This window comes from Lissotriton helveticus, chromosome 2_1, assembly GCF_964261635.1.
Source record: "Lissotriton helveticus chromosome 2_1, aLisHel1.1, whole genome shotgun sequence".
Taxonomy (NCBI): Eukaryota; Metazoa; Chordata; class Amphibia; order Caudata; family Salamandridae; genus Lissotriton; species Lissotriton helveticus.
Genome location: NC_136059.1, coordinates 162,833,529 through 163,121,886, shown reverse-complemented (window position 1 = coordinate 163,121,886; position 288,358 = coordinate 162,833,529). Strand labels below are relative to the sequence as shown.

At 46.4% G+C, this 288,358-nt stretch overlaps 1 protein-coding gene across 5 annotated transcripts; it reads right to left on the bottom strand.

Annotated features, from left to right (window-relative positions):
* Positions 1-156,181: 156,181 nt before the first annotated feature.
* On the bottom strand, positions 156,182-287,644 carry PIGO (phosphatidylinositol glycan anchor biosynthesis class O). Of its 5 annotated transcripts, none has more exons than XM_078674671.1 (12): positions 287,523-287,644; positions 266,355-266,432; positions 264,075-264,568; positions 256,929-257,072; positions 219,422-219,545; positions 214,791-214,950; positions 212,344-212,523; positions 202,979-204,581; positions 202,189-202,392; positions 192,259-192,467; positions 188,707-188,777; positions 156,182-159,322 (listed from the first exon to the last, which is right to left on the bottom strand). In XM_078674671.1, the coding sequence occupies exons 3-12, from the start codon at positions 264,565-264,567 to the stop codon at positions 159,193-159,195; spliced, it is 3,318 nt and encodes a 1,105-aa protein (XP_078530797.1). In that variant the 5' UTR covers position 264,568; positions 266,355-266,432; positions 287,523-287,644; the 3' UTR covers positions 156,182-159,192. The 5 variants fall into 5 exon arrangements, with proteins under 5 accessions (XP_078530797.1, XP_078530800.1, XP_078530798.1 ...); XM_078674674.1 differs by lacking the exon at positions 287,523-287,644 and adding an exon at positions 287,278-287,387; XM_078674672.1 differs by lacking the exon at positions 287,523-287,644 and adding an exon at positions 287,205-287,258.
* Between the last annotated feature and the right edge of the window lie 714 nt (positions 287,645-288,358).

The following is a 288,358-nucleotide window of genomic DNA, read 5'->3' as shown; positions in this document are numbered from 1 at the left end:
GACACAGGTGGGCATGAGCCAGACTGCAGTGGAATCTGCACAAGTCTGCAGCAGCCACAGGGTGCAGGTAAGGCCCTAGGGCCCTGGTGCTTTCTGTAAAGGTTGGAAGCCTCCAGCGTTAGGCCAGCACAGCGTGCTCCTACGCTGGCCAGCACACCACACATCTCGCCACGCTCCATCACAAGGGCAAACATTTGACATCTTTTGGAGTTGCCTGGAAGTTCTGGGAGCTGGACAAGCTCGGTTAGCTCAATCAGCCCATTCAGCTGCTCATGCTTGGCCCTCCTGCTCAGCCATCCTGCTCACTATCCTACCAGCCTAGGCTGGCCAGACCGCTATTCACCCCTACTCCCCCTGCTACCTTCCCTTCCACCCAGTGACGCATTAGTGTCGTCCTTTGCAACTTTTTGCTGTTTGCTGTCTGTAACTCCTGGCTTGGGGTGTGCATAGTGCACTCCCTTAGAGTTGAGACAGCAGTGAGTGGAAACGGCCCGGCTAGATCCTTGGCACAGCTTGCTCTACATTGTGCACTTCCCTGCCCTCTATCAGCCTTGGGAATCGTAAACAGGCCCACTTGATCACGGTTACTGGCAACACCTCACAACTGGAAATTTGTACCTGACTCAGGCAGCAAGAAGAGACCATGCGCTCAGGCAAGACTAGGGTAGTGCCGGCAAACACAAGGAGCAAGCAGAGGCACACCAATGCCCCACCCCCCCAAAAAAACACTAGAGCTCTCCCCACTTACGTCAAGTCATATACAACCGGATGTGGGGCTCCATCTTTTATCTCTAGTGCTGGCTGCCCAGTCCCAAGATCCATGGGCTAGTCCCTGGAAGAAATGTAACTTTTAAAAGATCCAATGGATGCACTGTTCTCTCATAACAAAGACGTACAAGGTCTACGAGCTCCCATTCAGCCACAATCACCCATCACATTTGACTCACTGCCGGTAGATATCCACGACTATTCTGGGTTGCAGAATCCAGCAGAGCCAAAGAGAAAGGCACCTCTACATTGGGACGAAAGGGCAAAAAAATTGTCTGGAAGCAATAAGAAGGGCCAATCCTAGCAACAGGCAATTCCAAAGTGGACAGCAGTACAACCGTAGGGGAAAATTCGAGTTTCGACCCTTCGCAGTCTACTACGCCAAATGTTATGGGGGTGTCCACCCAAGGCAGTTCTAATGCAAAGCCTTCCAACTGCACACAGGATATAGATGAGCACCTGGAGAAGCGTGGCTCAGTGGTTAGAGGCGGCAGACCCGGAAGCTGAGATCAGCCGTGGACCAGGGTTCAATTCCCCGCCTCGGCGGGTCTCGGGCTCAAAAATTCCACGGACTCAACAATTCTCGCTCCGGTGCCTACTCGACTCACGGGGTCACACTCTGCGACTCTGGGCAATAGCTTGCTTAATCTCCACTATGGCCCCTCGCGGCGGGATGCCTGGCTTTCACCTTGTGAATACCCTGCCGGGGTATCTCACAGGGGAATACCAGGACGGGTTCCCTAAGCAAGCGCCTTGAGACCCCTGGGTGATTAGTGCGCTATATAAATCGAAACACATTTACATTTACACATTTACATTTACACCTCAACAAAAGGATGAACTCCCAGGTGTGGTACTGAAAATGTTGGGCCTATGTTATAAACATCGTCATATCATGACGACTTTGATATCAGCAGACCGAAAATGGCCAGTATACTATGTACAAGCATTTTCGTCATATTCGAGTAACGATTTCACACTGAAATCGTCATTTTCGTCCTGAACCCTTGGGTTCCATTTTGTGTACGGCATCCATTTTGTGAGTTGCCCTCACATAGGCTTATGATTAAAGCCAAACATGATTCCAAAGGACACGTCCACCTTGGTTGACTTCTCTGCGACCTGGGCAAGCAGGAACCATCGCCCCAGGCCGAACCTGCCCGGCCAGTTCCTTTCCCAGTGGCCGAGCGAGATGCCATCAAGGCACAGCCTACCATAAAACCTTTTCATCGCACACACACCCTGCCTAATCTTGCTCACACCCGTCCCTCTTTCTTTCTCTACGACTTGCTTTACGAGGAGGAGGTGCCCGTTTTTATTGGGGGTCCACCGATATCTGATGAAAATGCTGGGCCTTGCCGGGTAATTTGTTGTGGGCTGGACGAACTGAAATGTGGGCTTGTCATCATGACTCTGCTTTTTCTTTGTAGTGAAAATATGTGAATGGTCAACTATATACCTAAGAATGTTTGCCTGAAGCATAATATTTTGTATAAAAAGAGAAGACTGGCTTTGTAACTTTGAGCAGTCTCCTGAGAATATACACCGTGTTGTACTTCTAGGATACCTGTTACTTGGTTGCAGCCAATAAACTCGATCTTTGACTTCACCTAGAAGACTCTGAGTTTCTGTGTCTGAATCAGGAAAGTACCCGAGGTCTTAGGGTGTACCCTGACACCGCTGGGTTACCGGTTCGGTACCGGTTCTGAAAAACCCAGTACCTCACAGGTTGATGCTGAGGTATACCATCCTCCAACCTATGACCCATTGATCTTCCCTCAGACAACCAAGGAAACAATGGGTTCCTCTCAGGAAAATCACCCTGATTCTCGGGCCAATCAGCGTTGGAAACTACAGCCTACAACCAGCCAAGTAGTCGATCTCTCTCACTTAAACTGCCAAATGAGGATTTTTCTCTCTCTCAGGCTAAGAGTCTGGCAGCTTTGGACTTAAAAGGCTCTCAGTAGGCTCACATTTCTCATCTAGTCCTGACATTGACTGTCACAGCTGTCATTTAGACGATCTCTGAAGTCCAACAACACAGCAGGAAGATGGGCCAAGCGACACCTGGGGGCCCTGCTCTGCTCATTCCAAAACGTTTTCAATGCTCTAACATACCAGTCGAGCAAGTTAGATCTGCAGGTGGACCTTCTCAATACTATAGCTGTCTACAGCACGGCTATTGATTCCAAAATCGGTGCATTAAATTCACTGATAAGATGCGCACCCCAATTAGCTCCAACCTGCTCTTGCGGCCTGGTCCTCGACAAGCTGGTAAGCCTACCCGACATCTTAGCCTCTATTTTAACAGAAATAAAGCTTCAGCTGCAAAGCACTTCACAGATACAAGGTCTGTCAACTGCCCCCACAACAGGTTGCAATTAACAAGGCCTCCAATAAACATTGGAAAACAGAGTAACACCAACTAACAACCCTAGCAACCTGTCAGTCAATAACTGAAAGTCGCAATGTTAGGCCACTACTACTGGGGGACTCAATAAATGACATCCAACAGAGCAGTACAACATCTCAGCCCTCCAATGGCGTAACGAACCTTGAGGGGGGGCCCCCTGCAGGGTACGTGAAGGTGCCCCCTCTGGACTCAATCTAGAGCTCCCCAGCAGAAGTGCGGTGCTGACGGGGCCCCCAGGAGGGTGAGGGCCCCCCCGCACTGCGGGCGCTGCAGGGGCCTGTGTTACGCCCCTGCAGCCCTCCACCAGTCCGTCTGACCTTAGCTCTGGGTGTGAATAAAATGTCGTCCACCAGATCAGCACAATTACTCAGCCCTTGACCAACATGCCGGCTCCTAGCTCTAGTCTAGTAATGGCCCCTTCTGTAGGAACTACTCTACCTATGAAAAGTCAGTGCAAAAGGCTCAGAAAGACCCTTAACAAAAAAATGCCAAAGGAGTCCCACCCATGAAGCTCGAGCAACTCTACTCCATCTTCAGGCCAGCCTCTAGCACTCTAGGCTCAACCAACGATCTGAGAGTGGAAGAGGAGTTTAACAAACACCACTAAGGAAGTAAAGGATAACTTAGAGACCTTCAAAACCTCTATTTCAATTCAAGCAAGATTGTCAGCCATACACAATAACCAACTGCCTAAGCAGGCTCTCCAAAACAACTTTGCTCAAGAACTGAACACAGGTAAGGGATCCTGTCTGGCAACAACTGAAGCTTATTTAGCAGACGCTCGGCATGTTTAATCAGAGCAACAATCACTCTCTGTGGTGGTAACTGGGACCAGCTCTAGCCCCCACATAACTGAAAGAGAAGGCCAGGCTTGTACCAGCCAGTATCGCCCCCTGCCTCTTCCTAACTAGTTGTTTCGTTACTGGTTGTTCTATTAATCTGTCCTTGTAATAAGTTAGGGCATGTAAAAAGTTGACTTCACTGCTCTTCGTACTACATCATATTGGATTTGTTCTGCCACCACCTGTGGGCCTTGCAAATAAGTGAAAAAACTGAACAGCCTCACAGGCGCCAGTGGGAGATGCTGCTTTGCTTCAAGAATCTTTCAAGATCTAGCGTGTTGCCTGTGAATGTTCACATTAGGAATCTACCGCAAGTGCATGTTTTTGAGGTAGGTCCATAATAAATGCAAGTAATGTGTGTGTTTAATTTTTTTACTGTGTTCTTTAATCTATTGTTCTTATTTTTCACAAAGTATCCACCGGCTTATTATAACTGGGCTTGCTGAATTTAAATGTCCCTCCTGTTTTTCTCAAAAGAACCTGGTATCCCCAGTGCTGTCTGCCTTACAAATGACATCCTTCCTGCCACCTCCCTATCGCAATCTCCTCATCTTTTTTGCCTTAGCTTCCTTCTAACTCAAATTCCTTGTGCCTTCCTGAATGCCTCTTTCTTGCTTGAATCATCCTAGGGCCCCATTTAGAGTTTTGCAGAAAGGATACCCCTTCCCAGCAGGAACGGAGTACCATTTCGGATACATTCTTGATCCGCCCACCCAAGTTTGGCTCCGATGCGCAGCCAGGTTTATTCTGACAGACTAAAATGTACCTCTTCTGTTTAAACCTTCGCCGAACAGCCCGACTTAGTGGGGGCAATGGGAAGAAGCACAGAACGCCATCTGCCATATTTAGGGTGGACAGTGTTATGGTTTTTAGGTCGAGCCTGGCCAGCGCATGCATTGATCTGCGTCATGCTGTATTGGAGTATGGAATAAAAGCTCTGCCCACTCTCCGCCCATAATTGTCACTGCCCTTCGTAAATGCTGGCTTCTGATTAGTTAATAGGCTTGTTAGTCCCTCCTTTGTACCGCCTTATCTTCATTTGTAACCTCCCATGAGGACTGGCCCTTTTACTTCTGTTATTACATGTTATGTCTTTTTTAGTCTGTAAGCAATATTTTCTTTAAGGAGTTCCTCCTTCTGCAGGCACAACAAGCTTTCCTGCAACATTCAGCGCGCTGTGCGCGCTTTCACTTTCTAAGCAGCCCAGGACAATTGCAGCCAATAAACTCGATCTTTGACTTCACCTAGAAGACTCTGAGTTTCTGTGTCTGAATCAGGAAAGTACCCGAGGTCTTAGGGTGTACCCTGACACCGCTGGGTTACCGGTTCGGTACCGGTTCTGAAAAACCCAGTACCTCACAGGTTGATGCTGAGGTATACCATCCTCCAACCTATGACCCATTGATCTTCCCTCAGACAACCAAGGAAACAATGGGTTCCTCTCAGGAAAATCACCCTGATTCTCGGGCCAATCAGCGTTGGAAACTACAGCCTACAACCAGCCAAGTAGTCGATCTCTCTCACTTAAACTGCCAAATGAGGATTTTTCTCTCTCTCAGGCTAAGAGTCTGGCAGCTTTGGACTTAAAAGGCTCTCAGTAGGCTCCCATTTCTCATCTAGTCCTGACATTGACTGTCACAGCTGTCATTTAGACGATCTCTGAAGTCCAACAACACAGCAGGAAGATGGGCCAAGCGACACCTGGGGCGCCCTGCTCTGCTCATTCCAAAACGTTTTCAATGCTCTAACATACCAGTCGAGCAAGTTAGATCTGCAGGTGGACCTTCTCAATACTATAGCTGTCTACAGCACGGCTATTGATTCCAAAATCGGTGCATTAAATTCACTGATAAGATGCGCACCCCAATTAGCTCCAACCTGCTCTTGCGGCCTGGTCCTCGACAAGCTGGTAAGCCTACCCGACATCTTAGCCTCTATTTTAACAGAAATAAAGCTTCAGCTGCAAAGCACTTCACAGATACAAGGTCTGTCAACTGCCCCCACAACAGGTTGCAATTAACAAGGCCTCCAATAAACATTGGAAAACAGAGTAACACCAACTAACAACCCTAGCAACCTGTCAGTCAATAACTGAAAGTCGCAATGTTAGGCCACTACTACTGGGGGACTCAATAAATGACATCCAACAGAGCAGTACAACATCTCAGCCCTCCAATGGCGTAACGAACCTTGAGGGGGGGCCCCCTGCAGGGTACGTGAAGGTGCCCCCTCTGGACTCAATCTAGAGCTCCCCAGCAGAAGTGCGGTGCTGACGGGGCCCCCAGGAGGGTGAGGGCCCCCCCGCACTGCGGGCGCTGCAGGGGCCTGTGTTACGCCCCTGCAGCCCTCCACCAGTCCGTCTGACCTTAGCTCTGGGTGTGAATAAAATGTCGTCCACCAGATCAGCACAATTACTCAGCCCTTGACCAACATGCCGGCTCCTAGCTCTAGTCTAGTAATGGCCCCTTCTGTAGGAACTACTCTACATATGAAAAGTCAGTGCAAAAGGCTCAAAAAGACCCTTAACAAAAAAATGCCAAAGGAGTCCCACCCATGAAGCTCGAGCAACTCTACTCCATCTTCAGGCCAGCCTCTAGCACTCTAGGCTCAACCAACGATCTGAGAGTGGAAGAGGAGTTTAACAAACACCACTAAGGAAGTAAAGGATAACTTAGAGACCTTCAAAACCTCTATTTCAATTCAAGCAAGATTGTCAGCCATACACAATAACCAACTGCCTAAGCAGGCTCTCCAAAACAACTTTGCTCAAGAACTGAACACAGGTAAGGGATCCTGTCTGGCAACAACTGAAGCTTATTTAGCAGACGCTCGGCATGTTTAATCAGAGCAACAATCACTCTCTGTGGTGGTAACTGGGACCAGCTCTAGCCCCCACATAACTGAAAGAGAAGGCCAGGCTTGTACCAGCCAGTATCGCCCCCTGCCTCTTCCTAACTAGTTGTTTCGTTACTGGTTGTTCTATTAATCTGTCCTTGTAATAAGTTAGGGCATGTAAAAAGTTGACTTCACTGCTCTTCGTACTACATCATATTGGATTTGTTCTGCCACCACCTGTGGGCCTTGCAAATAAGTGAAAAAACTGAACAGCCTCACAGGCGCCAGTGGGAGATGCTGCTTTGCTTCAAGAATCTTTCAAGATCTAGCGTGTTGCCTGTGAATGTTCACATTAGGAATCTACCGCAAGTGCATGTTTTTGAGGTAGGTCCATAATAAATGCAAGTAATGTGTGTGTTTAATTTTTTTACTGTGTTCTTTAATCTATTGTTCTTATTTTTCACAAAGTATCCACCGGCTTATTATAACTGGGCTTGCTGAATTTAAATGTCCCTCCTGTTTTTCTCAAAAGAACCTGGTATCCCCAGTGCTGTCTGCCTTACAAATGACATCCTTCCTGCCACCTCCCTATCGCAATCTCCTCATCTTTTTTGCCTTAGCTTCCTTCTAACTCAAATTCCTTGTGCCTTCCTGAATGCCTCTTTCTTGCTTGAATCATCCTAGGGCCCCATTTAGAGTTTTGCAGAAAGGATACCCCTTCCCAGCAGGAACGGAGTACCATTTCGGATACATTCTTGATCCGCCCACCCAAGTTTGGCTCCGATGCGCAGCCAGGTTTATTCTGACAGACTAAAATGTACCTCTTCTGTTTAAACCTTCGCCGAACAGCCCGACTTAGTGGGGGCAATGGGAAGAAGCACAGAACGCCATCTGCCATATTTAGGGTGGACAGTGTTATGGTTTTTAGGTCGAGCCTGGCCAGCGCATGCATTGATCTGCGTCATGCTGTATTGGAGTATGGAATAAAAGCTCTGCCCACTCTCCGCCCATAATTGTCACTGCCCTTCGTAAATGCTGGCTTCTGATTAGTTAATAGGCTTGTTAGTCCCTCCTTTGTACCGCCTTATCTTCATTTGTAACCTCCCATGAGGACTGGCCCTTTTACTTCTGTTATTACATGTTATGTCTTTTTTAGTCTGTAAGCAATATTTTCTTTAAGGAGTTCCTCCTTCTGCAGGCACAACAAGCTTTCCTGCAACATTCAGCGCGCTGTGCGCGCTTTCACTTTCTAAGCAGCCCAGGACAATTGCGGCCGCTTCTTTGAATAGGTCTTGCAATTTACAAGTTTGAGCTATTGGCATTGTTAATGACAATGCCTTTTATTTACGTGTTAAATAGCAAAACACATACATTTAAAGGCATTGTCATTTACAATGCCAATAGCTTAAACTCCCACAATTGTGAGACCTATTGCATTGCAAATGCTTGTTACTTTTAGATTCACTGAAGAGACTGCAATTAGATGACAACTGAGATAACCAATTTTCCCTGCCCTCTTGGCCGGGACGGAAGTATAACCGGTCCTAAGGTAGGAATTGTACTGATAGAGCCCTTATCAGCACATTGTTGATAGTCTTAATTTTGACCATCTACACATCTGTTTATTTATTCATAGGTTGACCGCTCACCTTCAATGTCAGTTAGATATGCTTCGTCCATTCGTTTCACATTCTCTAAAATTAAGAACACAGACACAACATAAGTTACGCTATGAGCACCTGCACTTGGTCTTATAGTGGATCACCTCAAGCACTGGCACCAATAAGGATATTAGTTATGTGCAGTAATGTCAGATACAGATATAGTATCCTGACCTTTAAATGTCCTCACTCTTCAACAGCTATGAATGGTCTGGACACAATCCAGTGATTTTCTACGATTTTGACCTATTGGTCCAACATATGGGTGACTATTTATAAACTTCTACAATGTGGGTTCCACTATGTCAATTATGTAACAGAAGTTATACTTTGAAGCATTACATTACGATTTGGTTTTGTAACTTGTTTTCCAGCCGTGAGGAAGTCGTGGGTTACTCCCTGGCAACGAAACACGCGTTGGCTGGACCAACAGTAGAAAGAAAATTAAAAGACAAACAATTGTATACTGTTGTTGTGCATTGTATTACTTTGCCTAAACTTTGAATGATATTGTGTGTGTGCTCTGGCCTGTAGAAATAGTTGTGTGATCCCGTTGGGTCGCTAATGTTGAGGGGTGGATGACTCCTCTTCCCTTGAGCACCAACAGATAGATATACCAAATATAAATACCGGAATTAGTGAGCGCCACAACCACACGGGGGCAATTTATCCTATATAGTTATTAACACATCCTTAGCACGGTCTTAGCAATTATCCATGCTCGGTCCACAGCCTTCTTTGGGTCTTTTCCAAACTTAGTAAAGAAAAGCATCGTATTTGCATCAATAGAGGAAGTCATTTTAATGCTATTTTGCAAAGATGGATGAGAACACTCTGAACAAATCTATAACAGGAAATTACATCAAGGAGTTGTCATAATATAGTAGAAATTATCTGTTGGGGCCCATGCTGTAGAATTACTGTGCAATATTCAGGAAGGCTCAAACATAGGTTCATCAATTAAGTCTAAAACGGCCATATTCTTTTTTTGTGATGACTCAACACATTAATTACGAGATGGAGAAGTTATCCACCTCTTCTCTCAATGGCCCACACCATGTGGGAGGGTGAGGTTCTGAAAATCTGGATTCGTATAATAGTTCTGGACTCGAGAAATAAAACTTCGTCGAATATGACGAATTTGGTATCAAAAGACCGAGAATGACGAGTACATCATGTACATGAATTTTCGGTGTGTTCGAGTGACGATTTCACCTCGAAATCGTCATTTACCTTCTGAACCCTTGGCTCCCATTTATATGTTGCCCTCTACATAGGCCTTAATCCAGTTGAATTTGATTCCACAAGGACACATACTCCTTAATCGACTTCTTCTTGACCTCAGTACAAGTTAGAACCATTGCCCCAGGTCGAACTCGTTAGGTCAGTTCCCTCCCAGTGGCCGAGCAAGATAGCATCTAGGCTCAACCAGCCATAAAACCATTTCAGCGCGCACACCTGCCATATCTCGCTCACATCTTTTCTCCACTCCTTTGCTTCACTTACTTTATGATGGGGAGGTGACCGTTTTTATTGGGGGTCCAGCGATATCTGATGAAATGTTGGGCCTTGCCGGATGATTTGTTATGGGCAGCACGACGTGAAATATGTACATGTCATCATGACTCTGCTTTTCTTTTGTAACCAGTAACTATAAATGACATACCACGAATTCGAAGAATGTTTGCCCAAGGCCGAATATTATGTATAAAGAGAGAAGCCTGACTTTGTGAAAGTGTGCAGTCTCCTGAGAATATACCCGTATTGTACTTCTAGGACCCTGTTACCTTGGTTGCAGCCAATAAACTAATCTTTGACTTCACCTAGAAGACTCTGAGTTTCTGTAGGTCTGAATCAGGAAGAACCCGAGGTCTCTGGGTGTTGATCCCCTGACACCGCTGGGTTACCGGTTCTGTGCCGGTTCTTAAAAACCCAGTACCTCAGTTGGCGCCCAGCGTTTGGGGCGATTCCAGTGGTACCAGTCAGCCTGAAGATCGTGAGGAGCTTCGTGTGGAAATTCCGGAGGAGGGCCCAACCACCTCATCGACCCCTGCATGTCGACGTGGTCCGAAGGTCTTTGCTGCGAGGTTCCCCGCTTCCCGACGGCTACAAGGACTGCTGCCCTGGCTGTCGCCCTGATGTTGGACCCTTGAAGTTTTTGGTAGAGCGAAACACTGAGACGAGTCTTCTGGTGACGCCATCGATATTTTCAGTTAAGTATAAGTGGAGCGTCTCCCAGTCCTTAGTTGGACTTACTTTGTGGTATCTTTGGGATACAAAAGGTTTTGTATTGGTACTTGCAAGCACCATAACCGAAGGACTCGTGTATTCACGAGAAATATCGTAATCGATAATCCTTTGAAGTTTTGGAACTAGACTAGAGAGCCAGGATGCCTAGTCTTAGACTTGGGAATTTGTTTTGTCTTGGTAATAATAGGGACTCCCGATTGGAGGACTCATGTCCGGTTCCTCCAGTTGTAACTCCGACTTACGAGCTATATGTAAAGCATGGGGTAGGCCCCATCACTTACAACGAAGTATGGATTAAATACACTAGAAAAGATGGTGTTCTAAAATGGCCCCAATATGGTAGCTTTGATTCTGAAATCTTAGACAACCTTGAAGTAAAACTCTTTAAAAAGAAAGCCCGGCCGGCGATGTTTGACTCTTTCCGCTTATGGCGTAAAGAAGCCAAACAAAAAGAAATTAAATTAGCTAAGAAAAATAAGAGAGAAGGGGGACTTTCGGTAATGCAAGCTGCTGTGCAGTTTAAAGATAATGAGGAAGAGCAGATAAATGAGCAGTTGCACAGGCAACGTAAAATGGCGATAGATAAGTGTTATCCAGTTTTGCCGTCTCTTCAGCAAGAGGCAGCAAAAGAGCGTGAAAAAGACCCATTAATGTCGCAATTATTAACTTCACCACCCCCCTATGCGCAGAATGCCACAGCACCCCCGCAACCTTTAGTTGCGCAAACTACGCCTCCTGTTCCTCAACAGCACTCACCAGCTGCTCTTCAGCTGGCTCCTACTTCTTCGGTGCAGCCTCCTCCAGGCCCACCGACCACTTCTGTTTCACCTGTGTTTTCTCCTACTATACTTTTTACGTCTCCTAATGCTCCATCTACAATTTTGCCTAGTGCCCCCTCTATTTCCCCTGATACCTCTTCTGCTATCTCTACCCCTACCTTATCACACCCCGTTCTTCCACCTATTTTTCCTTCAGTTTCACCTTCTATTCGGCAGAAAATGGCCAGCACTGTTACTAACTTTCTTTTACCACTTTTCGGGTCGCCTACTACGACCCCTAACATAGGAAGAAGACAGTTGCGAAGTCAACTGCCTGATTATCAAGAGAGAGATTCACTGAATAGTTTAGCTCGGAAATGGATCATGGACACTGCAAGATATGATTTACAGTCTGTTATAGAAGTCTTCCATCAATGGGAAGCAGCAACCCAGAGATACGTTTTCGAACAGATGTGTGTTTTCCTTTGCGAGGATTTAGAAGACAATGATCAGGAATGCATCCCACAAGAGATGTGTCGTGTACGGTTTAAGTTTGGAGAGGGTATGATTGTAGGTCCCGATGTGGAAAAAGCAGTTGAAATGTTGTTATCATATCGAAGTAAGGGAAACAGTTCTGGGTCACCATCGGAATCTAGTGCATCTAGTAGGAAAAAGGCACGCCAATACCCTATGAGAGAAGTTCCCCCACAATGGAGAGAGGGTGACACAACCGCTAACCCACCTATTCTGCCACATTTCCAACGTTTATGGGTACATGTCCCATGGAAGCGAGCTGAAGTTTTAGCACTCAAACAAACATTACCAGATCCACGTAAAAATCCTGCAGGGTACTATAAAGAATTGTCACAAACTGCTGGGTCATGTATAATGAATTTAGCCGATATCGATATGCTATTTGGGAAAGTTGTTCCACAGCCTTTATGGGGTAAAATTCGTCATGTAGATCATGACCAGGAATTAGGTGACACGTGGGCTAATATTACTGCTGCAGATGCCCGCCAAGTTGGTGGTGCCAAACCTGAACCTTTGATAGCAGAACTACCTGGTAGAATAGTAGATTACATGAAAACGATAATGCCTGCAATACGCGTAAATTGGGATAAGTTGTCTGCATGCAAGCAAAAGAAAGAAGAAACTGTTTCAGATTTCTTCACCAGATTTGAAGAAACATTCATTGACCACAGCGGTCAAGATATGACCACAGAAGGTGGTCAGAGATTGTTTGTCGATAAATTTGTGCACAATCTGCTTCCAGAATTGTGTAGAAAATTAAAAGATTCAGAAAGTTCGTGGGCAGTCTCATCTTCAGCCCAGATATTAGCTACTGCACAGTACTATGAGAATAGAGACAAAGATGAGAAAGATAAAGTAGAAAAGAAAACTAGAGAACTCAAAACGAAGGTTTTGCTACAGCAAGCATATCCGCCACGTGGTGGTGGTAATCAATATAATAATGGCCAGAATCACTACCAGAATACTTTTCAGCAGCCTCAACAGTATCAGAGAAACTTGCAAAGATTCGATTACACTCAACCCCGTGCAGGTCCTAACCAGTGTTTATATTGCAAACAAGAGGGTCATTACAAGTATAATTGTCCTGCCCTATCACAACGTGCAAATGGAGTTTCTGGTGTAAGAGGTTGTGGCAGTCAGCAAGCGCCTAGAGGTAGAGGGCGTGGAAACGCCCTACAGGACACACGTCCCCTTCCACCACAAAACTCTATGAACAGGTTTGATCAGCAAAATAACGTATCTGACAGGACAACTCAATACTACGTTGATGAGTATTACACAGAAAATGAGCAGTGGGAGAATGATGATTGCTAGGACAGCCATAGACAAAGAGAGGGAGTTGTTTCAGTTCCAGTAGATCAGAGTGGACCTTACGTTGAGGTGATTACATCAGGTGTGTCAGAACCTTTTCTGTTGGATACTGGTGCTACAAAGAGTTCTGTTATGCACTCCAAACTCCCTGGCGCACCTTTGTCTGGCGAAATGAACGTTTCTGTAGGTTTTTCTGGCGCCCCAGTTAGAAATCCGATTTCTGACCCTTTATCTCTTTCTGTTGGTCCTTGTGAATTTGAAGCACCCCTTATTCTGACAACAGGTTGTGGTGAAAATTTGCTAGGATTAGATTTGCTAAAAAGATTATATGCGACTCTGTACTGTTCTCCTTCAGGAGTACAACTTACTTTAGGTAAGAAAGTGGTTTCTCCCATTTATTTGTCGAGAGATGCACTTCCAGCAGAATTGTCGATTCTCCCAGATATTCTTTGGGCTACTGGTCCGAATGATGTAGGTCTTTTAGAAATTCCACCATATGTTGTAACATTGAAGTCAAATGTCAAAATGCCACGAATTCCCCAATACAGAATATCTAATGAGGGCGAAAAAGCTTTGCTAGAAATTGTTTACGAATTGATTGAAAAGGATGTGATTGAAGAAACACGAGGCAATGTTTGCAATAGTCCTGTTCTGCCTGTTTTAAAACGAACTGACCCTTCTAAGCCACCTGTGTACAGATTCGTGATTGACCTTAGAGAGGTGAATAAAATAGTTGTACCACAATTCCCAGTTGTCCCCGACATCACCACATTATTGACTATGATTCCAGCCTCTGCCTCCTGGTTTTCGGTGATTGACCTGAAGAATGCTTTCTTCAGTATCCCGATTGCTGAGGAAAGCAGGGATATTTTTTCCTTCAGTTTAGGAGGTCGCAGTTTCCGCTTTAAACGTGCTCCTCAGGGCTACTGCGAAAGTCCATCAATATACAGTCAAGCGCTAAAAACACAGCTTGATACGATTGTTTTGCCTAAAGGTGCTACTCTTGTGCAGTATGTGGACGATTTACTCATTGCTGCGGATACTGAGAAAATTTGTAAAACGGCCACGTTGTCATTATTGCGTCATCTATGTGATCTGCACCACAAGGTGTCACTTTCCAAGCTTCAATATTGCCGACAAGAAGTGACCTACTTAGGTCATCTCTTATCGAAGGAGGGAAGGAAACTGACCCCAGAAAGAATTCAGGCAATAGCGAAATTGAGTGTGCCAAGAACACAGAAAGAAGTACGTGCTTTCTTGGGCATTACATCGTACTGTAGACAGTGGATTCCAAATTTTTCGTTATTGGCCAAACCCTTGGTGGCATTAACGCCCAATCCCATTCCTTGGACTGAAGAGTGTCAGAAAAGTTTTCTCGAATTACGCACAGCATTATGTTCGGCCCCTGTGTTAGGTACCCCCAACTACAGTAAGCCTTTCACATTGTACGTCCACGAGAAGGAGGGCTGTGCATTGTCTGTGCTGACTCAGTTATTCGGAGATAGACAGCGGCCATGTGCCTATTTTTCGTCAACTTTGGATCCGGTAGCACGAGCATTGCCAAGTTGTTTAAGGGCCACAGCAGCAGCAGCTGTTTCTATTCGACAGTCTGCTGGTCTAGTAATGAATAACACACTAATCGTGATGGTCCCGCATGCAGTGGACACATTGTTAAATAGGACCAAGACACAGCACTTAACTAGTGCTCGACTGTCCAGCTATGAATTGACGCTGCTAGCGAGCCATGTGCATATGAAAAGGTGTAGTACCTTGAACCTAGCCACGTTGTTACCAATTGCAGAAGAATCAGATGCTTCAGAACAGCACGACTGTTTCCTTAGAACAGAGGAAGAGACGAAAGGAAGAGTTGATTTATTTGACACTCCTCTTGCTGAATGTGAGGGCACATTATGGGTAGATGGTTCATGCTTTAAGCTCCCAAATGGGAACGTGACTACAGCATATGCTGTCACAACTTTGCACACAGTCATTGAAACTGCGCGAATACCACATGGTTCAGCTCAAGCCGTAGAACTCGTCGCACTTACGAGAGCATGTGTATTGTCTAGAGGAATGAGAGTGACTGTCTACACTGACAGTCAGTATGCGTTTGGAGTGGCTCACAGTTTTGGACGATTGTGGAGAGAACGTGGGTTCCTGACTTCGCATGGAACTAAGATTCAGCATGGTCAGTTGGTGAATGAGCTTCTTGAATCACTGACCTTGCCCCTGCAAACAGCGATTGTGAAATGTAGTGCTCACAAGAAGGTGACTGATGATGTTGGTCGTGGAAATGCCTTTGCTTATGAAACCACTAAGGAAACTGCAACGAATGTGATGAGCCGAATGTATGTTGCAAGCCCTGGAAAATGGACTGGTGAGGTTGGAATATGTGAGGACACGATAGAAAGTGTGAAGTCCATCCAAACTGAGGCCACAGAGAAAGAGTTAAGCACGTGGAGAGAAAGTACAGGGAGAATGGATGCAAATGGTTGTTGGATTGAATTGACAGAGCATCAGAGATGGTTGTTACCCGATGCATATGTGCCTGCAGTGGTTACAATGGCCCATGGAATGGCTCATATCAGCGCGAAAGGGATTTGCGAGTTGTTGGCCCCAGTGTGGAAGAATTCAGGGATTCCCAAGTGTGCAGAGAACGTTGTCAAGAATTGCATGGTATGTCTGAAACACAATCCTGATAGGGGAACCCCAACTCCAGCTGGTCATTTTGCACCTCCTACGTATCCGTTCGAGGTTTTGCAGCTAGATTTCATACATATGGAGAGGTGCAACAACTTGAAATACGTGCTCGTGGTTGTTTGTGCCTTCTCAAGATGGGTAGAAGCCTATCCCCTAAAAGACAATACTGCCTTGTCCACAGCGAAAGCCCTTGTAAAAGAGTACTTCCCCAGGTTCGGAATGCCGAGAATGGTCTGGTCTGACAACGGAAGTGAATTTGTGGGTCGTGTGATGAAAAGAGTGTGTGAAGGGCTAGGCATTAGACAAAAGTTCCACGCTGCAAATCACCCCCAATCAGCTGGATTAGTGGAATGTTACAATGGCACGCTTAAACTTAAATTGGCCAAAATCCAAGAGAGCACAGGTCTTAAATGGCCTGACGCTCTACCCTTAGCACTCCTATCCACCAGAATCACTGTGCATTCGCGAGTGAAACTCAGCCCCTACGAAATCATCTTTGGTCGGCCAGCCAACATATGGGGAGTGCCTAGGCCCACGAAGTTTAGCGAGCTGCAACACCCTATTTTGCTTGATTACTTGTATGAATTGACGGCTAAATTGCGTGTTTTATATCAACAGGTCCACAACACCTTGCCTCCGGTCTCTGAGACTCCGGGTCACTCCATTGACCCCGGTTCATGGGTTCTCGTCCGCAACTTTCAAAGAACAAGAAACGACCAGCCCAGATGGACCGGGCCTCACCTCGTCCTTCTGTCTACGAGGTCAGCTGTTAAGGTGGAGGGGAAGGCCAACTGGATCCACAGGATCCATTGTAAAAAAATACCCTTCCCTCTGCCACATGACCAATGGGTCCAGAAAGGTGGCACTGACTCAGATCGCACAACTGATGAACGTATGAAAGAAGCTAACCCTGACTGCGAAAGTGAGAACATTTTTCAAGAAACTGTGCCACCACCAGAACAATTGAACTCTGTGGAGCCTGAACTACTGTTTCTGGACCAGACAGTACCCGGAAAAAGACGCTACAATTTGCGACCAAGAAAAACAGACTAATTAAAAGTGGTTACTTTTTATGATCCGAGAGAAAAACCTATGGACTAATAAATGTGTCTTTTCCCCAAATCCTATTTTTGAAAGTGCAGATCTCCCATCTAGGTAACTTGCTTATTTTTGTTTTTTCGAACCGCCATCCGGGTTCCGCTGCTAGGGCCGCGGTTGATTAAAGACTTTTGGGTGCAGCTGACGACGTTAGGTCGGTAGTTCTGGTTGGTCCAAGGGAGTTGCCCTAGACTGACGGAAGCATCCTTTAGCAGAGGCAACCTACCACCGCGGGCAGCACCTTAGAGAGGATGGAGTTTCCTGATGTGGAGAGGCCTGCCAAACAAATGAACTTTAAGCAGAGACTTTTTAACACGATGACGAAGAAAAGTTTTATAATAGTGTGTATTTTTATGCTATCCAGCGTAATGGTCTTTTTGATAAGCTATGTTTTATTCTCTTTTCATGTGACATTTGCGCCCACTACATCACCCATACCTCCTCCTACTGTTTCCTCCCATTCTTTCCACCCTCTGCCTGACCACGAATCAAATAGGAGATTAGAGTTCATTAATAACTCCTTCGTTCAGTTATTACACCAACACCAACTTGTAATGAACACAACTAACTGTTGGGTGTGTGGTCTCATGCCTCACACCACGGATAAAGGTATCCCCTATTTGGTCCTGCCATTTAGTCACAATGGTTCAGTATGGGCATATAGGACAATGTTCATATATGCACGAGAAATCCAACCCCTACGTTCTGTAAAAGACAACCTCAAGACTAGCGCCCTAGTCAAAGGTATAGTTGACATGATCAAGGAAGTAACTTCTTACGAAGATACCCCGGATGATGAGATACTTGCATATGTAGGTTGGAACGTGACCGGATATGGCACTACATTAAGTGAAAAACAGCAAGCCAAAAGATCATCCCCTATCTGGATCGTACCCCATCAAGGTCACCTATGTCTGCAAGGTATTGGCAAGAATCCCAGAGCTCAGCTAGGGAAGAGTATCTGTACAGAAACGTATGTTTTTGGATCTCAGACTTCCCCTGCGTTTTTAGCCGCAAAGGGTACTTATTTCATCTGCCATGATAGAGCCTATACATGGTTGCCCCCTGACTTCTCGGGCTCATGTTTTGTTTCATTCCTGTTACCTCCCACCTACACAGCAGCGGCGGATTACCATCGGACAAGGGTAGTTAGAGGTGTTTTGAGTAAAGAAGACACTGCAGGTCAAGAATTTGGTGACTTTGCAATGGGTTTTCTGCCGTTCTGGGGAGCCATGGCTAACAGCAGGAACATAAGGCAATTGACAAGGGTAGTTGAATCCACCGTGACTGAAACTGCTGGTGCCCTTAGTAACCTGACTGCTGAGCTCCAGTCGGATCGACTTATGACCCTTCAGAACCGGGTCGCTTTGGATGTAATACTTGCGGACCGAGGTGGAGTATGCAAATTGATCCAGTCTAGTTGTTGCATTTTCATCCCAGATAATGCTCCAACCGTGTACAGGGCCATCTTCAAATTACATAAGATTTCTGAATCTATCCATGTGGATAAAGGAGATTGGTCATTAATGGGATGGTTCTGGGAACTGATATCTGCCTGGGGATGGAAAATTCTGATGGTCATTGTGATGGTCTTAGCCATTCTTTTCCTGTTCTGTCTATGCATACAGTGTGCTCCTGCAATATGTGGCCTCTGTGTTACATCATGTGTAAGGAAGCCTGTGTCGAGAGATGAACTAAGTACTAGAATGATGTTACAGCAACATCTCAATGACTTTAGGAATATAGATCTGGACTTAGACTAACAAGAGGATAGATTAATTGCCTATGTAAGGGCAAAAGGAGGGTTTGAGGTTCTGAAAATCTGGATTCGTATAATAGTTCTGGACTCGAGAAATAAAAGTTCGTTGAATATGACGAATTTGGTATCAAAAGACCGAGAATGACGAGTACATCATGTACATGAATTTTCGGTGTGTTCGAGTGACGATTTCACCTCGAAATCGTCATTTACCTTCTGAACTCTTGGCTCCCATTTATATGTTGCCCTCTACATAGGCCTTAATCCAGTTGAATTTGATTCCACAAGGACACATACTTCTTAATCGACTTCTTCCTGACCTCAGTACAAGTTAGAACCATTGCCCCAGGCCGAACTCGTTAGGTCAGTTCCCTCCCAGTGGCCGAGCAAGATAGCATCTAGGCTCAACCAGCCATAAAACCATTTCAGCGCGCACACCTGCCATATCTCGCTCACATCTTTTCTCCACTCCTTTGCTTCACTTACTTTATGATGGGGAGGTGACCGTTTTTATTGGGGGTCCAGCGATATCTGATGAAATGTTGGGCCTTGCCGGATGATTTGTTATGGGCAGCACGACGTGAAATATGTACATGTCATCATGACTCTGCTTTTCTTTTGTAACCAGTAACTATAAATGACATACCACGAATTCGAAGAATGTTTGCCCAAGGCCGAATATTATGTATAAAGAGAGAAGCCTGACTTCGTGAAAGTGTGCAGTCTCCTGAGAATATACCCGTATTGTACTTCTAGGACCCTGTTACCTTGGTTGCAGCCAATAAACTAATCTTTGACTTCACCTAGAAGACTCTGAGTTTCTGTAGGTCTGAATCAGGAAGAACCCGAGGTCTCTGGGTGTTGATCCCCTGACACCGCTGGGTTACCGGTTCTGTGCCGGTTCTTAAAAACCCAGTACCTCAAGGGATATGTGGCATAACATCCAGAGCTGTCGACTTTGGAAATGGAGAACCAAGTTTGTGTCCCGGCATTGGCTGAACATCATGTGATTCTGGTCATTCTGATTCTGGAAATCATTGTGTGTGTTGTGCTCTTGAGGCGGAAGCCGGGAGCGAGCCATATTTTAAAACTTATTGTCACCATTATCTGTGTTTTTAACTCACTTACCCCCACTGGTAGCAAGTCGTCCGAGGCAGCGGAATCAGCGCTGACGCGGCACTCTACCCCAACACTCCTTGGCGCCATCACGCCAAGCCCGGAGGCCACGCCCCTTTAGGAGGCCACGCCCCCCGCCGACCTTACTTATAGACGCCGATTGTGGGCGCCTGGAAATCATTGTGTGTGTTGTGCTCTTGAGGCGGAAGCCGGGAGCGAGCCATATTTTAAAACTTATTGTCACCATTATCTGTGTTTTAACTCACTTACCCCCACTGGTAGCAAGTCGTCCGAGGCAGCGGAATCAGCGCTGACGCGGCACTCTACCCCCAACACTCCTTGGCGCCATCACGCCAAGCCCGGAGGCCACGCCCCTTTAGGAGGCCACGCCCCCCGCCGACCTTACTTATAGACGCCGATTGTGGGCGCCTGGAAATCATTGTGTGTGTTGTGCTCTTGAGGCGGAAGCCGGGAGCGAGCCATATTTTAAAACTTATTGTCACCATTATCTGTGTTTTTAACTCACTTACCCCCACTGGTAGCAAGTCGTCCGAGGCAGCGGAATCAGCGCTGACGCGGCACTCTACCCCAACACTCCTTGGCGCCATCACGCCAAGCCCGGAGGCCATGCCCCTTTAGGAGGCCACGCCCCCCACCGACCTTACTTATAGACGCAGATTGTGGGCGCCTGGAAATCATTGTGTGTGTTGTGCTCTTGAGGCGGAAGCCGGGAGCGAGCCATATTTTAAAACTTATTGTCACCATTATCTGTGTTTTTAACTCGCTTACCCCCACTGGTAGCAAGTCGTCCGAGGCAGCGGAATCAGCGCTGGCGCGGCACTCTACCCCAACACTCCTTGGCGCCATCACGCCAAGCCCGGAGGCCACGCCCCTTTAGGAGGCCACGCCCCCCCGCCGACCTTACTTATAGACGCCGATTGTGGGCGCCTGGAAATCATTGTGTGTGTTGTGCTCTTGAGGCGGAAGCCGGGAGCGAGCCATATTTTAATACTTATTGTCACCATTATCTTTGTTTTTAACTCACTTACCCCCACTGGTAGCAAGTCGTCCGAGGCAGCGGAATCAGCGCTGACGCGGCACTCTACCCCAACACTCCTTGGCGCCATCACGCCAAGCCCGGAGGCCACGCCCCTTTAGGAGGCCACGCCCCCCGCCAACCTTACTTATAGACGCCGATTGTGGGCGCCTGGAAATCATTGTGTGTGTTGTGCTCTTGAGGCGGAAGCCGGGAGCGAGCCATATTTTAAAACGTATTGTCACCATTATCTGTGTTTTTAACTCACTTACCCCCACTGGTAGCAAGTCGTCCGAGGCAGCGGAATCAGCGCTGACGCGGCACTCTACCCCAACACTCCTGGCGCCATCACGCCAATCCCGGAGGCCACGCCCCTTCAGGAGGCCACGCCCCCCGCCGACCTTACTTATAGACGCCGATTGTGGGCACCTGGAAATCATTGTGTGTGTTGTGCTCTTGAGGCGGAAGCCGGGAGCGAGCCATATTTTAAAACTTATTGTCACCATTATCTGTGTTTTTAACTTACTTACCCCCACTGGTAGCAAGTCGTCCGAGGCAGCGGAATCAGCGCTGACGCGGCACTCTACCCCAACACTCCTTGGCGCCATCACGCCAAGCCCGGAGGCCACGCCCCTTTAGGAGGCCACGCCCCCCGCCGACCTTACTTATAGACGCCGATTGTGGGTGCCTGGAAATCATTGTGTGTGTTGTGCTCTTGAGGCAGAAGCCGGGAGCGAGCCATATTTTAAAACTTATTGTCACCATTATATGTGTTTTTAACTCACTTACCCCCACTGGTAGCAAGTCGTCCGAGGCAGCGGAATCAGCGCTGACGCGGCACTCTACCCCACCACTCCTTGGCGCCATCACGCCAAGCCCGGAGGCCATGCCCCTTTAGGAGGCCACGCCCCCCGCCGACCTTACTTATAGACGCCGATTGTGGGCGCCTGGAAATCATTGTGTGTGTTGTGCTCTTGAGGCGGAAGCCGGGAGCGAGCCATATTTTAAAACTTATTGTCACCATTATCTGTGTTTTTAACTCCCTTACCCCCACTGGTAGCAAGTCGTCCGAGGCAGCGGAATCAGCGCTGACGCGGCACTCTACCCCAACACTCCTTGGCGCCATCACGCCAAGCCCGGAGGCCACGCCCCTTTAGGAGGCCACGCCCCCCGCCGACCTTACTTATAGACGCCGATTGTGGGCACCTGGAAATCATTGTGTGTGTTGTGCTCTTGAGGCGGAAGCCGGGAGCGAGCCATATTTTAAAACTTATTGTCACCATTATCTGTGTTTTTAACTCACTTAGCCCCACTGGTAGCAAGTCGTCCGAGGCAGCGGAATCAGCGCTGACGCGGCACTCTACCCCAACACTCCTTGGCGCCATCACGCCAAGCCCGGAGGCCACGCCCCCGCCGACCTTACTTATAGACGCCGATTGTGGGCGCCTGGAAATCATTGTGTGTGTTGTGCTCTTGAGGCGGAAGCCGGGAGCGAGCCATATTTTAAAACTTATTGTCACCATTATCTGTGTTTTTAACTCACTTACCCCCACTGGTAGCAAGTCGTCCGAGGCAGCGGAATCAGCGCTGACGTGGCACTCTACCCCAACATTCCTTGGCGCCATCACGCCAAACCCGGAGGCCACGCCCCTTTAGGAGGCCATGCCCCCCGCCGACCTTACTTATAGACGCCGATTGTGGGCGCCTGGAAATCATTGTGTGTGTTGTGCTCTTGAGGCGGAAGCCGGGAGCGAGCCATATTTTAAACTTATTGTCACCATTATCTGTGTTTTTAACTCACTTACCCCCACTGGTAGCAAGTCGTCCGAGGCAGCGGAATCAGCGCTGACGCGGCACTCTACCCCAACACTCCTTGGCGCCATCACGCCAAGCCCGGAGGCCACGCCCCTTTAGGAGGCCACGCCCCTGCCGACCTTACTTATAGACGCCGATTGTGGGCACCTGGAAATCATTGTGTGTGTTGTGCTTTTGAGGCGGAAGCCGGGAGCGAGCCATATTTTAAAACTTATTGTCACCATTATCTGTGTTTTTAACTCCCTTACCCCCACTGGTAGCAAGTCGTCCGAGGCAGCGGAATCAGCTCTGACGCGGCACTCTACCCCAACACTCCTTGGCGCCATCACGCCAAGCCCGGAGGCCACGCCCCCGCCGACCTTACTTATAGACGCCGATTTTGGGCGCCTGGAAATCATTGTGTGTGTTGTGCTCTTGAGGCGGAAGCCAGGAGCGAGCCATATTTTAAAACTTATTGTCACCATTATCTGTGTTTTTAACTCACTTACCCCCACTGGTAGCAAGTCATCTGAGGCAGCGGAATCAGCGCTGACGCGGCACTCTACCCCAACACTCCTTGGCGCCATCACGCCAAGCCCGGAGGCCACGCCCCTTTAGGAGGCCACGCCCCCGCCGACCTTACTTATAGACGCCGATTGTGGGCGCCTGGAAATCATTGTGTGTGTTGTGCTCTTGAGGCGGAAGCCGGGAGCGAGCCATATTTTAAAACTTATTGTCACCATTATCTGTGTTTTTAACTCACTTACCCCCACTGGTAGCAAGTCGTCCGAGGCAGCGGAATCAGCGCTGACGCGGCACTCTACCCCAACACTCCTTGGCGCCATCACGCCAATCCCGGAGGCCACGCCCCTTTAGGAGGCCACGCCCCCCGCCGACCTTACTTATAGACGCCGATTGTGGGCGCCTGGAAATCATTGTGTGTGTTGTGCTCTTGAGGCGGAAGCCGGGAGCGAGCCATATTTTAAAACTTATTGTCACCATTATCTGTGTTTTTAACTCACTTACCCCCACTGGTAGCAAGTCGTCCGAGGCAGCGGAATCAGCGCTGATGCGGCACTCTACCCCAACACTCCTTGGCGCCATCACGCCAAGCCTGGAGGCCACCCCCCTTTAGGAGGCCACGCCCCCCACCGACCTTACTTATAGACGCAGATTGTGGGCGCCTGGAAATCATTGTGTGTGTTGTGCTCTTGAGGCGGAAGCCGGGAGCGAGCCATATTTTAAAACATATTGTCACCATTATCTGTGTTTTTAACTCACTTACCCCCACTGGTAGCAAGTCGTCCGAGGCAGCGGAATCAGCGCTGATGCGGCACTCTACCCCAACACTCCTTGGCGCCATCACGCCAAGCCCGGAGGCCACGCCCCTTTAGGAGGCCACGCCCCCCGCCGACCTTACTTATAGACGCCGATTGCGGGCGCCTGGAAATCATTGTGTGTGTTGTGCTCTTGAGGCGGAAGCCGGGAGCGAGCCATATTTTAAAACTTATTGTCACCATTATCTGTGTTTTTAACTCACTTACCCCCACTAGTAGCAAGTCGTCCGAGGCAGCGGAATCAGCGCTGACGCGGCACTCTACCCCAACACTCCTTGGCGCCATCACGCCAAGCCCGGAGGCCACGCCCCTTTAGGAGGCAACGCCCCCGCCGACCTTACTTATAGACGCCGATTGTGGGCGCCTGGAAATCATTGTCTGTGTTGTGCTCTTGAGGCGGAAGCAGGGAGCGAGCCATATTTTAAAACTTATTGTCACCATTATCTGTGTTTGTAACTCACTTACCCCCACTGGTAGCAAGTCGTCCGAGGCAGCGGAATCAGCGCTGACGCGGCACTCTACCCCAACACTCCTTGGCGCCATCACGTCAAGCCCGGAGGCCACGCCCCTTTAGGAGGCTACGCCCCCCCCGCTCCATCCTACACTAGTATAAACCGTGTGTATATTCTGGAAGCGCAGCGGACGAGCGCAGCGGGCGTGACGTTTGCGCGCCAAAGGTAAGCCCGTCTGCGCTCGTCCGCGACCGACCGAGGCCAGGGGCCACCCCCCCTGCACAGCCAGCAGTCCATACCATTACCTATAAATCTCAATCCCTGCGTCAACTTAACCAGGCAGCTGAGTTACCCTGCCTACACGCATGGGACCCAGCTATAAAATATTCCGCCTGTAAACAGTGTGGCTTTCATCTTCTACCCCATGCCACAATGAAGCCCCCAACATTCTCTATGCTTCTGCTTAATTGCCGCTCGCTTCCCAAACACGCCATGGAAATCTCCCTTATGTTAGAGGAAATAAGCCCAGACATCTTTTTTGTGACAGAGACGTGGTTACAGGAACACTCAGAACCTGGTCTGGTACAAGCACTTCCATCTGGATACCAAATACTCCGCCTTGACCGTAAAAAAGGAATTGGCGGTGGCCTAGCTGTAATCTATAAAGCAGAATACGAAGTCACCAGCACCCCCTTACATCTCCCAGACAGTGAATGTCTTCCTTTCTTTATAAAACTTAGTCCCTCTCATACCTTTTCTGGTATGCTCATATACCGCCCGCCAGGGTCACAAGGCCAGTTCCTCTCCAATCTCGCTTCAATAGCTGCCAATCTTGCACTTCGCTCTGCCAATTTCACAATCCTGGGTGACCTCAACATCCATCTGGATGACCCGAGCGACCCCATCGCCAGAGAACTATCCTCCAACCTAAATGCTCTTGAACTACACCCTTCTCGAAATTTGGAACTCTTCCCTACGCTCAGGTACGGTCCCTTCCGCCTGGAAACACGCCATGCTTATACCAATTTAAAAAAAAGCTGGCATTGACCCTGCCTGCCTTAGCAACTACAGGCCAATTTCACTCCTACCCAATCCCGCTAAGGTTCTTGAAAAGGTAGTCCAAGAGCAACTATCCCATTACCTCGAATCCAACCTCCTGTTTCATGATAGTCAATCGGGATTCAGACCTGGCTTTAGTACAGAGTCAGCTCTTCTTGAGGCCTCGGAATCAATTTGAGAATGCACGGACAGGGGAGAGGAGGCCATGCTGGTTCTCCTCGACCTATCCGCTGCATTCGACACCATCTCCCACGACACTCTTCTATCCCGCTTACAAGAGGTCGGAATAAGCGGAATTCCCCTCACCTGGATTAAATCCTTCCTCACCAACAGATTCCAACAGGTGATGCTGGGCTCCTTCCTCTCCGCCAAGAAACCTCTGATCTGGGGCGTGCCGCAGGGTTCTGCTCTCAGCCCACTCTTATTCAACGTCTATTTAAAACCCCTGGCCAAAGTAATTGAACTTTGGGGCGTCAAAGCAACCTTCTACGCCGACGACACCCAATTGGTGTTCTCCTTCAAAGACCACTCCAAAAAATCTTTCCACAAATTTCGCCAATGCATGATGAACATTGCCTCCTGGATGTCAGCTAACAACTTAAAACTGAACACGGACAAGACCGAGGTCCTATTCTTTAATCAAAAATCACCTATCCCCTCCACCCTTTGGTGGCCAACTGAATTGGACCCGTAAGCTTGGCGTCCAATTCGACACTGCCCTCTCCAGTAAGACGCAAATTAATAAAGTTACTTCAGCGTGCTTTGGCAAACTACGCATGATAAAAAAAATTATTCCCTACCTTCCATCCGACTCCCGAAAAACAGTTGTCCACTCTCTCATCACAGCTCACTTGGATTACGCAAATAGTCTATACGCAGGTGCCCCGGCTTATCTCATTAACCAACTTCAGAGAGTACAGAACGCAGCGGCCAGGTTGATTTGCAACATCCCATTTCGCCACTCTATCACCCCACATCTGATCAAGCTTCACTGGCTCCCAGTAAGACGCCGCATCCAATTCAAAGCCCTTATCCTGGCCTTCAGAGCGATGAATGATCGAGGTCCTCTTTACCTGCGCCATAGAATCAAACACTCACAAGCCTCCCGGAACCTCAGATCCAACCACCTCTGCCTTATGACCTGCCCCCGCTTTCGCCTGGCCCATACGGGTGGAAGAGGCTTTGCAGTGACCACCTCCAAACTATGGAATCAACTGCCCATTGAATTAAGATTCTTGACATCGGAACCTCTCTTCTGAAAAAAACTCAAGACCTGGCTCTTCTCCCCTATCTAAAAAAAATTCCAATCGCAGCATTCTCCCTCTACCCCTTGTAGAGGGTACATCTTCAGCGCCGGGACAACTCCGTTGGAGGTAGCTGTGCGCTCTACAAACTACTAAATAAATAAATAAATCAACATGTCCCTGGGCCTACTCATCTAAAAGGCCATCTCCAAGACCCCATCTTCAGTAACTGCCCGACCTTCACGTGGAAAATCCTTCTCCCCTTCCCTGGTCCGATCACTTTCTTATTCCATTCACTTGGACCCTTCCCCACCATCCCCTTCCTAAAGCCCCTACTATCCAGCTATCACGTAACTGGTCAAAAATCCCCCTACCTGAGTGGCAGGATTTTTTACAAAACTCCAAACCCCCTAATACTTCTAACCCCATTCAGGGCAATGAGAACTACAATAGATGGATCACCAGCTCTGTAGATCTTGTACTCCCACTAAAAAGTATCCTTCCCAAACGGGGCAACCCAACAGCCCCATGGTATTCGACCAATCTACGGGAGGCCAAACGTGCCTGCAAACGAATCGAGAGGAAATGGCGCCTCGATTACCTCCCAGCAGACAAAGCTATAGAGCAGCCATTAAAAATTACAAAGCAGACATCCAACTAGCGCAGGCCAAATACTACGAACAGCAGATAGATAAGGCAGCATCTAAACCCAGGGAGATATATCGGATAGCTAAATCGCTTCTGCAACTCCCCGAGACCTCAAAAGGCCATAACAATACCCAGACCCACTGTGAGGAAATAGCGGAGTTCTTTCACCATAAAATAGAAGTCATTAACTCATTCTTCCCTCACTCCGCCACCTCGTCTATAGACTCTACTAACACAGGTCCCACGACAGTCCCACCTAATGTTCTCAATAGCCTGCCGCCACTAGACCTAACTAACCTAGAAAAAATCATGGGACAGGTCAAATCTGGATCACCCACTGATCCAGCTCCCCCCAGGGTCCTTACCCCGATATCCAGTCAGATCTCCCCTACCATTCAAGACCTGCTCAACTCTTCTCTCAACACTGGCATCGTCCCGCCCCTATGGAAAAGAGCAAGGGTCAAGGCTCTACTAAAAAAGCCTAGCCTTGACCAATCCAACCCTTCTAATTACTGACCTATCTCCCTCCTACCCTGGCTCAGTAAACTTCTTGAGAAACATGTTAATTCTGTTCTCACTGACTTCCTGGAATCCAATAACATACTGGACCCTTCCCAGACGGCCTTTAGGCCCTGTCATGGAACGGAGACCGCTCTGATTGCAGTGACGGAGGAGGCAAGAAGGATCCTGGACGGTGGCGGGTCTACGGCCATCGTCTACTTGATCTAAGTGCCGCCTTCGACACTGTAAATCATAACATTCTACTCCACCGCCTTGGTATGATAGGAATGTCAGGAACAGCACTTACCTGGATAAGATCCTTTCTCACAGATAGATCCTTCCAAGTATTCGAGAGGGATTTCACCTCCTCCAGTAAACCTCTTAATTGCGGAGTGCCTCAGGGCTCTTCTCTGAGTCCCACCCTTTTTAATGTTTACCTTAGCCCCCTAGCTGATGTCGTCCGCCCCTTCGGGGTGAAAATCGTCACCTGTGCGGACGACACACAGCTAGTGGTAGCACTGGATCCTCCCCTTAACTCTCACCATAGTTTACACAAATGCTTGGAAGCCGTTGCTGCCTGGATGTCAGGCTCCTGTTTAAAACTTAACGGGGACAAAACAGAGGTAATGCTCCTTGGAAATAACATCATGCATTCCATCGACTCCATCTGGCCCCCATGTTTAGGCAGCCCCCCGCAACCCAAAAAACAAATCAAGAGTCTTGGTGTCTGGCTTGACCAAACTCTTACCTTCAACCACCAAGCAACCAAGCTTGCCGCCACCTGCTTCGGGTTGATGAGACTACTTCGAAAGATTCTTCCTCTTCTCCTGGTCCACTCGAGACGGATTATGGTCCAGGGACTAATTCTTTCCCGTCTCGACTGCGGTAACGCCCTATACCCTGGGGCTCCGCAGTCCACACTCAACAAACTTCAAATTATTCAGAACTGTGCGGCAAAAATCCTTCTGGACATTCCTCGTCGAACCTCAGTTAAAGCCAGATTGAAGGACCTCCACTGGCTCCCTGTAAGAGCCAGAATCGAATTCAAGAGCATGTGCATTGCACATCGCTCTTACTGGGGAACAGGCCCCTCCATCAATCGCCTCTCGGTGAAAGCCTATCATCCCTCTCGCTCCCTCAGATCCGCAACCTCCCACCTCACCTCCGTACCTCGCATCAGAAGAGCTAGATGCGGAGGCCGCTCGCTTTCCTACAATCTAGCCAAGACCTGGAACTCTCTTCCCCTATCAATCAGATCAGAATCCAATCTACTCATTTTCCGAAAGCTTCTTAAAACATGGCTTTTCAACAAAACCTTGATCTAAATCTTCTGTCAGCTCCACAGAATCTAGCCTCTCTTGTTCAACCCACACTCCTGTGCAGCGCTGGGATGCCCTCGGGTAGCCATCGCGCTATATAAATCCTCTTTCCATTCCATTCCATTCCATTCCATTCCAAATCACTTAGGTCCTGATTACGACTTTGGCGATGTTGGACTAACACTTACATTTCCCTTTCAGTCTACGAAAGAGGAAAGTTGAGCACCACTTCGAGAAGTTGTGGGCAATGGGGAGGTGGCAGGTACAATTCACGCAGAGCTCGAGAAATTAGTGGCTGGAATCGGTCTAGAAAAAACACTGGGGCTCAGGGTGACGCTCACCGAGTAGCGGTGATTTGAGAGGGGGATTGGGAATCAGTTTCATCTGCGATCTGTGTTGCTCCTACAGAGGAACACACAGGTTAATGTATAAAATCAGCATAGAAGTGTACTTTGTAAGTGCTACATAACTATTGCTCCTTTCTAGGTCAGTGAGATGTGGTGTTATCTATTGTGTATTCAGAATGGTCGTGTTTTGAGTGCTGCACCATGATGTGGTAAACATTGGTATCTTAGGATGTTAGGTGCAGACAATGACATGGTTAACCTTTCAGCTCTATCTTAACATTGTCCTGTCAATGTGATGCAACATCAAGCTTTACAGCTCAGGTGAAGTGTGATGCCACCAGTTGGTCTTGTACACACAGACCCTCGCCTTTTGGCACTGTCCCACCTGGGACCCTGGTTGGAGCCATAGTACAGAGTGTGGGTCTACGTGTAAGTCCATTGCAATGATATTTTACAAACACAACAGGCTAGGATTATCTTGTATAATGCTTCGTCTGAGCACTACAACAGTATCTCCACCTGACCGGTCAAGTCAACTGAGGTGCAATTTCAGGATGTCAAATATGCATTCTATGATGCCTCCGGTCCACGTGACTGCGTAGTTATACCACTGTTCAAAGACAGTAACTGGACATTAGAACTAGGCAACAAGATGATTAAAGCAGCCATATGCAGCATCACCTGTAATACAGATATGAAATTGCGTTATGGTTGTTACCCACTCAATAATTGAGTCATTGCATTCAGGCATGCGGTTAGAGTTTCCATCAGTGGGTCTATTGTGAAAGGGGTTGTCATGAGTGATAGTCACCAGGATGTCATGTCAAAGATGCACATGCAGTGCCAGTGTGACTTACCTTTTCCCGACTAGCATGTCAAAGTAATCTCCAACTATCAAATGATGTGGGATCTTAAACTGGTGGAAGTTATCATGTCTTAAACCATGGAATGCAGTGTGGATCTGAGTGAAGCAGACTGCACGTTGATGGACTGCCAGTGATGGTCGCTGTGCCACATATGTGCACTCCATAACTTTTAGGACCCGTGGGGAAATTGGCAGCAGTATAGAAATGATGCGCCACTTGTTGCCTGCCTTGCAGGGACTTCTGGCATGGTGATGTACTGCTGTGCTCATCTAGTGTCCAGTGCAATCACCAAGAGAGGCTGACTTGTAATATGGCACCTGGTCTCATTGGCAAGAAGCGGAGGGCAGACAGTACTTTACCCTGGGCAGTGATGGCTGGTCAGCGTGCGGCTAGTGAGGTAAGGCCTAGCTTCAATTCTACAACCATGTCGAATAACATAAGAAGTGGTATGTTGCTAACACCTCCTCTTTTTACATACCAAATCGATCCCCTGCCAGTATATTCTCTTTCACTTACTGAAGTAGTTGTTCCTTAAGATGAGGCCAGTGTCACAACAGAAAATGGTAGTGTACGCATGTAGATGCTAATACATCCCCAGGTGAGGCACTCCGTGGGTGATCATCGAATGATTACAAAAGTTGTTGTTCAAATATTATTTATTGTTCAGTAGTTTTCATAGTAATTTTTTCAATGATATTAACAGCATATCAATCCAGCGTATTTTATGGTCCCTTTAGGGTAGAAAATAAATGCGAACTCCTCCTATGCATTTCGGGCTGGGGGCCCTTTGTCACGGAGTGCTGAAAGGAAGACAGGTCGGGGTCAGAATGAGGGTTGCGAGCAACGCGGAAAAATACTCATTTAAGTGCCGATCAATGGAGGCGTGTGCTATCTGTGTACTTAATGATAATGAACGGGAACTGGGCCGTGAAGTGAACTAGGGAGCTGGTGGGGGATGCGGGAGTCCCGGGGAACGAATGGGACGTGTGTGGGGTTTAAATCGCGTGAGGGAAAAACAAAACTAAACCCAGGCGGTTTAAATGCTTACGCGTGTGCGGCGCAAAAGGCTGGCCATTGCTAGATAGAGACTTACTTCATGTCAGACGTAGCGGGGTCCGCTACTCAAAAGGTGCTGGGAAAATCCTCTACGCTGCGGAGATGCTGGCGCGGGTGGGGGAGTGAGTAAAGAAAGGTAGCAATAAAAATGAAGAGCGGACTAGTGTGCTGTGGCTAAAAAACTAAAAAGGGACTGGAAAGGGACTGAGGGGCCATGTTGGAATGGTAAATGAAAAAAGTAAACAGAGGACAGCAGGAGCTGGGAAAAGGTAAAAGGAAACGGGGTGAACATGGGTATATAAGATGCAAGATGAAAAATAAAAGGCAAAAAATGGGCAATAAAGAGCAAAGCAGGACCTTACTAAGGCAACTATTTACAAATAACAACTGTATTCAGTCCGATCATTAAGACCATGTGGTTTAAGAGTCTGTAAGCGATACATCCATTCAAGTTCTCTTTTGAGAAGTAACTTGCGGTTGTCAGTTCCTTCAGTTTTGGTGATGGTTTCCAAGACTATGAATTGAAGTTGTGCGATGGTGTGGCGAGATTCCAAGAAGTGCATGGCAATATTAGATTTCTCATATTTCAGACGTATGTTAGATTTGTGTTCGTTCATGCGTGTCTTTATTTTGCGCTCCGTCTTACCTACATATAGTTTGCCGCAGGGGCATTTCAAAGCATAGATCAGGTTCATGGAGTCACACGTGGCGTCTACTTGGAGCTTAATAGCATTGTGTGAGAAGTTGGCCTGATATATGATGTTTCCAATTCTGGAACCACCTTGTATCAGTCCAAACAACCCTTATGGTGTCTGGTTGTAAGTCAACCTTATTAGACAAGCTATCCTAGGGGTAGCATGGACTAAGCAGCCTTAAAGGCTTAACTTAAGAGGCCGTGTTAAGCGAGCTGTTTTACCACATACAATCCTGTAATATCAAATGAAAGGACACCACACAAGTATATATTATAAAAATATATGTATTTATTACTAAAAAACAATCCCCAGTATTCTTTATGAATAAAGGGGCACAAGCGTTAAATCAAAAGCACAGTATAACATACAAAGTTGCACAATTTTGGATAAGGCCAAGGGGCCACTCAAACCATATACTAAAAAAATGGTATAAGAGAGACCATTCGATCAGTGGTTAGGCCTAGGGCCTAGGGAATCGCTGTGAGCAGTCGGGACAAGCAATGCTGAAGTCGGGAAAAGCCCGCGGGATTCGGGTGCAGTGCTGAAAGCACAAGCATGCATCAATGTTAAGTCAATGGTGCGTAAAAGTTACACAAATAGAGTTTAAGGACACTTCCGCTGAACCTAGAGGAACAAAACTTAAGACACAGACCCTAGAGGTGTGTACCAGTGTGGGAACACCGGCATTGCAATGTTACCTCACCCACAGGAAGTGGGTACACAGGGTCGAAGTTGAGTCGGGTTTCGTCACGCAGGTTCTTGGTGCTTGAAGCTGAAAGGGCTGCAGGCGAGGTGAAGGAGAAGTGTCCGGTGGAGTCCAAGGGTGGACTCAAGTCGAAAAGTACCTGAAAGCAGAGGGGACAGAGTCTGGGTCACTCAGCAGTGACCGGGGGGAACCAGGATGGAACCAGGCAATGTCAGGCGCAATCAGGTGGTTGTCTTGTAGCTTCTCTCCGCTGTCACGTGGACTCTGGGGCATCTACGACGTCCAGGAGCGGGTCACGATCTGTCCCACACAGGCTCTCGCCGTCGGCGCTGTCGGCTTCAAGATTGGAGCAAACAACACTTGGCAAAAGCAATCCACGCGGAACTGGAAGATTGCTTCTCACTCGGGCCAGGAAGGTCAGAGTGGGGGCTCCTTTTCAGGGGAGCTGGTGCAAATCTGGAGCAACCAGAATCACAAGTCGAATTTCAAGTTTCGTCGGCACAGGGCCCACAAGCCAGCTGGCAAGTGACCGGACCAACGCGTTGAGCCAAAAGAAGCAGAAGGGCCCCACGCAGCACTCGTCGAGTGTGGAGGGCTGAACTTCGGTGCAAGAGTGGCTCAGGGTTGGGGCTTCTCAAACCCCGTTGTACAGCTTCGAGGGTCACTCGTGGGCTGCACGGTCAGCGTCTCGTGGTCTTTCCAAGATGGCGTGCCCCACGCTTCCGGTCGCCTCCACGGGTCTCAGCTCTGCAGGGACTGTGGATCGGGCTGTTAGAAGGCAGGCAAGCTTGATCTCTGTCGCTCTAGTTCCGGCGGGAACTGCAACAAAGCAGACGTCGAGGGCTGGATGGTGCCTGTTTGCACAGGGTGGTCACTCCTTGACCACAAGGGGGATTCTTCAGTCTTCTACGTTGAGTAGGATGTCGAAGGGTCCAGAGTTTCGTTTCTTATGTTTCATCAGTATAATCTGAAGTGCTTTGGCACTGCTCCCATTCTTATACCAATCTAGGGGGCTGGATTACCTTCTAGGTCCCCTCCTATGGGTGGGACCCAGGAAGTGGGTGGATACACCCCCTTCCTTTGATCCAGGCCGCGCTGGCACGAGGGCTGGAGTGCCCCAGAACCGGTTTGGCCGGATTATGCAAGGGGCAGCCTTGTGCTCCCCATGCAGTGTCTGGTTTCTTTCAAACCTCCCTGCTACAATCCACTATCTCCTGTCTGGGGGGGTGTGACACCTCCCTGCGACAGGAAACCCTTTGTCCAGGCCCCTTTGGCTGAGTTTCGGTCAGCTTCAGGGGGTCAGACTTGTGTCTGTGGCAGAAGCATCCATTTTGTGGATCTGAGGCCCTTTTAGAAATGAACCGCATTTAAGTAAAGTAACATGTCTTACCCCTCTAGAGGGGTGGAATGCTATCCCCGTCGCCAGAACTGGCGAGGGGATAGTATTCCAAATCGTATGACACCTTACACGACATGTTTTGATAAAGCCAAACCAGAGTTGCTATATAACCGCGAGGATTATAATGCACTTAATCGTATATGGTATGGCATTATCCTGAAACAGCTTAGGGATTTGTTCCCGACGGCTGCAGACAGGCTCAGCTCATGCTAGAGCTCCATCTCACATTAAACCACGCACTCTGCCTCCAGGATTGATAAGGCCTTCCATAGGAGTGGCTCACAGGTTTATATGTGTCCAGATATAGGTTTAGATATAGGTATACTATATCTAAGCAAGGGGTGATTACACCACCTTGCCCCAGCTGAGTGATCAGCCAGTTGTGTCAATTTAAGAACCAGCCAGGGGTGGCAAAAGATATGCTGCAGCCCCTGGTAGGCCTTGGTGGCACCTATGCTCTGAGCACCTATAGTGCATGGTACAGGGGCTGACAAGGAGTCCATTTCCAATTGTGGTATGTACCTATAGCACATGTATTAATAATTTAGAGAGAGAACCGCAGGCTGGGGGTCTGATTAGCAGGCCCACAGCCTCAGTAGTCTAAAACCAGTGAAGCAAAAAGCAAAAATTTGGGGTGACCATAGGATAGCAGACCCTACTCTCCTACACAACCCCCCCCCCCCCCCAACGCAGGGACATTAAACTAACCTTGACCAGATAAGTCTTCATGTTCTAAGTGGAAGTACCTGGAGAGACCATCTGCATTACCATGGTCAGTCCCTGGGCGGTGCTCCACTGTAAAGTCCATCCCCTGTTAGGAAATGGACCACCTGAGCAGTTTGGGATTTTCACCCTTCATCTGATTGAGCCACAAGAGGGGCTTATGGTCTGTCTGAACTAGGAAGTGAGTTCCAAACAAGTAGGACCTCAACTTCTTCAGGGCCCAAACCACAGCAAAGGCCTCCCTCTCAATGGCTGACCAACGTTTCTCCCTGGGGGTCAGCCTTCTGCTAATAAAAGCAATGGGCTGGTCTTGACCATCTTGATTAAGTTGTGAAAGCACAGCTCCCACCCCCAACTCAGAAGCATCTGTCTGTACAATGAACTGTTTGGAGTAGTCAGGACTCTTCAGGATAGGTGCAGAGCACATGGCTTTCTTCAGGTCATCAAATGCCTTCTGACAGCTAACTGTCCACTGAACCTTTTTTGGCATCTTCTTGGATGTCAAGTCATTTAATGGTGACACAATGGACCCATAGTTTTTCACAAACTTTCTGTAATACCCAGTCAGGCCCAAGAAGGCTCTGACTTGTGTCTGGGTAACTGGAGGAGCCCAGTCCTGTATGGTCTGGATTTTGCTCTCCAGTGGTTGAACCTGACCTCCACCTACTAGGTGGCCCAGGTACACAACCTTACTCTGCCCTATCTGGCCCTTGGTAGCCTTGATAGTCAGGCCTGCCTTTTGCAGGGCCTCCAGAACCTTCTTCAGGTGGATCAGGTGATCCTCCCAGGTGGAGCTAAAAACAGCAATATCATCTAGATATGCTGCACAAAAGTCATCCAACCCAGCAAGGACTTGATTCACCAACCTTTGGAAGGTGGCAGGTGCATTCTTCAAACCAAAGGGCATCACCACAAACTGATAATGTCCACTGGGGGTAGAGAATGCTGTCTTGGCTTGTGACTCCTCAGCTAGTCTGATTTGCCAGTAGCCAGCTGTCAAATCAAATGTGCTCAGAAACTTGGCAGAAGCCAATCTGTCAATGAGCTCATCTGCTATTGGAATGGGATGTGCATCTGTCCTAGTGACAGCATTGAGACCTCTGTAGTCCACACAAAACCTCATTTCTCTCTTTCCATCTTGGGTGTGAGGTTTTGGCACAAGGACTACTGGGCTGGCCCATGGGCTCTCTGATGGCTCAATCACTCCAAGCTCCAACATCTTTTGCACCTCAGCCTTGATACAATCCCTGACATGGTCAGGTTGCCTGTAGATCTTATTCTTGACAGGCAGACTGTCACCAGTGTCCACCTCATGGGTGCACCAGTTAGTCTGGCTGGGTGTGAGTGAAAACAAGTGTCTGTGGGCTTGCAAAACCTGTCTGCAGTCCATCTGTTGCTGGTCACTGAGGCTGCCTGCCAAGGCTACTCCATCAACTGAACCATCATCAGGGTTCTGAGAAAGCAGGTCTGGGAGAGGGTCACTCTCTTCCCCCTGTTCCCCATCTGTGGCCATGAGCAAGCTCATGTCCTCCCTGTCCACAAATGCTTTCAAACGATTCACATGGAGCACCCTGTGGGGGCTCCTAGGGGTTCCAAAGTCAACCAGGTAGGTGACTTCTCCCTTTTTCTCAATGATAGGGTAGGGTCCAGTCCATTTGTCCTGGAGTGCTGCTGGGGCCACTGGCTCCAACACCCACACCTTCTGCCCTGCCTGGAACTCAACCAGAACAGCCTTTTGGTCATGCCAAGCTTTCTGTAATTCTTGACTGGCCTCCAGGTTTTTGGATGCTCTCTCCATATACTCAGCCATCCTGGAGCGGAGACCAAGTACATAGTCCACCACATCTAGCTTAGGCTTTTTGAGAGGTAACTCCCATCCTTCCTTCACCAAACATAGTGGACCCCTCACAGGGTGGCCAAACAAAAGTTCAAAAGGGCTGTAGCCAACCCCCTTCTGTGGGACCTCTCTGTAAGCAAAGAGCAAGCAGGGTAAAAGAATGTCCCATTTCCGCCTGAGCTTCTCTGGTAATCCTTTTATCATTCCCTTGAGGGTCTTGTTGAATCTCTCCACAAGCCCATTGCACTGTGGGTGATAGGGTGTGGTAAACTTGTAGTTTACTCCACATTCCTTCCACGTTGCTTTTAAATAGCTAGACATGAAGTTAGTACCTCTGTCTGATAACACCTCCTTTGGGAAGCCCACTCTTGAGAAAACTGCAATTAGGGCTTTTGCCACCACAGGTGCTGTGGTGGTCCTCAGGGGAATAGCTTCTGGATACCTGGTGGCATGATCCACTACCACCAGTATAAATCTGTTCCCAGATGCTGTTTGAGGATCCATGGGACCCACAATATCTATTCCAACTCTTTCAAAGGGTACCCCCACCACAGGTAGTGGTATGAGGGGGGCCTTTGTTGTGCCACCTGACTTACCACTGGCTTGGCAAGTGACACAGGAGCGACAAAACTCCTTGACATTTTCTGACATATGAGGCCAGTGAAAGTGTGAAACAAGCCTGTCCCACGTTTTGTTCTGGCCTAAGTGTCCTGCAAGGGGAATATCATGGGCCAAGGTAAGAAGGAAACGCCTAAACTTCAGAGGTATGACCAACCTCCTGGTTGTACCAGGCTTGGGGTCTGTGGTATATAAATAAATAATACCGGATCTATTTTTGAATGAATGAATGAATAACAGATAGCTCAATAAAATAAGAGTCAAGATTCGAGGTAGTAGGAGTTTCTGCAGGTTTATTACAGCATAAGGACAGGATCAGGACAACCTGCATAGGATGACCCAGCAGCTGCTGGGGCCGGGTCTGGGATGAGCGCGCTAACTTTTAATAACAATACATTGACTTATATACATAGCGCAAACACATAGCATTACATTGCAGTAGGCGTAGCAGTGGGTGGAGCAGAAGGCGTGACGCGTAGCAGTCGCGAGAGATAACAGTAAAAAGAGGTGTAACTGGGAGTATACTTAGACATGTGGTGCAAACGTAACAGAATATGTCATGAATGGGCGGAAACATAGGAGGGGGCTACCTAAGGAGCCGGGACCTCTAACCTAATGGTGCGCGAAAACTGGCAATGACGTGTTACTAGGAGAAGCTGGGGGCTACGAACTCTGTGCTAGGAGCAGAGACTAGAGTCTGGAGGGTCGGAGCGACATGTACCTAAACCCTATCTGGTATCTGATGTTTAGGGAACATGTTGATATAAACTAGAAGTCATGAGGGGAAAAGCTAACTTGACTCTAAGACTGGACCATGCATTATTCTACATGTAGTGCGTGATGAAGAATATTAAATGACCATTAAATACAGTATTTCTCTAACATGGAGACGAGAAGGCTAGACAATGACGGAAACTATTGATGCAGTTCAGTAGCTTAGGAATGCAGAAGAGGAGGACTGAACTGATAACTGGAACTATAACATACTTTTGGCAGACTCAGAGGCAGAGCCAAGCTGCACCGGGCACTGCGAGGCAGGAAGTAAGTGAAGGGTCGAGGATACAGGTGGGGGCTGTATCGCTCCTCAGCGAGGCCTTCAGGAGACAGGAGCTGAATCTGTGGTCCAGGCCCTGTTGAGGCCTGGAAACGGGGACTTTACAATGGAATAACGTGCACACTGAGAAACGTGGCAACATAACTTTACCTAGGCCTAATATTCGTAGTATTCACGAGGACTGGAAACTAGCATACTAGAGGTGGACACAACTGTAATTGCGTCTTTAATCAGACATGGGGAATAACATATGCATATTAGTCATGCACACATAACATATGATGGATGAGGCGTAGGGACACAGAACATGGCAAAATTTACTTTTCCACATTCCCTCCTTGTCACTACGTTTCCATCAGGAAACATCAATTTTCATGATACCATCTATCATTTCATACAGTATCATTTGCTCGTCTCGAATTGTCTTGGAACGGGATTTAGAACGGGGCTTGGGACTAGGAATACAAGAGGTAGCACACATGCTGCAAATCGCAGGGCCACATTGTATACAGAGGCAGCAGCTAAATATGATCGCTACTGCAATACCTAGAAAGGACAGGACTTTCCATCCCCATGCGGAAATTATATTCCAGAACCAACCGGACCATGTCCAGGTGCCTGGGTCTTGGTGTAACAGATGGGCAATTTTATGGAGTCTGGTTATAGCTGAATAAACAGACGGCGCGTTATTTGGAATGAAAATGCAGCAACTAGATCCGATGACTCTACAGGCCCCGCCCCTATCGGCCAGTATGACGTCAAGGACGAGACGATTTTGCAAAACGACAAATCTCATAGCAGATTGTTCTTCGGTTAGGTTACCCAGAGCAGAGGCAGTCTCATTTACTACAGCTTCAAGGGTTCTTGTTAACCTACGGATTAGTTTACTATTCTGGACAGGTCCTACAAAGAAAAAGAAACCTTTATTGAAATCTGTATATTGTTCTAGAGTAGTTTCAGTATAATCGACAATTGGGGACTCCCTTCTATGTCTAATGTGTACTAGATGTGTGTTTCTGTGATAATCAGATGGGGCTAGGAAAACAGGTGGCAGTAGGAAGGCAATGTAACAGGTTCCCTCCCAATCGAGGGGCAGACGAACATATGCGGTTTGACCACAAATAAAATAGGAATGACGTGAAGCTTTGAAAACAGATTTCCTACTGTCACTATACTGGATAACAGTAGTACATTCACTATGACCTACATGTATGGAACCATAACTACGGACACATAATTCGCCTTTGACAGGTAGTACTGAAATAGCAGGTAAGTCTGGAGTAGTATCAGACTGAACATTCAGGACCATAAAATTCGACGAATAATTACCTAAATTATATACTTCATTTTCTAGATCTAAACCTGTTCTGTGGGGGAAACCTTGCTTGTCTGGAAAACATGTACTGTTAAGAAAAGACATATCTGTTGAGGATGATGTTAACGTGGACCATGCTCCACACGAACCATTATGTGAGAATGGATAAGGAAAGAGTGGCAGAACTCCCTTCGGTGTCTGGAAAGGGGGGAGTCGACCACACACCCAACAATTAGTGGCATTGCTGGTCTGGTGTGAATAATGTAACATACGGATAAATGTGTTGTTACGCATAGCGAGACGGTAAGAATATTCGTGAGGAGGCAGATCACTAAACGTGTGCTCTACTGTAGCATTAGCAGACATATTTACATGAGGAACTGGAAAATACAGATAGAACGCATAGCTGGTGCAGGAAATCAAGATGCTGATGAATAATATGAAACTCAGAAAAACAATACATCGGTTTGCGTTTAAACTGACTCTCTCACTATGGGGGTCTATTTTATACATGTCAGAAACAGTCTAACCGTTTCACCTAGGGGAGGACTTATACAATCAAACTGACTGACTTATTTTACTAGACCTGAGCTTTAACTTATACTCCTGCTGCGGAGTTTTCTCTAACAAGGGAGGGGTTGTAATAATGTCTTGTGCGGGACAGTCCTTAAGAGCAATATTCTGGCAGTCCTTCAAATCCTGGGAAATGTTTTTAGAAACGGATTTCAGTCCTTTAAAAAGTTTAACATGAGACAGGTGGATCCATCCTTTTCTGCCTTCCAACTTCACGGCTGTACGGGTGGTGAGGAGGACCTGACGTGGCTCCTTCCAACGTGGTTCCAGCGGACTTGATCTGTCGAAATTCCGGACCATCACTAGGGAGCCTGGAACGATTTCATGTGGTGCCACCTCGGTATTGTCTGGAAAGGCGGCAGCAACCTGTGAACGACATGAGTTGAGGGCAGACATCAAGGAAGCTAGGTAATCTGTCAGCATATTACATGAAACATCGGTAATACTTCGGGGTCTAGGAGTACCCCACATATTAGGGGGGCGGCCGAATACGACCTCATACGGGGACAGACCTGATCTGGAATGTGCGACCATGCGCATATAAAACAAAGCGACTGGCAGAGCTACTAGCCAGTCCACACCTTTTTCTTTACAGACTTTTGCAATTCGGATTTTCAGAGTCTGATTATGTCTCTCTACGAGACCGGCTGCTTCAGGATGGCGTACACAATGGAACTTCCACTGGTACCCTAACAAAAGGGAAACGTGCTTCATCAGTTCAGATGAGAATGGCTGGCCGTTATCAGAATATACGACTCTAGGGAGTCCGTATCTAGGGAAAAATTCACGAACCAACTGCTTGGCAGTGGTCGCGGCTGTGTAATCTGGGACTGGATATGCTTCTGTCCATCTGGACAAAGCGCATACAACTACAAGGACATACTTGAAACCTCGACATCGCTCCATCTGAATATAGTCCATCTGGAGGACCTCAAAAGGGTGGTCAGGGGGCTGGAAACCACCTTGTTCCACCGGGACACTTTTACCTGGATTAAACTGACAACATATCATACAGGTACGGACTTTCTGCTTGGCTGCAGCTCGTAAATGCTTGTTGAACCAAATGTTCTGGATACTGTCTAACATAGCTTTTTCTCCTAAATGTGCTGGACTATGTGCGGTATTGATAATGACTTGAACCATAGAATCGGGGAGAAACCATGTGGCTCTACCCTTCGTTAACCATCCTTGATCTGTCTGGACCCCTCCTTGTTCAGACCATTTCTTGATTTCATTGGGGGTAGCATGTAACTGGATATCTATGACATCTTGTGTAGGGTCCTTAACTGTCATGCATGTAATCGGATCTGGAGTATGTGTCTGATTAACTGGAATGTCTGGAGTCTGTGCTGTAAGCTTGGCTGTGCGGTCTGCTAGATCATTACCTTGGGAAATAATGTCAGTAACTTTCGTATGTGCTTTGCATTTCATGATAGCAATGGATGTCGGTAAATGTATGGCATCTAACAGGGCTTGAATAAGGAGACCATGCTGAATCTTGGTTCCATGAGAAGTCATGAAACCTCTCTCCTGCCAGAGCACTCCGAAGTCGTGTACAACTCCGAATGCGTAACGTGAATCTGTGTAAACATTAACATTCAGGTTCTTGGCATGTATACAGGCTTGTGTCAGAGCGACTAGCTCTGCTGCTTGAGCGGACAGGGTATCAATACGGTGTGTCTCAATAACTTCGGTGTCAGTAGTTACTGCATATGCGGCGACTAGTTCTCCTGTACTAGTTCTCATACATGAACCATCCACATAAAGTGTCAGGTCAGGATCTGGTAACGGAATGTCTGTCAGGTCTTGTCTTGGCTTTGTCGTAATATTAACTACTTCCACACAATCATGTGTGTCTGGATTTAAACTAACTGATGGTAACAGTGTAGCAGGATTCAGAACGTTGCAGCGTCTAATTTCTATGTGTGGCTGGAACAGTGTCAATTCATAACCTGTTAAACGTGCAATTGTCAAGTGCTGTGTTTGTGTTCGGTTTAAAAGAACTTCTACGGAGTGTGGAACTTGTACTGTCAGGGAATGCCCTAAAACTATGGAATCACTTTGTCTGATAGCTAGTGCTGTGGCTGCAACTGACTTGAGGCACGCAGGCAACGCCTGGGCGACTGGATCTAATGTGCTCGAAAAAATAAGCACAGGGCTTGGATTGTCCTGCTTGATCTTGTGTGAGAACAGATAATGCTGTACCTTCGCGTTCAGTAACGAAAAGTGTAAAAGGCTTACTGTAGTTCGGTGTAGCTAGAACCGGAGCTTGACATAGGGCTTTCTTTAACTCGTTGAAACTAAGTGTATGGTCAGATGTCCAAGGGAGGACAGTCGGTACGGCTGCCTCCTGTGTCGTTAACTGTATCAGTGGCTTGGCTAGAAATGCATACTGGGGAATCCATTGTCTACAATAAGAAGTAAGGCCGATAAAGGCACGTACCTCCTTCTGGGTTCTGGGCTGGGGAAGACTCGCTATTAACTGGATACGGTCGGGTGTCAACTGCCTACCCCTCTTGGACAGCAAGTGTCCTAAGTATACCACTTGCTGGACACAGAATTGAAGCTTCGAAGGTGACACCTTGTGCCCCATCTCGGCTAGAAAATACAGGACTGTAACGGATGCTCGCTCGCAGTCGCGTTCAGAACGGGCTGTGATCAGTAGATCATCGACATACTGGAGCAGGGCAGTGTCAGTTGGCATGTGAATGTTGTCTAGTTGTCTCTTGAGTGCTTGACTGTAAATACTAGGACTTTCTGTGAAACCTTGAGGAGCGCGTGTGAACATATAGCTCCTTCCATTTAAACAAAATCCGAAAAGAAACTGGCTGTCTGGATGAATTGGAACACTAAAAAATGCATTCTTAAGGTCTATGACAGTGAAAAACATGGCTTCGGAATCAATGGCTGTTAACAGGGAAGAAATGTCTGGGACAACTGGGTACTGAGGAATAATACATTTATTAAGCTCTCGTAAATCAATCACTAATCGATATACTGGGGGTGCATTCGGATCAGTACGTTTCATGACTGGAATGATCGGAGAATTACATACATTGGAGTCAGTTTCTACAACTACTCCTTGAGCCATGAGCTCGTCAATAATTTTGGATAAGGCTGCTACAGCCTCAGGTGGCAATCTGTACTGTCTGATTCGGGGTAACACTACACCTGGTTTGAGAGTCACACGATGGGGTGTGATTTGCATGTAACCTACATCAGTTGGACCTTGCGCCCATAAATGCTGTGGAACATTAGACAATCTTGAATCAAAATCTCGTAATACATAGTGACCCTTAAAGTCACGTAGGAACAGACGTATTCCTTCTGGGGAACAGCAAATAACTGCACCTAATTCTTTCAGTGTCTTAATACCTAATAGGTTTTCTGGACATGACTTAGTAAGTAACAGATCAGTAGTACGGGACAATGGACCTACTTCTAGAGTAACTGGCTTAGATATCTCATTAACTATTGGCTTTCCTGAAAATCCAAGGGAAACATTTCTTGAGCCTGAGAGCGGAGCCCCTGGAACTTCGGCATGACTAATTGTGGTCCTACTTGCCCCTGTATCGATCAAAAACTTTCTGTCTTTCCCTAATACTTGACTGTGAACATAGGGACCTTCTTGATCTACAGGTATCTCGATGAGAGGCAAGCCTACCTCCCTCTCTAGGCTGTTTCATGAATATGACTGGTACTCTGGATACTCAGACTGTGCATACTGGTACATCTGTGATGTAACGTGCTGTGTTGCAGCGATGGGCTGCGGTGCTGTAACTGTCTGTGGTGCATTCTGTGACTGCGGAATCTGTGAAACTTGTTCTTGTCTAGGCGGACGTGGTCTTTCTTTAGTCTTACCAGTAGCTATATTATGTTTCAGAACTGCACACTCGTTTATAAAATGACCTGGCTGTTTACAATAATTGCAGTTCCCTTTAACGGGAGCTGCAGGATGACTGGCTTGATTCGGACCCCTCTTCTGACTGTCTTGAGGAACAGTTTGTGCAACTAGCACTTTCATTTTCGTGTCTTTCATACGTTTTCTCTCGTGTTCTTGCTCTTCTCTGATTCTATTCTGGTGATACTGGAGCATCTGGAGCATCTGGGACGGGGTATTAGCTTGCCAGGTGCTTTCGACTTTCAAAACTCGATTTTTAATTTGTGGACTTGAATTCTCGACTAATTTAGTAACAAAAAGATGAGGGTATGACTCACTACTTGTCTTGAGACCACTGTTAATACTGAAACATTTTTCAAATCTAGAATAAAAATCACTAATATCTTCATCTTGTTTCTGTTTACAGGCTGAGATTGCATCCCAGTCTTCTTTTCTCGTTGTCAATAATCTGGGTAAAACTTGAATCAATAATTCTGGTAATTCTTTACATTTATCTCCAAGACCGGTACCTGGTACTCGTGCCTTGTCTTCAGCTTCTAGAGCTGCCCAATCGATCTTTTTCTCTCCCACCTCCCATTCCTTTTCCTTTAGCTTTTCATACACCCCTGCGGGTAACAGGACCTTTAACATTTTAATGATATCTGGGTAAGTGTATTCTCCCATACGGAGCATGTCTTTTAATTCTCTATGGAACCCTGCTGGATCTTTGTCATGACAGGGAATTAATTTCTTCATTTCAAGAAGTTCCATCTTTGAAATCGGAGTGTATACAAACACTCGTTGCATTACGCCACCCGCCCCTTGGACTGGGTGGACTTCTCGTAACGGATTCTGTCTGTCTATGTAGAATGATTTACTTTCTGGGGGTGAGACATGAACAAAATGCGGGTTCAGAAACGTTCTATATTTGTGGCGCTGTTCTAGAATGACACTAATTAAATCGGTACCTAGACCTCTCCATCTATACTGGAGTAACTCGTTCAGGATATCGTGTAACGGACCTGGATCAGAATGTTGACCCTCATACAGAGTAATGAGGTGCTGGATCATATACATACCCACCAGTCGTTGCTCGGCTGGGGGCAGTTTCAGAAACATTTGTGCCACTATTTCGTCTGGAAAAGTGGTAGAATCAGTAATCCATCGGACTGCTGATCGGGCTAGTTCTTGTTCATGCATGGTACTTAATTCGCTATAACCGATTCGTGATTTCAGAATGTGATCGGTAGCTTGAAATATTTGTTCTAGAGAACCTTGTTCTGGTGCTGGATGATGGAAAATAGACTTGTGTTCTAGACGTAAATGGCGATCCGGAAATCTAGATTTTCCTACATACGCTATTCTGGCGGGATTCTCGTCCTCTTCTTCAGGATCAGAGATACTTTCTTTCTCGCTTACTTGTGCTGCTTTACGCTGGTCGTGTAACCTTATTATTTCTTTACGAATTTTCTTGTACATACTCTCCATGGCACCGACGGTCTTGTGCTTACCCTCGGCTATATTATCACTCCATCTTGTCAGGATTCTCATTTCGGCGGAATCTTTAGACGGGTAATCTTGTTCTCTTATTAGACAATTGATCAGGAACTTTAATATCATGAGCTGGATCTCGGCTTTCCTTTGAGACATAGTCTCGCTAATACTTTCTGGATCATCCCCTGTACGGATGAAACGATATATTCTGTCTAGATCTTCTTTCATATTCGGTAAGGTGACCAGATACTCGGCCACCTTTCTTACGCGGAATGAATATAAAACCATATTATCCTCGCCTGGGACTGGATCATAGCAACATTCGGCAAGGGATTTTCTTATTTCTGCTACAGTCTGATGTCTAGGCGTACGCTGTGATGCTTGTGCATGTAATTCGGCTAACGTTAAACGCTTATGTGGCGGCGGGGTTTGAGGAGGACCTCCTCCTGCGGCCCCTAGACTAGAATCGTCGACTGACATTCTTCGTCCTGGCAGAGTCGGTAATTGTAACGTGGGCTGGACTTGTATGGCGGACTGGACCGGGGGTACCGTTAAGGGCACCCCGGTGTCTGGAGGAGCGGGAAGTGCCTGATTTACAGGGACTGGCGGAGTGCGAACAGGATTTGCATATTCGGGGACTGTGTCGTCCAAATAGGACGAAATAAAAATATCAGCTGCGGTCTGTTTGTGACGTAGCTTGGTCGGAACTAATGGCGGCGGGAAATTACTGGATGCCTCTGGGGTCGCCTTTGGCAAACCTTCGGCAAGGAGAGGATACATACCCTTAATAAGGGCATGCCTCTGTCTGTCTGACTGTTCGGCTTTGACTTGTTCACCTATCTCGATTAATTCTCTTTCTTGGGCTCGTTCCTGGGATTCTCTACTTAACTCCGACTTTCTGACTTCCTTTTCCGTTCTTCTATGAGCTTCCTTGCGCCATAACTCGATGGCATCTTTCTGTGACTGTCTGGCTTTCTTTTTCCATAATGCTTCTTCTACTCGCATGATGCATTCGGCATCCCATGTACCCGATGCGGGCCATCTATACTTTTCTTCTAACTGTTTGGTATACTCTACCCATAAATCTAGATACAATATGGCGCTTATGCCATGTTTCTGATACATAAAGTGACCTGGACTGTCCCTGGGCGGGACAGGAACTGCTTCTTCTAATAAACCCTTTCTAGTTTTTAACTGTCGTAACTTGGAAAAGAGCGGCATTGTAAACTTGAATCGGAACACAATACAATACACAAAGAACAATAACAATTGAGAAAACAATTCAGGCATACCACGACATTGGAATTACATTAAACAATATCATAACATAACAGTTCGAACAGAATATTACCTGAAAATACTGAAAACAGAAACAGAACAGATTTTCTCGAGAACGGAACAGACTAGAGTTACTGGATGCACTGCTGTAACAGTACGGAACATACCGGTCCCATAAAGGGACGCATCAAGACCCGTATCCACCTAGGTGAACACTTCGTTTGTGAGTCTGGGCACCACCAACCCACGGACCAGGAGTCAATTTAGATTGGTCCTGTCTAGATACTACCCCAGCAATGGTACTCACCGGGCAGCACGGAACGGAAGGCCTCGGACGGGACTGGACTGCTACGACGACGAACTTCGGACTTCAGTTACAGGTGGGCCTCCGGATACCTCGGACCTTGGACTCTCGGCTTGGGCTCTGGTCGGGACTCGCCGCGTTCCTCCACCGTCTCGTTCGGATGCTGGACCGCCTCCTCCGTCTCCTCCGTGGGCCTGAGGGATACTTGGAGCAGAAATATCTGCCAGTGCACGGTATGGTTCCGTCACGACTGCAGAGGGTCAGGGGGTCGGCGTGGCTTCACCGACGCGTGGGGAAAGGGCAAGTCCCTATTCGGGCGCCATTATGTGGTATATAAATAAATAATACCGGATCTATTTTTGAATGAATGAATGAATAACAGATAGCTCAATAAAATAAGAGTCAAGATTCGAGGTAGTAGGAGTTTCTGCAGGTTTATTACAGCATAAGGACAGGATCAGGACAACCTGCATAGGATGACCCAGCAGCTGCTGGGGCCGGGTCTGGGATGAGCGCGCTAACTTTTAATAACAATACATTGACTTATATACATAGCGCAAACACATAGCATTACATTGCAGTAGGCGTAGCAGTGGGTGGAGCAGAAGGCGTGACGCGTAGCAGTCGCGAGAGATAACAGTAAAAAGAGGTGTAACTGGGAGTATACTTAGACATGTGGTGCAAACGTAACAGAATATGTCATGAATGGGCGGAAACATAGGAGGGGGCTACCTAAGGAGCCGGGACCTCTAACCTAATGGTGCGCGAAAACTGGCAATGACGTGTTACTAGGAGAAGCTGGGGGCTACGAACTCTGTGCTAGGAGCAGAGACTAGAGTCTGGAGGGTCGGAGCGACATGTACCTAAACCCTATCTGGTATCTGATGTTTAGGGAACATGTTGATATAAACTAGAAGTCATGAGGGGAAAAGCTAACTTGACTCTAAGACTGGACCATGCATTATTCTACATGTAGTGCGTGATGAAGAATATTAAATGACCATTAAATACAGTATTTCTCTAACATGGAGACGAGAAGGCTAGACAATGACGGAAACTATTGATGCAGTTCAGTAGCTTAGGAATGCAGAAGAGGAGGACTGAACTGATAACTGGAACTATAACATACTTTTGGCAGACTCAGAGGCAGAGCCAAGCTGCACCGGGCACTGCGAGGCAGGAAGTAAGTGAAGGGTCGAGGATACAGGTGGGGGCTGTATCGCTCCTCAGCGAGGCCTTCAGGAGACAGGAGCTGAATCTGTGGTCCAGGCCCTGTTGAGGCCTGGAAACGGGGACTTTACAATGGAATAACGTGCACACTGAGAAACGTGGCAACATAACTTTACCTAGGCCTAATATTCGTAGTATTCACGAGGACTGGAAACTAGCATACTAGAGGTGGACACAACTGTAATTGCGTCTTTAATCAGACATGGGGAATAACATATGCATATTAGTCATGCACACATAACATATGATGGATGAGGCGTAGGGACACAGAACATGGCAAAATTTACTTTTCCACAGGTCTCTAGCCTCTGAATAAAGGAGTCCATCATACCAATACACAGTATGGATACCTTGGGCATCCCCTGCAGCCTCAGCAGCAGCCTGCTGTCTGAGGGGTTCAAGTGAAGGGCAATCTAATTGAGCCTGCCTCAGGTCTGCCCTTGAGGGTCCCCCTGTCCCCAGAAACTCAACCTGGTCAGGTTCAAGTTCCTCAGAGACAGTCTCCTCTTGGACTGCAGAATCAGTTTCCTGTGAAACCTGATCCTCAACCTGGGGCAAGGTGGAAGGCTCAGCCTTTCCTCTCTTGCTCCTTCTCTTGGGTTGTGGTTGGTCTATTGTTTCAAGATCCACCACTGGTTCAGGAAGGCACTTCTTAGCCTGAGACCTTGTCACTGCAAGGACATGAGCTGAAATCCCTAGCATTTCTGCATGAGTCCTGTACTCCACTTCTGACCAAACTGAGCTTTCAAGATCATTGCCTAACAGACAGTCTACTGGGAGGTCTGCACTCACAACAACTTTCTTTAGGCCATCTACCCCTCCCCAGGAGAAGTTCACAACTGCCACACTATGGGAAGTAGTGGAGTTGCTTGCATTGGTCACTAGGTAACTTTCACCTAGTACAATCCGTCCAGGGTCCACAAAGTCAGGTGTCACCATTGTGACACTGGCACATGTTTCCCTGTAGGCCTGAGCCAGTTTCTCATTGATTAAAGGCGTCTGCCTATATTTGCCCAGGTTACTGGGACTCACTGTAGTGGACAAAGCTAAGTCCACATCATATAGGAGAACTGCCTGAGTAGGGATTCTGACTAGGCCAGATCCTACTTCAGTACCCAGGGTTAACCCTACTACACCCTTTGGCTGTGTTCTACCACTGCTTACTGAATTAGGGGGTGCAGGTGCTTTAGGAGCTGCAGTGGTGGGGACTGGATTTTTCTTGGTGCATTCACTGCCCCAGTGTGAAACTGATTTGCAAGTATTACACCAAGGTTTCTTTGGGCCATCATTCTTCTTTTTCTTGTTACCATTTTGGGAACCACCCTCCTTATTACTATTTTGGGGGCCTGAAGACTTCTGGTCTTTTTCTTTATCTTTCTGATTCCCACCCTTCTGGTCTGTTTTCTTCTGGTCACCACCTTGGTTCTGGGGTTTCTGCTTAATCCTTGTTCTGACCCATTTGTCTGCCTTCTTTTCCAATTCTTGGGGAGAGGTCAGATCAGAGTCAATAAGGTATTGATGCAACAGCTGGTTTGTACAGTTATTAAGGATCTGTTCTCTCATGATAAGATTGTACAATCCTGTATAGTCTGAAACTTTACTTACCTGCAACCAACCCTCCAGAGCCTTAGTGGCACAATCTACAAAATCAGTCCAGTCTTGAGTCTGTGCTTTTTGGGTGTCTCTGAACAACAACCTGTATTGCTCAGTGGTTAGGCCAAACCCTTCAATAAGAGCACTCTTCAAGACAGAGTAGTTTTTGGCATCCTCAGGTCTAACTGTGAGGAACCTGCTGTACCATGCAGGCTCTCTCAAGAGCAGTCATCCATTTGTGGATGTCATCCCCTTCCTTGTAGGGGGCCACAATTTTTGTCAGGTTTCTATTATCATAGCTCCTGTCTTTTTCTCTAGGAATATTGCTGCCACCAGTGGCATCTAAGCCACACAATTTCTGCTCTCTTGCCAAGGCAAGTCTAGCTTGAGCCAGGGCTACCTCCTCCCTCTCTATTTGGAGTTTGACAGCTCTCATCCTGGCCTTATGCTCTATCTTCTGAGAGGCAGTCATACCTCTCTGAGATTCTCTTGAGGCACTAGAAATATGAGAGTCCCCTGAGGGAGATCTCACTCTTCTGTTGCCTGGGAGAATGATCTGGTGGGATCTGGGGAGGTGATGGCCCTCTCCATTTCCCAGTAGGTTTAAGTTGGCCTGGTTAAGCCTGGCAACTATAACCTGGTTAACCCCCTGATCCTGATCTTCAGGGTCCTCTACCTCTGAGTCCTCCTCCTCTTCTACCTCCTCATCTTCCTCCTCTGGGGTGGTCTCAGTGGCTGGGGGGTTCACTCCATCTCCTGATTCTAAGGGAACTGCATTTGCCTTTTCCAAGTCATCCTGTTCTAGAATGGCTATCAGGGAAGGACTGGTGGGACTTCTGCCCCTTTTTAACCCTCTTGAGATGCACAAGGCAACCAAGTCTTTGTGGGTTAGTTTGTCATAGCTGGAAGTTGCCTGGGTAAGGTCAACTGTCACAGGAACAGACCCTGAGGCTTTTCCTGTGTCAGACATGACTCTAGTGTGGTGTAAGTGATGCACCTACCTACACTAAGTGTTTCCCTACTGTACCTTGCTAGTGAGTTGTAGTCAGGGTGTGCTAATCCCTTTAATCTACAACTACTAAGTTCAGTAGAACTTAAATATGCTAAGCTTTTGATTTATATGTACCTAAAGGTACTTGATGTGATCTTTCAATTTGATAAAAAGATTGCAATGGTAAAACAAACAGCAAGCTCAAATCCGCACCGCTGCCCACCTATGTGAGAAGTTGGCCTGATATATGATGTTTCCAATTCTGGAACCACCTTGTATCAGTCCAAACAACCCTTAGGGTGTCTGGTTGTAAGTCAACCTTATTAGACAAGCTATCCTAGGGGTAGCATGGACTAAGCAGCCTTAAAGGCTTAACTTAAGAGGTCGTGTTAAGCGAGCTGTTTTACCACATACAATCCTGTAATATCAAATGAAAGGACACCACACAAGTATATATTATAAAAATATATGTATTTATTACTAAAAACAATCCCCAGTATTCTTTATGAATAAAGGGGCACAAGCGTTAAATCAAAAGCACAGTATAACATACAAAGTTGCACAATTTTGGATGAGGCCAAGGGGCCACTCAAACCATATACTAAAAAATGGTATAAGAGAGACCATTCGATCAGTGGTTAGGCCTAGGGAATCGCTGGGAGCAGTCGGGACAAGCAATGCTGAAGTCGGGAAAAGCCCGCGGGATTCGGGTGCAGTGCTGAAAGCACAAGCATGCATCAATGTTAAGTCAATGGTGCGTAAAAGTTACACAAATAGAGTTTAAGGACACTTCCGCTGAACCTAGAGGAACAAAACTTAAGACACAGACCCTAGAGGTGTGTACCAGTGTGGGAACACCGGCGTTGCAATGTTACCTCACCCACAGAAAGTGGGTGCACAGGGTCGAAGTTGAGTCGGGTTTCGTCACGCAGGTTCTTGGTGCTTGAAGCTGAAAGGGCTGCAGGCGAGGTGAAGGAGAAGTGTCCGGTGGAGTCCAAGGGTGGACTCAAGTCGAAAAGTACCTGAAAGCAGAGGGGACAGAGTCAGGGTCACTCAGCAGTGACCAGGGGGAACCAGGATGGAACCAGGCAATGTCGGGCGCAATCAGGTGGTTGTCGAGGAGCTTCTCTCCGCTGTCACGTGGACTCTGGGGCATCTACGACGTCCAGGAGCGGGTCACGATCTGTCCCACGCAGGCTCTCGCCGTCGGCGCTGTCGGCTTCAAGATTGGAGCAAACAACACTTGGCAAAAGCAATCCACGCGGAACTGGAAGATTGCTTCTCACTCGGGCCAGGAAGGTCAGAGTGGGGGCTCCTTTTCAGGGGAGCTGGTGCAAATCTGGAGCAACCAGAATCACAAGTCGAATTTCAAGTTTCGTCGGCACAGGGCCCACAAGCCAGCTGGCAAGTGACCGGACCAACGCGTTGAGCCAAAAGAAGCAGAAGGGCCCCACGCAGCACTCGTCAAGTGTGGAGGGCTGAACTTCGGTGCAAGAGTGGCTCAGGGTTGGGGCTTCTCAAACCCCGTTGTACAGCTTCGAGGGTCACTCGTGGGCTGCACGGTCAGCGTCTCGTGGTCTTTCCAAGATGGCGTGCCCCACGCTTCCGGTCACCTCCACGGGTCTCAGCTCTGCAGGGACTGTGGATCGGGCTGTTAGAAGGCAGGCAAGCTTGATCTCGTCGATCTCTGTCGCTCGAGTTCCGGCGGGAACTGCAACAAAGCAGACGTCGAGGGCTGGATGGTGCCTGTTTGCACAGGGTGGTCACTCCTTGATCACAAGGGAGATTCTTCAGTCTTCTACGTTGAGTAGGATGTCGAAGGGTCCAGAGTTTCGTTTCTTATGTTTCATCAGGATAATCTGAAGTGCTTTGGCACTGCTCCCATTCTTATACCAATCTAGGGGGCTGGATTACCTGCTAGGTCCCCTCCTATGGGTGGGACCCAGGAAGGGGGTGGATACACCCCCTTCCTTTGATCCAGGCCGCGCTGGCACGAGGGCTGGAGTGCCCCAGAACCGGTTTGGCCGGTTTATGCAAGGGGCAGCCTTGTGCTCCCCATGCAGTGTCTGGTTTCTTTCAAACCTCCCTGCTACAATCCACTATCTCCTGTCTGGGGGGGTGTGACACCTCCCTGCGACAGGAAACCCTTTGTCCAGGCCCCTTTGGCTGAGTTTCGGTCAGCTTCAGGGGGTCAGACTTGTGTCTGTGGCAGAAGCATCCATTTTGTGGATCTGAGGCCCTTTTAGAAATTAACCGCATTTAAGTAAAGTAACATGTCTTACCCCTCTAGAGGGGTGGAATGCTATCCCCGTCGCCAGAACTGGCGAGGGGATAGTATTCCAAATCGTATGATACCTTACACGACATGTTTTGATAAAGCCAAACCAGAGTTGCTATATAACCGCGAGGATTATAATGCACTTAATAGTATATGGTATGGCATTATCCTGAAACAGCTTAGGGATTTGTTCCCGACGGCTGTAGACAGGCTCAGCTCATGCTAGAGCTCCATCTCACATTAAACCACGCACTCTGCCTCCAGGATTGATAAGGCCTTCCATAGGAGTGGCTCACAGGTTTATATGTGTCCAGATATAGGTTTAGATATAGGTATACTATATCTAAGCAAGGGGTGATTACACCACCTTGCCCCAGCTGAGTGATCAGCCAGTTGTGGCAATTTAAGAACCAGCCAGGGGTGGCAAAAGATATGCTGCAGCCCCTGGTAGGCCTTGGTGGCACCTATGCCCTGAGCACCTATAGTGCATGGTACAGGGGCTGACAAGGAGTCCATTTCCAATTGTGGTATGTACCTATAGCACATGTATTAATAATTTAGAGAGAGAACAGCAGGCTGGGGGTCTTATTAGCAGGCCCACAGCCTCAGTAGTCTAAAACCAGTGAAGCAAAAAGCAAAAAGTTGGGGTGACCATAGGATAGCAGACCCTACTCTCCTACACATTGCCTTTCATGGGATGTCTGATGATATTACCCTTGATGATGCAATTACAATGGTTGCAGTTTAAGCATGGCTGAGTTCCTCTATGATGTTTGGATGTAGGTGTGGGTTTAGAGAGAATTTCTTCAATGTTCTTACTTCTGGTGTAAGCGAATAGGGGGGGACTCTGAAAAATGTCCCGGAAATCGGGTTCCATTTGTAGGATCGGCCAATGTTTAAGTATGATTATTTTGTAGATAGTACTTGCCGATGAAAATTTGGAGACTAGAACCATGCGTTGTTCCACATTTTTGGTAGTTTTAGACAGGCTTTCCTGTCTGGTGATCTTAGCCACTCGAGTTTGAGCCTCCTTGAGAATGTGTTCAGGGTAGCCTCTATCCAGGAAGCGGTCATGCATTTCCTTGATGCGGGTGTCCAAAGTCTGTTCATCTGAAACTATGCGTTTGACACGCAACATTTGGGAGAACGGTAGATGTTTCTTTAGTGAGCCCTGGTGGAAACTAGTGTAGTGTAAGGTGTTATTCCTGTCGGTACTTTTTCTGTGGAGGTCGGTAGTTAGTCCATTCTGGGTGATTTTGATGTTGACGTCTAAGAATGTTATTTCTGTGTCACTTATTTGCCAGGTGAGTTTGATGCGTTCATCCTTGATATTTAATTCATTTAGTGCACGACTGAGAGACTCTTTGGTGTCCATCCAAATTAAAAACAGATCGTCTATGTATCTGACGTACATTTTGATTTTGTCATGGAAGGTAGGGTTCATGTATATGTGGAGATTTTCAAAATTTTCCATGTAGATGTTAGCATATGTGGGAGCAGCGCAGTTTCCCATAGCCATGCCAGATAGCTGGAGGTACCATTTGTTGTCTTGTTGGAAGTAGCTGTGATATAAGGTATAAACCATAAGCTCCATGAGGAAGGATTGCATTTGCACATCAATGTCGCTGTTGAGAAGGGCTTGTTCAATAGCATCGATGCCCCCCTGATGGGGTATCGATGTATATAGGGAGCTGACGTCAGCTGTACATAGTATGAGCGAGTCATTGGCGTTGATTTGAATTTTGGATAGTTTGAGTAAAAAGTCTGTGGTGTCTTTGATGTGACTGGTAGTTTTGATGACCAATGGTTGGAGATATTTGTTGATAAACTTGCCAGTGGGTTCATGTATAGATCCTTTTGTTGAAACAATCGGCCTGAAGGGAGGGTTTTGGAGATTTTTATGTATTTTCGGGCACATGGGGTGTTCTTGTAATAGGTAGTTCTTGGTGCGGTCTTCAATGATGCCAGCTCGGTATGCTGTAGTCACTATGTTTTGCAAGATGTTCTGAAACTCCCTGGTCGGGTTGTTGTCGAGTAGCATATAGACCGTGGTGTCCTGTATATGTTCAAGTAGTCGTTGAGTGTACATGGTAGTGTTAAGAATTACAAGAGCTCCTCCCTTGTCGGCTTTAACACACCTGATTTGTGGATTATTCGCCAGAGATTAGAGAGTATCTCGATCCTTGGTGGTGAGATTTTGGTGTTTCGATGTTCTTTTAAAGTTGATTCTGGACAAGTCATTGCGTACTAAGTTTTCGAATAAATCGATGCACTTATGGCTGCTGGGGGTTTGGTATGTATGTGGAAAAAGGGCGCAAGCAGGTCAGATCGATTACCCCTTTTCAACGTTTGCCCGGCGATAGCCGCCTCTCACCCAACTCAAGGTTACCAAATGAAGAGGCAGGCGCTGGAGACTGGAAGGCGGGAAACAGGAGTTTATTCCGACGGAGCAGAACACGTCAAATCAGACAACAGGGTATCTTCTCGAGGTGCTCTAACCGCATCTCTGAGGCCTGGCCTCTTATACACAAGTTTATGGCTTTATTACATTTATGACATCCGTGGTATTGCTTTGAAGTACGAAAAAGGCATCTTTGGAATCCCCGGTTCAGGCCCGTTCTCACACATATCTACAGTAGGGGTCCCCACCCAAATCTCAGCATGATGGCTATCGCGCAGCTGGACATTCCGCTGGGAACAGGAATGCGGGCGATCGGTCGGATCTAGGGGTGTGAAGGCATTGATTAATCCCCGCTCCTTTGATGTGAGGCGAGGTCCTACTGTAGGGGGCAATAAACTGTATCTGTTGGGCTAGGTGATGGCCTGGGATCAGGCCGGACAATCGGGCAGGGAAGAAGAGGTTATCAAAAAGGGCCTGTTCTATGAATGAGATGAAAGAGTGAGAGGGTTCAGCGCGGGATGTGGCTCGGAGGCAGGGTCGCGTTGGAGGTGCGTTTATGGCCCAGGCAGGAGAGACCGGGGGCTGTCGGGGCGCGGGGGATGCTTGCGAGGCCGGGGGGTGAGGGGGAGAGACGCGCTGGCTATTGGCAGTGGGCAGAGAGACCATGGTTTTCAAAAAGATGGCTGCTGTTGTAAGTGAGTGTGAGTCTGAAAGGGGACAAGATGGCGCCGATAATGTTGACATCGCAAACCAGATTTTAACAGTCCTCCCTTTTCAACATATCTAGCCATTTGGTCTAGTCGATATCGATCTTCATTAAATCCTCAACCTCGACGTCGTACAATGCTCTCATGCGTTCCTTGTCAAAGTCCAGAGTCTTTGGGCAGATACAGTTTGCACATAGTGAGCACAAAGGCGGCAGGCATTGAATTCCTAGGCAGAACCCACATAACACAACAACGGGTATCAGTATAATTGTAAACAACCTCCACCCCCAGTTCTTTACAGTACTCCAGAACCATCCGCCAAGCGAGCATTCTTCTTGTTCTTGGTGGACTTCTGAGGAAAGTCTGTGGAGATGTTCAATGGCTTTGTACACTGAGGGTGAATTGTCCGGTATATAGGTGCAGCAGCTAGACCCTATGATGCGGCATGCCCCTCCACGATCTGCTAGAACCACATCTAGAACAAGGCGGTTCTGAAGGGCCACCAAGCGGACCGCTTGAAGCTCGGCCGTGTTATTTGTGAGGATGCCAGCTGTAATGTTCATGGTTGTTTTAACTGCCTGGGTCAAATGTCGGATGGCACGGCTGTTTGCCATTGGACCCCAGAGTGGAACAAGTCCCTTCATTGCGTCCAGGAACTCTGCTCCGACAGAGTCGGCTTGTTCAATGTCTCTCTCTCGTTTTTGTCGGTGGTGGTTTGCAGATGCCACATAGGTCGGAGGAAGGATGAAGGCAATATAGCAGGTACCTCCCCAGCCTTTTGGGAGCCAGGTGTAGGCTTTCGTACTGCAGACAAAGTACATGTTTGGAGAAGTGACAAAAGAGGGTGGGTCAGTAGTGTCCAAGGTTCTGGTGATGTTGCAGGCACTGTGACCTACAAATTGTGTCCCGAGGCCTTTGATGCATACAAGGCCCGAGATATTGACAACAGATAGGGCCACAGTCAGGGTGGCTGCTGTTCGTTTCCGGAGGTAGGAGAAGGTAGGTCTGGCCGGGTTGTTGAACATCTGCATTTCGACACGCTCTTTGGCTGGGATGTCCAAGTGAACAGAGGTGTTGGTCGTCAGTGGGCAAAAGGGTGCAGTTGTTTTTTTTGTTTCGTTCAGCCAGACCCCTTGATAAAAGTGCGACATGGTTTCGCTGGAGATTGTCTTATCTCTGTAGCTCTCTTGCAGGAGAATCAACCAGGCGAGGCAGGAGCCATGAACAGAGAATGGTGAGGGGATGAAAGGGATGGAATGACCAGTGGCATGCGTAAGCAACCCGCAGATCCAGCAGTTGGTGGCATTGGCGGCAAGGTTGTGCTGGTGCAAAAGTTGTACGAAGGAGTTATTCCAAAACTCCTTACGTCTTTCTCGGAGTTGAGGTGAGAGAGAGATCAGGTGGTGTTCCTTCACGGTGACAGGTAGTACAGTGGCTAGAAGTGTCTCTTGTGCTGGTGAGGTTTCTTCCAAGATCCAGAGGGTGGTCATGAGGATAAGACAGAAGAGAAGGGTAACAAAGAAGGCAATAGTCTTTGAACTGTGCATTTTGTCAGTCTTTGGGTTCCTGTAGTGGGTCTTTGGATATCCGGTCGCTTCCACCATCTTCAAGTCGGGTGCTTCCATCATCTTCGTATCGGGCGCTTCCATCATCTTCAAGGGGGCTCGGTAGTGGGCAGAACCACAAACTTCATTTGGCTTCTCTCCTGGCGACCTTAGTAGCGTTAGGCCACCGCTCTGAGAATATAAACTTAGTCAGTGGTCTATTTAGCCGAAGCTCCCTCCTTTCGTCGCAGGTTGTACCCTTCTCTGGATGGCACAGTGGGGTCGGGATATGTTGCCAGTTCAAGCGCGTCTGTTTCCGGGTAGCAGCTCAGGGATGGTCGATCTTTGTTCAGGAGCTCTTCTTGCGTGGTCACGCCTTCGGTTGTTGTCAGATTCGACGAGACCTTCTTGCAGTGGTGTGCGTGCAGCCAATTGCGCTCGAAGAGCTGTTCGGGTGGTGATCAAAACTTGCCAGGGGCCCGTCCAGCGGGGTTCCAGACTCTTCTCCCGCTGGAAGTTCCGAATTAGGACGAAATCTCCAGGCTGGATGGTATGTCAGGGGCCCCTGGAAGCATCGGGGATGGCCTGCAGCACCTGATGATGAATAACAGACAGCGTTTTAGTTAGGTTATACAGATAGTCAGACATTAGGACGTCCTGGACGTCGTGAATAGATGTCGGTTTGGGTGCAGACCAGATACTCATGGGTCGGCCAAAAACGACCTCGTAAGGGGTCAAGTGGTGTTTGGTGGGGGTGGAACGCATTGACAGCAATGCCAGGGGAAGAGCGTCTGGCCATTTTAGTCCTGTGGTAGCCACTATTTTTTCCAGTTTTAGTTTCAATGTGGCGTTGTGTCGCTCGACCAGTCCAGCTGATTGGGGGTGAAAAACTGCGTGGAATTTCTGTCGTACCCCCAGCCCCTTCAGGATAAGCTGGATAACCTCGGCTACGAAATGGGGGCCATTGTCACTCCATAAAATACGACAAAGGCCGTAGCGAGGGAAGAACTCTTTCAGTAGTACTTTTGCAGTGGCAATGGCAGTGTTGTCACGCGTCGGGTAGGCTTCCACCCATTTGCTAAAAGCGCATACAACAACAAGTACATACTTCAGTCCTTGACATCTCTCTAATTGGATATAGTCCATCTGTAGGACTTCAAATGGATGGTTGGGGACCCCAAACCCTCCCCGGGGTACGACAGTTCCTTTCCCAGGGTTGTGTTGCAGGCAGACTAGACATTGCTGGACTAATCGTTTGGCTGAGTCTGCAATTCTATCGTTATGCCAAACTCGGGAGACAAGTTCGGTCATAGGGGCAGATCCTATGTGTGCAGGGGAATGGGCCATAGTCAGTATGGGGATCAGATACGAGTTGGGTAGCAACCATTTTTTCGTGTCTTTTGTCCGCCAGCAGCCTTCATCGTCTTTTAATCCCACCTGTGCCCATTCAGTCAATTCATGTGGTGAGCTGGCCATTTGGAAGTCCCTAATAGTTTCCCTAGCGTCCGTCCATTTTTCTGCTTGTGACCTAGTCACGTACATGTGAGTCGTCGTCCTATTCTCAGCTGTGGTTCGGGCAGTGATGTCGGCCAGTGCATTTCCCTGTCCAATGATGTCTGTCACCTTTTTGTGTGCTTGGCATTTGATTACGGCAAGTCGTTTGGGGAGGAGAACCGCTTCAGTCAGAGCGGAGACTAGATCTCCGTGCAGGATGGGTGTGCCATGAGATGTCAGAAATCCCCTCTCCTTCCATAATAGCCCAAAATGATGAACCACCCCGAAGGCATACTGGCTGTCCGTGTAAATGTTTGCTGTCGTCCCCTTTTCTAGGATACATGCTCGCGTGAGGGCAATCAGTTCTGCCGCCTGTGCGGATCGTTGCGTGATGCGGGCGGTTTCAACTACAGTTCGGGCTGTGGTAACTGCATAGGCAGCTGAGGTGGTGCCGTCGGGGAGTTTAATGCAAGAGCCGTCTACCCATAGTTCTCCGTCAGGGTTTGGGAAGGCAGTGTCTCGGAGGTCAACTCTACTCCTAGTCTGTTCGTCTGTGAGGGTCACACCGTCATGTATAGGGGGGACATTTGGGTCATTTTCGGGCAGAGGCAACAAGGTGGCTGGGTTCAGCATGGTGCATCTTTTCAGCGTGATGTGGGGTGCAAGCAGAGTCAGTTCGTATCCAGTCAGTCGTGCGCTAGTCAGGTGTTGCGTCTTAGTTTGGTTCAGGAGGGTGTCAACAGCATGGGGCACTAATACTGTGAGGGAATTCGAGAGTACGATCCCCTCACTTTGTCGGATAGAGACAGCAGTGGCAGCTACGGCTCGAAGGCAGGCAGGCAAGGCTCTCGCTACGGGATCAAGAGTGGCAGAGAAATAGGCACATGGTCGTTGCTTGGGGCTGATGGTTTGAGTCAGGACAGACAAAGCGCATCCCTCCCTTTCGTGAGTGTAGAGAGAGAAGGGTTTGGTAAGCGGTACGCTTTCTCATCTCCCTCACCCTGCTTCTTTACAATGGGTAGGATAGGGCTGTTGCAAATATTGCTGACTACTTCCTCTACCACTCCTGCCTCTACCAAGGACTGAATTATCTTTACCAATGCCTTCTCACCTTCGGGCGATATCCGATACTGTGGGAGTTTTGGGAGTATCGCATCTTGGCGAACAGTTATGTGCACAGGGTCAATCATCATGCGTCCTACGTCAGCGTCAGTTTTGGCCCACAGATACAGAGGTAGAGAGTCGAGTAAGGATGAGTCAGCGTCAGAGATGGAGAACATGTGTCGTAAGGGATAAGGTCTGAGCAGAGTCGGGTTATCGTACAGAATGACTCGAACTCCGTCCTGTGAACACCTAATAGTAGCTCGGAAATGCTTCAGTAAGTCAAGTCCCATAATGGCATAGGGGGTGTTGGAGGAAAGCAGAAACGTCGTGTCAGTGGGGTTACTGTCCAAGTCGAAGGAGATCGGCGCGGACAAGGGATTAGTGGAGGGCGTTCCATCAAAACCTATTGATGTTATGTGTGAGCCAGACAAGGGTGCCCTTGGAATCAGTCGTTTAGATAACGCACTATATGTCGCGCCAGTGTCTACCAGAAATGGAGACTTCGTACCTAGGACCTTAGCGGTGACATAAGGACCTTGCTGGTCAACATAGAGCTCGACTGGATCCCTCCCTTGCCCTTGGCAGTCCTATGCGAAGTCGCGGGCATCGTCACAGTCAGCCTGCTGGCATTGGTTCTGTCGGGGGCGGTCAAAAGTGTTCGGTCTGCCTGGTCTGTCATTGCTAGCGTCGTTTGTGTGCCCTCTTCCCTGTCCTCTATTTTTCGGCCCATCCGCTACGTCTTTTGTGTCTCTATTTTTGTACATATCTAACAGGACCGGACACTGGGACTTCCAGTGCCCAAATCCCTTGCAGAACGCACACTGGTTGTCGTCAATGTCTGTCCGTCCAGCATAGGGCGCGGGGGTACGGTCTTTAGGGGGTGGATTTCTAGGGGCAGTCGACTGGTAGTGTCCTTTGTACGGTTCCCTACCTATCGTCGCTCCTTGCAATTGAGCGATCATTACTCGTTCTTTCAAGTCCTTTTTCTTTCTCTCAGTCGCTTTGTCGTTCTCATTCTTTTGTCGTTCGTAGTATTGAGCCATCTGAAGGATAGCCGCGGGTTTGGAGGCAGCCCGACTACTTTCACTAGTCTGCAGTTTCTGCGAGACTTCTGGAGTCAGGCCCTTTACGTAATTCTGGACGAATAAGTGATGTCCGGTTGCAGAGGTCATGTCCTGGCCACTGTAATCGGAGAACACCGTTTCGGACCTGGAAAAGTATTCTGATACGTCTTCCTGGGGTTTCTGGCAGCAGGCCGTTACTATCGACCAGTCCACCTTCTTTTCTGGGACTATGGTTTTGAGTTTTTGTACGATTTTGTCTGGCAGGTCTAGAATTGATTTCAAAGGTTTCTGTCCGGGCTCTCGTTGCTTGTCTATGCCATCGAGTTGTAACCAGGTATGTCCGAACAGCTCAAGTTGGTCGACATTCCGGATTAGCTTCCACACATCAGCTGGTAGACATAGCCCGAAAAACAAGTCGATGTCCGCTAGGGTCATAATCGTCGACCCCAAGGCGGTACCTAATTCTGTGTAGAAGGCAGTGGGGTTCTTTCGTAGATCAGGCAAGGACTTTCGAAAAGTCAGGATGTCTTGCCGATCCCAGGGTTGGTAGACCCAGTTGTACATTACCCTCCCCCTCGCATCTTGGTGGTTAATATCGTCGTGTGTTCCCTGTCCTCGTGAGGGGACCCAATAAGGAGCTGCTTCTCTTATCGGCATCATGGTGTTAGTTCCCTCGGTTTGAGGTACAGTCGCTACAGGGGTCGTGGTGCTAGCTTCTAATCTTTGTTCAGTGAGGTGGCGGGAGACTTCAAGCGTGCGCATGAAGAGGTCCGTCACATCACACTCACCTCCGTCTCCAATGTCGACTTTTCTATACAGAGTCGTTAGGCTTTCAGGACCTTTGGCTTGGTACCGATCTTCATAAGCATTAAGGGTGTGGTAACAGAAACGTGTAACAAAGTGTCGTTTGTGGTTATTGGCATATGAATTGCATATATCTGTTACGTAATCTTCGCTTTCTTTCCGTTCCACTAGCGTCTTTACGATTTTATCAATCCCTGCTCGTTCATTCTTACTCAATCGATTTAATCTAGCGGAGTCTTTCTTCTCAGTGTCGGGGTCATCTACTGTTGCTGCTTGCGCTGCGCTGAGTACAAGGGGCTCGGCCGGTGCGGAGGCCGTGAGGAACGAGGCTCTGGTACCGCTCTCATCTGTGATTGGGGATTGCGTGCGTTGCATTAGGGGTTGGGAAGGGGCGTATGGAGGGGGCATGTAGATGATCGGGGGACCTAGCAGTAGATCATCGTTCGCTCGCTGCTTCGAAGGTAGCTCAGGGTAAAGCGTGGCGGGCGTTCTAACGGGACACTGGCTTGATGTTTCAGATTCTTGTTTTAGTTTAGCTTCCTCTCTTTCTTTTATTTCTTCTTTCAACTTGTTCGCGGCTAAATGAGCTGCTTTTCGTAATTCTTTTTCTAGTCTGACTTCATTTCTTTTCTTTCGCTGTTCTGTTTCTTTGCGCCACATGTCAAAACTATCAAGCATAGTGGGCGTTGTTTTATGGTTACGAAGGGCTGTTTCTAGTACGCTTATTTTAGTATCATCGAAGGATCCTATCAGTGGCCACTGACTTTCCTGATCCTTTTTAGTATATTTATGCCATAACTTACTAAAAGCTACGGCGACTAGTCCATACTTTAAAAACATATCCTTATTAGGGGTGCCTTCCAGAGGAGCCGGATGATCCACCTCTAATAAGCGGTCCGGGCTGAACCAACTACTGAACAATGGGGAGAAGATAGGCATGACGGGTTACAATGGGGACAAAAGTCTGCACTACCTATCCTTCACTACTTTGCGAAGACTAGGCAGAATATTTCTATTCTACAGTATTCGCAAATAGGGAATACCCAAAGAGAGAACTAATTCCAAACAGTCAATGTTCGGACAAACAATCAATCAATCGTATGAGGAAAAATAGGCGCAACGGATTACAACGGGGGCAAAAGCCTGCGCTACCTACCCTTCACTATCTGCAAAGAGAGAGGGAAATTCCTGTTCCTCCCCGTTTGTAGGCAGAGAAGATCCTTTCAAAGAACCAATTTCGAACAGTTAATGCTCGAACAAACAATCAATCAATGGAGAGGGAGGTAGGCGCGACGGGTTACAACGGGGGCAAAAGCCTGCGCTACCTACCCTTCACTATCTGCAAAGGGAGAATACTCCTATCCTTCCCCGTTTGTAGACAGAGAATCTCTCAGAACCAAACAATCAAATGCGTAATACTAGTATTTTCCAAGACAATCAAACAATCAATTCGCAATTCGTCGTGTTACACGACCTTACCCGGACCGCATGGATAGTTTCTCGTCTTCCGCTTCCAGCGCCTGATCGTCCTCTATTCTCCGTAATTGCTGTGGCACTCCTGATGGTTCCCAGTCAGGACCGTAGATCACTCGAGAGAGGTCTGCTCGGAACCGGTGAAGTTCGGATGATCGGCTGCCAGACGAGGGTCTATGGGGCAGGAGCTCTTTCCCGATCGTTGCAGTCGTTCACACTGTCGTTGGGACCTCTCCCACTGGATCCACGTGTCGCTGATGGGCCCCACGTTTGGGACGCCAATTGTGGAAAAAGGGCGCAAGCAGGTCAGATCGATTACCCCTTTTCAACGTTTGCCTGGCGATAGCCGCCTCTCACCCAACTCAAGGTTACCAAATGAAGAGGCAGGCGCTGGAGACTGGAAGGCGGGAAACAGGAGTTTATTCCGACGGAGCAGAACACGTCAAATCGGACAACAGGGTATCTTCTCGAGGTGCTCTAACCGCATCTCTGAGGCCTGGCCTCTTATACACAAGTTTATGGCTTTATTACATTTATGACATCCGTGGTATTGCTTTGAAGTACGAAAAAGGCATCTTTGGAATCCCCGGTTCAGGCCCGTTCTCACACATATCTACAGTAGGGGTCCCCACCCAAATCTCAGCATGATGGCTATCGCGCAGCTGGACATTCCGCTGGGAACAGGAATGCGGGCGATCGGTCGGATCTAGGGGTGTGAAGGCATTGATTAATCCCCGCTCCTTTGATGTGAGGCGAGGTCCTACTGTAGGGGGCAATAAACTGTATCTGTTGGGCTAGGTGATGGCCTGGGATCAGGCCGGACAATCGGGCAGGGAAGAAGAGGTTATCAAAAAGGGCCTGTTCTATGAATGAGATGAAAGAGTGAGAGGGTTCAGCGCGGGATGTGGCTCGGAGGCAGGGTCGCGTTGGAGGTGCGTTTATGGCCCAGGCAGGAGAGACCGGGGGCTGTCGGGGCGCGGGGGATGCTTGCGAGGCCGGGGGGTGAGGGGGAGAGACGCGCTGGCTATTGGCAGTGGGCAGAGAGACCATGGTTTTCAAAAAGATGGCTGCTGTTGTAAGTGAGTGTGAGTCTGAAAGGGGACAAGATGGCGCCGATAATGTTGACATCGCAAACCAGATTTTAACAGTCCTCCCTTTTCAACATATCTAGCCATTTGGTCTAGTCGATATCGATCTTCATTAAATCCTCAACCTCGACGTCGTACAATGCTCTCATGCGTTCCTTGTCAAAGTCCAGAGTCTTTGGGCAGATACAGTTTGCACATAGTGAGCACAAAGGCGGCAGGCATTGAATTCCTAGGCAGAACCCACATAACACAACAACGGGTATCAGTATAATTGTAAACAACCTCCACCCCCAGTTCTTTACAGTACTCCAGAACCATCCGCCAAGCGAGCATTCTTCTTGTTCTTGGTGGACTTCTGAGGAAAGTCTGTGGAGATGTTCAATGGCTTTGTACACTGAGGGTGAATTGTCCGGTATATAGGTGCAGCAGCTAGACCCTATGATGCGGCATGCCCCTCCACGATCTGCTAGAACCACATCTAGAACAAGGCGGTTCTGAAGGGCCACCAAGCGGACCGCTTGAAGCTCGGCCGTGTTTTTTGTGAGGATGCCAGCTGTAATGTTCATGGTTGTTTTAACTGCCTGGGTCAAATGTCGGATGGCACGGCTGTTTGCCATTGGACCCCAGAGTGGAACAAGTCCCTTCATTGCGTCCAGGAACTCTGCTCCGACAGAGTCGGCTTGTTCAATGTCTCTCTCTCGTTTTTGTCGGTGGTGGTTTGCAGATGCCACATAGGTCGGAGGAAGGATGAAGGCAATATAGCAGGTACCTCCCCAGCCTTTTGGGAGCCAGGTGTAGGCTTTCGTACTGCAGACAAAGTACATGTTTGGAGAAGTGACAAAAGAGGGTGGGTCAGTAGTGTCCAAGGTTCTGGTGATGTTGCAGGCACTGTGACCTACAAATTGTGTCCCGAGGCCTTTGATGCATACAAGGCCCGAGATATTGACAACAGATAGGGCCACAGTCAGGGTGGCTGCTGTTCGTTTCCGGAGGTAGGAGAAGGTAGGTCTGGCCGGGTTGTTGAACATCTGCATTTCGACACGCTCTTTGGCTGGGATGTCCAAGTGAACAGAGGTGTTGGTCGTCAGTGGGCAAAAGGGTGCAGTTGTTTTTTTTGTTTCGTTCAGCCAGACCCCTTGATAAAAGTGCGACATGGTTTCGCTGGAGATTGTCTTATCTCTGTAGCTCTCTTGCAGGAGAATCAACCAGGCGAGGCAGGAGCCATGAACAGAGAATGGTGAGGGGATGAAAGGGATGGAATGACCAGTGGCATGCGTAAGCAACCCGCAGATCCAGCAGTTGGTGGCATTGGCGGCAAGGTTGTGCTGGTGCAAAAGTTGTACGAAGGAGTTATTCCAAAACTCCTTACGTCTTTCTCGGAGTTGAGGTGAGAGAGAGATCAGGTGGTGTTCCTTCACGGTGACAGGTAGTACAGTGGCTAGAAGTGTCTCTTGTGCTGGTGAGGTTTCTTCCAAGATCCAGAGGGTGGTCATGAGGATAAGACAGAAGAGAAGGGTAACAAAGAAGGCAATAGTCTTTGAACTGTGCATTTTGTCAGTCTTTGGGTTCCTGTAGTGGGTCTTTGGATATCCGGTCGCTTCCACCATCTTCAAGTCGGGTGCTTCCATCATCTTCGTATCGGGCGCTTCCATCATCTTCAAGGGGGCTCGGTAGTGGGCAGAACCACAAACTTCATTTGGCTTCTCTCCTGGCGACCTTAGTAGCGTTAGGCCACCGCTCTGAGAATATAAACTTAGTCAGTGGTCTATTTAGCCGAAGCTCCCTCCTTTCGTCGCAGGTTGTACCCTTCTCTGGATGGCACAGTGGGGTCGGGATATGTTGCCAGTTCAAGCGCGTCTGTTTCCGGGTAGCAGCTCAGGGATGGTCGATCTTTGTTCAGGAGCTCTTCTTGCGTGGTCACGCCTTCGGTTGTTGTCAGATTCGACGAGACCTTCTTGCAGTGGTGTGCGTGCAGCCAATTGCGCTCGAAGAGCTGTTCGGGTGGTGATCAAAACTTGCCAGGGGCCCGTCCAGCGGGGTTCCAGACTCTTCTCCCGCTGGAAGTTCCGAATTAGGACGAAATCTCCAGGCTGGATGGTATGTCAGGGGCCCCTGGAAGCATCGGGGATGGCCTGCAGCACCTGATGATGAATAACAGACAGCGTTTTAGTTAGGTTATACAGATAGTCAGACATTAGGACGTCCTGGACGTCGTGAATAGATGTCGGTTTGGGTGCAGACCAGATACTCATGGGTCGGCCAAAAACGACCTCGTAAGGGGTCAAGTGGTGTTTGGTGGGGGTGGAACGCATTGACAGCAATGCCAGGGGAAGAGCGTCTGGCCATTTTAGTCCTGTGGTAGCCACTATTTTTTCCAGTTTTAGTTTCAATGTGGCGTTGTGTCGCTCGACCAGTCCAGCTGATTGGGGGTGAAAAACTGCGTGGAATTTCTGTCGTACCCCCAGCCCCTTCAGGATAAGCTGGATAACCTCGGCTACGAAATGGGGGCCATTGTCACTCCATAAAATACGACAAAGGCCGTAGCGAGGGAAGAACTCTTTCAGTAGTACTTTTGCAGTGGCAATGGCAGTGTTGTCACGCGTCGGGTAGGCTTCCACCCATTTGCTAAAAGCGCATACAACAACAAGTACATACTTCAGTCCTTGACATCTCTCTAATTGGATATAGTCCATCTGTAGGACTTCAAATGGATGGTTGGGGACCCCAAACCCTCCCCGGGGTACGACAGTTCCTTTCCCAGGGTTGTGTTGCAGGCAGACTAGACATTGCTGGACTAATCGTTTGGCTGAGTCTGCAATTCTATCGTTATGCCAAACTCGGGAGACAAGTTCGGTCATAGGGGCAGATCCTATGTGTGCAGGGGAATGGGCCATAGTCAGTATGGGGATCAGATACGAGTTGGGTAGCAACCATTTTTTCGTGTCTTTTGTCCGCCAGCAGCCTTCATCGTCTTTTAATCCCACCTGTGCCCATTCAGTCAATTCATGTGGTGAGCTGGCCATTTGGAAGTCCCTAATAGTTTCCCTAGCGTCCGTCCATTTTTCTGCTTGTGACCTAGTCACGTACATGTGAGTCGTCGTCCTATTCTCAGCTGTGGTTCGGGCAGTGATGTCGGCCAGTGCATTTCCCTGTCCAATGATGTCTGTCACCTTTTTGTGTGCTTGGCATTTGATTACGGCAAGTCGTTTGGGGAGGAGAACCGCTTCAGTCAGAGCGGAGACTAGATCTCCGTGCAGGATGGGTGTGCCATGAGATGTCAGAAATCCCCTCTCCTTCCATAATAGCCCAAAATGATGAACCACCCCGAAGGCATACTGGCTGTCCGTGTAAATGTTTGCTGTCGTCCCCTTTTCTAGGATACATGCTCGCGTGAGGGCAATCAGTTCTGCCGCCTGTGCGGATCGTTGCGTGATGCGGGCGGTTTCAACTACAGTTCGGGCTGTGGTAACTGCATAGGCAGCTGAGGTGGTGCCGTCGGGGAGTTTAATGCAAGAGCCGTCTACCCATAGTTCTCCGTCAGGGTTTGGGAAGGCAGTGTCTCGGAGGTCAACTCTACTCCTAGTCTGTTCGTCTGTGAGGGTCACACCGTCATGTATAGGGGGGACATTTGGGTCATTTTCGGGCAGAGGCAACAAGGTGGCTGGGTTCAGCATGGTGCATCTTTTCAGCGTGATGTGGGGTGCAAGCAGAGTCAGTTCGTATCCAGTCAGTCGTGCGCTAGTCAGGTGTTGCGTCTTAGTTTGGTTCAGGAGGGTGTCAACAGCATGGGGCACTAATACTGTGAGGGAATTCGAGAGTACGATCCCCTCACTTTGTCGGATAGAGACAGCAGTGGCAGCTACGGCTCGAAGGCAGGCAGGCAAGGCTCTCGCTACGGGATCAAGAGTGGCAGAGAAATAGGCACATGGTCGTTGCTTGGGGCTGATGGTTTGAGTCAGGACAGACAAAGCGCATCCCTCCCTTTCGTGAGTGTAGAGAGAGAAGGGTTTGGTAAGCGGTACGCTTTCTCATCTCCCTCACCCTGCTTCTTTACAATGGGTAGGATAGGGCTGTTGCAAATATTGCTGACTACTTCCTCTACCACTCCTGCCTCTACCAAGGACTGAATTATCTTTACCAATGCCTTCTCACCTTCGGGCGATATCCGATACTGTGGGAGTTTTGGGAGTATCGCATCTTGGCGAACAGTTATGTGCACAGGGTCAATCATCATGCGTCCTACGTCAGCGTCAGTTTTGGCCCACAGATACAGAGGTAGAGAGTCGAGTAAGGATGAGTCAGCGTCAGAGATGGAGAACATGTGTCGTAAGGGATAAGGTCTGAGCAGAGTCGGGTTATCGTACAGAATGACTCGAACTCCGTCCTGTGAACACCTAATAGTAGCTCGGAAATGCTTCAGTAAGTCAAGTCCCATAATGGCATAGGGGGTGTTGGAGGAAAGCAGAAACGTCGTGTCAGTGGGGTTACTGTCCAAGTCGAAGGAGATCGGCGCGGACAAGGGATTAGTGGAGGGCGTTCCATCAAAACCTATTGATGTTATGTGTGAGCCAGACAAGGGTGCCCTTGGAATCAGTCGTTTAGATAACGCACTATATGTCGCGCCAGTGTCTACCAGAAATGGAGACTTCGTACCTAGGACCTTAGCGGTGACATAAGGACCTTGCTGGTCAACATAGAGCTCGACTGGATCCCTCCCTTGCCCTTGGCAGTCCTATGCGAAGTCGCGGGCATCGTCACAGTCAGCCTGCTGGCATTGGTTCTGTCGGGGGCGGTCAAAAGTGTTCGGTCTGCCTGGTCTGTCATTGCTAGCGTCGTTTGTGTGCCCTCTTCCCTGTCCTCTATTTTTCGGCCCATCCGCTACGTCTTTTGTGTCTCTATTTTTGTACATATCTAACAGGACCGGACACTGGGACTTCCAGTGCCCAAATCCCTTGCAGAACGCACACTGGTTGTCGTCAATGTCTGTCCGTCCAGCATAGGGCGCGGGGGTACGGTCTTTAGGGGGTGGATTTCTAGGGGCAGTCGACTGGTAGTGTCCTTTGTACGGTTCCCTACCTATCGTCGCTCCTTGCAATTGAGCGATCATTACTCGTTCTTTCAAGTCCTTTTTCTTTCTCTCAGTCGCTTTGTCGTTCTCATTCTTTTGTCGTTCGTAGTATTGAGCCATCTGAAGGATAGCCGCGGGTTTGGAGGCAGCCCGACTACTTTCACTAGTCTGCAGTTTCTGCGAGACTTCTGGAGTCAGGCCCTTTACGTAATTCTGGACGAATAAGTGATGTCCGGTTGCAGAGGTCATGTCCTGGCCACTGTAATCGGAGAACACCGTTTCGGACCTGGAAAAGTATTCTGATACGTCTTCCTGGGGTTTCTGGCAGCAGGCCGTTACTATCGACCAGTCCACCTTCTTTTCTGGGACTATGGTTTTGAGTTTTTGTACGATTTTGTCTGGCAGGTCTAGAATTGATTTCAAAGGTTTCTGTCCGGGCTCTCGTTGCTTGTCTATGCCATCGAGTTGTAACCAGGTATGTCCGAACAGCTCAAGTTGGTCGACATTCCGGATTAGCTTCCACACATCAGCTGGTAGACATAGCCCGAAAAACAAGTCGATGTCCGCTAGGGTCATAATCGTCGACCCCAAGGCGGTACCTAATTCTGTGTAGAAGGCAGTGGGGTTCTTTCGTAGATCAGGCAAGGACTTTCGAAAAGTCAGGATGTCTTGCCGATCCCAGGGTTGGTAGACCCAGTTGTACATTACCCTCCCCCTCGCATCTTGGTGGTTAATATCGTCGTGTGTTCCCTGTCCTCGTGAGGGGACCCAATAAGGAGCTGCTTCTCTTATCGGCATCATGGTGTTAGTTCCCTCGGTTTGAGGTACAGTCGCTACAGGGGTCGTGGTGCTAGCTTCTAATCTTTGTTCAGTGAGGTGGCGGGAGACTTCAAGCGTGCGCATGAAGAGGTCCGTCACATCACACTCACCTCCGTCTCCAATGTCGACTTTTCTATACAGAGTCGTTAGGCTTTCAGGACCTTTGGCTTGGTACCGATCTTCATAAGCATTAAGGGTGTGGTAACAGAAACGTGTAACAAAGTGTCGTTTGTGGTTATTGGCATATGAATTGCATATATCTGTTACGTAATCTTCGCTTTCTTTCCGTTCCACTAGCGTCTTTACGATTTTATCAATCCCTGCTCGTTCATTCTTACTCAATCGATTTAATCTAGCGGAGTCTTTCTTCTCAGTGTCGGGGTCATCTACTGTTGCTGCTTGCGCTGCGCTGAGTACAAGGGGCTCGGCCGGTGCGGAGGCCGTGAGGAACGAGGCTCTGGTACCGCTCTCATCTGTGATTGGGGATTGCGTGCGTTGCATTAGGGGTTGGGAAGGGGCGTATGGAGGGGGCATGTAGATGATCGGGGGACCTAGCAGTAGATCATCGTTCGCTCGCTGCTTCGAAGGTAGCTCAGGGTAAAGCGTGGCGGGCGTTCTAACGGGACACTGGCTTGATGTTTCAGATTCTTGTTTTAGTTTAGCTTCCTCTCTTTCTTTTATTTCTTCTTTCAACTTGTTCGCGGCTAAATGAGCTGCTTTTCGTAATTCTTTTTCTAGTCTGACTTCATTTCTTTTCTTTCGCTGTTCTGTTTCTTTGCGCCACATGTCAAAACTATCAAGCATAGTGGGCGTTGTTTTATGGTTACGAAGGGCTGTTTCTAGTACGCTTATTTTAGTATCATCGAAGGATCCTATCAGTGGCCACTGACTTTCCTGATCCTTTTTAGTATATTTATGCCATAACTTACTAAAAGCTACGGCGACTAGTCCATACTTTAAAAACATATCCTTATTAGGGGTGCCTTCCAGAGGAGCCGGATGATCCACCTCTAATAAGCGGTCCGGGCTGAACCAACTACTGAACAATGGGGAGAAGATAGGCATGACGGGTTACAATGGGGACAAAAGTCTGCACTACCTATCCTTCACTACTTTGCGAAGACTAGGCAGAATATTTCTATTCTACAGTATTCGCAAATAGGGAATACCCAAAGAGAGAACTAATTCCAAACAGTCAATGTTCGGACAAACAATCAATCAATCGTATGAGGAAAAATAGGCGCAACGGATTACAACGGGGGCAAAAGCCTGCGCTACCTACCCTTCACTATCTGCAAAGAGAGAGGGAAATTCCTGTTCCTCCCCGTTTGTAGGCAGAGAAGATCCTTTCAAAGAACCAATTTCGAACAGTTAATGCTCGAACAAACAATCAATCAATGGAGAGGGAGGTAGGCGCGACGGGTTACAACGGGGGCAAAAGCCTGCGCTACCTACCCTTCACTATCTGCAAAGGGAGAATACTCCTATCCTTCCCCGTTTGTAGACAGAGAATCTCTCAGAACCAAACAATCAAATGCGTAATACTAGTATTTTCCAAGACAATCAAACAATCAATTCGCAATTCGTCGTGTTACACGACCTTACCCGGACCGCATGGATAGTTTCTCGTCTTCCGCTTCCAGCGCCTGATCGTCCTCTATTCTCCGTAATTGCTGTGGCACTCCTGATGGTTCCCAGTCAGGACCGTAGATCACTCGAGAGAGGTCTGCTCGGAACCGGTGAAGTTCGGATGATCGGCTGCCAGACGAGGGTCTATGGGGCAGGAGCTCTTTCCCGATCGTTGCAGTCGTTCACACTGTCGTTGGGACCTCTCCCACTGGATCCACGTGTCGCTGATGGGCCCCACGTTTGGGACGCCAATTGTGGAAAAAGGGCGCAAGCAGGTCAGATCGATTACCCCTTTTCAACGTTTGCCTGGCGATAGCCGCCTCTCACCCAACTCAAGGTTACCAAATGAAGAGGCAGGCGCTGGAGACTGGAAGGCGGGAAACAGGAGTTTATTCCGACGGAGCAGAACACGTCAAATCGGACAACAGGGTATCTTCTCGAGGTGCTCTAACCGCATCTCTGAGGCCTGGCCTCTTATACACAAGTTTATGGCTTTATTACATTTATGACATCCGTGGTATTGCTTTGAAGTACGAAAAAGGCATCTTTGGAATCCCCGGTTCAGGCCCGTTCTCACACATATCTACAGTAGGGGTCCCCACCCAAATCTCAGCATGATGGCTATCGCGCAGCTGGACATTCCGCTGGGAACAGGAATGCGGGCGATCGGTCGGATCTAGGGGTGTGAAGGCATTGATTAATCCCCGCTCCTTTGATGTGAGGCGAGGTCCTACTGTAGGGGGCAATAAACTGTATCTGTTGGGCTAGGTGATGGCCTGGGATCAGGCCGGACAATCGGGCAGGGAAGAAGAGGTTATCAAAAAGGGCCTGTTCTATTAATGAGATGAAAGAGTGAGAGGGTTCAGCGCGGGATGTGGCTCGGAGGCAGGGTCGCGTTGGAGGTGCGTTTATGGCCCAGGCAGGAGAGACCGGGGGCTGTCGGGGCGCGGGGGATGCTTGCGAGGCCGGGGGGTGAGGGGGAGAGACGCGCTGGCTATTGGCAGTGGGCAGAGAGACCATGGTTTTCAAAAAGATGGCTGCTGTTGTAAGTGAGCGTGAGTCTGAAAGGGGACAAGATGGCGCCGATAATGTTGACATCGCAAACCAGATTTTAACATGTACTAGGAGGTCGTAGGCCTCTAAGTTCATCATCTTTGGCTTTGGTGGTGGGAGGTAAAGTATTGTCGAAACAATGGCGTAATTTAAGTTTCCTGGTAAACTTGAAGGTGCTCACTTCAAGTTCAAGTAAGTTGGTATGCGCCAATGGGATAAATGACGTGCCTTTCTCAAGTAGATCTATTTGATGTGAGGGGATAACGGTGTCAGAAATGTTGATGACTAGGTGTTCTTTTTTGGTTTGGGATCCTTCTTGGAGACTGTACTCCGTGTGTTTGGAAGGCTCTTTTCTTTTTCTTTTGTTCTGGCTACTCCGGAGTCTTCGATGGTTTCTGGGCCTGATTCTAAAAAATGAACCGCAGGTGGTTGTTCCTGTCCGGTGGCGGACGTGCTGGCCTGATCATTGCTTGGTGGGAGTGTAGGAATCGAAGTTTTACGCGGTGGGCGGTATGTAGAATCACTTTCAGATGATGATGTGTCAGTCTGTGTATTAGGAGGTCTGTTGCGGCGTCTTTGGGCATAGACATCAGCCCAAGAATACACTTCATCCAGCTTGTAATCAAGCGTGTCTCTTCGGAATTTTCTTATTTTCCGCTCGTTAATTTCTTTTTGATGTTTGTCAAGAATGGTTTTAAGATCCTCGAGGGTACTCGTGAGGTCCTCGGGTGTCAGCATGTCTTTCAGTTCTTTATCGATTTCTTTAATTTCTTGTTCAAGCTCTTTAAGTATGCCAGCTAGTTCTTCCACGATAAGTAGAATCAAGTCGAGACTACATTTATTCAGTATCCCGTTCCATTTATCATTAAATTATTTAGAATTCTTACACAGGGAGGGTTTCAAGGCTATCCGTAACCCGCGAGGGATTCTGAGTTTTAAGTAATGTGCTCGCGTGGAGCTTCTGATTTATGTGGCGTTTGGAAAGGTAAAGTAGTTGCTTTATGCATTGCTCTTTATTGCGAATAGTAGAGGTGGGGCTAATGTCTTCCTCAATCAGCGAGTAGGTTCGTTGGCGTTCATCTTCATCATAAGCTAAGATATGTGCCCTGGCTTCAGTACTTTTGGTGATTTCTTCAAATTGCATTATGTGGCGTGCTACCCACCCGATGGCGGATATGGGCAATGACTAGAAAAAGAAGTAGATGGTGCACTGCTACAATGTTGTTGGGAAAGGTCATGCCTGTACTTGCTTTCTCATGTGGCCAGGCTGTGTGTCATCGGTAGTTAGTTTCAGGCGCGGCTGGTGAAGAAAGAGTGAGAAAGTGTGTGTGTGGGTCTGTGTTAATTATTTCCTGGTTGCAGTTGTGTGTTTTGTGTCAGTATGTTGTTTATATGTTGAAATTGTTCCAATTGTAGAGACGTATGGTCTGTTGTTCTCAATGTTTTTTCTATTTGTAGTGGTCATGTTATTCTTTGAGGTTATTGATCTGCGTGTGAATCAATTTCAGTTCCTCTGAGTGGCCCGGTGTGCTGCCCCTGCTAGGTTGAGCTGGAGTACACTAGAGCTTGTTTTTATGACAAGGAGACTCATATCATGAAGTCTCTTTTCATACTGTTTATTTTCACAGCCATTTAAAAAACTAAATTTCCCATCATCCTGGTCTTCTAGAAAGGAAATGCCAATGAAAATAGCCATTAAATCCAAAGTATGAGTAGGGCAGCCTCAACGAAAACCACCTCTTTTGTGGAGTCCAAAATCTGTGTGTGATTTGTTTGCTTTCTGAAAGCTGCACTGCCACGCGTGTTGTGGTATTTTTCTCCTTTAGTAAGGAGTTCTGGTCTGCGAGCTTTGTTATATGGTTACATTACATCTTTGTTACTAGCATGGTGGCAGCCCTGTTTTCTGGGTCAACCATTGGGATGTGCAGGAAAGGCAGAGTGATCCTGCAGTCTTTTGTTTGTTTGCTGTTTAAAGCTCTATCATTTCTTGGACTGTGGAGCCATGTGTGGCCTATAGGTTTTTTTAACCTTGACTTGCAACCTGAAGGCTGGGGATTTAAATCTTGACAGTTAGGGTTTTGTGTCAACGTAGGCAACAAATTATTTGCAATATTGGTCCTTAGCCTGAAATGTTACAAGATTTAAATTGTTTACTTAAATAGGGGATTTTAAGTTTTAGATCTTTGTGTCGCTTCCAAAACATATTAAAATTAACTGGATGTTTATATCTCGTGTAATATTTAAATCAATGAAACTGTCCTGATGAGACAAGAGTGTTTCTTGCTCACTTAGTTGAGGTGACTAATATTTAACCCTTTTGTGGGGGGTCAATTCCCCGAAAACTGTTACGATAAATGAGTGACCAAGAGGCTAATGAATCAGAGGAGAGCATGTTTAAAGGGAGCCTCCAAGAGTTCTTTGCTACTTCAGTGTCAAATAAAATTTCTAAAGTGGTGTCTATGGTAAGCCGTTCACGCCAAAATTACAGATTCCCATATGCGACACCTTCTGAAATGCATATCATGATGCAAAATGATCATGACACACACCAGAAGGAATATAATATCTGTCAAGGTAAATATGATACCTGGCAGAGTGAATCTGACTTGAACCAAAACAAATATGAAGCCTGGCAGAGTGAATATACTACTTAGTGATTAATATGAATAACACACACTCTGAATTGAATAACAGATATATTGAAATATATATCAACAATACTTTAATGAATATGGCCCTCACTATAAACAATGTAGCAATCAGTGAAATAAATACAATATGCCTAAAAAAGAATGGGACATTCCTTGAAATGACTGACATATGCCAAGAGGAATATGACATACATTAAAATGAATATGACAAATTGAAATGAATATAAGTTAAAGAAATTAATATATTATATTCTGAAAAGAATATGATGCATATTGAAATTGTAATAGCATACACTGAAATGAAAATAACACATGTTGCAATGAATATAAATTAAGTTGAAATTAATATTACCTACATTGCAATGAATATGAGATATAGAAATGAATAGGAGATGATTTCAAATGAATATGGCTTGTGTTGAAATAAATATAAGCCCCATTGAACTGAATTTGACATGCCTTAAAATGAGTATGAACAAAGCTGAAATGCTCATGATATTTGTCAAAATTAATATGGCATGTATTGAAATTAATATGATGCATATTCAAATGAATATGATATATGTTAAAATGGATAAGTTGCATCTTAAAATGAATATGACAACTGTTGATATGAATATGACATCTATGGAAATAAATATAGCATTGATTGAAAAATATCTAACACATGTTAGAATGAATATGAAATGAGTTGAAATTAATATGAAGTCCTTTGAAATGAATTTGACATGTTTTAAAATGAATACGAGTAACATCAAAATGAACATGACATTTATGAAAATGAATACAACTTGTTTTGAAAGTAATTTGCTATACATTGACATGATTATGATATAAGTTGAAATTGATAGATTCATGTTAAAATTAATATAAGATTTGTTATTTTGAATGAGACATCCATTCTAATGAATATGATATATGCAAAGATGAATACGACATGCATTGAAATGACTATGAGCCCCATTGAAATTGATTCCAAATGGCTTAAAATGGCAGAAAATAAAATTATACAAAGCACTGAGGGTGGAGGGTCCTAGGGGAAGTTTAACGACCACACCTGCTATGACCCCTATCTACATAGTTACACCAACAAAAAATAGCAGAAGGTCAGGGAACTAACTAATTTATGTATCTAGGTGAAGAAAAGGAAAGACTTAATTTGTTCAAAAGCAAAAGTGCAATCTTGCCTCGGGTACTCCTTCAGTATGAAAGAATTCCCATCAGTCATCGATCGAGACCTCCCTTCATCATCTGGGAACCTTCAAGTTCTGAAGGTAAAATTCCCACCTCAGATTGGCAGATGCTATGAACCTAATCTGAAGCGAGTATATCAGTGAAGGATGGTTAAGTATGGGAGTGTGTCTGTAGACAACTGAATAGCAGTGCAAACTAAAGTGAACGTGAATCAGTGACAAGTAACATACATTAAAATTGGGTAGTGACAGGGGAAAAAAAGTTTTATTCTGCACCCCTTCAATCCCAAATCAATAAAAACAGTGCAAATAGTAGTGTAACAAATAACTACTAATGAGTATCTTAGGTCGACATGTTTCTGCAGACAGACGGAGCCAAATGGTCTCCTGCTGCTTCTTCAGGACCATTAATGCAACTGCTATAAAAAGAAAAATATCACCTGAGAGTGTAATATATTTTCTTCCTCTTGACTTTGCGGCAGGAGGGAACAACCCCACCTCACCTGGCTTCAGCTCAGGTACTTGGAGCACCGCTCTGTTCGTCGGTACCCCGGACGTCCCTCTGGGCTGTCTCTCTTTTTAATGAATATGACACCTGTTGAAATGAATATGTCCACATCAAAATGAATAGATGACATTTATTAAAATGAATATGCCATTTTTTTAAATGAATATGAAACAATTTGAGCTAAATGTAGCATGCTTTGAAATTAATAAGCACATGTCGAAATGAACCAAGCCATGTTTAAATGAATATGACCCCTGTTCAAATGAATATGGCTTGCAATGAACTTGTTGATTTGCATTAAAATTAATAATACATATTGAAATGAATATTACATATTCTGAAAGGATATGATAAGGACTACATTGAATTAACTAAAATTAATATAACACACATTTAACAGAAGATAAAACAAGGAACCAGCCTTTACCATGCATCCATTACATACATCCATTTGCAACGCAGTTAAATATTTCTACATTTGTCACACCGTACTTATCACAAATGTAAGTATTTTTGTAAATAACATAATTTGTTTATGTGCACCTCCAGTCCAGGCAACACACACCCCAGCAGCTCAGCTTGCAGCGCCTCACAGCCTCAGCGCCAGAGCCTTCCCGCCTCCTGGGTTTGCGCCGGCAGTCCGCCACTCCTGCACTTTACCCAGCACCACCTGGTACTCTCCTGACTTGTTAGGAGACTCGTGTTTTCGAGTTCCATTTCCATTTAGCTCTTCTTGGTCCTGACTCGTTTTTACTTATTTAGCTGTCTCAGTCATCTCGCTCCTGAAGCAACACTGCACCTGCGAACATCGTGAAGGACAGAGAAACCTATACCAAACACATGTTCCCTGATGAAGGCTAATATTAGCCGAAATGCATTGGACCAATATTAACATGTTTTTGGAGTGATTACCAACTCTGACAAAGAAAGGAATGAAATGAAAAACTACTGAAGGAGGCTTCTGGATCTTTGTGGGACATTGCCATTAGTGACTTTGGCGCTTTCTTACCCTGTTGCTGCGCTGCACGAGTCCTCCCGCCGCCACTTGTGCCATCTTCGCGGCCGCCGAGTGGAGGACTCGGTTTCCCATCGTCCCCTGCGGCGGCGCAGCCCTGAATCGTCATCCCTGCCCTGGAGGCGCTACAAAGGCTGCGAGTCCCCGGTGGAGCGGGTGAGGCTTCTGGAACTTTGTGGGACATTGCCATTAGTGACTTTGGGCGCTTTCTTACCCTGTTGCTGCGCTGCACAAGTCCTCCCGCCGCCGCTTGTGCCATCTTCGCGGCCGCCGAGTGGAGGACTCGGTTTCCCATCGTCCCCTGCGGCGGCGCAGCCCCGAATCGTCATCCCTGCGCCTGGAGGCGCTACAAAGGCTGCGAGTCCCCGGTGGAGCGGGTGAGGCTTCTGGAACTTTGTGGGACATTGCCATTAGTGACTTTGGGCGCTTTCTTACCCTGTTGCTGCTCTGCACGAGTCCTCCCGCCGCCGCTTGTGCCATCTTCGCGGCCGCCGAGTGGATGGCTCGGTTTCCCATCGTCCCCTGCGGCGGCACAGCCCCGAATCGTCATCCCTGCGCCTGGAGGCGCTACAAAGGCTGCGAGTCCCCCGGTGAGCGGGTGAGGCTTCTGGAACTTTGTGGGACATTGCCATTAGTGACTTTGGGCGCTTTCTTACCCTGTTGCTGCGCTGCACGAGTCCTCCCGCCGCCGCTTGTGCCATCTTCGCGGCCGCCGAGTGGAGGACTCGGTTTCCCATCGTCCCCTGCGGCGGCGCAGCCCCGAATCGTCATCCCTGAGCCTGGAGGCGCTACAAAGGCTGCGAGTCCCCGGTGGAGCGGGTGAGGCTTCTGGAACTTTGTGGGACATTGCCATTAGTGACTTTGGGCGCTTTCTTACCCTGTTGCTGCGCTGCACGAGTCCTCCCACCGCCGCTTGTGCCATCTTCGCGGCCACTGAGTGGAGGACTCGGTTTTGCATCGTGCCCTGCGGCAGCGCAGCCCAAAATTGGCATCCCTGCGCCTGGAGGCGCTACAAAGGCTGCGAGTCCCCCACGTCGCGGGACTCGAGCGGGACGCCGGGCTAAGCCCGGGCAAAGGGCGGGCCCTTTGTGGTTCTCAGAGGCATGAGGAGGCTGGGCTGGGGCATCCCCCCTCGGTGGTGCCCCCTGTAACTGCAATTAAGGTGACTTTTGACTTTCCTATTGGTTTTTGGTTTTCCTTTTTGGCGCACGTTTGCATTTTGCATCTGCATAATATCTTTAATTAAGGAGAGTACGGCATATTATATTAGTAGCCGTCCCAAGGTATCATAACATGAATACATCTAAAAATACACCAATGTCGACTAGATCTACCACAAGGAAAAATGCACAAGTTACCACCCCACTCCCAAGTCTCACCGCAATTGACAGAATGCTCCAAAAGACCATAGGTGTTGTGGTCAATGCGATTGAGAGTACTGAGAGGCGCCTTTCCTTACCCCCAAGTATGTGCTTATCTAACCAGTCAACCCATATCAATATGAATGTCAACTCCCCTAATACTACCGCGTACTCACAGGGTTCTATACTCATGCAATCATTTGCAGGTTTTCCTAGCATAGATAGCAATCAAATAATTCCATTAGACCAATCTCTACCACCTGATTTTGATAACAGGGAAAGTAGGTTGTCATTGACCCCCAGCATGCAGATAAAAGTAGAACCCTCCAACCTCATCAACGTGTTGGATGGAGAAGAAGGGAATGATGTTTGTATCCCTAACAAAGTTTGTACATCATCTGATAAAGGGAGCCCCTCAAACGATTGCTGGAGAGAGATAAAGGGCAAACAGGCAAATTGCCTTCTAGAAGAATTATGAGGGCTGCCAGTAAACCCAGGGCAAAATCGAAGGATGTATGGCACAAATTTAGACTCGGGCAGAGGAGAAGCACGAGCCATGCACAAAGGATTATCCATAGGGCACCACAATCTATCACATCAGTAGCCCAAAACCAGACAACAGACACCCAGGGAGACACAGGTCAAGACACCACCAAATTAGCAAACCAGGCATGTGATAACCCCACCTGTGTGAAGACACTCATGGAAAAAATAGAACATCTAATGAGGTCTCTCATGCACCCCATTCATGAAAGGGTAAAAACGATAGGGCAAAAACTGGAGAAATTAGAAGTAGTGCAACAGCAAAATAATGAAATCCTGACAAAATTTATTAAATCCCACAAACCGCAGTCTAACCATAAACTCAATGATAGACACTCGAACTCGCTAAACAATAAAAAATATCCCAGAAGCTGTATCAGCCACATGTAAGCCAGCCAAGCAGGTACAGTCATTGACACCTCCAGATAAAAGTCATAGGGCATCTCATAATAAGCCAGGTGGGAGTAGGGATGTATTGCCCCCTCTTGATGCACAGCCTATGGAAGCAGCAGCGGAAAACGTAAATGGAAAGGACGGGAGTGAGTGGGCGGCAGAGGTTCTGACCAATACTGTTAGCAATAACCAGCCAGAGCAACCTAAAAGACGAAGACCTGCTAATAAGAATGCGCGCATTGATTTGCCCCCTGAATCCCACCCCTTTACCGTGGTCATGACAGGTGTACCAACACTAGGAGAGGGGAAATCGGAAAATCATAGTGAATTAAAAAATAAAGTTAGCCACTGGTTAACCAGATATAGGCCAATTCCCTCATACCTAAACGGCCAAATACTTCACGTTAGAAGGGTAGACTGGGTGGGTCAGAGAAATAAGGTCTTAGAAGGTGACTGCATCATCATAAATTTTAAAGACAGGCGTGTGGTAAACTATATTAGCGGTTGGAGGGAAGGCGACTTAGAAAGCAAGATCCAAACCGTCGAACTTAGTTACTTTTACCCACCAACCCCCATGGCCCAAAGAAATACGTCCCAACACTACACAAAGGGTAGCAGGTCCTACGATCAATGTGATTACCAACATATGACCCATGGTAATCCACATTCAAATTATATCCATGAAAATAGGTACTATGATTACTATAATAATCAATATAGGGTCCCTATTTTCAATCGTTTTAACGCCTTCCACTCTCAGGGCGACATTGAGGGAGTGGATTGACTTTGTGTAAAGACTCCGCTCTCTGTTAGTTACAATCCCCCTGAATTACGAAGTGGGATAGTAAACGGGGATCAGGTGAAGGTAGCTTTGGACCCTTTTACAGCTGCACGGGATATATCAAATTCATTTATAGTTGATGTAGCCAGGGTAACAGATGTGGTCGAACCTTATCCTGGGCAACTAGTGGCAGATAACGATTCCCTGAATTATAGTGGCCCAGATAAAGTTTAATCCGTAACAACCGGTGAACCTACCCAGGTGCCAGAAATCACCCAAAGAGATGTCACTAAATCAAATATAGTTGTAGGGGATAGCTTTGAAGCCAGTCCTGTGGCCCCCACAGATAAAGCCCTAGCTGCACGTGTGATGGCCCCCACTGAACTGATGACCTCCAGATTCAATGTAATCTCTTGGAATATCGCTGGGCTAGCAAGTAAAATTAGTGATCCGATTTGGTTAGCGTTTATAAAAACCTTTGCAGTGATATGTTTTCAAGAGACATGGTTGGTGGGGAATAACTTATTCATAGAAGGGTACAAAAGCTTTTTTGTACCCGCAGAGCCGTCACGTAGCGGTAGAGCCAAAGGGGGATTGGCTGTGTATGTTGATCTAGCACCAACATGCACAGTCAAAAGGTACTCCCTCTCCAATACTGACATTCAAGTGTTGTTGGTCAAGAAAGGGAAAGACTCATTAACCATGATTAACCTTTATAACGCTGTAAATCACAATGGTGAGTGTAGACTCGTGGACTTGGGTAATTTTCTCAGGAATAACCTGGAGTGCCTCCCACACTACATACTCATTGCAGGGGACTTTAATGCACATCCCTGTGGGAATCCAGGGAAAACTGTAACGGGCTCACTGGGTTGCCACAGGCAGAGAAGTTTTCATTTTGATCGCACACGGCGGGGTAACTTGCTGAATGACCTTTCGAATGTATTCAATCTAACTCGGCCATGTCTGTGGTGGCTGATCACACCCTTCATGATGTACCCACTTATAAAGGAAACCAAGGGGGGTCTTACATCGACCATATACTTCTTTCTGGTGACCTTGGTTCTTCTATCCTGGACTTTAAAATCCAGGAGAACCAACATAGTGACCATAATCCAGTCTGGATTCAACTGGGTGGCGGGTTATTTGAACTGCGCAAGAAGAGGTTAGATGGTGGGGTTTTAAAGTGTACTGACGGTAAACGTCGCTTAAAGTGGGCAATGGTAAACTCGAGCCACTTGTACGAATCAATTAATAACACGTGTGGCTCTGAGTTGTCCCTCTGAGTGTCTTTGGCACCTCCACCTCAGGAGATCCTGTCTGCTTTTGACGGTATCGTAACAAAAGTCGGGGCAATGTTAACCGTGCCCTCTACGGGGCGGGCTCGTAGTGGCCCGAAGTGGTTTGACCACTCTTGCTCTAAGGCAAGCCGTGACCTAAAGGCGGCACTAAAGGCCAGGCCCAGAAACCAGGCACGAATCAGGGCATTACGCATTTACTATAATAAGGCCTAGTTAAATGCAAAACAGAAGTGTAGGCCTCTATCTGGAAAAACCTGTTAGAACCCAAAATTCTTGGCAACAGTGCTAAATTCTGGGAAATTATAAATAAACCACTTTTTGAAATAACAGGTAATTCCGCTGTAGGCACTAACATATCAGAAGAAGAGTGGGTTTCTCATTTTAGGTCTATTTTTAATAGTAATTTACCATACGCAGAATTTAAAAATGTTGTTTTAGAAGATAACCCTCTGTGCTTTTCCATTAGCGAGGTTGAAAAGGGAATTAAAGGCTTAACAAGTAATAAAGCTCCAGGGCCCGACGGCTTGCCCCCGGACCTTTTTAAGTCACGTGTATCACTGTGGGCGCCAGTTCTTACCGCCGTGCTTAATGCAGCCGTTGTTTCTGGATGCCCTAGGTCGTGGGGGGTCTCCACGATAGTTCCCGTGTTTAAGAAAGGGGACCGTAATAGTACATCCTGCTACAGACCAATATCTCTAATTGATTCTGTGGTCAAAGTAGCGGGGGGGTGATCTTGAATAGATTAACAACCTGGGCTGAAGAGCATAATATAATCTCCCCGATCCAATACGGCTTTAGGCCAGGTCACTCCACGATCTCACAGTGTCTCAACTTGTATATGGTCCTGGGAAAATACACCGTGGCACGTCAGGGCACAATACACATGGCATTTCTGGACCCCTCATCAGCCTTCGACTGTGTCAATCAGGCTAAGCTTTGGGAGGCCATGGGCCACATGGGCGTGGAGCAAAATCTAGTTTTTTTTTTAAACACATTTTTATTGAGTTTTGGTCAAACATCTTACATCCATGCATCATAACCGGGCCTTCAACACCATAGTCCTTATCAGGATAAAAGCAACAGCTGTCCGCACCGTCTATGCCTCAACATTTATCCCACCCCCCTCCCCCTCTACCCCCACCCCCCCTTGTCTGTGTGCTCCCTACCGCTTCCCCCATAAAGTAGCATAAACCTTTGTGCGGTGGTGCCCTACTCCTTCCAAGACATTCACAGTTGCAGCCATCATCCAGTCGGTGATCCAGAAAAAGTGCAAAATATGACATGGCGCCTCAGCAGGCATTCGCTCCCTGTCAGCAAGAATACGTAAACCCTCCCATGCACCAGGGTGCGCGGACCTAGCTGTCCGCAGCCCCCGTGTGTACCCCCGCAGTCCCCACCCCAGTCTCCAATACCTGGCTCGCCCGCGCATCCATCTCATCACCCCCACCAGCTTCCACCATTGACTGAAGGTCCGCCACCAGCGCGCCCCATGCCCTGGCCGCATCTAGCGCTTTGTCGTTAGAAGTACGTCTGGCTAATTGTAATCTAAGAGTCCCTTCACTATTCGCCCATTGCTGGAAACTCCCCTGCCACCTCATGAAGTTGGGGCCCCCCCTTGGACTTCCAGTGCATTGTGAGCTCTCTTTTGGCCATAATCAACCCCAAATCAAAGAATTTACTAGTAATTTTTGTGGCTGGCGTGTGTGGGAACCAAAGTAAAAGGCAAGCCCCCATATCCATGTCAACTTGACGCCCCGTGATCTCATTCAAGCAGGCCATGACGTCAGTCCAATATGTACCGAGCCCCGCGCAGGACCAAAACATATGGCCAAAGTCAGCTCCCTCCACGTTACAACGAGGGCACACTGAGTGTGCTCCCCCGAAGATCCGTTGAATTTTAACCGGCGTCAAATAAGCCCTGTGTAGCGTGAAATACTGGACCAGCTGAAACCGAACATTGCGCGTGCCTTTCCAGGCCCGGCTCACGAGCTGAGACCAGGTCGCCTCCGGAATCTGCCGGCGGAGGTCTCCCTCCCAGCGCTCCCGCAACCTATCTAGAGGCGGCGGTCCAGCCAATGCCATTCTTCCGTACAGGCAGGTGATAGCCTTGAAAGTGCCAGCGGCCATCGTAATGTATTGGCAGCCCAGTGACGTGGGGGGTTCCGCCAGGCCCAGCTTCCAATGCCTCTGGATTCCGGACACCAAAGCCGCATGCAGTAAAAAGTCACCCCTCGGCAAATCAAAGGTGTCCTGTAATTCGTGGAACGGCAACAGAGTACCATCCCTATACAAGTCCCCTATCATGTGGATCCCACGTTCCTCCCAGGTGGCCAACGCTGACCAATCTCCGCCATGAGGGAGGGCAGTACACATGCCCAGAGGGATCTCCGCGGCATACGGGGTGGAAAATCCCGCTCGTTTCTGGCTACGCAGCCAGCATTGGCGAAGGGTACGCTCCTCAAGAGTGAGCTGGTCCAGCTGAAGCCTCTGTTGGAGCACTATGAAGGACAAAACATGGCGCTGTATAACTCTGCCCTGTGGGCCATCCGGGCCCCTAAACTCCCGCGCCACCGCCTGCGTGAGCCATTGCAGCTGCGCCGCCAGATAGTACCATTCAAAATCCGGTACTGCTAGACCTCCTTCCTCCCGTGATCTGAGTAGGGTGTTCAAAGCCACACGCCTCCTACCAGAGCCCCAGATGAACCCTATCACCATCGAAAGCAGGGTCCTGAAGAAGGAAGTCGGAATCCACACCGGTAGTGTGCGAAAGAAGTATAGCAGTCGCGGGAGGGCCACCATCTTCAACAGCGCTATTCGTCCAGCCACCGACAGGGGGAGGGTACGCCAAAACCCCACACTGCCTCCAATGCCCCTCAGCGCTCTGCCCACATTACCCTCATATAGGAGTGAGTGGGTGTGGTAAATATAGACACCAAGGTACGGTAGGCACTCCGGTTCCCAGCGCAGTCCCTCCAGCTCCGCGGGCTGGGCGCCACGCGGTGTCAATTGGAATAAACAGGTCTTGGACCAGTTAACACGCAGCCCGGACAGTTCACCAAACTCTCGAAGGAGGGCCCGTGCACCTCGCACCGAAGTCTCCGTATCGGCCAGGTAGAAGGTCGTCGGCATGCAGGGAGATAGAATGCGGGGCGCCGCGCAGCAGCACCCCCCCCCAAAATATTGCCCCTGCCGGGCTCGTGCAGCCAGAGGCTTGATCGCCAGTGCGAAGAGAAGCGGGGACAGGGAGCAACCCTGTCGGGTACCTCTTTCCACCGAGCATGCCGCAGATATTCAGCGGCCCGTACGGACCCTGGCAGTAGCAGAGTCATACAGCAGCTGCGTCCAGCGGACGAAATCGTCCCCCAACCCGAACTGACGAAGCACGCAAAACAGATACGACCATTCCACGCTATCGAATGCTTCTTCGATATCCACTGACAGCACGGCCGCGCCCGTGGGACCCTCCCCCTCAACTTCCATGACCCGTATCAGTCGCCTTATGCATGTCGAGGTGTTCCGCGTGGGAATGAATCCCGACTGGTCCGGGTGCACCAAAGTACACATATACACGGACAGCCGCGTGGCCAAGATCCTACTCAGCACCTTATAGTCCACAGTGAGCATCGAGAGAGGACGGTAAGCCATTCGTGCGGTAGGCAGTCCGCCCTTCTTCAGTAAGGGCACTATGATCGCCTCCCTAGCCGACGGCGGCAGCCTGCCCAGCTCCCAGGCCTCGCCGTATACCTGATGTAATTGAGGTGCCAGGAGGTCAATATATGAGGCGTAGAACTCCACCGGCAGACCGTCGCCCCCCGGCGTCTTCTTCCTGGCCATGTGCTGAACCGCTGCTCTAATCTCCCCCAAGGATATAGCAGCGCCCAATGCGTCCCCCTGTTCTGAGTTTAACTGCGGTAACTGCGCCTCAGCCAAGAAGGCATCTAGCTCAGCCGGAGGTACTGCCAGCCTGCTCCGGTAGAGCTCCTCGTAATAAGCCAGAAACTGACCGTTAATTTCTGTCTGCGAGTGAACCAGGTCCCCCGTGGGTGTAGCCAGTGATAACATCGGCGTACCCCTGGTTTGTGGGTTGGCCAGCCATGCTAACAACGTACCCACCCGGTCTCTCTCAGCGTGTGCCCGGACCATGTACTCTCTATAATCAAGGCAGCGAAGCCTCTCAACTTGAGTGGCTACCCGCTCCTGGGCCGCTAGCACTTCCTCCCTACTGCCCCCCTCGACATGGCTAGCCTTCTCCGCCTGCCGTAGTGAGGCCTCCTCCCGCTCTATATCACCTAACAACGTCTGACGCGCCCCCGCTGTGGCCGAGAGGCACACACCACGTAACACCACTTTGAAGGCGTCCCACTCATGCGCCCAGTGGTCGCGGACCCCGCGTTCTCCTGAAAGTAACGCTCTATACCCTCCCGCACCTCCGCGTTAAACACCGGGTCCTCCAGCGCCAGCGGGTTCAGTCTCCATGTGGGAACCAACTGCTGCTGCCTCGACCAGAGGACCGTGAGCAAGCAAGGGTTATGGTCCGAGATAGTCCTCGCAAGGTATTCGCGGGTACGTGTGAGTTCCTGGGCCCCAGGTGTACAAAGCACAGTGTCAAAGCGCACGTGAAGGTCATGGGGTGCAGAGTAAAACGAATAATCCCTGTCAGCGGGGTGATGAGTCCGCCAGGCATCTAAGAGATCCCATTGTTCCTGCCAAGTCTTCCGGGCCCTGGCCGTTCTGCGCACCATCGATTGTGCCAGTGGGGGATGGGAACGATCCAACTCTACGTCTAGCACCGAGTTAAAGTCCCCCCCTATAAATACTGTGCCCACCAACAGAGACGCCAGCCTCCCCGACAATGCCGAGAAGAACGCAGCCTGGTCAGAGTTTGGGACATAAACACTGCAAAGCGTTACATCCCGGCCATCGAGACACCCCAGCACAGCCACAAACCTTCCGTCTGGGTCCACCATTGTCGTCATGGGTTGAAAGGGGACACCTGCGTGCACCCAGATCAGCGCCCCCCTAGCATAAGCGGAGTAGGTGGTGTAGAAGAGTTGCCCCCTCCATCGCCGCTGCAGCGCCTGCCCTTCCGCCTGAGTTAAATGTGTTTCCTGTAAAAAGGCCACCTGGACCCCCCTACGGACCAAATATGCATGCACCTTATAACGCTTCCTCATGGAGTTGAGCCCCTGCACATTCCAGGTAATACATTTCAGTTCGAGTCTAGCCGCCATCAGCAGGCCTATACCGAAACCCGACCCCACACGATCCTAACGGCACACTGACAACCCCTTTTAACTTGTAACAGCCCCAACCAACTCCCAACCCGCCCTCCCCCAGAACAGGCTCCAAACAGTTGTTACCCATCCAAACCCAGCCCCCGTAAACGAGGGAAACTCTGGCAACTACCAGAGACTCACAAGCTATGTGAGGTAGAGGAGGCGACCCCACACCAGCCCGGCCGGACAGCAAGAAACCCACCACTCCGTGATAGGCCGATCCCCCCCATGATAGCCTCCCTCCCCCAGCAGCGCCTCAACCCATTTGAGTCCTCAATTCGCCAGGGCCCACTCACTCCTCAGCAACACCCCTTCAATACAGTAGAAAGCGTTCCACCCAGCGACCCAGGAGGGGGTCCCCCAATGTCCCCCCCAGTGTCAACACCACAGGTCGGGCATGCCCGCTTACTGTACTTCGCCCGGAAACCTGGATATCATTCGTCCATCGGTCCATCAGCCGTCTGGGGGGTAACCTGAGGCAGCTCCCCAGGATCCTTCTCCGAACCCCCATCAGATCCACCAAGGTCCGCCTCGTCCGAGCCCAGCCGAGAGCCCGAATCCACCAGTGGGGCCTCCGTCGCCACTCCAGGAATAGCCGACACTGCTTGCAGGGCAGCCTGCCTCTCCAGCTCCGTCTGCGATGCCGATGGGGACCTCCTGTTCTGCACCCGTTTCCGGTGGCGCCTACTCCTGCGCGGCTTCAACCGCTCCTCCGTCGTCTCTGCCCAATTGCCAGCGCCGTCTTTGCCCGCTCGGTACCGTTCCAGCCATTGCCAAGCGTCATCCGGTGTGTCACAAAATGTCGCCACTCCATCCACCAGCACTTTCAGGCGGGCCGGAAACAGTAAGGAGTACTGTATTCCTTCATCGCGAAGGGCCCTCTTGACTGCCAGAAAGGAGAAGCGGCTACGTTGAACCTCCTGGGAGTAATCAGGGAAGAGAGACACCGATGCGTTGTCCACCCTATACGGGCCAGCCGACCTGGCTTGTCGCAGGATGATGTCCCGGTCCCTGAAATGTAGCAGACGCGCAACCACCGGCCGAGGGGGGCGGCCCGGAGCTGGGGGCCGGGCCGGGACCCTATGAGCCCTCTCCAGCGTGTAGAAGTGCGTCAGGCCCTCAGGGGCCACCACATCCCGCAGCCATTGTTCCAGATAGGAGACCATGTCGCCCCCCTCAATATTTTCCGGCAAACCCACCACTCAAATGTTATTGCGCCTATTGCGCCCTTCTGCATCTTCCGCTCTCCTTTCCAGGTGTTGCACTCTGTGCAGTAAGTCCTCCATCGTGGCATCCGCTGCTTTCCGGGCCGGCTCCAGCGTCTCCAGCACCAGTTCCGCAGACTTGACCCGATCAGCGAGCTTGTCGTGGTCCGCCTTCAGGAGGCCAAGGCCGGTTGACACCTGCGCAATGTCCTGCCGCAGCGCTTCTCTAGTGTCCCCTATGGCCTTAAGGATCTGGTCCATTTGCTGCTGTTGGAGCCCCGCATTCTGGCCGTCCGTCGAGCTCTGTCCCTGCGCCTCCGGTAAATCCTCCGCCTGGTCAGCCTGCGCCGCTCCTGCTCCCTTTCGCGGTTTCCCCATAGCGGAGACCCGGGTCTTGCAGTCGTGCCGTGCACCGAAGCCAACAACGCGGCGCGCTCCGGACTACAGTGGGGACCGTGCTCTCCGCAATCCCGTCCAGTCAGTTCACCAGGACCTCGGTCTGGGGGGACGCCCGCGGAAGAGGGTCTGGGCACCAGCCCACAGTCAGAGTGATGTTGCGGCTTATCGGCACCTGCCACTCCCAGCGAGGGCACCACTCGCCAGCCCCAGCGCCCTCCGACAAGGGGCATGCAGCAGCCGCAGCTCCACGCCGAGTACGGGGAAATCCGGATCTGGGGGGGCGCAGTGCGATCCCAGGCCTCTTACTCCAGGGTGTAGCCAGCCGCGGGAGCAACTTCGTGCCGGCGGGCCAGCCCCGCTATCACGGGATATCCAGATCCTGTCCCAAGTCCATAACCCCGCGGTGCAGGGACCAAGGCTCCACCGCCCGCACCAGTACCGGGCAAGAAATGGCGCACCCCGGTCAAGACCCGCTCAACACTCGGGCGCACCAGCTGCTAGTCCTGCGGCCCGCCGGCGGTGAACCCGGCAGGTCGAACCCCACACACCGCACCAGGCTCCTTTGCGGCTGCCCCCGAACCGGGGTCCGTGTCACAGCATCGGGCCGGACCGTGCCTCCATCAGCACAGCCAGCCGATCGTCCGGTCGTGCCACTCCCCGGTGTCAGCTGCGCCTACCGGATCCACCCCAGGCGTCGTTCCCCTCCGGCACCAGGAGTGATGGTGACGCAGCACAGCTCACCAGACCCCTCCGCACTCGACTATCGGCCACCACCTAGCTGCCCCAGTGCTACGCGGGCATCGGTGCAGGGCGCATGCGTCCACATCCGCCAGAGGACTGTTCGCGGGTCGGCACCAGTCTCCGCTTGACCGCGGCGGGCAGATCTCCAGGCGGACCCCCGCAAATCGAGGCCGGGGATCCAGCAGCTGCCGCAGGCCGCCGGCAAGATGGCCGTTCGCTGCAGGCGGGGCCCCACTTTAGCCTCCGAGGTCCGTGCTCCCGATGCGCTCTCCCCGCACACAACAGCCACCGAGGAGCTCCACAGTCCCCAGGCACCACACAGGGTCGTCGGCGCCGCCGGGAGAGGCTTTGGACAGGATAATCGCCGGGACCGGCCAGGAGCTCGGGGCTCAGGCGTCCATGCTCGGCGGTGTTCAAGCCACGCCCAGAGCAAAATCTAGTTAACTTGCTGGCAGACCTGCACCAGGACACGAGGGCCAATGTACGTTACTCCCAAGAGCTAAAGGTAACAAGGGATTTTGGAGTGCACCGGGGAGTCCGACAGGGCTGTATTTTAGCTCCGTTTCTTTTTAATTTATATATTAATAATTTGGAGGAGAACCTTTTAAATACTGGAGCAGATAAACCCCTATGTTGGGCTCAAAGGACTTCCCGTTTTACTTTATGCGGACGATGCCATTCTGTTGGCAAGGACCGCAAAAGGGCTTCAATCGTTACTTGACTCCTTTTACAGCTTTATGAAATCCCGAGATCTCGCCATTAACAACACAAAATCCTTTGTAATGAACGTAGGGAAGGGCTATAAGAAGACGTTCTCATTTCATGTTAATGGGGAGAAGATCCCTACTACAAAAACCTTCTCATATCTGCGTGTCCTGTTTGACAATCAGCTGAAATGGGCCCCTGCAGTCCAGAGGAGAAGGGGGGAGTTAACTCGGGCTAATGCGGCCATTTTTAGCTTTGCTAGGAAAATGAGCAATCGCCCAATTGCTGCATTGCTAAACATTTACCAGGCAAAGAGTGTGGCGGTTGGCTGTTACGGGAGTGAGCTTTGGGGGCACACGACAACTAATGACCTGGTGGTAGCACAAAATAATTTCCTGAAACAGCTGCTGGGGGTCCCAAGGGGAACGGCCAGTTTTATAGTGCATGAAGAACTAGGCGTCCCCTTCATAAGTGATACTATAGCTCTACGACCTTTAATCTGCTGGTTAAAGTGTTGGCTAAATAAAGACCTGCCACTTAATCACCAACTTCTGAGAGAAGCCCTATCCTGGGACAATATGCACAAAATCCCGTGGCTGAAATACTTGAAAGATTGCTTCTCAGAATTGGGGCGGCCTGAGCTTTTTACAAGACCAGACTCAATCAGCAGATCTGATGTAATATATGTGAGGAAAACCTTTTCCCTTTCTCGGCATCTACATCGAGAGGACGTGGAACTGAACAAAAGTAGTTTCCGGACATATGTTGTAATAAAATCTACACCCAGTATGGAGCCTTATCTGTCTTGGCCAATGTCGGGCTTTGATCGATTTTTGTTAATTAGGTTCCGTCTGGACCTCTTCCATTTACTGCTTGCCGCTCCTAAGGGGAGCCATCGAGGTCAAGTGCTACCGTCCTGCGGCTGCGACAATGTGTCTCCGCAGGACTCGGTGCACTTCCTATTTTTTTGTCCTTATTATGACATACCTCGGAGGCTCTATTTAAAGCCGCTTCTTAAAAAAATGAATTTTGCTCAGGTTAGAACTGCACTTTGTTATTTACAGCTGCTAACCCACGATTGCACTTTATTTGTAACCGGATTTTTAAAACTGGCACTAAAATTTAGAAATAGCATGGAGGGATAAATGTATAAAATTGTTTTTAACATTGTATTGTATATGGTGAACTGTGATTTTTGAATTCTGGAAGTGGTTTTTAGGTCGATTCAATCTTTTTTAAATTTTGCCTATTGAACTGTGCTTTTATGGTTGTTTGTTTGAATAACCGAATAAAGATTTTGAATTTACTGAAGTATTTTTGTAAATAACATCATTTGTTTATGTGCACCTCCAGTCCAGGCAACACACACCCCAGCAGCCCAGCTTGCAGTGCCTCCCAGCCTCAGCGCCAGAGCCTTCCCGCCTCCTGGGTTCGCGCCGGCAGTCCGCCAACTCCTGCACTTTACCCAGCACCACCTGGTACTATCCTGACTTGTTAGGAGACTCGTGTTTTCGAGTTTCATTTCCATTAAGCTCTTCTTGGTCCTGACTCGTTTTTACCTATTTAGCTGACTCAGTCATCTCGCTCCTGACCTGAGGTTTTTGCTTCGCTCCAGGCAGCCTTTCCCACCGCTGCTGCCCCGCGGTCCCTCCCACCGACAGCTTCGCTCCCCCCACCCCACTTAATGGCAGCCGCTGCGGGGAGCTCGTGTAACTCCTAGACCTCCGGTCCAGACATCACACTCCCCAGCAGCTCTGCTTGCAGCACCTCACTGCCTCAGCGCCAGAGCCTTCCCGCCCCCTGGGTTAACGCCGGCAGACCGTCGCCAAGAAATGGAACACCCTCCCACCCAACTGCGCCAGAAAGAGGACCTGCAGATCTTCAGGAGACATCTCAAGACCTGGCTGTTCGAGCAGTAGCTGCACCCCTCCCCCCCCCCCTTCTGCACCTTGAGACCCTCACAGGTGATTAGTGCTCTTTACAAATGATTGATTGATTGATTGCGTGTATAGATAAAGGGAGGTAAGGATGATTCTATGGTTTAGAGGTGGTTAGAGGTAAATGGAGGTAAGAATAATTGTTGATTTTAGGGATGGGTAAAGGTAAACGGAAGTAATGGTGATTTTAGGGTTTAGGAAGGGGGTAGAGGTAAAGGGAGGTAGGGAATAAAAAGGGTTCTCACGTGCAAAAGAAAAACACACATATACATCCATATAGATTGTTTTGCACACATATGTATATATCTTTATCGTTTCAGGATGTGAGTACCGTCTAAATTATGCAAAAGAGAAAGCAGGGAACTCTGGGTAGTTCTCAAGTTTACATGGAGTGCAGCTCCTTTCTTTGGAGTACTCTACATCACCACAAAATCTGCTTACCTCAATTGTCCATTATTCTAGCAAAGTTTTTTAACATAGGATTTCTACAGTTCCCTCCACTCCAAGCTAGAAAGTGACTAAGGGCCTGATTACGAGTTTGGCAGTCTTGGAGCGGGCTGCCATGCCAGCGCCATGCTCCAAGACCGCCAAACCAGTAGTCTGGCCGCCTGCCATATTCCAATTGGAATACAGGTCGGGCAGTCCTACGGGGGCTAGCCGGCCCACGGTGGTGCCTATCAAAGAATCATATGGGAGCCTTAGAAAGGCAGCGCCATGTAACCATCACAGTGCGTTTCAGTACATGCGTGCTGGAACAGGGGGTGTATACAGACAGGGGTGTGAACCATGTGCCCCCCTGCATGCATCCCCTGGACTAGAGGCAACAAATGGGCCCCCTTAGTTTCTTCACCACCACACTTTTCATGGTGGGCTTACTGACATGAAAACTGTAGCGATGAGGAAACTCGTAATTTGCTTACCGGTGCCGCAGCGGTTCTGGTGTCCGGTGTCATTCGGAGTGGTGGTAATGGGTGGGGTGAGAGAGTCTTGGGTATTGAGGCTGTTGAAGCTGTCGTAGATCTCCTTCAGGTTGTTGAAGAGGTCTTGGGGAGGTGGGATGCCTGCTGTCTCTGCTGGGTTTGAGGAATTCTTTGACCATGGCAAAAAGTTCTTTGATGTTGAGTGCATTGGTGTTGATCCTTTCTTTTAGGGACGGTTTTGAAGGCTGGGTGGTCCTCTGGGGTCTTGCTGCTCCTTTATCTCTTCGCAACCCATCTACAGGTGGGTCTGGACTCATGAAGGATGGGAGAGAACCAGCTGGCATTTTTGGAATGTTGCTTGACTGAGTTTTTTTAGAGGGGTGTGTGGGTTTAGTTGGAGAGCCATATGCGGTGGTTGCGTGCTGAGGTATTAGTGTCCATGGATGTTGGAGGTGGGGTTTCGCTGAGGGAGGTGGTGAGCTGTTCTTCTGTGACTTTGCTCCATATTCTGTGAGGGTAGAAATGGGCGCAGTGGTGTTCTGTGGGTTTGGACGCAGCGGTGGTCGGTCCAAAGGAGCTCGGAGGTGTGGCTCAAGGTGATGTTGCTGCTGGCTTCTGTTGTTGAGGGCATGGAGGGTGTTGGTGTCATAGAGGTGGACGGTCCGAGGACCAGGGTCCGTGGAGCTGGGCTTGGCCCAGGTGCCTTCGGCATACAACAGTGCGGCCACGCAGCGGCCACCATTAAGTAACATGAGGGGGAGGGCGAGACAGCTGGAGGTGGGAGAAGCAGGTAAGCGGTGCTGAAGGGGGGTGTGCCCACAGGGGACGAGCCGTGGCAGGGACATAGCGAGGAAAACGCACAAAAGTGACAAGAGGAAAAAGTGGAAAAGCGTAAAAATGCAGAAAGTGAAAGAAACTGACAGAAAAGCAGAAACATGCAGAAAGTGAAAGAAAAGCAGAAAATATGAAAGGAGTAAAAAAGAGATGGTGGCACTCCCAATCAGCGCGTCCCAGCAGCGTGTGTCAGCAGTCACTCACAGGCAGTCTCTGGGTGGATTTTCAGGCCCTGCAGATGGCAGCAAGAGGGGGCCACAACAGCATACCGGGGCCCCAAGATGTTAGCCAGGTCAGGCGTGAATACATTCCAGGGCCGACCACAGGCCCCCTCACAGCAAGACGGATAATGTATCGCCCTTTCTTGATAATATGGTCCTGAATTCGGCAGGGTGCAGCACAGCTGACACATAGCTGCCAATTTTCAGATTGCACAAGTGTGACATTTCCAAGAATTAAGTGTGCTTATGAGGGACATTGTAGTGCCAAATGTGTGACACTTCAAGTGACACTTTCTCACAAGTGAAACTGAGGAATAATGTTCATTTAAAGATATACATATTGGAAATTACCACCTTCCGAGCAGTAGAGGCCTTGTAGAAGCCCTGGAAACTGCTGTAAACTCCTGAAATGGAGGGTCCCTAATTAATTTACATTTCTAAAGTGGTCTTACAATAGTGATTTCTAGAAAGATCCCTGACACCTTGTGATGACTGCTGCCTGATCACTTTTGGGGAGAACTGATCAGACCCCAATTCTGTGGCGTCTATGGTATGCTAGAGAAATCCTTGCAGTGGTTACTGAGAAAGACGTACATCACTCAGGCATTATTAGGTTTAAGGCCCTACCAATATTGCACCAGCCTGTATTTTTAGACCCGTGCAGGTAAAAAACACCTTCCAGAATTAATATTTCTTTTGAAATATAAACCCACAGCTACAGATACATCATTAGTGTTTTTGAGTTGTCTAAAATTGCCATAAATTAGTTTTTAAACTGTAGTGTAGTTCCTATTTTCCCAATAGGCTCTGCGCATTGGAATAGTACCTACAGCAGTAAAGGCCTAGGCCAGACGTTAACTAGGTCTACTACTGTCGATACTAGACTTAATTTTTGGGTTTGCCAGCTAAGCTCAGAGTTCGCTAGAAACTTTCTCGAATGTTCAAGGAAGGATTAACTCCCCTGATTAGACAAGAAGGGATTTAGTTTCTGACAACCATAGAACATGACAACTTTGCTCTCCCCTAATCAAGAGTCAATCTCAAGAGTCGTGTGAGCACAAGGCAATTATTTTACTCAGTCAGTACGTGCATTCTTAGTCTCATCAGAATGTAGAGAAAAGGAAGAGACGGGCGTGTTCAATAAAAAGATGTTATTTATTGATCAGTCTCTTTTCTCGTACAAGAGAAATGGATCGATATTATTGCGATACTTATAGTTAAGTAAAGTGCATACATTAGAAGCAATAGTATAAAATAATACTGTAAAAACATTGATATGGTTTCTGAGCCATATGATGTTTAAAATGATTAAAATATATTTACATACACATATACATTTGACTAAACGTACTCAACTGGTGTTTCTAAATACGCCTACCCCGTGTACCTGACCTAAGTCTAATGCGTGGGCGGGAATAGAAAGTTACAGTTTAAGTTAAGTTTGTTTTTGCCAAGTGAATAACTAAAGAATTCTCTAGGAGGGGTTATTCAGTTCTGTACCTGGAATTTAGGATGAATGAGGAATGGTATCTCTTTCTCTGCTCTCGATATTCCAGGCTGCCTGCGAGGGCTACCCGGAAGCGCCGGTGCTGGGTCTCTCGGCTTGAGATAGCAGCGCGTCTCTCAGCGCGTCAGGAAGGCGGGGCTGCTGCCAGCGGGGTCTGCTTCTGCTCTCGGCTTCGGCAAGTGTGGCTGCTCCGTCTTGTCACCACGCGTGTGTTTTGCATAGGGCAAGATCGGCAATATTTATACCTTAAAGGTGCCGGGATTGACGTAAGGATGGACATAGGTACGTCAATAAAGATGTCATACGACTTGCTCGTTAGCACATTCTTTACTAAAGTTCTCTGTGAAATCAAAACAATGGCCGCACGGATTATCCAGGTTGTCATAGGTTTGATTTGTTATGAGAACGTCGTATGCCTTATCAGGGGCTGGAGGAATATCGCTTGTCTAATTAGATCTCAAGCGTTATGACCTAATCAGATAACACGTTCCTGTGCCGTAGTGTGACTGCGTCAGATAACGGTATCTGCATCATGGGGAATTTCTTGCCTCATGGGCTGACTGTTAGTTAACTAGCTAGGTAGTTTAACCAGAATAGGGTCAGGAATAGGGGGATCGATTCAGAACCTATAGAAATACACGACACCCACTCCACGCTAACTATGGTCATATCTACTAATCTATGCATAGTATAACATAGTACAACATACTATAGAGTATAGTGTATACCTTACCACCCCAAAATACATAAATGCATTTTGAAATTTTCAAATATACTGAAAAATTGCAGTCATATATATCGTATGCACTTAAGCTATGAATCAAATACAAAAGTAAACACGCATTGTTATGCATTATTGTTTGTTGGTATATGAGAAATACACATGAAATGGCTCTTAATATGGCTATACAGAAAAAAAGTCGAAACCATTTCATCACATAAAATATATTGTGAACATACCAGTGGGCAGCTAAAGTCTATATAAAGTCTATAAAGAATCTAAAAAAATAGAAATCTTAGTTCTCTAGGAATAGTTTCTTACTTTAAGCAGAAGATCAGTGTCCCGGGAAAAAATATATAGAAAAATATTTTAGGGGCTTGCTGAAAAAAGTTGCTGTCCGTGAACTGGATTGTAATTGTTCATGTGACTTTATTTTTAAAGTTGAAGGCCGAATTCAGGGAACGCCGCGTGCGAGTTTACTCAAAAGTCTCTATTTCTGTTCCGGAGAGAACATCATATCATTCAGGCTTTCGAAAAAACTGTCAACAGCTTCATGGGAAAGTTCCACTAAGTCGGAAATAGGGGTAACCATGCATTCGTGCGCATGATTGTCTCCATTGACATTCTGATTTGCATTGCTGACAGAAGGTCGTACCTGTTCGATGCTGCTTTCATCTTGAACTTCACTACTCTTCAATCGCAGTGGTGAAGATTCCAGGAATGCCGTCATCAGAATTGGCAGCCTTTGAGGGCAGCACAGTGCGTGAACCTTGGTAGGAACCAACAGTGTATCTGCATCCACTGGCGCATCCGATTGTAGCGTCAGACAGGTGTCTAACACGCATTCTTCTCCGCATAGCAGACACCTTAGTACAGGTAAAACACACCTTTGCCACATTGGTCGAAATGATAGAAACCAAGTCATGTTTAGGTCTCTAAGCCGGGAGAGTCCCAGGATTTTTGATATCCGGTCCCGGTATCCAATGGCTAGGATCGTATCTTCCATTGTCGTGAGATTTTGTTCTGTGACATGGGTTGCCATAACGAAAAATAAGGACCAGGAATAGGATTCCTGCAATTAGTCCTAGGATCAGGGGAAGTCCGCCAAAAATCGAATGGACGAAGTCTGGAAAAATACCCAGTATGGCTTTGAATGGTGTTAATGCCATCGAAAATACTGTCTTAAATACCTTTGAGACCCCTGTGGTATCAGAAATATTTAAGATTTCGCTCAGGATTTCCGCGAAATGTACGGGGGAATTGGTTGATAATATTGTATGTATCTCTGCAGTCGTCCTTGCGACTTGTAGATCATACGTTTCTTTAGATGACGTGAGCCTTGTAGGCGTCTGAAGAAGCACTGTTTTCATTCTGCTTAAAGTGTCTATTCGAATAGAAGTAATTTTCAGACCGGGCCATGCCCTTGCCTCCCTGTCTGGAAAGGAGCTGGGGAACAAAGAACGTCCACAGCACTTGACCTTCGCCGTCGTAGTGACGAGATAAGGAGTCCCGGGCATAAGACTACAGCATCTGCGGTCTACAATAAGAATGTAACTCCCATTATAGAGTCTTTGAAAGAATGGTTCTATTTCAGTTGCAGGTGCGCCTTGCTGGTGACATGAAAGGTTGTATGAATTCCCTTCACAGGCTCCGTGCAAACTAATACCGTTACACAGAAGCGTGCCGCTCAGTGACATAGCACAATTGTTGCCACTAAGAAACACTTTCTGTCCTTTGTTACTGACACATGCATGTGAATAGGGCAGGTTCCAAGTTGTTTTAAGGTACCCTTTTCCCAATTTCTCGTACATGCCAGCCTGTATATATTTTTGGCAGTATTGAAACCTGAAGGTTGAGATTGGAATATTTATGATTCCGTGTATTATCCATTCACTGACAGGTCGTTCTGACATTGTCATTGGTAATCTTTCTAGTTTTTCAATGCTCAAGATTGTATAATCAGCACCCTTCTGCGCCATACCGATTTGTCTATCAGTAAGGTTAAAGATTTGGAATAGTGACGTTGTGTTGATTAAACGCCAAGGCACATAGCCTGAACGCAGATTTTGTAACGTCCAACCAAGCTGTACAATAGAACGCAATTGTGACTGACCATGTTGTAATAATAGTAAGTCTTGCGATAATATATCGATTGCTGAAGACACAATGCTGTCCAATGAAAAAATTCTGGAGGACAGAGTCATTAACCCATTGTCCACTACAGAAAGTGATTTTTCCAAATTAATACGGTCAATTTCCCGTATTCTTTCTGCTGTCTCAATTTGAGTAACCTTCCAGGCCTCATTGTATGCTGCATATACAGAGGCTGCTATGAAACGCTTATGACGCTGTTTGCGTGGTCCCAGTATGAAATCACGCAAGTCAGCACCATCAGTAAGTAAAGTTAGGTGTTGCTTAATTTCAGGCAGTGTGGAATACTGTAGCCATTGGAGGCATAATTTGCCCACACTGTAGGTTGTTATTATCCCTGGGTGATGTCTTTGAGGATATCTAGGGTCTGGCCTGTTCATTTTGAAACCCTGTGTTTTATTCAGGAATCTATCTTGACAGTTATTTGTATCTGTGGGCCAGATCAACCATTGTTTCCAATCAGGATGTGTTCTGTATATGGTTTATGTCTATTTCTTCATCTGTATCAGAGTTATTGCTAAACATTGTTGGCTTTGGAATAGACAGGTTATTTAAATCTTTGATTTTTGCTAGGCCAAGACAGGTGGTTTGTTGGACGGTGTCATTTAAAAATATCATTTGTTCTGGGATCATGCAGGCTCTAAACAAAGCTTCTAAACCCTGTACTTGCCATTCTTTTGTACCCCAAACACTTTTCAAATCAACATGTTTGTCCCAATAATCAAATCCAAAAGTATTCATTTTTTCAAAGAAAGAATCTGAATATATCAATTTTGTGTTGGTTATCATGGTTTTCATCCCTGTCTTGTTTGACAATTTGTAATAAAATGTTTCAGCATTAGTTATGTTAAAACCTGAAAAATATGAATATTTGTCATATACGGTTCTAGAGCTCCCTTTTGGAGGTGTAGCACAATGTTCCCATTGATTATAACTTAAAACATTTCTAGGTTGTGCAGATTTATGCAAGAAATGGTTACCATAGTGGTTATAGCAATACATACTATCATAATTTGTAGAACCCTGCAAATAATCATGTTTTGTAAATTTAGCAGACATTACTAAGTCAGACATCATATTGTTAATACTTTCAAAGTCCCAATCATCAGCAAATGAGTTTGGTTTTGCAAAGTCACTCAAAGAGATCTTGATTTGGTGTGGATATTTCAGGATCTCGACCGGACCATAAATTTCATAGTCAGTGTTGTCCCAGGCTACCCCACCAGGTATTGGAATTGCTGTGAAGTTGGCTGAAGAAAGTTCTGAAGAAAGTTCTCGTTTCTCGACGTGTGAAGATGTGTGTGGTTTGAGGACCAAGTTGATGTTCTGACTTGCTGTGTCCATTTTAGCATATTTTCCCTCAATGAAGCGTCCCAAGGTAAATACCACGATGAGCCAAAGTATGAGGATAAATGCACCAAAACCCACCCAAAATTCAATCCATGGAGAAATCAGATATGTTTCTTTTAGTTGTTTCAAAAGCTCCTTTGCTTTGTCTTTAAAGGATTTTGATGATGGCTGTGTCTTTTGTTCGCTGAAGCCTTCAGAGGAATCATCGAAGTTGATGAAGTAACCGGATGCAGTTCTGTCAATTGTTCCAATTGGTTCAGGATTTTTGTTTCTTGCATTTTCACTTGGTACTTCTGTATAGATTGGTGTGTCTCTACTAAATGTCTTTATTTGGGTTTTCAGAGGTCTAAGTTCTATTGCATTGTTGCATAGTCCTTGTTGTTCTTCTGTAGGCGTTTCGAATGTGATGAGCCTCTTTGTTAGGACCTCTGTACTGGTAGCAAACCTTGGTGTTCTGCTACTTATTGGGAGTCCACTTGGCCTACTGTTTGTTATCGGCCACATGTTGTGGTTTTACCAGGTCGATGGATACAACTCGGTTCTCCTTTTTTCCAGCAAGTGGCGGTAGTACAACTGATCTTGTCCCGTTGACAGACAAGACAGGAACTGCTTTTCTGTAAGAAGGCCCAAATTCCTTCTTTACCGCGATCTTTTCCCTGACTAGATCCCCGACTTTTGGAATCCAGACAGGTCTTGCTGGGACAGGTGGTGAATCTTCAGTGGTTGTTGGCTGTTGTTTCAACTGTATGTTGCTCAGGTCTTTTCTTGTTTTGTTTAAGTCCTGCAAAATAGCCAAACGGTCTTTGACATCAAAGGTTTTTTCTGTTACCACTGAAGTCTGACTATCAAGATCAGAGATCAACATCCTAGTTCCGAATAATAATTCGTACGGACTGAATCCCTTCAGAAAATTTCTTGGCAAGTTATTTAGACTACGTTGGACACTTATTAGATGTTTGACCCACCCAGCTCCCGAACCTAATATCCTTTCTATTATAGATTGCTTTCTGTCTTGGTTTTTTCTTTACACCATCCCATACCCTCAGGAAGGAAGTGAGAAGATTCCCGCTGGGCTGTGCTCATTTGGCCATTCCTTCCCCCCCCAGGCTGGATTGCCTGAGAAAAAGAAAAATTGGTCGAACGTAGCATGCTCTTAGCGTATATGCCATTTAGACTCGCAAATCTTGTATAACAGTCCGGACGTCAGCCGAGTGCTGTGGATCTACATTATAAGTGGAACTAGTCTGTGTATGTTAATCGCAAGCCATTCTTTTTGCTGGTAATATTATCTGCCTTGATACGACGAGGTATTAAACTGCTTCTCTCCCCACTGCGATCTCTGTTACAGTTTGGGCAGTTTTTTACAAACATGGTGTAGTGCAGGCTCATGCCTGGCCACCAGTACCGTGATTGTAATTCTTCCAGAGAATCTTTTAATTTAAGGTGTCTGTGACCCTCGCCCATGTGTGCGTCTGCGATTAACAAGTTTCTCCTGTCCATGTTTGGAATCACTCTATCCCCCACTCCAGGGATTCGAGCAAAAGGGACGGAGTTTGCATCGATTATGTATGTATAATTGAGTGGATAGTTGATCGGTAACGCTGAGCAGTCGCCTTTTGATGACGTTTTCACCGCCAGCAATGTTTCGCCGTCAATGTATTTTAATGTACGCTTTTTTCGATCTACGGGAGCCGATTTAGTGGATGCCGCTGCGGCTGTCTCAGCCAATGAATTCCCCACAACGTGAACGCCATCACGTTGATGACTCAGTGAGTGAGTCACGTGAGTCTTTGGTAGTTCTTTCTTCAAAAGAGCTACTTGTTCCCAGAGAAGTCTCTGCTTTATTGGTGCACCTCTGTCATCTTTGTAACCGTTCTGAATCCATGTCTGCAAATCCTTGTTATATGCTTTGACGCAGAAATATGAATCTGACACTATAAGTGTCGGGAATTCGCGATCCGCATTATCTAGCGCCATTTTCAAAGCTAATATTTCAGTTTGTAGTTCTGAATTAGTTTCTACTGAGTGTGATTTTGTTAATAGAGGTCTTAGTTTACCTCCGTGCCACACTTCTTTTGTAATCTCACATGTGGGATTGTATGCATGTTCTCCCCAAACGGAGGGTTGAGCATGTCCGTCTGTATAGATTACACAGGCGTAATGTCTTAGAGGCAGAATGTCGATTGGCAGAGGATACGTTTTTTCATATTTTAGATTTTTTAATTCTTCTCGTTCTGGATCAAAGAAGTAGTATACTTTGTCCGTTGTGATTGAATTTACCCATTGCAACCAATCTGGATCCAATGTTGTTGTTGGTAAATTACACGGTGTTGTTAATGCCTCGAAGGCTGATTCAGCTGTTCTGACTGTGATATGTCTACCATCAGCTATGTCTTTTTCTCTAGCTATTGCGGTTTGAACTGCTTGAACCATTTTTCCTTTGTTGCTGAATCTCTGTTCAGCTTTTGTGTACAAATGTGATTTGAATGCAATTGGTACCTTTTCTCCCTCATTAGAGGTCAGGTATGTGTATCCGCATTTCCCTGGGATGACTCGGATCACAAGGTTGCGTGTATTATCACGGGTTTCTAATTTTGTTTTAATTAGCATGTCTGTTTGTAAGGATCTCAAAATTTCTGTGTGTGTTTGAGTCCAACTGGATCTTTTAAAGTCTGGTTTAATTAGATCGTAAAGGGGCTTGACCCTTTCTGCGTAATTAGCAATGTAAGTTCTTCCGAAATTTAGGAAGCCTAGAATTGACTGTAGGTTTTTTAGTGTTTTAGGAGCTTGGATTACGGCACATTTCTCTAGGAAATTGTCTGCCAGGCTTTTGCCTTCACTTGATAACTCATATCCTAAGAATAGGACCGTCAGATGGGCAATTCTGGACTTTTTGAAGTTGAATTTGTAACCCTCTGCAGCGAAACCAAGTATTATGGTGTTCACTCTTTTCAAGTGAGTTTCCAAGTCATCATCTGTTAAGTAAATGTCATCGACATAAGATAATGCTTCATCATCATATTGTTGTAGTAATTCTGTTACTCTCGCTGAGAATACCCCCGGGCTATTCTTGTACCCCTGGGCTAACCGACAGAATTGTTTTTGAGTGCCATTTACTGAGAATGCAGTTAAATATCTGCTCTCTGGTGCTATGTTTTGACAAAAGAATCCGTTGGAGATGTCCAAGGTTGTTTTGTATTTTTTGCGCACTATGTTATTCATTAGTGCAGCACTGTGTGAGTTTTGCACTGCAAAAGTTTTGCAACATGTGTTAAGGTGTCGGTAATCCAAAACTAGACGGTACGAATTGTCTGGTTTGGAGACCGGAAACAAAGGATTGTTCATTTGTGAGGTGCAAGTTTCAATCACCCCTTGGTATTCTAGCTGATCTAGTATTTCATTTACTTGTTTTTTAGCTTCTTGCTTAATTGGGTACTGCCTTTGTGCAGTTGGTTGTGATTTTAACTGGACTTTGTGAGGAGGAGAATCCTCATCCCATCCTACATGATTTTTATATAAAGCAGGTGCTAAGGCCACTGCCCACTTTCTAGCAAGTGTGTATTTTTTATGAATCGGTATTTGATTCGAGAAGGCAGGCATAATTACTTCTTCGCCATGAGGGCACTCCCTGACAAACTCCGGTGGCCAGTCTTTTTCAGCTAGAAGGATGTCATAGCCTTTGGATAGGTTATCCCAAAATAGTCCCCTTATTTTCCTAGTCTTATCTCCCTCTATACGTAATGTTATCTCGTATATTTTGTGGGGCTTGCTAACTCTGGTATCTGCAGTTTCCACTTGAAGGTATTCATTCGTGTCCACTGTCTCCAGATGATTCATAAGGACTTTGCGAGCTATGCTCACCTCTGCTGCGCTGTCTAGCATTGTCTGAGCCCACTCTCCGTTTTTCAATTGTGTCCTCAGTATTCTCGGCATTGTTAACTACCTTGATACTGGCTACCTTCTTTTTTGGAAATTGTGATTTCTTTTTCAGTTGAGCAGGTTCCTTGTCTTTGGACTTGGCGTGCTCTTCTGATCGTCCTCTTCTTTCCGATTTCTGCGAGGAATTCTGAAAAGATTGAGAGGGACGTGTATCAATGTCTTGATATCTATCAGGTTTTTTAATATTATCCCTATTTCTAAGGTTATATCTATTCCCAGAGGGTTCACTCTGAGGTGACCTTTGTCTCGGGTTTGGAGATTTCTCTCTTCGCCTAGGAGACCTTCCTCTGGACTGGAATTTCTTTTCTTTTGGATTGGATTGTTTGTTTCCATCCCAGTTCTTTTTTGGTGAATTATTATTATTAAAAAATATTTTTTCTGGACTTGTAGTCAGTTGCGGTTTTACCGGTATTCCACCTAGACTATCTCTGCCTAGTTCTTCATAGGATTTTTCTATGATTCTGGCAATTTCAGCTGGTTGGTCTGCTATATCTGTCTCTTTTAACCTCTGGCGGATCGCCACGTTTGCTGCTTCACCTTTTATGTTGGCTAGTAATATAGCCGAGACCTGCTTGAAGTCTTTCAGTAATTTCATACCAAGAGTTAAAGCAGGTTCTGGACCGTATTCATCTTGAATTTGTTTTAGCACATCTGGTATCACCGAAATGGATGGGACACCGTGCGTTTTTGTGTAGATGGAAGCAAAGACTGTACCCCAAGTGTCACAGTCCTCAATGTGTGGTGCGATTCCCATTGGGAGACATATAGTCAGAATCCTGTGTTTTTCTAGCGGGGTGGTGTCAGGAAACACCGCCTCTATTTGGGTGATTTTCTGTGCCAACCAGAATGGTATCTGTTCCCGTTTAGCTGGAACCTTACCTAGGCAGGATTGGATGTTCTGTGGTGTAATTTTATTTGTGTTCCCCTGGTGAGAGGTCAGCTGTGGTAGTTTAATCGCTGGCTGAATTGTAGAAGTCCGCATTACATACTGAACTAATTGTCTGTGAATTTTTAGTAGTTGTTTTAGCTGTATTAATAGCTCTGGTGCAGGCATCTCGTCGATGTCTGGATGTGGTGTGTATCCGGCTAAGACCGGCCACGTTGCTCCTGGTCTTCCTAAAGGACCGAGCCTTGTAATGTGATTATTATGTTTTAGGGCGCCATCAAATAAGAGCAAATGCTCTTGGAATTTGAGTGGTACTTCCACCTCCTCGAAAGGAGTGTACGTTTCTGGAGGAACCTCTATTTTGTAATAGTGGAAGTACTTTGTTACAGCATTTGCTGCTGGAAAATGTATCCATGTATAGTATACCTCTGTCTGCCGATATTCGTGTGCCTTGATTACGAATATGACTGTGCCACCTCTAGGTGTCAGTCCATTTTCTATAAGTTTTAAGGTTATAGATCTCCTTTTGGCGACCGGAATGAGTATTATATCCGCGTCCGCATCTAGTGCAGCATTATCAGCTGCTGCTATTTCAGCCGCTAATCTAACTGCTTCTCTTTCTCCATCACTGTCTCCCATTTTACAGACAGGATGGTATTATGTTTATTTGCAGATCAGGTTTCTTTATGGAAACAGAGATTAGGTGCACAATATTTTGGAACTGTTTTATCCTTCAACGTTGACTATACCAAGAACCATACATAGGAGTTCCCTCCTGCGAGGTTTTGGAGGATTTATAACCTTTCACCCACTCCAGACGTCTTTGGAGTATTTGGGAAAAGGGGTCTGAGTGAGAAAGCACGACTGAGTTACTCTAAATGTCTTACGTTAGTTTTATCGCCCTTTCCAAACGCGTTGGGCGCCATGTAGTGTAGTTCCTATTTTCCCAATAGGCTCTGCGCATTGGAATAGTACCTACAGCAGTAAAGGCCTAGGCCAGACGTTAACTAGGTCTACTACTGTCGATACTAGACTTAATTTTTGGGTTTGCCAGCTAAGCTCAGAGTTTGCTAGAAACTTTCTCGAATGTTCAAGGAAGGATTAACTCCCCTGATTAGACAAGAAGGGATTTAGTTTCTGACAACCATAGAACATGACAACTTTGCTCTCCCCTAATCAAGAGTCAATCTCAAGAGTCGTGTGAGCACAAGGCAATTATTTTACTCAGTCAGTACGTGCATTCTTAGTCTCATCAGAATGTAGAGAAAAGGAAGAGACGGGCGTGTTCAATAAAAAGATGTTATTTATTGATCAGTCTCTTTTCTCGTACAAGAGAAATGGATCGATATTATTGCGATACTTATAGTTAAGTAAAGTGCATACATTAGAAGCAATAGTATAAAATAATACTGTAAAAACATTGATATGGTTTCTGAGCCATATGATGTTTAAAATGATTAAAATATATTTACATACACATATACATTTGACTAAACGTACTCAACTGGTGTTTCTAAATACGCCTACCCCGTGTACCTGACCTAAGTCTAATGCGTGGGCGGGAATAGAAAGTTACAGTTTAAGTTAAGTTTGTTTTTGCCAAGTGAATAACTAAAGAATTCTCTAGGAGGGGTTATTCAGTTCTGTACCTGGAATTTAGGATGAATGAGGAATGGTATCTCTTTCTCTGCTCTCGATATTCCAGGCTGCCTGCGAGGGCTACCCGGAAGCGCCGGTGCTGGGTCTCTCGGCTTGAGATAGCAGCGCGTCTCTCAGCGCGTCAGGAAGGCGGGGCTGCTGCCAGCGGGGTCTGCTTCTGCTCTCGGCTTCGGCAAGTGTGGCTGCTCCGTCTTGTCACCACGCGTGTGTTTTGCATAGGGCAAGATCGGCAATATTTATACCTTAAAGGTGCCGGGATTGACGTAAGGATGGACATAGGTACGTCAATAAAGATGTCATACGACTTGCTCGTTAGCACATTCTTTACTAAAGTTCTCTGTGAAATCAAAACAATGGCCGCACGGATTATCCAGGTTGTCATAGGTTTGATTTGTTATGAGAACGTCGTATGCCTTATCAGGGGCTGGAGGAATATCGCTTGTCTAATTAGATCTCAAGCGTTATGACCTAATCAGATAACACGTTCCTGTGCCGTAGTGTGACTGCGTCAGATAACGGTATCTGCATCATGGGGAATTTCTTGCCTCATGGGCTGACTGTTAGTTAACTAGCTAGGTAGTTTAACCAGAATAGGGTCAGGAATAGGGGGATCGATTCAGAACCTATAGAAATACACGACAAAACAAGCCACCTCGGCTGAAATATTAGATGTAAAAAAAGAAATAATACAGAATGACTCATTAGAACATTAGATGCTGGTACGCAGCTTTGAGTATAAGGTCACTCAGAACTGGTAGGTCGGGTGCCAGATCCCACGAGCAATGCATCTATAAAACGGTGTGCTTTGTAGAAAACGGATACGTTCCTAAAGGGGTTGGTTACGCTACTAACGTGAGCAATAGATCAGGGAATTTAAGGTCTGTGCTTGGTTGTGCACTTATTTTTATTCTCTGATCGGGTAGTTTTGCAGCATTGCACTGGTTTTGCCACCAAGGTTACTTTTCAATTTAATGTTGAAAAATAAATGTGAATATGTGCCAGTATAATGTAACTGATGCTCATGTAAAGCCCTTGAATACCTTTTGGTTGCGTAAATGCAATTGTAAAAGAAAATTTTTTACCCAGAAAATGTGATTTCTCTGCTCTGGGCTGAGTGCTTCCATGAGTGAGGGCAGGTCTGTGTCTCTAAAATTAAAGAGCTGCGAGGCTCTTACTACAGACACAGCTTGATTACAGTAAAATCTGTAATGCTGTATTTGTGCACTCTCTGTGACCTGACACTGGGCCCTATTCACAGAACTAACTTAAGACAAAATCCTAAACTTACTATCATTTTGGTATTCACAGAAGGCACTTACTCATTTTGGTATTCACAGAAGGCACGTACTCATTTCGGTATTCACAGAAGTTAGCAGTCCTAACTTTAGGACTCCTAAATGCCTTCTGTGAATACCGAAAGTCTTAAAATTAGGATTTTTCTCAATTTAGTAGTAGTAAAGTTAGGACTCCTAACTTTAGGACTCCTAAATGCCTTCTTTGAAATACCGAAAGTCTTAAAATTAGGATTATTCTCAACTTTACTACTACTATACTGAGAAAAATCCTAATTTTAAAACTTTCTGTATTTTTTTATTCTTCTGACTCACTTAAGGGAAAACAGCACACTGTGGCCCGGGCCGGTGCGAGCTGCAGAAGGACAAAGCGAGTGCCATGATTGGTTTTCGGGCGAGCAAATTCAGCCTCCTGCCTCGCACAGCAGCACGCAGGATGTAACAGTCCTTGCCATGTAACCCCTCCTCCCCCACACACTTGACATTGCGGCTTCTGGACAAGGGCTGAATCCGGTCTACATACCGGTTGCCTCCAGTCCTAATTTCTGTCCTTGCTGCTGTGACACAGCGCCGGTGCTGCAGGGCTCAGTAGTCAGGCAGGCTGGTGTTGCAGTTGGACACTGGCAGGCAGTTGATCAGTGCCAGCGCCACTGCCCACCAAAAGCCTCTGCACCTGTTAGCTGAGGCCTACGGCTGGAAGCTTCAGCAAGGGTGGGAGCTCGTGTGTACTGCAAAAGAAGAGAAGGCCTGAATAGAATTATGGGTAGGAGCAACCCCTCCTCTTGCTGAGTTTGCATTGAACTCCGCTGTGATTGGCTGTGAGTGTCATGTGCTTTTCAGTGCATGTTATACACACAATTCACCTTATCCAATTCATTCACACGCTTATCCAGTTCATGCAGTATGCTATGTAACATGATTCGAATCTAATGTCAGTGATGCCCATATTCAGTTCGAGAGGAGTATTATTTGCTTCACTATTATTTATATCAATTTCAAGATTTGTCATATTTAAACCATTCTGTAATGTTAAGTTTAAAAAAATCTTTTTTACATTAGTGTTTGTGTTATGTCAACTCTTTGCAAAACAATTCCCATGCCTGCAGTAAATTACAGCACCATCACACACGAAGCTGTATATAATTTAGTACATTAACAGTTCAGCAGTTTCCCACTTTTACCAGAACATCTTTTTCACACATCAGGATGGCACCTCCAAAGCACAGTGGCATTAATCAAACCTGAAATGTGGCCGAGATGGCACTTTGGGCACTATTACATTTAGAGCTTTTGTCCAGCAATCAGTGTGTGTACACCTTCCCATCATCCCTCCATCATTTTGCATGCTTGGCCACATTTTTAACTGGATTCGATACCATTGATCAACCCTGCCAAGTGCCACGCATCTCTCATTGGAATAACGCATTTTCGTTAATGTCCTTGCATTATCACAATGCTTGAGTTTGTCACGCAAAAGTGCTTGCTACTCCTCGCAGAGCTTGCCCAGCTGATCAGATTAAGCTATGCTTTGAACGTGCTCCAAAGTACCTTCCTTATTACACAAAACAGAGGACCCTAGTAATTTAGGATCAGGTGAATGATAGACACACACTGAATAATATGCGTGTCCTTTGTCCAGCCGGACAGAAATTTATTTATCTAGAATATTTTATAGTCAACATTTATACACAAGTGGGCACATTGTGTCATGTTTGTCTTGAGAGCATAATAGCTAAGCCTCTGCGTGGCGGACGCGGATTGCACGATGAGGACGGGGGTACCGGTTCTGCTCAATTGCAGGATATAACGGTTAATCTCCGTCCAAGCCGGGTGGCGCGTCGGGTAATTGGGGGGTTATTTAAGGATTCAGGAGATCCTAGATTACTGGCATGACAGAAGGTATCTCCGGCGGGCAGAGTCTTGATATGGTCTTGCTCATTGGCAGGACAGTTGGGTTCTGGCGGTGATCGCAACTGTCCTGCCAATGAGCAAGACCATATCAAGACCATATCAAGACTCTGCCCGCCGGAGATACCTTCTGCCATGCCAGTAATCTAGGATCTCCTGAATCCTTAAATAACCCCCCAATTACCCGACGCGCCACCCGGCTTGGACGGAGATTAACCGTTATATCCTGCAATTGAGCAGAACCGGTACCCCCGTCCTCATCGTGCAATCCGCGTCCGCCACGCAGAGGCTTAGCTATTATGCTCTCAAGACAAACATGACACAATGTTTTTTGTCCTGATGATGATGCTTGCATTTCCCTCTGCATCGAAACGTCGTCGACCCAAAAGCACCATATGTTTGTTATAAAAGTCACAAACGTCTTTTACAATGGTTTGCTAATAAGAATCCAAGTCTGTTGAACTGAAATACTAGTGCAGACCGCCTTGTGCGCCCTTACATAATTTATTTTCACTTGTTTTGTCTTGTTTTCTGTGGGTCACAGGATGTGCCCACTTGTGTATAAATGTTGACTATAAAATATTCTAGATAAATAAATTTCTGTCCGGCTGGACAAAGGACACGCATATTATTCAGTGTGTGTCTATCATTCACCTGATCCTAAATTACTAGGGTCCTCTGTTTTGTGTAATAAGTTACTGCCCAAGGACCCTAGTGTTATTCCTTTTGGGTTTTCCCTTGTTGTGTAGAACACCAAAGTACCTTCCAGCAGCACACAGTCCTCTCACTTCCCCTGTTTAAGAGGAGATCAAGGCTGATCTGCACAGACAGTTAGAGTTGATGGGCGGCCCTTATTCTATGTTTCACTGGAGCAACCGGTCCCTCCCCTCTTTGTTACGGCAGGATTCAACATTCTAGCACTCAGCCAATCGCGTGCATTTCTCCCCTAGTTCTAGCAGAAATGTTCTGAGAGACAGGTTCCTACTCTCATTGTGAGAGTGGATGTGACGCAGGACTGGCCACCAGATCGCAAAGAAGTTTTAGGTGAGCCCGCATGGGGACTTGGCGGTCCTGGCAGTTGAATTCTCTCTGTTGCAAGTGGTCAACCGAGCCTGGGCCCCTCTAACTTGCATTATGGACAATTTGGAGTTCACACTGAACGTGTCAGTGCCCTTTCACCACAAATTAAACTGCCTCCTGCTCATGGCCACCTATAATGTTTTGCTTTAATTTCTTCTTACCAGAATGTACTGTTTAAAATGGAACTCTTGGCATTTTGCAACATAAAATGCCTCCATATTAAAGCGCTAAATATCGAGTTCTGAAGGCTCTTGGTTTGCAAGTGGTTAAACGCATTTATGGCCTCATTTCACTTAAAGCTCACTGCACTTGAAGAGCAGGTGCTCCCCAGAAATCACTGTACAACTCTGCAAACAGCCGGGGTCGCTTCACACTTCCAGGAATCCAAGCTTCCCCACCACAGCCATACTTGTATTTCCCTCTCTATGCCATGAATAGGCTGCAGTGAGCTCAAGTTTCTGCTGGCTCTAACTGATCACAGCGCTGTCATAATTTCTATAACTCTGCTGTCCCCATTCCAATCTCTAATCTTTCTTTTGTGTATGATAGTAGTGCTCAGAAGCAGGCACTCTAGGTCATGTGCATTGCCCATGCTGCTCAGTCTTTCCAAAGATGTCCATTGCCACCTCTTTACTTCCTAAATGCCATTCCATTTCTGGTGCTTTGCAGCAACTTTTAGATCTTAGAGTTTCTCGTTGTTCTTGGGCCGGATACGCTGGAGAATAGTGGAATAGTAGAGTTCCTGTTGGTCATTGTAGTATATCATATCATGCAACAAGGTCCTCACAGTAGGTATGCAATTTCTACCACTCACACATGACATACGCCGTTTTGCCAAAAATAGCGTCATCAATGTGAACCATCACACTGTGCATGGCATGCCCTTAGTGTAGCCCCTAGATTTTCTTTATATTGCTGCTCATAGTTCACTCACACTCAGTTGTGTAATCTGCATGGTACACGTTCTTTAATGCAGGCATATTAACCCTCTGTGCTACTTTACAATAAGTAAAAACTGCCACTAGACAAAAAACACTGCACTCCACACCAAAGTCAACGCCAGGTGCGGCTACACCGGTTGCACTGCCCAAAAGACAGTCCTGCTCCTAGCAATGGGGCAGGAAAAGCAATTCCAGAAATGGGGCCAGAGCTAACCTCATAACCATTATATGAGGAAAAAGATCTATGTAAGTAGTGAGGGGTGATACTGAACCCCAACTTCCAGCATTCAAAACAAGTTAACTTATTTCTTGCAGATGATTTAAGGGAGAGTAGACTTATCCTTTGAGAATTTTTTTTTTACTTTTGGGATCAAATTTGCTAACACGCAACAGACCCATATAGGATGTTCGTGAAATATTCCAGTACTTTCATGGTGTACCAGGGAACCTTGGCCTTTCCTAGCAGTTGACCTCAATTTTTTCAAATGTCCTAAGTCAGAATTTACTTCCACTATACCAAGGTCATCATTTTTTCATGGGTGAGCCCTTTATGCCAAGAAGTACATTCAATATGACAGTGCCATAAGATTCATGTAATAGTAACCTCCAAATATTCCCTCCAGTATGGACGGGTCAGCATTTTGCCATGGACACCCCCTATACAAGGAGTACAGGAAATCTTATGACAAGAGTTAGCTCAAATATCAGTTCCAACCTTTTGCTAGGACTCCACATACGCTAAAGATTATGTGCATCATATCAGGGCCTTCAGCCAGGTGAGGAGGTGTGTGTTTGGTGTCCCTGCCGCTGGGTATGACTGGTCTAGCGCCTTTTAGAGTGAGACAGTCCAAGTCCCCTCAGCTAATAAAGGTGTCTTAATAACAGAAGCATGTTGGGGCCTGTCTTAATAATAGAAGCATGTTGGGGGCCTGTATTAATAATAGAAGCATGTTGGGGCCTGTATTAATAATAGAAGCATGTTGGGGCCTGTATTAATAATAGAAGCATGTTGGGGCCTGTATTAATAATAGAAGCATGTTGGGGCTTGTCTTAATAATAGAAGCATGTTGGGGCCTGTATTAATAATAGAAGCATGTTGGGGCTTGTCTTAATAATAGAAGCATGTTGGGGCGTGCAGTATACCATAGGTAACATCTTCCATACATAGTCTATTAGTGTTCTTGTCAATAATGCAAGAACTCACAAACACACATTCTCTAACACACATTCTCTCTCACACATTCTCACTATATCTCTTGTACTCTTTCATGCATGTGTTCTCTGTCCCGCTCAGACATATTGGCACTCACACTTCCATTAGTCAATCTGCTTTAATTGTGTTAGAAAAGCTTGCCCTGCTACTTCTGCTATACCTGCCTTTCCTTTTAGTGAAGCTTAATAAAAACATATTCTCTATACGCTATTCAAAAATATTAATATATTGCCTTGTCAATGTTTGTTACAAGTATGATGTGAGTGAAAATTGCACTTCCTTGAAATAGCTGTACAGGGCTTATCTTTGGTTGCAGATCAAGCAGTTACAGTATTGGGAATGAATTAATCCACGTTCTAACATGTAATATTTCAGCAATCATGGATTTTATCCAGTAACACTTTGCATGTTTGGGTTTTTGAGACCCAACTTGCAATGTAAAAAAAACAACATGTCCCGGAATGAAGCATTGCGGTGAATGGAAAGCCAGGAATGCCTGAAGGTGTAACACGATCCTCAATCCAGTGCCATACCCCAATCCAGTGCCATACCCCAGAGCCTCAGCCATAGGGCTGAGGCTCTGGGGTATAGTGTGAGGATTGTGTGCCATACCCTTGTGCCATCCGACATTATCAGTCCACTCTCCCCTCTTGCACCAGCCCCATTGTTGCAGATGGTATTTAGGAGTTATTAAGTACAACAGGAAGAGCAGGTTTTCTGTAGATACCTTTGGAGAAAAATGTGTATATTCATAAGATTTGTGTAATTTTTATATGTGCAGAGTAAGAGATGTGCTCATGTAAGTGCTGGGTAATGATGAATAGTGTGAGTGAGTTCAGCGTGAGTGGTGCAAGTGAAGGGTGGAAAATGTGCAGATGTGAGTGTTGGGGGAGCAGCATGAATGCAATGTGAGAGGCGGGCCCATGTGAGTGTCAGGTGAGAGGAGTGTGTGCAAAGTCAGAGGAGTGAGTGCAGGGTGGCTGTAGGGGTGATGTTATTCACTTTATTACATAACTTAATATGTATTATATGTTGTAGAATGTATTCCTTCAAATGTATGGAGTCTTCATCTGTTCGGGGTTCGATGGGCTGCTTCAGTTGCTTTTTGGACTCCGGACTGATGAGGCACTCCTTCTGTTGGTGAAGTACTTGGAATATATCTTCTCAAATTTACATTCAAGGTCTCCTGCATTATATGCCTTACATCTTTCTACAGTGGTGCAAATGCAGGGTGAGTGGTGTGCCTGTGTGTAGTGCAGGGTGAGGAGTGAGAGTGAAGGGTGACCTGTGAGAGTGACTGATTGATTGATTGATTGATTGTGGGTTTCTAAAGCGCTAGAATCGACTCCCGAAGGAGTATCTCTGCGCTGTAGACCGCTGGGGAACCCGTCCTGGCTTTCCCTGTGTGATGGTTCCTACTGGGTATCTCCAAGGTGAAACCAGGCATCCCCGGCGTATGTGGGGGGCCGTTGTGGAGATGAGGCAAGCTAATGCCCAGAGTTGCCGAGTGTGATCCCTAGTTAGAGTAGGCACCGAGGCGAGAATTATCGAGTCCGTTGACCCTGGTCCAAGACCCTGCCGCGTCGGGGATTGAACCCTGGTCCCGGGCCGTCCTCTGCTCCCGGGTCTGCCGCCTCTAACCAGTGAGCCACACCACTCCACTAGGGGGAGTGCAGGGTGAGAGGAGTTAGTGAAGAATAGGCGGTGTGTCCCTATAAGTTCCCGCAGACTATTGTGCCATTGTGCAGGCAGGATGAACAGAGTGGCTGTATGAGTGCAGGCTGAAAGGTTTGTCTTTGTGAGTGCATGGTGAGAGGAGGAAGTGCAGGGTGAGTGGTGTGACTCCAGGGTGAGTGCTGTGCTTGTTTGTGTGGTGTGAGTGCAGGGTGATTGCTTAGTCTACGTCACTCGAAACCTCCTCTGGGAGAGGAGACCCATGCAGTGACACAGACAGCCTTTGAGAATTTCATGCGTTTCTGCATAAAAGTGCAGTGATTTGAGGAGTTTGGAAAAGGTAAGGCCTGTTGCAATGCATGATCTTAATGCGTGCCAGATACAGCAATGCATAGTGTATTTCAGCTTGCCATGGTTTTCACCATATCGGGCCACTTGGCCTGTTAACGTGGAAACCAGAAAGATGGAGAGAGTGGAGTACTTGTGCTCCGGAATGTCACAGTCTGATTTTCTTGGGCTAGATACAGGGCTACATCCTGATCACTAAAGTTGAGCATTCTAGAAATATTTGAGCCCCAGGTGAGAGTCTAGGGCCCAGGGACCGGTAAACCTTTTCCAAAGCGAACAATGCAAAAAGTAATTTTTGCATTGAGAAGCCATATTGCCGGTGTTTGCTGTCTCAAGCATACCTATGATTCGCAGATTGTTGCATAATGATCTGGCTCCATGTGCTCACTCTTCACTTTAAAGATATTTAGCACATTACTGATGTTTACAATTTTTTCAGTATAGCCAGCTGTGTTGTCCTCGAGAGCGGGAATTGGGCTCTCAGCTGTAGTAACCCATTTTCATTGGTTGCGGAGATCAGTGGTTAGCTTGTCCACTCTGGAGTAAAGCATTTCAATCTTGTTATCAGTAGAGGTTAGGCTTTACTGGATTTGCCCTAAGTGCGAATTCATGTTATCATTCATTTACACGTTGGCTTCCCGAGAGGATAATGCTTGTACCGATGAGTGAGCTATGTATGTCTTTTTGGCTTTAAAGTGCAATTTAGCTTGCATAGTGTCACCCTTCCCTATCATGTATACAAGGGTGTAGGCAGTTGGGCGGTGCCTGGAGCCCCTCGTTGGACAGTAGGGTTAGGATGTGTAACCATTGGGGGCTGCTGGGGGATCTCAGTTATGAGTAGAGGACGCACGCCCTACAGCAGGGGGCTTCAAACTGGGGGGTGGGCCCACCTAGTGGGGCCTCAAGTGATCCCAGGGGGGTGCCAGGCTATGGCTAAAAGAAACATCGTACTGATAACAGTGCTTTATTTTTAAAATGAGCGGCACCAAGCGGCTCTGTAATGGGCCATCGCTAACCTCTTTTGCTATGTATATCCTAGCTGGAAGAAGGTGTCTAAAAGGAAGCGACTCCAAATACTCTTCAAACCCCCCACCCCTACTTCTAATAGTCACTCTGTGGATACTTGTACGTGTTAGTAAGGCCTGACTGACCAGAACAGTATGTTTGGCAATCATCTATTTGATTGCATTTTTAAAACAGTAACCACATGTAACTGCAGTGTTTAACTATGTTTAGACATATTTAAACATTTCCATTTTACTAAAAGAATTGTGAAAAATTCTGAGGGGGGCAAGCTGATTTCCTTTTGCCACTGGAGAGGGGGAGGGGGCGCAGCATTAAAAAGTTTGAAGACCACTGCCCTACAGTATATATGCCTCAGATCTCAATTTTCTGAACACTGTCCACTCGTCTCTAGATCACCCACACATTGCTAAGGCGAGGGATTGGAGACACGGCAAAATGTTATACAATGAAGGCATTGGGGTCAATGTCCACTTTTGCTCCTGGCACTGGAAATCCAGCGAGCTACCCCTGGTATTAGTCGCAGTAGCGCAGCAGTGTAGCCAATCAATTTGCTGCAGGGTCCCAGGGGCAGGGGGACGGGGGTGTTACATGCCACACAGGAGCCCAATCCAGGCCAAGCATGTGCAGTGGGTGCCAAGCTGTGCTGTCTAGCCCCTGTACATAGCACAGGGGTAGCTCATACTTCAACTGTATGAGCCTCAGTGGAGAGCATCAACAACAGGCCTGGATGAGGACGCCCTGTCCTGACCCAAGACACCCGGGACCTGTGCAAGATCGTGTCACTTGTGGTTGGTACCTTCAAGGGTAGCCTTGCCATCCCAGCATATCTCCAATGCCAGGAAGCTCAAACAGGCCCTTTTCTTACTTCCAGGGCACTCACCGGTCTCCATGGACCCGCTTATATATTCTCCTCAGTGCCTGCTGTCCGGACTGCTGCCCGTAATCACTAAATAGGTGACAAAGTGGGGCCACCAAATTTTCCTTACATGGAATCCTATCCAGAAGCCGGGCTAGTGCAGGCCATACCAAATGATATTGCAGTCGCCGCACCGCTGACACCAGCGCTCCTCATCCAGGTCAGTGTGTCAATTTCGGAGCTTGGCAAGGTCCGCCCCCTTTGACGTAGTTAGGCTGGATGTCTTTTTCTGCATCTCTGACTTGCTATTTCTTACCCTTCAACCTAATGATCTCATTCATCATCTTTTACTCCTCAATTCCCATCTCTCACTCCACAAGCTTCATCTCTTAATCCTTATGTTATGTTAATTGTTTATTTATTCAGCGCACGTACGCCCGTGGGCAATCCTTATGCCTTACTAACCAGTCATTGTTCCTCACTCTTCATCCCTCACTTATCATTGATCACTCCAAATCATGTACTTTTCATCCCTCACTCCTAATGTCCAAACGTATCATCCATTAATTGTTTCCTCATTACACAGCATTCATACCACATGTCATATCCCTCATTTTGCATTTCACATTTCTTATTCCACAGCACCCACTCCTCATTTTTAATTTCTCTCTACTCATCCTTTACTCTTCATTTTACTCCTTATATTTCTTACCTCATTCCTTCTCTCACACTCATCAGTCGTCAGCTCTCGCACCTGATTACTCACCCCTCACTTCTCATCCTTCCCCCTCTTTAATTAGTTACATGGTTAACTCATGTCTTGCCTTAGTTCTTATCCATCAGCCTTCATCCACCATTTCTCCACATCCTTTACTCCTCATGTATCCCCTCACACTCCTTAACACTTGCTAGAGATCTGGGCCGATCTTACCATTTATCCTGCCATGAATCCTTTTAGTTGCCTGAGAGGTAAAGGGAGTTAACATCAATCAAACAATCTAAATTACAGTTTAGGCCATTTGGCCACACAATGACGACCAAGAATCTGTATGTAAGGTTAAGTATGTTTTATTACAAACTAAGGGCCAAATTGATGTATATAAATCTCAAGAACAAGTTGTAAAGATACAAAGTCACCACTGGTAAACCAAAGCATAGAATGAAATTAAGTCTTAATAGCTAAGGCGTACATCAAATTCAGTTGCAGCAATACAAAACATAAGGAATAGAATATGATGATCAGTTTACAGGTGTTGATCTTCCATGCTATCCATGAATAAATCTAAAGTCACCTAAATTAATCCTAAACTAAAATTAAATAAACTGGGAAACCCTGGTTAAACCAGGGAAAGCAGGAAGGTGTCAGCATAGTGGAGACTTCAATAAAAGTTCTCCAAATCAGGACAATGCATAGCATAAAGCTACACAAAGGTAATATGAGCCCAGAGGTCTATAACCCTCAGAGTCCAAAGGGAATTTGAATTTCCCAACCTACAGTGCAAGCCCTAACTAATCCACAGAACATTTGAGAAATCCACATCTTCAACTTCTGTAACTTTCCGCCTTCTAACAGTACGAATTGTCCATTGCTTGATCCTCCCGTCCCACCATTTGAACATCAGGACGACCTTGAGTCTCTCCCAGCTCCTGATACAACATAAATAGGAGACTTACCATAGTTTGTTAGAGCCACATATTCTTGCTAAAAGTTCTCCTCCCAGACCTCACTATCTCTAATACACAGTAGACCTTTCACTAATTATGAGATTATATGAAAGCACCTGCAAAAGAAGATACAATTGCAGCACAAACAAAACTTTCATGTTGAAGGTTAAACACTGAAGACAAAATGCTTAAGGCATTTGAATTAGGCTAACTTAGTAAGACAGTCAATGTGCACTTCGAATGCATAATTATATGTACACATATGATTACAAAATAAATAAAAACATTAATAAATGAATACATAAGTACATAAGAAAAGCAATTTCAGTAAAGCAGTATAACTCAAAATACACAAGTGGAAGTGTGAATGAGAACTAACATTGGTGATACTACAATAAACATTAAAGCACACACATATGTAAATTCATAATTTCTACAGTAAATACAAACCAGCAGTATGTTTGGTGCTTCACTTTACATCAATATGGTTAAGGCACGCAGCAAATACATTGTGTTAATTCATGTAAATATAGCACTTCTGTCACATTTAGGGTGTAGAGCTTAAATTGTGCGTCTCCATACTCCCTCATAAGTCCTTATCCATTACTCATCCTACCTCCCTGACTTCATATTCCTCAGCCCTTCCCTTTTTCTTCACTCCTCATTATTTACTTCTATTCTATCATGCTTAGGGTCCAATTGAAATGTTGACAGAGCGGGAATGGTGGTTCCTGTCAATGAATGAAATGTTCACCGGCCAGTAGACATTTTAAAATTTGGCAGTCGACACTTCTATCCCAGGACGGAGTCATTTACTCCATGCCATGGTGGAGGATGGGCAGAGTGCCTAAATATTAATGAGGCCCTGAAAGCCCTTCTTCTTCTTATGGTTCTCACTTTTTATCCCCACCCCTCCCTCCTCTACACTCACCCCTCATCATCAATCTATAATCCTCCATTCCCAATACATGTCATCTCTCAACTCTCATCCCTTCACATCTTTCCCTCTGCATCACTTCACCTATTGTTTAATGTTTCATGCCACACCCCTCATCCTGCAGTTGTCCCTCCACATCCTTCATCCCTAATTTCATCTCTATATTTCCCACCCTTCAATGATGTCACCACTAATTTGTCACGCTTTATTTCTCACCTCTCCTTAATTTTCTTCCCTCCTCCCCCGCTGAGAAATGAGTGACATGGCCAAATGGTGATAGCTTAAAAAATATACCTCACGGTCTGTTTAAGGACCAAGCCGATTTCTTACATATCATGCCTCGCTTCTCTTTCCTCGTTCTGTAATTTTGCCTCACTCATCTTTCTTTGCTTCGCATACTGTTTTAACCAACCATCATTCCTCGTTATTTTTCATCAGTCCTCAATGCTCAGCCCTGATATCTAACTTTATTTCTTATTTGTTAACTCTCATCCCTCCCTTTTAATTACTCCTTCTTTCACTCTCTCTCCTCAACCCTCACTTCTCATCTTTTATCTCATTCATCACTCGCCTTCTCCTTCTCCCTATACCTGCATCCTCAAGCCTCATCCTTAATCCTCTCTCCTAATTTCTCACTAAGTCACCAACTTCCCTCGCTCTACATCCTTCATTATACACTCTTGAACCTTGATTTCTTACTCTACAGCCCTCATCCATCAATGTTCACTCCTCCTCTCTCCAACAGTGACATGGGAATTGGACAAATTATGTTTTCCCTAAAATGCGCACTACCCTGACCATTTTAGGATATCCTTATCCCTCGCTCCTCATGACACGGATCTCAGTATTTACCCTGTGTTTCTCACTCATCATGCCTCACTGTTCCCTTATTCTTCATCCCTCACTGAAGTCTTGTCAATCAACCTTCCGTCCGCAGCCCTCATACTTTATCTCTCATTCTTTTCTTCTCATTTGTCACTCCTCATCCATTATTCCTCACTCCTCATCCATCAAACGTGTTATACCTAATCCCTCATTGCTCACTCCTCATACCTCAGTCATCACCTCTCACTCTTCAGCCCTCATCCCTTTAACCTTATCTTACATACATCACTCATTACTTCTTAGGCCTCATCTGCCACTCCCATTCCTCATAACCAATCTTTCATGTCACACCTCTAATCCCTCATCCCTTAGTAGTCACTCCTTATTGCTTACACCTCATCCTTCTTCCCTCATGTTCTCTTTATTCTTCCTCATCTCTTGCCCCTAATCACTCATTCTCTCTCTCTTGTGGTTCACCCTTTCTCCTCGCTTTGTGTGATGAGTGAAATTGACTAACAATGACTTCCTAAAATGTACACCACCCTGTCTATTTTAGGATAATGTAATCCCTCATGCCTCTGTTTTTATGCCTCATTCCTTATCACTCACCCCCATTTCCATTTTCCTTTGTCCTCATGGCTCACTGATCACACCTAATTCATCAAACCTCCCTCCTTATCCCTCATTCTCCACTTATCACACCTCAATTCTCATTCTTTCCACATTGCTCTTCAGTCCTTGCATCCTATCCCTTCTCATCTTTCCTTCTTCATACTTCATCGCTCACGCCTCACTCCTTACTTCTCATGCCATGCTCTGTCCCTCACTCTTTACATTTTGCCTTGCTCGGGCCTCAACCCTCGGTCATCATCCCTCACCTCTAGACTCTCATCCCTCACACCTCATTCTTTACCTCTCTGCTTGCCCTACACAACTTCTCTCTTACTCTTTATCCTTCACTCATCACTCATTTCCCATTGTCCCTCAATCACCTTGCACACCAGTCTTAAGCTCTCACTCACCATTTCTCACTCTTTAACTGGCATCCCTTACTCCTCATAGCTGACTCCTCTTCCCTCACCCTTCATCTTTGGTTTTGTGTTTTTCATATTCAGTCTTCATTTCTAACCCTTTACTCCTAATCACTCATCCCTCACTTCCCATCTACCGCTACTCACATCTTGATCCTTATACTTCATGAAGCTCTCCTCATTTCTCACTACTAACTTTTCATGCATACTCTCAGTCCTTATCCCCATCCATCACCACTTCATTTCTGATCTCTGTCTATCATCCCTGATTCATCTTTCACTACTCTTCCCTAAGGTTTCATCCCTGCAAAATGCATATATTTTCTTTGAAGAATTACTAAATGTTGTATTCCTTTTACCAATGTATGGTTGTTAGACATTACAATGCATGCAAATACAAGAAATGCATTTATCTTGCATATAATACAACATGAGTACCTTTATACCACAATGTGTGGCATTACATAATGCACCTCAACCACACACTAGTGTTCCATGTGTATATGTGTGTGTGTGTATATATATGTATAAAGATATAGGTCCTTAATATGAGTTTGGCTGTGCGGGAGTGGGACCGCCCCACTCCACCAAAGCCATGTACGAACCGCCCACCAGATCAGGAGTTTCTCTTGTCTGGCAGGCATTTCTTTGACGTTCCCAGGGTGGCGCTAAAGAAATAGACACCGCAATGGGAACGTCATAGGCAGTACCTGCACGGCATGGACTGCTGTAGTCCATGCCGTGCAAGTACTGGTGTGCATGCACACAGGGGGGCATATGTTGTGCCCTGCTGTGTTTATCCACAAGCCCTTTAGGGCCCTCTTTGATTCCTCACTGCCACACTTTTCATGGTGGTTGCACCGCCATGAAAAGTGTGGCAGTGAGGAAACTGTTAATATGCTTTGCAGGGCCGCAGTGGCCCCATCGAGCATATTGCGGTCTCAAGACAGCACTACACCACCCGGGATATCTGATCCCTGGTGGATGCTTTGTTCCCAGGGCTGCCCGACCGCTCTGGGCGTAATTGGGCAGTTGGAAGACCTCAACAGCCGCGCCCGCACGTCTGGTGGTCCTTGCACTGCAAGACTTGTAATAAAGCCCATAGATATATATGTGTGCGCGCACACACTCATATATGTAAATATATATATATATATATATATATATATATATATATAAAGTTCATTTATATATGTATCCATATCTGTGTGTGTGTGTGTGAGAGAGAAAGACATATACTGAGTGCCCCTTGTGTCTGAACATAGCTATACCTCTCTGGAGAGGTTTAAAAAGAGCGCAACATGTGTCAGGGTTTGCTTTTATTCATTCCAGGTTGGCTTGGATGTTATTTTTCTAATTCAAAGCTGTGATACCAGTGCCTGGAGTGGTAAAATACCTTTGTTATTTAGCTCGGCATGGATGGTACTAGCTAATCCTATGCTTAAAGACTTTGCTGTAAAAATGGCAAAAAAGTGGTTACTTTCTAGCTTGCCGTGGATGGACCTGTGTTGGTGGTGTTGTAGGGTGCTCCATAGAAAGGAGCTGCTCTCCACCTACCCACGGGAACTACCCAGAGTTCCCTGTCATGAGTGAAATTGACTAACAATGACTTCCTAAAATGTACACCACCCTGTCTTTCATCATATATGGAGCACTCTAATCCTGAAACAATAAAGTTATATACATATGTATGTGCACACATACATATATATGCATATATATATATATATATGTGTGTGTGTAACTATTTTTTATTTTTTAATGGGGAACCCTCTTTTTTATTAGTTACCTCCCTTTACCTCTACCTACTTTTAAACTCTAAAATCATCCTTACCTCCCTTTACCTCTAGGCGCACATAAAAAATAATGTTCTTTGTAAAAATACTTACTTGCATGATAGAGTACTGTGTGAGAAAGGAAGAAATACTGACCTTCGTTGTAAATACATGCATGTAATGGATGCCTAGTAAAGGCTGGTTCCTTGTTTTATATTCTGTTAAATGTGTGTTATATTAATTTTAGTGAAGCCATTATAGTCCATATCATATTCTGTCATAATATGTCATATTCATTTCAATATGTAATGTTAATTTTAAAGCAAATTAACATAAGTCCGCGCCTCTCACCTTGGGGTGTTACTTTGTTGCTGCTACTTTGCTGCCACCCTCGTTCTTAGTTGCCTGAGGAGACTGGGACATTTTGCCACATAGCTTCTGTCAGCCACCTCGTTGCTCCCGCGGACCGCTACTGCCGGGGCACTACATCCCCCAGGAGGCAGAGCGGGCTCGCGAGAGGGGCCGTGAGAGTTTGCGCCAGCGGCAGAGCTCAAATAGACACGGGAGCCCCCGTGGCGCGGGACGCGGCTTTCACCTTGGGGTGTTACTTTGTTGCTGCTACTTTGCTGCCACCCTCGTTCTTAGTTGCCTGAGGAGACCGGGACATTTTGCCACACAGCTTCTGTCAGCCACCTCGTTGCTCCCGCAGACCGCTACTGCCGGGGCACTACATCCCCTAGGAGGCAGTGCGGTCTCGCGAGAGGGGCAGCGAGAGTTCGCGCCAGCGGCAGAGCTCAAATACACACGCCAGCCCCCGCGGCGCGGGACGCGCCTCTCACTTTGGGGTGTTACTTTGTTGCTGCTACTTTGCTGCCACCCTCGTTCTTAGTTGCCTTGGTGTCACTACTAGCTGTGTAGCGGATGGAACATCTGAACCACGGGTAATTGACTCTACTGCTGTTTTTGTAACAACCCACAATTGACTCAGGGTCTGTAACCCCATATACTTATTGGATCCGAGAAACAATAGAGTGGGCCAACAGGGGGACCGGGATAGAAAGCTTGTGCCAAGTGTTAATCGCCCTGTAAGATAACATTATATATCTTGACCGTGACCAATTACTTGAACACTCTGCATTAGTACGGTAAGGGTATAGTTTCATCAACTGATTAGAGTATAACTTTTATTTACTGGCCTTTTTGATAAATGGGAAAAAGAAAGCTATACACTACCCCACCGGGTAAGAAAACGTCCATTGTAAAAGAGCAGAGTACGACCCGAATGAAATATTTGACGAGCGCAGTAGGAGCCATAGAGAAACAAATTTCTAACGTAGAGGAAAAACTTAAAGGGTTGACCGCCACTAGTATTAATTAACCTGCTAGAAAGGAGTTTAATGATGTACCTGCCATTTTGACAGCAAATGCATCCCCCCTCGATCATCATAATGGGTGTGTACAGCAGGGTAGCGACGAGATTTCTGTAATTGACCTAGAGGGCTTTGATCTCCCCCCTCATAAAAGAGCTTGTGTGTCCAAGAATCCTCCCCTTACTATCTTAGCACCTCAGATCCATGAAGTTCCAGCAACCCCTAATGTTCTAAAGACTAAAAGTAAATCTCAGACAGGGAAAGAGGCTAAAAAGGTAGCAAGGAATAAAAGAAAAATGTGCCCAAAATCGACGAGCGATGAACGCTTAGGCAAGGGCCAAAACAATATTGATTATGGAAATATTATGAAGTCAATAGTTGATCTCACTACGTTTGTGAAAGGAGCTATAGCTTTGATGGGGAACAGATTGGGACAGATAGAGACCACCCTAACAACTCTCATAGCGCAAGGGAAAGAGGTATATAGCCAACAGGTTGTCCATGGTAGGGCAAGCAACACTCAGCCTGGCCAGTCTAGCAGCCCGCTCAGCGTTAGGCTTCCTGCACCTGCCAGTCAAAACAATAGCGGGCATCGTTCTTCCTTGCCCATGGTAGATGGACCTGGAAAAACGGTTAGCAGAACACTTCCACACCAAGATGACGGCCATATTTTGCCAAACCTGAATCTCCCACCCGCGGCAGCTCCTTACACGTTGGTTTTGGCCAACGTTCCCCTTAGTGGAGGACGGGGTGAGGGAAAATTGGGTAACACTGAGAAACAAAGCTATTCACTTCTTGGGACAGAAAACGGGATTAACACAATATATGTTCCATACATTTAAAATGGTGAGGCGAGTAAGGTGGCTTGGTCCAAGTAATAAGTCTTTTGTTGGGGATTGTATAGTCCTATCATTTGCCTCCCCACCCTTAGTTAAAGAAATTCTGGATCGGGCCGGAGATAACAGAAGGTGGGCGGAGGGTATAAATGTGCTCCTACTTGGTTTTTTCAACCATCCCAAAATGACAAACAAGTTTAATATTCACCCCTCTTGTCACCCTCTTAATAATCCACCTAGGTATAATTTGGAAGTTACAAATAGGTTTGCTCCTCTACACTCGCTAGATGAAGTAGATTGACCTACACTAGCTAGGGTCTCCCGGGAATGTAGCATTCCAACTAGCCACACAGCGCCTCACAATTTAGAAGACCTGGGGCATGAGGGAGAATTCACTTATGAGGCTAGGAATGCTAACGACAATACCTTACAAATCGTTGCTCCCCACTCACTACCTTTTGCGGATGCTAACACGGGAATGGCCAACTCAGAACAGGCACAAAAAGTACTCTTGAACGAACTGCCGCAATTAGGCCCTAGTACATCTGGCAGTGACGGAGGTGGCACCTCAGTTTCCAGAGAAATAAGTGGGGAGGACCTTAGGATGGGGAGTGTGGCTACTCATGGAACCCAAGAGTCGTTTGTAAAGGGACGGGCGAGGGTAACATTTTGGAATATTTCGGGGCTTCGTTCCATGACTAATAACCCAATCTGGGTAGACTTTATTATACATTTTGACATCTTATGCCTGCAGGAGACATGGTCTTTGGAGGAAATTCATCTCGATGGTTTTAAACGTTTCATGTTCCAGCGGGTCACTCAAGCCACAGGAGGCACAAAGGGGGGATCTGTGTGTATGTTACAAACCTATTGGGGGCAGTAGGGATAAAAATGGTGAAATCGTGCAGTTACTACAAAATTATTGCCATCAAAATGTCCTCACTGGTTGAGCTAATAATCATTAACATGTATAACAATTTGGAGAAGGGTCAAGTTTGCGATATGCTATGTGACCTTAATGAGGATCTTAAGAGTATGAGCGATAACTCAGGGAAGGATTCCATCCTCATATGGGGCGGCGATTTTAATCACAACCTCTGCCAACAGTTCTTGAGCGGATGTGGCGATCGTGAGGTTGATGATGATGATCACCAGCCCCACTTTATCCACTCTAATGGGGGTGACAGCTTTAACAAAGTTATGGCTACTCATAACCTTGGTTTCGCTAACATGTTATGCTCACCCACTGTTGATTTTAGTCCCACATTTGTAGGGAGAGGACACAGTACCCTGACTGATTTTATCGTTCTTTCTAACAGCTACGCAACCTGGGTAGCGGATTTCGTCACCCATACGGTTGGGATCAGTGACCATCTCCCGCTTAGTATCAACATCTTATTCCCCCATAAAAAGGCAAGTTCGCTGGTAGAGAGCTTAGCCTGGACTCAAGGTTGCGTATTGGATAGACAAAATGGGTATTCCCTCCGATGGGCTAAGAGCGACCCTGAGGTCACCAATAAGAAAATAATTATGGAGGCTATAACTCCAATTTTAAAGTGTCTGCAGGAAGAGGCATCACACTCCGACATATTGGGTTCCTTTGCTGATATTACAAGGATAATCGGAAAAAAAACTACAGCGCCCCAATAGTGATTTGAAACCCAACAAAAACGGCTGGTTCGACTAACTGTACAAAGGCCCACTCCCAATTAAAAAAGGCCCTACATAATACAAGGAGGGACTCTGAAGAAGTCAGAAGGTGCAGGAAGGAATACAAGCTAGCTAGAAAGAAATGCAAGCGTAAAATCAAAGATCAGGCTTGGACCAATTTATTTGATGCCTCGTTAAAGAGGGACAGCTCACTCTTCTGGGGAGCTGTCAAGGCACTGTTTTTTAGTTCGGGTATGGGGCAAGAATTGAGGTGGCTATATCAGATGATCTATGGATTGACTTCTTCGCAGAAGTTTATAATCCTGGGGAGATAGATAAAATTGCAGATACAGGGATTGTAGCCCAGGAGGGTCCAGAAAAAATTGTTCAAATTAAAATTAACATCAGTAACGAGGAAATACTAGAAGCCATAAAACAAAGTAAGGGAGGTAAAGCGCCGGGCCCTGATCGCACCCCGATCGACTTATTAAAGTACTCAGTCGAACTCTGATCCCCACTATTAACCAGAGTTCTTGAATCAAGTTGCGAGATGGGCTTCATTAAAACCTGGTCCAAATCGGTGATGATCCCTATATTTAAAAAAGGGGACCGGGATAACCCTTCCTGTTATCGTCCAATATCCCTGCTTGATTCCTTTATGAAAGTTACAGGCAGGGTTATTTTGAATCGGCTCCAACAATGGGTGGAAGATACTAACATATTAAGTCCAGTACAATATGGGTTCAGGGAGGGGCGGGGCACTGTAGAGCTGGTGCTAAATTTTTCCATCTTACATGGAAAATATACCCAGGCTAAGGGAGGCAAATTATACGCAGCGTTTGTAGACTTAAGCGCTGCTTTTGACTGCATAATCCACAGTTGTTATGGCAGATTTTATCAGACATGAAGGTGGACGAGGTACTTGTATTATTTTTAAGACAACTCTATGCAGGTGCTACAGCCAAGGTGACATTCGGTTTAAAAGGTGAATGCACCAAGCCTTTTCACGTGAGGAGAGGAGTCAGACAAGGCTGCGTACTTGCCCCTTTTCTTTTTACCTTATATACCAACGATTTGGAAAAAGAATTGGTGGCCAAAGTACGAGACTCACCCCAGGTTAACCATAACCAGATTGTTTCGCTCCTGTACGCCGATGATGCTGTCTTAATGGCGAGAACACAAATTGGCCTTCAGACGGCACTAGACACTTATATACATTTTATGGATATAAGGGGCCTGAAACTTAACGTTAAAAAAGCTTTTGTTATGACCTGTGGGAGAGGCAAGAATAGATCCTGCCCCCTGTTAGCTGGGAAAGAGAAAGTTGCACCCACCAAAACATTCTCCTATTTAGGCATCGTACTAGAAGAATCGGGGTCCTGGGGACCAGCTATTAGAAGCAGGACATTGATGTTTAAAAGAGCAGCGGCAGCACTAATGATATTCGCAAGAAAAATGGGGAAAAGACCACCTGAAATCCTGCTAAAAATCTATCAGGCTAATTGCATAAGCACAGCTATCTATTGAGCAGGCGTTTGGAGAGTCTATGATACCTCATCCATTCAAAAGGTAGAAAATGCTTTTTTAAGATTTATTTTAGCCATTCCTCAAAGTACGTCTGTTTTTAATTGTCATTCTGAACTGGGCATCCGCTATGTCAGCGACTTGATAAGCATGCAACCTTTACTGCTATGGCACAGAGCCTGGACCGCACCTGACCTGGTTTTAAATAGAGACCTAATTAAAGATTCCTGGGGCTTGGATCAGGCCGTTAAGATTCCATGGCTGAGTTACATCCGCAAGTTTACAAATGACTTGGGGAGACCTGAGTTTTATTACAAGCCAGACTCCCTAAACAACATAACGAGGAAAGATTTAAAGTCACTCTGTTGGAACCATCTAGAAACATTAATGCTAGGAGTGGAACTAAATAAAAAAAACGCATTACAACACCAACTTACCCTGGGCTCGGCCTCAATTCAACCTTATTTGGTCAGGTGTCAGGAGGGCTACAATAGGTATATTCTGACAAGATTTAGATTCGACTATTTCTTTCGTTTAACTACATTCCCTAAAGTAAATGATTGGTCCAGAATGCTCTGTAAATGCCCGTGCAATAATCTATCACACCAATCTACTCTGCATGTAATATGTTTTTGTACATTTTATTCAGCAGAAAGGACTAGATGGATAAAACCATTTAAAAAAAAACAAGGTTCATGGCATCAATGTCGCCCGGCTTTATTGTTCCTACAATCTTTAAATGATGCATACTGTGTTGGAATAATGACAGGTTTTTTAAAAAGTATCTTGAGGAAAAGAAAAAGTTTAATTAGTTCTTAAAACTTTTTATGAATTTATTTATTGTTCTTATCTGTAATTTACTGGATTGTTTGATTTAACAAATGAATTGTTGCTTTTATGATTTTATATTTTGTGAAATCGAATAAAGCTTTTCTACTACTACATAAGTCAAATACAAGCCATATTCATTTAAACATGGGTTGTGTTCGATATGTGTTTTATTTATTTTAAAGAATGCCACAAGTATCTCTCATAGTTTCATAGTCATATTAAAAAGTGTCATATTTATTGGAATTAATGTCATATTCATCTTGATATGGACGGTATTAATTTCAACAGGTGTCATATTAATTTCAAAATGGTTCAAATTCACCTTAACATGTCTCATATCCCTTTTAATAAATGTCATATTCATTTCAATGGATGTGATATTCACCTTAACATCTACCATAATAATTTTACCATGGATCATATTAATTTCAACATAGGTCATATTTATTTAAATAGATGCAATATTCACTTTGATGCGTGTCATATTAATTTTAAAGGATACCATATTAATTTTGACAAGTTTCATTTTAATTTCAGCATTGGTCATATTCATTTTCAGGAATGTTGAGTTACTTTCAAAGGAGCTAATATTCATTTCAATGCGTGTCATATTAATCTTAGCATGTGTCATATTCCTTTCAAAGAATGTTTCATTCATATTAAACACATCTTATACTAATTTTAATATAAGTCATATCCAGATCAACAAATATGGAAATCATGTCAATGTGCATCATATTACTTTCAATGCAAACCGTATTAATTTTGATAAATGTCATGTTCATTTTAACATTCCTTATATTTATTTTAAAACATGTTACATTCATTTCATTTGTGGAGAAGTGTGGCTCACTGGTTAGAGGAGGCAGACCTGGAAGCAGAGGTCAGCCCGGGACCAGGGTTCAATTTCCGTCTCGGCGGGGTCTTAAGTCCTAAAATGTCCATGGACTCGACAATTCTCGCTCCGGTGCCTACTCGATTCACGGGTTCACACTCTGCGACTCTGGGCAATAGCTTGCTTAATCTCCACAACGGCCCCTCGCGGCGGGATGCCTGGCTTTCACCTTGCGGATACCCTGCCGGGGTTATCTCACAGGGGAATACCAGGACGGGTTCCCTAAGCAAGCGCTTAGAAACCGCTTGGTGATTTGCGCTATATAAATTCCTGTACATTTACATTTCAATAAAGCTCATATTAATTTCTACTTATGTCCTTTTTATTTTAACATGTGTTATATTCCTTTCAACTCATGCCATATTTAGTTGAGCGGAAGTAATATTAGTATTACGATTTGCCAAATTCATTTTAACATGTTATATCTATTCCAATATTTGTGAAATTCATTTTGATGATACAATATTAATTTCAAAGCATGGCATGTTCATATTGGTGAGGGCCATTTTAATTTCAGCATTGGTCAAATTTATTGTAAGGCATGTTGCATTAATATAGTCATTTCAACAAGTCACATTCATCTTAGCATCGGACATATTCCTTTCACTCGAGGTCACATTCATATTAACACTTATTTTATTGTTAACACAAGCCATATCCGTTTCAACATAAATCATACTTATTTTAATGTGTATCATGCTTTTTTCAATGCAAACCATATTCATTCTGATAAATGTCATGTTCATTGCAACATTACTCATTCATTTTAAATCATGTAAAATTCATTTTAATAAAGCTTATATTCATATTAACACATGCCATATTCATTTTAATGTGTCATATTCCTTTAAATTAATGTTATATTTATTTCAATGGATGTTATATTGATATTAACACTTGTCATATTACTTTTAAGATTCAACTTATCCATTTTAATATATATCATATTAATTACCTAATTAATTAATAATGCAACAACAAGTAAACAAGGTTTCGGCCACCTGTTTTACTATACTGCGTTGGCTGAAGAAAATCGTCTGCATGTTGCCTTGCGACACCCATAAATCCGTAGTCCACGCTCTCATAACCTCCCGCCTGGACTACGGGAATGTTCTTTTCTTAGGGGCAAATAAGTCTGTGATAAGGCGTTTACAATTAGTACAATACGCCGCAGCGAGATTGCTGTGCAAAATACCCAGATCTAGTCACATTTCAGGTCCTCTCCGTGATCTTCATTGGCTCAGGGTCGAGAGTCGTATCAAATTCAAGACCCTGAGCTACATGTTTAAAATTAAAGCTGGCTCAGCGCTGCTTTATCTGCAATCACTTGTCCAGACTCACACTCCCTCACGTAATCTGAGATCCTCCCATTTGGCCTACTTCGTTGTGCCCAGAACTAGACTTGTCAGAATGGGTGGTAGGTCTTTTGCTCAGTTAGGCCCCACTCTTTGGAATTCCCTGCCTTTGTACATTCGAACTGAAACTAGCTATGTTCACTTTCGCAGAGCTATTAAAACCTGGCTTTTCAATAAATAATCTCAGTTGCTGTCGATATGGGGACTATAAGCAACCTGCCTGTCCAGCGCCGGGAAACCCTTTTTGGATAGCTGTCGCGCTTAATAAACTTAAATAATAAATAAATAAATTTCAATGCATGCCATATTCATTTGGATGAATGTCATGAGAATTTCAGCTTTGGTCATACTCATTTTAAGGCATGTTAGATTTCATTCAATAGGGCTTATATTAATTTTAACACAATCCATATTCATTTGTAATCATCACCTATTCATTTCTGTATTTCTCAGATTTATTGCAAACTGGGCAATATTCATTTCAATGCAAGTCATATTCATTGCAACATGTGTAATGTTAATTTCAGTGTATGCTATATTATTTTCAAAGTAAAACATTCTTTTCAGAATATAACAAATTCATTTTAGTAACTTATATTCATTTCAGTCTGTCATAATAATTTCAAAGTATGTCATATTCTTCTTGGCATATGTAGGTTATTTAAAGAAATGTCCCATTCTTCTTGATGCTTATTGCATTCGTTTTAGTGATTTATATATTGTTTACAGTGAAGGCCATATTCATTTTAGTGTGATTGATACATATTTTAGTACATCTTTTATTTCATTTGGAGTGTGTATTATTCACATTAATCACTAAATAACATATTCACTCTGCCAGGTTAAATATTTGTTTAGACACATGTTGCATATTATTCTGGTGAGTCTCAAACTTATTTTGCAGCACTCCATGCATTTCAGGAGGTGTCTTATGTGGAGATTTGTAATTTTGACGTGAACGGCTTCCCATAGGTGTCAAATTCCTTTATGGGTGTGGCCTCAGATATTGGCCAATCTTTGTAATCCGTATATCGAGTTCTTGAACTGTACCTACCAAAAAAGTTGTCTAAAAGCAACCACATGGTCTTGCAACATAACTAACATGCAGGAACAGGGAAATGGTGGCGGTTCAATTCTACCTGGTGGAATGGTTATAAATGCCTTGCGGTATGGTTCTTACATGAATCCAGGGGAGGCCAGATTGAAAGACCTTTTGAAGTCACATGATTTGTGTATGGATGACTTTCATGATGATATGCAATATGATGATGTGGTAAATGTGGCTAAAGAACGTGTAGGTAGACAAGCCTTAAGAGGCTATTCTGAATGCAGATGGTAACCTAATGTTGGACCCTGGGTTGGTTCAGCATCCTAACTCTGCGGTATTGTTTCCACTGGCTTTCTTCAATGATTACATTAAGGCCAGGATAAGATCCCCTATGGGTAGTGCAATGATGTCCAAAATGTGGGCACAATGCCCTGAGCCAACAATTCCCGAGACAGCAGCATTAACACCAGTGGTGGGCCAAAGAATTATAACTTTTTTGAGATGAGGGGTAAGGAACTCAGGAAGGGAGTGGACAAGGCCTGTTCCAGTCATGATAAAATGCTGGATACCTTGGGACCTCTTGCTAGAATTATTTGTTCTTCTGAGTAAACAAACATCACAAGGAAAACATTGGGCCATTTGTTTTTGAGGGTATGCCAATGAGGGTTATTGTTTGGAAATGCCTTCTTTTGAGGATTCACCCTAAATTAGGAATGTTAGCAAGATCAGAGGTTGGATTATCTACTCAGGATTTCTTGTTTGGGTATGATTTTATAATGGTTTGAAAGTATGCGCAGGCTTTTGCTTTATTGGGCATGCACATTCCTCATTAATGAGAGTATTCAGTGAGGTTTCCCGCAAGGGCTGGCGGATACAGGAGTCATTTTACTGGCCAATCGGGCTTCTTCAGACCCCACTTTTACAACTGCCAATTCAGTTTCTCCAGGCCTTTATTCTTCATGAAACGAGGGGGGGGGTGGATTTCACTTAGATTTGCTGTTCCCTTTCAGTACAGACTTCCTGTTCCATCGTAGATTTCCCAAGAGGTAATGGAACAGATTTATATAGAAGTTCAAGAGCTTCTGTTAATAAGGATAAACGAAAGGTATAACAGGCAACCCTCGCGGCTTAGTAAGCAATGCATTTTTGGTGCAGAATAAGAACAAAAAGTTCACACCTGTGATACATTTGAAGGATCTCAGTCAATTTGTTCTTTGACAAATTATTTCCATTTTGAAATATCTGTAGAGGTATATGCTATTCCCAGGGGATTGGAAGATGGGGTTTCATTTGAATGGTGCATATTTAACAGTACCTGTTTTTATAGAGCACAGGAAATATCTCCAATTCAGGTGGCAGGGTCAAATGTACAGCTTACATTTTTGTCCCGTATCTGTCTTGTGGTGCTTCACCAAACTAATTAAGCCAGTGGCAGCATTTCTCAGGTCCAGGGGCCTGAGATTGGTGCTTTATCTGGCCAATATGATTTTTCTGTCAAAAAGAAGAATTTATTGTAAAACAGGTTCAAGAAGCACTATACTCAATTTGGAAACTGCACTTCATAGTGAATGTAGAGAAATCATACCTTGTTCCATCAAAAAAGATGGATTTTTTTAAGGGGGTAAGGCAGTGGTTCCCAAACTTTTTTAACCCGTGGCTCCCTTGACCTAATTGGCAGTTGGCCGTGGCTCCCCACCATTTTTATTACCGGTGGGCGGGATGTAAGCAAGACCAGCCTTCAATCTTTCTTGCACTTTGTCTGTCGTTTCCCAATCATCTCAATCTCCCCCTTTCACTCTCATGTGTCCTTTGTGTCATTCCTCCAATCTTTCTTGCACTCTTTCGGTTTCCCAATCATTTCAAGCTCCCCCTTCACTCTCCTTGTGTCTTTCCTCCGTTTTTCACTCGTTTTTTACCCTCATCTCAACCCCCCCTTTCACTCTCCTGTGTCCTCTGTGTCTTTCCTCCACTCTTTCTTGCACATTTTCTGTTGTTTCCCCCAGCAGAAAGCAGCAATGTATGCTTCTAAAATTTCGCGAGACTATGGGTCTGATATAGGGTTTGGTGAACTCTGCCACAATTCTGTGTGTTTTCAATTTCAAGCACTAACCATATCATAATTCTATTCAGGATGCCATGTTAATCTGGATTCTGGTGGTTTGCCATCATGCACATGGCGCTAATCCTCTCAACAGTGTGGCTGCTCCCGGGAAATCAAGAAAAGGACTAAGAACAAAAAAAGAAAGTTGGGGCATATTTACAAGGCACACACAAACAGTTTTTGACCTGCTGTAGGTTAGCTGGTCTGGTGTCCATCTTATTTCAGCTGCACCCGTGTTTTTCACAGGTCTTGAAAAGACCATTTACTTGTTAAGAAGGCTTTGTTGATTTTCACCCCTTCTTAGAGCCCCTGCATCTACATTCTGCCTATTGCTGGAAGAATTAGCCACCCCACCCCCGAAATTTGAAAGGTGGGCAGGGAGGAAAAAATGCATCATTCAGATAGTTAGCTCAGTGTATTAATTGGCAACCTGCTCTTGGGGAGTGAGGACACCGCCCAGCCTGATCGCAGTGTCCCACAACATGGATTGGTGCACTCGGGCCACGGTATACAAGGCCAGAGGTTACCCTCGAAAATTTGAAAAGATTTAGGCCAAATGGCGAGATTTCCGGTAGCAGGGGATATGTGAGATAAAAGATGGAAGAGGCTTCATCTGGGCGGGGAACACCTTTGGGATCCAACACACCAAGTAAAGAGCGGTATGGGGCCCACATGTACCCGGGAAGGAGGGGGGGGGCAGTATGTGCAGCTGTAGATGTATATAACCTATGTATACAGGATGATTGGGTCTGTCATGATATGTATGATACTGATTTTCTGGCAAGTTGTAGAAAATATGTCTGGCGTCATAATAGAGAAAAATCATTAAAAAAAAAAAAAAAGAAGGTACGCTATGTTCAGCACCTAAACTTAAATTCAGTGATAGATGTACATAAATATAAGAGTAAACAAACCAATGAGTACCAAAATTCAAAGTTATGATGGCTAAAAAGCTAAGATTGACTAAAGGTTCCCTATTACATGAGGCGCTTGGAGTTGTTGCATGGTTACATGCAACAGCTCTATACAAAGTGTCAGCCTCCCGCTCTTAAATATGATAATTAAAATGCAAATACCGAACATAGAAACTCTCAGGCTGGCTTCATGTGCTGGGCAGTTCGATTATAATGAAAATTCCTGTTTTTACCTTAACAATATAGTTGTATCAGCTTTGACATACAGCTATTCGTAATCTGCAGGATTCTATTGGTTCATTTAAAAAAAAAAAAAAAAAAGAATTTCTGTGGATCATTTAACTGAAGTAAAAACTAATTATAGTTAGGGGGCACCATGGGAAAAAAGGCCATCGGTGCGCTATTAAAGAAGAAAGACAGGTGTAGAGAAACACGAGGGCAAAGAAAAGTGTATAAAGAGAGAAAGAGAGAACTGAAAGAGAAAGAAAGAGAAACAAAAGAGATTAAGTGAGTGAAGGGGCGAGAGTAAAAGACAGCAAGGGGAGAAAAACTGGGAGGGGGAAGTGAAGCGAGAAGGAAAAGATAAGGGGAGAGAAAAAAAGAGAAAGGTGGAGACCAAAGGCTCAGAGCCTGCCCTCTGTGCTAAGGCCAGGAGGTTACACTACCATTACTAGGGAAGATGAATTCTCTTCATGCAGCAGAAACGAAGCATCTTTCTCTTGCACGTGGCCCGCACCTCAGCCTCCTCTTTTGTCCTTTTAATCCTCTCAGAAAATGAAGGAGAAGACTGCGCCCATGCAAATGGGTTGAAACATGACAGATTTATTCCCAAAGGTGCGGCGCTCCTGGCTACTAATAACGACGCACCATGACCCCGCGGCGCACAGTTTGGGAACCACTGGGATCAGGGATACATTGACTCCACCGTAGATTTCTCTGACATCTAACACGGGTTGCAGGTCTCCTATCCTCTTAAATGCATGCGATAGTTCCAAGGCCTCTCCATTAAAGAGCATTGTAGTTGTTATAAATAAAACTTGTTCAGAGAGGCCTCTCTTATACTCAGGTGCTTCATTAGGACAGTGAAGCACAAAATGAAATAAGATTGTGGTTAGTCCACAGAGGCGTAAAACAGGTATGCTATTTTCCCTATTTACCAAGATCTAGTATTTGAGTCAGATGCAAGGTTCTGGAAATGGGGTGCAAGATGCAGCACCGACTGGACTGGAGGAAGATGGTCCATGAAGGGTTCATTAATGTACATCATTTTTTAGAGCTTCTTGCAGCCTCCTTTGCAATACAAAGTTCTGCAAAAGGCAGAATTAAATGACCTGTACTCCTCCACATGGACAATCTGACTTCAGGTAAATAAGCAAACTGGAGGGAATATGGATACAGATATTGGCAGAGTTGGCAAAGGCTCCGTGGGAGTTTTGTTCCCAACAAGGAATTTCTTTAAAAGCAAAGTATCTCCCATAGAACTCCAACATAGCAGCCAATTGGTCTTTATGACAGCAGCAAGTGGAGTTTAGATGTGCAAATTATCAGGGAATTGCATAATATCTGGGGGCATTCAATACAGATATCTTTGCATCCCGAATAACAATGCAGTTGAAAACATTTTTCAGCTGGAGACCAGATCCGGAAGCTTTGGCTAAGGATGCTTTTCTCCAAGACTGGTCTAGGGAGATTCATTATGCTGCTCCTCCATTTGTAATGATTTCAATATCTCCAACACAGATTTACAGAGAGTTTGTGTAGGTTATTAGTTGTTACACTACTGTAAAGGAGTCAACCATGGTTTTCAGCTTTGTTGCAACTATCAGTGGAATGCTCTGTTCTACTTCAGTCTTTCCACAAATTTTGAGGTACACTTTTGGGGAGATTCACATTCTTGTCACATAGGGCATGTTCAGCCTAACGACTGGGAATGTTTCAGGGGATTCTCCAATGAGTCAGGACTTTTGGAATTGGCTTCATGATACATCAAAGACTTCGGGCCAAGGATATGCTCATGGCTTACAAAACATCCTGGGAACCATGGAGTAGCTGGTGTGTGGAATCCCGTACACATCCCGTTTCAGTAGAGTACATGCTACAAGTGTTTTGAATTTTCTGGCATCATTGGGGGCTGGGCAGAAATCTTACAGAACCATTAATGGGTAGATGGCAGCAATATCTGCGGTGCAGGAGAAGGTTGATGGTGAACTAGTGGCAAAACAACCTTCAGTATGTAGGTTGATGAAGTTGGTGAGATCAGCTTATTCCCAAATATTCCACTATGTTGGATGTGAATCTGGTACTGAATTTGTTTCATTCATGGGGTGATAATGAAACGATCATTTAAATGAATCTCTGCTATGCTGGTGACACGGTTATGCTTGGTGTCCTTTAGGAGGTAAACAGATGAGATGTTATCTGTATTTGTAAAGCGCACTATCAGCCGCAACGGTATTTGGATGCGGAGATGTTGGGGCTCCGGACATTTCAGAAAAGAGATTTTCCCAGTAGGGGTGCATTTTAACATTAAAAGAAGTACAAAGAATGCCTCTAACTGTGTTCGATTACTACATTTCCTATCACATCCAAAGTTGTGTGTGGTGAGGTGTCTTAAACAATATGTCAAGTCACTAAAAATAGGAGGACAGCAGTCCCACAGTGGTTCATTTCTCTTCGTAGACTCTTTGCTCCAGTAACATCTACCATGTGGAGCAGATAGGTTAAAGGAGAGATGGCATGGACTCTGCTCATTCTGGGGCTCATTTGGCTAGAGGAGCCAGGGCTTCTAAAGCATTTTGGACAGGAGCTAGGTTGGAGGAGGGGGTCAACTTTCAAGACCTTTTACTGTAAGCCCGTAGAACATGCTTTAAACATGCATAATGAATGCCTGGCTTATAATAAATTACAGATTATCCTATCAAGTTGTGTACGAATTTCCTGATTTTATTAAAGACAGAGGCGAGTATTCTCCTACCACTGTAAATGTCCCACTCTTTATCTGGGATTGGTATATGCTATGGTTATTAATAGTGCCGTCAAACAAGTTACTTACCTTTGGTAACGATATATCTGTAAGAGACGTAGATTAGGTATAGATTCCTTACCTTAGAACTAACCCCATGCGTTAGACTGGATCCGGAGAATATTGTCTTCAGCAGTACTCCTGCGCGTCAATAGGTGGCGTCGGTCGACTCCGCGTTCATTGTGGTCGCTGTAGTGATGTCATGGTATCTACTTAGACAATGCCCTCGCAAGCAGACGTCAGTTCTTTACACGACATTCCACGCTAGAAGCGCAGAGCCATGCAAGACACTGACCACTGATGCACAGAACTAGGGCCCTGAAAGGGAGTCCTTAACACTAGAAGTCAATTAGCAGAACGGGGATGGGTGGGAACGTTAAGGAATCTATAACTAATCTATGTGTCTTACAGCTATATCGTTACCGAAGGTAAGTAAATTGTTCATCTGAAAGAGACAATGAGTTATAGATTCCATACCTTTGAATAGACACCCCAGCAATACCAACCCCGGAGGTGGGTCTGCGAACTAAGTTCACACCAGAAAGTCCTGGAGAACAGAACAGCCAAAGAAGCAGTCTCTCCGGACCTGGCTGTCCAGGAAGTCATGCTTCGTGAACGTGTGCAGAGATGCCCAAGTAGCTTTCTGACAGATGTCATTGAGGGGGACACCATGTCCCAAAGCAGTGGTAGCTGCCGTCGGCCGGGTGGAAAGGGTGCGCAGTCCCACTGGAGGCTCCTTCTTTGCCAAAGAATAGCAAGCTTTTATGCACAAAACAACCCACCTAGAGATGGTCAGTTTGTGCATGGCCCAACCTTTTTTGTTGCCCACGTAGCCAACAAAGAGCTGTTTTGTGCGATCCAAATAAAATGAAAGTGCGCGTTTTGGATCCAGATGGAGGAGCCTCTCTTCCTCTGTAGACGGAGGCGGAAATAAGGTGGGCAAAGTGATGGTTTGATCAATGTGGAAAGAAGTAACCACTTTGGGAAGAAAAGAAGGTAGAGTTCGAAGGACAACCTAGTCAAAATGAACTGGCAGAAAAGGAGGTTTTGAAGAAAGTTTGGAGCTCACACACCCTGAGAGCAAAGGTGATGGCAACCAGAAAGGCAGTCTTTCAAGTCATAAGTCTGAGACGACAGTTATGTAGCGGCTCAAAGGAAGTGCACATAAGATAAGTTAGAACTAAGTTCAAGTCCCAATGAGACATTACGAGGGGAAAAGATGAGTAATGCCCTTAAGGAAGCGATTTACCACGGGGGCTTGAAAACAGAAGGCTGATCAGGAAGCCTAAGAAAGGCTGAAATGTAGCCCTTTAGAGTGCCCAGAGTAGAGACCTGCTGGGCCAAAGAAAGGAGAAACAAGAGAACCTCCAAAGGAGGGGTGGAAAGGGGAGCTACAGCCTTTGCTGTGCACCATGCCACCATTTGTTTCCCTCTGCAGGCGTATACCGTCTTCGTGCTGGGGTGCCTGGCTGCCAAGATAACATCACAGACTTTGAGAGGAAGGTCAAAGGCGGTCAACTGTCGCCGCTCAATCTCCACGCAAGGAGGTGGAGACTGGACAGGTTCGGCTGGAGGACATTCCCCTGCTGCTGCGACAGAAGAGCCTCCTGAAGAGTCAGTCTGATCAGAGGATCGATGGCCATGAGTAACAGCTCGGGATACCAGACTCTTGGTGCCCAATTCGGAGCCACCAGAATGAGCTGGGCCCGATCATGCTTGATCTTCTTCAGCACTCTGGGCAGAAGTGGTATAGACAGAAAGACTTATAGAAGACCTCAACTCCACTCATGACGAAAAGCCTCGCCGAGCGAGTGCCGTCTTGGAAATTCCAACGCACAGAATTGCTGACATTGCCCGTTCTATTCGGTGGCAAATAGATGTAACCAAGGCTCTCCCCACTGCTGAAACAGACCTTTCACCACCTCCGAGTGAAGACGCCATTCGTGATCCATCATCCACCTGCGGCTGAGTTTGTCCGCCCTGGCGTTCAGAGAACCTGCCAGGTATTGAACCCCCAGGAATATGCCCTGAGGTTCCAGCCATGTCCAGAGACAGAGAGCCTCTCGACATAGGGTCCACAACCCCACACCACCCCACCCCACCCTCTTTGTTGCAGTACCACATGGCAGTGGTGTTGTCCGTGAACATCTGCACTACTCTTCCCCGGACATAGGGAAGGAATGCTTTTAGTGTAAGACGGATCGTCCAAAGCTCCAGAAGGTTGATGTGGAGCCGGACTCCGCCAGAGACCAGAGGCCTCTGATCTCCGCCTCTCCCATGTAACCGCCCCACTCCAGTAGTGATGCATCGTCATTACTGTGAACTCTGGTTGGGGAAGGGAGAGGGATCTGCCGTTGATCCAATCCTGATTCGTTAGCCACCACTGCAATTGTCGTGCAGTGCCCTCGGAGATCTGAACGCAATCGGAGAGGTTCCCCTGATTCTGTGCCCACTGGAACTTCAGGTACTACTTCAGAGCCAGCATATGCCACCTGGCATGAGCCGCCAGCAGGATGCAGGAGTCCATGAGGCCCAGCAGCCTCAGGGTCATTCTGACCGAAACCCAGGATAGAGGCTGAAAAATCGGAACCATAGCCCGAATATCGTGGACTCGCTACTCTGGAGGATAAGCCTGAAACTGCGTCATGTCCAGAACCGCTCCGATGAAAAGGAGCTTCTGAGAGGGAATCAGGTTTGATTTCGGCACGTTTATAGTTAACCCCAGCGAGTGCAGGAGATCCACCCTAGTCTGGAGGTAGGAGACTACTGCCTGGGATGAGCCCGCCTTCAACAGCCAGTCATCGAGATAGCGGAAGATTGGAACCCCTGATCTACGGAGATGAGCTGCGACCACCGCCATCCCTTTCATGAACAACCGAGGGGCGCTGGTAAGGCCAAAGGGGAGCACAGTAAACTGAAAGTGCTTGTGACCTACCGTAAACCACTGGTAACGCCGGTGGGCCGGCAGGACAGGTATGTGTAAGTAAGCGTCCTACAAGTCCAACGCTACCATCCAGTCTTCAGGGTCGAGGGCAGACAGGACCTGATCTAGTCAACATTTTGAACTTCTCCTTCGGGAGGAAGCGTTTGTCGTTCCTGAGATCCGAGATAGGACGCAGGCATTTGTCCTTCTTGGGCACCAGAAAGTAGTGGGAATAGCAACCATGAACTACTTCTGGGGCAGGAACTTGCACAATGGCTCCCTTGGTCAAGAGAGTCCTAACTTCCTGTTGGAGAAGGGCCGGATTAATCCTCCGATATGCGATGGTGCTATGGTAGCATGGATGGAGGGGTATTCTCGAAGGGGAGGAGTAGCCCTTTCTCACTATCTGCGAAACCCACCGGTCTGACGTTACGGTGCGCCAGTGGGCGAGGTGATGGCGAATCCTGCTGCCCACTGGCGATTGGTGGCCTTGAAAGGTTGGACTAGGAGGGTTTGGAGGTTGCTGCAAAGGGGGCACTGGTGGACTGACCCGCTCGCTGGCCTCCAGACCCAGGACAGTTGGTTCCACGTCCCCGGCCGCGCAGGGGCTGGATGGCTTGCGCTGGCCTATGGCTCTGGGTGTAAAGTGGCAGGGCACCCCTTCCATAGCCACGAAAGGGGCAAAAAGCAGACACGGGTGGTGGAAATGCCCAAGGACTTGGCCGTAGCCTGGGAGTCCTTAAGCGCTCTAGCGCATTGTCTGCTTTGTTGCCAAACAGGCGACTGCCATCAAAAGGCATATCAAGCAAGGTAGCCTGGAAATCCCTGTAGAAACCAGTCTACCTCAGCCAGGCGTAGCGTCAAAGGGCTACAGAAGTTGAAATCGTCCTGCCTAGTGAGTCGGCGGTGTCCAGTACACATCTTATGGTAAACTTGACTGCATCTCTCCCCTCGGCATCTGCACGGGAGAGCACGGCCCGGACCTCCTCTGGGCACTGTGGCAGCACCTGCGCTACCGTATCCCACACAGGGTGGGTGTAGTGGCCCAACAGACATGCAGTGTTTACCGACCACAGTCCCAAGCTGGAGGAAGAAAACATATTCTTCCCAAGATGGTCCAGCTTCTTGGATCCCCATCAGGTGGTGCGTTAGGGAATGGGCCTTTGGACGTAGAGGCTTGGACCACCAATCTCTCAGGGGAGGGGTGTTGGGACAGGAAAGAGGGGTTATCCTGAGCCGGGCGGTGGAGTCTGGCAATCATCCTTTTCACAGGATTCCCTGTGTTGTGCTTGGACCAGGTGCCCAAAAGGGTGTCAGTAAGGGCTTTGAAAGGCAGCAGGGGCTCCGAAGAGGCCGCTGCCCGTTGAAGCACCTCCATCAGGATATTTGTCCTGCCCACCACCGTAGGTAGCTTGAGGTTGAAGGCCTTAGCCGCCCTACGCATCACCACTGTGTATGAAGCACCCTTCTCTGTAGCCACGGTAGGAGAAGACAGCATGCCAAGGTCTGGGGAGGCATCCAGACCTTTGGCTTCCCCAAACTCCTATCTCCAGTCCGGTTCTTCCAACTGGTCAGCTAAAGGGTCTACAGACCCTCCCAGTCCTCCTCAACCTCCTCTGGTTGCCAACCTGGCCTGTAGGAAACACCAGGGTAGAACAGAGGTACAAAAGTAATGCTCAGCACCGGATTTGGCATCAGTCCTGCTCCGTGTACAAGTCAGGGTGGAGGCAGGGGTAAACGCTGGCTGGGGACACAACTGGCGTCGGGTGCAGACATGATGCCGGTGAAATTGGCACCGGGGGGGTGGTGTTATAAGGTCGACTGGCACCGATCCAGATCAAGGCCTGGATCCTAGGGGACCCTGTGGTGCTAGGGCCACCGAAGGTGCTCGAAGGCATGCCGGGGAAGTCTGGCTACCCAAAGATGGCATGCATCGCTTTGTAGAAACTCCAAAGCTGGGCAAGGGTTGCTCTGGCTCCAGGAAAGGGAGGGAAACGAGTTGACGATTCAGGCTCCGCATGCAGAGCCGCGGGACGGACACCGTCCGCATCCCTCGTTGCGTTGGCTGACGGACGGGGAGAAGTCGAAGAGTGACGATGCTTCTTTGACTTCTTGTGCTTCAGCTTACCTGAAGAGTGCAAAGACTTCAATGACGAGTGGGACCTCGAACTGCGCGGAGCAGACTGCCGGGCCTCGAATCTTTCGGGACCGCTCCCGCAAAGACATTGGGCTCAAGGTCCGGCAGTCCGAGCACGACTTGGGATCAAGCGGTGCGGGCCCGTAACCGACATCAGCTTGCAACAGGTGTTGTAAGCATTGAAGCTGGGCAGAGGACGACAGGACATCCCTGCATGCACAAGGTGTCGATAAGACTCAAAAAACGGTGTCGACAAAAGTCGCAAAAAAGTCAGTCAAAAAGCGACTGGAGGTACCGCTCTCTCGGGATCTGCGCTGGCTGGCGCGGAAAAAGAAAGAACTGACGTCAGCGCGCGAGGGCAGCGTTTAAGTAAATACCATGATGTAATTAAGGCAACAGGTACTGCAGATGAAAAAAATTCTCCAGATCCAGTCTGACGCCTGGGGGTAATTCTAAGGTAAAGAATCTATCACTAATTGTCTCTTTCAGATACAAATAATAAAACAACTAGCTGAAGTGATGGAACCCAGAATCCACGAAGGCTACTATTATGTGGATTTTGATGATCACCAATGGACACGGACAGAAAGATGCTTTATGGCTTCTTATGGGATTGTTATTGATGTTTAAATTACTCATGAATTTTGAACTTTATGGGCGCATCAAGAAAAGATGTGGTGTTCATTGACGCTGCTCTATTTTTACTGTGACAGTATTGCTGTGTTATTTTGGCATTTCCGGTCTAGAACAATAGGATTATGGAAAATGTATTTCTTTAAATGGCTGTGAAAATAAACCATAATAAAAGTGACTGCATAATACTGGTCTCCTTGTCTATAATACTTACCAGTAACTACATTGACCTATTTCATTACTGCTTGTCACATAAATGGACCCTATACATACACTTCACGTACAATAATTTTGATACAGTAGACATTCAATTATTTTGAGCCAACTTTTCAGCAGTCAATCACTAGATGGGCAATTTGCTGTTTGTGTTCTCTTCCTCAAGAAATTCCCCTTTTTCCCCCCCACCGAAGACTCAGAAAACGGTGATTCATGTATTAATAACATCTAGATTAGACTATACCAACGTTCTGTATCTGGGCTGTAGGAAGGTAGATCCCTGACTATGGTTGCCCCCAACTTTTTGCCTGGTGTTTTGCTGGTTTTCTGACTTAGTTGACCTGGGACCCTGCTATTCAGGGCCCCAGGCCTACTGCTCTCTCTGTAAAATGGATTCCATGTACCTTAGGTACATATCTAAATTGGATACTGAGTCACCTTATCAGTCCCTGTACAGTGTACCTTAGGTACCCAGGGCATAGGTGTACCCAGGGCCTACCAGGGGCTGCAGCATGTATTATGCCACCCCTGGCTGGCCATCCAAATCTGACACAACTGGCTGCTTGACAGCTGGGGCAAGGTGGTGTAATCACCCTTTGCTTTAGATATAGTATACCTATATCTAACCCTAAAATGGACACACAGATCTCCTATCAGTCACTCCTATGGCAGGCCTTAACAATCCTGAAGGCAGAGTGCTTGGAATCGTGTGAGATGGTGCTCTGGCATGAGCTGAGCCTGTCTGCGGCTTTCGGGATCCATCCCTTAGCCGTTTCCATGATATTGCATACCATATACTCTTAAGTGCATTATAATCCTCGCGGTTATATGCCAACTCTGGTATCGCTTTATCAAAACATGTCGAGTAAGGTGTCATACGAATTGGAATACTAATCCCTCGCCAATTCTGGCGACGGGGTTAGCATTCCACCCTTCTAGAGGGACACGACATGTATGTAACCCCTAACCCCGGTTAAAGTCAGACAGAGCCTTAGCATCCACAAAATGGATGCTGCCACCGAGACACAAGTCTGCCCTCCTGCTGCTGGGAGTCCTCCCAGAGCAGGAGATAAGGACAAAGGGTTTCCTGCCAGGGGCGGTGCCAGCACCGTCCCAGACAGGATTTTGTGTATTGTAGGTAGGCAGGGCTTCAGAGGAAGGTGACTGCACGTGGCACCCCGGTGCTCACTGTGCATAGGCTGGCTTGAACCAGTTCCAGGGACACTCCAGACCCTGTGCTGGGGAAAAGCCCGCCAAGGAAGTGGGTGTAACCACCCCCCTCCTGGTCCCACCCCTAGGGCAGGACTTAGTCGCGTGCCAGCCCCCTTTTCCCAGATAAAGGTAGGAGCAGGCCCCCTTCCAAATCAGATCATCTTTGAATCCTGAAACTACTTTCTACGAAAGGAACTCAAGACTTCTTCCTAAGATTTCTCCCTTGTGGCTAAGGAGTAGTCACCCTGCATCCGCAGGCACCATCAAGAACACTGCGGTCTGCTGCACGTCCTTCCTCCGGAATCAGACTGCCCAGCTCGACGAGAACCGGCTTCCCTGGCACCTCTGACCTCTACCCACCTCTACAGCCAAGCTGAGAACCGTGGGTGCGACGAGACCTCGAGGGACCGGCCATCTTCAAGACTGCACGACTTCTGCACAGCAAGCCCGCCGAGTAATTTCCTGGTGAGTGCTTTGGGGTCCGAGAAGCCCCGACCCTGAGCAGCTCCAGCACTGAAGTGCAGCCTCCCAGCATCTCCACGATCTGCGTGGGGCCCTTCTGCTTTTTGCTGCTCACCGCGTTGTTTGGCTACTAGCCCGCTGGCTTGTGGCCTTCTGAACAACGCCCGACGACATCACTGCTGCTGGTCTGGTTGCTCCAGACTGGCCCTTGCTCCCTTCCCGAAGAGGAGCACCCCGGACCCTCCTGGTCCACTCAAGACGCCATTTTGAGTCCACCGCGTGGGCTTGAATTAGCCAAGGCTTGTTGCCCAATCCTGGGTAACTTCGACGCCGACAGCTTCATCCATCGTGGGACAGCTCGCCTCTCCATCCTGGTCGCCGACAAACGCCTCCTGGTCCGTGAGATCTGCAGAGCCAGCGTCGCCCACTCACCTAGTCGAGGTGACTGCCATCCGGTGCCCTCCTGGTGCCCACTGACTACTGGCTAGTAGTCACGAACTTGGTCCCCTCTGCTTTCAGGTGTCATCCATCTTCCAGATCCAGGCTTGGATCAACTCGAACTCTCTTCACTGGTCGCCTGCCAGCATCTTTTCTTCCAGGCTCCTGGTCCGGCAACGAGGATTCCCGATGTCTTTTGAGACCTATGCAGCTGCAGCCCCTGGGCTAGGTAACTTCGGCATTTCGGTGCCCCAGCAGAGCCTCACTATCCAAGGGTCAGGATCCACTGTCGTTTTCTTCCTACCAGGTCGGGTTCGCCCGTAAACACTAACTTTAACTTTACTAGCTTCCATAGACTTTGTCCCGCATCCCGCGTGAGAGTGCACACTCTGCACCCGAGTCCCCTAGGTCTCCTAGAAGTAATCTACCGATTCCCTAGTCAAGTCCTAGCGATTCCAAAGCCTATTAGTACTGTACTTACCTGCTAGTAATTTCGCATTCCACTTTTAAAGTATATGGTTTTTCGTGCCCCTCGGGCATTTGTGTATACCGTGCTAACTTAAGTATTTTCGTAAGAGTTTTGTTGTGTGCTTAGCACCCTGTCCTCATAAAGAGTACAGGGTTGTTGTGATTCTAATAAATACATTGTTTATTTTCATAACACTGGTGTGGTGTCCTTTCACTGGGTGTTCAAGGGGTAATGTGATGGTAAAACAGCTGGCTTAACACGCCCTCTAGAGTCTTAGCCTTAGACTGCTCGTATCCATGCTACTAGGATAGCTGGTCTATAAGGTTGACTTACAACCAATCATCAATAAGGGTTGTTTGGACTGATATATAGTGATCACTAGAATAGTGAACACTGCACATCAGGCCAACTTCCCACATTGGTGAGCAGCGGTTGGGATTTGAGCTTGCTGTTGTTTTACCACACATATCCTAAGAATATCTTGTGAAAGATCACATAAGTACTAAAGGTACATATAACTTAGCTTAGAATACTCTGAGTTCTACTGAACCAGCTGTTGTAGCTTCTAGGGCCTAGCACACCCTAAACTACAACTCTAGCAAGGGATCAGTAGGCAAACACATAGTGTAGGTAAGTGCACCACTTACACCTCACTAGAAAAGCATGTCTACCCAGGGAGAATCTACTGAGACTCCCCTGGTCAGTGTTGACCCTCCACAGGTCACTTCAAGATATGCAGCTCTCAGTTTCCAGGAGATGAGACAAGTCTGCACCTCCAGGAAACTGAAGCAGGGGTCTAACCCCACCATTCCCTTTCTGATAGGTCTCTTAGAGACATATGATGCCAGAAAGATTTCTCAGTTACATGAGAACATGCCAGCCTTAGAGGGTACCTCTGGGGATCCAGACCTCCCCAACATTGCCAATGCAGTTGAGGAGGAGGATCAAGAGGAACTCTCTGGGGACGAGGTAGACAAAGGTCTTGAGGTAGTCAGAAGGCTAACTAGGGCCAACTTAGACTTGCTTGGGCTAGGATCTGGGGGACCCCCAGTACTGACCCTAATGAGGCCTAACCTTGGAGTTAGGAGAGATAGATCACCTTCTAGGGACTCCATTAGATCTCTGCACTCTAATGCCTCTTCTCAGGGGAGAAGGAACTCTCCCCAGAGGAGATTGACTTCCCCTCAGAGAAGAGAGCATGAAGCAAGGATGAGACAAGCTAGACTGAGGATTGAAAGGGAAGAACTTGCCCTGGCCAAAGAAAAGCTTGCATTTGCTAGAGAGCAGAAGATGAGTGGGTTAGCTCCCACTGGTGGCAGCAATCTCCCAAGAGAAAAAGAGAAGGGTTTAGATACTAAACACCTGACTAAAATAGTGCCCCCCTTTAAGCAAGGGGATGACATCCAGAAATGGATGGCTGCTCTGGAGAGGGCCTGCACTGTGCAGTGCATTCCCCAGAGTCATTGGGCAGCTATACTGTGGCTCTCCTTTGATGGCAAAGGTAGAGATAAGCTCCTCACTACTAGAGTTGAGGATGCTAACAATTACCAGGTCCTGAAAAATGCACTGGTTGATGGGTTTGGCTTAACCACTGAGCAGTACAGGTTGCTGTTCAGGGATACCCAGAAAACTCAGTCTCAGGACTGGTCTGACTTTGTTGATTGTGCCACTAAGGCTTTGGAAGGCTGGCTACTGGGTAGCAAGGTTACTGACTTCACAGGATTGTATAATCTTATTATGAGAGAGCAAGTCTTAAATAATTGTCAGAACCAGTTATTACACCAGCACCTGGTAGACTCTGATCTGACCTCTCCACAAGAATTGGGTAAGAGGGCAGACAAATGGGTCAGAACCAGGATTAGGCCCAAGAACCAAGGTGGTGACCAGAAAAAGGAATCAACCAAGCCTCAAGAGAAGGGTGGGAATAAATCTCCAGATCAAACCACATCAGGGCCCCAAAAATCCTCTGAGGGGGGTGGGTCCCAGAATCCTTCCAACAACCAGAAGAAACCTTATTGTTATCCCTGTAAACAGGTGGGTCATTTAAAAACTGACAGCAGTTGCCCAAAGAATAACAATAAGGAAAACATACCCCCAAGTAACATTCCCAAACCTCCTGTTACTACTAGTAGTAATCCCCCAGGTGGTGGGTGTGCCCCCAAGAATTTGGGTGCATTTACTTTGGGAGTTCCTGGGGACTCTGGCCTAACCAGGTCCCCAAACTTAGATACTCTTGTCTGTGAGACTGGCATGGGGTTTGCCAACTTCACAACTTGTCCCAACATTTTGGGCAAGTACAGACAGGAGCCCCTCATCAATGGTATAAAAGTTGAGGCCTATAGAGATACAGGGGCTAGCATCACTATGGTGACTGAGAGTCTAGTCCCCTCAAGGCAACGTTTACCTGGTGCCACATACCAGGTGACCAATATTGATGGAGTACAGAGAGATCATCCCATGGCAGTGGTCAATCTCAGCTGGGGAGGTGTCACTGGCCACAAGAGAGTGGCAGTGTCACCAAACTTGCCTGTAGATTGCCTACTGGGGAATGATTTAGAGCTCTCAGCCTGGGCTGAAGTAGAGCAAGAAACCCATTTTAGAATGGTAAACATCCATGGTAAGGTTAGTGGGGCAGTGGTAGCCACAGCCCCAGTCCAAGATGTCCTCCCTGAACAGGTCAGGAGGGCTGTGCCAGTCACAGCCCAATCTCAGACTACTTCCTTCCCAGAACAGGTTGTAAAGGCTGTGATGGTCACAGCCCACACCCAAACTGAGCCCCCTCCTGAAAAGGTTGGGAGAGTTGTGATGGCCACAGCTCAAACTCAGACAGATGATAGTGTTGTGAAGCCTGAAACTATGGATCACTCCACTCAGACAGAGAGCATTGAGGAGGAAGAGAAATCTCCCTCCCACCAGACTTTAGGAAAAGATCAGCCTCCTCAGGGAACTGATCTGACCCCTTGTGAAGAAACTGCCACAGAGGTAGTCAGGCCTAGCCTGGCAGAACCCCTGATGTCAGTGGACCCTTCCAAGATGGGACCCAGTCTGGAGCAGGTAACCTGCCCCTCTCTACCCTGCCTCAGTCAGCCCAGGGCTGTAGAGGTCAGGGAGGCCAGTGGTGGACCCCAAAGGGCCCCCTGTCCAAAAGAATTCCCCAATCAGCAGATTAAGGGCACTGAAGCTAGTAGTCCTAGCCAAGTGAAAATAAAACCAACTCCTGAGGGATCCCCCTTAAATTTAGTTAGGGACCTCCCACAGATGGACACTGTTGGGCACAGCCAAACCTGGGACCTGAGGGCCCCAAACCTGACCTGTCCCTCCAGTAAGCCAAACAGAGGGACCCAACCTCCAGCTGTAGGTAGCCAGACGTTGACCCGGAGAGCCCAAAACAACTCAGTCTTGGAAAGAAAGGCCTCTATGGTGGAAAATGATTGGAGGAAGCTGAGCCCAAAATTAGTGGGGCCTCACTTCAGTACTCCATTTCAGCACCAGCCTTTTACTTTGCCAAAACACACCACAGGTAGAGATTCCCTATGGTGGAGACCCTCAGATACCCTTAGGGTGAGGGATTGCTTAGTGGACCATGAGATAGGGGGTAACCATGCCAGTGCTGGTACTTCCTTATATGGCCACTCAGGCAATATAGGCTTACCTGGCAAGGCTAGCCTTATCTCCTTTCGTTTGGGGGGGGTTATGTAGGAAGGTAGATCCCTGACTATGGTTGCCCCCAACTTTTTGCCTGGTGTTTTGCTGGTTTTCTGACTTAGTTGACCTGGGACCCTGCTATTCAGGGCCCCGGGCCTACTGCTCTCTCTGTAAAATGGATTCCATGTACCTTAGGTACATATCTAAATTGGATACTGAGTCACCTTATCAGTCCCTGTACAGTGTACCTTAGGTACCCAGGGCATAGGTGTACCCAGGGCCTACCAGGGGCTGCAGCATGTATTATGCCACCCCTGGCTGGCCATCCAAATCTGACACAACTGGCTGCTTGACAGCTGGGGCAAGGTGGTGTAATCACCCTTTGCTTTAGATATAGTATACCTATATCTAACCCGAAAATGGACACACAGATCTCCTATCAGTCACTCCTATGGCAGGCCTTAACAATCCTGAAGGCAGAGTGCTTGGAATCGTGTGAGATGGTGCTCTGGCATGAGCTGAGCCTGTCTGCGGCTTTCGGGATCCATCCCTTAGCCGTTTCCATGATATTGCATACCATATACTCTTAAGTGCATTATAATCCTCGCGGTTATATGCCAACTCTGGTATCGCTTTATCAAAACATGTCGAGTAAGGTGTCATACGAATTGGAATACTAACCCCTCGCCAATTCTGGCGACGGGGTTAGCATTCCACCCTTCTAGAGGGACACGACATGTATGTAACCCCTAACCCCGGTTAAAGTCAGACAGAGCCTTAGCATCCACAAAATGGATGCTGCCACCGAGACACAAGTCTGCCCTCCTGCTGCTGGGAGTCCTCCCAGAGCAGGAGATAAGGACAAAGGGTTTCCTGCCAGGGGCGGTGCCAGCACCGTCCCAGACAGGATTTTGTGTATTGTAGGTAGGCAGGGCTTCAGAGGAAGGTGACTGCACGTGGCACCCCGGTGCTCACTGTGCATAGGCTGGCTTGAACCAGTTCCAGGGACACTCCAGACCCTGTGCTGGGGAAAAGCCCGCCAAGGAAGTGGGTGTAACCACCCCCCTCCTGGTCCCACCCCTAGGGCAGGACTTAGTCGCGTGCCAGTCCCCTTTTCCCAGATAAAGGTAGGAGCAGGCCCCCTTCCAAATCAGATCATCTTTGAATCCTGAAACTACTTTCTACGAAAGGAACTCAAGACTTCTTCCTAAGATTTCTCCCTTGTGGCTAAGGAGTAGTCACCCTGCATCCGCAGGCACCATCAAGAACACTGCGGTCTGCTGCACGTCCTTCCTCCGGAATCCGACTGCCCAGCTCGACGAGAACCGGCTTCCCTGGCACCTCTGACCTCTACCCACCTCTACAGCCAAGCTGAGAACCGTGGGTGCGACGAGACCTCGAGGGACCGGCCATCTTCAAGACTGCACGACTTCTGCACAGCAAGCCCGCCGAGTAATTTCCTGGTGAGTGCTTTGGGGTCCGAGAAGCCCCGACCCTGAGCAGCTCCAGCACCGAAGTGCAGCCTCCCAGCATCTCCACGATGTGCGTGGGGCCCTTCTGCTTTTTGGTGCTCACCGCGTTGTTTGGCTACTAGCCCGCTGGCTTGTGGCCTTCTGAACAACGCCCGACGACATCACTGCTGCTGGTCTGGTTGCTCCAGACTGGCCCTTGCTCCCTTCCCGAAGAGGAGCACCCCGGACCCTCCTGGTCCACTCAAGACGCCATTTTGAGTCCACCGCGTGGGCTTGAATTAGCCAAGGCTTGTTGCCCAATCCTGGGTAACTTCGACGCCGACAGCTTCATCCATCGTGGGACAGCTCGCCTCTCCATCCTGGTCGCCGACAAACGCCTCCTGGTCCGTGAGATCTGCAGAGCCAGCGTCGCCCACTCACCTAGTCGAGGTGACTGCCATCCGGTGCCCTCCTGGTGCCCACTGACTACTGGCTAGTAGTCACGAACTTGGTCCCCTCTGCTTTCAGGTGTCATCCATCTTCCAGATCCAGGCTTGGATCAACTCGAACTCTCTTCACTGGTCGCCTGCCAGCATCTTTTCTTCCAGGCTCCTGGTCCGGCAACGAGGATTCCCGACGTCTTTTGAGACCTATGCAGCTGCAGCCCCTGGGCTATGTAACTTCGGCATTTCGGTGCCCCAGCAGAGCCTCACTATCCAAGGGTCAGGATCCACTGTCGTTTTCTTCCTACCAGGTCGGGTTCGCCCGTAAACACTAACTTTAACTTTACTAGCTTCCATAGACTTTGTCCCGCATCCCGCGTGAGAGTGCACACTCTGCACCCGAGTCCCCTAGGTCTCCTAGAAGTAATCTACCGATTCCCTAGTCAAGTCCTAGCGATTCCAAAGCCTATTAGTACTGTACTTACCTGCTAGTAATTTCGCATTCCACTTTTAAAGTATATGGTTTTTCGTGCCCCTCGGGCATTTGTGTATACCGTGCTAACTTAAGTATTTTCGTAAGAGTTTTGTTGTGTGCTTAGCACCCTGTCCTCATAAAGAGTACAGGGTTGTTGTGATTCTAATAAATACATTGTTTATTTTCATAACACTGGTGTGGTGTCCTTTCACTGGGTGTTCAAGGGGTAATGTGATGGTAAAACAGCTGGCTTAACACGCCCTCTAGAGTCTTAGCCTTAGACTGCTCGTATCCATGCTACTAGGATAGCTGGTCTATAAGGTTGACTTACAACCAATCATCAATAAGGGTTGTTTGGACTGATATATAGTGATCACTAGAATAGTGAACACTGCACATCAGGCCAACTTCCCACATGGGCCTACCAGGCCACCTGATTAAGCAGCTTTAGGGGGGTCAGAATGCATCTACAAGTTTGCTTTTGAAGATCCCTCGACATACTCAGTTTTATCCCTACTTGATTGCTCTTCATTGGCTACCAATTAAAGAAAGAATTATATTTAAAACGTTGGCATTGACCCCCTTGCCTTTTATGGCTCTGGTCCAAGGTATTTATCCAATAGGTTTACGCAGTCCGGTTCCTCACGGGCTCTTCGCTCTGCTGATGCATGGCTGGAACACATCGTGAAACTCAAGCCTATGAAGATGGGAGGTTTTTCCTTCCTGGCAGCCCAAGCCTGGAACCATCTTCCACTGTAGCTCCGCAAGACTGGCAGAGAACGTCAGTTTCGAGGCTTCTGAAAGCTAGGCTTTTTGCGAACTTAATGAATTGGGAGTCTAACATGTGTTCGCTTGTAAACTCCCAAGAGTAGCTGTGCACTTTAGAAATAGCTTTATATATTCATTCATTCTGAATGAAAGAGTAGGCCCTCTGTCACAGCACACTTGTTGCTTTAACAAAGCCAGCATGCACTTTGACTGGAGGGTGTTTGCTGAGCACATTTTTGCAAATGATCTTTTCATCCATACTCTTTGTTGAGTTAATCTAGATATTTAAGAAAAACATTCTTGATGACCGCCCCCCCGTGCTTCAGCTTGGATTTGAATCTGGCCTTTGGCACTTAGGAAAATAGTGTGACTCTTGGAAAATGCCTTATTACCCCTCCACCTAAAAAATGTAAAATTCAATTTAAATATGTTAAACAATGTAAATGTGTAATTGAGAGATGTAAATCCTCATATGATGTACCCAATCTTTTACTGTTTCCAAACAACCCCATAATGAACAGTACTCGGTTGCTACCCAGCTTGGTTTACCCTACACTACCCACGACACAAGCAGCAGATGAAAGAGTTGAAAAGCTGGACGAGTATTAAAGTGTAGACCAGTGAAAGTGCTATGTACAATCCACTTCAAATAGAGCCAAATAATAAAGGCCAATATGTTTAATGAGCCCTTTTGTGGGGCACAATAATTTATTGAGTTGTCTTCAATGGAGTATGGTGAACTTACTCTTTAAGATACAGTGATAAAAACAAGTTAAAGAAACACAGAAATGAATGAAAATGATACCCTACTTCAAAAAAATTCCCAGAGGGGCTTGTTGCTTCTCATCTTTCTAAAGACCTGCATAAAACTAGCCATTCCTTCAGGCAGCCGGTCGATAAGGCAATTCTGCATACAATGCACAGAAGTGAATGAAACCTTAAAAGAAATACTCCTTTATAAATGGATACAAATAATTTTTACCATTATTCAAGCTTCAGTTTTAAAACTCGGTAGTCTTAAAATGGGACAGTCAAGAAGCCCTTGAGAGAAGAAGACTTACAAATGAGTGAAAAGATGAACAAGGAGGTTGGGCAGAGAAGTAAGCAACTGTGAGGAGAGCGATCTAAAATAAGAGAGGGCTACTAATAACAAAATAGCATCACAAATTGCTTAACTGACCAGGCAAAGACAAAGGAATTACCCTATAGTAGAAAGAAGATACCTGGAGGGACGTCAAGGGAAAGGCTGAGATGCGCTTGGAAAAAGAGTGGAACCAGTCAAAGTGGCAATAGTTATCAATCCACTTTAGTAGGAAGAGATGTGAGAAAGAGAAAAAGAGACATGAGTAGAATGCTAAGGAAGGACGCCAGAAAACAAAGGAACTGACAAGAATGAGATCTCAGTGAGTAAATGTAGTTATTAGGGAGAAAAGATTAGAAAGAAGGGAAGAAAATGTACTAGAATTGCGGACAGGCGAGAAAGAAACTGGATGGAACAGAAATGAATACAGGCAGTGGCGGAAGATACTTGGATTGATAAGGAATAAAGCTAGAGTGAGGCGGCAAGTCTGCATTGGGAGAAGTGAGGTCTGGCAGTTGATTGAAGAAAGACTATTTGGGAAAAGAGTGAAGCTAGGAAGGTGAGGAAATGACTGGATAGAGAAGGCTTGCAGGAGAGGAAAAGGATAGAAATACCTGAATGAGGAATGGGTTCATCAAGACAGGGAAGTAAGAAACCTGGAGGTGGAAGGAGTGATGGGAGGGAGGACAGAAAGAGAAAAGCCAGGCAGGGCAGGTCCAAATGGGAACGTATTGAGGCGAGGCACTGGAGAGAGGCAACTAGGTGGGGATGGAGCGTGTTCAGGCAGGCAGTGGGAAGGAGTGAGGCAAGAGATTTAAGACAGAAGGGAGAGATCTTGATAAGGAAGAGAGCGAGTGGGTAGTAAGAAAAGGGATGCAGACAGGGGAAAGAGAAACTGAATAAAAAGCGACAAGGTCCCGTAGGGCAGGGTACACAACACAGGTTGAGAAATCACAGGAACTGTAGCAGTGATCATGATTAAGAGAGAACAGGGGTGTGGAGACCTTGGAGGGGAAGGTGTACAGAGGGGCCAGGAAGGGGACAAGATCAACAAAAGAATACATCAAGAGACCTAGCAATGGATAAGGAGACAGGAATGGGAACGTAGTAATAGGCTTGGCAGGGGCGGGCGATCTAGAGGTGATGAACTAAGCCAACAGAAACTGAGTTGGAGGAGACATTGCGACTGGGGAGAGAAATTGATAGGAATAACTGATGGAAGATGCCCTGCAATGGAGCTAAAGACATCAATGGAGATGGACAAAAGTGAATTAGGTCAGGACGATTTTTGAAACTGCAAAGATTACAGTGACACCTATTAAAGGTGGAATGGACACAAATGGGGAATCAATGGAGAATGCCAAGGAGGGAAGGGAGATAAATGAACAGGATGGGGCTGAGAAGCAATTGACATGAATGAGTAATGAGAAGCATGAGAAGAAAACATGAAACACAGATATGATTAAATATAGCTAAAATATATGGAAACTGAAAAGTAAAATGTGAAACAATTCAAGTGAGTGATAAATGGAAAAAAAGAATCCTAAAGCTACATTTAGGTAATGAATAGAAACTTCTGTGTTGCCCACTAACAACGGTTCTCGCAGTAGAATCCCACAAAAGTTATCTCAAATGGATCCCCAGCTCACATGTAAATGGACCAGTTTTAAATAAACAGCAAGCAGCATACAGTCACATTTGTTTTAACACTAGTAATAGCAAATCTTATTTACAACCCAAAGACAGACAGTTTTTACAAATGCATAGTACCTCATCCCAAACCTACAGGTGAAAGGGGAGGGCTCAATCAGTCTAAATAACTAAGGATTTGTAAAGTGAGTGGCTTCAGGACTTGGCACACCGTTGGTCAGGCACTCACTTCCATGCCTTCAGTTCGAATCCAAAGCCAGGCAGTTAAATGGGAGTGCAAATCACGAATCCATAAGCATGTGCTCTTCTTCACAAGGAATAAGTGTTTCTATTCCAAAGCTGCAAACGGAAGGTCTGTGCGGTGTGGAGAGCACAAGATGGCAAGCTAACAGCCCTTTTCTTTAAAAGAAGAACACTCAAAAAGCAGAAATTAGGTGATGGTAAAGATCAAAGGGAGGTGGTCGCATGTAGCCTTTGTAACAATCCTCTGAAAGCCTTCTTTTCCTCTAATTCCCCATGGTGGAGCAGTGAAAAATTAAACCGCACATCCTGTTGTGCAGATAAACCGTAGAGTGGTTCGATTTCACTCTCAAAAATATAAATTATCCAGATACAAAACACAACACTGATTATAATAAAGTTGGTACAATCTCTCCCATCGGTTCACTTTGGACCCTCACCATCTTCTGAAAAGCGCACAAACATGTACACAAGTTGAGATACATTGACTCTGATGGTTCCCAACTAGTTCAGCAGGTGGTGTCATGTCTTACAACATGGTCAACTGGTCAAATGACAGACTGTCTCCTCTGGGTCTGCCACTGGCATAGAGGGAGCACTGCACTGAAGGCCAGACCTTGCCATTCTCGTTGCAGACAAGTAATTTCTCTTTCTGTCCCTGCTGTTGATGCAGTCCAGTTTACGTGAGGTTGCAATTTGTGGGAAGTTCATGCTGCTACCTGGATCTCGACAGAATGAGCTTTTGGAACCAGGAACTGACTGAACAGTCGACATACATCACCAGTGCAATTCCGATAAGGAGCGAAACACTGCTCACCACAAATCCCACAGCTTCGAAAAGGAATCTGCAATCACCAAACAAAGAGACAATGAATGCCCATGTCTAGAACATCCCAACATAAAAACATCATTCAAGTGTTCTTCAGAAATATTCCATTAGGTATCACATAAGTCACCAAGAGGCTCCGCCACTGTACTTCTGCACCTACTTGGAAGAAGTTTATTGGGCAGTCAAAATGATTGCTGGAATTTGAAGCCTGTAGTGGAATAATGTATCCCATAAAATATTACCCACCTTGTGACGTTAAAGAGGGGAGGTTACAGACTACCATCTGTGCAATGGCAATGTTTAACAGTGCTAATTTCACCAAACACTGTAATAGATCTACTGAAGGAGAACCACAATTATCTTTGGTGGATACTATAGCAGAGGTGTCTATGTAGGCACAACAACCACTACACACAGATCACTAAATTGGGCAGTCAACTTGTCCAAGGCACAGATGAACAATATACCATTTCTTCAGCACTGGAACTTACATATGCATACATGCTTGAATCATGCTCGGTCGTCAGGATGGGAATCCCCTGCAATCTCAAACTGCAGTAAACAGTGTTAAAATGCCCATAGACTTTCACAACAGTGTTTGTTTAGTGGCACATCCACCTCATTTGAAGCAACCTGAACTTTAGCCAATGAGGTGGAAGTGCCAGGTCTCCTACTGCCCATAGGAGCACCATAGCTCAGATTTCTATTGCATTTCATGTATGAAGGACTGCCCACAAAGAGCTCTGCTCTAACCTCTCAGTGACCTTATCCTGACATTTTTTCTGTCTGCGACTGAACCAGTCCTACCTTCAACTTTCAGAGTACTGCAAGTTTGGTTTAGGAAAAATTCTTCTTTCTGGGCCAGGGAGACCCTCCATTTGCCAACTAGCTCCATGGCTGACAGAAAGAAAGAACATCTCTATTCAAATCCCGTTCTACCTGTGGTCAGAAGAAAATCTACACTGACGACCCACATGAGCACTGTATTTATTGCCTTTACCCAGCGTACAAGCCCTTAAGCTCAGATACATGTAGAACCTTTCCTTTCAAAATCCTATAGGACACAGAGAGGAAGTTGGCTCTATATGTGCTGGGTGCTGGAAAAGAGAAAAATCCCTCCTTCTAATTGGGATGTTCCCATATCTTGGGAGGATTCTGTGAAAAGTGCGTTTACAAGCGCTTCCACAATGATGGTGCAAAAAAGGAAACACAGATTTCCCTGAGCTAAACTTGCATCCAAAAGCACCCGCACCCACCTCCAAACATTAAAATGACTGCAGCTCCTCAAAAAAACACCTCCAGACATGGACAAACATCAGCCCGTGCAAAAATCTGCCTGAAACTCCAACACTAAACATTCTGACTGAACTCCAGTCTCTACCTGTGACTTCATCAGTGTAAATGTAAAGGAAAAATACACCATCTTCAACAACACATATAGAACTGGACTCGTTGCAGTCCAGGAACCTACAATTGTCGATGACCAGATGGTCTTATCGTTGACAACCAGACCCCAGTCATCGATGGTGACACCTGTGACGTCAAGACCACCGTCAACAACCAGATCTTTGTCGATGACTACAGCACCTAAGACAACATGATCACAGTCGATGACGAACACCAAGAATGTCCCAGCTACCGACGATGACATTGCCGACTACAGTTTTCTCCATTCAGGTCACTTTTTCACCTACTCAAGTGACAGCAAGCCTTCCCTACCAAACTTGCAAATGAACAGGACTCATGGGTGGGGTGGGAGCGTGGCCAGGTGCCAATGTAGAAGGACACAGATCGCGGGGCTCCAGTCTGGTGATCCTCCATCCGCCAACATCCTGAGGCCCAACCCCCCTATAAAGACTGCAATAATATTAGGGGAAGCTTTATGAATACACAGGGGAAGGGACAGAGCTGGAAAAGGTAAAGGAAGGTTCCTACAAGACATAAGCCGATCTAACGGAAGATCACCCAGTGAAAACTTGAATGCGGTGAAGAGAAATGAGGCGTTTCTAGAGGCCCGGAGGCTGGCAGGGTCGCAGGCCATACTGGCTCCTAGACGTTTGGAAAAATAGACTGGCCCAGAGAATGTAAGAGACCTCTTCACAGGGTTAAGGCCACAGAGATTGACTGGCCGTGATCGCTGCCTGCATAGAGCCCCCAGGGAGCGGAGGCCTACAGTGGCGCACCCAAGCCCGAAACAGCCTGACGGGACTCTGTAAGAGACTCATCTACCTACCACTGATCGAAGGAGGCGGCGGCTCCGGGTGTGCACTGCCTCGCCTGTGGGACAACCTGGCTGCATCCCCTATGGGTTCCTGGGAAAGTGGGGTCTACAAAGCACCCGTCACACTACGGAATAGTCCCTGCACCTTGTCACCTCCCCCACAGAAGGATACTATGGGGGCAACGGTTGGACGTGACTTGCAGGGATCGGTACCCTATGCCCCAAGAAGAAAATAAATGGGGAGCAGAATGAATGGGAGGCTAGGAGGAAGCTGAGGCAGCCTAGAACGCCGCGACTCTCCTCCTGGTGAGCAACTGAGCGAGGGCCTTATCGAGAGAACTACACATATTTTAAAGGGAGATCCGAAGATCAGGAGCGCGCGCTCTTGCTTCCAATATTCGTTTACCAAGCACCTCTGACCCTCCCATCACTACTGAGAGCCTTGAGAGAAAGTGATTAAAAATAAAAGATGGCTCCACTGCCCCCCCACCTCCTCTGACGCATTCAAAGGTGCCACATTGGGATCCAACAAGAGGTGACCTACCTGGGGGGCTACGAGAATACAGAGATTAGTACTGTAGCCTGGCAGGGGGGGAAGCCTTCACCGGGGTTGCGAGAGTAAACGCTAGATAGAGGACAATTCAAGGCTCCCATTAATTATCTCTGAAAAAGTCATTCTCCCATGGAAGATCCTGCCTACTAGCTGGCTGGGGTCCCAGCGATCTACTTCCTCTTCAACATGGGGAAGGTACCCAGGACACCACTGATCCGGGATTGGCCCCGGCTCAAACCGATGAGGAAGAAGAGTCTGGACTACAATCAGGGGCGGCCCCACAGGGTCGGCCAATGCTATCTGATATAATGCAGGCCATTATCATGTCCCGAGAGGTCCTGATAGCAAAAAGGTATGCCATAGGCACTGATCTAAATCTACTCAAGGATGATCACCGCAGCCTAGCTGACAGGGTAACATCCGCCGAGCGCACGCTGACAGACATATCCCCAGAGATTACAGCCCTGCAGCATTCACTTCATAGAAAGTAAAGTTCGGACCATGGAGATACGAGCAGAAGACAGTGAAAAAAGGTCTCGCAGGAATAATATCCGAATTGTTGGCATTCCCGAACAAGCAGAGGGAGAAGATATGCGCCCAGAAATGGCACCAGAGGGGCTCTCCTTATTCTACGCCCTGAAGAGAGCACACAGGGTGCCGGGGCCGTTCGCCCAAACCGGAGACCAGTTGTGACCAGGCTTCTCCATGTCAGAGACGGGGATCACATACTAGCGCGGGCCCGACAACAAGGCGATCTTCAGATCGAGAACAGCAGGGTCATGATATTTCCGGACTTTACACAGGAAGTGCAGAGACAACAAGCTAGTTTTCTAACAGTCAAGAAATGCCTTAGACAACTAAATGTAACCTAGGCAATGGTACTCCCTGCGGGTAATCACGTCAACGGGAACCCAGTTCTTCCAAACCCTGCAGGATGCCTGGGCCTGGATCAAATCTAAACCGGACATTACATCAAGGGGGGGCTCTCCGGGCTCTGCAACTCAGAGGAGGAAAGTAGACTCTGGCAGCAGAAGGACACCTACATTGGTAGAAGTCGGAGATGAGCGTCAAAGTAATTCAGGCAGTGTCGGAGATTAGCAATGCTAGAAGAAGTCCTCGATCTCCACAAAGTGATCAGGAAGGCCAGAATTCACACACTGGCCGAAATACCAGCTCTGCAGAGGTCTCTGATCCTGAACTGTCAAAAGTTACCTCTAATCAGCAGATGAGCTTATATGAAAGTGGGGGCAGAGACACACTAATTTGAGGAGCACGAAGGACTAAATCATTTTGGACAGTATGTATGTGTGCCACGCTGTCTCTGCTCCTATCACAACTAAGGTGGGAGTCCCGACACTATTTACACCCAACACTAGATGAGGGAACCGGGCTGGGATACTCTGCATGCTCGCTAGCCACACTTCTGTAACCCCGGCCCTTTTTTTTAACCTGTTCTATAGTTTGGTGAGTACTCTCGCGAGCAGATACAAGTTGGTATAGATTTTGGATAGGATCTGGACCTCTACCTGTCCTGGTGCCCACTGCAGAATTTAGATGTCTCTCGTGGAATGTTCGGGGTGAACTCTATGACCAAACGTCACAAGGTTTATGCCTACTTAGCTAGGAGGAGGGTCCACATCGCCCTGTTGCAGGAAACACTTATAAACGCCAAAGAGGGAGCAGCTTTAACGTGTAGAAGGAGGGGTAAGGCCTTATACACAGACTTTTCAGCCTTTGCCACAGGGGTACTGGTCTGGATTAAAGCAGGGGTTCCTTTTCAATGTACCAGCAGTGTAGTAGAACCAGAGGGACGATATGTGGTGGTAACTGGTAAGCTAGATGGCAGAGATGTGACAATTGGGAGTGTCTATCTCATTTTTAGAATCTCTCTCTAGGTCCTTAGTGCCATGTCTTGTAGGGTCGGTGATTATGAGAGGGGATTATAACTGTGTGGCAGATGCAGTACTAGATTGTTCTCAGCACCCTCTGCGAGAATCTCCCAATATCAGGACAGCCAAGGCGTTTCGTGACTGGCAAAAACCAATGGGGTTTGATTGACTCGTGGAGATTGCTCCACCCAAGAGAAATGGACTACTCATTTTTCTCACACTTACATGATTTTCATGTTAGGCTAGACGCAATCCTTTATACACCTGATGATCATGAACACAATATTGAAAGTGAATACTTAGCTAGGACAATCTCAGACCATAACCCCCTCTTGCTGGGACTCAGCCGGACACGAATTACGACATCCATCCCCACCTGGCGTTTAAAGCCGGAATCTCTTGAAAACCCAGTGTTTTAATCAGTAATATGAACAGCCATAGAGCAATATTTTGTAGAGAACGATGGGACAGCGTCAAGCCCATTGGTGGAGTGGGATGCCTTCAAGACTGGTGTATCTCTGAGGCAGTGGGTATCTGAGGGACCTCCTAGGAGAGACTCTGGCTGCAGAGCAAAAATTAAGGGAGATTGAGAAAGACAGACCTGAAAGACAAGCTACAAGAGGAATTACTGGAGGCCAAGGAAAAGGTTGCAGAGTAGGAGGAAAGACTGTGCTGCTTCGACTACAGAACTATATGATCAGAGCACATGCAGAAAGAGACCGCTCTGGAGCACTGCTGGCGTGGCTAGCAAATCCCCACTAAGGAAGGCTCGGTAATCCTGGAGCTCAGGGACAAACGCACACAGGCACTCGTCCATCAGCAGGACATCAACAGAGCCTTCCATGGCTATTATGCCAATCTGTATCAGAGCAGGGTGTCCGTAAGAAAGGAAGATATTGACTCCTGAGAGCCAACAAGGCTACTGACTATAACCGAAGAAGAAGAATCATTAGGAAGATATAGAGATTCAGGAAGTTAGGGCCACAATTAACGCAATGGCCAGGATCAAAACGCCTGCCACCGATTGCTTACAAGTTGAATTCTTCCCTACGTACGTTGAGGTGCTTGGGCCCAGAGTGGTGGCGCTCTATAACTTAGCGAAACAAAGTAAGAAACTGCCTGTGTCTACGAGGGCGGCCTGATTATCCAGTTGTTAAAACCCGGAAAAACGGCCTTCGATAAAACTGCCTACAGGCCTTTTTTAATGCTCAATTTGGATTACACGATCCTAAGCAAAGTGCTAGTCACACGATTTCTCCCACACATGATGACCCTCATCCATCAAGACCAGGCAGGGTTTATACCGGGTCGTACACAGCCCTTAATGTTCAGAGACTGCTGCGAGTATTGGCTGTTGAGTCCTATTATAAGGAGGAGGCTGCCTTATTTGCAGTAGATATAAAAAACGCTTTTGAGCATCTAGAATGGGTGTGTCTCTAAGATGATGAGGTGGTTCGGACTGGGGTCGGGATTTGTGAGCTGGATGACCTTATTATACACAGAGTCCACGGCTAGGGTGGGAATGATCTCAAGCAGCTCCGGGTGGGCAGAGGAAATAGACAGGATTGCCCCCCGTCCCCCATCTGTTCTACCTTATCGGACTCGAACAGGGGTCCCATACCGGGGTCTGGAGATAATGGGTATCGCACAAAATGCTACCTTTTCCTTCGAATGGTGAGGGAGGATTTAGTTGGAGCTAAGAAACTACTTCCACAGCCTGGATGGGTATCGGGCCTCCTAGTTAAATGGAAAAAATCATGCCTGTTCGCAACCTAGCAAAACACACAAGGTGATGGACGGAATGTTGCACATTGGCAAAACATTCACCACCAGTCACAGATCTGGATTTAATCCATCGTTATTTTGCTCACCACGCCACCTCAGTTCAGACATGGCTATATGCAAATCAGTCTTGACCCTGTGCCTCATGGGAACAGTCCAGCCCGAACTGCCAAGCCATGTCTTCCCTGGACCGGAATCAAGCATCCTAGGACCGGTTTCTGGCTACCAGCCGTTATCAGCCAGGATAGCTTGACTCCAGTGGCGTAGTGAGCACGGGACCCACGCCTGGGCATACCCTTCCCACATACGGCGAACAGCAAAACACACAAGGTGGTGGACGGAATGTTGCACATTGGCAAAACATTCACCCCCAGTCACAGATCTGGGTTTAATCCATTGTTATTTTGCTCACCACGCCACCCCAGTTCAGACAAGGCCATATGCAAATCAGTCTTGACCCTGTGCCTCATGGGAACAGTCCAGCCCGAACTGCCACAGTTCGGGCTGGACTGTATGTCAACAAAAAGCAGGTCAACACCTAACTCACTGCATTTGTTGAAATCCATCATTTTCTCCATTCCCCGCAGTCTGGCTTCAGAACTGGGTACAGCACGGAGTCTGCCCTTCTTGGCGTGACTGAACATCTAAGACCACATCTAGACATGGGAGGTACTGCTGCGCTCATTCTGCTGGGTTTGTGCATGACATTCAACACAGTTTCTCACTCTATCCAAGCTGGCAGACTGGAATCTTTAGGCCTTGAAAGTTATGCCTAGTTTAATTCCTAAAAGACCACACATTTCAGGTCTAATGTGAGATCCAAGCAACAAGCCCGGACTTGAAGTGTTCCACAGGGTTGCATTTTGAGCCCCTTGTTATTTAACTTCTATGTCCGCCCATTGGCGGACTAAATAGAGAGTTGCTGGCTCACCCTTTTTTCATTCGTCTATGATACACAGTTTATCTTTTCTTTATCATTGGCTAAGAACCATGACCAGTCTTTGTTGAACCGGGGCCTGATGCATATTTCCTCATGGATGAATAAAAACGCACTCAGGCTTAATGGTGACAAGACTGCAATCATTGTCCTGGGTAACAACACCTCTCTGTGGAACCCGGGACACTGTATGGAATCGTTAGGGACTCTGCCCGCCCGTCTACTAAGGTAAAAAATCTGGGCTCTCTTATTGACTATAAGCTTTCTATGAAACAACAGATGACTAAAGTTACTGCCACCTATTTTTCTGTCCTTAAATGGCAAAAGAAAAATATTTGGTTAATCGCTAAACTGTTCAAAGGACTGTAATTCAGGCCCTAGTCGTAACCAGATTGGATTATGTCAATGTGATGTACCTGGGTGCGGACAAGACTTTGGTCCATCGCTTGCAGATTATTCAAAATGCCGCTACTAGGCTGCTCTTTAGATTACTAAAATATGCTTCAGTCTCCCATATGTTTCAGGAACTGCACTGGCTCAAGGTCTCTAAATGCATTGAGTTTAAAGCACTGTGTTATATGTTCAAGGCCAAACAGGGCTTGGCGCCACAATACATTCAGAAACTGGTAGTTCCTTATCAGCCTACTCGAGCCCTGAAATCCTTGAGTCGAGCTTTGTTTTCTCTACCAAGGTTCCGTCTAACCCGTATGAAGGGCCGCTCTTTTGTCCTTGGTCCAAAATTGTGCATCTTAGAAATTGCAATTCATTACATATCTTTCGCAAAAATCTGAAGACTTGGCTATTTGAAATCTTTGTCCTGGGACACCCAATCTGCGTCTGTCCTGCACAAGGAAACCCCTTGGGGTAGCTGCGCGCATTACACATTTGTTAAATAACATAAATTAATAAATAAATTATATGCCTCAATGGTGAACACTGTTAAGATAGATGGACTCTATGAGAGTGTCATCGCGCTGGAAAGCTAAGGGGACATGCCTGCCCAATGGAGCACCTGTCCTGTAGATGTTGTGTCGAGTTAGGGCGAGCATGTAAACCAGGTTGCCTCGCGGCTGAAAGTCTACATCGTCGCAGAAGTTGCCCAGGATGGGGGAATGGCCCTGAAGCCAACAGAAAGAACCAGGATTGGTCTTGCCTTTGAGAAAGTCAGGATTATGTGCCAAGATGAGTTAAAGGGGATAGGTCGGGAATGCCCTCCACTGCCGTACCTCCGACCAGTAAACTAGAAGTAATGAGGTCAAAGACAGTAATGGGGGAAGCTCTTGCTTTGGCTAATGCTGGGAGCCACAGCAGGCCTGTAGAGGAGAGGTAGAAAATGCCTGCTCCACTTGGACCCAGGGTTTCCTGTCAGGGCCGTGGTTGCAGTCAAGAGAAGGGCGAAGCTGTGCAGCAAGGATATAGGTTGTGAAATCAGCATAGCCCAAACCACCTTCCAGGACCGGTCTACTCAGTCTCATTTGCTATTCTATGGACTCAGGCCCTCCCAATATAAAAATTCAAAATTTTTGCACTGATGTGTTTGCCGAGCAAGGGAGTGGAGGACATATAAAAGCCGGGGCATGAGGTTCATTTTTAAACTATTACGTCTGCCAACCCATGAAATCTCCAGCTTCACCCAACGAAAAGGGTCCTTGAAGAGGGAAGGTTGGAGCGGGGAATGAGCAAATTCTCAATTCTGAGGTGGAGAGTGAATTCAGCGACCAGAATGTTTCTGAGGTTGATTATAGTCCCACCAGTTTGAGGGCCTCTAATTTGATAGAGAGGCAGGGATGATGAGGACACTTATGAGGATTAAAACTATAAGCCACAAACCTTTATAACTGATTACCTTCATCACCCCTATATCCCTTGTTGTGGCTGTGCAGAACATTGGTACCTGTGTCATTTTTTAACAACATTCCTACAGATGATGAACAACTTCCAAACACCAATACCTCAGCAACCTGTCAGGCATCACATGCTTGTTCCACCCCCGCCATCACCTCTGCCCCCCTTTCGCCACCTCCACCCCCATCGCCTCTTGTGGACCAGCTTCCAAAATACTCCAAAACTGGTCCCACCAACTCCAAAGGATAATGGAGACAAGGACTCTTCTTATTCACTCCACTTGTATATGAAGGAGGGTGAATTACCTAATGATGAAGCTGCGGCAGAGTAGGATTATTACATCATACCTAAGAACCGTGACAAGTCGCCCATCCAATGGGATTAACATTCGGAAGACAGACTGTTTCCACCTACACAAGGAAAGAGCAGATGTAACTGCCCAAAAACCTATGTGGAGCAACAGAGCTATGGGACTTCAAGGAACAGCCACATAAAGTGATTAAATCCATACTTATACTAGATTTTGTTTGGCAAGATGGTCTGAAGTGGATGAAAATGCCAGCCACATTATCAGCAATGGTGTCGTTTTGGAGAAAAGTCTCAGGGTCCAGATACCAGCCTGGCCTGGCTTACGGGCATCGAAAGCCAGACTCTGTCATAACATCGGCAGCTGAGCGCAGGTTAAATAACCAAATCATGCCTTCCACTGCACTCCCTTACAGAGACGGAAAGCACATTAATAATTAGGGCCAGGGAGTTGATTCCATGGCGGCTACATCAATCAAGGCCGCAAACACCTTTAGCCACTAGGCCATTAGGATTGCCGGTTGTGGCAGGACATCTTGCTACTCAGACCTGAGGATAAGAGGAACATGGCAACAAGAGGGAGCAACAACTTCAGCAGGATGTATGTCGATACTTCGCATACCATTACTTCGCACGATTTTAGTGCGATGTTTTTACTTAGCATTAACCATTACTTCGCAAGTTTTAATAACGCAAATGGTACTAAATTTACTTTAAATGCTTTTATTCCGCAACCTATTACTACGCATAGCACTACTAAATTTTTTTCCTGTAATGCTAATTAAAAACATCGCAATAAAATCATGCGAAGGGCTTTAGGGTGGGGGAGTTTCTTAAAATAGTCTATTAACTAAATTATCGTGAATTAAAAAAAATATCCTTTTTTTAAAAACTCACATATTTCATACATTTTTCACAATTAATATGTCCTTCAGCCTCAATTTTTTTTAATAATTAATGTAATAATTTATTCTGTGTACATACATCGAACCTACAATGTATATATCAGTATATATTCGATTGATAACAGCTATGTTTTTGAATACAATATCTTTTCAAAATTAATTGTACCTCCTCGTATTTCTAAACATCCTCATTAACCTATAAAATCTCAACACTACCCAAACCCTCACACACCACACTACCCTACACTACTCAAACACCACTACACTACCCCCTACACGACTTTCCCCCTACACTCTAACACTACACTTCACGACCCCCGACACTACCCTAAAACACTACCCTACAGAAACACCACAACCCTAAACCCTAATTCACTACCCCCTGCACGCCCCTCCCCCTTCCCCCATTCTGCACCCTACACTCAAACACTACCCTGCACGCCTCCTACACTACCCTAAACCCCCTTCCTATACAAACACCACACCACTACCCTAACCCTAATTCACTACCCCCTGACCGCCCAGCCCCCTACCCCCATTCCGCACCCTACACTCAAACACTACCTTGCACGCCCCGACACTACCCTAAAACACAACCCTACACAAACACATCAACACTACCCTAAACCCTAAAACACTATCCCCTGCACGTCCCTCCCCTGACCCACAGTCCTGTCCCTACTCCCAAACACTACCCTTCTCGACCCAGTTACTACCCCAAACCCAAATTACACTACACAAACACAACCCTTAAACCTTGAACACAACTCGCTGCAGGACCCTAAAAAATACACTGCCCCACTTCTCTCTCTCTCCTCGTGGTCTCTCTCTCCACCTTCACTCTTGGATTCACTCTTCTCCTTCAAGCGTCTTAAGAGCAGCACATCGTTGTTTGGAAACAGAAGCGCCTCCTTTTCCTAACAACGATGTGGATAGTCTGCAAAGTATTTCACTTTGCGAAGTAACAGTATGCTAAGTAAAAGCATGCTTAATAAAAGTTCCTGCGAACTAAAAAATGCGCACTAATAGTAATACGTAGAAATGCCTGCGAAGTAACGGTAGATTACCCTTTAGCGCTGTGGCAATGGATGTTTCCAACACAGATTTCTGCCAATTAGCAGGAGTGGATGGTTTAAGACGGCAGGGTTAGCTGCAATCAACCGTCTTCCACCCGAAAGTCCAAACAAAAATTCTAGACATGCAGTTTGACTGAATCCACCCATTTGTTTGGTAAGCATGTTGATGATACCTTGCAGAATATTAAAACAGACAGAGATATGGCAAATTTCCTGGGAGCTTCCCACTATCATTATTCTGGATTCATGCCTTTTTGCTGCTCATGAAGATATCAGACATACAGGGGAAGTTTTAATCGATACGGGCTTCAAGGCCGCCCTCATTGTCCCCCACCACCTAAAGCAGCCGGGATACGACCAATTTGTACACCCAAAAGAAACAGGCAGGGTTATGGCAGAGCTTCTGGGTGAAAAAGGAGTGCCTCCCAATCGCACTTCCAGCACAATCAAAAACAAGCCTGAAGTTTCGCAGCTGTTCCCTCTCACATCCCCACTTCTAAAGATAGAAGAGAGAATTTCCCTTAATGCCCATGTATACAATTCCATTACAATGGACAGTGGCAGATTATATGCTCAGGTCATACCTTCACGTTTGTTCAGAACCTGCTCATCTGCCCACCCAGAAACCAACATCTTCATTTGAGGGAGCTACAACAGGAAATTCTCCTGAAGGAAGCGATAGAAGCAGTCCCAATGGCGCAGAGGACTCAGGGAATTTATTCCAGATTATTCTTTCTAATAAAAAAGAAAACGGGTCAATGGAGACCTATCCTGGGCCTCGGGGAACAAAACAAGTTCTTCAGAAAACAGACCATCTGCACGATAATACTCCAATACGTCCTTCTGTTGCCCAATGGAAACTATTACCTAACATCCCTGGATCTTTAAGATGCGTATTTTCACATCCCAATACAATGGAAGCGCAGAAAATACCTCCTCTTTGCAGTGCAGGGGCATTACTACCAATTCAAGGTGTTTCCTTTTGGGCTCTGGGTAGCGCTATGGATCCTTACAAAGCGCCTAACGCCAGTTGCTGCCTTCCTCAGACGGCAAGGTCACCAAGTGAACCCATACTTGGATGACTGCCTCGTCAAACCTTTGTCAAGGAAAGAGGCAAAGACTTCAGCAGCTTGCAACAGTTCCTTTCAAAAGCTGGGTCTAACTTCAATTCCAGCACACACGCCCTCGCCTCCACGGACTACATTCTCCTCGGGGTCCTAAACTTCCACCTAGAGAACAACAACGACACCAACTCCCCCACCCTGATTGCCAACCTCGGACTCAGACAACTCGTCACAACACCCACCCACTCTGCTGGCCACATGCTTGACACCCATCTTCTCCTCAAGCCCCAACGTCTCCTTCAACCACACCACCAAACTCCACTGGACCGACCATCGCTGCATCCACTTCACCTTCTGGAAACCCACCACGCACCACCGCACCCAACAGATCCCTCGCCGCTGCTGGAGCAAAGTCACCGAAGACCAGCTAACCACCACTCTCGCCCGGAGACCACCCACTGACCCCCGCAACCTCAAACAGTGGATCGACGACTGCGCCAACACCCTCGCCCCATTCAAGAAACGCTCCAACAGCCACACCAGCAAGAAAGCCAGCTGGTTCACTGAAGACCTCAAGGCCTCCAAGCAAACCTGCCGAAAGCTTGAGAAGAACTGGCCCAGTGAACGAACACCGGACAGCCGCGCAGCCCACACCTCATCAGAGCCGCCAAAAAGGCCTCCTTCAAAGACCGCCTAGACAACAATGCACACAACAGCAAAGAGCTCTTACATCGTGAAGGAACTCTCCAACCCCAGCTCCAACGACATCCCACCTTCGCAAGACCTGTGGGACTCGCTTGCCACCTTCTTGCATCGCAAGATCGCAGACATCCACGACAGCTTCAACACCACGACAACCACTGAGACCTCACCCCCACGACCACCATCTGCACCGACCGCCTGCTCTCCTGGACCAACATAAACTACGACAACACCATTAAATCATGAACACCATCCACTCTGGATCTCCGTCAGACCCATGCCCACACCACATCTTCAACAAAGCCAGCACCGCCATCGCACTCCATCTCTGGAAAGCCATCAACATCTCCTTTGAGACAGCAACCTTCCCGGAAAGTTGGGAGCACGCCGAGATCAACGCCTTACTCAAGAAACCCAAGGCGGACCCCAAGGACCTTAAGAACTTCCGGCCCATCTCCCTGCTCCCGGCGAAGATCATCAAGAAGACAGTCAACAAACAACTGACCCGCTACCTCGAGGAGAACAGCATCCTGGACCCGTCCCAGTCCGGGTTCCTCAGCAACCACAGCACCGAAACTGCCCGCCATCGCCGCCACCAATGACATCCAGGCCCTGCTAGAAAACGGAGGAACAGCGGCCCTCATCCTCCTGGACCTGTCAGCCGCCTTCAACTGCACACTACGCACACGCCTCCACGACGCCGGAATCCAAGAGAAGGCCCTGGACTGGACCACCTCCTTCCTCTGCAGCAGAACACAGAGCGACCGCCTCCCCCCCTTCCGCTCAGAAGCCACCAAGATCATCTGCGGCGTACCCAGGGATCATCCCTCAGTCCAACGCTGTACAACATCTACATGGCACCGCTCGCCCACGTCACCAGACTGCACAACCTCAACATCATCTCTTATGCCGATGACACCCAGCTGATCCTCTCCCTCACCAAGGACCCACACACCGCTAAAACCAACCTCCACGAAGGAATGAAAGCCGTCGACTGGATGAAGAACAGCCGACTGAAGCTGAACTCAGACAAGACTGAGGTCCTCATCCTCGATCCACCCCCTCGGCCTGGGATGACTCCTGGTGGCCGACCGCACTGGGAACAGTTCCAACACCCACCGACCACGCAAGCAACCTAGGGGTCATCCTCGACTCCACGCTCTCCATGACAAAGCAGGTCAACGCCGTCTCTTCCTCCTGCTACAACACCATCCGCATGCTCCACAAGATCTACAAGTTGATCCCCACCAAAACAAGAAGAACAGTCACCCAGGCCCTCGTCAGCAGCAGGTTGGACTACGGAAACGCCCTCTACGCAGGAGCCTCGGCCAAACTCCTGAAAAGATTTCAACGCATTCAGAACGCCTCGGCTCCCCCATGCCCTCGAAATCCCTTGCCGCAGCCACATCACACCCCACCTGAGAGACCTGCACTGGCTCCCCGTCAACAAGAGGATAACCTTCAAGCTTCTCGCTCACGCACACAAGGCACTCCACAACACCGGACCAGCGTACCTCAACAGACGACTCAGCTTCTACACCTCCACCCGCCAGCTTCGCTCCGCCGACCTCGCCCTCGCCAGTCCCCGCATCCGAAAAACGACCTCCGGCGGCAGATCGTTCTCCCACCACGCCGCCAAGACCTGGAACACCCTCCCCATCCACCTACGGCAGACCCAAGACCTGCTAACCTTCAGAAGACTCCTCAAGACCTGGCTTTTTGAGCAGTAGCAGCATTCCCCCTCCACCCCAGCGCCTTGAGACCCTCACAGGTAAGTAGTGCGCTTTACAAATGCTATGATTGATTGTTTCCAAAGAAGCCTTCTCAGTGTTCAAACATGAAGAATCAGTTCTCTGGAGTACTACTAGGAACGCAACCGGGAAATGCTTTCTTATCACCGGAAAGAATGGCGAAGATGAAAGCCCTGTCAAAGAATCTATCAGTCGCTGTCAAAAGAATTGACGGCTCATGGGACAACAAAGTCACAAGATGGCTGAAGCAAGCAGAGTTGTGATGGAGATCCCCCTCAAACCTCAAGGCAGGTTTCTCTTTCTACCCTTCAGTAGACAGCAAGTAATACATCCATGGATGGCTGGGGAGCTCACTTGCAGGAACTGTTGACAAGAGGTCTTTGGTCAGAAGCAGGAAAGATGCTTCATATCATTGTTCTGAAGCTCCTCGTCATTAGACTGGGCCTACAAGTGTTCCTCTCAAAATTAGCAGGTCTCATCAGGACAGACAATACAACATAGCAACAAGCAGGGAGGCAGATGGCCCCGACCCCTCTCGGAAGAGGCGCAACAACTGGGATTCAGCCATTTCACACAGTCAGCTTCGCCGTGGAACATATACCAGGGCGTTACAATTATCACGTGGACATGCTCTATTTTCAACTGTCATGAGTGGGAACTTCACCATGAACAATCAGTCTACATCTTACAACACTGGGATAATGCCATGCTGGACTGGTTTCCGACCCAGGACAGGAAGACTGGTGTAACTCCAACAGATTTTGCAAGCAGGAACTATGGGCAATGCCTTTTCGATCAGATGGTCTAAAGTCTTAGCATACATATTTTCGCAGTTTGCCCTGATCCCCAGGGTACTGAGGAAGATGAAGGCGGATCATTGTACCCGGATCTTCATTGCTCCACCTTTGCCACACCAGTACTAGTACATCAGACTTCTGCAGCTATCTGCAGGTCATGTAATATCACTGAAACCGCACTACAGGCTCCTCTCAAGATACCAATTGAAAAGAGAAATTCCCTTGAGCAAAAGTACAATTTATAATAAACAAATTTTTTTTTTAGGCGAAAACAATTACACAATTTGCATATGAAATAACCACAATTTATTAATCATACAATAAATTAAAAAAGTGGACAATAAGCCACTTGACACAAGTATTAAAACAATTTAAACCATAAAACAACTGACATTCAATGTTGACCAGCAAGATTGATACATAGAGACAGAAAAACAGTAAGACATAAACTTGTACAGTACTATGCGTATATCCAAGCTCTATTTCTGATACCAATGTTATGTACACAACAATTCAGTGTATCCACAGGGGTATTCGAGACAAGAATTATACTGGAGAGTGCGCCGACACGTTTCGGTGGTTTCTCACAATTCTATCCACCTTTGTCAAGACTATAATGTTATCTGTCGTAGTTCAGGGGCCAACATAGTCTCCCTTTGATTCCACTTTTGGATGGTTTCAAGTTTCCATTAGTTTAAAATATGGTCTGGGCCACGGAGTGTTTGCTCCATATGTCCGTTTTAAAATAGTGACTCCTTATCAAGTTACAGGTAGAGGTCCTGTTTTACGAGCGCTAAACTTAAGCGGTAATCGTATCCAATAGTTAAGCCTCAAATAGCGCTTTTCTTTCCATTTAAAAAGGGAACCAGGGGCGCTTACGTCATGTCCTCGCGGTAAAAGCGAAGGTTTCACTATACACCCGCAGAGGACTGCCTGCTTCTCTGGAACGCCACGGAACCAGAGAAGCAGGCAGTCCACCAGTACACCATCCAAAAGTGGAATCAAAGGGAGACTATGTTGGCCCCTGAACTACGACAGATAACTATATAGTCTTGACAAAGGCGAGTAGAATTGTGAGAAACCACCGAAACGCGTCGACGCACTCTCCAGTATAATTCTTGTCTCGAATACCCCTGTGGATACACTGAATTGTTGTGTACATAACATTGGTATCAGAAATAGAGCTTGGATATACGCTTAGTACTGTACAAGTTTATGTCTTACTGTTTTTTTGTCTCTATATATCAATCTTGCTGGTCAACATTGAATGTCAGTTGTTTTATGGTTTAAATTGTTTTAATACTTGTGTCAAGTGGCTTATTTTCCACTTTTTTAATTTATTGTATGATTAATAAATTGTGGTTATTATTTCATATGCGAATTGTGTAATTGTTTTTACCTAAAACATTTTTTTGTTTATTATAAATTGTACTTTTGCTCAAGGGAATTTCTCTTTTCAATTGGTTTGTTAACCCTATTTCCCTTGATTTTGATTAAGGGGTACCTCTCACATTTTCCTCCTCTCAAGATACCACAAAGAGATACTCCACAATGACCTCAAGTGGCTGAACCTCATAGCATGGTACCTGACCACTTTGATCAGTCACTTGGATTTGCTGACAGGGTGTAGGAACATCCTGGCCCCTGGCAAGAACACAAGCAACCGCAAGGACAAGTGGAAGCGTTTTTGTGTCCGGTGCAAAACAAAATATTTTCATCCCTTACTTTTTGGACTTGACTAAGAGTGGTCAGAGATACTCATCAGTACAAGACAATCTAGCAGCAATATTAAGATTTAGACAAACAGAAGACACTGCATTCAGTCTGTTCTCTCAAATAATGATACAATTTATGAAAGGCTTTTTTAGAGCATTTCCACCTGTATGACATCCACAAGTGTCATGGGAACTTAACTTGGTCCTGGCTCAGCTGATGCTGCATCCCTTCAAATTGATTCTCAAGGCACACCTTGAGTTCAACTCTTAGGAAACAGTGATTCTCCTAGCGCCTACATCAGCAAGGAGGGTAGGGGAAATACTTATTTCTTTATAGCTGTATTTGGCTATGAACCTTACATCTCAAGAGTCCCTAATGACTTCCATTTGACTGAACTGGTCATACTATGCTAATTTTTCCTGAATCTAACGTCAGCATTAGGATCATCGCACATCGCAGGCTTTGGTCTTACACAGATGTGTTAGGTTCTATATAGACAAGACAAAGGACATCCATTCATCAGACCAACTGTTGTGTCTTTTGGCTGGCCAGCAAGCGGTCAACCCCTATCCAAACGGGATATCACACTGGTTGTCAGCCTGCATCACCTTCTGAAACAGTAAAGCTATGCGTGCGCTCCAGGAAAAAAGAGAGGCTGCATCCCAACAGGAGAACTGCTACAACTGCGGTACTCTACTGTGGTGTGCTCTTGCAAGAATTCTGCCGTGCAGCTAACTGGAGGAGCAGGCACACGTTCCTGGAGCACTTCTACCTCGATGTGAATGTAGAACCCGCCTCAGCAGTGGGGCAGGCTTAAAGGTGCCCCGCTTCCCGCCGTCTTAAAAATGATTAGAACCGTTATGTGCTATTTAGTATTCTGAATCAAGCATTTGGATGTAAGAAAGATCCAGTGCTGGAGAAGAAATTATTTACTTACTTATACCTCCAGTTCTCCAGTGATAGGTTCTTTAATATTTTCACATGGGACCTACCTACCACCGGCCAGAGGCTCATTTATTATATATTCTTCTCACACTTAAGCTATGAAATCTGAGCTGTGGTGGACTCAAGGGAAGAGTAGGAGAGCTGGCACTTCCACCTCATTTGATGAAGTTTGGGGCACTTCACATGAAGTTAATGACTTACTAAACATTGTTGAAACCTATGGCCATCTTAACACGGTTTACTGCTACTTAAGATTACCGGGGATGCCCAGCCTGAAAACAGGTTGATTCAATCATGTGAATATACAAAAGATACCAACGCAGGAGAACTGGAGTTACAGGTAAGTAACTCAGTCATTCCCTTTTAGGAGATTCTCTTCTAAATAAGGCCTTTGCCCAGTAAAGTCGGTAGACCTAGTTGAAATGGTTGCCAGAATGTCTTTATCAAGTTTGTCTATAACACCTTCATGCTGTTTTTCATCATGGGAACTAAATTTTAAAAAAGCAAACATATTCGTAGTTTATTTACACATAAGACAAGAAGAACTAAACTTTGGAGTGATTATTGGAACCAGAGAGTCAAAGAAAGGAAAATGTTGCATTACATGTACTAATAGTTTTGAAGGCTGTAGTGCTGTAGATTAATATGCTGTACACACTCCTGAAATTTGGTATTTGGCTATGAACATTACAAGATGTTTTTTTCAAAGTATGGGTTTCAGATTTGAGGTAAACTATGGTACTACTTCTAAAATCTGCCATGGGGCATAAGGGCGGGGCCCCCGGCCCGGTGGAATACCACCAGCCTTTACAAGGAGGATCCAGCCTTCTGGGTCACTCAGCTAGCCCCGCTTCACTTATCTATCCTTGAAAAGAGCTCCATCCCAGCCTCATGGCAGGGATCGATTCTCGCTACGATCTTTAAAAGAAGCACCAAAAAATCTCCAGGGAACTACAGCATGATCGCCTTAATTGATAATGAAGCGAAGTATTTTGCAGGTATACTGCTGGACTCCCTACGATCATGAGCAGAGTCAAATTCAATCATACCACCAAACCAAACTGGATTTACAAACAACACCGGGACAATGGTAAATCTTATTACACTCTCTCTCACTCTCTCTCTCTCTCTCTCTATCGACCAGGCCGAATCCAACACTAGCCCCATATACATGGGGTTTATGGACTACAAATCTGCATTCGACAGAGTCAACAGAAGGAAGCTGTGGCAGAAACTCTCCCTACTGAACATTCCGAACAGCCGACTCAGGGCCTTGCAACTTTTGCTTCATGGGTCAGGATTAGGATCGGGGATGGTACACGATTGTCATGACCAATAGCAACAACGCAAGGCCTCAAGCAAGGCTGTGTCCTTGCGCCAATGCTTTATAATCTATTTTGGCCCGACCTCTCTGCAGTTCTCGACGTAGTCAATTTGCATTCACCCAAACTGGGTAGCCTTTGTTTATCCAACCTACTCTACGCCGACGATCAGGTTCTTTTTAGCCATACAAAGATTGGCTTACGTATCTTGGATGCGACTGTCATATTCCAACAGGAATGGTCTACAGATAAACAAAAATAAAACCAAAATCCTTGCGGTCCGCACATCTAGGATCAAAAATCTGGTATGGTTCATAGACCAGGAAAGAATAGAGGCAACCAGCTGTCACAAGTACTTAGGTGTACTCTTCAACAACAATGGCAGGTATGTGAATCAGCTGGCAGAACTGAAAAAGAAAGGCATTGCGCTGTCTTTTGCACTTAGATTCATCTACAAAAGATTAAACAGCCCTACATTTGCACCAATTCTCCAGTGGCCCTGGCAATGGTTTTCCCAACCCTAACATATGGGTGCAAGGCTCTAATAGGGCGTGACAGCGGGAAATTAGACAAAGCAGTCACAAAAATGAATAGAACGATCTTCCAGCTTCCCTCCTACACGTCACCAGCACAAATCAGACTGGAATTCAGCATCTGCAGATAGGCACTGGCCCGTATGGCGGCCTTCCTAATAAGCTGCCATAAGCTTAAGGTGTCTAAGGAAGACAGCCTGGCCCACAACATATAGATTCACTTGAACATAAGTCACAGGTCGGCGTGGTACTATTACCTGTCCCGAGGCCTCCGTTCTCTTGGCTTGAACAACCTTTGGGATCTACAAGTTAGCCAACATGAATTCAAGTGGTTAGCATAAATCAGTGCAAATCTTCTTTCCTCATTAGAAGACAGGGCCAACTTCTCCGTACGGAACCACAGTTGGATGACTCTACGCACCTATCGACAGCTGAAAGCCCAGAGCTACCCAACGATCACTTTCAACGAACATACTAAACTTCAGTTTTCAAGGGTGAGAATGGGGGTGATTCCGCGGTCCTGTCACCTCCCAAAATGGACTAGAGTTCCTGCCCAGGAAACATGTCCGCTCTGTGGCCTACACAGGGAGGACATAATTCACGTGATATGCTTGTGTCCTAATCTCCTAGAAGATAGAAGGGCCTTGTTATGAAGGGGTTGGATTGCAAAGGACATAAGATCTTGCATAGGAGCGGTTCTGGCTTGCTTTGACCCCTTCAAGTTCAAGTTTAACATTTGTATAGCGCACTACTCACCCAGAGGGTCTCAAGGCGCTTGAGGGACGGGGGTACTTTACTTGTCGAATATCCAAGTTTTTAGTTGTTTTCTGAAGGAGAGGTGGTTCTATGTAAGGCGGAGGTGGGTGGGGAGAGAATTCCAGGTTTTGGCAGCTAAGTAGGAGAAGGATCTTCCCCCCCATGGTGGATCTATGGATGCGTGGAATTGCGGCGAGGGCTTGATTGGACGATCGTAGTTGGCGGGTGGGGTGTAAAAGGACAGGCGCGTGTTGAGGCATTCGGGTCCTAGGTCGTAGAGGGCTTTGTGTGCGTGGGTGAGGAGACGGAACGTTATTCTCCTGTTGACGGGGAGCCAGTGGAGGTCTTTCAGGTGACCGGAAATGTGAGCTTGGCGGGGGATGTCTAGTATGAGTCTGGCTGAGGCGTTTTGGATGCGTTGGAGTTTTTTCTGAAGTTTGGCTGTGGTTCCGGCGTAAAGGGTGTTTCCGTAGTCCAGTCGGCTTGTGACCAGTGCGTGGGTGACCGTCTTTCTTGTTTCGGTGGGGATCCAACAGAAGATTTTTTTGAGCATACGTAGGATGTTGAAGCATGATGATGAGACGGCGTTGACTTGTCTGGTCATCGAGAGGGAGGAGTCCAGGATGAAGCCCAGGTTACGTGCGTGATCCGTAGGTATGGGTGCGTTTCCCAGGGCCGGTGGCCACCATGAGTCGTCCCAGGCGGAGGGGGATGAACCTAAGATGAGGACTTCCATTTTGTCCGAGTTCAGTTTTAAACGGCTGTTCTTCATCCACTCGGCTACTTCTTTCATCCCTACGTGTAGGTTGGTTTTGGCGGTGTTTGGGTCTTTGGTGAGGGAGAGGATCAGCTGGGTGGCGTAGGAGATGATGTTGAGGTTGTGTTGGCACGCGATGGATGTGAGGGGACTCATGTATACGTTGAAGAGGGTGGGACTGAGTGATGATCCTTGTGGTACGCCACAGATGACTTCGGTGGCCTCTGATTTAAAAGGGGGAGGCGGACTCTCTGGGTTCTACCGGTGAGGAACGAGATGATCCAGTCCAATGCTTTTCCTTGTATTCCGACGTTGCTGAGGCGTTGTATAAGGGTGCTATGACAGACTGTGTCGAAGGCTGCGGAGAGGTCAAGTAGGATTAGGGCAGCTGTTTCTCCGTTATCCAGTAGAGTTCGAATGTCGTCTGTTGCTGCGATGAGGGCGGTCTCGGTGCTGTGTTTGGCTCGGAAGCCGGACTGTGAAGGGTCGAGGGATTTGTTGGATTCGAGGAAGGCGGCGAGCGGACTGTTGACGGCTTTCTCAATGACTTTGGCAGGGAATGGGAGGAGCGAGATGGGGCGGTAGTTCTTAAGTTCAGTGGGGTCTGCTGTGGGTTTCTTCAGAAGGGCGCGGAGTTCGGCATGTTTCGAGCTTTCCGGGAAGGTAGCGGAGTTGAGGGAGCAGTTGATGACGTCTCGGAGATGGGGTGCGATAATGGAGTCTGCTTTGTTGAAAATGTGGTGGGGACATGGGTCGGTTGGCGATCCTGAGTGGATGGAGTTCATCAGGCGGATGGTGTCTTCAGTGGTGATTGGGTTCCAGGCGTAAAGGTTGTTGGAGGGGGGTTTTAGTTCGGAGGTGGGTGGGATGGACTGGTCTTCGGACTGGTTTTCAAAGCTATTATGTATGTCAGCGATTTTGTTGTGGAAGAATGAGGCTAGGGAGTCACAGAGGTCTTGGGAGGGGGTGATGTCGTTGGTGCCGGCGGTGGGGTTGGTAAATTCTTTGACGATGTTGAATAGTTCCTTGTTGTTGTGGGCGTTGTTGTCGAGTCGATCCTTGAATGCTGATTTCTTGGTGGATCGGATCAGTTGGTGGTGTTTGCGGGTGGCGTTCTTGAAGGTGGCCATGTTGTCAGTGGTTGGGTTTTTTCTCCAGGCTTTCTCGAGGGTGCGACAGAACTTTTTGGATTTCTTAAGGTCATCGTTGAACCAGGGGGCTTTTTTGCTACTTTGCTTGATTTGATGTTTTTTCAAGGGTGCTAATTCGTCAGCGCTGTGGGTGATCCAACGTGTGAGGTTGGTGGCTGCAAGGTTTGGGTCCGATAATTTTGCCGGAGGGTTTTGGTGAAGCGATGTGAAGAGTTGGTCGGTGGTAATTTTGTTCCAGTTTCTGCGGGGGATTGGTTGTGGGTGGTAGTCTTTTTGTAGTTGAAGTGAACGCAGCTGTGGTCTGTCCAATGGAGAGCTGTGGTGTGATTGAAGGAGATGTGCTTGGTGGAGGTGAAGATTGGGTCGAGCGTGTGCCCGGCATAGTGTGTGGGGTGTCAACAAGTTGTTTGAGTCCGAGATTGGCGAGGTTGTCCAGAAGGGTGGTGGTGTTGCTGTCGTTGTTCTTTTCCAGGTGGAAGTTGAGGTCTCCCAGTAGAATGTAGTCCTCGGAGGGGAGGGCGTGTGGGCTGATAAAGTCAGTGATGTCTTCGCTGAATTGTGTGCGGGGTCCTGGTGGCCTGTAGATGAGGGTGCCTCCGAGTGTGGTCTTGGGGTCGATCTGAATCTGGAAGTGAAGGTGTTCGGGAGCTGCGAGTGTGTCGTTAGAACTGGTCGTGATGCGGATGGTGTTCTTATGAACAATGGCGATGCCTCCTCCTGTTTGGTTGATGCGGTCCTTTCGGATGATCTTGTAGCCGTCCGGGATGGCTATGGCGATGTCGGGCGTTGATGAGGCGTTCATCCAGGTTTCTGTAAGAAAGGCGACGTCCGGCAAGGTGGTGTCGAGTAGGTTCCAGAGTTCAATGGCGTGTCTGTGGACCGAGCGGGTGTTGAAAAGGATGCATCTCAGGTGGTTAGTGTCGGAACTCTGTTTGGAGTTTGTGGATTTGGTGTGGGTCTTGATGCAGTCGAACTTGCAGGAGAGGCAGGTGAAGGGTCCATGGGTGTGTCCTGGGACGGCTTGGTAGCAGTTCAGTGGTCGGCCGGGGTTAAGGGCTGAGAGGGTTGCGGCGTCGTACGTTATGCGGGTGGAGTGGATGTTGTGGGGGCCAGGGGGTTTGGCGCTGGGCGCTGTCCGGGCGCGGACCGGCGTAGACGGGCTTACCTTTGGCGCGCCTTCGGCGCGCATAGGGCGCGCCCGCTGCGCATAGGCTGTACTGACATAAGTGGATAGTGGAGGGGGGCGGAGCGAGGGAGGAGCAGCTGGGAGGCGGGAGCGGGGTAGAGAGGCTGGCTACGAGGCACAACAACAAAAATGGCAGCGAAGGCAAAACCGAAACAGGACGAGATTGGGGCAGAAAGTAGAGTGTCGCTATGGGCAGTGGCACCGGCACAATCAGGCAGTAATTATTAAATTGAATAGAGCAATGCGAGCGCTCCGATAATAAACAGATTAAAATGCGAGCAAGGTATAAACATGCACAGATTCAAAAGCGAGCAATGGGCAAACTTGCAGATTAAAATGCGAGAATGGGCAAAATAATGCTTGGCAGCAGTGAGCTAAAGCAGGCACCAATTCTATTCAAGCAATGCGGGCAAAGCACTACGATACCCAGGCCAGGGAGCGTGGGGAGCGAGCGCTTCTCAAGGAGTAAGGACGGTCACAGCGCTTCTGCCTGCGGGACGAGCCTTATCAATCAGTGGGAGGGAGGAGAAGCTGGGAGGCGGGAGCGGGGTGGAGAGGCTGGCTACGAGGCACAACAACAAAAATGGCAGCGAAGGCAAAACCGAAACAGGACGAGATTGGGGCACAAAGTAGAGTGTCGCTATGGGCATTGGCACTGGCACAATCAGGCAGTAATTATTAAATTGAATAGAGCAATGCGAGCGCTCCGATAATAAACAGATTAAAATGCGAGCAAGGTATAAACATGCACAGATTCAAAAGCGAGCAATGGGCAAACTTGCAGATTAAAATGCGAGAATGGGCAAAATAATGCTTGGCAGCAGTGAGCTAAAGCAGGCACCAATTCTATTCAAGCAATGCGGGCAAAGCACTACGATACCCAGGCCAGGGAGCGTGGGGAGCGACCGCTTCTCAAGGAGTAAGGACGGTCACCCTTGAATACTACCCTTAACTGTGCCATGGTCAGATTTATGGATTGCTTCATCAAGAAGCTAGAGGAGGCGAGTGGTGCACACGATGGTCAGGCAGAAAACCTGTTTACCTGCCTTACTGAAACAATCGCTTCCAGTCACTGAACAACAGACACGATTTAGACCCATTATTAATACATGGCATGAGTAAAGCCTATTTGTTTATACTGTTTTCTTATATAATCTCTCCCCCCTCACTAGATGAGATGCCAAACTCTCCTCCTAAATTTAACATAACCCACAGTGTGCCATGGACTGTGCAGCATGGAATAGAGTTTTTTATCTCATAATGACCTCTTTTTTTAATTCTTAACTGTTTTAACCAGACCTCAATGTCTTCTTAGATTAGGCTTTTACGATGCTTTTAATTTTTATTATCAACGCTATGTACCTAGAAATTAATCTCTGTTATTGTATATTGTTGCAAGAGTTTTTAACAAATCATGCAATAAAGCAATTTTTTCAATTACTACTTCTAAAATCTGCAAAGTACTAAGCAAAGTCTCCACCTTCAGGGGTGGCATCACACATCAACACAAACCCAAAACCCTATCTGGGAGGAAAAACACCTTTAACATGTCAGGGGACAATCAAATTATGCTGCAGGACTGACTAAATCACACGGCAAGAAACAGCAAATCATGAAGCTTAATGTGGCACAATTTGTGATAGCACGTGTAAAAAAGTCAAAATAATAAAGTAATACTAACACTTTCCAGGCAAAGCATTTGCCTCTTTAGTACCACTTTAAAACTTAAATACAGCAATAAACAATAGAAAGATGACCAGTCAATGTTTGCCTGGGGCCTTCCACGTCAAGTCAAAAGGTGTTGCCGCTTTTTTAGTAACTTTTGATTAGTAAGAGCTTGAAACTATATTTGTTGTTAAAACCTGTAGATTAAGCAGTAGATGGATTATGATGCAAATCAATAATAATGCAGAAAGTGCTGCAGCTGCAAAAATCCCTTCTTTCCAGTGACCTTGCTCTTTAGGGACATGATCAATGAGAGGAAAATTAGATGCCAAAGCCAAATCAAGCTTAACAGGTGAAAGACCGATAAAAAAGGCAGTTACTTTCAAGGTCAACAAATTGCTCAGGTTGTGGTATGAGCTAAATTATAATGTTCTCTAAATGTGAGGGCAGCCATTAAAAAAAAAACTATACTATTACATACAAATATTTACTAGAACCACTGTTACCAAAGGAATAAAACACTATTTTAAGGGATGTTATTCCCTCTGCAGATTATTTATTTTTCAAAAAATTCCACGCAAGACCCAACAAGCGTACAAAAAAGCCTCAAACAACACAAATGAAGGAAAGTCGAAAATATGAGAACTACAGAACTTTCAAATAGCTTCTCCTCTTGCATTTTAATTAGGGCAATAACATTTAGGAAATGTGTGCAGTGAAGACCATTTCAACATAGTCAGTTTTCCGCAAGGTGTTCCTCTCTTAAAAACAGTAGGGTTCCCTCAGCCAACAGTGCGCGCAATGATCACATCAGGTGCAGTCTTGTTGGCTACACTGAAGCATTCACTAATACAAATCAAAATCCACATAGATATATGTCATTTGTTATAGCATAACATTTGGGGGGGAAAAAGCTGCCTGCCTAAATAGCATTAGTCTGATCTGGAGATATAATAACGGAGCTCTGTTACAATCCAATAATTGAAATTCAATGTTATCAAACATTTACCTCAACATCTTGGTCATACAAATACAAGCACACATTTATACAAACTGCGCATACAAAATAGAAGTGAAATGACGAGAATAGAAGTGAAATGACAAGAATAAAACGCTACAACTAAGACTTTAAAGCCTTGGGTTATCTACACTCCACTGTACAAAAGGTAGTTCATAGCCCATTGACAAAGGCAAACGAATGAGCTAATAATAAAGGACTCTGAACCAGCACATAGTCTGGCAAGACCAGATCGAAAAAGGGCATGGTCAGTTTCTCCCAGAAATCAGTCTGATCAGGCTTTTAACCCACAGCTAGAGGCTGAGGGTTGCTAAAATTATTTAACTCTTTGAGAGAAAAGAATATCTATATAGTGCTCATAATTACTAGAGAACATGCTATATTTGTAGAGTTTATACAGAAAAACAAATTATGCACACAGCAAAACTTTGAATGGCAATATAGATTTCACCCTCTGAAAGCAATCTTTTTAGTCTATCATGCTGGACATCCTGCAACAGCACCTGGTACAAGTCCTCTGTAGATGTATCTGATAATCCACGCATTGTACAACGTTGTTCGTAAAAAGGTGAGACCATAACAGTCCAGGCTGCATGAAACAATCCTGTCAAGTTGATAGATTACATATAAAAGACCACCATACTCTTCAAAGAATAGTACCATAATCTGAAAGCCCAAAAGGATAGTGCGTATGCAAAACGAAATATATATATTATAAAAAACGTTTTTTTTACTCTATAGGAGCTTTTTCAGCTTCAACCCTCACTAACTGAATGCTCAGTGTCCAAAGAAGGCCCAAAATGCACCCTGCCATTTCAGAGTTACACAACATCCTGGCTTGTGGGTTGAAAACAAATGGACAAAGTGTCAGCAGTGTGGAATTGGCGCAGATCTTTAAGGCCAAGATGATTCCCCCTTCTATTTAATGACCCAAAAGCAAATCCCAAGGCAACGGATGTTTTAACCTGATAGAAGTCCTGATTTTGAGAAGAGTGTGCCCTCCAATACAAATTGGTACAAAAGGGCGTGGTGATGGACGGAGCATCAGAACCAATCAAACACTCACACCCAGTCAAAAGATCTGGGTTTGATCCATCACCGTTCTTTAGCCCACTCTGCCACCCCAGTTCAGACATGGCTATATGCAAATCAGTCTGACCCTGTGCCTCATGGGAACAGTCCTTGTTTCAAGGAACAGTGGTCCCTAACAAGCAAAATGATGATTTCGAATGAATATAGATCAAAAATTGAAGTCTATATAAACTGCCCAGCCGGACAGGGTTTAATAACACAATTGTTGAATTCGTCAATCAATTAAATACAATATCAAAAGTGGGACACAGCCTGTGTCCTACTACTGTATAACAGACAATTGTGACACATATGGACATAAGTGAGGCAAGAACAGGCAGTCTGCATATATTCCAAATTTTTCAGACAATTATTTGCACAAGGTACACTGTTGTGATTTAACTAGAATTCAAATCAAATCATCCAGTGCGAGGTGTCGACGGCGTTTCGATCCCCTTAGGGTATAACAGGATCATCATCAGGACATTCAAATGACATGCCTTTTCATACCTAATGGTATTAGAAGTGGCGTTATTGCCGGTTAGACTAAATGCAGCTAGACTGCAACCGCAAGTCTGCTGGGGAAGGGGGAACACAGTAGTCCCGAAAAATGTTGCCAGTGCAGGTCCACAATGGGGTTCCGGGTGACGCACAGAGTCGATGCTGGAATGCCAGAAACCGGTCCTCGGAAGCTTGTTTCTGGTCCAGGGAAGGCATGGCTTGGCAGTTCGGGCTGGACTGTTCCCATGAGGCACAGGGTCAGACTGATTTATTTGCATGTAGCCATGTCTGAGCTGGGGTGGCAGAGTGGGCTAAAGAACGGTGATGGATCAAACCCAGATCTTTTGACTGGGTGTGAGTGTTTGATTGGTTCTGATGCTCCGTCCATCACCACCCCCTTTTGTACCGCTCCAATACAAATTGAGCAACGTATTCCAGGCTTTGGCAGCTAAACAAAAATTAAATCTCCTCCTGCTTCTGTAAAAAACATCATCAACGTTTTGTTTTACCATATTGTTAAATGTTGTTAATGTGAAAATGTTGCAGCATAGCATGTGACATCAGATGCAAACGGTATCCCTGGGTGAAATTTCAACAGGATAAAATACAAGGTGCTGATGGTGGTGAGGGGGTTGGGGGTAAAATCACACTAAATGGTCACTTTAACGTATCTTGTATGTTTAAGCTGGTATTTTACACTCTTATATAAGTCAATAAGGTTCAATTAATGTCCAGATTCCCAAACTGGTCTAGAGTTTACTTCAATCAAGCAAGTTATCATTTGCAGCACAGTCGATGAAGCAGGTACACAAGCACTGCTTCGGTTTTAAGTAGATTTAAAAAAAATTAAGTATAAGACATCATTTTGTTAGAGCACAACGACTTGTACTAAGGAGTTTTCAAAGTAGTTTAAGGAACCACACGTACAAATTTTAAAACCATAGCACTTACTTTGGTGCAAAAACTTTCCAGACCATGAGATGTCTCCTCAGAATCATGGCAGCACAGACGCAGGCAAGAAGCTGGAAGAGAGATGAAGAAAACAACCTGAGCTACAACTGTGTGAAAGTCACATTCATTCACTGTCGGGCTTTTGTCAGTGCTTACTTCACTGGAGGATGGGGCCATTTCCCACAAATCAACACTATTTAATGTATAGATCGCTTCCCATTTTCTCTTAGGTAGTGTCTGCACCCTCCCTCCACTCTTGTCTTTCCCTTAAAAATCAAAAAGTACACACTTTTTATACAGTTATACAATTGCTAATGTTCTAAACAAGTTATGCTGAACTTGCCCTTGTGCATTTGTTTGTCAGTTTGAGACTGGCCCGGCTTATTTAAAAAAAAACAAAAAAAAAAAAACACATAAGTGACATCGGGTGCATCCAAGACAAAATCCATCAGCGGGCCACTGGCATTGGCGGTAGCTCTAGTCACTGAAAATCATGAAATACAAATGGTGTAGACATTTATATACTGACGTATGGCACACAAATGGGAAACATCATGGCTACAGCCACTAATGGAGGTGAGTATGGTAAGCTTCAGGAGGAAAAAAACAATCCAAAAATTATTATAAACTCTGAACTCTTTAGAGTCCTAATTGTCTGTGTTGCTTTCTGTTATTAACCCCTTAATTGCTAATATATCACCGGAGGCCATATTATAGCTCAGCTTACGGGAATGTGAATCCAGCAGTAGACCTCCAGATGAGTAGGCGGGCGCAGGCTTGTCACTTCGGAATGGCCAGCATCAGTCCATGGCAGGGTGTGGGCATACAGGGTCTTGAATCTGAATAGTGGTGCCCTCTCCTTTGTGAAGAGGGGTATGCAGAAAGGCGGGCTATGAAATCCATTTGTAAATGGAATGCCTGCTTGAACAGTGTTGTTTTTAATTCCCTTTTGAAACCTAAAGGGCAAGGCAGGGCCCTTCAGCCAGGATCAAAGATGTACCAGTGGCGTGCACCCTGGACTCGGACAGGTTTGCAATCATCTTTAATCTGGACTCACTGGTATGGGGCTTTGGCGGGGTGCGCAGCAGGATGTTTAGTGCATCATGATCTGATGGTTGGTACTATTCATGACTGCTGTGCAGGCTGAACTATGAATGACACTTTATAAGGATGATAAAGTTGATGAAATACTATTATGGAACAATTAAGCACCTAATGTAACACCATTTGAGGATAACACATGTGTGTAGAAAGTGTTTGAAAGTCAACAACCTTAATATCTTTCTAAACCATATCATTATCATTTTAATAGTGGTTACTACCAAATGTACATTCTGTAATTAAGGGTGTGCTGATATAAAATCATTTACGGTGCTTACAGCATTTAGTATAAAGACATTCACTTCCACAGAATGAAAGACCCCCTGGGCACAGGACAGCGGCAGAATAGTTGTGTAGCTTGATTGCATCTGTGTGGCGTTTGATACCACGGATCAAGGGATGGGCCCGGAAATTGTACCTCTGAATCTGCAGTCTATAGAGGTCTAGATATTTTTTTGTAACTTTAAATTCCATCAATATTCTACTGAGGCAGTCTGCAGTAGGTCCAATCACTACTGCCAAATTCCTGCTCTCACAAGTGCTTATAGGATCATACGCGTCACCTATAACTTTCAATATGTATGTTGGGTCCCGTGCAAATTGCCAAACCAGTATGTACACACTTCAACTAAAGGGGCCTGCAAGATGGTGCCTTGAGGTATGCATCCACTGCCCAAACCAGTGTGGGCCTTTCTGTCCATACATTCGAATCCCAGCGAAGACAACCCAGTCTTTCTTTCTTGTGAGGCGGTTCCATGGAGTACCAGGGGCAAGAGCAACCTTTCTTATGTGCAGTACTTAGAAATGCTAAAAACGGTGGCCTAACGCATATGTGAAAAAAATATAAACGTTAGTACTTCACACTCACTTCTCTTGGTGTGCGTTGTGGGGGCCTCAATACTTCATAAAACAACACAGCTAACAGAACTGTTGATTTCGTCCTTGTGATGCTCAAGTCCTTCTAGGACACCTCTTTGGGTTCAAATAAGAATTTGAGGCAAGAGGCACAGGCCCTGCATAGCATTTACCTTTCAGATTTTATATTTCCAACCGTGAAGCGTAGCTACAACAAAAATGTATGAGATTAACTGTTCAGACGACCTAGCCTGCCTACCATTTAAAAGATCGCTGCAGACAGGAATATTTACAAGGTGTATATGGATTGTACACAGATGTTTGTTGTTGTTACCAGAGCACTCTGCGTTGCTTTGTCCAGAATGCAATACCCTAAAATACAAGTTGAAAAACTTGCGGTATAAACTTAATATTGTGGCCAATAATTAAGGAACAACATGTTAAACAGTAGATCTGAATTCCCAAGTGGTACAGTTTCTTATTTGCTTCAGCCCAGGGGAAAACTCTAAAATACAGTTACACAGGATGGCCTTGTAAGACAGTGAAAATTTTATTTTGTTTCCAAAGTTAAAGTATGAGGCTTCTTTCATATATTTACACAAGTGGAGTCAATTATTTATAGTAACGGATTTGCACCGTAAAATCTTTGAGGTTCATTAAAAGCAACCCCAGAAATCTGAAAAATCTTGCCTAGAAAAAGTGGTGTGCCTCAATTTGACACTATTTATGCATTCATGTTAAGGTCCAAAAGCAGACATTAAGAGTGAAAAAAAAGAAAATTCAAAACCAGCAACAGGATGAAAGAACATTTGTGAATTACAGTATACATGAGAGGGAACCAGAAATAACAGAGCATTAGCAGACAGGGATCGAAACTTATCAGGGTGAGGGGCAATGCAAAGCAGCAGAGCAAGATGATGACAAATGTACAAATGGCAGGGGACCAAGAAGGGGAGAGAAAGGAAAATTGGAATGCAAAGAATGAGAAGCGATAGAGGAAGGAGTAAGCTAACATTATCCACGACAGGATTTCAAAACAGACCTATCATGGATGTCGCAGATCACCAAAGTCAGACATAACAAGGGTAATGTGGCTCTGTAAAGGAGTGCAAGTTAGGCCTGCTTTTGGATTAGTTCTAGGATTTTTAATAAAGGGGACTACTGGGTCTATTTCTGCACTGGAATCTGGTCAGCATGCTGGGAAAATAATCCTTCCCCATCTAGTTATGCAGCTGTTTTCCCACAGCTGGTGTATTATGCTTTGGAGTCTAAACAGACCTATTCACAAATCTTCTCTTCCACTCCGACTTTCATTTAATAAAGGTACGACCTAAAGATGATCTCTGAATACCAATGCGTTGTGTTAGGAGTCACATAATAGCACAGATTACATCCCCTCTATTATTTCCCAAGCTAAACTGTATATATTTATTCAGTCAAAAACCATTTTCCAAGAGTTCGCTTAGTCGAACAGCTCTAAACATCGGTGGAAAAAAGCCCTCAACTTCGAGAGTCCAAGTTCACATGCAAGGGATGTGAACAAAGAAAGGACGGGGGCTAAAGTCTGCATGTATGGTTACATCACATGCCCCTTACCTGCATCCCGAGGACAAAGAGGTACTTCATGCCCAACTGCAGAAGGGCAGCTGAGAACTTCTCCGGTGATTCCCTCAGCCTCATCTCCATCAAGGGTGCCTCCTGGTCTTCCTCAACCTTCCCAGAGTGGACCCCTTTCTTCAGCCTCTGCTTCTGTGAACTGGATGCCTCACCCAGAAAGGGCCAGAACAGCAGCAGAGGGCAGCCGACTACCTCGAGGGTACAAATGGAGAAAGTTACTATTAGGACAGAGAACAGCAGAGGTCTATGTAACAGAACTTAAAAATACAGCTCACAACCATCAACACAGAGCGAGAACAAGAATGCTCCACAACCAAATGCAATTCCTTCTACAAGACCACAATTGAATAAGAAAGATAGGCACACATGTTTTGGTTGCAAGTTAGTTTGTTCTCAAGGACTGTAATAATAACCAGGATATTGTATTATATTCTTTAAAAATAACATTTTCCCATGACTATTCAACACACTCATTTTGCAACTTTTCCCCAGGGTTTGTGTAGACCAGAATCAGAAACCGACACGAGATCCAGTAGAAGAAAAGGAGGGGTAGGTGTTCATAAAGAAAGGGCATATGCTGGCCATTGAGAAACAGATTACAATCTTCATCAACAGGAAGGCGCAATGGTACATGTTGGAGATGGATGGGAATGTTTCTCACATGTAACTCTAGGTGGCATTTCGAGAATCCTATGCGCTGATGAACGCTAACATTATTTCCATAGGATACTAGCAAACGTTTGAAACACTGTTTAATACTCAAATTGGGGGTTTGTCGTCAATTGGAAAGATTCCCATGCTAAAGATCTACAATGACAAGAAACCTTACCTCCTCCGTCATGGGGTCCTTATCATATGATGACTGCTAGATTATAACATAAATTAGTTCACTCACATGGTAGGAAGGGCTAATGATAAGGCCAAATTGACATTAATGGAAGGGATTTCTAAGGGTAGCTTGTCCCACCTAGGGATTATTTTTTTTTAATCTCAGTCAATAACATGATGCTTGCCAAAAGCATACGTATCAATCTCCATGTCGCAGTGCAAGATATCTCAGCAGTAAGAGCATTACCTAGAAAGGTGGCGATTTCCAACTTACCTGTAGTAGAGTGAAATCAAAAGTAACAAGTATACATATATATATATTTTTAACACAGATTATAGAAGTAGGCATTATATGCAACAATGTTTGTTTTAAAGTAATGATAATTATACATAAAGCTATGTATTTTTACCCCCCTAATATTATAGCCACCAAAGTTATCTGGCACAACCCTGACCAAGCCTTGCCCCCTTGCATTCTAGCTAACCTCAATGTGCCCCAAGCTAGAACAGGGACACAGTCGTACAGCATTCTCCAGTGCCACTGCCAAATGCTGGAACCAAGCTCCCTCTTCTGCTCCACAACTAACCCAAACCACTGATGCTCAGAAACGCTTAAGACTTGATTGTTCAACTAACACTGTACTTAAACTTTTTGTGATACTTCAATGGTTTTATCTTGTTTTAGGATGATGTAATGCAGAAAGTGCATAGAAGTTAGCACAAACGTGTGCTAATAAACAGATTACAATAACACTTTTAGTATGTAAATAAGTTGTCTACAGTTTGCTAACACAACCTTCTGCAAGAACATATCCATCTGGCTATCGATTGGTCAGAAATAGGCATACCAGTCCCCACACCAGTATAGAGGGCTGAAGCGGCTTACTACTCCCTCAATTCTTCATAGGTGATTACTCAAAGCCTTAGTTCCGTCTAGGTAATTCCTCACAACTTGTAAAGCATCTGCAGTATGAAGAGTTTTGGTTGCAGGAATTGTGAAGTTAGTGAAAAACACAGACAGATGAAGTGTATGGTTTAAATGGAAATGGGATATCTTCTGAAGAGAAGAAATGATAGAGGAATACACAAAATAATCTCACTTCAGAGAAATACCATTTAAGACTAATTACTTATTCTCCTATCGGATGAGAAATTTACAAGATTATATACCTTGAATTCCACCTTGACCCATGGCTCAATAGGATGACATCAATTTAGTCAATAAAACACACATAAGATAATGGGAGGCAAATAGTCTATGTGCAATCACTCAGGGCATCTTTCCAACTCATCAATATTTTGCCCCTCATGCCACACTGCTATTTAAAAATCAGCCTTGGTCTTACTCCTGCAGGAACAGTCTAGCCTTAACTACCACGCCAGGTCCTCCCTGAACTGGTACAAAAGCAACTCAGGACCGGTTTCGGCTTATTTGGGCATCTTCAGTTGGGTGCATCTTGGTTTCAGTGGCAGACTGGGGCATATCTGTGGCCACTTAAGAAGTTACATCAAACACTCAAAAGGTGATGGAAGGAATGCTTGAAAATAGTCTTGCCACTGCCAATTGCTTGGAGTAGCATTATACCCCGTCGTTTTTTTCCCCACCATGCCACATCAGATTAAGCTAACACATAAGCTACGCCGATGACATAATTTGTGAATTCCTCAAGGATCCTCCCTGAGTCCAACCCTCTTCAATGCATAACTGATCTCATTAGCCAGCGACATCTGCTCTCTCAATGTCAACGTCCTCTCCTATGCCATGTAACTCGTTCTCTCACTCGTGGACATAATTCCCAGTAACCGGATCAAGTTCAATGCCTACATGATGGAAATTGCCTACAGGATGGAGACCAATTGTGTAAAGCTAAACACCAACAAGATCTTTGACAAGTGCACAAAAAAGTGAGAACGCCGATCGACGAGGTTTATACCGCGAGGCTACACCTGGAGGGACCGTACTCGGATTGTCGTGCTCCATTACTCCTGATAACTGGGAACCACACTCTCATCATACATACCAGGCATGTGTACACCTACAATTTTCTGGGACCTCACTCGGATTCGCATGCTCCATTACTCCTGATAACTGGAAATCACACTCTCATCATATATACCAGGCTCGTGTACACCTACAATTTTCTGAATCTTCTGCTACAGGGGCTTTATTTCACAACCCTCGGATTGATCTCCTTTAACCTAAAAATAGTACGATGTTTACAACTAAGAAGAAGTGATTGCTACAATCTGATTGTCCGTAATGCTCTGACTGCTACGGCAGGAATACTCCACACAGGACTTACTGACCCCCAATCGAGCATGCTGTCTTCGGATACTTGGCTATGACTAACAGCCCTGACGAAGTCGCTAAACCGATGAAACACGTGTTGGCTACGTGAACTGCAAACAGGATCTACAAATAAAAGATCTGTGCTGACGCTAAAGAATCGGATGATTTCATTATTGACATGCAACAGAACAATTTTCTTTTCTATTCTAATGTGTAATTGATAACTACTGTATAGTAATTAACCACTTGTATATGTAGTGTGTGCCCAGGACTCGTCAATTGTGCTCGTTTGTGATTGGGAAGCCAGTGGAGCTCTTTCAGGTGTGGTGTGATGTGAGCACGGTGTGGAACGTTGAAAGTAATGCTGGCTCCAAGTTCTGGATGGTCTGCAGCCTTCTGTTGAGTTTTTATTGATCCGTTATAGAGGGTGTACCTATAGTCCGGCTTGCTTGTGACCAAGTCATTTGTGATTGTTTTCTGGTTGCCGATTGGGGGCCCTTTGAAAATCTTCCTCAGCTTCTTCAGGGTAGGGAAGCATGAGGCAGTGACCACATTGACTTCGATGGTCATGCCGAGTTTGCGGTCGATAATGATATTGAGGTTGTTGGTGTTGTCAGTTATAGCTCTGTTGATTACCAGGTGGAGTCTCGCTGTGATGTGAGAATTCAAACTCTTCACTCAACCTTTCAAGGCACTGCATAACACTGGTCAAGCACACCTCAATATTTGCATCTGCTTTCACAAACCTTCCAGACACTTGCGCTCGTCCGCACTCCTACTCGCACAAATCCCTACACATATAAACAAAACTCTGCCAGGCAAGCCTTCTCCTAAAGCATGGAATGACCTACCTCTACACATCATCTCCCCACTTCTTGAATTCCGAAAGAAGGTGAAGACCTTGCTCTTTCAGTAGACCCACTAGCCCAGAGGTGTGGCTGGAATCACACCTGCTCAGTGCCAGGATACCCTTCTGGGTGATATTGTGCTCTACTAATCTGTATAACATAACATGCACATCACCCTTGGTGACACTCCACTTGGAACAAGATTGAGGCATCCTTTGTTTAATTACATCTCCTGGCAACCTTTAAAACCTCTAAAGATACCATATTAGATACAAGACTTTCAAATAACGTATCTCAGGATCAGTATTTAATTTTTTTAATCTTTTCTCAAAGACTGGCAATAAAACCTAACCTTGCATTTTCACTGCTCAGAACCCAAAATGGTCAAATGCAGCATTCCACTGGGCTCCCTCCCATGCCCAATTCTTTTTAATATTCATATGCATCTACTGGCCAGATCGCTTCACCAAGTGGGAGCACAATTCTATATGGATATGGATGATAAGCTGTTGATTTTTGGATTAGCAAACAAAAAGCGTCTACCTGGCTTCCCTCAGGCTGCAATGATTGATTGTCTATCGGACACCGAACAATAGATGTGCAGAAACATCTTCAAATTAAACCATCCAAAATCAAACTCCTCTCGACTCCTTGTGAATCTTATAAACTCCCTAGGCTATCACCCAGGTATGGGGCAAAAACCAGTCACAGAACCTCACTGCAAAACCAATGCATTTATATTAATGTTATGTTATCTGGAATATATAGAGCGCGCGGCTACTCCAAAGAGTGTCCCGATGTTAATGCAGATTTATCAATAAAGACTCGGAAGGCTTATTTAGCCAAAACTTGTTTAAGGTAATTAAACATGCAGAGTTCCTCACTTCCTTTCAACAACGCTAAATTTCACCTCTCAACCACGAATGCCCTTATTCAATTACATCTCAACTATGGGAACTCAGTGTACCTGACTTCTCTGGAAACTCTTCTTAAGCAACTGTATCTGTTAAAAAACTGAAGGAAGTGACCCGATTAGGGTCACCGGGTCACTCGCAACCACCTCTCAGCCTTCCATTCAAATGAAGAGTCGGTCAGACAGTAGAGAATACAAACCAATATATGTCTATTCACATACACTCGAGTGGAGCCAGGTCTGCCCAGTCTCTTAGGATTGCTGCAGAGGAACTGACATCAGCAAACATGGTGATACATTATGTACGATTCAGAACCAATGAAGGCATGCCCACAATGGAATTTTCCAGGCAGATGCATCTACACAAAGAAGTACAGAAGGATATGTTTCGATCCTGCACACAGTATCTACCATTCAAGGTCACTCCGTCCATGCCCACCGCTAGACTAGTGGGAGAAGGCGGAGGAGAAATAGAGTGAAGAGGGTCAAAAAGGGGGAATATTTAACGACCATAGCAACTCAAACCCCACTGCACTGCGCCAACAGATCGTTATTATTTTAAACTATCAGGCGTTGTGTTAATTTTTGACCCTAGGATAATACCTATTAAACATATTTTTTGTCCTTGGAGTCAATTTTACTGTCACTTTTCTTCACTTTGTTTTTCACTAGCACTGCACTCCATCAGCACTATCTGAAAATTACTGTGGTTGCGACAAATACTATCAAAATCCATCTCTGCACCATCACCAGGTGCGCTGGGTGAGATCTGGATTTATGAGATGTATCCCACATGACGATATTCCATCATAAGGGTGGGCTGATGGGAACTTTTTTCAACCCAGTGATATTTCATTAGTGTTTTGGTGGACTCACGTTCTTAGGTCCGACACAACTGACAGACAACACTATGGACCTATCATCTCCTATTGTATGCTCACACTCTTCCACCCACTGACACGGGGCCGGCCACCCACGCAGGTCCATGTAGCGGTGGCTAAGCGGTGCCTCGTGCGGAGCCTCCGGCTCACCAAGCATACAGTACCCTATGCCCCGAACCTGCCTCTGCTGGGGACACCCCTGGGCGCAGGCACATTGTCCTCGACCGAGCTGCGCAGCTGGACTGCGGCAGACTTGGACGACCTGGGCGGCCTGTACAGCGACGGGGAGCTATTGCCCTTCGAGACCTTGGCCGCGGACACTGAACTGCCGGTGGGTCAATTTCTGACACATGCCAGACTCCTCCGTGAGTTCACAAAGGCATGGGGTGACCTCAGTCACGAGCCGTCCACTCACCTACTCATCCAATACCTACATGTGATGGGAGATGGATCCCACCTTGTGCATTGGCTCGCACAAGCCTTACACAGCCACACGCAATTTTCCTCTCAGAGATTGAGGGAGAAGTGGGTGACCGTCCGTGGCACAGACTGGACGGACAACCAATGGAACGCTATTTTAGCAGGCGCCAGGGTCGTCCCCCGCAACGCACGATTCAAGATTATCCAATATTACATAATCCACCGTGCATATCTGTCTCCGGACAAACTGAATCGCTACTTTGGACTCACTTCATCGGCGTGTCCCAGATGCGGCCTCCAGGACTCAGACTTCCTGCATGCACTCTGGAGCTGCACACATCTTGCCTCGTACTGGTCTGTGGTCGCGGACATGTTGACGGCGGCCACTGGCGAAACTCTCCCCAAGACGTGGGAAGTGTGCCTATTGGGACTATACAAGAGGACCAAGCAGACCAAGCTACGGGCACGCTTTTGGGATTTAGGTCTCATCACGGCCAAGCGTCTTATCACACGACGTTGGAAAAATGCCGACCCACCGCGCCCTGCGGACTGGCGTCGCTCTTTTGCCGCCTGGGCCTGTGCGGAGAGTGTGTCCCTCCACAGGGAGGAAACCGCAGGCCTCCGGAAATACCCGATCGCCCAGGACTGGGATGCTGCCCTGATTGCATATCACCGCGCATGCACACAAGCCGGCGTGGAGTACCGTCCCGACACGGCACAGAGAGGGCCCTCTTGATTGCTGTCCACACCTGGCACGGACTCCGCCGCCCCCTCCCCCCCCCCTTGCCCTCCCCCCTCCCCCCCCTCCTGACCTCCCCCCGCTCCGCGTGCCCACCCCCCCCTCCTCCGGCGACTGAGACCGTATGTAGCGGAGACGTCTCCTGCCGCGTTCGCCTTCCTGCCGCTTGCCCCCCCCCCTCCCTCGCAGCGGCGGCGACGCCGCCTCCTCACTTGTCCCCGCCCCTACATGACCCACATAAGATGCACCACACACAGCTAGGATCCTAGGTACGCTACCATACACACGAATGTTTGTCCAACAGTTATTGAAATGTTTCTCCCTCCCCCCTGTATCAGACTACCCAGTTAATTCTTTTGGTTACCACAGAGGCCGATCATACTGTGCCATCAATTATGCCCGACCATGCTTCCTCGTCTACATCTCACATGAAGCTGCTTGGATGCGCCCAGGACTAGGAAGTGGGCACCCAACGATCCTTGGGTCATCGGAGGATATGCTGTTGCCTCTATCCTCTGCTGCATTGAACGGGGAACTCCATTTCACGCAATGACTGTTGACTTTTCTTTGTGAACACGCTGGTCCCTTTCTGCAGTGCTGCGAACTGCGGGCACTGCACCATGAGTCACTTCCTGGCACCATCACTTATGAACTAATGCACTTCCACCAGCAACTGTTTATTTTCACTCATGTATAATTGCTATGTTGACATGTGCTATTTGCTGGGTACTATTTGTGACAATAATCCGTTACTGTGACACTGTATGATTAACTACTGGCTTATCTGTGAATATAAATAAAGTTTGGGACCGTTGGTCTTAAAAAAAAAAAAAAATCATCTCCTATTGTATTTTCTAGTGGGAGAAGGCCTCTATCCAGTGGGAAATAAATGTGCTAATAAGAACAGTGTATTCATATAAGAAAAGCAAGGCCCAACCTTGGAGAAACGAGACTTACCAAAAGCTGTTTTTTCAGGAAAGGAAAGATTAGTTTGATCATGGTTCAAAATGGCAGCCAAACAAACAAGCATTTGCAATGCAATCGGTCTCGCCTTTAGGACCTTATATGTATTTAACTATGCAGCACATTAGCCTGGGTGCAGAAACATCTACTGTTCTTTAACATGGAGGGAAAGTAAGCACCAGACTGTGTGACACGCCAGGTATGGGAACACAGGGAGAGAAATATTGCCTTTCAGCAGGAAATGGTATAGTCCAAAGTTCTGTTTTTAATATAAAATCAGGGCGTTCAGTGGTAATGTCACTGGAAATATAAGATTTGAAAAAAATATTACTGTCCTCGGGTGCTTGTGGAAAACAAGTTCTATGGACTGGAATCTAGAGAATGATAAAGTGGTTCTGGTATTTTACTGACCTCTGCTGGTCGTTTTCTATCAAGAACGTTAAATAGAGGCAGTTGCCAGAAAAAAAGAAGAAAGTCTCTCAACAGAAAGCAATTCTTGTATTTGACTGACCTCTGCTGGTGATTTTCTATCAAGACAGTTAAATATAGGCAGTTGAACAGAAAGAAAAAGTCCCTAAGCGGAAGCAGAAAAGAAAGTCCTAGGGCTGATCTCCAGAGCCCACAAAGTACATACACATATGAGTATATACTAAAGTATATACAAGAGGTTTCGAATGCTCAACCTAAAAAAGGTGCAGCGAATGCTAACTTACATAGAACAATACATAATCAACATGGCAAAACATTTTCATTCTAACAGAACACGGGCGCCAGACATCACGAATGCTCGAAATTCTCACGTATTTCTTCCATGTGATGCCAGTTCCACTAGTTCTGATCTTATATGATGGCCATAATTCGTAGCTGCCCAAAAACATTCAATGGCACTCACCTAAACATACTCCAGCAAATTCTATTGTCTGTTCCAAGGTTGCAAACTGCCAAGTTTGGAGACAGGGCTTTCTCATCTGTGCGTCTTTGCTTTGAATGCAACCTTCTGCTGTTTAGAAAACTTCAGAAGTCCTATCCGTTTTACCTGATGTAAATTCTTATATGGTCATGCGCTTTCAATTTAGCGCCAAGAAGCTCCAGCGAATGTGCACTCTACAGGGAAAAAATATATACTAACAACTGTGTAGAGCTGTTGTAAGTGGTGGTAGAGCTGTTGTATGAAGCTGTAGCTGGTTCAGACTTCGACATTAACAAGTACACCGCGATACCAAACCACTACTAGCCAGGGGTGTTATCTAAGGACAATGGTCATGGTGTACGAGTCTGTCTTGGTTCTTCTGAGGACTGGATGGCTTTTAAGGTTTTGAAGCTAAATCCCTCAAAATTGCATTTGCTTCTGAAACAAACTTCCCCCTGTTCAAGTATGGCTACATGCACTTTGTGTACTGAATACTACACCAACACTTGAGTTTACACGAAGTATAGATTTTATTCCCACCTGAAAACTGTGATTCAAACCACACACTGATAAAATCTCAAAGTCAGGATTCTACCAATTCTCTTTGCTGAGAAACATCAAACCCTTCTTAAACCCCTCTGATATAAAAATCACTGCAAAGACCCTTACTTGTCATGCTTGGATAGCAGAAATGCCTACATTACTTGCAGGTACATCTCGCCAGTTTCAATGTCGGTCTTCTGTTTCATTGAGCTTTGAAATCTTGCTTTTTAAACTAGCCTTATCCTATTCACGCTCTCTACTGACCGATCCAGTCTCCAGTTTTGCGGATTGTCATTTTCAGAACGGTCTATTAAAATAAGATCTCTCCCTGACCTCCTGCTCGTCATGAAAGTGATGACATTCCTAATATATTTTCACCCAATTATAAAAGCAGCGCTAATCCTGTTCTCTTACTCGCATTATACCAAAATAATCTACTCAGTCCTTAACATGCACATTTTAAGCATAAAAGAAAAAATACATTCTACAGAGTTATTATATTTAATATCTCAAAAGGATCTGATGAGCACCTGACAATCTTCAATGTTGTATGCAAAATAATTCTCTAACTTACCTGCAAAGAGGATGTGTGAGGAGAATGTATTGGCCCCGACCAGAAGCGCAGGGATTAGGTTGCTGCTGTGGCCCTCGTAAAAACCCACAAAGGCGGCATTCCAGTGAATCGCTGGGAAGATGGGCTGGTGGCCAGAGGAGTAAAAGAACTGTGTGGCTGCAAATATCCAGGCGGTGACTGCATACCATGGAACTGAGAAGAGCTCTGTAGCAAAGAAACAAAATAGAGAGACAATCGTCATCTTTGAAAAATGAGTTAAAGCATTGCAAGCCCGAGCAGAGCAGGTGAAACAGCTACGTACCTGCGCCAAGAAATAGCAAATGAGCAAGAGAAAAAAAGCAGCCAGGCGCTAGAGGGGATAGTTGGAAGATAGAAATAAAAGAAGGGATGAGAAATCAAAGTGCATGTTTCTGAAAAGAAGGTGAGTAAAGGTGTCCAAAACAAGCCTGTTGCTTGTGAAAGCCCAGTAAAAGCAGTGGTAAGCAGTGGTATATGCAGGTTCAACTGCAGCTCCCCATTGTTCCACACGACTCTCCAAAGTGACAATTAATACAGCTAACAAGATCCTTCTTCCTTATGCCAGTGCCCTCACCCCCAATTAAGAGACTACATAATGGCCAAGACATTGTTAAGGATAGGCGTAGATGGGGCCTTCAGATTGTTAATAAACCAAGCCATCTTCAGAAGTCCAATATTGTTACAAGGAATGAACTGGTTCCCCTTCCTTGACTGGCCTATGTCCACCAAAGCATATTTAGCACTGATCAATGCATCAGCCTCTGGCACTCACCGGATCCCTCAGTCGATGTAGAAAGGTTCACGGTATAGCTGTGAATCTGAAGAAGGGTGAAGGCTTCCAGAAGCAGGAGGAGGAATGAGAAGCACATTCTTTCACTGTGCAGGATGAGAAAGAAGAACCCTAGAAGAGTCAGCACCACAACCAGGATGGCTGAGAAGACACTCCCCAGCCCGTAGGCCACCACTGTTGCCTTGTCCCCTCGCTCATCCAGTTGGCTGTTTAAAGTTTCCTGCATTCGCTTGTATATCTGGGGAATGACATGCAGGAGTTCAGCTTCAGAACTAGGCGACCCTTGGTAGCCGGTTACAATTTTACCCTCTGAGGCTCTGCTGTCCTTCATGTAGACCATCAAAGGGTTCCAGACGACGATGAGAAGGCCCAGGGTGATCAAAATGAAGACAGCGCGAGGGCACACCACAAGGGCAATTTGGATAATCTCCTGTAGCTTGGCCAGACTGTCCTCTGTGCCAGAGTTAATAGCCCAGTAACAGGAGATCCAGATTACTAGCAGAGGGAAGCCCAAACGCACAAAGAAAACCAGAGGGTTAGCGCTGTTCAGGTTCCCGTAGTGCCGCAGCCATCGTTTCACCAAGTATACAATGATGACCAGGCACCCCACACATAATCCATAGGACAGATTTTTCATCTGGGAATTCTGCACACCGGACAGTGGAGTCAAAAAAGGAGATGGCTCACAGTGTTGGACCTCATCACGGCAATTATGGAAGAGGTGTGAGAGATAGACACAAGCCAGGAAAGAGGCAACAAGGCCTAATAAGGGCATGCTTTCTTTCCGGTACCCAACTACTGAGGCCTGCTTGCTTGTATCCGGTGGGAAGCTGTTAGGCATTAAGGGTGGAACCATCAGGCTCCCATCCCAGTGAAGCTTAGCTACAACAACGATTACGAGGGACCGCAAAAAGAATGGCACTACCCATTCCTCTGCCACCACAAAACTGTCTGAAAACATGGCACCACATCGAAGAAAGAGCATGCTCAGAGGACCAGCCCACCTCAGGAAACACCACAACCTCTGCTTGATGCAACGGTCAGGTGGTGGGGGTCTCACACCAGCAGAGGGCACCTTCTGGGACCTCAAATTCCAAAAGTAGTACAGGAATGTGAACTGTGAAACCACCGCTACCCAGGAACACACTGGAAGAAGGTCCAGATCACCTGGAGATGCCCATTGTCCGGAGATCAGCAGCAGGGTAGTAGCCAGTCCCCAAAGCAGCGGATAGAAAACCAGTCGTCTGTAGCTGTATTCCATCCGTGTGAGCATCTCGGACACCAAGTAACAAAGAAAACAAGAGGCTGCTAGAAGAGCGCTTCCAGCAACCATGTGGGAGGGTTGGAAACGTGCCCAGGACTCCATGCACACACCCCTGGCCTCCAGCAGGTAATTCTGAAAGCTCTGGATTAGCAGCTGCAGATTGGCCTCATACTCTGTGGAGTTGTTTAGCTTCTCATTTGCCACAGAAAACAGGTGCAGATATTGTTTCTTGGCAGCAGCAAACATCTCACTCAAGTGCTTCAACTTCTCAGAAGATAGATCCTCTGCTGCTTGGGAATACGAGTCCAAGAAACGATCTACCTGTAAAACGAGATGAACACGCCGTTCACTTCAGTTACTTATTGCTGAGAGCAAAGAAAAACAGATACAAACATAAAAAAAACACAAGAGGCATGAAATCCAGAACAGTTTACTGCCTGCGTATACTAAGTAGACATTACTCACTGCAGTAACTCTTACCTTCCCTAATTAGGGTAGTACCACACAATATATTTATTTAGGAGGCTGTCGAACAGCAGGTGAACTATTCCAGGAGTGTGATATCCATGCGGTCATATATTTAGTTTAAAAACTAAATCCATTCAACCACTAAGCTCAATGGGGGACGGGTGGTTTTGCGTTTGAAGTAAGATATGGCAAGCAAATGTGCAGCTGATTAACTAGCACATCCAATAGAACCAACGCCACCTCCTGTTCTTACACGTATTTTCTGACAAGGTTGTATGTAGTATAGTTTACAATTGTATGGGAGTGGGGGAGTGGAGGGACATAGCTTATGTAAAATCAGCATTCAAGTTGTACAAAACAGCCTGGTAGAATACTATTTGTTTTCTGTAAGATATTCCAGAGGGTAGTGTTTGTAGGAAACATGAGCATTAGCCCACTCTAGGAAGCCCACTTATCAGGGTGTGGCCACTAGTTCCTCTGCCACAACAGCTCTATGAAGCAGCAACTAGGTTGGTAGCTGTTAGAACCGCTCCACTGAGAGTCTGGGCGCCTCCAGTTCAGCCTGCAATGCAGTAACTGGCACCCGCACAGCTCAACCTGAATTGTCACACATCTTCAACCAGCATGGAAACAAATCCCACAAGTGTGCTTGGTTGAGGCAGAGAGCTAGATAACGCACAATATGGTGGAAAGCTCAACAGGACAAGCAAGCAAGTAGAATGCCCTGCAGCTGAAGGGTCTTTGACAGGAAAGGGTCTCGGAGAGGCATTCTTCCCTAAAAAAGACGACTTCCCACAACAGTACAGGACAAAGCATGCACTCAATCCTGGTTACACAGATGGGGTCACAAAGGCAGCAGCAGCTCAGGCAGGCAGAGACAACAGGACCTCTGAAGGAGGTTTGCTTGAGATGGGACCAATGGCTACCAACAAACGAATAGAAAACATTCTATAATTATTTTCCATATTTGGCAATCTGTGATCATGGCAGCATGAAGGGGGGTTGCAAAAGTATCATTTAGGAAAGAGTGATGGCAATGCAGCCACCATCCAATGAGAGCAGAAAAATCATTATAAAAAGTGGCTGGAGCTCCGACGTTTGGTCTGTGCCTCTCTCCAGTCAGCGAACCAGGAAACTATAAGTAAATTAACCTGGAGTAGCGTCTTTTCTTAAGGTCTTGGGGCAGTCGGGGTATTGGGTCTCACCTTGCATGGGTTAGGTTTACCAATAATAGACTTAATAATAACAGAAATAGAATGCAACATAACACAATAAATCACAGTTAATAAAATCAATGTACAGTCCGTGCATTTCGTTTAAAAAGAAAAGGACTTTAATATGAGGAAGGTAAACACACTACACTTAATATCATACAACCAGAAAACCAATAGGCCAAATTACCTTCTGGGCCATACATTCACCATCAATGCTTTATACTTCCCTGTGGTAGAATTTAATGTACCATTGAGCCCTCTGGCTAATGTTATCCTAATGGGCTATGCTCAAGTCATTTCACTCTTTTTTCACACTCATTTGGTCCCCTCATAAAAATATGAGAATTGTTGATGGTATATAGGCTTTACTGTGATTTAGCTACAAGTAGTACCCAAGGATGCTACTTAATTAAAACAGTCATCCCTAAAAATACTCGAGAGGACCTAGAGTAAAAGTGGAGACAACCACAATTCAAAACTGCTCACCACCTAAAAAATAAAAATTAAACAAAACGAAAGGTACCCAGCTGAAAAAAAATGTCTTACGGTGCCCTAGATGGATCACAGAGTCCAGCTTAGGGCCAAACTGGAATTAACGTTGAGGGACAGTTGGCAGATTAATGAGCCAGCTCCTACTAATGGATGGAATTCTTGAATTTATCTCCACCACCGTAAATACCTCAAGGACGCATACCACACTAAGAAGAAACCCGCCTTATGCAAATCAGTACTGACCCTGCTCCTCATGGGCACAGTCAAACCCAAACTGCATGATTAACAATCCCCCTAGTCCCCCAGCCCCTGCACCCACCTGCCGAGCAACTTCGAACCAGTTTCAGTCTATTTGATCCTCTACAGTGGGGTGAAGCTTGATTTATTGGATAGTGTCCAAAGGACCCACGTCTGGGCATACCTGCAGCACTTAGGGCATCAGCTGCAACTAACAACAAGGTGATGAATGAAATGCTTGAATTGATCACAACCCTGAATTAATCTCAACCACTGATGATGGTGTGGGCTGCATTCCAGTCTATCGTTATTTCCCCTCCATGCCAATATAAACTGGGGTCTGCAGTATGCTAATCAGTTCTGAACTTGCTTCTCTTAGGAAGAGTATCTCGCATAGGAAGAGTCTTTCCCGAACCGCAGGTGTGGCTCCGTCCAAAAGCGAACACAAGCATCCCCACACTGGTTGCAACCCATCTGGGCCACTACAGTAGTGTTCAGCTTGAGTCATTGAAAGTAGGTGCCTGTAGCTCAGTAAGTAAATGTTGCATTCAGGATTTTACAGTTGCAAAGACACCTGCAGATCGTGGGCACTGCTGCAGCAGTCACGATGAGCACCTAGTGGAAGCTGGACCCAGTTTAAGGTTAGAGGTAACCGCACCACTGACAAGTGATATTTCAGAACCCTAAACAGCTAGAAAGAGACTTCCAACAGTTATGTTTTCAAGAGAACCTACTCTAGCCCATTGAATGGGGACATTATGAGATGAAGACTGGCTGTCTCCTGGTCCCACTGGCTGAAGGAGGTAAAGACAGGCACCCTTAAGACCCTGTTAGGGCTGGGACAAAGCAGGTACACCCTCCACGATCAATGAAGGCAATGGAACAGCTCCATTGCAGGTATTTTTCCTAGTAGCTGGGCAGGGGCACCTCATGTCTTTGGGGCGGCCTTTATTTAATGAGCTGTCCCAATGCAGGTCCTTCCAATGGGCTGGGCCTTTTGTGGTATTTCGGTGCTTCAGGTAATTTTTCTCAGTAGATGAAGACTAGAAACTCATGCAGGCAATTAGATCTTCCTCGTCCCTACAGATCAGGCAATAAGGCGATTACGAAGGATATGGGACTTCGATCCAGTTTGTTGTATGATCTAGATGCTGTTTTCAAGGTGCAGCTCGAGCACAGGCTCTAAGAGCCGGCACAGACCATTGGCTCGGCTCTCCCTGTTAGTTTGAGTCGCCCATCTCAATACCATGCTGCAACAATAGATATTTCGAGGTGCTACATTACATTTTTGTGCCCAGCTGCAGGCCCCCAGGGAATTGCTAACAAATACTACATCTCCTTAATTAATGTTCTAGTCCCTGTGCGGTGGGTGCGGTCCCAGCAGACCAGCATCTATTTGGCTTGTTGACCTATTACCCCAATGCTGAACAATACTACGGCCTTTTCCTGTGCTACGTAGAAAATATTGGCACAATCAGGAAAGCCACAATTCATTTCACACAAACCTGTGCACATACAGATACATGGAAGCTTTTAGCAACACAGACTTGACTAAAGCTATATATACAAGCAGGCCCCCTCCTGGGCCAGATCCAGACGGCATACTCCCGATTTTTAAACACAACACGCCCTCTGTCCCCCAAACATGGTTTTAACAGCCCCCGCCTGAAACTGCCTGTGTTTCAACACAAGTCAATGGGGAAAATGCGGTCCCACGATTTTTTTCAAATTCTTACACCTTTCCTGGTCTAAAATGTTGCAATATTTGCTCTGTATGCACCGCCATTTGCACACGCTCATTTTCACAGACAGCTACATATACAAAAAAAAAAAAGAGTGTACACGCAAATCCGTGCGACGAGAAATGCATAGCCATACTGAGACAGCAAATTAATATTCTAGAAAAGATCAATAAATGCGGATACGGGCAGAGAATACGGACCCTACCACATGACTGCAGTTGAGCGCAAGGGACGTGGCCCCAGTTTACATATAGCACCTTGTGACTTAGAAAAAATAAACGAGGGTGACAACAACATACAGCGAGGGAACAAGGGAATCATACATGAGAAACAGATCACAGGGCTGGGGGAGCACACTGGGAGAGAAGGAGAAAGCTGAGAAGTTCCCTAAAAGCAGTACCCATGCTTTTTCTAACGCACTTCGACCGCTGGTTACATAGCAAAGAAACAGCAAAGAAACAGACAGGTTGTTACGCTATGAATGATACTACGTGACACGGAAAACATCAGTTCACAAGCACATAGGCTGTGAGGGGGCAGACTAAGGTTAATTTTATTTTGGCGGCATAGTTAAATATCCACTGTTTCCTGGAGGTACTCTTGCGTTTGTTTTTGGGAGCGAGAGAAAGAAACTTGGAAAAACCTGGCTACCGCTGGGATGTTCCTAGAAACGGGTGTGCGAATATGGGAAAGGAGTCACGAGCATACAGACTGGGAAAACAGTGCGTAGGCAGTTACAAAGGATACCTTGGTAATGCACCGAGGGGTCGTGCGGGTCCGGTGGGCGGGGCCAAAAAGGCGAAAGGGCGGCTACGGGAAAGCCTTGTTTTGAATAGGAAACAAGACCACGGCGATTGCTGCTTGTTACTGTTTGGGAGGTGGGAGGGGTCAAAGAAGAAAACGCTTCAGGATGTCGCGCGCAGCCTAGTAGCTAGTAAAGATGTGATCGCTTTACCACCAATATTGCGACTTTATATATTTACGACTGGCCTCAGAAGGCCCGGCTCGAGCGGAATTAACAGCGCATACTGCACACAACTAACAAGTTGGAACCTGTAGGCGGTCTGCGGTTACCCCGTAATAATGATTCACAGCTTCTAGGTAGAAGGCACCAGAGGCCTCCAGCTTGACGCAGAAACGTAAAAAAATTAAATGGATCCAAAACAAACATGCCTGCGAGTGGTGCGTGCCCCACAGCGAGACATGTGGTTTCAATTATCTCGCCCGTGTCTGGGCACGAAAATTGAAACCACATGACGGCCGGTGCTCGTTACAGACACCAATAGGCCATGGGCGGAGCAATGCGCCCGCCTTTGGCCGATTGCGTGCTGTCTTTTATAAAAAGACGCACGCAAAGGCCAATCGTGTGGCACAAAAGGAAAATCACACGCACAAGCGTGCAATTCCTAGGTCGATTTTCAAACCCCCTTCAAAAGAACTCTCACTGCGCAAGCAGTGCTGTGCACTGCAACGCTAAGCGCGAGACCTAACAACTGAATGGTGCGGAGTGACTTCATCCTTATTCAAGTAAAACAAACCATGTGGTCTGTGAGGACCTGAAAAAACATGGTCTTCAAAGCTATAAATATGACACACTCTACATGGTTGGTATGCCAATCTCTTTCCTTGAGAATTCAGAGACCATTGGGTCAAACTTTATCACAGGGGACTGGGGAACCACCTCCGGATGTAAACTGCAATCTTCCTGGACAGCGCATATAGCAAATTATCTCGAGCCGGCTGATTTTTGGGTATTCGTGTAGCGTGACTATGGGGGACAGATGTAGACGGACGGAAGATTACACCTATGCTGTCCGGGGTTATAGATGCCCTTCTTTCCATTTATTTACTTATCCAAGATCCACAACTACCTTTGTGGTTCACCAGTGCCGTGACTCTGGAGACATCTGGTCGCCGATAATTGCTGCATTTACGACTTGAATCTTTATATTACTCCACAGAAGGTGATTTAGCCATATCGTGGATGCTTCTTATTTTTACTAATTGATTGCTTCATGGGACTCTCAAGAGATTACCAAGCCCTGATAAAGTTCCGCAAGGAACGAAACGCGTTGGCTGAGGCCTTTTAAAGATTGAATCAATAAAGGACTTTCACAATATTTTAGTTCTCTGGACTTCTATCTTTGGTGCACCACCCATATTCTCAAGATTTGGTATCTGTCTCAACAGTGGAGCATTTGTGTGGCTAGCTTCTGGTGTTTTGTGCACAAACCCAGGACTGACAAGCCTATTTGGAAACTGAAGTGCTTAACCGTGGTCAGCCACATTTTTTCTGTGTTTCGCATATAGCAAATGGTCCAATTCTCAGCAAGGTTGATGCTGCAGAATATGCACCTAACTCCAAGTCAAAAGAACAACATAACACCAGGTGGCCATCAGAATCAAGAGCCTCTACAACCAAGATGCCACATCACTGATCGTTTGGAGAAAATGCTGCTCCACCCGTTTTGAAGAAATTATCCTATCACTGGGTAGTGATACTCGAAAAACAAAGGAGTCCAGCATTGCTCCAATTAAAGGAAGTTTATTAAGAAAGAAAAGATGAAATTTGCTTTTGATGGTGGAATAACCTTGATTAAAGACAATATTGCAAACTGGTTGAGGGTTCTCTTTGCAAGCGGTGAGACATTACCAACCAATTGTCTGAGTATGGGACTTGAACGAAGATGGACTGCCACCAATGGGAAAGTAGCTCAGTCTGAATGAAAAATTCAGAAAGCTTATAGTAAATCAAAGAAACTGAATGTTGTAGTTACATGGGATGTTGAAGTTGGCATCTTGGAGATTCAAAGAGGTCATCCAGCCCGCAACACTGTTTTGGCCAACATTGATCTACCAGGAGCAAACTGATACCGCATGAAAAGATCTAAAAATTGGCCCGATATCCAGGTCATCTTAGGGGCAAAAAATTACTGGAGTAAAGCCTATGGGACTTTTCGGTCTTCGGTGCACTTTGATGGACCCCTATAAGAAGTTGCCTTTTAAATCACCCAAGCTATGGATATTAAAGATATGGTCACTGGACCAAAGAAAGGTTTAGGGCATAACGGCCCTGCCCCCTTGTTGATTTGGAGGATCTATTGGTCTGGAATTATTGCACTTCATTGAGGAAAGAAGAATGACAGTCTTAATCTAGCCAGGGAGATACATATGTTGTGCATCCACAAGTGAGAGCTGTAGGGAATCCAATTGTTGGGCTACAGGACAGAGAGGCTGCAGTCTTGTTGTGAGCAGCACCTGCACTCCCACGAGGTCTCACTAATCTGAGCCACAAGGGTTCATTAATCTGAGCCACAAAGATAATCCTGTTTCTGAGAGAAACCCTGCCTCCCTTGGTAGTAATCCATTTAAGAAATAAAGAACTTAACTTTCTGTCCAAGGTAAAAAGGTTTGTACCCTTATAACTACAAAAATATCTCATGAACAAAATCTGATACTAGGATCAAAAGCACTAAAACACAAAGAAAACAAAAGATGCTCCATAGAAAAGCACTGAAAGAGGGCATTCAAAAGTTATCCTAAAGCTCATGAAAAAAACAGAAACAATGACAAACTCATCTTCCAAACTAAGAGTTAATTAGGCAATGCTGGGATTCAAACCTGTGACTACAGAATGAATGCAGTCTTATAATATGGTTGGCTCCCTTATTAGTTACATGGATAGTGAAAAGGTACAGAAAGATATAAGACGTGGGAGAAAGAAAAGACAGCGAGGCTGGCAGATGTTGAAGAACAGGCATGAGAAAGGAGGAATAAGCGAGGTAAGGCTGTGTAGGAGATACGTAGGCAGGGAGAAAGTAAGAAATGCTTAGCATGGAGATGCTGATACATATGGGAAAACATATGAATGTATGATCGTACATGAAGAAATCTTAAACGAATAACTGGTATGTCAAATTAAAACAATACCTGCTGCGCATTAATGTGATAAGCCAAGGCTTGTGTGTAGGATGGAGAAAGGTTGAAATCTTCATAGCTCCAAGAGAACAAGTCTGCCATCACGCCTCCAATGTTACTGTAGGGAATGGGGACTCCAAGCAGCAGCGCCAGCGTGGGAACGAGGTTAACCTGAGGAACAGCTTCTGGCTCCTAGAGGAAAGGAATAAGTGTTAAGATGTCACTCGAAGTTTCACTATCAAATCACCCATCAATATTTACCACAGGTAGTGACCACAATCAACCTCTGTAAATATTCAGATGCATATCTGGGCCCCCAACACTCCAATTAAATCTATGCCCCACATTACATGGCTATAAACAACTAGAATGGAGACGGAAAGGTCTCCGCACAGGGTTTCTGTTTCAGCCTTCACACAATGTGCATCTGACTTAACATTGTCTCCAGAAACACCCGCAAGTTTCTCATGGTCTGTGCCGAATTTATGGGACCTTGAAACGGTTACCAAACCTTTCTTTAAAACACTGATAAAGAAGTTTTAACTGTGCTTGCAATTTCTTATTAGCCCACATCCAGAACAGTCCTTTGCACAGGAAGACTTTTAACATTTAAAAAATCTTGGAAATATTCATTTTATATCTTATTTAAAGTGTGAGGAGTTCCGCCTGGTCAACCTGTTAGACTAGCGGCTAAGGCAAGGGGCGGAAGGAACCTAGGATCCACCAGCTTCCAGATGCAGATACTACAATGTATGCATAGAAAGGTCTTATTTTCGTGCAGAGGAGCAGCACTTGTACATTGAACCAATAATGGTTTTTTTTTATGTTAAGTCTATTAAAAAGTGCCTTATTGGGAACAGTCAGTACATATGAGGATGGTCTGAGTATGGCAAATATAATATACATATATATAATTCTAAATAGAACCACGTTCACCTTTAGAGTTGAAAACAATCAAAAGGATATCAAAAAAATTTTTTTTATATTTCATTCATTATGGCATTTTATTCATTCGTAGCCAAGATTGTGCAAAACAATTTATGGTAGAAACATGTAATTGTTGCATCATTACATTCCATATTCGAAATCGGTGCTCTCTGTGAAAAGGGAAGGGTAAGTGAATAAGTGAAGGGGACAGAGTAAAGGTGTTGTGACATAATAGTTGCATCCAAGTTAAAAATGAAAAACCTCTACAACCAGACTAATGGGCAAAGGTTCCCAATTTTACATCACACATAGATTATGAGAATACATCTCTTATTTAGCTCCTATGGTGTGTCAAGGAAAAACGGCGTATTTCTACGTTTCGACCCCTGGTACGCAAGAAGGGTAATTCACAGCCTCATGTTGGGGTCTTCATCAGGAAGAGGAAAGAGAGCATCAGCAAACGGTCATGAAATGTGCCGTCCGCAGGGGGGCTTCCGAAATGCTCCAATGAAATTGGTGTGCCGGCGAAAACTGGGCACAGGTAGGTCTGTCCTCGATGGGTAGGTTGGTCTTACAGGGTTTGTAGTCAATGTCGCCCTGTTACTCCAAACGCGTGTTCAATCACGGTGGAAATCGCGATGCCGGTTAGTTTAACTTCTAAGATAGGAACGCGCATCAGCGCTGTCACTTCCCCGGCGGCCTGCATCCGAATGAACTCGCGAGATGCAACTATTATGTCACAACACCTTTACTCTGTCCCCTTCACTTATTCACTTACCCTTCCCTTTTCACAGAGAGCACCGATTTCGAATATGGAATGTAATGATGCAACAATTACATGTTTCTACCATAAATTGTTTTGCACAATCTTGGCTACGAATGAATAAAATGCCATAATGAATGAAATATAAAAAAAAATTTTTTGATATCCTTTTGATTGTTTTCAACTCTAAAGGTGAACGTGGTTCTATTTAGAATTATATATATGTATATTATATTTGCCATACTCAGACCATCCTCATATGTACTGACCCACGGACCCAGGTCCTGAGTTTTAAGGGCCTACCCCCTTCATACTCACATTATTGGGAACAGTGGCAATTGTTCATGTATCCCAGAAAAGATATAACACAGTCACAGTCCTAGGCTTCCACACAGTATTTGGCTAGTTCAGTTATGCAATGGATTTTTTTAAGTGACATGTCCTATTAGCATTCTCTCTCAAACAGTGATTGGAATTTCCACTTGGCCTATGGGTGTCAGGTTGAAAGCACTGGGAGTGAAAGATAACCATTTATTCACACAGGCCATACATAGAAACCCGTTCAGAGTAATTAATTTGTATTGTACAGCAAGCTTGCCACGAAGGGCCGATCAATATCTACTAAATGGGACCTGAAGTACCCTTAGATCGTCTCAATGATAGACAATTACTTGCGTTAACCCAAGCACTCGGGCTCCGGTTCACATTCTGGTCTCCAGCACTTCCTCATAGTACCTGCCCCAGTTCTGTCTGTGGCATATAGCATTACCTTGTGGAGCGCAGCTCCAAAAAGTGGCGTTTTACTATATACAAAGAGGGCAGCATTCACTTCCTTCTCACTGTCTCCTCCATGGTCTCCTGTGTCTGTCATACCATGGTCACCCACTACCAACAGTATGGTGTCCTTGTCCAGGTGCTCAATGAGATTCCTGTCAAAAAGAAACACACATCATTTGAATACTCTACAGTACACCAATTGTTCCTCTATACTGCATACAAAGTGCCCAGGCATTGCAATGGCTCTACATAGAAGTAATTTAATGTCGGGCAAATTATCCCCATACATAATCCATGAAATCAAGACGCAGGCTTGATACCTACTCCAAACATGCTCTTATTTTTTATTAATCTCTAAAGAAAGCCAGGCAGCTGGGGCGTAAACTTAGGTGTGCCCAATACACTTCTGCAGTCTGCCCTCTTCCCATACAAGGAAAATGCTTTCTTGTCATGCATCTCTTTCCAGCTGTGAAACCAGGTAATGGACCCAATAACATGCAAAAAGGGATTTAGCCTGCCTATACGTTCTGTGCAGATGGCTGCACTCTGTCCCTTTCTCCCGCTACTTTTACTGATTTTTGATAACAAGAGTATTCATTTGAGAACATGTGTAAATCAAAAGCCTTTGTTCAAACTATGATGTTAGACTAGTATCTAGCACCACCATATGCTTCTGTTTAAAAAATAAGTCGAAGTGTAGAGTGGAATTTTATTATTCAAATGTCGATCCACCAGTTGTGATTTGGAACATACAGATACACAACATAACTCACTTACGCCTGCCATGTTAATCTCAGGTTAACTGTTTATCTCTGTGTTGCGTTGGCAAAGAGGTCTTTTTCAGTGAGTTATGTTGTATTGCATTCCAAAGCATAAAAGGCAAGTTTGAGGTTTTTCTCCGCTTGTGCCTGAAACTTGCCTTTTTTTCCAGTGAATTTCATTGTTTTTAGGTCTTGCATGGCGTTGCAGGGCAGAACCCTGCTCCGCCTCCGCGAGGGATTTAGTAAGAGAGGACTTTCAGGAGAGGGCTTTAAGCCCCGCCCCTCATTTCCATTGGCTGGCGTCACCGTTTATGCTAAACGGTGGCCTGCCATTGGAAATGAGGGTTTTCTGTGGACGCCCTTTCTCCCCGAGCTAGACTGGCTTGCCTGGATTGCGTCTGTCGTGAAGACATTTCTTATCAGCTTGTTTATTTACTAAGCTGATCAAAATGTCTTCATGAGAGCCGTGAAGGTGCATGCACCAGGCGTCCTGCAACCACGCTGGCTTCACGCCTGGAGCCATTCAGCTCTCTCAATGGTCAGTTTCTGGCTGGTGAGTGGAGTTCAGGCTTTCGGCGCTTACTGCTCTGTGAAGTATGTCTTGTGTTTTTTTAGGACTTGTGCCTTGCCATAGTTTTACCACAAACTGCCGTCTCTTCTTGACTGTTAGCGGCGGTTGAAATGGATCAGAATTTTCTTTGAATAGAAATGTAAAACTATTGTTATTACAACCATCTCACCTCCCGGTGCCAAATCCGGTTGACTGTGTTTAACAGCTTTTCTGTGATGAAAAGTATCTTTGTGTTATTTCAGAGGCGGGCCGTCCCCGCCCCCCCTTGTGGTCCTTAAGCGACTCTCACCACCCCCTCCACCCCCATCACCCTATGCTCCATTTAAACTTCACAGTTAAATGCCACCTTCGCCCTCATCTTCCTCACTTAAATGTCTCTTTACTCCACACATTTAAGCGTGCTCCTGCTGCCCCCCCCCAAACCACATTTGCAACCCTAGAGTCATTTAACACCTCTGAAAGTCTATCCCCCGCTCCAAGGGAGCTGTTGCTGTAAGTGAACGGGGTACTGCCGCCCTCCTCCACACACATTCTGCACGTGTACAGTGCCCCGTGCAGGGCACGTTTACCCTTCTGCCCTCTGGATGGACATTCTACACCTGTCCGGAACACCATTTGCACCCAACAACTGGTACAAGGTGGTATTTGAGCATTAATCAGTCAGTCCCACCACCAGCAAACGTCACAGAAAAATCCTGTGCACTGATGGGAAAATGTCTGGAACCTGCGGAAAATCAAGGAACTGCGGAGGGGATCATGGGAGACAGCGGAATATCTTTATTTAACGATTCCTACCAGAAAAGCAGCACACAGGCGCCTTGGTTACTGCCGGACCAACAGACGACTGGGTTCAGTACGTGCTGCAGAGAACAGTTTCCACCTGGCAGAATACCTGAAGGGCTGACTCAGCCTTTCATCCTTTTGCTTATTTGATCACAGCACGCATGTTAACATAAACGGCTCATATTTAAGCCCCTGGAGACACATCAGTTGGTGGTGTGTGCTACACAAATAAGCACCAGTATCATTTTCGAAGCCTGCCTTCTCCTGTGGGGCGTCACCTCACACGAGCCCCTCTCCCAACACCCGACTCCCCTGCCCTTCCACTGGAATGAATGTAAAACACTCATGTTGTGCCTTTGAAAAAGCTTGTGTGAAACTGAGCCTCGTATAAAACAGGGGCCTTAAAACATGAAAATTACCGTTGCGTTGAGCGCTTGATCCAACGTCCAGTCATATACAACAGTTCACAAAGGGGCTCTGGTGAGCAGTGTTTTAAATGGCAAAAAATAGTGCAGGTACTCATGTAAATATGACGAGTGGGCGGGGCAAGGGGTGTGGCCAAAGACAAGACATACTTATTGACTTCTATACTAGTTGTAGCACAAACAAATACAAATGATAAATGGTTTCTAAGAACAAAATAGGTTAAATTGTTACAAAAGACAAACGCAGTGATACAATTTCCTTGTTTTGTAATTAATATTTGTAGCTTCAAACTGTTATTTTCTGTTACTTGGCACAATACTATCTATATATTCTCGAGCATGCATACACACAGAAAGAAAGTTGAGGGTTCTCTCAGATCCCAACCCTCACCTTGCAGTAGAACAAGGTCATGATATGGAAAAACATACCTGTGGCGGGCATAGGGTCTTCGATGTGAAGACGACCTATGCATCAGTATGTATAGAGCACCTTCTCAACCGAAACCCTAAAATGTACGGTCCAGGAAACTTGTGAAAACTGCAGGCCCCTTTCACAAAGGTAAACTTACACTTTTGTGTAAGTTTACTATTTTTCAGAATTCACAAAGGTAAGTTATTAAATTGTATTGTAATTGCATTTGTATAGCTCGTACTACCCCTGACGAGGTGTCAAAGTGCTTTTCAGCGAGTAACACGCTACTCAAGGACCCATAGAGGATTAGTGTTGAATTAGTATAGTGAAACGTGCAAGTAAATTTTAAGTGGTGGATATGTTAGTCAGTTATTTAGATTCGGAAGGATAGCAGAAGGATAGAAGAGGAACAAGCATTAAAAATGCAATAGGTCTTGCCTTTTATTAAGTTAAAGCCAATTGCTTTGCTATACAATACCATTAGCAAAGCAAATGGCTTTAACTTAATCAAAGGCGAGATCCGTTGCATTTTCAATGCTTGTTTTATGATGTTAATTTTCAACCCCTTTGGCGCACAGCAAATTGGGTTATTACTTGTTAGGATGTCGGTCCTTCACAAGTAATACAATCATAATCTTCTGTCTACTGAGAACCAAGCTCCTCTTTGTAGCACTTCAATCTTTCAGGTAAGCAAGGCAGGACCGCCTAAGGACTTTTTAGGGGACATGGTGTCGGGGCTGTAACACAGTCCCTAGACACGCAACAAACACTCAAATCATTATTCAGCCAGTGCTTATAACACTAAAAGTATATTATTACACGCACTACTAAAGCCTACATATTTATTAAAAAAATATATACACAAAATATATACACAAGTTAGCATTTGGACATATCTACGGTGACACTCTTCAGTAGTTGATACCCAAGTAAGATATGAACTCTAAAACCACAACCCCCTCACTCCAAGACTCCCAATTATGCTATACACAAGATTATGAAGTATACTCATTGAAAGTCAGGCCTACTGGCTTCGTCAGGGTATCATAAAACCAAATACAAACAACTTTAAAACCTTTGTGATTCTGCAGTCTTACATTGGCTTTTACTAATAAGCCAATGAATCTTATGTACCATTATTAATAAGCATTATATTATTCAAATACTATGCACACAAGTCTTTTTTTTTTAAACAGATGCTGCCAAAGTAACTTTAAGACCCACAAGACAGGCCCCTGCATTTTTGAGGCAGGAGGTAAAAAACCCACGCCCCAGAAGTGCTCCAAAGTAACAAACTTCTCCCGGGGTCATCAACTTGATCGTCTCTCTGCCAGAGACTTTGGGTGTCAACATGAAAATAAACTCGGATCTCCTGTGGGGGCTGCTACACTTTCTGCAGCATGGCAAAAATACTGCCCTCTCTGTGGCACTATTGAACTCATTATGCACATTTTGTGGGCCACCCCAATGCCTTATGGGACGAGCTCTCTCTTAGCTGTTTGGCCTGCGGCATTGCCTTTGATGTGCTGAGGCCATGTTCTGTTTTTTTTACCTTTTGTCAATATACGCTTTCTCTCAGATGTGTAGACTCCCAATGCACATATCGTGATATAATTAATCATGATGTAAAGCCCACGATACAATGGTAGCATACCCAGACAAACATCTCACCTGAGCATCTCGTTCATCTGCAAGAGCTTCTTTGCAGTCTCTGGGTGATCAGGCCCATGCTTGTGGCCGCAGTGATCCACGCCTAAGAAGTGAGCGATCAGGATATCCCACTCGTCACCGTCCACTAGAGTTGAACACAAAAATATGCATCTCATCAGGCCTAAGGACATGTGAACACAATGCCTCTAACCCTGCCCTACTCCATACTCAGCACCAATGATTGACCACGGAGCTAAGCCCACATATGCTTTTTTTCCAAATGGTATTTACCATAATGCAGATACTAACAGAACATAATCAAGCAAAGCCCGTTTCCCTCGCCGTCACCCACAGGAGTCTCAACCAACAAAGGCTACAGTCTGAAGGAGCTTAAACAAATGAAAAATCCCTAAATACAGACCAGGATATTTTTCTTATGTGAACCAACATAAATGTGAAACAAACGCGCACGTGAGGCGGAGAGCCACCCCAAGCAGCCCAGGAATCTCACCAAACTCTAAATCAAGGGAGATCTGTTATTCAGGGGGTTAAGTATTTCATCAGTATTTCCGCCCATTCTGGAGGGTCCGCTGTGATTTTGTTATCACTGAGCATCAACTTGATGTGTTCGTCCCCCAAAGCCAATTCTTGTAGGTCTTTTTGCCATTTCCCAAGGCTGTGGCGCCACCCAAAGAGTCCCTATGCAGCGATTTGCCAACAATGTCCCTGCACTGGCATGCGTGATCTCATTGTGTGGCCTTTCTTGAGGGAAAAGATACACAGCAAACACTTTCACTGGTACCGCTTGTACTACCCAGGTTACATGGGACAAACAGCTTCGCACCTGGTCCCATAATGTCACCACCCAGGGCCAATTCCAAACGAGATGCATAAAGGAGGCCCCTCTTCACTACAGCTCACACAGCCAGACTATCAGGGTAAATCTGGACCAGTACCTGGAGGTGAGATGAGTTTGGTGTAAACAATGCAATCTGCAGGTATGATTGTGCAAATATTACTGAACCAGAATGGGCATCCTTCCTCTACAGGCACTTTTACTCAAGTGGGTTTAAAACCTGCACACTGTGTAGATGTTCCTCTAGTCCGAACCTGGCCAATACTTCAGTTTCACCCCAAGATTATGATCACTCACCCTCCCCCGACACGGATCTGCCCTCCTTGATGAGCCAAGGTACTACTTGTTTGAACGTGGTTATCACCCCAGACTTGCCTCATGACCAAGATCACTTAATTTCCGCTGTCATCAATCTGTCCTCCCTGATGAGACGACGGGTCCTTGTAATGCAGAAGGCACTGAGGGCTGGGCCTCAGGTCCCAATGGTCTCTCCAAGGCTCTATTTAAACAGGGCATCCCCTCCTGGGCAGCTGGCGTCTACCTCAATCTATGTCAAACTCCGGGCAGCTAGGGGTGACTGCCTAGAGGCGCTATTATGAGCCGAAAGTAACACCTGCAGCCCAGGGCGATCGAAACATCAGTTCCTCAAGGACTGCCAGCGCCTTCTGGATATGAGAGAACTTTGGGTTACCAACCATAGTCAGTCAGCCTTTAAACTAGGTATTTGAATGGTATGACTAGAGGCTTGCACATTTGTTTAGACAGGGCTGTCCTAGCCAAACAAACATGCCTGGACGGTCATTAACACTTAACAGCCGGCATCCCCCTCATATCACCTCACCTGCACCTATTCCATCAGTTTGAAGGCAAGATTCAATGCTCTCAGGCTTGGGGAGTGCCTGTTTTTAGGTCTCGCCTAGAGCGAAGCGCGTAAGCGTTTCTCTAGGAGAGGGCTCTTGGAATCACTTCAGACTTCCAAGAGCCTTCTCCGTGTGGGGTTGCCTCCTCCCACACATCCCATTGGCCTTTGCGTGTGGCTTTCAATAATTGATTTAAACAGGGAGTTAGGTCCTGGGACGTACGGGCAGCTGGACCATATGTGAATTTTGAAAAAATGCAGTGCTGGCCGTACATATACTTTACAACATCTCCTTAATTGGAGTAACAAATCACCTTTTGATTGAAGATTTGTATGGTATTATTTATTTATACCTTTTGAATTATTTCTTTTTAGTCAGAAAGATAATTTTTACGAAAAAGACATACCATATACAAACAATTATTCAAAAAACGACTATACGAAATTGCAACACTACTACATAAAACACAAATCAAAACATTTCATATGTACATTTCATATGTACATTTGCACGATATTCAAGGTTGTTCAATATCATATATACATTACCACAGTATCCACATTTTTGATACAATTCCAATCAAGGAATGGAGAAAACAGTTAAGAAGAAATCAAGTGGAGAAAAGATGAATCAATAACATGCACAGTATTAGTCAAAAAAGGAAGAATAGACTGAATCAATGTTTAAGTCATTCAAAAGTGCTTGTCTCCATTTGGCCGACTGAAACATTGATTCAGTCTATTCTTCCTTTTTTGACTAATACTGTGCATGTTATTGATTCATCTTTTCTCCACTTGATTTCTTCTTAACTGTTTTCTCCATTCCTTGATTGGAATTGTATCAAAAATGTGGATACTGTGGTAATGTATATATGATATTGAACAACCTTGAATATCGTGCAAATGTACATATGAAATGTGCATATGAAATGTTTTGATTTGTGTTTTATGTAGTAGTGTTGCAGTTTCGTATAGTCGTTTTTTGAATAATTGTTTGTATATGGTATGTCTTTTTTGTAAAAATTATCTTTCTGACTAAAAAGAAATAATTCAAAAGGTATAAATAAATAATACCATACAAATCTTCAATCAAAAGGTGATTTGTTACTCCAATTAAGGAGATGTTGTAAAGTATATGTACGGCCAGCACTGCATTTTTTCAAAATTTCAATAATTGAAGCATGCAAATGGCCAAAGACGGGTGCATGTCCCGCGTCTCCTCAAAACTTTCACTCCTGTGGTCTAGGGGTCTTGGTAGCACGCAGGGTGCCATCTGTTCAGCATCCGGTTTCACCTAAGCATGCAGCACCGGGCACAATGGCAGCTGCATTCCTTACAGCGTGCGTTCACCACTCGCTGGCTTGTTTTGTCTGAGAAATGGGCCACACGGAGTAGTTCTCCATTACGCGGGGTTCTACTCGTAATGGGTTCTACTCGTAATTGCGCAGTGCTGGGATGATTTCGCCATGTGAAAATGGTAAAATCGCACAGTGTATTAAAAACCATATACCCGAGCCAAAACCCCAGACTTTCCCACGGAACCTGAAACATATGATTCTATCCACTTCATGCTCCAGAAGGATGCCCCACACATGTAATATCTAGACTATACACGCAGGTTCGGGCCACACCTCCGCATACGCCAGTGAGGGCCAGAAGGGAGTGGGACGCAGACCTAGACACACCGCTCTCAGATGACCAGTAGGAGACGGCATGCCTACAAACGGCGGCACTGTCGAGCAACAGTAGGCTACGATTGATCCACTTCAAGTTTCTACACCGACTTTACCACACTCCAGCAAGATTACACAGCCCAACCCCCAGCAGATTCCCGGCCTGTTCCAAACCCCCAGCAGCATCCCCGGCCTGTTCCAAACCCCCAGCAGCATCCCTGGCCTGTTCCAAAACCCCAGCAGCATCCCCAGTCTCTTCTCAATCTCCAACAGAATCCCCAGTCTTTTCTCAACCTCCAGCAACATGCCCAGCCTGATCCCCCAGCCCCAGCTTGTAACACACCCCCATGGAATACCCAGTCTCTTCCCAAGCTCCAGCGGCATCCCGTCTCTTCCCAAGCTCCAGCGGCATCCCGTCTCTTCCCAAGCTCCAGCGGCATCCCGTCTCTTCCCAAGCTCCAGCGGCATCCCGTCTCTTCCCAAGCTCCAGCGGCATCCCGTCTCTTCCCAAGCTCCAGCGGCATCCCGTCTCTTCCCAAGCTCCAGCGGCATCCCGTCTCTTCCCAAGCTCCAGCGGCATCCCGTCTCTTCCCAAGCTCCAGCGGCATCCCGTCTCTTCCCAAGCTCCAGCGGCATCCCGTCTCTTCCTGTGGTTCTGAAAATCTGGATTCATATAATAGTACTGGACTCGAGAATAAAAACTTCGTCGAACTAGGACGAATTTGGTATCAAAAGACCGAGAATGACGAGTACATCATGTACATGTATTTTTCGGCGTATTCGAGTGACGATTCCACCTCGAAATCGTCATTTACATTCTGAACCCTTAGCTCCCATTTACATGTTGCCCTTTACATAGGCCTTAATCCAGTTGAATTTGATTCCACAAGGACACATACTCCTTAATCGACTTCTCCCTGACCTCAGTACAAGTTAGAACCATTGCCCCAGGCCGAACTCGTTAGGTCAGTTCCCTCCCAGTGGCCGAGCAAGATAGCATCTAGGCTCAACCGGCCATAAAACCATTTGAGCACGCACACCTGCCATATCTCGCTCACATCTTTTTCTCCACTCCTTTTCTTTACTTGCTTTATGATGGGGAGGTGACCGTTTTTATTGGGGGTCCAGCGATATCTGATGAAATGTTGGGCCTTGCCGGATGATTTGTTATGGGCAGCACGACATGAAATATGTACATGTCATCATGACTCTGCTTTTCTTTTGTAACCAGTAACTATAAATGAAATACCACGAATTCAAGGAATGTTTTGCCCAAGGCTGAAAATCATGTATAAAGAGAGAAGCCTGACTTCGTGAAAGTGTGCAGTCTCCTGAGAATATACCCGTATTGTACTTCTAGGACCCTGTTACCTTGGTTGCAGCCAATAAACTAATCTTTGACTTCACCTCGAAGACTCTGAGTTTCTGTAGGTATGACTCCGGAGAACCCGAGGTCTCTGGGTGTTGATTCCCTGACACCGCTGGGTTACCGGTTCTGTGCCGGTTCTTAAAAACCCAGTACCTCAGTTGGCGCCCAGCGTTTGGGGCGATTCCAGTGGTACCAGTCAGCCTGAAGATCGTGAGGAGCTTTGTGTGGAAATTCCGGAGGAGGCCCCACCACCTCATCGACCCCTGCATGTCGACGTGGTCCGAAGGTCTTTGCTGCGAGGTTCCCCGCTTCCCGACGGCTACAAGGACTGCTGCCCTGGCTATCGCCCTGATGTTGGACCCTTGAAGTTTTCGGTAGAGCGAAACACTGAGACGAGTCTTCTGGTGACGCCATCGATATTTTCAGTTACGTATAAGTGGAGCGTCTCCCAGTCCTTAGTTGGACTTACTTTGTGGTATCTTTGGGATACAAAAGGTTTTGTATTGGTACTTGCAAGCACCATAACCGAAGGACTCGTGTATTCACGAGAAATATCGTAATCGATAAATCCTTTGAAGTTTTGGAACTAGACTAGAGAGCGAGGATGCCTAGTCTTAGACTTGGGAATTTGTTTTGTCTTGGTGGTAATAATAGGGACTCCCGATTGGAGGACTCATGTCCGGTTCCTCCAGTTGGAACTCCGACTTACGAGCTATATGTTAAACATGGGGTAGGCCCCATCGTTTACAACGAAGTATGGATTAAATACACTAGGAAAGATGGTGTTTTAAAATGGCCCCAATATGGTAGCTTTGATTCTGAAATCTTAGACAACCTTGAAGTTAAACTCTTCAAAAAGAAAGCCCGGCCGGCGATGTTTGACTCTTTCCGCTTATGGCGCAAAGAAGCCAAACAAAAAGAAATTAAATTAGCTAAGAAAAATAAGAGAGAAGGAGGACTTTCGGTAATGCAAGCTGCCGTGCAGTTTAAAGATAATGAAGAAGAGCAGATAAATGAGCAGTTGCACAGGCAACGTAAAATGGCAATAGATAAGTGTTATCCAGTTTTGCCGTCTCTTCAGCAAGAGGCAGCAAAAGAGCGTGAAAAAGACCCATTAATGTCGCAATTATTAACTTCACCACCCCCCTATGCGCAGAATGCCACAGCACCCCCGCAACCTTTAGTTGCACAAGCTGCGCCTCCTGCTCTTCCACAGCACCCACCAGCTGTTCTTCAGCTGGCTCCTACTTCTTCGGTGCAGCCTCCTCCAGGCCCACCGACCACTTCTTTTTCACCTGTGTTTTCTACGATTTTGCCTACTATACTTTTTACGTCTCCTAATGCTCCCTCTACATTTTTGCCTAGTGCCCCCTCTATTTCCCCTGATACCTCTTCTGCTATCTCTACCCCTACCTTATCACACCCCGTTCTTCCACCTATTTTTCCTTCAGTTTCACCTTCTATTCGGCAGAAAATGGCCAGCACTGTTACTAATCTTCTTTTACCTCTTTTCGGGTCGCCTGCTACGACCCCTAACATAGGAAGAAGACAGTTGCGAAGTCAACTGCCTGATTATCAAGAGAGATTCCCTGAATAGTTTAGCTCGGAAATGGGTCATGGACACTGCAAAATATGATGTACAGTCTGTCATGGAAGTCTTCCATCAATGGGAAGCAGCGACACAGAGATATGTTTTCGAACAGATGTGTGTCTTTCTTGGCGAGGATTTAGAAGACAATGATCAAGAATGCATCCCACAAGAGATGTGTCGTGTACGATTTAAGTTTGGAGAGGGTATGATTGTAGGTCCCGACGTGGAAAAGGCAGTTGAAATGTTATTATCATATCGAAGTAAGGGAAACAGTTCTGGGTCACCATCGGAATCTAGTGCATCTAGTAGGAAAAAGGCACGACAATACCCTATGAGAGAAGTTCCCCCACAGTGGAGAGAGGGTGACGCGACCGCTGTCCCACCTGTCCTGCCACACTTTCACCGTGTATGGGTACATGTCCCATGGAAGCGAGCTGAAGTTTTAGCACTCAAACAAACATTACCAGATCCGCGTAAAAATCCTGCAGGGTACTATAAAGAATTGTCGCAAACTGCTGGGTCATGTATAATGAATTTGGCCGATATCGATATGTTATTTGGGAACGTTGTTCCACAGCCTTTATGGGGTAAAATTCGTCATGTAGATCATGACCAGGAATTAGGTGACACGTGGGCTAATATTACTGCTGCAGATGCACGACAAGTTGGTGGTGCCAAGCCTGAGCCTCTGATAGCAGAACTACCTGGTAGAATAGTAGATTACATGAAAACGATAATGCCTGCAATACGCGTAAATTGGGATAAGTTATCTGCATGCAAGCAAAAGAAAGAAGAAACTGTTTCAGATTTCTTCACCAGATTTGAAGAAACATTCATTGACCACAGCGGTCAAGATATGACCACAGAAGGTGGTCAGAGATTGTTTGTCGATAAATTTGTGCACAATCTGCTTCCAGAATTGTGTAGGAAATTAAAAGATTCAGAAAGTTCTTGGGCAGTCTCATCTTCAGCCCAGATATTAGCTACCGCACAGTACTACGAGAATAGAGACAAAGATGAGAAAGATAAAGTAGAAAAGAAAACTAGAGAACTCAAAACGAAGGTTTTGCTACAGCAAGCCTGTCCGCCACGTGGTGGTGGTGGTAATCAAAATAATAATGGTCAGAATCACTACCAGAATACTTTTCAGCAGCCTCAACAATATCAGAGAAACTTGCAAAGATTCGATTACACTCAACCCCGCGTAGGTCCTAACCAGTGTTTATATTGCAAACAGGAGGGTCATTACAAGTATAACTGTCCAGCCCTACCACAACGTGCAAATGGAATTTCTGGTGTAAGAGGTCGTGGCAGTCAGCAAGCGCCTAGAGGTAGAGGGCGTGGAAACGACGCGCGTCCCCTTCCACCACAAAACTCTATGAACAGGTTTGATCAGCAAAATAACGTATCTGACAAGACAGCCCAATACTACGTTGACGAGTATTACACAGAAAATGAGCAGTGGGAAAATGAGGATTGCTAGGACAGCCATAGACGAAGAGAGGGAGTCGTTTCAGTTCCAGTAGATCAGAGTGGACCTTACGTTGAGGTGATTACATCAGGTGTGTCAGAACCTTTTTTGTTGGATACTGGTGCTACAAAGAGTTCTATTATGCACTCCAAACTCCCTGGCGCACCTTTGTCTGGCGAAATGAACGTTTCTGTAGGTTTTTCTGGCGCCCCAGTTAGAAATCAGATTTCTGACCCTTTATCTCTTTCTGTTGGTCCTTGTGAATTCGAAGCACCCCTTATTTTGACAACAAGTTGTGGGTAAAATTTGCTAGGATTAGATTTGCTAAAAAGATTGTATGCGACTTTGTACTGTTCTCCTTCAGGAGTACAACTTACTTTAGGTAAGAAAGTGGTTTCTCCCATGTATTTGTCGAGAAATGCACTTCCAGCAGAATTGTCGATTCTCCCAGATATTCTTTGGGCTACTGGTCCAAATGATGTAGGTCTTTTAGAAATTCCTCCATATGTTGTAACATTGAAGTCGAATGTCAGAATGCCACGAATTCCCCAATACAGAATATCTAATGAGGGTGAAAGAGCTTTGCTAGCGATCGTTTACGAATTAATTGAAAAGGATGTGATTGAAGAAACACGAGGCAATGTTTGCAATAGTCCTGTTCTGCCTGTTTTAAAACGAACTGACCCTTCTCAGCCACCTGTGTACAGATTCGTGATTGACCTTAGAGAGGTGAATAAAATTGTTGTGCCACAATTCCCAGTTGTCCCCAACATTACCACATTATTGACTAGGATTCCAGCCTCTGCCTCCTGGTTTTCGGTGATTGACCTGAAGAATGCTTTCTTCAGTATCCCGATTGCTGAGGAAAGCAGGGATATTTTTTCCTTTAGTTTAGGAGGTCGAAGCTTCCGCTTTAAACGCGCTCCTCAAGGCTACTGTGAAAGCCCCTCAATATACAGTCAAGCTCTGAAAAGTCAGCTTGACACAATGGTTTTGCCCAAAGGTGCCACTCTCGTACAGTACGTGGACGATTTGCTCAACGCTGCGGATACTGAGAAAATTTGTAAAATGGCCACGTTGTCATTATTGCGTCATCTATGTGATTTGCATCACAAGGTGTCACTTTCCAAGCTTCAATATTGCCGACAAGAAGTGACCTACTTAGGTCATCTCTTATCGAAGGAGGGAAGGAAACTGACCCCAGAAAGAATTCAGGCAATTGCAAAATTGAGTGTGCCAAGAACACAGAGAGAAGTACGTGCTTTCTTGGGCATTACATCGTACTGTAGACAGTGGATTCCAAATTTTTCGTTATTAGCCAAACCATTGGTGGCATTAACGTGTAAAAATACACCCAATCCCATTCCTTGGTCGGAAGAATGTCAGAAAAGTTCTCTCGAATTACGCACAGCATTATGTTCGGCCCCTGTGTTAGGTACCCCCAACTACAGTAAGCCTTTCACATTGTATGTCCACGAGAAGGAAGGCTGTGCATTGTCTGTGCTGACTCAGTTATTCGGAGATAGACAGCGGCCATGCGCCTATTTTTCGTCAACTTTGGATCCGGTAGCACGAGCATTGCCAAGTTGTTTAAGGGCCACAGCGGCAGCAGCTGTTTCCATTCGACAGTCTGCTGGTCTAGTAATGAATAATACACTAATCGTGATGGTCCCGCATGCAGTAGACACATTGTTAAATAGGACCAAGACACAGCACTTAACTAGTGCTCGACTGTCCAGTTACGAATTGACGCTGCTAGCGAGCCATGTGCACATAAAAAGGTGCAGTACCTTGAACCTAGCCACATTGTTACCAATTGCAGAGGAATCAGATGCTTTAGAACAGCACGATTGTTTTCTTAGAACAGAGGAAGAGACGAAAGGGAGAGTTGATTTGTTCGACACTCCTCTTGCTGAATGTGATGGTACATTATGGGTGGATGGTTCATGCTTTAAGCTCCCAAATGGTAACGTGACTACAGCATATGCTGTCACAACTTTGCACACAGTCATTGAAACTGCGCGAATACCACATGGTTCAGCTCAAGCCGCAGAACTCGTTGCACTGACGAGAGCATGTGTGTTGTCTAAAGGAATGAAAGTGACTGTCTATACCGACAGCCAGTATGCTTTTGGAGTGGCTCACAGTTTTGGACGATTGTGGAGAGAACGTGGGTTCCTGACTTCGCATGGAGCTAGGATTCAGCATGGTCAGTTGGTGAATGAGCTTCTTGAATCACTGACGTTGCCCCTGTAAATAGCGATTGTGAAATGTAGTGCACACAAGAAGGTGACTGATGATGTTGGTCGTGGAAATGCCTTTGCTGATGAAACCGCTAAGGAAACTGCAAAGAATGTGATGAGCCGAATGTATGTTGCGAGCCCAGAAAGATGGACTGGTGATGTTGGAATATGTGAAGACACGATAGAAAGTGTGAAGTCCATCCAAGCTGAGGCCACGGAGAAAGAGTTAAGCATGTGGAGAGAAAGTATAGGGAGAATGGATGCAAATGGTTGTTGGATTGAATTGACAGAGCAACAGAGATGGTTGTTACCCGATGCATATGTGCCTGCAGTGGTTACAATGGCTCATGGAATGGCCCATATCAGCGCAAAAGGGATTTGCGAGTTCTTGGCCCCAGTATGGAAGAATTCAGGGATTCCCAAGTGTGCAGAGAACGTAGTCAAGAATTGCATATGTCTGAAACACAATCCTGGTAGGGGAACCCCAACTCCAGCTGGTCATTTTGCACCTCCTACGTATCCGTTCGAGGTTTTGCAGCTAGATTTCATACACATGGAGAGGTGCAACAACTTAAAATACGTGCTCGTGGTTGTTTGTGCCTTCTCAAGATGGGTAGAAGCCTATCCCCTAAAAGACAATACTGCCTTGTCCACAGCGAAAGCCCTTGTAAAAGAGTTCTTCCCCAGGTTTGGAATGCCGAGAATGGTCTGGTCTGACAACGGAAGTGAATTTGTGGGTCGTGTGATGAAAAGAGTGTGTGAAGGGCTAGGCATTAGGCAGAAGTTCCCCGCTGCAAATCACCCCCAATCAGCTGGATTAGTGGAATGTTACAATGGCACGCTTAAACTTAAATTGGCCAAAATCCAAGCGAGCACAGGTCTTAAATGGCCTGACGCTTTACCCTTAGCACTCCTATCCACCAGAATGACTGTGCATTCGCGAGTGAAACTCAGCCCCTATGAAATAATCTTTGGTCGGCCAGCCAACATATGGGGAGTGCCAAGGCCCACGAAATTTAGCGAGCTGCAACACCCTATTTTGCTTGACTATTTGTATGAATTGACGGCTAAATTGCGTGTTTTATATCAACAGGTCCACAACACCTTGCCTCCGGTCTCAGACTACGGGTCACTCCATTGAACCCGGTTCATGGGTCCTAGTCCGCAACTTTCAAAGAACAAGAAACGACCAGCCCAGATGGACCGGGCCTCACCTCGTCCTCCTGTCTACAAGGTCGGCTGTTAGGGTGGAGGGGAAGGCCAATTGGGTCCACGGGATCCATTGTAAGAAGATACCCTTCCCTCTGCCACATGAGCAATGGGTCCAGAAAGGAGGCACTGACTCAGAGCGCACAACTGATGAACGTGTAAAAAAAGCTAACCCTGATTGTGAAAGTGAGAACATTTTTCAAGAAACTGTGCCACCACCAGAACAATTGAACTCTGTGGAACCTGAGCTACTATTTCTGGACCAGACAGAACCCGGGAAAAGACGCTACAATTTGCGACCAAGAAAAACAGACTAAAGTAAAAGTGATTTCTTTTATGATCCGAGAGAAAAACCTGTGGACTAATAAAAAAATGTGTTTTTTCCCCCAAATCCTATTTTTGAAAGTGCAGATCTCCCATCTAGGTAACTTGCTTATTTTTGTTTTTTCGAACCGCCATCCGGGTTCCGCTGCTAGGGTCGCGGTTGATTAAAGACTTTTGGGTGCAGCTGACGACGTTAGGTCGCTGGTTCTGGTTGGTCCAAGGGAGTTGCCCTAGACTGACGGAAGCATCCTTTAGCAGAGGCAACCTACCACCGCGGGCAGCACCTTAGAGAGGATGGAGTTTCCTGATGTGGAGAGGCCTGCCAAACAAATGAACTTTAAGCAGAGACCTTTTAACATGATGACGAAGAAAAGTTTTATAACAGTGTGTATTTTTATGCTATTCAGCGTAATGGTCTTTTTGATAAGCTATGTTTTATTCTCTTTTCATGTGACATTTGCGCCCACTACATCACCCATACCTCCTCCTACTGTTTCCTCTCATTCTTTCCACCCTCTGCCTGACCACGAATCAAATAGGAGATTAGAGTTCATTAATAACTCCTTCGTTCAGTTATTACACCAACACCAACTTGTAATGAACACAACTAACTGTTGGGTGTGTGGTCTCATGCCCCACACCACGGATAAAGGTATCCCCTATTTGGTCCTGCCATTTAGTCACAATGGATCAGTCTGGGCATATAGGACAATGTTCATATATGCACGAGAAATCCAACCCCTACGTTCTGTAAAAGACAACCTCAAGACTAGCGCCCTAGTCAAAGGTATAGTTGACATGATCAAGGAAGCAACTTCTTACGAAGATACCCCGGATGATGAGATACTTGCATATGTAGGTTGGAACGTGACCGGATATGGCACTACATTAAGTGAGAAACAGCAAGCCAAGAGATCGTCCCCTATCTGGATCGTACCCCATCAAGGTCACCTGTGTCTGCAAGGTATTGGCAAGAATCCCAGAGCTCAGCTAGGGAAGAGTGTCTGTACAGAAACGTATGTTTTTGGATCTTAGACTTCCCCTGCGTTTTTAGCCGCTAAGGGTACTTATTTCATCTGTCATGATAGAGCCTATACATGGTTGCCCCCTGACTTCTCGGGCTCATGTTTTGTTTCATTCCTGTTACCTCCCACCTACACAGCAGCGGCGGATTACCATCGGACAAGGGTAGTTAGAGGTGTTTTGAGTAAAGAAGACACTGCAGGTCAAGAATTTGGTGACTTTGCAATGGGTATTCTGCCGTTCTGGGGAGCCATGGCTAACAGCAGGAACATAAGGCAATTGACAAGGGTAGTTGAATCCACCGTGACTGAAACTGCTGGTGCCCTTAGTAACCTGACTGCTGAGCTCCAGTCGGATCGACTTATGACCCTTCAGAACCGGGTGGCTTTGGATGTAATACTTGCGGACCGAGGTGGAGCATGCAAATTGATCCAGTCTAGTTGTTGCATTTTCATCCCAGATAATGCTCCAACAGTGTACAGGGCCATCTCCAAACTGCATAAGATTTCCGAATCTATTCATGTGGATAAAGGAGATTGGTCGTTAATGGGATGGTTCTGGGAACTGATATCTGCCTGGGGATGGAAAATTCTAATGGTCATTGGGATGGTCTTAGCCATTCTTTTCCTGTTCTGTCTATGCATACAGTGTGCTCCTGCAATATGTGACCTCTGTGCTACATCATGTGTAAGGAAGCCTGTGTCAAGAAATGAACTCAGCACTAGAATGATGTTACAGCAACATCTCAATGACTTTAGGAATATAGATCTGGACTCAGACTAACATGAGGATAGATTAATTGCCTATGTAAGGGCAAAAGGAGGGTCTGTGGTTCTGAAAATCTGGATTCATATAATAGTACTGGACTCGAGAATAAAAACTTCGTCGAAATAGGACGAATTTGGTATCAAAAGACCGAGAATGACGAGTACATCATGTACATGTATTTTTCGGCGTATTCGAGTGACGATTCCACCTCGAAATCGTCATTTACATTCTGAACCCTTAGCTCCCATTTACATGTTGCCCTTTACATAGGCCTTAATCCAGTTGAATTTGATTCCACAAGGACACATACTCCTTAATCGACTTCTCCCTGACCTCAGTACAAGTTAGAACCATTGCCCCAGGCCGAACTCGTTAGGTCAGTTCCCTCCCAGTGGCCGAGCAAGATAGCATCTAGGCTCAACCGGCCATAAAACCATTTGAGCACGCACACCTGCCATATCTCGCTCACATCTTTTTCTCCACTCCTTTTCTTTACTTGCTTTATGATGGGGAGGTGACCGTTTTTATTGGGGGTCCAGCGATATCTGATGAAATGTTGGGCCTTGCCGGATGATTTGTTATGGGCAGCACGACATGAAATATGTACATGTCATCATGACTCTGCTTTTCTTTTGTAACCAGTAACTATAAATGAAATACCACGAATTCAAGGAATGTTTTGCCCAGGGCTGAAAATCATGTATAAAGAGAGAAGCCTGACTTCGTGAAAGTGTGCAGTCTCCTGAGAATATACCCGTATTGTACTTCTAGGACCCTGTTACCTTGGTTGCAGCCAATAAACTAATCTTTGACTTCACCTCGAAGACTCTGACTTTCTGTAGGTCTGACTCAGGAGAACCCGAGGTCTCTGGGTGTTGATTCCCTGACACCGCTGGGTTACCGGTTCTGTGCCGGTTCTTAAAAACCCAGTACCTCATTCCCAAGCTCCAGCGGCATCCAGTCTCTTACCAAGCTCCAGCGGCATCCCGTCTCTTACCAAGCTCCAGCGGCATCCCGTCTCTTACCAAGCTCCAGCGGCATCCCGTCTCTTACCAAGCTCCAGCGGCATCCCGTCTCTTACCAAGCTCCAGCGGCATCCCGTCTCTTACCAAGCTCCAGCGGCATCCCGTCTCTTACCAAGCTCCAGCGGCATCCCGTCTCTTACCAAGCTCCAGCGGCATCCCGTCTCTTACCAAGCTCCAGCGGCATCCCGTCTCTTACCAAGCTCCAGCGGCATCCCGTCTCTTACCAAGCTCCAGCGGCATCCCGTCTCTTACCAAGCTCCAGCGGCATCCCGTCTCTTACCAAGCTCCAGCGGCATCCCGTCTCTTACCAAGCTCCAGCGGCATCCCGTCTCTTACCAAGCTCCAGCGGCATCCCGTCTCTTACCAAGCTCCAGCGGCATCCAGTCTCTTACCAAGCTCCAGCGGCATCCCGTCTCTTCCAAAGCTCCAGCGGCATCCCGCATCTTCCCAACCTCCAGCGGCATCCCGCCTCTTCCCAACCTCCAGCGGCATCCCGTCTCTTCCCAACCTCCAGCGGCATCCCGTCTCTTCCCAACCTCCAGCGGCATCCCGTCTCTTCCCAACCTCCAGCGGCATCCCGTCTCTTCCCAACCTCCAGCGGCATCCCGTCTCTTCCCAACCACCAGCGGCATCCCGTCTCTTCCCAACCTCCAGCGGCATCCCCAATCTCTTTCAACCTCCAACGGCATCGACAGTCTCTTCCCAACCTCCAGCTACAGCATACCAAGCCTGTTCCCTACTCCCAGTAGCATCCCCAGCTTGTTCTCCACCTCCAGCAGCTCCCCTGCCTGTTACAAACCCCCACCTGCCTCCCCAGTCTCTTCCCACACTCCAGCGGCATTCCCAGTCTCTTCTCAACCTCCAGCTGCATCCCCAGTCTCTTCCAACACCCCATGCGGCATCCCAGGCCTGTTTGAAACCCACAGCAGCATCTCCAGTCTCTTCCAAACCTCCAGTGGCATCCCAGTCTCTTCCCAACCTCCAGCGGCATCCCCAGTCTCTTCCCAACCTCCAGCGGCATCCCCAGTCTCTTCCCAACCTCCAGCGGCATCCCCAGTCTCTTCCCAACCTCCAGCGGCATCCCCAGTTTCTTCCCAACCTCCAGCGGTATCCCCAGTCTCTTCCCAACCTCCAGCGGTATCCCCAGTCTCTTCCCAACCTCCAGCGGCATCCCCAGTCTCTTCCCAACCTCCAGCGGCATCCCGTCTCTTCCCAACCTCCAGCGGCATCCCGTCTCTTCCCAACCTCCAGCGGCATCCCGTCTCTTCCCAACCTCCAGCGGCATCCCGTCTCTTCCCAACCTCCAGCGGCATCCCCAATCTCTTTCAACCTGCAGCGGCATCGACAGTCTCTTCCCAACCTCCAGCTACAGCATTCCCAGCCTGTTCCCCACCCCCAGCAGCATTCCCAGGCTCTTCTCAACCTCCAGCAGCAGCCCAGCCTGTTCAACACGCCCAGCGGTATCCTCAGCCTGTTCTGAAAGGCCCATAACATACTGTCCTGTTCATAAACCACAACAGTACTCTCCTGTGTTCCTAAGTTACCACTGCATCTCTGCCCACCCCAACCAGACAGTATCTATATTGGTGCCCTACTCTACACAGCATTCTTACCAATGTCTACAACTTTCATGTGTACAGATAATTTCTTACCTTTTCTGATCATCCAATTGTTTGGGGTTTGCAGAATAAAGGGTTTGCTTTCCCCTCTCAGTCATCCCTCACGAAGTCAGAGAGCATTCTTGGATGATCAGTGAAATGGTTATGTTAGGTAATCAGTGGTTTTATAAGATGTTAATCACCCGTGAGGGTATCTAGGCCCTCTGCAGTCAGTGTGTTAGGCCAGCCCTGGAAGGCTTACTGAACAGTCAGGTCTTTAGCTTCTTGCGGAAGTCATGAGGTGGCTCTGATGTGTTGTGGGGGGGTCGTTCTAGGCTTTAGGAGCAGGTATGAAAAGGTGTTATCCCTCCCACCTCCAACCTCCAGGTGTGTATGTCTGTCTGTCTGTCTGTCTCCGTTAGAGTGGTGGCATCTGGAAGGTTCGTTCGGGTAGGCAGCACCTGGGTTGTAGAGTGCTTTGTAGTTGTGGGTAAAGGCCATGAACAGCTTTCACATTTACATTGAAGAAGATTTAAACTCATTTCCAAAACGCATGTTGGGAACTTGTGTGTCACTTTCACATTAGCTCAGCCTGAAAGTCTGGGGCAGAACAAATGGCTTCGGATCCCGGTGTAACTGTTCACAGACTGATGGGCTGAATTTCCGGTTAACAAACGGAAATCATACAGGAGCATGATATTGAAGCATAACTGTCAGTATGCAAGTAGTCTGCATATCTTCCAACTGGGACAGCTGCAATTTCATTTACTTCTGACACCTTACAATTTGGTTGTGCATGTTTTAGATCTCGAAATGTGTGAGCCAATATGTTTTACATATACATTATATCATTGGAAAGAGCCCACTATAATGCCTCATATGTCGTTATTCAGCCAAATCTAATGGCCCTAAAATCAGCTAACAATCAGCACAAACTGTAGTTGGAGCAGACACATCATTCTAATCTTTGAAAGCCCTCCACTGGGCAGTGACAGCTACCCAGATTGCAATAAGTTATAAAATAGTTTACATAGGGCCCCACACAGGTCCAGTAAAACATCAATTCTAGAATACTGGCTGTGGCGCTCCTAAAACTGCTCTACCGACTAGAAACCAGGTCCACAAGTACATCTGGAGGTCACTTACATGATGTCCCACTACATGGAATGCATGATGTTAAAACTTAAAATCATTTCATAAAACAGCTAAAACCTAAAAACTGCTGAAACGCTCTTAATTAGACTTGTACTTAAATGTCAGTTTGTTTGTTCAAACTGCTGTCTCTCTTTCAGCACTGTTCATTTCATTTGATTCCATTTTATGTTAATAATCATAAAAGTGTACATCACATACAAGAGTAAATATAAAAATGTACAACTCTATATATAGCAGCAACAACTCAAGATAAAATCTTAGATAAAATACACGGAATAAAAATGTATCAAAACATTACTTATAAAAGCAGTTCAAATCAATAGGGCTATGTACCCCCACATTATCCCCAACAGCAACTAGTGCCGAACATTACAGGCTTAATAGGTGGTCGATAAGACACCAGAGATAAAACAGGAAAGTAAGAAACATACCTTTGGTGTCATTAGCTGCTTTAAATAGAGGTATGCCGGTCTAATTTGCCAAAATGTGCCAGAATCAACAGAGGCCTGGTATACTTGTGACAAAGATAAGAAAGCATTGAACACACAAGTACAATTATGTATGGAGTCGCAGATAGAGGTATTATCGTAACTACAAACACACAAATTGGGAAGTTCATACCAGGCCCCCTTCAGGAACAGAAGCTGGTGTAAAATATTAAGTCTTAAAAATTTTAAAAAGACTTCATTGCCTGTTGGACGTACTAAGGAGAAGATAGTGCTCTATTCCACTGACAGACTTAACCAAAGCAGAGTTCTCCTGTTCAATGGCCACCCTTTGGAAGAAGGTCTGTTATACCCATGCAAGGTTCTTTTTGTTATGTCCTCTGGGTTATAATATAGGCCTGGACTTCCTAGTTCTTGAACGATTTTTTAAAATATTGTAACCATGTGACATGAGCCACATTATGTAAGAGCTAACAGTCCTGAGGTGTGATCCTATTAAAATACAAATCCACTTTGTACCAGAGCGAACACCACAATAAGAGGGGCGAACAAAGAAAAGATCTGCAATATATGGCATGCCCAAATCTTCATGTGCAATTTCGGAGTAGATTCCTTGACCGATGGGCAGTATAATTCTCAGGAATTTGATCTCCATCACCTGGATACAGTCTGTATCAGCATTCCCCAAATGTCACTGCCAAAGGTGGCCACTAGGACACATTTGGCCTTGCAGTCATCAAGTAAAAGTTTTGGGGGACAATTTTCAATCCTGGATAAGACTTAACCCTTAGCTGAGGCGTTATAGCATTTAGTGTTCCTAGGGCCTATCACCATATAGTGTGATCTTTTGAATTTGTACATAGGTCCATGCTACACATAAAATCAACAAACTAGTCTACCAAGCGTTGCAGGCTCCTTGCCATGTGGACAATTAAAACTGCATCTTCAGCATATAGTAACAAGGATTTGCAATGCAATAGGTCTCGCAGCATTAAAGTTTGAGTTACTGGCATTGTAAATGACAATACTTTGCATTACATTTTTTTTTTATTTGCAATTGGTATATAAACATTGTTTGTAAATGGTTAGCTATTGCTTATGCTTATCTAAGTTGGCAGTAATATAGAGTGCTAGTCTTCCTTGTTATAAGCATGCTGATTTAAAGAGAGTGCCTGCACTTCTTACAGCACTTGAAATGGAGAGTGCGTAAACTTCTTAGTGGGCGTTCAATGCTTTTAATTGGAGAGCACCAGCCCTTCTCAATAGCTCACAGGTACCATGGGACAGTGTGTATCTACACTTCTGTAATTCAATTTTAACCACTGATAGTAGGTGGCAGCGTACGTGGAAAAGTGTGCACGACCACAAAGCGCGAGCGTGTGGGGACTGGGATATTACGAACACTAAGTTATCTCTCAAACTGTGATGCTGAGAGAGCAGGCTCGCAGTGTAGTGAGCAGTGCACTATAGTGAGTGGACGCTGGTGCTGCGAGTTTGTATCACAGTGAAAAGTGAAAGGTGGCAGTAGGCTGACCGGATTTTGCGTAAATGGTCAGAAGACGCTAATCTCTGCGTGATGTGGGCAGTGTGCCGATGTGTTACACATACCACTGGAATGAAGCCACACATACTCCATGTGAAGTAAACAGTGTACTGAAGCGGCGTGGCCGCACACACATTACCTTCTCTCTCCGTGTATCAGATAGAAGCTGCGAAAGAAACCTAGCAGCTCATTCTTGATCAAGGCGCTGTACTCAGTCCTCCCCTTGCAAAAACCTTCCGCCCTCCAGCCCTGGGTCGGCATCACCTCTGCCCATGTGACATCAGACCGCTGCCTAGGCGCACCCTATTAGAGGGGTCTAATGTCGGAGCCCCAACAAGGAGGCAGTGACAGAGAGAAGAAACACCACAGGTAACATCGGAGCTCCTGAGAGTAGGGGTGAGAGGGGCAGCGAGTTGTAAAAGCACGGTAAAGAGAAGAAAGAGCTTTAGAAGGAAAGGAAAACTGAAGATACTAAGGAAGGAGATACATATATCAGAGAGTGCAGACAGTACGAATAAAGATCTTATAAATGAGCGAGATGGGTGGGTAGGGGCAGGGAGATGATATAGTCAGATTAAAGAGAAGAGGGGAAAGGCAGGAAGAGATCACATCGGACAGAGAGACGTAGAGAAGGGGGTCAAAGAGAGTAGGGGCAGGTGATCAGAGAGAAGTAACGGGACAGGAGGCAGAGAGAGGAGGCAGAGAGAGTTGACAGAAGAGGGCAAAGGGGGGCTACAGGGCAGTGCCAAAGACAGTTGTTATCCCAGGGGTCTGAGGGGTCCTGTTAGGGTGGGATCCAAACATGGGCCTAATCTGAGCACCGGGGGAGGCAGCAGTGTGACCAGGGGAGTGCAGAAGCTGGTGGCGGGCAGCGCCCAGCACGAGGGCCTGCCCCTGCCCGTGTGATCCTGGAGGTTGCGGCTCTGTCCGGAGTGCTCTGCTCCGGGGGGAGCGGTGATGGAGCAAGGATTCACACGTAAATCGACTTGCTCGTATTCAAGAACCTCAAATAAACCTTAATGAACTAAATCAATCTGTTTGTCTCACTAATTTCCCATTTATGCTGACATTTTGGGTGTCCCAGTGATGCTTGCATATGTGGTTACTAACCTTAATACGCTTGCCCTAAAATGGCCGCTGCTTGGCGGGAATTTCTTCTGCGCATGCGTTGGTCACACTCACGTGACATGACGTACTCGCAGTTCTGGTGGGAAAACTTTGCGCTTGCGCACTAGTTTAAAATGGCTGCTTTGTGTTCTCAAATGCCGAAGCTTGCCCTGCAGCTTATGCAATGCTGTTCGTCTTGCACTAACATTAATGCTATAGTGAGTATAAAGTAAGGGGAGTCATATAGGGATTCCTGGTATACAGTGTATTCATTTATTTCTATGTACTAAATTGTTTTCCTTTACTTTTCATGTGGCGAATCTTTTGGGCCATGGAGGTGTATGAAACTCCATCTTAGAAGTCCCTACTGCGCATGTCACCCTGGCAGAGGGAAGAAAACCTTGTACCAGTGGAACCCAGCCAGCTGGCAGCCACAGTCAAGATGCTCATGAGAACCGACCTGTGACCGAGCAGGACGAAGCCGAAATGTACTGCATTTGAAACAATTGTAAAAAAAATCTGTGTATGCCATTGTAAGAAGGAGACCTATGTCATGGGAACCCCAAATTCAATAGGCGGTCCCAAAAGGTGTAAATTGAGGCTTGTAAAAGTAAAATCCTGGTTGGTGTGTTGACCTGTCCTACTTGAGGACCAATCGAAATTGGGGATTCTTACACTTGTAACATTTGGGGGGTGGTACCCTGACCCGAAAACAGTATAACTAGCCTAGGTTTAGCTAGAGAAATTGTCCGACTAGTCCGAATAGCTGACCTGTCACTGACCCAACGCACTCAATAGGTGACTGATACAGAGAGCTGCGGAGCACTCTGTCCGTAATTTCCATAGACCTAAGCGGGGTTTTTGAGAACCTTAAGTGCTGGCGGAGCACTTTGCCGGGGAATTCGATAACCCAATCGGGGTTTTGACTGATAACTGCAGAGAGGGTGGAGCGCAGGCATTGCTACCGAACTGCGGATGCTGGTCTTTCCTTGATGGTCCTATCCTGATCCTAATCTGGTTTTCCTGTCCTGGGTGTCCATTCTACACCTGTTGGCCTACTGGCGACCGTCCTTCCTTGGGGTCCTTTCTCCTGTCCCAAAACTGACCCGTGGCCAGGGTTGGTCTTCACACCGTTCTAGGTAAATATAGTGCTGGGGAACCTATTCTGCATCCTTCATTCCTTTTCTTTGCTTTAATAAAGACGTGTTCTTGCATATTGATTTTCCATACTCTCCTTTTGCACTGATAAATGAAAAAGTCTTACATTATAGTTGTTATACTAGCATGTTCCAATTTTCCCCATCCTATAAGTACTGTCCTACGTACTGTTCATAACATATAGATGTTTCTTTCCTTTACCCTCCTTTAGCTAAATGAAATGATTGCTCCGAAATATTAGCGTGTTCCACTTTTACCTTCCCCATAGTTACATGTTACCTTCGAGTTTCCATAGACTGACTAGATTCTCGTGCTTTGCCCACTTTTGAAGGGTATACCAACTGTGACATTCTAGCTTGTTCCTTATTTTTCCCTGTCTTTTAGTTACTCCTCGTCAAGTCTAAATTCCTGAAAATTCTTATTAGCATGTTCCCTGTTTTTACCTTCCTTTAGAGTCATACATGGTTGGTCTTATTTACTTCCTATATGGATATGTGCTCTTTATAATCTTAGTTATTGACAGTTTACTTGCTGTGAACCTTATGCTTTCTGAACTTGATGAGAACTAGATAAAGGTTTTAAAAACTTCCTGAGTCTGTGGTTATTATATGAGTGCAAACATAGAAAAAGGTATTTTGGTGTCTGCCTTTCTTTTACAGCTAGCTCCCTGATCCATTGTGGTCATTAGGTACCCGTAGCAGTGGAGTGGTAAGTCGGGTACATTGGAAATACAATAGGAAGGAACAGGCTTACTGGTAGTAGAGTGTAAGGTTACCCGATTAATAAATATGGTGAATTGAATTTATGGGCCCAATGTGCATATGGTAAAATTATAGTCGGGTGACCTGCGCGCTCTATCAGTAATTTTCTGGTAGCAGAGGTGATGGTTAGGGACTAGTTAAAGGTAGGTAGGACAAGTTAAGATAGGTAGGTTATTTGCTGCTAATTGTGAAACTTTTTGCTGCTAAAAATCGACCGATCAAATGTTTATTGCTTTGAGAAATTATGAAATGTTTTAAATTGATTTTCTTGCTGATATATTGATATATGTTTTAACAAACCTCGTTAGTGATTGTTATATGTTTGTCTGTAATCCCCGGGGGCAGAATAGCGAGTGGTGAGGAGAATCCACATCGCAGTGAGGTCACTTACTAGAGGAAAATTGGTGCAGGTTAGGCAGAACTGGAAGCACTAATTAGGGTTTTCTGTATAAATGTATGAATGAATGGTAGCAAAGAGTTCACTGGCACAACTTCTATTGTGATATAACCTAGTAAGGGTCACACGGAAGGAGTAGCAGGTTTGTCTAAGCTTGATTGATAGCAAAGGAGTTCACTAGTGAAACTTTCGGCTTAGTATATAAGTGGATGAGTCGAAGGAGTAGCAGGTTCACTAATGCTTGTGTGAAGAGTAGGCAGAAGGGATCTACTCATAGTATTTGAAAAGTAAATAGAAGAAGTTTACTTGCAGTGAAACAAATCTTTTCTTTCTAGACACTCGAGTACAGTGGCGAATGTGTTTACATTGTGAATTAAACAGAGCACTTGCACTTTAAAGGGTAGAAATCGAAGTGTTTTCTTACCTTGTGAAGGAGGGGGTCAGTTGCGGAGCTGCGCTGACGTCACTCAGTGCCGCGCAGGTATTGGTTGAGACAGCGGGCGTGTAGCTGAGACGGAATTGTAAAGGAGGGGTGAGCACAGGAGCGTGAGAACTCGTTTGCGAGAAACGCTGCGCACCCATTGGTTGAATTATATTGAAATTGCGCATTTGATTGGTTGCAGAAAAATAAAAGACGCATTTAGATTGGAAGTGATTTTTGTAAACAAAGTAACTTGTGGGAAAAGTATATGTGGCATTCATATAATCCAGAAACTAGACCTGATCCAAGATACCTAGGGTTCAGAAAAGATCAGTGGAAAGGTCGTAAAAGCGTTATGTACGGAAATAACAGGAAAATGACCTTAGTAAACAAGGTGAAGAATTATTTTAAGAAAGTCAAGCCTATCAAAACTAGAGAAGGAGTTGTCATTCCATCACCTAATACTCCTGCATCATTTATGATGTTTGATCCATGATACCATGCTTGTGTGTGGTTGGAAAATTGGGTGGAATATACTAAGATGACGGGATCTTGGCATTTCCGTTAGATGGTACATTCAATAGCAGGATTCTGTTCAATTTGAGGACCCGAATGAATGATTTACATCCCAGACCAAGACTAACGCAATATGAGGCCTTAGAAGAATGGGAGATAGAGGCTTTTTTGAGCGAGACAGGCCCAGAATGGACAATGGGTTGACAAAATGGTATCCTAAGGTAAATAAAGAAACCAGAGAAAACAAAATGAAAAAAAAATGGACAGAACATGACAGTAGAAGGACTGTACCCTGTAATAGCACTAGAAGCGCCAATGGGAGGGAAAAGGACAGAAAAGACAAAGCATTTGATGACCATTGGGGATTCAGATGATGATTATTTGGAGGAATTATTAATGAAGAATCCACTTCCTTATAATGAAGGATCAAGACCCGCAGGTGCGAGAGACACCGGTCTGAGGCCTCCTTATCAGGAAGAGCCAAGACCTTTAAGTACAGGGAATCCATTCCTGAAACCCAACTATGGTGAGGGACCAAGTATGACACATCCAACTGCCCCGAATTATATTCATACCCTAAATCCGCAAACAGTGCATGAAAAAAGCCTGGAAAGAGTACTGCAAGAGAGAGAACGAGACGCTGTAGCTAAACAGAAAACAGAATTAATTCAGAAAATCTCCCAATTAAATACAAGTCCTGAAGCCTTGACAATCCCAGTGACTATTGGACCAGTTGTTCCTTTGTATGGGGATAAGCAGGTCAGCCCGAAGACTCCTATGATTACCCCATCTGTAATACAGCCGAGAAAAGAGCCCTTAATTGTAGATGATCAGGCAAGTGAATGTGAATCTGTGATTTCCTTGATGGACTTACCGATAAGGGAACCAGAAGGGGGTTCACGGAGGAAGAACACTCCTTTCAATTCAGGAGAGGTACAGATTGAGTCAGCCTCTGGTACTAGAGGTGCCACAGTAGTGACTCCTGAAGAAATTGAAAGATGGAGTCGAGAATTAGAGAAACAAACTCCTCAGTCGAAACCATTAGATATTTACAAACTAAGAATAGAATTGGAAGAACTGATGGCTGGAAATGTGGGATTAGACAGTAAATCTAAAGTGAAGCAAAAACCTTACCGAGCAGAGTTCTCAGACAGAGACTTAGAAAACATGAATGTGTCAGGGTAAAAAGTACAGATCCGAGAATTATTAAACCTGTTGCAAAAATGGGGAGAATTAGAAAAATGGAAAGCCAGGTGGGCAAAGAAAAAGGAGGAGATTAGATCAAAACAGATGGCTTCCGAGTATGTCTTAAAAGAAGCTGAAAAGGCAGAGAAATTATATCCTATGCGAGAAGTGCCAGGGGGAAAATATGTGCATGTTCCATGGTCCCGACAGGATATTGTGTCCTTTACCAATGACTTCCCAAAATTACGAGAAAAACCTGTAGATTGGTACAGACAGGTAGAGAGATTTGTGAAGGTCCAGAAGTGTCTCTGGAAAGATTTAGATGGGTTCTTTGACATTGTAGTTCCAGTAGATTGGAGTACCGAATGTAAAATTGCTATTGATTGGCCTAGTGAGGAATACCCGAGAGACCCAAATACTGGGGCACCTTCAGCAGATGTAATGAAGAAATACAACCAGGTAATGTTGCATCTCAAAGGAAAGGTGCCTGCCAAGGAAACTGATTGGACCCGAATAGATAGAACTACCCAGAATAGAGATGAAACTGTGCATTCCTATTATGAACGACTGTTACAGGTGTTCAAAACGTACAGTGGATTGGACAACATTGAAATGAAGGACATGAGCCACTTCATTTATAGATTTGTGCTAGGGTTAAGGCCTGAGATTTCACAATGGATCAAAGACAATAAAATCTGTTGGCAGTCTAAACCAATTGATGAAGTCCTGAAGTATGCTAAGTATTGCGAGGATGAATTGGCAGATAAACGAAAAGAGTTAAAGGAAAAAGTCATGTGGGCTCAGGTAAAATTAGCAGAACACCAAGAACAGCAGCTAAATAAATTGACCAGTAATCAGAATAAAGGCCCCGGGGGTGGGGGAAAGCCCAGAGTAAAAATGAGCCGAGAGGAGGCCAAAAGGAAGTTCCCCTGTCACGGGTGCGGACAGATAGGTCACTGGAGAGACGAGTGACCAGATGTACAGAATGGTAACGTACAAATAAATGATTTAAATCCACAGACGCAGAATGAGAAACCACGAAAGACCCAGCAACAGGTAAAGCAGAATCAGTTGCCTCGTGCACCTAGACAAAATTATAGGAGCAAAGCACAACCGGGTGAAGACACCGAAGTATGGGAAGTAAGGGAGAATAAGAATGCAGCAACTTCACAATTTCTGTTAAATGACACGTTTCTCTGTGATGACACCTACTGACGGTGCCTGAGGGGGGCGCCTCCTTGCCGGTGGACCAGTCAGGGCCATACATTGAAGGAAAGGTTGAAGGAAATGACGTCACCTTTCTGTTGGACACTGGTGCTACCCGCTCTACTGTAAGAACAGCAGACGTTCCAAACCTACCCCTCTCGGGAGAAGCGATCCAAGTAGTGGGTGTTTCTAATCAGCTAATTAGTACCCCAGTTACAAAACCTATGGAGATTAAAATTGGGAATTTTAATGAAATGCATAGGTTTGTTGTCTGTGATTCCAGTCCTGTAAACCTGCTAGGACAAGATTTGTTGTGTAAAATGAATTGTACTATCTTTTGCACACCAAATGGCGTCGAAATTCAGACCCCAGACGAAGATGGAATTTACCAATTAATATTAGCAAGACCCGACTCAGAAATTAAAAGACTGACAATAGAGGACTTACCTGAAGAGCTCCAAGAAACAGTGAAACCAGAAGTATGGGATTTTACTGGAAAAGATGTAGGATTAATGGAAAATGTAGACCCAATTAAAATAGCCATAAAAGAAAATGCAGTATACCCAAATATTAAACAGTACAAAATGAGTGCAGAAGTAAAAGCAGGAGTTGCCATTGAAATAAAAAGATTGTTAGAAGCAAAAATCATACAAGAAGTGATGAACAGCCCATGTAATTCACCCATAATTGGAATCAAGAAACCTAGTGGTAAGTACAGGGTAGTACAGGACCTGCGCAAGGTTAACAAAATTGCGGTTCCTTGTTGTCCTGTTGTGCCAAACCCTGCAGTAATTCTATACCAAATTCCATGGAATGCTCGATGGTTTACCGTCATTTACTTATGTCATGCATTCTTTTCAATTCCATTGCATCCAGACAGCAAATTTCTTTTCTCATTTGAGTTCGACAGTCATGTCTACGTTTGGAATCGCGTCCCTCAGGGGTACACAGAAAGCCCCTCAATTTTTAATCAGTTTTTGAAAAAGCGCCTTGAAACCCTAATATTGCCCGGAAAATCAGTTTTGGTGCAATACATAGACGACCTCTTGGTGGCGTCTAAAAGTCGAAGAGACTGTGTAACTGACACAATTGCCTTGCTGAACCACTTAGTTGAAGGGGGGCATAAAGTATCACCAGAAAAGCTGCAATTCGGTACCACATCAGTAAAATATCTGGGGCACCAGATAGAGCGAGGTATCAGGAAAGTCACCACAGAAAGAATTAGGATAATTCGAAACATGGAATTGCCAAATACCCAGAAGGAAATTAGAATGTTCCTTGGAGTTGTAGGATACTGTAGGCAGTGGATTGTGGGATTTGCAGTCCTAGCAAGTCCATTGATAAAAATGACAAAGAAAGGAGCAAGTGACCCAGTAGAGTGGGATGACGAAAGCATGAGAGCTTTTACAAAATTACGAGAGTGTCTGTGCACTGCTCCTGCATTAGGAATGCCTGACTATTCAAAAGATTTTGCACTGTTCTGTGACACCCGAGATAATTGTGCACTTTCAGTCCTAACCCAAATTCATGGTTTGACTCGACGTCCTGTGGCATATTTTTCTTCCACATTGGACCCAGTAGCAGCTGGATTACCTGGATGTTTGATATCTGTAGCTGCAACATGCATGAGTCTTGAACAGAGTGAGTCCATTGTTATGGGATATCCAGTAACTGTGTATGTTCCACATTCTGTTGTAATTTTACTGACAAGAACAAAAACCCAGTATCTCACACCTAGTCGGCTGACTAAGTATGAGAGAATCCTTGTAGGTGCAGGAAACGTGACCCTTGAACGATGTAACATTTTGAATCCAGCTACTTTACTACCTAGCTCATTTGCAGAAGAGGTGAGGGAAGAATTTGCACATGATTGCATTGATTTGACTGAATTCAGTACCAAACCACGCCCAGACATCAGAGAGAACCCTCTGTACAGTGAAGATTATGAGCTGTTTGTAGACGGCTCATGCATGAGACATGAGGATGGTGGCCTAAGCGCTGCCTACTCCGTGTGCACTCTAGAGCGCCCAGTGGAAGCATCCTATTTATATGGAGTCAAGTCTGCACAAATAGCTGAATTGATTGCATTGACAAAAGCTTGTAAATTTGGGAGAAATTTGAAAGTAACCATATACACTGATAGCCAGTATGGTTATGGGGTTGTGCATGACTTTGGCCAGCTGTGGCTACAAAGGGAGTTCCTGGACTTCTTCAGGCACCCCTATCAGAAATGGAAAATACGTGCAGGATTTACTGGAATCAATCCAGTTATCAAAAGAATTGGCTGTGGTCAAGTGTGCTGCTCACAAATCTGGCGATGACAAAGTGACAGCAGGTAATCGATATGCTGACCAGTTAGCCCAACATTGTGCAAAGTACAAAATTTCAATCAATATAAAGGTTGGGGGAAACGGAAACAGCTGCCAACTTTGGATGCTAGAGGGAGTGAATACATGGGAGGAAGTGAGAGATTTACAGGAAGCAGCAGAGCCACAGGAAAAACAAAGATGGAGAAATTTCGGTTGTCGAAGGAGAAATGCAGATGGTGTCATTGTTTACCTTGATGATATGCCTGTGTTGCCAGACTGTATGCTTGCTCCTATGGCTAGGCTAATTCATGGAAACACACATGTAGGCAGAGATGCGATGATTCGCATGTTCCGCCAAACATGGTTCAATTCGAAATTCAGAAGCGTAGCAGAGGCACTCTGCCAGAGGTGTTTGACCTGCCAACAATGTAACCCTGGAAAGAAAACTATAGTGTTACTAGGGAAAATTGGAAAGGCAGAAGGCCCTTTTATTAGATTACAACTTGACTTCATTCAATTGCCCCTTTGTCGAGGAATTAAATACCTACTTGTCATTGTCTGCCTGTTTTCAAAATGGGTGGAAGCTTTTCCTGCACGTAGAAATGACAGCATCACAGTAGCCAAATTATTACTTAGGGAACTCATACCTCGTTATGGTTTCCCAGTCTTAATTGAATCCGACGGAGGAAGTCATTTTCAGAATAAGTCAAATCTGTGAAGCATTCAAAATCATGCAAAAACTGCACTGTGCATATCGCCCAGAGGCTTCTGGAGTGGTAGAACAGATCAATGGCACAATCAAATCAAGATTGGGAAAGATGTGTGAATACACTCAGCTGGAATGGCAAGATGCTCTGCCTCTTGTGTTGATGGGACTCAGAAGTATTCCAGACCGGAACACGGGCTTGAGTCCCCATGAAATCCTGATGGGAAGAGCAATGCGGCAAGCATGGGTACCAGGATACAAAATAATAAGCATATCTGATGATTTGGTACTGGAATACTGTAAAGAACTGGCTGACCAAGTGCGTTCTATCTCTCGCCAGGTTGGGGGAGAAGACGTCGCCAGGCCAACAACTCCAGCACATGGCCTGAATCCAGGTGACTGGGTCGTAATAAAGAAGAACACTCGGAAAAGTTGCCTTGAACCCAGGTGGGGAAAGCCACGACAGGTGATCCTGGTACCCACCACAGCTGTAAAGTGTGCAGGAGTACCTCGCTGGATCCATGCCAGCCATACGAAGAAAGTGACTGAACCTGCCGAAACTGAGGCTGAAGGTTGCGCAGCTGAAGGATCCCAAGACCACGGTCCTGTAGTAGCTGAAGAAGTTCAACCGAGCTCCAGTCAAGAAGAGTGGGTCCCATTAATCGATCTGACAATCGACCCTATGCGAACTAGAAGTCAAGCCCATTTAGATAGACAGTGGGATAGTGAGGACGAGACAGGTGAAGAAGAAGCTACTCAGATCATCGAAATCCACGTTAAATCTGATTCTGAGGAGGACCAGATAGGGAGAGAGCAGGTAATTGGCACTCCACCAAGAACACCTGCACAAGAAGAGGGACAGATAGAAATTAGGGCGGAAGTTTAAGCAGAAGAGAATCAAGAGCTCGAAGAGCTTGAACAAGAACAGGTAGGATTAGACAATACTGTTCAGGAAGAAGAAATCGAAACAGATCAAAGCCAAACCCAGCATACACCTGAACAAGGCCAGTTTAGGGAACAGGCAGAAGAAACAGATGAAAGACCTGGACTTAGTCAGTTAGGGAGCAATACCGAAGACGAACTTGATCCCAATGTGCCACAACTGAACGAAAACAAAAGAGTGTTTGAAGAAGGCCAAGACACAGTGCCAGTTAAAAGACTAAAAAAGGGTGACTCAGTACCTAGATTTGTAAAAAGGCTGAGATTGCATCTAAAGACGATAACCGAGGAGCCTGAACAGATAAATGGGGTCTAGAGTCAAACTGACCCAGTGGTGACAAAGCTAAAAAGAAGAAGTGCTCGCATCAAAAAGCTGAATAACAAGTATTCGAGCCCTGAATGGACTTACTTTGTACTGGAAGAATTTGAGAATTTGGAAATAAGTGACGAAAGTAATGAAAGTGATGAAGAATTGATTGCTGAGCAGACCAGTGAAGAAGCAAACCCAACCTGAAAAGTTACTCGAATAAGCAAGCTGTGCAGAGTTACTAAGAGGGGTTGAAGCTTCTTTTGAGCCAAAATGTCTGATTCTTCTGAGAATGGGAGACCGAGACGAAGTTGTTGTAAAACATGCTGCCAAGTATGTTTATGTAGTGTAGCAATAGTACTGATCCTTTGGATAGGACTAAGAATAACTATTCCTTCTATGATGAGTAAAAACCCGAGCCTATACCCAAATAATAATCTACCTGACGACACTGTAGAATCACACACTAGAATTACACCACGAAGAGTAGACACATTGGACAGACCACTTAGCCTGAAACGGAGACAATTAGATTTAGAAGCACCAGATGAGGAAGGATTACACTTTAACAAAATAAAGAACAAGACTCATTTAAATGTTTTCGCAAACCTGTTAGTACATTATGTAGAAACTATGGAAATAGATGACTGTTATGTCTGCATGAAGCTACCTACTTCCGTGGCTGAAGGCGTGACTTACCACCACTTGCCCTTAACCTATGGAATTTCCTGTAGTATACTAACTATTTTATTTTATAAAAGAGGACCTTTACAGTATTACTATTCAAACTCTGACGTGACTTTTTCTGAACTTCCTGTTCGAAGAAACCTGAACCCTGTACATACAACTAGAGATGTAGCTAAATACATGAGTGATTATTTTTTAACAGTAGGTAAGATAAATATAGATAACGCACACAAAAATAACTTGACCTGTTCTTTACATGAAAAAGAAAAAGAATTTCTGGATATGGTAGAAAAAAGAAGAGAAAGTTTCCAAACGAAAGCCAAAGACAAGAACCAGAAAGTTCCTAAATGGGCAGAGAGTATAGGGAGCACCTCAAAAGGTGGAACTAATGCTGCGATGCTTCTGGATTTTGAAAAGAAGGGGAAACTTGGTCTTAAAAGAGAGAAAACTAGTTATTATAACAATATTTTCATTGGTTCCAGTGAATGCGAACATAATTACAAGATAATTGGAGGTTGGGGTTTCAAAGATGGGACAGAGCCTGTGTTTCCTGGAATTTATTTTATTTGTGGGAATAAGGCTTACTTCAAATTGCCCGACCATTGGTACGGGAGTTGCTATTTTGGTATTGTCTTCCCAAAGATATACCATGTGGGGAAAATCACTGGAAGCACTGAAAAGACTAATGAATTAGTACGTACTACAAGAGAAAGTGCTGGTGAAATTGTAGGAGATATTTTTAGTGCACTGATACCTACAGTGGGAGTGGTTCTGAACACACACAGAATTTGCAAATTGTCAACAGTAGTAGATCGGTTATCTACTGACACTGCTGGAGGTTTCCTGATGGTCAATACCGAAGTGGTTGCGATCAGATCAATGGTTTTACAGAACAGGCTTGCTCTTGACACCTTATTGGCAAAAGAGGGCGGAGTCTGCAGAATGCTGAAAGCGCAACATTGTTGCACTTACATACCTGATAAAAGTGTGGAAATCAAAGGGTATGTAAGGAACATTACAAATTTGGGAAAGGAGCTCAAACCACTTGAGGTTGACAGTGCCTGGAAGAGACTTACTGATGGTCTCTCCGCCGTAGGTCATTGGTTTGCTAACTTAGGTAAAAGTTTTTTGATTAAAGAACTGATGCTAATTGCAGGAATAGGTTTAGTAATATTCACCATATTCATCTGTTGTAAATGTCGAAAACACCAAAAGAAGTACACTGTGAACAAGAGAGAGGTAAAGAGAAATGTGGATGAACTTGAATTAGAGGAACTGAATAATCAGATTTATAAAAGGGTGAAAAATTCTCCCCCTAATAAAGAAACTAAAGAAAAACTGAACAGAATGTTTGAAGAGATTGAACTTGGGAAAAAGTGAAAAGTTGGCATCTGGTTCCATGAATTTGTGATGATATAAAATATCATCAAAGAGTGGATTGATGGAGCAAGGATTCGCACGTAAAGCGACTTGCTCGTATTCAAGAACCTAGAATAAACCTTAATGAACTAAATCAATCTGTTTGTCTCACTAATTTCCCATTTATTCTGACATTTTGGGTGTCCCAGAGATGCTTGCATATGTGGTTACTAACCTTAATACGCTTGCCCTAAAATGGCTGCTGCTTAGCGGGAATTTCTTCGGCGCAAGCGTTGGTCACACTCACGTGACGTACTCGCAGTTCTGGTGGGAAAACTTTGCGCTTACGCACTAGTTTAAAATGGCTGCTTTGTGTTCTCACATGCCGAAGCTTGCCCTGCAGCTTATGCAATGCGGTTCGTCTTGCACTAAGATTAATGCTATAGTGAGTATAAAGTAAGGGAGTCATATAGGGATTCCTTGTATACAGTGTATTCATTTATTTCTATGTACTAAATTGTTTTCCTTTACTTTTCATGTGGTGAATCTTTTGGGCCGGGGAGGTGTATGAAACTCCATCTTAGAAGTCCCTACTGCGCATGTCACCCTGGCAGAGGGAAGAAAACCTTGTACCAGTGGAACCCAGCCAGCTGGCAGCCACAGTCAAGATGCTCATGAGAACCGACCTGTGACCCAGCAGGACGAAGCCGAAAATGTACTGCATTTGAAACAATTGTAATAAAATCTGTGTATGCCATTGTAAGAAGGAGACCTATGTCATGGGAACCCCAAATTCAATAGGCGGTCCCAAAAGATGTAAATTGAGGCTTGTAAAAGTAAAAGCCTGGTTGGTGTGTTGACCTGTCCTACTTGAGGACCAATCGAAATTGGGGATTCTTACACTTGCAACATTTGGGGGTTGGTACACTGACCTGAAAACAGTATAACTAGCCTAGGTTTAGCTAGAGAAATTGCCCGACTTGTCCGAATAGCTGACCTGTCACTGACCCAACGCACTCAATAGGTGACTGATACAGAGAGCTGCGGAGCACTCTGTCCGTAATTTCCATAGACCTAAGCGGGGGTTTTGAGAACCTTAAGTGCTGGCGGAGCACTTTGCCGGGGAATTCGATAACCCAATCGGGGTTTTGACTGATAACTGCAGAGAGGGTGGAGCGCAGGCGTTGCTACCGAACTGCGGATGCTGGTCTTTCCTTGATGGTCCGGTCCTGTCCTGATCCTAATCTGGTTTTCCTGTCCTGGGTGTCCATTCTACACCTGTTGGCCTACTGGCGACCATCCTTCCTTGGGGTCCTTTCTCCTGACCCAAAACTGACCCGTGGCCAGGGTTGGTCTTCACACCGTTCTAGGTAAATATAGTGCTGGGGAACCTATTCTGCATCCTTCATTCCTTTTCTTTAATAAAGACGTGTTCTTGCATATTGATTTTCCATACTCTCCTTTTGCACTGATAAATGAAAAAGTCATACATTATAGTTGTTATACTAGCATGTTCCAATTTTCCCCATCCTATAAGTACTGTCCTACGTACTGTTCATAACATATAGATGTTCCTTTCCTTTGCCCTCCTTTAGCTAAATGAAATGATTGCTCTGAAATATTAGCGTGTTCCACTTTTACCTTCCCTATAGTTACATGTTACCTTCGAGTTTCCATAGACTGACTAAATTCTCGTGCTTTGCCCACTTTTGAAGGATATACCAACTGTGACATTCTAGCTTGTTCCTTATTTTTCCCTATCCTTTAGTTACTCTTCGTCAAGTCTAAATTCCTGAAAATTCTTATTAGCATGTTCCCTGTTTTTACCTTCCTTTAGAGTCCTAAATGGTTGGTCTTATTTACTTCCTATATGGATATGTGCTCTTTATAATCTTAGTTATTGACAGTTTACTTGCTGTGAACCTTATGCTTTCTGAACTTGATGAGAACTAGATAAAGGTTTTAAAAACTTCCTGAGTCTGTGGTTATTATATGAGTGCAAACATAGAAAAAGGTATTTTGTATTTTGGTGTCTGCCTTTCTTTTACAGCTAGCTCCCTGATCCATTGTGGTCATTAGGTACCCGTAGCAGTGTGTTAGGATTCAATAGCCTTGACTTGAGTGATTGATATGGTCTGACACATTTTTGTGGCCCCTTATCTTGTGAGCTTGTAATTTACAGACCTTCCCTAATGGGAATAAGGAGGAGCAGCGAACTACAGCCGTTGCTTGGCTTACTCCTTCGTGACCACGCCCCCCTCTCCACTTCCTGGTTCCTGCTCGTGTGTTTGCTGGCATCTTGAGGACTCTCTGGTGGTTCCTTGAGGATCCCTACGCTGACATCTTGTTGCTGCCCCCTTGTCCCTTGTATTTTTCAACTCTAGGAGTGGTGTGTGTATGCCTGCCGGTCCTCGGCATTTCTTCGCCGCTCCGCGAACCGGTGAACGCGACGCCCCTACCAAAGCTCACGCATTTTGCGGGCGTCGGCAGTTCACTGCATTCATACACTTCTCCCTTGGTGGCTGCATTACCTCCTTTGCTAGTACCATTCTTTTGGGTCATTCCTATTGAGAGTGAGCGCTCCGCCCTGTCTTACAAGGGGCCGGGTATCTCACCTCCTGAGAGGGTACTGCTCCGCTGTACTTGCCCCCATTACAGCCGGTCGGTGCCCCTCACTCCCTTTCAGTATTGTTTTGGTTGTGTTTGTTGTGTGGTTGTACTGCTCTGCTGCACTTGCCCCCCCCCTTGCAGCCGGTCGGTGCACCTCCCCTCCCTTCATGCTTTTTGTTTGCGTCTGAGGTGTGGTGAGTCCTTCGTGAGTTCTTCTAGCCCCCTCCCTGTTAACAGAACTCATCGATGAAGCTCGCCCGACCTACAGTTGGGGTAAGATCAATAATTAATCACACATGTCAATGTTTTCTTCTTTTTAATCAGAATAACAGTGAGGATTGTTACTGTTTATAACTTGCTTTTGTTTCCTAGCCTGGACCATCCCCTGAGACGCCTTCTGTTATTCGTTACCCCTCGTATGAGGAGAGAGGTGGACACTCCTTGGGTAAATTCCCTCATACTTTTAGGAGACAGTAGACAGGAGTGTTTTATATACTTATATCGCATTCTTGCTTCTGTGTCCTGGAGGTGGAGGGATTCTTCTTCGCTCCCGTGGAAGCTGGCCCTTCTCCTAACACAGTGGAGTGGTAAGTCGGGTACATTGGAAATACAATAGGAAGGAACAGGGTTACTGGTAGTAGAGTGTAAGGTTCCCCGATTAATAAATATGGTGAATTGAATTTATGGGCCCAATGTGCATATGGTAAAATTATAGTCGGGTGACCTGCGCGCTCTATCAGCGGTGGCGAGGTCCCTCGCCCCTAGTGCGGCGCGAGCTGCTCCGGGCCGGCTCTGCTGCTCTATGCGTCCCTCCCGACTGCTGCTGCATGATCCCGTAACGGGGCCGGGCCCCGCTCGCCATCCGAGGGGCCAAGAAGGTCGGGCGCAGGAGAAGCGGGGCAGCTGCGGGCTGCGGGCTGTAGCCTCGGGGCAGGGCATGGCGTGCGGCGGGCTCTGCCTCGGTCAGCACCTGGCCTCAGGGATGCAGGGCCCGGCGGAGGCTGCTTTGTGCGGCGGCTGAAACCATGGTGAGGGCTGGCGGTGCAAAGTTTGGTAGCTCCGTAGTACATACACGAGCTGGGCCTCTATGGCACACAGCTGTACGCGTAGTGAGGCTAAGTTTCGTGGCACTGATGCATCTGGGGCTTTCAAACATCTGCACTGTTGTGCTTGGTAGACCACGTTGTACCTACGTGCATGAACATCTGGGCCTGTGTTTCTTTCTACCCGGCCCTGCCAGAGGATTAGGCAACCTTGTAGTTGGACAGTAAATCTAAACTGACAGTATTTATATGGGTGGAAAAACAACGAGGCCTGCCGAAGACGCAAGTGCATGACGTAATGAGGATTAGGAATATTTCTGGAAAAACACATATTGGCATTTCGAGTGCATGTGACCCATCTGGCACAGACATCGCTCTCTCAGCTGTTTACACTGAACGTGAGCTGAGTAAATCTGTGCTCTTATAACAATGCCCTTGATGCACACAGATTGACCCATGTTCCCCTGCGCCAAGGCCATAATATGACCTGACAGACAGTTTCAGTGATCGAGCGCTTACCACAACTGTCTCTTGGCGCTTAGATCCCGAGTGTTATTATCTTGTTATGATATGTCTGCCATCAGTTGGGTCTCGGGCGTTAGCACTTAACCCCCTGAGCTATCTTGTGACGAACTGTTGTGAGTCCTGAGTTCCAGCCTGCCTCTAAAAAGCATCGCGTTAGTTTGAAGAAAACATACAAAGAGCAGAAAGAACCACAGCAGCTCGTCTGCACACCGATGCGCCTTCTAGATCAATGCACTCCAAGCAACTCCGGTCTTTGTCTCACATAGTCACAAGCAGTGCTTTAAATGGAAAAAAAAAGCATTAACAAGTCAAATACCGCTGCTTCCTGAATCCGCTGCTTCCTGAAATAAATCCTGCCTGTTTATCAGCGCCGCTCGCCCCTCTGCAGACTTCCCCTGCATTCCAAACTCTGTCACGTGAACTGTTCACGAGGCACGCGTCACGATCCGATTCTTTCTGCAATGCTTTCTAATGCAGAAGCTCACGCGCGCGACCTAATCCTATTGGAAAATGCTGCGCGTGGCCAGCTCTTGTCTCCCCTCGTTGTCGGCTGAGCCGAGGGCTATAGTTCTCTGGCGAGAACGCGCTTCGCGCGTTTCTAGCCGAGACCTAAAAACAGTTCAGCTCTTCCCCCCAGCTTTAGGGACGTCGGCTCCAATATCATCAAGTCCCTCCTTTAGGCGATTGAAATACATGATAAATAAAAGAGGGGCAAGAATACAGCCCCGACGGACACCTTTATTTTAATTATTTAAGAGGGCTGGGTGCATTCCCCGCCTTGACCAAATCTGACCACCGTGGTAAGGTCTCTATGTAAACCTCTCAAAGTTTATGCGTATCGGATCCACCCCCAGGGACCCCAGCTCAGCCCAAAGCCAGTCTCTATTGACACAGTCGAAGGCTGAGCGGATGTCCATGAAGGCCACATGGACAGAGTCCCCCTGTGTACTTGTGGGTCAAAAGGTATAGATTTAGAATTTGTTCAATTGTACCACACTCTGGTCTAAAACCATATTGCAGGTCGGAGAGGATCCCTTTCTCACTTTTAACACTAGCCCACAGTTGTCTAAAGACATGCAAGTCTTGCAAACCCTTAAACCAAGTTGCTATCTTGCATCTTAATACAAACTATAACTCACCCGTCGGATAGAGATGCTGCAGGATGCCATCGTCAACTGTATGCAGGTCCTTCACGTTGAAGGAAGGGAAGAAATAGGACTTGTAGAACTTCTTCGGAAAGAGGCCATCCCATGTGTCATCGCCCATGAACACTACCTTCTTTCCTGGAAAGGAATCACTGCAATTAATCTAAAAGAATTTAACAATTTTAACAAAAAAACACTGCAATGTGCTGCCAAGTGATCCACTGACAAGCGAACATTTTGCACACCTTATCGTTGGAGAACACTAATACATCTTGAAGTTAAATGTTTACAATCTGGAAGTGGTAAGGCTATGCAAACGAACAAAGTTCTTGTAAACCAAAACCATTAGAATGATGGCTAAGAACAATCTGCCCAATGAAAATAAAGAAACACAGAACTGTTCTTGCAGCCAACTCTGGTGTGAAAGATCTATGCATATTTTACAGACTGATGGGGTTTAGAAGTGTGGGAGCAAGGACAAATCAGGATAAATGTAGCTAATGACAGAAGAATAACGTCAAGCATCTAAAAACAATGTGTGAAAGCAAGGCTGATATACAGGATAAAACTCTGAACCAAACTAATTCACGATGACAAAGTGACTACCTGTCTCAGATAAGTCAGACAAAGAACATTTGTTCGAAGAGTCCCAAAAAACATACTCATTTAAAATTAAGGCGTTTCTCCTCCCCACACCAGCCCGAACTGTTTCTTGCTTCTGTAACTTTCCAGCAACTTCCACTTGTGGGCACTGGCAACTCGCTGTGCATGAGGAAGCCCATCTTTAGGCCTCTATTTTTTAATGAGCGGCCCCCAACCAGTTCTACAGCACCTTGCTGAAACAACAGCTGGACTAATATTCTGAAAGCATAACAGTGAATCAATTGAAGGCAGGTGTGAGGAAGGATCAGCAGATGGAAGCACAGCCTTTCTGAGGAGTCTTAAAACAGAAATCGGCAGCTATAAATTAGCATCAATCGTAGAAGCTGCAGCACTGCACATGATTACTCGAACAGAGCCATCCGATCCCAGCTTTGGATGGAATCGAGCACCGATATGTTTCTGAAAACTCTACATGCATTTAATAAATCCTGATCATGGTGCCTTGTCTTTCCAACTTAAAAATGCAGTTGTTTGATCAAATAAATAAACTAAAGAAGGGTCCATTGCAAGCCCTGAAAACGGGGCCAGAAAACAAACCCGCAGCATATCATCTGAAGAAAAAGAAGCGACAATGGATCAACCTGATTATACCTCACACAAACACACACACACACACACACAAACATATTCTTCCGCAGTAGACCGCAACTGTTTCTTGTTCTAGTCACTTAGAACAGCGATGTCATTATCCTATAAAATCCAGGTTAAACAAAAATAGAGAGGTAAAGCAATGTGCAGTATGACATTGTGCAGCGGCCAACGTCACTGTATGAAATCAGATTTTTGCCAATATTCTTAAGCATGCACTAGGAAAAATGGTGGATGCCGATTGAGGGAAATTTCTCTGTCCTAATAATTCCAGGAGTAAATCTTGTGCCTAGCCAGTCTTATTAACACAGCACAGGAAAGTGCCTCACTCCTAATAGGATTTTCCATCCTAGCTGCAGTGTTAGCAAAGCAGACATCTACTGATCCTATACATTAGGAATTTCTAGTCTGCTCAAACTTGGCCCATTCTCAATGAGGTGGAAAAAGCTTTGTTGAAATGCTCTCGAAGGGTTAATAATATCCATAGAGCTGAACGTTCAGTTATTTTTCCTGGTCTTTACCTGCTTATCTATTCTTTTTTAAATTTTGGCCTGGATTTCTTCACATGACAACGAGTTGGAATCCGACCTTCAACAGTAGTAGTCTGGCATCTGAAACAGGAGGTGCTTTTCATTACCACATTCATTGTCTATCATCTTTGGTCCATTACTGTTTCTCTGCACATTTAAAGCAGCTCTTTGAACAGTGTGAGCAGCTGTTTTAGACTAGAGACTAGAAATACAGGAGGGTGCAGCTGGCAGAGGGGTAGGTTGTCACTGAGATAGAGGACCTACAGGATTGCTCAAAAGACCTATTAACTAACCTCAAGGAAAGTGTCAGAAAACAAAGAGTGGGTATTTCATTAATGCTTCGCTTTTGTGAAGCACCTGCCAAATCTGGTGAAGCCCCCTCCCCAATATCCTGTATTGAGAAATTCAGAATGATGTATGTGTAGGAGAGTAGGATCCGCTTACTATGGTTACCCCCCCCACACACACACACACTTTTTGCTTGTGTTTCACTGTTTCTCGACTTTAGTCTGGCTGGGGCCCGGCTAGCCAGGACCCCAGCCTAGCTGCTTCCTCTCTAAAATGATTGCATGTACATTGGGTACACTCCAGATTGGTTACTGGGTTACCCTTGTGAGTCCCTAGTATATGGTACCTTAGGTACTAAGGGCATAGGTACCCCAGAGGCCTACCAGGGGCTGAAGCATGTATTATGCCACCCCTGGGAAGCCTTCCAGAATGACACCACAGGTCTGCTACTGCAGCCTGGGTAAGGTGGTGCATGCACCACTTACTGGGATATAGGTTACCTATATCTACCTTTAATCACTGACACATATAAACCTATAAGTCACTCCCATGGCAGGCCTTACCAATCCTGAAGGTAGAGTGCTTGGTTTTGTGTGAGACTGTGCCCATGCATGAGCAGGACCCCTCTGCAGCTTTTGGAATCTATTCTCTGAAGCTGTTCTGTGATGCATTATAACCTGGTGTAAATGCTAACTTTGGAATGGCTGCATGGAAACATGTCGTGTTTGGTGACAAACACTTTGGAATCCTACCCCCCCCCCCCCCTCCGAACCCCCGCTAGTCCTGGCGGTGGGGGTAGAATTCCACCCTTCTAGAGGGAGAGACATGTACACACTGACTTAACCGGTAATAGTTTAAAAGAGCCCTAGCATCACAAAATGGATGCTGCAGCCACAGACACGGGTCTGACCTCCTGCTGCTGGACGAAACTCCGGCAGGGGAGGCCTGGACAATAGGTTTCCTGTCACAGGGAGGTGTAACCACCTCCCAGACAGGCTTCAGTGTATTGGGGCTGGGTGGGTGCATTTTCAGACAGTGCTGGGGCCACACTTGGTGTCCCTGTGCATATCCCAGTTCAAACCGGTTGCAGGGGCACTCAGCCCCTGCTCTGGGGCGAAACTGGACAAAGGGAAAGGGGTGTAGCCACCCCCTCCCTAGAACCTCCCATAGGTGGGTATCCAGAGTATGTCCAACCCCCTAACTTAGTACAAGTATGGGACCCCAGTCCTTAGAACTTCAGATTACACCTGGTCGAAACTCTGCAAAATATATCCTGGAACTTGGGCATTCTACACAACTAGAAGACGAAAGAATCTCCCTTGGGGTCAAGGAGTGACCCCCCTGTTCAAACAGGCACCAAAGAAGCATCTTGCCGGTCTGCATTTCCGAGGCTCCCGCCGGACCCCGAAGTATTTACGACTCAGAACATGGACTTCCAGACTTCTCAGAGGCCGACACAATATCCCAGCAAAGCTGAGACCTGCAGCCCTCACGAGTGACGTGGGACTGGAACTCCTGGACACCGTGCACATTTGCTAAAGCATCCACTACCCAAGCTTTCCCGAAGTTGTGCATTGGGCAACTTGTAGTCCAAGCCCAGAGCACCATCTGCACCAAAGATTGTGGACCTACACTCCACGAGTGTTCTGTGAGCCCACATCTAGCATTTCTGCTCGAGGCCCCTTCGCGATCCCTGGTCCGTTGACAGGTGGGACCCCACAAAGGTAACTCTTCTTTTCCTTGGGCTTCCCTGGTTGCTCCAGACGTGCCCTGACTCCCCACCAAGGTGTGAGTCCATCAGACCTTGCTGGTCTACACAGAAGCCAATCTTTGCTTTCTGTGTGGGTTGCTGTTGCCAAGGCTTGTTGGGACCTTGGGACCTTTGTGGGACAGCTCGAATCCAGCTTCTGGTCGTCGTCGACGCATCCTGGTCCTCGTGGCTGAAGAGTTAAGCTTCACCTTCTTCACCTGAAATCACCTCGACATCGGTGGGCATCCGCTCAACGCCTTCCTGGTCCCTGGCAAGTGACAGACTCTTTTCCCCTGTGCTTTCAGGTTCTTCACATCTCCGATCCACCCGGACACTTTCCACATGGTCGCCAGCAGCACTTTGCAGCAGCTCGCCATTGAAATCGACGACGACTCTAGAACCTCCTAGTTCTAAAGGGGTTTGCTTCAAGTCCTCTTCTAAGTGTCCTTAATCTTTAAATTTCCAACCGCGACTTTCCCCATAGAAGTTAATGGTGATTCGCGGCTGTGTTTAGACACTGCACATGTCCCAAGTGGGTCCCCTGTGTCACTACCTTGGGTGGTTCCTGGTGGTCCCAGCGGTTCTAAAGGCTCTAGGCCTTGTATCTATGTCAGTCGTGGTTCCTATACCACTTTCTTAATATATGGTTTGGTACGACCATGGGGCTCAACGTATATTGTGCTAATTTACTGTGTGCTAATCAAGTTTACTGAATGTACTTTGGCCTCTAGCCTCATAAAGAGACTAGGGGGATGACTCAGACAGACAGACAGACAGATATACACAGGTTCTCCTTTCATTTGGTCATTCATGAGATTATAGACTGGTAAAAACAAGCTGCTTTACATTCCTTCAAGGCTGCTCTCCACAGCTACCACTAGGATAGCTTTCTATATAGGTTGTCTTTAAACCTACCATCAATAAGGGTCGTTTGGACTGGTGCAAGGTGCCCACTAGAATAGTGGACAGCATAGGCCAGGCCAACTTCTCACAGTATGTTGGTCAAGACAGGAATTATCTGTAGTATTTATTGCTGGGTAAAGATATTCGTTGGCATTTCTGAACAAAAGAGCGGCAAGACAATAAGCTTGAGGGCATGAGTGAGCATAGGAATGGCAAAATATCCATAAAAACAACAATCTTACTTGTAAGCTGAGGCTTTCTAGAAGGAGAGAAAGGGTAAGTTCACCTGAAAGCTAGGCTTAAATTTACATGTGCATAACATCTGGAGGATGCATCCATTGATTCCTACAGTTGTGGACAAATGTTCACAAAACTGCTCTAGGTTGCCCTTAAGAGGCAATAACTAGCCTTAATAAAGGTGGATTGCTTCACATCAACCACTGATTAGAGGAGTTTATTTTGGAGCATGCGTATCCTGTGGGACTCCCTACAAGACATCTATGATGGTACTAGAGTCCATCCAGGTTGTTTGTTTACAGCAGTATTCTGCACACGTACTAGCTTGAGATATCCGCGCTTGCACACACTTGCACAGTCTGCTCACATGTGCATTCTGGGCGCCTACAGGCTGGAGTTGAACATGTCTATGCGAGAAGAGCAAATAACCACAAAAAGAACTACCGCCAATGTAACTGGAAAATAGCAATAACGTTTAGTTGATTGGGTGGGTAACGCTTCCTGTTTAAGGACGAAGGCACTCACTGACCCGATCGGTGGCATGCTTCATCATCGAGCCCCTCCTCCTAAGGAGTAGATGCAATCTACTACCCTTCAATATAAAGGGGAGCTTTGGGGAATGGAATATAAATAGTGAGCTAGGCTACTAGTCTGGTCTGAAAGGGTGTGCAGAGGGGAATGAACTGGAAAGGAAGAAAACTACCTACTAAGTGGAAAAATGCAGTTTAATAAATCCCCTAGGGATAGACTAAAAAATAACTGGGGGATAATTCTCACAAAATGAGGTTGATATGTTTCTATAAAGTTATAGAAGATCTGACATTGTATATAACTTTATAGATGCGGGTAGCATTCTTCTCTGTTTTCTTGCATTGCAGTCTTTTTTCAAAAGCGGAGAGGGCTGCTTGAGTCCTGATGAATGCCACTGACACCACCTTCGAGGGTCGATCCAGGCAGAAACATGTCGACCCCATTTTGTGAGCAGAATTATCCCCCACTTATTTTTTTACACTATCCTTAGGGGATTCATTAAACTGCAGCCACTTCAGTTTTTCTAACTACAGGCCTGCAATAGAGAATATTAGACTCAACATCAGACAGTTTACAGCCAATAGAGTCGGAGATACGGAGCCCCCTCAAACTCTAATTTTCCAGTTATTTTCCTACTGCGAAGAATCCTCAGGAGCGCTCATTATCTTTGACACAATACGTAAAGCTGTTGGTTTAAGAGCAACGTCTGCTTGTCTACAGGCAGACTATTGGGATAACAGCAGTCACTCTGCTTGCTTAACAAGAAATAAGAGGGCATTTGCTCTGGACCAAGACTCCTGGGAGTCATAACGCAAAAAAAGGCACTGGAGTCCAAAGGCTGAGTCGATCTATCCTAATTCAATTAGGGCACCCTTGTCTGTTGTTCCCTGTGTACAGCTTGCCAACTCCAAGGTCTGCCTAGGGTACTCAGAAAGTCAGCTCTTTGTGGTTGTCAGGTGTCTGTTTGAAACAGGTCCAAGTGCTAGACTCATTGATGATCAGTCAGCTTCTTCTATCATGATGCCAGGTGTATGCTGTGTTTGTGCACCGGCTCCAATGCCTCAAGCCAGATCAGATTTAGTCTATATTTTCCCACTACTCCTGTCCAACGTTAAACCACTGGATTTTAAAGCCAGCATCTGAGGTGTGTTCTATTGTATTGTAATGTATAGTGCATTCCTACACTTTGTAAGGCCCGAAAAGAATTAGAACAATTGGAAACATTCAGAAGCTAGGGAAATGCTCTCAAAAACCATAGTCTGAAAATATTTCGCTTAAGCAAATTACCTCATTGTTGCTTGTCAGAAAAAGGTTCTACCTGGGCAGGCTCGAATACATAGCTTCTCGCAGGATGTGAAACTTCACAAACTAGTTCTCAAATATCCAATTCTCCCACTCCTTTATTTTAGTCCAAGGCTAATCTCAGAATACATGTAATATTTAGATTGGCCATATCCTGTGTCCAAATGCAGGTTGTGCCATTGTATCTTTGTCTCTTTGTTTATGAATATATTCTACATATCTAAAGATGGATAGAGGGCTACAGGTGAAACAATGAGGCTAAAGAGAAAAGCAAGTTGCAGATGAAATAACAAAGCTAGAGAATTGAAAATTAGGGCACCACACAGAAAGAAGTAAAAAGTCTCTCACCATTTTGTACAAACTGATCGATCAGGTTGTCTTCTTGAATTGCATACGATGCAAAGTTATTTCCCACATCTATGAAGGTGGGCAGTGAGCCAGTGGTCATTCCTTTGATTCTCTGCATGGTGGTTGTCGGCGGATCTGCCCTGAATTGGTATAACTGGGCATGACGAGGTTGAGAAGTAGTGAGTTGGTGAATGATGTTCAGCTTATTCTCAAATGGCTTAGGATTGTCGTTCAATGGGTCAAACTTCGCAAACTCAAACTTTAAGGCATCGATGATGACGATTACAGCCTTCTGGAAGCGGCGCTGCATCCAGCAGTTGCTCGGAGAGTTCTGTGGGTCCTGCTGGGTGGCAGCAACAAAAGCATCTGAGCACTTGCTTTGGTTGCTCAGCTCAATTCTCATTAACAGAAAGCCACTCATGAACAGCCAGATGCCAGAATAAAACCAGAAGCATGCCCAGGCCAAGAATATCAATATAGGTGCGCGCCTCATTCTGAAAAACATGATAACAAAGCAGTTAGGTTTTCACATGATACAGTGACTTTTTAATATTCATCATTACTGCTCCCCTTTAAGGGATTGAAATAAAAATGCTCTACTGGAAATTGAATAATAGGAAAACTGCCATTCTGTGGTGTCACAACGTCCTATCAATAATCCGTCAGCACCTTTCTGCTGATAAATCTCCCAGTGTGACAACTTCATGCCCCGGCAATTTCTGAAACAGTATTACTGGGTCCCGCCTTCAACATTTAGGTGGGGGAGGAGAGTTCTAGTATGAAAAGTGTTTGTCAAAGGCTTGGGCGTGTGTTACTGCACCTTGATCAAGCTGACATTGGGCCGCAGGGACTTTTTTCTCCTAAGGTCCCCTGGTCCTGTGAACAGGTGGCATTTGTGAAAGAGAAAAGGGACATGGATGACATATCACAAAATCCAGAAAGAAAAGACTTAGTACCTCTGCACACGAAAAAAGAAGGGTAGTAACCAAAAGAAATGGGGAAACTGTGTAAGGATGTGATGTCTCAGTAGAATGTGGACTTATGCACTTGCTTGACATTTTCATTCTTAATTCTTGTATTTTAGGTAGGTAATTCTGTAGGACATGTCTCTTAGCTGCCCCGGTATTTCTTCAGGCAGGTTATTTACACCTACCCTAAACCCCTTGCACCCACCCCAGCACTTTGCTTATGTTCTCTGAAAACCTCAGTCTCTTGTCCTAGTAAGTAAAATATTCAGAGACCGATTCGGACTATGGATGTTGGCATGCCACTGAATACTTCAGCTCCACAAACTACACATGCTTGCCAGCTTCACCCCATCTTACTGTCACTGTCTTTTTTTATTCTGCACAGTTTATGCCCTCCACCTTTTCCTTTCACACAACTGCAGGTCCTTTTTTATTATTAAAAGTTTTTTAACAAATATGGCCTTTGTAGAACTGCCTCCCCTTTCTCTTATACTGCAAGGTCTAGCTCACCAAGTATTCCTCATTGTTTATTTGAAGGGGGGGAAAAAAACACTCACGACACCTTACTGCCTATGGTTTGATCTGAAATATTCATCTGCTCGTCTCTCACTTGGTTACGTACATGCCATGTTTCTATAACCTCTTCTGAAAATAACTATTTAATCCTTTGACCAGTGGCGTTTGGGGAAGGTTTGATGTTTTGAAGAGGAAGTGAAGGATGTAGGAGAGAAGGGACAGATTGAGCTCGTTTTCACAAGACAAGCCCAACAGTAATACAGAGTAGCTCTTCATCGCCCCAATAAAATAACATGGCTGTGAACTTTAGACAGATATCAAAAAGCATCTTCCTAGTCAGGCTCCCTGGAAAGATTGTGAAGAGGTATCACAAGCCATGGACATACACAGTAGTTGCTTAAAGGCGCTGCCTGGCATCTGACAAGGATATACAATGATATCCTTCAATGGCTGGTTGTGGAAAAAAGTTAAGTCTAACAAAGCTAATCTGGCTGAAAACAGACACAGGAAAATGTCTCAAGCTATCTATCAAACTCATGTACAGAGTAAGCGATATTAATTTTATGTTCAAATAGGGAAAAACATATCAACAAGATAGTGAGAAGTAACATTTTGATATGGGTTGTTCCGGAACGGATGTATATTACACCCTAGGATCATCTGTTTATCAATCCTGAGCAATATAAGAGTGAAACTTTAGCACTGTGTTTCACTCTATATGGGACTACTGAAGACATTGGTCGATACAGATCGCATTAGGTACAAAATCTGGAACCAACAATTTCAAACACATCACCTTCAATGGCTTCCAGTAGAGAGGTAGCTATTGAACACACTACTCCCACGCAGGCAGTCGCTGACAAGGCCTTTATGTCTGAAAATAGAGATAAACATTTGTATCCAAAGAATAGCTCTGTATATGACAAAATACAAACCTAAACCACTCTGCCAAAATACTTTGGTTTGATATCTGCTATACAAGAAATATATTTATAAAAAAGATTAACATCCCACTATTTCACAAAGTTCACAGCAGGGCGAGCTTTGAAGTGGACTAAAACATTTGCCACATCTTCCATTGATTAATCTTAGTACAATGCCACACTGGGTTTAGGAAAAAATAAAGACGGAGGTACTGCCAAACAATTACATGTTAGTTGCATTGCAACTGTTCTGATAGCACCGGGCACCACTGGGTTGTTGCACTGTAGAAAAGGTTTTTACACAACAGCAAAGGCATGTGAACCATTTCCACATTGCAGGAGGCAATGACAAGTGGCCTCCCTTTTACTGGCCATTTCTTGATTAAGAGACCTAAAACTGCATTACAAAGGAGGTAAAAATTTGGTTGGGTGCAGTCAAATGTGCCTTAGTCCCTACAATGAGTTACAAGGCAGTTGGAGAGCAAACAATTAAACATGCCGGGAGCAAAGCTGTGATGGCCGAACTCACTCCGATTAGAACTTTAATACGAGTATCCTGCATAAATTATTATTGCATCATACAAGCATTGTAGCCTTCATAATCCTTCTCACAGTAAATGAACCTTCAAATCTACACCTTTAGGAAAGCCTTTAAGACCTGGCTTTTCCCAAAACAATGCTGATCTGATTAGAATTCCCAATTTCCGTTCCTTTGTGTCAGCCCATTCATCATGATAGTAGCGACTCCCAGTGCCAGGATACCAGTCTGGTCACAGTGCGGTTTATAAATACACCTTACATACATACATACTTACATATGCCAAACAATTCTGCACCAAAATATGTGGGCTTACCCCGGCTTATTGTACACATATTCGTTTCCTTTTCAATAGTTCATTCCCGAATGACTGAACTACACCGAATGATGTCATATCACTTCTGTAAACCTATCAGTATGTCTTCAGCAACTACTTCCAAAGGCACCAAAGGTCATGTTGAACATCAATTAATATTCACATCCCTGGGCACTGCACGTTCAGTCAGCTAAACAAGAAAGCATGTATACAGTCACCAAAACCATTAAAGCTAATTTAATGCTCAATTTATTTTCTTTGATTTCGAACATGTGGCCTTCACATTTACCCTTGAACTCAAGAAAGAGCTATTTGAATATTATTGTCCTGCAGTCTGGCGACACACAGGTACATGGCAAGTGAGAACACCTACAGCTGGTGGGTAGAAAGAAAGATCTGGTAGGGGGGAGAACACCAAGCGATTTAATTGAAGGTGTCAGGAGGGACAGAATACCTGGGAAGGGGGAACACCTGGGGGTGCAGAATACTATATCTTACAGAGAATACAGAATACAGAGCTACTGAATAAATATCTAGCAGTGGGGGAGAACATATGTCGAGGAGCACCTGGCAAAAAGCGAAAACATGACAGAACGAGATAGCTTAGATTTAGGGCACCTAGCAGCTCAGAGAGACAACGAATGGAAAAAAAAGACAAATCAGGCAGGGAGTGATTCACTGGCAGAGATTGAGTGTTCCTAACAGAAAGGGAGAGAGCTAATCAGAAACCCCTAGCAGGGGAGAGAGCACCTCAATGTGAAGAGAGAGATAGAATTGACAAGGGAGAGATCACTTGGCATGGAAAGACAAAATCAAGCCTGAGGCATCTGCCATGAAGAGAAGACTAGAGACAGGCATACCTAGGTACTTGGTATGAAGAGATAACACCTGGCAAGCACTGGGGAACCAGAGTGAGACAGAGATAAACTTGTGGAGATTGGAAACAATATCGATATCGAAAATATCCCTGATTAGTGGCCCGCTTTTGGGCCATTGCTTTAGATGCAACCAATTCCTGTCATCCCCCCCCCTATGCCACTCATTCTCACACTCACCCCACAAACTCTCAAGGCTTAAGCAATAATTCTTCCGGTAAGAATATGTATGAGAAGGGAGGTAAACAATATGGCCTACAGGGTCTGTATCTTAACTCACAGTCCATCCCCAAACATGTGGTTGAAGTCTGGGATTTGTTAGGCACTTTTAAACCAAACATCTGTTTCTTCACTGAAACATGGCTGCAAAAGCTTTCCACCCCAATCATGGCTATTGCTTTTCCAGGAGAGTACAGAGTCTCTAACCTTGACAGAGTGGGGAAGAGGGAGGTGGTTTAGCCATTGCAACCCGCCAACCTTTATGCATTAAGTTTTTGGACACCATCTCCTCCCCTAGCCTAGAGATGATGGCATTCAAATTGGAGATCGCACATGGCCCGAACTGGATGGGAGCTGTGGTCTATCGTCCCAGGGAGAAAATAAAAAAGTTTTAGTTGCATCGCAATAGGAATCTCTTGCTCCCCTCGCATGCAGATAATTTTCTACTAGTAGGAGATTTTAATCATCATTTAGACACCCCTTCAGACCCTGATCCTGCCTGTCTGATAGCAGCTATGGAATCTCTTGGTCTCTCTCCTAAAGTACTTAGCCCCACTCACATAGCAGGACCCACGTTGCATACCATCTTTTATAATATACAGGACATAGTAGTGGAACCTCCCATAGCCTTGACTTGGACAGACCATTTTGCACTAAAATTCTCGTTAAAAATCCCTAATGCTATTAACAAACATCAGTACATCCTGGGATCTCAGAGACCATGGAGGAAGGTGACCTTTGCCTCATTTACCTCTGCTTTTAAAACCCCAGTCTTTCAGGACTGTGTGGACAGAGATGCGGCACTGGGAACGCTGGAGGACCCTTTCCTAAAAATTCTAGATACTATTGCCCCATATAAAGTAGGCAAGACCTGGGAAACGTTAGCCACTGGACCATGGTATACAGATAGTCTAAAGAAGGAAAAAGCGGCCTGTAGGAAATGGTAAAGGAAATTGAGGAAATCAAACAGGAGGAAGATATACTGGCCTATAAAACGGCTCTTCGAGGATACTTAACCTCTTCAGTGCTGCGCGAATTTCGCTGCAGTGCTGAAGGGTCATAAATTATATTGGCTCATGACGGAAATGTTCCGTCATCAGCACCGGAGCACCGACGCTGATGACGGAACCGTTCCGTCATGAGCATGGAAGGGGTTAAAAAGTGCAACACCACAAGATCCCACCTAGGGGTTAGAATCAGTGAAGTTAAAAATTCCTCCGAAGTGCTGTTCAAGATTCTTAAAGATTTCACCAACCCGAGGGTTAATAATCCTACTATCCCTTTGACTCAAAAGTTCTGTGATGATGTTGCAAATCACTTCAAATTAAAGATCGATAACCTCTATAGCTCTTTTAGCATAGAGGAGGAACTTAGCGCAGCATCACGTAACCATGAAGCTCCAGATCTTATCTCTCCCCCATCTGAAGTTTTTAATGCTATCACTCTGGAGCACATCCAGCCCTTACTAGTACAAATAAATTCAGGCTCCCCTCTTGATCAGGCCCCCCTTTCATCATCTCATATCTTGCCCCCACCCTAGCGGCTTCTATCACTGAAGTCTGTAACTTATCACTGACCACAGCCACTTTCCCTCAGAAATGGAAGACTTGAATGAGACCCATACTAAAAAAAAACCTGCCTGATCCCCAGGACTTGCAGAACTATAGACCCATATCACTTCTTCCTTTTTTTTCCTAAAATTATGGAAGCATCGGTTAATAACCAGTTAACTAAATTTCTTGAATTCAATAACTTACTTGACCCTTCCCAGTCAGGCTTCTGTGCATCATATAGTACTGAATACGCCCTATACGATTAAGCTGGCCTTAGATAAGGAGACACCAACCATGTTGATCCTCCTCGACCTGCAGTCGCAGAGTTTGACACCATCTCTCATTGAATCCTAGTGCAAAGGTTACGAGAGATAGGTGTCAGCGGAATGGCGCTAAAATGTTTTGAAAGCTTCCTCGCGGACAAAACACAGCTAGTCCAACTAGATTAGTTTACATCTGAAACCACGTCTGTAGACAAAGGGGTCCCCCAGGGATCCATTTTAAGCCCCACTTTATTAAACATAAATGTGTCCTCAATGGCCACCATTATTAGATCTTGTGGCTTTGATACCATCTCGTATGCGGACGACACTCACTTGATAAGTGCCATTGCACAGATCCCGCTTCGACCAGAGAAAAATGTAAAGACTGCATGTTAGAAACGGCGGTGTGGATGACTGAATTTTTTTTCAGCTTAACACAAACAAAACCTAGATTTTGCTTTTCAGAAAGGCGGGGGAGTTCTGGTCTACTGATTGGTGGCCTTCTGAGCTGGGTAATCCCCCTACTCCAAAAATATGGGCGAAAAACATTGGTGTCGTGTTGGATGACAAACTCTCCATGGAGAACATGTGAAAAGCATCTCGGGCACATTCTTCGGCCTGATGCGAATGCTCAGGAAGGTATTCCCAATGGATCCCTATCTCAGGGGATAAGGGAAGATCTACTCTCAAGGCTACAGGTAGTGCAGAACACAGCCGCTCGCCTAGCCCTTAATCTGCCCTCTCGAATACCTTCCAAAGCCCTCCTGCGACTGCTCCACTGGCGGCCCATTAGGAAACCAGCAGTGTTTAAGCTCCTGTGTCTTGTCTTTAAAACACTACAGGGGAATGGTCAAGGCTACCAGAAAAAGGAACCAAACCTGTATATTCCTTCCAGTTAATTGAGATCTAGCGGCCAGCGGTTGCTGTGTCATATGATGATAAATAAAACCAGAATGAGCGGCCGCTCGTTCTCGTATCTGGCTCCCTGCCATTGGAACAAACTGCCAGACCATATTTGCGCCTGCACTAACCTCATGCAATTAAAACAAGCATTTGCAATGCAAAAGGTCTCGCATTAGGAAAGTTTGAGCTATTGGTCTTGTAAATGACAATTTTTTTATTTATGTGTTGGTTTTGAAAATAGCTAAATTAATAGCTTTGTCGTTTACAATGCCAATAGTTATAACTTTCGCAAAAGTGACACCTATAGCATTTGTAATGCAACATGTTTTGTATTTACGTGACTTAGATGTATTGATATTACAAATAACAATGGCTTTTAATTTTTTTTAATAATTAATACTTAAATAAAAGTGATTGTAATTTATAATGGCAATAGCTTAAACTTTTGTAAAGATTATGTTCAGTGTATTTTATTGTGACGAAAATGCAAGAACAGAAGTGAAATATTAACATCTTTTTGTGGCATTTGTAATAAAGCTTGAAACATTGAGAGAACATATTTGAACCAGTTGTTGTTGAATGGTTGCACAGATTGATGCTGTGATGGCGCAGAGTGATGATGTGGTGGCGACGAGTGATGCTGTGGCGTTCAGTGATGCTGTGGTAGCGCATAGTGATGTTGTGGTGCCCCTGAGTGATGCTGTGGAGGCCCCGACTGATGCTGTGGAGGCCCCGACTGATGCTGTGGAGGCCCCGACTGATGCTGTGGAGGCCCCGACTGATGCTGTGGAGGCCCCGACTGATGCTGTGGAGGCCCCGACTGATGCTGTGGAGGCCCCGACTGATGCTGTGGAGGCCCAGACTGATTCTGTGGAGGCCCTGAGTAATGCTGTTGTAGCGCATAGTGATGCTGTGGTGTTCTAGAGTGATGCTGTGGTGGTGCTGTGGTGGTGCTGAGTGGTGCTGTGGTGGTGCTGAGTGGTGATGTGGTGGTGCTGAGTGGTGCTGTGGTGGTGCTGAGTGGTAATGTGGTGGTGCTGAGTGGTAATGTGGTGGTGCTGAGTGGTAATGTGGTGGTGCTGAGTGATAATGTGGTGGTGCTGAGTGGTGCTGTGGTTGTGCTGAGTGGTGCTGTGGGGCTGCTGAGTGGTGCTGTGGTGCTGCTGAGTGGTGCTGTGGTTGTGCTGAGTGGTGCTGTGGGGCTGCTGAGTGGTGCTGTGGTGCTGCTGAGTGGTGCTGAGTGATGATGTGGTGACGCAGAGTGATGATGTGGTGACGCAGAGTGATGATGTGGTGACGCAGAGTGATGATGGGGTGGCGCAGAGTGATGATGGGGTGGCGCAGAGTGATGATGGGGTGGCGCAGAGTGATGATGGGGTGGCGCAGAGTGATGATGGGGTGGCGCAGAGTGATGCTGGGGTGGCGCAGAGTGATGCTGGGGTGGCGCAGAGTGATGCTGGGGTGGCGCAGAGTGATGCTGGGGTGGCGCAGAGTGATGCTGGGGTGGCGCAGAGTGATGCTGGGGTGGCGCAGAGTGATGCTGGGGTGGCGCAGAGTGATGCTGGGGTGGCGCAGAGTGATGCTGGGGTGGCGCAGAGTGATGCTGGGGTGGCGCAGAGTGATGCTGGGGTGGCGCAGAGTGATGCTGGGGTGGCGCAGAGTGATGCTGGGGTGGCGCAGAGTGATGCTGGGGTGGCGCAGAGTGATGCTGGGGTGGCGCAGAGTGATGCTGGGGTGGCGCAGAGTGATGCTGGGGTGGCGCAGGGTGATGCTGGGGTGGCGCAGGGTGATGCTCGGGTGGCGCAGGGTGATGCTGGGGTGGCGCAGGGTGATGCTGGGGTGGCGCAGGGTGATGCTGGGGTGGCGCAGGGTGATGCTGGGGTGGCGCAGGGTGATGCTGGGGTGGCGCAGGGTGATGCTGGGGTGGCGCAGGGTGATGCTGGGGTGGCGCAGGGTGATGCTGGGGTGGCGCAGGGTGATGCTGGGGTGGCGCAGGGTGATGCTGGGGTGGCGCAGGGTGATGCTGGGGTGGCGCAGGGTGATGCTGGGGTGGCGCAGGGTGATGCTGGGGTGGCGCAGGGTGATGCTGGGGTGGCGCAGGGTGATGCAGGGGTGGCGCAGGGTGATGCAGGGGTGGCGCAGAGTGATGCAGGGGTGGCGCAGAGTGATGCAGGGGTGGCGCAGAGTGATGATGTGGTGGTGACGAGTGATGATGTGGTGGTGACGAGTGATGCTGTGGCGACGAGTGATGCTGTGGCGTTCAGTGATGCTGTGGTAGCGCATAGTGATGTTGTGGTGCCCCTGAGTGATGCTGTGGAGGCCCCGACTGATGCTGTGGAGGCCCCGACTGATGCTGTGGAGGCCCCGACTGATGCTGTGGAGGCCCCGACTGATGCTGTGGAGGCCCCGACTGATGCTGTGGAGGCCCCGACTGATGCTGTGGAGGCCCCGACTGATGCTGTGGAGGCCCCGACTGATGCTGTGGAGGCCCCGACTGATGCTGTGGAGGCCCCGACTGATGCTGTGGAGGCCCCGACTGATGCTGTGGAGGCCCCGACTGATGCTGTGGAGGCCCCGACTGATGCTGTGGAGGCCCCGACTGATGCTGTGGAGGCCTTGACTGATGCTGTGGAGGCTCTGAGTAATGCTGTGGTAGCGCATAGTGATGCTGTGGTGTTCTAGAGTGATGCTGTGGTGGTGCTGTGGTGGTGCTGTGGTGGTGCTGAGTGGTGCTGTGGTGGTGCTGAGTGGTGCTGTGGTGGTGCTGAGTGGTAATGTGGTGGTGCTGAGTGGTAATGTGGTGGTGCTGAGTGGTAATGTGGTGGTGCTGAGTGGTAATGTGGTGGTGCTGAGTGATAATGTGGTGGTGCTGAGTGATAATGTGGTGGTGCTGAGTGATAATGTGGTGGTGCTGAGTGATAATGTGGTGGTGCTGAGTGATAATGTGGTGGTGCTGAGTGATAATGTGGTGGTGCTGAGTGATAATGTGGTGGTGCTGAGTGATAATGTGGTGGTGCTGAGTGGTGCTGTGGTTGTGCTGAGTGGTGCTGTGGTGCTGCTGAGTGGTGCTGCTGAGTGGTGCTGTGGTACTGCTGAGTGGTGCTGAGTGATAATGTGGTGGTGGTGCTGAGTGATGCTGGGGTAGCGTCGAGTGATGATGCTGAGTGGTGCTGTGGTGGTGCTGAGTGGTGCTGCGGGGGTGCTGAGTGATAATGTGGTGGTGACGAGTGATGTTGTGGTGCCCCTGAGTGATGCTGTGGAGGCCCCGACTGATGCTGTGGAGGCCCCGACTGATGCTGTGGAGGCCCCGACTGATGCTGTGGAGGCCCCGACTGATGCTGTGGAGGCCCCGACTGATGCTGTGGAGGCCCCGACTGATGCTGTGGAGGCCCCGACTGATGCTGTGGAGGCCCCGACTGATGCTGTGGAGGCCCCGACTGATGCTGTGGAGGCCCCGACTGATGCTGTGGAGGCCCTGACTGATGCCCTGACTGATGCTGTGGAGGCCCTGACTGATGCTGTGGAGGCCCTGACTGATGCTGTGGAGGCCCTGACTGATGCTGTGGAGGCCCTGACTGATGCTGTGGAGGCCCTGACTGATGCTGTGGAGGCCCTGAGTAATGCTGTGGTAGCGCATAGTGATGCTGTGGTGTTCTAGAGTGATGCTGTGGTGGTGCTGAGTGGTGCTGTGGTGGTGCTGAGTGGTGCTGTGGTGGTGCTGAGTGGTGCTGTGGTGGTGCTGAGTGGTGCTGTGGTGGTGCTGTGGTGGTGCTGTGGTGGTGCTGAGTGATAATGTGGTGGTGCTGAGTGATAATGTGGTGGTGCTGAGTGATAATGTGGTGGTGCTGAGTGGTGCTGTGGTGGTGCAGAGTGATGATGTGGTGGCGCAGAGTGATGATGTGGTGGCGCAGAGTGATGATGTGGTGGCGCAGAGTGATGATGTGGTGGCGCAGAGTGATGATGTGGTGGCGCAGAGTGATGATGTGGTGGCGCAGAGTGATGATGTGGTGGCGCAGAGTGATGATGTGGTGGCGCAGAGTGATGATGTGGTGGCGCAGAGTGATGATGTGGTGGCGCAGAGTGATGATGTGGTGGCGCAGAGTGATGATGTGGTGGCGCAGAGTGATGATGTGGTGGCGCAGAGTGATGCTGGGGTGGCGCAGAGTGATGCTGGGGTGGCGCAGAGTGATGCAGGGGTGGCGCAGAGTGATGCAGGGGTGGCGCAGAGTGATGCAGGGGTGGCGCAGAGTGATGCTGGGGTGGCGCAGAGTGATGCTGGGGTGGCGCAGAGTGATGCTGGGGTGGCGCAGAGTGATGCTGGGGTGGCGCAGAGTGATGCTGGGGTGGCGCAGAGTGATGCTGGGGTGGCGCAGAGTGATGCTGGGGTGGCGCAGAGTGATGCTGGGGTGGCGCAGAGTGATGCTGGGGTGGCGCAGAGTGATGCTGGGGTGGCGCAGAGTGATGCTGGGGTGGCGCAGAGTGATGCTGGGGTGGCGCAGAGTGATGCTGGGGTGGCGCAGAGTGATGCTGGGGTGGCGCAGAGTGATGCTGCGCTGGGTGGCGCAGAGTGATGCTGGGGTGGCGCAGAGTGATGCTGGGGTGGCGCAGAGTGATGCTGGGGTGGCGCAGAGTGATGCTGGGGTGGCGCAGAGTGATGCTGGGGTGGCGCAGAGTGATGCTGGGGTGGCGCAGAGTGATGCTGGGGTGGCGCAGAGTGATGCTGGGGTGGCGCAGAGTGATGCTGGGGTGGCGCAGAGTGATGCTGGGGTGGCGCAGAGTGATGCTGGGGTGGCGCAGAGTGATGCTGGGGTGGCGCAGAGTGGTGCTGGGGTGGCGCAGAGTGGTGCTGGGGTGGCGCAGAGTGGTGCTGTGGAGGCCCCGACTGATGCTGTGGAGGCCCCGACTGATGCTGTGGAGGCCCCGACTGATGCTGTGGAGGCCCCGACTGATGCTGTGGAGGCCCCGACTGATGCTGTGGAGGCCCCGACTGATGCTGTGGAGGCCCTGACTGATGCCCTGACTGATGCTGTGGAGGCCCTGACTGATGCTGTGGAGGCCCTGACTGATGCTGTGGAGGCCCTGACTGATGCTGTGGAGGCCCTGACTGATGCTGTGGAGGCCCTGACTGATGCTGTGGAGGCCCTGACTGATGCTGTGGAGGCCCTGAGTAATGCTGTGGAGGCCCTGAGTAATGCTGTGGTAGCGCATAGTGATGCTGTGGTGTTCTAGAGTGATGCTGTGGTGGTGCTGAGTGGTGCTGTGGTGGTGCTGAGTGGTGCTGTGGTGGTGCTGAGTGGTGCTGTGGTGGTGCTGAGTGGTGCTGTGGTGGTGCTGAGTGGTGCTGTGGTGGTGCTGAGTGGTGCTGTGGTGGTGCTGAGTGGTGCTGTGGTGGTGCTGTGGTGGTGCTGAGTGGTGCTGTGGTGGTGCTGAGTGATAATGTGGTGGTGCTGAGTGATAATGTGGTGGTGCTGAGTGATAATGTGGTGGTGCTGAGTGGTGCTGTGGTGGTGCAGAGTGATGATGTGGTGACGCAGAGTGATGATGTGGTGGCGCAGAGTGATGATGTGGTGGCGCAGAGTGATGATGTGGTGGCGCAGAGTGATGATGTGGTGGCGCAGAGTGATGATGTGGTGGCGCAGAGTGATGATGTGGTGGCGCAGAGTGATGATGTGGTGGCGCAGAGTGATGATGTGGTGGCGCAGAGTGATGATGTGGTGGCGCAGAGTGATGATGTGGTGGCGCAGAGTGATGATGTGGTGGCGCAGAGTGATGATGTGGTGGCGCAGAGTGATGCTGGGGTGGCGCAGAGTGATGCTGGGGTGGCGCAGAGTGATGCTGGGGTGGCGCAGAGTGATGCTGGGGTGGCGCAGAGTGATGCTGGGGTGGCGCAGAGTGATGCAGGGGTGGCGCAGAGTGATGCAGGGGTGGCGCAGAGTGATGCTGGGGTGGCGCAGAGTGATGCTGGGGTGGCGCAGAGTGATGCTGGGGTGGCGCAGAGTGATGCTGGGGTGGCGCAGAGTGATGCTGGGGTGGCGCAGAGTGATGCTGGGGTGGCGCAGAGTGATGCTGGGGTGGCGCAGAGTGATGCTGGGGTGGCGCAGAGTGATGCTGGGGTGGCGCAGAGTGATGCTGGGGTGGCGCAGAGTGATGCTGGGGTGGCGCAGAGTGATGCTGGGGTGGCGCAGAGTGATGCTGGGGTGGCGCAGAGTGATGCTGGGGTGGCGCAGAGTGATGCTGGGGTGGCGCAGAGTGATGCTGGGGTGGCGCAGAGTGATGCTGGGGTGGCGCAGAGTGATGCTGGGGTGGCGCAGAGTGATGCTGGGGTGGCGCAGAGTGATGCTGGGGTGGCGCAGAGTGGTGCTGGGGTGGCGCAGAGTGGTGCTGGGGTGGCGCAGAGTGGTGCTGGGGTGGCGCAGAGTGGTGCTGGGGTGGCGCTGAGTGGTGCTGGGGTGGCGCTGAGTGGTGCTGGGGTGGCGCTGAGTGGTGCTGGGGTGGCGCTGAGTGGTGCTGGGGTGGCGCTGAGTGGTGCTGTGGTGGCGCTGAGTGGTGCTGTGGTGGCGCTGAGTGGTGCTGTGGTGGCGCTGAGTGGTGCTGTGGTGGCGCTGAGTGGTGCTGTGGTGGCGCTGAGTGGTGCTGTGGTGGCGCTGAGTGATGCTGTGGTGGCGCTGAGTGATGCTGTGGTGGCGCTGAGTGATGCTGTGGTGGCGCTGAGTGATGCTGTGGTGGCGCTGAGTGATGCTGTGGTGGCGCTGAGTGATGCTGTGGTGGCGCTGAGTGATGCTGTGGTGGCGCTGAGTGATGCTGTGGTGGCGCTGAGTGATGCTGTGGTGGCGCTGAGTGATGCTGTGGTAGTGCCGAGTGATGCTGTGGTGGCGCCGAGTGATGCTGTGGTGGCGCTGAGTGATGCTGTGGTGGCGCTGAGTGATGCTGTGGTGGCGCTGAGTGATGCTGTGGTGGTGCTGAGTGATGCTGTGGTGGTGCCGAGTGATGCTGTGGTAGTGCCGAGTGATGCTGTGGTGGTGCTAAGTGATAATGTGGGAGGAGACACCGTTAGTGATTCATAGCTAAAACCCCGTAATACTATTCGATTCCAAAATACTGACAATGCTTTCCCCACACGCATTGTCTAAACTCATTACTGCTTCAAGGAGGTCTGCGTGACTTAATCAGTGTGAGAAAGTCTATAAAAAGTGGTCCATCTTTACAAGGGTTTGTTAGTGACGGGGATGGTATTCCCATCAAAACATGTGTCCCGTATCAAGGAAAAATAAATTGCACATTTAGGGACTGTATGTGAGGTGCACAGTGAGGGGGTGCAGAAATTACCAGCTCTGGAATCCTCCATTAAGGCCAGTGAATGGACCTGTGCACAGTGATGGTGTTAGTTATTTCGCCCAGAATGAGGAATAACCTACGGACCTGGTTTTACAAGGTTAAAAACATGCCTGTGCGACTTTTCCAGCTGCCACTTACTTTGAGCGGGTGGTAAACGGGGGTGAGGGGTAGGTGCAGGTTGTGAGCAAAGGTCATGTAAGTCATCCTGACCCAGAGAAGACTATGACAGGCGGGTGGAGCGTTCGATGCTCACCCGTTGCTCTAGGAGGGGAACAAAAAAAGCGGCCGCGAAATGAAATTAAAAGCAGCCGGGAAAGAGGGACCGACATAACGTAAGAAATCAAGAGGGTGTGTAGCGCGAAAATTGCAATAAAATAAAAATACACTGTGCAAAGGATAACGTGGGAAAGACAGAGTTGAGAGGTAACGCAATCTCGCCTTAAGTCAAAAATCGCAAAATTCAGTAATGACAAGTAGCATGATCCAGTATAAGTGCTCCAGTACGATAAGATGGAAACACATGGGAATTCCCAGGGCAAGGTAGTGCCTGAAAAGGCAATGTGTTAAAAATAAGATGAAATAAGCTCAAAGTAACCAAATCCTAACAGTTTCTAATCATGGGAGATCATGAAGTGTGAATCTACCCATCTGCCAGAGATGCCCAAATGTATATCTATATTCCTGTAAGTGAGCAAATGATCAAGTGTGCCGCTGTCCGGTATATACACCCGATAAAAGACTGAACGAAGCGTGGAAACAGCCCAAACTCGAAATGAAACCCCTCAGAATGGAGACACCATGGGCAGATACAGAAAACACTATGGACAAATCATGAACCCGCTCCATGTGTCTCTCGAGCCGAATTTAAAATGGCACGAATAAAGAGATTAAGAAAACAGAAAGCAACGGGATTATACCGCGAAAGTTCCCGCACGAAAACCAAAAGGCTGTAAAACAAGGTTCGAGGACTGGGCGTAATAGAATACACCCGGGGTGGAGCCACGGTCCTATAGGAACGGAGCAGCTGGTTAGAGCGATAAATTGGCCCAGGGAGTGGCAGCCCGGCTCCCTGGCACTTGTGTGTGAAGTCACACGAGGAGAGCAGCAGCTGGGTTCGCATAGTTTCGGGGTGGGGTTTGCCCCAACGCGCCACTGTGGGAACACTTGCCCAAAGCAAAGGCTCTCCTACTGAGCAGAGTGAACCGCAATCAGGAGGAGATGCGCGTGCACACACGAACAGATTCTAACTCTCCTTGTAGCGAAGCGCCTGGTGGATGTCCGCAGCCAGCTGCCCCTTCCACCATTGCCCCTCCAACTCCATGGCATGGGAGAGGCGCAGCTCCGGGACCCCCATGCACTGCTCCGACCTGTGGGTTCAAGAAAGCAAATGAACCGGAATGCGAAAACAACGAGGACGTGAAAAGTCTGCAAAAACCTCTTAAATGCTACTTAGTTTGCTTCCAATTAAAGGGACCCAATCGAATTTCAACAGCCTTCCTTACCCATCAGCTGCCAGTAATTGTGCAGGACCACCAATTAATGGCAAAACTGCGAAAGAAAGGCTGATCTAAAAACGCCTCTTGTTTGTAGAGCATGTACAGGTTGTTCCAGTGCAGTGAATTATGCATGCAATTCGTGATAGGACCATAGAGGTACGGCAGGTCACCGCACGTCAAACATAATATTTGTTTTGTTTAAGTCAGTCATTATACTTTTATTCGACACATGTATCATAAAAAGTACAAACATACAATACAAACATAATTATAAAAGCAGTTCATTATTTACAAAAATACATCTAAGAATTATGTGGAAAAATTGACTTGATGAGCATTTTTTAAAATCTTAGTCCTAATAATCCAGGCACATGATAAAAACTTTGCAACCCCACAGACAACAACCATGGAAGAGGTGTCAGAGCTAAGAATACGCAAAGCTAATTTATAATCTCTAATACCAAGATTCTTTAGCACTGGTTTCAACCATTTCTTCCTAGGTAGGATGTATGCCTTACAGGCAAAAAGAAAGTGGCCCAATGATTCCTTGGGATTTATACAACCTGGACACATTGTATCCTCTTCCCTCCTATTGTTCCATCTAGATGTAACAGTTTTGAGGGGCAATGTTCCATGTCTAAATTTAAGATATAAAGTCCTTTCTCGAGGGATCTGAATAAAATCCAAAAACAATTCCAATTTTTGGGTGCATTTATGGGACAAAAAAGTCTCAGTCAAATGTCCCCAATTTGGGTTCTGTAGCGCCTTGGCCTCTATCCAATCCCAATATAATTTTTTCACCACTTGTTTTGGTGGAGGTGATTGGGATACCCAAGCGTCGCTTAAACCCACGCTTATTACAAGATTTTTTAAAGCATTTAGCCACTTTATTTTGCCTGCAGTATTTAATTTTAGCATTTCATCTAACACTAGGGCATAATTACCTAATTCGGGGGTCCTCCTCAAACGGACCCAATATAAAAGGGGACGGAGCTGAAGGAAGTCCCGAATAGACTTTCTGCCTAGGTCTAAGAATAAAGGTTTGAGTGGGGTAGAGGATGGAAGCGACACCAAGTCCCTCATAAACTTATTCTCTGATCGGACGTGGTCGTTGGTATTCTCGTTGCCCCACAGTTCCGAGCCATAAACAGCTGCGGCAATTGCTTTCCCCTCATAAACTGATAAGGCAGGTGCAACTGGCCTACTTACAGAGAGACGTTGGTTTTTTAAAATAGTGCCGGAAACCCTTTTAAGATTTAAAACCATTTTACATATATGGGGTTCCCATTTCAAATGATTATTAATCCTAACACCCAGGTAATCAAACTCATCGACCACCTCTAAAGGAGATCCATTCAAGGACAAATGGATATTCCTGTATTTCTTCTTGGCGGTCATAACCATTAGTTTAGTTTTAGTTGTGTTTATTGTAAGTCCCCGTTCCTGACAAAAAACACTAAACTGATCAAGAAGGGTTTGAAGGCCTGTGGGGGTTTTAGATAAGAGAAGGGTGTCATCGGCAAAGAGGAGGGATGGCGTTTTCTCCCCGGCCACAATGGGGGCGTCGGCCGCTGTCTCATTCAGATGTTTCACCACCCCATTTATAAAAAGGGAGAATAAAGTAGGGGCCATCACACATCCCTGCCGCACCCCTCTATTAACAGGTATACTCTTAGTGAGTTGTCCCTGTGCCCCCCATCGTATCTTCGCATAAGTACCCTCATGGAGTTTAATGATAAGATTTAGCAGATAGGAAGGGAACCCCATATCCCGTAGAACACTCCAAAGTTTAGCACGGGGTATTACGTCAAAAGCAGTTTTAAGGTCAATAAAAGCCAGGTAAAGGCTCCCTCTGGCTATTGACACTGTTTCCCAAAAAACTGCACAAAATCTGAAAACTTGATCAATGGCCCCAACATTGCTTCTGAATCCAGCTTGGAAGTGGGACAAAATATTTTCTTCCATAAGCCAGCCCTCAATCCTATTTACAATTACCCTACCAACTACTTTTTGAATAACATCAATTAAACTAATTGGTCTGTAGTTGGCAGGGTCCTCTCTTTCACCCTTTTTAAAAACAGTAACAACTTCAGCACCCTTCCATGAATCCGGTACTTGCTGGCCTAACTGGATGAGGTTCAAAACATTTACAATAAAAACAGCCCAAACCAATGGATTAGACTTCAATAAATCACCCGGTATTCCATCCGGTCCAGGTGCCTTACCCGGTTTTATTTTAAGGATAGCCTCCTGTACCTCACGAGGCGAAAAAAATACGTCTATAGAGTCCTCATACTGATGGGCCAAACAATTGGTACCTATTAAAGGGGATGCTGGCGCAGCTTCTAAGGAGCCTACGCCGTATAGATTCGAAAAGTGGGAATACCATTGGGACTCAGTTATATGGTTTGGGATAGGCTCAGCGCCTCGTCTATCGATGACGTTGATCAGTTTCCAAAAAACCATGGCATTTTTCCCAAGAGCCGCTTCTTTTAAAGCCTGCCAATGTTCCTCTTCCCAATCTTCTTTAGCTTTCCTAATACTAATGCGATAGTCATTTCTAGCTAGTCTAGCGGCTGGGGCATCCTTGTTTTTAATAGCTAGCGAGATTTCTTTTCTTTTCCCTCTACAGGAGGCAGTATACCAGGGGTTCCCCTTTTTTCCATGCATTTTAACTAGTGGAATCCCTTGTTTTTTTTTCGAAAAAAACATACTGATCTCCCCTATTAGGTCTTTATACTTAGTTGCCAGCACTAACCCCTGATGCTGAGATGAAATTTGATTCATTGGCACCAGGGCGGATGAAGCAGCCGAAACTAGAACCCTGATATTCTCAAGTGTCTCCTCATTACACCTAACCACATCCCATTTAATCCTACGATTACAGTTAGAAGGGACTAGGTCTTTAGTAATCAACTCATTTTGGACCTCCTCACCAATATTTTCTCCCCAGGACATACCCATGCAGAGGGGATTATGGTCGCTATCAATCCTCTGTCTGACCTCCATATCAACCAGATTGGCCCATGACCATACATCCAAAAGGATGTAGTCAATCCTAGACGGGCAGCCAATTCGATTGAAGGTCATGGCGCCCATGCGATCAGATGTAGTGCGGCCATTTAAGGCACATAGATCATATGCAGACACCAGGGCATTCAACTGAATGGCTCGAGCCGACCACTTCTTAATTGGGGCCAAAGATAAGGATGGAATTGACTGGTTTCCTAACTTGTTAAAAGAGCCCAAGAATTCATCCTCATCAAGAGGCTCAAATGTACAATTAAAATCACCTCCCACTAATACTGAGGATTTAGAGGGGAGGGCTGAAAGCCTGTTGTCTAACAGCTCCAATGTTGGAGACAGTTGTCCCCCTGGGAGCCCCCTGGCATAAACACAAAAAATTTCAAAAGCATTCCTGGCTGACTGCCTTTTAACAGTTATATGGAGAATATCCTTACAGGGGACATAATTAACAGTAGTCTTACAGTTCAAAGCTATCCTGATCCATATAATTAAGCCCCCCGATGGGCGCCCCCTCCCAGACTGCGTAGCAGGGACAAAGAATGTAGAATAGCCCTGTTTATGTTCTGGCTCTAAACACCACGTTTCCTGAAACATACAGATATGGAAATCTTCTACAAAATTATTCCATTCCGGATCGGGCAAGTTTTTCTTTAAGCCAGCTATGTTCCAGGACAAAATTTTAACAGGTGAGGAGTACCGCATAGATGTATCCAGGGCGGCCTGAGTATCAACACCCCCTGACAAGGGATCTGGAATAATACTATCCTGGACAGGGACTTCCTCTCTTGTAGCAACAATAGAATCACACTCTACGGGAGAAGGTACCCCACAGTCCCTGTCATCTTCAATACACTGGGATGGTGGTCAATCCACTTCTTCCAGCCCACTAAATCGATTATAACATGGGAATAAGGGGTAATTGAGTTGTGGGCCCCACCCTTCTCCATTGAACTGTCTTTCCCCCTTCCACTGGTGCCCCCTCCTCCTGTCAACTAAGTTCCATCCTTCCTCTACAGGCATTCCCCATTGTTGCAGATTCTGGTGTGTTCCACCTCTACCCATTCCTTTCCTAGCAGGCCTCATCCAACTCCATCTAGCATCCTCATAGCCATCTTGCATATAAAAAAAGGACAGGGGCTTGGCTGACACCACAGACTTGCTATCACAGGGAGGAGTAGAACAAATAAATTCTACCAGTCGTGGGTCCTCAAACGTGATAGCGACACAATCACCCTTTATACTTTTCTTCTTCCCACCTACCCATGGTGCCCGTTCTACCATAAGTATGTTCTTGTTTAGGTTGGGTGGTGGAGGGTAATTTTTGTCGAGCCAGTGGCATATTTTATTTTTAATCGCCCAAAAAGGCTCAGAGGTGGACATTGGCAGCTCAGGAATCCCTGTCAGAACAACCACATACGGACAAGCATCTGGTGGTAGATTGATGTTACGTCGCAGAGTGGTTTTTCTGGGCTGTGACTGGGGAATAATGGGAGCTGGGTTTTTAGGGATCTTTTTGCTAACTACATTTCTATTCGCTGCACTCGAACATGTAGCAGTGGAGGGTTTAATATTATTCACTGTGTTAGTTGCCGGTAAAGAGGAAGCTGGAGGGATAATTGTGGGAGCCGGTATGCTTCCCATAGTTTGATTGGAAACAACAATCCCAGTATTAGTAACAGGCGGTGAGACCAAATATTTGTTTTGTGATAATTGCTGTTTCCATTGGAACAGTGACACCCCCCCCCCCAAACACACACGGAAAAAAAGTCAAACACTTATTACGGCTAACTCGTCATTGATATCGGGCATGCTAAACCGGAATGTGGCAATTATAATATTTATCTGTTGCTAATTATATAAGTTTCATGGGGGGGGTATCCCAGTTTTCCATACTTAAGTGCCCATGGTTCTCATTACAACTAAACTAGCGCAAGAAACGACCGGCTCTGCATAGTTGAAACCCAGCCACTCATCAAAGACTAGAGCACGGCCTCGCGGCCGTGAAAGTGAAACAGCAGGGATGTAATTAGGGGGGAGGAGAAGTGAGGCCGAGCGCGCGCTGGGGTGAATGCCTGAGGCCGAGCGCACGCTGGGGAAGCTTCAGATGCCTGTGGGAGGGAGGCTGATGGGTTTGATGTGGACGCGCGTTCCGCACGAGTGCACCACATGAACTGGACGCAATCCGCGATGGTTTCAGAGCTTGGTTTGCCCTCTATACTCTCGTCTATTTATCCTTTACGGAATAGAATAGTCGAGACCTAAAAACTTCTTAAAACCTGGCTGTTCAATCACTAACTAGTTGTCTCTGCTTCTGCTCTGTCTGTTATTGAGACGCGGAGAGATCCCCTTGGGAATGATTCGTTTTGCGCCTAACAAATAATAAAGGGGAGAGAGGACACCTACTGTGTGAAGGAGAGAGCCATCCTTCGAGAGGTAGTATGTAGAGAACAGCTGGAGTAGAAAGACAGGACTAAACAAGGGACATTTGTACATAAAAGAGGATATCTGGCCGGAGCTGCCAAGCACACTTGACAGAGCGAAAAAAAAGTAAGATCTGTGGCCATTAGCAGAGAACACAGAGCGTGTAAAAAAGAGATATAGCTGGCCAGGGAAAGAGAACATTTGACAGAGACAATATGGAAAGACGAAACTAAACTTTTGGCAACTGCCAGAGAGAGATGACACATGAGGGGTTGTTGTACTAAGGCTGACAGAAACAGAGAGAGGATGATTAGAAGATAGAGAATAACTGTCAGGGTAAGAGAGTAAACCTGGGGCACCTGTTAGGGAGAAAGATCAACTGGAAGATAGAGAATATCAGGAATAGGGAGATAAACAGCCAGACCTCGGGCACTTATCTGGGAAAGAGAACGAACACAAAGCTGGACATTTGTCAGGATGAGACAGAAGACCTGGCATGGGGAGAAATGGATAAATGAGGGAAAAAATGTATGGGAAAGAGAATACGTAGAAGAGAGAGAGAGAATACAAGGCATTGGGAGATGGGTAGACAGACCGAGGGCACTGGACAGGGCGATTGAACACCAGAGGGAGAGTATAGACTGAAGAGAGAAGGAACACCGGTCATTGAGAGAGACAGGTCTTGAGCATGTGTAAGGGAGTGAGAACACCTGGAAGAGAGAGAGAAAAAATAACCGGGAAGGGAACGTCAGCCTTAAGGAATAGGAAGTCAATTAACAATTGTCAGTGAGAGAGAACATGGGGAGAGGGGGAGGAGGAATTTTGATCTATATGAGATACCTGAAAGAAAGAGTGAACGCTCTGCGCGCAAGGCATGGGGCGATACAGACCAACCATGAGCACTTGACAGGGCGAGAGACACCTTGAGGCGAGTGCGCCCGGAAAAGAGAGGGACCGCCAGGCATGCGGAGATTGCAAGACCTTGAACATTTGTCAGAGAGAGAGAGAGAGAGGACACAGGCGCGGGGAGAGGGTGGATAGATATGGGACGCCTGTATGGCAGCATCAACAACTAGAATTAAGAGAGAAAGCACAAGGAGATTAATAGCCTTTGGGTACTTGTGAGGGAGAGTGAACACTGTGAAGAGGGAGGCAGGAGTAAGTAGACAGAAAGACCTTAGCGAAACCTGGAAGAGAAGCCTGGAAAACTGACCAGGGAGAAGGGAACCCCGGGCACGGGGCGGGGCATAGATATAGGCTACACGTCAAAGGGACGGATCACAAAGGGAGAGATCATCTAGATGAGAAAGGGGACGTTTGGCATGGGTATAAGTAACCCGCGGCAATAGTCGGGAACAGAGAGCGCCTGACACCTAGACAGTGCTCGTGGGCACACCTCGGGCAGAGAGGACGCATGACTGTTAGACCGACAGACTTCAGGTGTGCACATCAAAGAGAGCTGCCTGGCAGTAAGACAGACCTCGGATGCACACCTCAGGCAGAGAGGATGCATGACAATTAGACAGACAGACATCGGGTGCACACCTGAGGCATAGAGGATGCATGACAATTAGACAGACAGACATCGGGTGCACACCTGAGGCATAGAGGATGCATGACAATTAGACAGACAGACCTCGGATGCACACCTCAGGCAGAGAGGATGCATGACAATTAGACAGACAGACATCGGGTGCACACCTGAGGCACAGAGGATGCATGACAGACAGACCTCAGGTGTACACATAAAAGAGAGCTGCCTGACAGTAATACAGACCTCAGGGGCACACCTCAAGCAGAGAGGATGTATGACAATTAGACAGACAGAGCTGCCTTACAGTTAGACAGACCTCGGGTGCACGTACAGAGGGAGGACGCCTGGCAGGTGTCGTTGAGAGCGCCAGGCAGTTAGACAGTCCTCAGGAGTACAAAACATGTGGAGAGGACACCTGACAGACCTTAAGGGCAGATGTCAGGGGGAGCGGACGCCTGACAGACCTTAAGGAACATGTCGGGGGGAGAGGGCGCCTAGCGGGACGGACAGATGGACCTGGACACCTGTAAAGAAGAGAGATGACCTGTAACCGGCACGCACCTGTCCCAGCATGGAAGGTCAGGCTCCCTCGCTGGCGGAAGTACATGCAGACATGGCAGGGGTCAGCATCTACAGATCCCGGAAGCTGAGCGCGGTGAACGCACGCGCGCCGCAGCTGCGCATGCGCGCGAAATGCTTCCGGGAGTTTTACAGAAACGTATTTTCTCCTTATCAACTCAACCGTGCTGCACGCACAGGAACACAGTAGCGGGCGGGATCTGCGTTATACATGCACACTGCGAAGGAAACCGCCGCGACAGTGCTGAGTTGACAAGTTGTCCTTGTTCCTTTAAGGACAACTTGTCAGTCACGCGCGCCTGCTCTCGGGCGCTGCTGTCATGTCCGCTCCGCCTTCTGGCCTCCCTGTCTGCTCTGCGTGGCAGCGTAGCCTGCGCGCGCTGCTCTTGCAGGTGTTCCGTACCTGTGTTGTGCCTGCCTGCACATTGATCCAGAATATTTTACTTTTATTTATGCGTTTTTATATAGCGCGTACTTTACCCGAAGGCGTCAGAGCGCTTCATAATAGGAACAGTAATGATACATGAGGAGAAAATTACAAGTTAGCATGTTACAAAAGCAAACATTAAGTTACATGAGGCAAAAGTGACAATTGTGAGCAAACAAAATACATGAGGTAGCAAACGGTGCAATACAGGAGGAAAAAGTGACGTGTGGAGGTTACAAGAGAAAACAAAGTACAATTAGAGGTATAATACTGCAATATATGGCAGACACTCAAGCACAAACGTTACGTGGGCAATGGTGGCACTTGTGCGAGTATCTAAAGCAAACAAAATGTGAGAGGTAGCAAACAGTGTGTTACAAGAGAAAAGTGG

Excerpts from the sequence above, each read along its gene's own strand:
- PIGO (XM_078674671.1), bottom strand. The coding sequence starts at position 264,567 with ATGAGGCGCGCACCTATATTGATATTCTTGGCCTGGGCATGCTTCTGG. Across the intron at positions 214,951-219,421 it reads CAGATGAACGAGATGCTCAG|GAATCTCATTGAGCACCTGG; the intron begins GTGAGATGTTTG and ends TCTTTTTGACAG. Across the intron at positions 212,524-214,790 it reads TTGGAGCTGCGCTCCACAAG|GAGCCAGAAGCTGTTCCTCA; the intron begins GTAATGCTATAT and ends CCTTTCCTCTAG.